At 42.5% G+C, this 276,510-nt stretch overlaps 41 protein-coding genes, 1 long non-coding RNA gene, 1 other non-coding gene and 2 pseudogenes across 56 annotated transcripts; 27 read left to right on the top strand and 18 right to left on the bottom strand.

Annotated features, from left to right (window-relative positions):
* Window positions 1-10,950: 10,950 nt before the first annotated feature.
* Window positions 10,951-13,377, bottom strand: LOC102707545 (AAA-ATPase ASD, mitochondrial-like). Its single transcript, XM_040529895.1, has 3 exons — window positions 12,769-13,377; window positions 11,751-12,337; window positions 10,951-11,305 (listed from the first exon to the last, which is right to left on the bottom strand). Exons 1-3 carry the CDS (start codon window positions 13,375-13,377, stop codon window positions 10,951-10,953), a joined length of 1,551 nt encoding a protein of 516 aa, XP_040385829.1.
* A 4,130-nt stretch (window positions 13,378-17,507) lies between these two features.
* Window positions 17,508-22,293, bottom strand: LOC121056043. Its single transcript, XM_040529778.1, has 3 exons — window positions 21,871-22,293; window positions 19,388-19,463; window positions 17,508-18,034 (listed from the first exon to the last, which is right to left on the bottom strand). The coding sequence occupies exons 1-3, from the start codon at window positions 22,198-22,200 to the stop codon at window positions 17,835-17,837; spliced, it is 606 nt and encodes a 201-aa protein (XP_040385712.1). The 5' UTR covers window positions 22,201-22,293; the 3' UTR covers window positions 17,508-17,834.
* Window positions 22,294-26,790: 4,497 nt separating this feature from the next.
* On the bottom strand, window positions 26,791-28,426 carry LOC121056020. The gene is made up of 2 exons (XM_040529682.1): window positions 28,014-28,426; window positions 26,791-27,938 (listed from the first exon to the last, which is right to left on the bottom strand). The coding sequence occupies exons 1-2, from the start codon at window positions 28,098-28,100 to the stop codon at window positions 27,123-27,125; spliced, it is 903 nt and encodes a 300-aa protein (XP_040385616.1). The 5' UTR covers window positions 28,101-28,426; the 3' UTR covers window positions 26,791-27,122.
* A 2,475-nt stretch (window positions 28,427-30,901) lies between these two features.
* LOC102714600 (protein NUCLEAR FUSION DEFECTIVE 4) lies at window positions 30,902-34,141 on the bottom strand. The gene is made up of 2 exons (XM_006664182.3): window positions 33,665-34,141; window positions 30,902-32,425 (listed from the first exon to the last, which is right to left on the bottom strand). The coding sequence occupies exons 1-2, from the start codon at window positions 34,097-34,099 to the stop codon at window positions 31,307-31,309; spliced, it is 1,554 nt and encodes a 517-aa protein (XP_006664245.1). The 5' UTR covers window positions 34,100-34,141; the 3' UTR covers window positions 30,902-31,306.
* Window positions 34,142-38,378: 4,237 nt separating this feature from the next.
* LOC102714331 (pentatricopeptide repeat-containing protein At1g74750-like) lies at window positions 38,379-42,685 on the top strand. The gene is made up of 3 exons (XM_006664181.3): window positions 38,379-38,706; window positions 39,387-39,482; window positions 39,845-42,685. Exon 3 carries the CDS (start codon window positions 39,848-39,850, stop codon window positions 42,425-42,427), a length of 2,580 nt encoding a protein of 859 aa, XP_006664244.1. The 5' UTR covers window positions 38,379-38,706; window positions 39,387-39,482; window positions 39,845-39,847; the 3' UTR covers window positions 42,428-42,685.
* Window positions 42,686-42,785: 100 nt separating this feature from the next.
* LOC102707269 (uncharacterized protein YtfP) lies at window positions 42,786-46,692 on the bottom strand. Its single transcript, XM_040529261.1, has 15 exons — window positions 46,451-46,692; window positions 46,312-46,371; window positions 46,109-46,222; window positions 45,919-46,006; window positions 45,675-45,820; window positions 45,497-45,598; window positions 44,942-45,013; window positions 44,776-44,875; window positions 44,322-44,404; window positions 43,924-44,010; window positions 43,747-43,845; window positions 43,588-43,638; window positions 43,446-43,502; window positions 43,325-43,366; window positions 42,786-43,103 (listed from the first exon to the last, which is right to left on the bottom strand). Exons 1-15 carry the CDS (start codon window positions 46,676-46,678, stop codon window positions 43,002-43,004), a joined length of 1,431 nt encoding a protein of 476 aa, XP_040385195.1. The 5' UTR covers window positions 46,679-46,692; the 3' UTR covers window positions 42,786-43,001.
* Window positions 46,693-47,613: 921 nt separating this feature from the next.
* On the bottom strand, window positions 47,614-54,323 carry LOC102706991 (plasma membrane ATPase 1). The gene is made up of 22 exons (XM_006664724.3): window positions 54,211-54,323; window positions 54,027-54,138; window positions 53,409-53,528; window positions 53,221-53,319; window positions 52,976-53,113; window positions 52,737-52,871; window positions 52,472-52,651; window positions 52,175-52,381; window positions 51,978-52,097; window positions 51,779-51,898; window positions 51,566-51,688; window positions 51,331-51,435; window positions 50,919-51,063; window positions 50,087-50,251; window positions 49,752-49,990; window positions 49,632-49,664; window positions 49,286-49,367; window positions 49,022-49,182; window positions 48,712-48,897; window positions 48,440-48,622; window positions 48,194-48,372; window positions 47,614-47,957 (listed from the first exon to the last, which is right to left on the bottom strand). Exons 2-22 carry the CDS (start codon window positions 54,078-54,080, stop codon window positions 47,861-47,863), a joined length of 2,871 nt encoding a protein of 956 aa, XP_006664787.1. The 5' UTR covers window positions 54,081-54,138; window positions 54,211-54,323; the 3' UTR covers window positions 47,614-47,860.
* A 4,361-nt stretch (window positions 54,324-58,684) lies between these two features.
* LOC102706711 (mediator of RNA polymerase II transcription subunit 17) lies at window positions 58,685-62,145 on the bottom strand. Its single transcript, XM_040529436.1, has 7 exons — window positions 61,971-62,145; window positions 61,574-61,883; window positions 61,330-61,415; window positions 60,854-61,244; window positions 60,202-60,663; window positions 59,805-60,125; window positions 58,685-59,108 (listed from the first exon to the last, which is right to left on the bottom strand). The coding sequence occupies exons 1-7, from the start codon at window positions 62,057-62,059 to the stop codon at window positions 58,791-58,793; spliced, it is 1,977 nt and encodes a 658-aa protein (XP_040385370.1). The 5' UTR covers window positions 62,060-62,145; the 3' UTR covers window positions 58,685-58,790.
* Window positions 62,146-62,972: 827 nt separating this feature from the next.
* On the bottom strand, window positions 62,973-66,060 carry LOC102706435. Its single transcript, XM_015842896.2, has one exon. The coding sequence runs from the start codon at window positions 65,912-65,914 to the stop codon at window positions 63,494-63,496; it is 2,421 nt and encodes an 806-aa protein (XP_015698382.2). The 5' UTR covers window positions 65,915-66,060; the 3' UTR covers window positions 62,973-63,493.
* Window positions 66,061-77,245: 11,185 nt separating this feature from the next.
* On the top strand, window positions 77,246-79,326 carry LOC102706154 (protein NRT1/ PTR FAMILY 2.11-like). Its single transcript, XM_006664721.3, has 2 exons — window positions 77,246-77,424; window positions 77,539-79,326. Exons 1-2 carry the CDS (start codon window positions 77,301-77,303, stop codon window positions 79,134-79,136), a joined length of 1,722 nt encoding a protein of 573 aa, XP_006664784.2. The 5' UTR covers window positions 77,246-77,300; the 3' UTR covers window positions 79,137-79,326.
* Window positions 79,327-79,879: 553 nt separating this feature from the next.
* Window positions 79,880-85,201, bottom strand: LOC102714055 (uridine kinase-like protein 3). The gene is made up of 16 exons (XM_015843211.2): window positions 85,182-85,201; window positions 84,881-85,074; window positions 84,647-84,738; window positions 84,368-84,437; window positions 84,156-84,271; window positions 83,917-84,013; window positions 83,257-83,336; window positions 82,901-83,095; window positions 82,686-82,769; window positions 82,546-82,606; window positions 82,227-82,287; window positions 81,747-81,840; window positions 81,596-81,668; window positions 81,434-81,516; window positions 80,807-80,997; window positions 79,880-80,675 (listed from the first exon to the last, which is right to left on the bottom strand). Exons 1-16 carry the CDS (start codon window positions 85,184-85,186, stop codon window positions 80,666-80,668), a joined length of 1,506 nt encoding a protein of 501 aa, XP_015698697.1. The 5' UTR covers window positions 85,187-85,201; the 3' UTR covers window positions 79,880-80,665.
* Window positions 85,202-88,193: 2,992 nt separating this feature from the next.
* Window positions 88,194-94,200, top strand: LOC102705870 (protein NRT1/ PTR FAMILY 2.11-like). 3 transcript variants are annotated; one of them, XM_040529724.1, is made up of 2 exons: window positions 88,194-88,553; window positions 92,345-94,200. In XM_040529724.1, the coding sequence occupies exons 1-2, from the start codon at window positions 88,412-88,414 to the stop codon at window positions 93,958-93,960; spliced, it is 1,758 nt and encodes a 585-aa protein (XP_040385658.1). In that variant the 5' UTR covers window positions 88,194-88,411; the 3' UTR covers window positions 93,961-94,200. The 3 variants fall into 3 exon arrangements, 2 of the variants coding, with proteins under 2 accessions (XP_040385658.1, XP_040385659.1); XM_040529725.1 differs by having other exon boundaries at window positions 88,487-88,553; window positions 92,188-94,200; XR_005812953.1 differs by lacking the exon at window positions 92,345-94,200 and adding an exon at window positions 89,009-89,267 and having other exon boundaries at window positions 88,490-88,553.
* Window positions 94,201-98,538: 4,338 nt separating this feature from the next.
* LOC102705588 (LRR receptor-like serine/threonine-protein kinase FEI 1) lies at window positions 98,539-102,275 on the top strand. Of its 2 annotated transcripts, XM_006664719.2 has the most exons (13): window positions 98,539-98,680; window positions 98,820-98,955; window positions 99,075-99,146; window positions 99,321-99,392; window positions 99,486-99,557; window positions 99,631-99,702; window positions 99,829-99,900; window positions 100,112-100,218; window positions 100,325-100,507; window positions 100,601-100,933; window positions 101,059-101,313; window positions 101,592-101,725; window positions 101,809-102,275. In XM_006664719.2, exons 1-13 carry the CDS (start codon window positions 98,569-98,571, stop codon window positions 102,031-102,033), a joined length of 1,845 nt encoding a protein of 614 aa, XP_006664782.1. In that variant the 5' UTR covers window positions 98,539-98,568; the 3' UTR covers window positions 102,034-102,275. The 2 variants fall into 2 exon arrangements, with proteins under 2 accessions (XP_006664782.1, XP_040385340.1); XM_040529406.1 differs by lacking the exon at window positions 98,539-98,680 and having other exon boundaries at window positions 98,893-98,944.
* A 7,338-nt stretch (window positions 102,276-109,613) lies between these two features.
* Window positions 109,614-111,461, top strand: LOC102705308. The gene has a single exon (XM_040529766.1). It carries the CDS (start codon window positions 109,664-109,666, stop codon window positions 111,344-111,346), a length of 1,683 nt encoding a protein of 560 aa, XP_040385700.1. The 5' UTR covers window positions 109,614-109,663; the 3' UTR covers window positions 111,347-111,461.
* A 901-nt stretch (window positions 111,462-112,362) lies between these two features.
* Window positions 112,363-114,484, bottom strand: LOC102705033. The gene has a single exon (XM_006664718.3). It carries the CDS (start codon window positions 114,472-114,474, stop codon window positions 112,708-112,710), a length of 1,767 nt encoding a protein of 588 aa, XP_006664781.2. The 5' UTR covers window positions 114,475-114,484; the 3' UTR covers window positions 112,363-112,707.
* A 3,260-nt stretch (window positions 114,485-117,744) lies between these two features.
* LOC102704763 lies at window positions 117,745-119,022 on the top strand (annotated as a pseudogene).
* Window positions 119,023-121,230: 2,208 nt separating this feature from the next.
* On the top strand, window positions 121,231-123,700 carry LOC102704476 (purple acid phosphatase 2-like). Its single transcript, XM_006664717.3, has 3 exons — window positions 121,231-121,648; window positions 121,729-122,041; window positions 122,345-123,700. Exons 1-3 carry the CDS (start codon window positions 121,484-121,486, stop codon window positions 123,241-123,243), a joined length of 1,377 nt encoding a protein of 458 aa, XP_006664780.2. The 5' UTR covers window positions 121,231-121,483; the 3' UTR covers window positions 123,244-123,700.
* Window positions 123,701-125,674: 1,974 nt separating this feature from the next.
* Window positions 125,675-127,258, top strand: LOC102704201 (purple acid phosphatase 2-like). Its single transcript, XM_040529219.1, has one exon. The coding sequence runs from the start codon at window positions 125,709-125,711 to the stop codon at window positions 127,077-127,079; it is 1,371 nt and encodes a 456-aa protein (XP_040385153.1). The 5' UTR covers window positions 125,675-125,708; the 3' UTR covers window positions 127,080-127,258.
* A 1,920-nt stretch (window positions 127,259-129,178) lies between these two features.
* On the top strand, window positions 129,179-133,765 carry LOC102713505 (ubiquitin-conjugating enzyme 15). The gene is made up of 6 exons (XM_006664178.3): window positions 129,179-129,341; window positions 129,445-129,548; window positions 129,816-129,918; window positions 130,053-130,116; window positions 133,241-133,329; window positions 133,414-133,765. The coding sequence occupies exons 1-6, from the start codon at window positions 129,312-129,314 to the stop codon at window positions 133,507-133,509; spliced, it is 486 nt and encodes a 161-aa protein (XP_006664241.1). The 5' UTR covers window positions 129,179-129,311; the 3' UTR covers window positions 133,510-133,765.
* A 1,304-nt stretch (window positions 133,766-135,069) lies between these two features.
* Window positions 135,070-137,066, top strand: LOC102713782 (epoxide hydrolase A). Its single transcript, XM_015843162.2, has 3 exons — window positions 135,070-135,561; window positions 136,297-136,535; window positions 136,611-137,066. Exons 1-3 carry the CDS (start codon window positions 135,091-135,093, stop codon window positions 136,864-136,866), a joined length of 966 nt encoding a protein of 321 aa, XP_015698648.1. The 5' UTR covers window positions 135,070-135,090; the 3' UTR covers window positions 136,867-137,066.
* Window positions 137,067-137,654: 588 nt separating this feature from the next.
* LOC107305442 lies at window positions 137,655-141,814 on the top strand. Its single transcript, XR_001551599.1, has 5 exons — window positions 137,655-137,759; window positions 137,970-138,055; window positions 138,153-138,353; window positions 138,444-138,487; window positions 141,528-141,814. It is a non-coding gene; the product is annotated as an uncharacterized LOC107305442 (long non-coding RNA).
* A 6,426-nt stretch (window positions 141,815-148,240) lies between these two features.
* Window positions 148,241-153,573, top strand: LOC102713034 (BEL1-like homeodomain protein 7). 3 transcript variants are annotated; one of them, XM_040529246.1, is made up of 6 exons: window positions 148,241-148,271; window positions 149,705-149,776; window positions 150,531-151,535; window positions 151,740-152,116; window positions 152,196-152,256; window positions 152,531-153,492. In XM_040529246.1, exons 3-6 carry the CDS (start codon window positions 150,675-150,677, stop codon window positions 153,176-153,178), a joined length of 1,947 nt encoding a protein of 648 aa, XP_040385180.1. In that variant the 5' UTR covers window positions 148,241-148,271; window positions 149,705-149,776; window positions 150,531-150,674; the 3' UTR covers window positions 153,179-153,492. The 3 variants fall into 3 exon arrangements, with proteins under 3 accessions (XP_040385180.1, XP_006664239.1, XP_006664240.1); XM_006664176.3 differs by lacking the exon at window positions 148,241-148,271 and adding an exon at window positions 148,301-148,734 and having other exon boundaries at window positions 152,531-153,573; XM_006664177.3 differs by lacking the exon at window positions 148,241-148,271 and adding an exon at window positions 148,756-148,984.
* A 3,051-nt stretch (window positions 153,574-156,624) lies between these two features.
* On the bottom strand, window positions 156,625-162,239 carry LOC102712767 (annotated as a pseudogene).
* A 526-nt stretch (window positions 162,240-162,765) lies between these two features.
* Window positions 162,766-164,897, bottom strand: LOC102712488 (E3 ubiquitin-protein ligase RNF5-like). Its single transcript, XM_006664175.3, has 2 exons — window positions 164,750-164,897; window positions 162,766-163,805 (listed from the first exon to the last, which is right to left on the bottom strand). Exon 2 carries the CDS (start codon window positions 163,787-163,789, stop codon window positions 163,070-163,072), a length of 720 nt encoding a protein of 239 aa, XP_006664238.1. The 5' UTR covers window positions 163,790-163,805; window positions 164,750-164,897; the 3' UTR covers window positions 162,766-163,069.
* A 7,890-nt stretch (window positions 164,898-172,787) lies between these two features.
* Window positions 172,788-177,040, top strand: LOC102703923 (elongation of fatty acids protein 3-like). 2 transcript variants are annotated; one of them, XM_040529722.1, is made up of 2 exons: window positions 172,788-174,743; window positions 176,965-177,040. In XM_040529722.1, exon 1 carries the CDS (start codon window positions 173,129-173,131, stop codon window positions 174,002-174,004), a length of 876 nt encoding a protein of 291 aa, XP_040385656.1. In that variant the 5' UTR covers window positions 172,788-173,128; the 3' UTR covers window positions 174,005-174,743; window positions 176,965-177,040. The 2 variants fall into 2 exon arrangements, with proteins under 2 accessions (XP_040385656.1, XP_040385655.1); XM_040529721.1 differs by lacking the exon at window positions 176,965-177,040 and adding an exon at window positions 174,931-175,453.
* On the bottom strand, window positions 175,924-178,502 carry LOC102712215 (glycosyltransferase BC10-like). 4 transcript variants are annotated; one of them, XM_040529719.1, is made up of 4 exons: window positions 178,312-178,502; window positions 178,120-178,164; window positions 177,186-177,798; window positions 175,924-176,773 (listed from the first exon to the last, which is right to left on the bottom strand). In XM_040529719.1, the coding sequence occupies exons 3-4, from the start codon at window positions 177,792-177,794 to the stop codon at window positions 176,135-176,137; spliced, it is 1,248 nt and encodes a 415-aa protein (XP_040385653.1). In that variant the 5' UTR covers window positions 177,795-177,798; window positions 178,120-178,164; window positions 178,312-178,502; the 3' UTR covers window positions 175,924-176,134. The 4 variants fall into 4 exon arrangements, with proteins under 4 accessions (XP_040385653.1, XP_040385651.1, XP_040385652.1 ...); XM_040529717.1 differs by having other exon boundaries at window positions 177,186-177,795; window positions 178,120-178,502; XM_040529718.1 differs by lacking the exon at window positions 178,120-178,164.
* Window positions 178,503-182,650: 4,148 nt separating this feature from the next.
* LOC102711933 (neural Wiskott-Aldrich syndrome protein-like) lies at window positions 182,651-183,312 on the top strand. Its single transcript, XM_006664174.3, has one exon. The coding sequence runs from the start codon at window positions 182,733-182,735 to the stop codon at window positions 183,075-183,077; it is 345 nt and encodes a 114-aa protein (XP_006664237.1). The 5' UTR covers window positions 182,651-182,732; the 3' UTR covers window positions 183,078-183,312.
* Window positions 183,313-185,783: 2,471 nt separating this feature from the next.
* On the top strand, window positions 185,784-189,200 carry LOC102711660 (ankyrin repeat and SOCS box protein 3-like). Its single transcript, XM_015843046.1, is given in 11 exon segments — window positions 185,784-185,844; window positions 185,950-186,016; window positions 186,303-186,467; window positions 186,584-186,628; window positions 186,631-186,726; window positions 187,515-187,654; window positions 188,008-188,094; window positions 188,229-188,366; window positions 188,369-188,488; window positions 188,586-188,665; window positions 188,769-189,200. Coding segments are annotated over 11 exon segments (966 nt in total). The 5' UTR covers window positions 185,784-185,841; the 3' UTR covers window positions 188,794-189,200.
* Window positions 189,201-189,697: 497 nt separating this feature from the next.
* On the top strand, window positions 189,698-192,195 carry LOC102711395. Its single transcript, XM_006664173.3, has 6 exons — window positions 189,698-189,825; window positions 189,959-190,194; window positions 190,296-190,378; window positions 190,643-190,754; window positions 191,578-191,652; window positions 191,727-192,195. Exons 1-6 carry the CDS (start codon window positions 189,768-189,770, stop codon window positions 191,904-191,906), a joined length of 744 nt encoding a protein of 247 aa, XP_006664236.1. The 5' UTR covers window positions 189,698-189,767; the 3' UTR covers window positions 191,907-192,195.
* A 96-nt stretch (window positions 192,196-192,291) lies between these two features.
* Window positions 192,292-192,974, bottom strand: LOC121055988 (shematrin-like protein 2). Its single transcript, XM_040529501.1, has one exon. It carries the CDS (start codon window positions 192,924-192,926, stop codon window positions 192,522-192,524), a length of 405 nt encoding a protein of 134 aa, XP_040385435.1. The 5' UTR covers window positions 192,927-192,974; the 3' UTR covers window positions 192,292-192,521.
* A 2,073-nt stretch (window positions 192,975-195,047) lies between these two features.
* LOC102711115 lies at window positions 195,048-196,089 on the top strand. The gene has a single exon (XM_015843098.2). It carries the CDS (start codon window positions 195,405-195,407, stop codon window positions 195,804-195,806), a length of 402 nt encoding a protein of 133 aa, XP_015698584.1. The 5' UTR covers window positions 195,048-195,404; the 3' UTR covers window positions 195,807-196,089.
* Window positions 196,090-200,225: 4,136 nt separating this feature from the next.
* LOC102703642 (ocs element-binding factor 1-like) lies at window positions 200,226-200,954 on the top strand. The gene has a single exon (XM_040529690.1). It carries the CDS (start codon window positions 200,326-200,328, stop codon window positions 200,821-200,823), a length of 498 nt encoding a protein of 165 aa, XP_040385624.1. The 5' UTR covers window positions 200,226-200,325; the 3' UTR covers window positions 200,824-200,954.
* Window positions 200,955-205,566: 4,612 nt separating this feature from the next.
* Window positions 205,567-206,355, top strand: LOC107305414. The gene is made up of 2 exons (XM_015843079.1): window positions 205,567-205,647; window positions 205,717-206,355. Exons 1-2 carry the CDS (start codon window positions 205,596-205,598, stop codon window positions 206,070-206,072), a joined length of 408 nt encoding a protein of 135 aa, XP_015698565.1. The 5' UTR covers window positions 205,567-205,595; the 3' UTR covers window positions 206,073-206,355.
* A 2,849-nt stretch (window positions 206,356-209,204) lies between these two features.
* On the bottom strand, window positions 209,205-210,220 carry LOC102710832. Its single transcript, XM_006664171.3, has one exon. It carries the CDS (start codon window positions 209,952-209,954, stop codon window positions 209,514-209,516), a length of 441 nt encoding a protein of 146 aa, XP_006664234.1. The 5' UTR covers window positions 209,955-210,220; the 3' UTR covers window positions 209,205-209,513.
* Window positions 210,221-217,523: 7,303 nt separating this feature from the next.
* Window positions 217,524-218,375, top strand: LOC107305390 (short-chain dehydrogenase ptmH-like). The gene has a single exon (XM_040529894.1). The coding sequence runs from the start codon at window positions 217,524-217,526 to the stop codon at window positions 218,373-218,375; it is 852 nt and encodes a 283-aa protein (XP_040385828.1).
* Window positions 218,376-220,419: 2,044 nt separating this feature from the next.
* Window positions 220,420-225,940, top strand: LOC102710544 (CSC1-like protein RXW8). 2 transcript variants are annotated; one of them, XM_006664170.2, is made up of 11 exons: window positions 220,420-220,565; window positions 221,411-221,783; window positions 221,985-222,131; window positions 222,307-222,370; window positions 222,459-222,668; window positions 223,027-223,221; window positions 223,316-223,614; window positions 223,884-224,160; window positions 224,318-224,593; window positions 224,916-225,149; window positions 225,281-225,940. In XM_006664170.2, exons 2-11 carry the CDS (start codon window positions 221,503-221,505, stop codon window positions 225,590-225,592), a joined length of 2,295 nt encoding a protein of 764 aa, XP_006664233.1. In that variant the 5' UTR covers window positions 220,420-220,565; window positions 221,411-221,502; the 3' UTR covers window positions 225,593-225,940. The 2 variants fall into 2 exon arrangements, with proteins under 2 accessions (XP_006664233.1, XP_040385478.1); XM_040529544.1 differs by lacking the exon at window positions 220,420-220,565 and adding an exon at window positions 221,293-221,302.
* A 1,837-nt stretch (window positions 225,941-227,777) lies between these two features.
* Window positions 227,778-228,717, bottom strand: LOC121055992 (transcription factor MYB30-like). Its single transcript, XM_040529546.1, has one exon. It carries the CDS (start codon window positions 228,614-228,616, stop codon window positions 227,864-227,866), a length of 753 nt encoding a protein of 250 aa, XP_040385480.1. The 5' UTR covers window positions 228,617-228,717; the 3' UTR covers window positions 227,778-227,863.
* A 4,632-nt stretch (window positions 228,718-233,349) lies between these two features.
* Window positions 233,350-235,126, top strand: LOC102703360 (protein PRY1-like). Its single transcript, XM_040529545.1, has 2 exons — window positions 233,350-234,589; window positions 234,700-235,126. The coding sequence occupies exons 1-2, from the start codon at window positions 233,388-233,390 to the stop codon at window positions 235,043-235,045; spliced, it is 1,548 nt and encodes a 515-aa protein (XP_040385479.1). The 5' UTR covers window positions 233,350-233,387; the 3' UTR covers window positions 235,046-235,126.
* A 1,545-nt stretch (window positions 235,127-236,671) lies between these two features.
* On the top strand, window positions 236,672-237,366 carry LOC107305452. The gene is made up of 2 exons (XM_015843129.2): window positions 236,672-236,807; window positions 236,907-237,366. Exons 1-2 carry the CDS (start codon window positions 236,679-236,681, stop codon window positions 237,144-237,146), a joined length of 369 nt encoding a protein of 122 aa, XP_015698615.2. The 5' UTR covers window positions 236,672-236,678; the 3' UTR covers window positions 237,147-237,366.
* Window positions 237,367-240,536: 3,170 nt separating this feature from the next.
* Window positions 240,537-242,479, top strand: LOC102710257 (ergosterol biosynthetic protein 28). The gene is made up of 3 exons (XM_006664169.3): window positions 240,537-240,805; window positions 241,307-241,513; window positions 242,085-242,479. Exons 1-3 carry the CDS (start codon window positions 240,676-240,678, stop codon window positions 242,162-242,164), a joined length of 417 nt encoding a protein of 138 aa, XP_006664232.1. The 5' UTR covers window positions 240,537-240,675; the 3' UTR covers window positions 242,165-242,479.
* A 7-nt stretch (window positions 242,480-242,486) lies between these two features.
* Window positions 242,487-242,560, top strand: TRNAT-AGU. Its single transcript has one exon. It is a non-coding gene; the product is annotated as a tRNA-Thr (tRNA).
* Window positions 242,561-242,569: 9 nt separating this feature from the next.
* Window positions 242,570-246,461, top strand: LOC102703087 (xylulose kinase 2). Of its 4 annotated transcripts, XM_040529829.1 has the most exons (12): window positions 242,570-242,711; window positions 242,798-243,449; window positions 243,547-243,635; window positions 243,819-243,883; window positions 244,011-244,066; window positions 244,307-244,427; window positions 244,490-244,564; window positions 244,881-244,934; window positions 245,021-245,121; window positions 245,194-245,368; window positions 245,479-245,538; window positions 245,623-246,461. In XM_040529829.1, exons 1-12 carry the CDS (start codon window positions 242,641-242,643, stop codon window positions 245,718-245,720), a joined length of 1,617 nt encoding a protein of 538 aa, XP_040385763.1. In that variant the 5' UTR covers window positions 242,570-242,640; the 3' UTR covers window positions 245,721-246,461. The 4 variants fall into 4 exon arrangements, with proteins under 4 accessions (XP_040385763.1, XP_040385761.1, XP_040385760.1 ...); XM_040529827.1 differs by having other exon boundaries at window positions 245,021-245,115; window positions 245,479-246,461; XM_040529826.1 differs by having other exon boundaries at window positions 245,479-246,461.
* A 2,404-nt stretch (window positions 246,462-248,865) lies between these two features.
* On the bottom strand, window positions 248,866-252,369 carry LOC102702809 (receptor protein-tyrosine kinase CEPR1). The gene is made up of 2 exons (XM_040529236.1): window positions 249,688-252,369; window positions 248,866-249,587 (listed from the first exon to the last, which is right to left on the bottom strand). Exons 1-2 carry the CDS (start codon window positions 252,332-252,334, stop codon window positions 249,247-249,249), a joined length of 2,988 nt encoding a protein of 995 aa, XP_040385170.1. The 5' UTR covers window positions 252,335-252,369; the 3' UTR covers window positions 248,866-249,246.
* A 6,258-nt stretch (window positions 252,370-258,627) lies between these two features.
* LOC102702523 (receptor-like protein kinase 7) lies at window positions 258,628-261,648 on the bottom strand. The gene has a single exon (XM_040529893.1). It carries the CDS (start codon window positions 261,646-261,648, stop codon window positions 258,628-258,630), a length of 3,021 nt encoding a protein of 1,006 aa, XP_040385827.1.
* Window positions 261,649-270,857: 9,209 nt separating this feature from the next.
* Window positions 270,858-275,806, top strand: LOC102702243 (malate dehydrogenase, glyoxysomal). Its single transcript, XM_006664709.3, has 9 exons — window positions 270,858-271,078; window positions 271,911-272,126; window positions 272,777-273,091; window positions 273,180-273,269; window positions 273,435-273,518; window positions 274,206-274,241; window positions 274,327-274,416; window positions 274,512-274,606; window positions 275,318-275,806. The coding sequence occupies exons 1-9, from the start codon at window positions 270,983-270,985 to the stop codon at window positions 275,388-275,390; spliced, it is 1,095 nt and encodes a 364-aa protein (XP_006664772.1). The 5' UTR covers window positions 270,858-270,982; the 3' UTR covers window positions 275,391-275,806.
* The last annotated feature ends 704 nt before the right edge of the window (window positions 275,807-276,510 follow it).

The following is a 276,510-nucleotide window of genomic DNA, read 5'->3' as shown; positions in this document are numbered from 1 at the left end:
CCCTATTATATAAGGGGTACGGGGCGCCCCCTTGAGGACCACGAAGAACCATCTGCGATATACAATCGCCAAACAGGAGTAAGGTATTATCTCACCTTGTCGAGAGCCTGAACCTGGGTATCTTCCTCTTCATCTTAACCATCGAATTCCGAGCTCGGTAGCCACCCTATAAGTTCATTGCCGACATCAATCGTCGACAGTTGGCCCGCCAGGTGGGGTGCGCTATCTTTCTTTTTCGATCTAAAGCTCTTTTCAGCGAAGTTCGATGGACTTCAACTCGGACGTCATGAAGAGGAAGTTCCCGCCGGGCTTGACCTTCAAGTTCGGCGGCATCAGACTTCAGACCGATCAGTTCGGCGCGTTGTCGTACACCGACTCAAGCTCCTCCGACTCCGATGAAGAAGTCTTCCGATTCGAGCCTAACAAGGAAGCCTCGGGTCAAACTCAGATCCGATCTAGGTCACACCGAGATGCTCTCTCCTAGCTCGGACCGACAGGCCAGTCAGGGCGCGACGCCAATGGAGGTACAAACCAATCTCGAGGCGGCGCCAACTCCACTGGTCAACACTTCCGAGACTTGGAGTAGCACCGGAAGATTCGTGTCGCCCCGAGAGGTCTTTGCCGCCAGCAAGCCGACGTCGCCTTCTTCTCCAGCCAGATGGCAAGAGGAGGAGGCGGCCTGACTAGCAGAAGAGCGTCGACTTCAGGAAGAGAAGGAACGCCAAGAGCAGGAGGAAAGGTAGTGGCAAGTGACGCACTCCCACGCCGCGCAGCGAATCTAATCTCGCAAGATGCAGCGCGATCTGCTCTAGACCCAAGTCGACGGACATGACGTCTTCAAGACGCCCCAACAGAACGTCCGCGCGGCCGCCAATCTACTCGGCGGCATCATCCAGCAGCTGCCACAGCCGGATCTACCTGTGGTAGAAACCATAAACAAGGTCAAGGCTATGGTGACAACTGCTGCGATCCAGCACTCCCTCCAGCTTACAACAGTTACCCCAGCCGCCCGTTCGGAGGCTCAGTCGTCCAGATCTCCTAGGTCTCGGGCGAACGTCTCCCGGCAGCCGACTGGTTCCCGGCCGCATAGCGAAAGCAGAGCGCGCCGGCACTCTCCTGACTCGGCGCGGAGGAGAGACTCCGTCGAGAGGCAACGCCGCATCGACGACGAGATTCGCCGACTGGATCGGCAACGCAAGGAGCTCAGGGCGGAGAAGCGGTGTCTCAATCAAGAAAACTCTGCGACCTCTGCCACAAGCTCGAACACCGACGCCGACAGGACCGCTACCACGACCGGGACCACTAAAGTCATAGCCAGGTGTCTAGGCATCGATCACCCGAGAGCTCTGACACTGACATGACAGATGGTGTCCCGGCCTTCACCAAGAACTTAAGTCAGTTGACTTGGCCGACTGGTTTCAAGCCAACTAGCATTAAGAAATACGACGGCTCCACTGACCCGAAAGCATGGCTCACGATATACTCCATGGCCATTCGGGCAGCAGGAGGCGACACAAAAGCCATGGCCAACTATCTACCGGTTGCAAAGGAAAGGAGAAGGAGCACAAGAAGGACTCGGACTCACGGAAATGTAAGCCCGAGGAGCTGGTTGCCGTCGCAGACCGACAACGATCCAGTGCCCCAAGATGTCTAATTATGACAAAGTCATGAACAGCAAGTGCCCCTACCATCTGAAGTCCTCCCACCTGGCCAAAGATTGCTTTGTTATGCGTCACTACGTAGAGCAGTTAGCCAAAAGCCAGTCGGGGGCCATCGGGCCAAGCAAAGCGAAGCCCGCCGACAAGAAAAACGACGACTTCCAGGACCCGCAAGCCGAGCTAAACCACATCTTTGGTGGCCCGCTCGCATACGAGTCCAAGCGGAAGCAGAAGCTCGCATCAAGGGAGATAAACACCACAGCGGTGGACGTCCCCCAGTACCTACGGTGGTCAGAGATTTCGATCACGTTCGACCGCTCGGATGATCCCGACCGAGTGGCTCACCCGGGGCGGTACCCACTGGTGCTAGCCCCAGTCATAAAAAAATGTCAAGTTGAAGCGCGTCCTCACTGACGGAGGAAGCGCCCTCAACATGCTCTTCGCCAAGATGCTCGACGACATGAAAATCCCGAGGTCGGAGCTACGCCCAAGCAATGCGCCCTTCCGTGGGGTCATTCCCGAGCTATTAGCAACACCACTTGGGCAGATTACTCTTCCGGTGACCTTCAGAACAAAGGATAACTACCGGACGGAGAACATCTGCTTTGAAGTCGCTGCCGTCTCGCTGACTTTGAGACGACGTACCATGCCATCATCGGCAGGCCCGCGCTAGCGAAGTTCATGACGGTCCCGCACTACAACTACCTTATGGTCAAGATGCCCGGACCACATGGCGTCATCACCCTACGCAGCGATATCAAGCAGGCCTTCAGCTGCGAAGCGAAAAGCTGCGAAATTGCACAACAGGCTGAAGAGCAAGCCGGTCGGGTGCAAATACGCGAAGCCTCGACTCGCAAGACAGAGGACGAGGATCTACCATCTAAAAATGCGGCAAAGATCACCTCCAACGAGAAGAAGCAAATCGCCGTCGACCCCACCGACTCGTCTAAATTTACCTTCATAGGAACTCAATTAGATTCTAAATAGGAACTCGCGCTCGTCACTTTCCTCCGAAATAATAAAGATATTTTTGCTTGGAAACCCTCTGATATGCCGGGAGTCCCTAGGGAAGTGATTGAGCACTCCTTAAATGTAAAAGATGACACTAGGCCAGTTAAGCAGCGCCTTCGCCGCTTCACACAAGATAGGAAAGACGCAATTAAGGAGGAGTTGATCAAACTGCTCGCGGCTGGCTTCATTAAAGAAGTCAAATACCCCGACTTGTTGTCCAACCCCGTGTTGGTCAGAAAGAAGAAAAACAAATGGCGAATGTGTGTGGATTACACGGACCTTAACAAGGTGTGTCCTAAGGATCCGTTTGGTCTACCGCACATCGACCAAGTCATAGACTTGACGGCTGGCTGTGCATTACTTAGCTTACTCGATTGCTACTCGGGCTACCATCAGATCAGCCTAAGACAAGCCGATCAGATGAAGACCTCCTTCATCACACGATTCAACGTGTACTGCTACATCACGATGCCGTTCGGTCTAAAAAACGCAAGGGCAACCTATCAACGAACCATCCAGGGTTGCCTCCATGACTAGATCAGGTGAAACGTGGAAGCATACGTCGACGACGTGGTCATAAAGTCGAGGAAAAATGATGACCTACTAGATAACCTAGAGGAAACCTTCAACAACCTCCGACGTTACAGGATGAAATTAAATCCTGAAAAGTGTATGTTTGGCGTCCCCTCTGGCATGCTCCTTGGTTTCGTCGTATCCCGACGAGGCATCGAGCCAAACTCGGAGAAATTCCAGGCCATACTCAACATGAAGCCTCCCAGCAAGCTCCGAGACATCCAGAAGTTGGCCGGGTGCATGGCGGCCTTGAGCCGATTCGTATCACGACTCGGCCTCCGAGGGATGCCCTTCTTCAAGCTACTGAAGAAGACCGACCACTTCACATGGACTCCGGAAGCGCAAGAAGCCTTTGAGGACTTCAAGAAATACTTGACCTCTCCCCAGGTGCTAGCTTCGCCTAGCCCACACGAGCCGCTCCTGCTGTATGTCTCGGCCACATAACAAGTTTTCAGCATGGTCCTCATGGTCGAGCGGGAAGAAGATGGACACGCTCAGCTGGTGCAGTGATCGGTCTACTTCGTTAGCGTAGTACTTGGAGAGTCCAAGGTAAAATACCCCCAGGTCCAGAAACTTCTCTACGACGTCCTGATTACAGTAAGAAAACTCGTTTATTACTTCCAAGCCCACCAGGTTTCAGTCATCACATCCTATCCAATCGGCGATATCATACACACGGAAGTGCAAGGCCGCATTGCGAAGTAGGCACTGGAGATGATGCCATATGACATCACCTTCAAGGCCCGCATCGCGAGAAAGTCACAGGCACTCGCCGACTTCGTAGCTGAGTGGACAGACGTGCAACTGGAAACCGCGCCAGAAGAGCTGCCCCACTGAACAATGTACATCGACGGTTCCCTGCGCATGTCAGGGGCTGGGGCTAGAGTAGTGCTTATATTGCCCAGCGGCGAAAAATTCAAGTACGTGCTCCAGATCCACTTCCCGGCTTCGCATAACATAGCCGAGTACGAAGCACTCCTTCATGGGCTACGGTTGGCTATATCCCTTAGGATTAGGCGGCTGCTTGTTCGAGGAGATTCCCAACTAGTACTCAACCAGGTCATGAATGAGTGGACCTATGCAGATGAAAACATGCAAGCTTACCGACAGGAGGTGTGCAAGCTCGAAAACAAGTTCAAGGGACTCGAGCTGGTCCACGTCTTGCGGCACAATAACGAAGCCGCCGACGAACTAGCCAATCTTGGCTCAAAACGGCTGCAGGTGCCAACCGACATTTTCGTCGAGCACCTCGTGAAGCCTACAGTCGAGAAGAAAGAAGAACTCAAGCCAACCCCGAGCGAAACAGAAGATACAAGAGACAACGGCCAACCACCAAACCCCGACGACTGCACAGTCGCAGTTATCAGTGACGACTGGAGGACCCCGCTCATAAGGTTCCTCACGGAGGAAGTCCTCTCGACTGATAAGGCTGAAGCCGAGCACGTCATCCGCCGAAGCTACTGCTATATCGTGTCAGACGGAGAGCTCCTTCGGCGAAGCGCGTCGGGCATTCTTATGCGTTGCGTGCTTCCTGACGAGGGCAAACAAATACTCCAATCGATTCACTCGGGCCTCTGTGGCAATCACGCCTCGGCCAAAACGCTAGTTGGAAAAGGCTTATAGGCAAGGGTTTTTCTGGCCAACCATCGTCACAGACACACAAGGATGTCAATTCTTCGCAAGACAGACACACGTGCCGGCACAGAAAGTGCAAACTATCCCGATCTCCTAGCCGTTCGCCGTCTAGGGACTCAACATCGTCGAGACCTTCAAGCGGACACCAGGAGGGTTCACCCACTTATTCGTCGCCATCGACAAATTCACCAAGTGGATAGAAGCAAAATCGGTCGCCACGATCGACTCGGTGCATGCGAGGGACTTCATACAAAACATTATCTACCGCTTCGACATTTCGAACCGTATCATTACGGATAATGGTAGGCAGTTCATCTCCGGAGTCTTTCATGATTTTTGCGAGGAACGTGGGATCAAGATCTGCTACGCCTCCGTAGCACACCCGAAGAGCAATGGGCAGGTCGAGAGAGCTAACGACATGATCCTTCAAGGAATCAAAACCAGAGTCTTCAACCGACTACATCCCTACGCCGGACGATGGGTGCAAGACCTGCCACTGGTACTTTGGGCACTCCGCACATCCGTTAGCCGCGCTACGGGACAGTCGCCTTTCTTCGTCGTGTATGGAGCAGAAGCCGTCCTACCCACCGAAATCGACCATGAATTCTTTCGCATACGCAACTACAACGAGTCCACGGCAGACATGGCCAGGGAAGACGACCTCAACAGGCTGGAAGAAGCCAGGGATATCGCGACCATCCAGTCGGCACGCTACCTGTAGGGACTCCACCGATACCACAACAGGAATGTTCGCGGGAGGGCATTCCTAGTCGACGACCTGGTCTTACGCAAAGTACAGACCACAAAGGATCGACATAAGCTCTCCCCAATCTGGGAAGGGCCTTACACCATAGCCGAGGTCACTCGGCCCGGCTCATACCAACTAAGGATGGAAGACGGAAGGCTGCTAGAGAATTCATGGAACATCGAACAGCTACGTCCCTTCCACACATAGTCAATTTCTTGTAATTTTTCTTTCTTTTAACCCTTGACTGCCCTCGCCGAGTGGTTTCCACTCGGAAGACCAGTCGGGGGCTACAATGTACTCTAACTTCGGGTCCTTTTTAATAAAATCTACTGCCAATGATCTCCCTAACTGTCGGTCAATCGAAGTCTGGATGCTGTGGCACGTCCGCTCGGCCACACCTCGCTTCCCACCAAACCGAGTAACGCTACGCTAAGCTCCGCGCTAGCTAAGTCCGCTCGGGGGCTGCTGGGACAGGCACACGCCGAGAGGATAACCCTTCACATGACAACGAAACACACCACAGCAAAAGACTCTAAAGCAAATAAATCAAATAAAATCACATCACAATAGTTCGCCCAGAACATGGTTAACTACTCGGCAGCCTTCTACGCCTCGTTCACATATTTCATCGCCGTCGCCTCGTCACAGTCGGCAGCGAACCCGTCGCAGATGGCGTCAACCTCCACCCGGGGATACAACGACTTCACGATAGCGAGAGCATGGCTAGATGCCAGCTTCGCCGTCTCCCGCAACTCGGCGTTGTGGGCCGCAAGCATCTTCTCCAGCTGCTGGACTACCCCATCTATGCTAACCGACAAGGAGCCCTGCGCCAACAGCGGCGTCACCCCGAGCACGTTGAAGGTGACTGGGACAAGTCGGTCCCGAGCTAGCTCAGCTTCCTGGGTCCTGGCCTCGGCAGCCTCCACCATAGACTTCGCCCGAGACTATGCCTCTGCTAATAGCACACAAGTCAAGGGTCACCCGGAAGGGAGGAACGAAGGACGGGGTAAAGAAAAACTTACCCACGAGCTCGGCGACGGCGGTGTCCTTAGCCTTCTTCAGCCGAGTGCATTCGGCTTCCAGCACGGCCTTCGAGGCCGACATCTGGGAGCACTCGGCCTCAAGGTCAGCTTTCGCTGCCAGCAGCTTGGCGCACTCAGCTTGCAACCCGGTGTTCGCCTTCTTTAGCTCCCTCAAGGTGGCATCTTGATTTGGCAAAAAGAAGATGATCTTCAGTTACGAAGAAAAAACAACGACCAAAGACAGATCGTCGCACCTTTGATCCGAGCGAAACTTGACACCAGCTCCACGCGAAGGTCGGCTATCTCACCTTGCAGGCGGCTCTCCATGGCCTTCGCCCACTCCAAGATTTCGTAGGGCGTCTACGTTCCCTAACTGAGGATCCAGCGACCGAAGGGCCTCCGACTTCGCCTTTGAACATGCTTCTATTCCCTAAACGACATGACAAGAGTTAACAGGGTCGCGCACACCAGGAGGCAGTTAAAGAGCGTACCTTCATGAGCTTCACCGACTTCTCGATGTACCGCTCGATCTTGGCGATGTCCTTGGAGTCGTCCAAAGGGTCAATCTTGGCCCGGTCGGTGCGGCTCTCTTGGGCCCTTGGGGGAAGCGTGGCTGAGGTCGTAGCCACAACCAGCGAAACGAACACCCCGACACTCAGCTCCGCAGTACCTGTGGGTGGGAGCACCCAGCCGCGTTCGACTCTATAGTTGGCGTTGCAGTAGTGGCCGGGACGATCGCCAGAGCCGTTTCGGTGGTCGGCTCCATCGCGGGGTTAGTTGCTGTGAGAGGGGCCGGGCTTGGGGTAGCGGGAAGCGTGGTTGCCGCCGGACCCAGGGGATGAGCGTCCTTGGGCCCAGTTGGCGCGGCTGGATCAATGTCGCTTAATTTCTTGACAAAGGAACTAGGTAATATGACTTCGGCAACCATAGGAGTCCTACTCGGATCATGGCAAAAATGCTAAGTCGTGTTACCGTGGTCCCGTCTTGAAGGCAGGCCTCCTCAAGCGCCTCAAAGGAGGTGGGCTGTGAGAGCGAGCTGGGGTTGGAGCGTCGTCATCCTCAGGCACCCCGGCGAGTTCGGTGTCCGGATCAAACACCATCCTCTTGGTGGCCGGCTCGTCAACTGAAGCTTTCGACCCCCTTTTAAGCACGGGCGTCGCCCGACTTGGGGGGTAGGACAGGAACTGGTATCGATCCTGCAGGCACGACAAAAGTCAAATTACGACGGGTCAAGGCAAATACTCGAGAAGTAGAAAGCAAATCTTCAGAAAGATGGAGGACTCACCGGCGGTGGGGCATTCCCAGCGTTGAACGGAGACGGAAGGCCAGAGGTATCGGCCGGGAGAGGGGTGTTAAGAGAAAATAGCCTGCAGGCTCGTGATCGGATATCCGCCGGCCGAAGTGTCTCCGCAGTCTCCCGAGTTGGGTCATCACTCCTGATGTAATCGAAGACGAAACAGACCCGGTCCTTTAGAGGCTGGATCCGGCGATGGATGAAGTGCCGAGTCACCCAAACGCTAGTTAGGCTGGCATCCTTCAAGTTCTCGATCAGGGTAAGGAGAGAGTTCACCTGCGACATCTCCTCAGTAGTCAGGAGAGACGACCAGGCCTCCCGAGCTACTGGGGCATGGCCGACGAAGGGAGGAAGGGAGCAAGGTTGGAGCAATAAAACCGTGCCGCATGCCAACCCTTGAGAGAGGTTTTCATGGGCAAAGATAGCCAAGCTTTCTTGCTCCTCTCACGGAGCTGAATGCCGGCGCCGCCCACCACCGATGGATGATTTCAGTTCGGTTGGGGCTTAACGGCGAACAAATGGCGGAAAAGGTTGAAGTTAGGGGGGATTCCAAGAAAGGTTTCGCAAGTGTATACGAACACCGCGATCTGAAGAATGGAATTAGGTTCAAATGATGGAGTTCGATTCCATAAAAATTCAATAAACCCTGGAAAAAGGAAGACACTGGCAGCCCAAAACCCCGTTCAAAGAAAGGCTCGAAAACTACCACTTCCCGTGAGTCGGGAGTAGGAAACTCCTCACCGTGAGCGTCGCGGTACCCGGCTACTTCCTTGCTCTGGATTAGGCCAGCTCCGGAGAGGATGGAGAGGTTCTGATCGGAGATGATGGAAGACTGCCAGGCGTGCAGCGGTAGCACCTTTCCTGAATCCGCCGGGAAAGCCATTGAGGGCTTTCTTCGGTTGGCTGGAGGGGAAGCTCGGGTGCGGTGAGCGGAGGAGAGGCTAGAGCACTAGGCGCGGACGCTAGGGTTCACAGAGCGTGAGATCACCGGAGCAAATTAGGGCTACAGTAGTTAGCGCGGCGGAGAAGAAGATGAATGGACAGGGTAACGGCAGGCTTAAATGGGCTGCCACTGGGCCTAATGGCTAGAAAATTCCGTTACCGGGCTAAGTATTGTTATGCTCCCCTGCGGACGGAGCGGGCCAAAATTTTCGGTGCTGGCATAACGGATACCATGCTGCGTTTTAAGGAACGTTACGAGTTTTATAACGGTAATATGAAATTCGTAATCTCCTTCAAATCGGGAACCGACGGTACGCCTATGTTATGGGCCTATGGCCGCACTCAGGCAGGCGTCCATCGATATCGCCCATGGCATTTAACTGCGCTCCTTAGCCTATGCCTAAACTTTGAGTAAACTCGAATATACTCGGTATTAACTACTCGGCTGTAACGGTTGGGCCAGTCGGCGCAACTTATCCCATGGGCAGAACATAGCTAAATGTTGTATGTGTGGGGAAAAACGGCACAAAACCACTTCCAAACCACTCAGGACCGGAAGCACTTGATATAGTGCATCTCGAGTGGAAAAAACCTTTTTGGGTAACGGTCCATAGATGATTCTATGTTTAATTGTTACGCATTTAAGCATAGAGTCGGGGGCTACACTTATTAGGTGCATCAAAGATGCACCTAATATTTTCTTCTGTTCAGAGCCCTCCACAGTCTCTACAATCATCACAGAGTACTCGGAATCACTCGGGAAGCACTCGGATATAGCAAAGCATATAGCGCAGGGATAAGCCTAATGATCAACGATCTACACGTATGACTAGTGCTGCTATGGACGACTCCGGGGGCTGCTGTGAGATACCTATACCGGGGTATCCGGAGACTACGCGAATACGTACGGTCAATAGGGTACCAGATAGGAAGGAAAATATATCTGTATGGTATCGGCTAAGGGTCTGGTATGTATCGGACTGCATGCCCTGTACTTCGGACTCAAGCCGTAACTGATTTAGGATAGATCTTAGTCTTACTAGATTAGAACTCTATCATATCTGTAGCTCTTCCCCCATTATATAAGGGGTATGGGGCACCCCGTTGAGGACAACGAAGAACCATGTGCAATACAATCGCCAAGCAGGAGTAAGGTATTATCTCGCCTCGTCGAGAGCCTGAATCTAGGTAAATCGTCTTCCTCTTCATCTTAACCATCGAATTCCGAGCTCGGTAGCCACCCTATAAGTTCATTGCCGACATCAATCGTCGACAGGTTGGATATCCACTTCTTTCTTACATGCCAACTAACTAATTATCAAAATAATTCTAAAAAAGATTGACACGATGAATTAATATGAGATATATCATTTCACAAACATGCAAATTCAAATTCGATTTATACAAGTTGTAAAAGAATAAATTAAACTAAAACCAGTATATGCATATCACAGTTAAATTTATTGTTTTTGTTACATCATGTAAAAGTCGAATTTGAAGTGATATAACTAATATTAATCAATGCTATCAAAATTTTTACTAACTATTTAGGTGACATGCCAGAAAGAAATTGATCTCTCACCGAGCGATGAAAATAAATTTCCTTAAATGGTACGTACACAACCTTATTATTACAAAGTTGATCCAACTTAATTATGGAAAGAAAGCTAGTGAGTCAACAAACACTAGTACTAGTGACGAGTGATGAACTAGTGTTATGCATGGTGATGCTATTGCTGCGGAATAGAAACCACGAGCGCTGAATTCTGATATGCAACTGGCCACGAAGCAACTCCGGCGGCCTCGTGCTGTAAAATCGCAATGAGTGAGCACACACAATTGACTTGTGCAGTAGGATCAGTAAAAAAAAAAGCTTATTTTTTTAAGATAATAGATAATCTGGCTTTGACTTTAGAAAAACTACAGTTACTTATTACAACATAAACAATAGACTCTAAACATAAATAAACTAGAGAATAACAAATCATGGAAAAAATTATGTTACTAAATCTCCGGTCGAATTTCATAAAGATTTGTATGGCCGTAGATTCAACCTTCCGTAAATTACTATATGGTGGCGTTGGCCTTGCTGCCTGATGACGACGACGACTTGTCCATCTCGGTCTTCCCTGCTGCTTCGTCACCGTTGTTGCCTGATGCTTCCTCTTTCGCCTCTGCTTCTGCCTTCGCCACCGCTGCATCCTCCTTCGTCTTCTTCAGCGCCTCGATCAGACCTGCCAGGCACGCGTCGGGCTCCCTCTTCTTCCTCTTCGACATGGGCATCAGGTTCTCCGCCACGTCCGCCGGCGACATCTCCGTTTCCTCCAGCAGCCGCCGTATCTCGCCGAACAGCGGGTGCTCCTCCACGCCCAGGTAGTTCTTGGCCAGCACCTTGAACGCCTCGAACCGGCAGTAGGACATCGGGAGTGGATTTTAAACCCTCGAGAGTATCCCTCGAGAGGATATACTCTCATTTATTGCATACTGTTTAAATAGTCAGAAAAATTTTAAAAAAAATTATGAAGATAGATTAATATAAGATATATCACTACACAAACATGCAAATTTAAATATGACTTCTACAATCCATAACAAAAATAACAAATATGACTGTATGCAAATTTAAATATGACTTCTACAATCCATAATAAAAATATCAAATATGACTGTAAGTATACGTATACTATTTAGAGTTCAATGTGTTATTTTTGTTGTGAATTGTACAAGTTATATTTGAACTTGCATGTTTGTGTACTGATATATCTTATATTAATCTATCTTCATAATTTTTTTAATTTTTTATGACTATTTAGATAGTATGCAATAGATGAAAGGATATCCCCTCGAGGTTTAGAATACTTTTGTCGTCGATGTGCACGTCCATCCTGCCCCGCCGGATCAGCGCCGGGTCCAGCTTCTCCTTGTGGTTCGTCGTGAAGATGATGATCCTCTCACCGCCGCACGCCGACCACAGCCCGTCGATGAAGTTGAGCAGACCCGACAGCGTCACCTTTGATGCCTCCTCCTTCTCCGGCTCGGTCGGGAGCTTGGGCTTGTCGGCGTCGCCCTCGCCGCCGTCGGAGGATGCCTTCTTGTCGTCGGCGGCCTTCTTGCGCTTGCCGGTGAGGTCGACCGAGCAGTCGATGTCCTCGATGACGATAATGGACTTGCCGGTGGTCTCGATGTAGAGCTTGCGCAGGTCGGTGTTGTTCTTGACGGCCGTCAGCTCGAGGTCGTAGACGTCGTAGTCCAGAAAGTTGGCGATGGCGGCGATCATGGTGGACTTGCCGGTGCCTGGAGGCCCGTGCAGCAGGTACCCGCGCTTCCATGCCTTGCCGACCTTGGTGTAGTAGTCCTTGCTGTCGCGGAAGGCGGTGAGGTCGTCGATGATGGCCTCCTTCTCGTCGGGGTCCATGGCGAGCGTGTCGAAGGTGGCCGGGTGCTCGATGTTAAGCTAATTACCAAGTGCCATCGCCCAGATACTGCTCTACTTCCTCATTTCGCTCGTGGGCTCCCGTACGTGGAGATCATGGTGTTTGTATCGCTCTGACGCATGTATGCAAGTTTATGCGGGAGCATCGTAGTCTTTTCTTGCTGTAGGGAGTGCGTTCACACGTCTGTCTTCGGCCGTGGGATGGCGCGGTCTTCCCGGGAGGCTGGCAAGGTGCCGGGTTAAGAGGATCGCACGGAAACAGCTTGATCGTGGGATGACACGGTTCGTTAGTGGGCCGTAGAAGTGTACTGTGTTTTCAATTAAAATAGTTCAAGCAACCAACTAAGAAAAGCTTCCAAGTTCAACAGCAGCAAAAAACTTGCTCTCGCGCACCCTATCTCGATTGCGATTTCGTCGAACACTTAGGGAGTTCGCTGACACTCGAAGGGGACGTGGCTCCAGATGCCCTTGCGGCTGTAGGGGTTGGAGCCGCCGCCGCTGGCGTTGTTGGTGAAGAGGTGGCGCTGGCGGTTGCGGACGGTGACGGCGCGGCCCTCGGCGAGGACGTGGGGGAGGTATTCGTCGAGGACGAGGTCGCGGTGGCGGCGGTGGAAGACGAGGCTGTAGAAGCGGCTCTCGTCCTGGCCGAGGTAGATGCTGATAACGCTGGTCCGGCTGGACTTCTTGGAAGGGTACCACCAGAGCTTGACGTCGCCGCGGAAGGAGTCGGTGACCTCCTGGTGGTCGTCGACGGTGACCTGCAGCGTCCTGGCGTCCTTGCCGAGGTCGGCGCGGAGCTTGCGGGCGCGGCGGGCGCAGGCGTGGCTGAGGTAGGCCTCGACGGCGAGGAAGAAGTCGCTGCGGCGGAAGCGCTCGTGGCCGTACTCGGAGATGGTGACGTGGAGGTAAGGGCTGAAGTAGGCGGTGAGCCTCTCGCCGACGGTGGCGAGCCACTGGCGGAGGCCGGCGGGGATGTGGTTGTTGACGACGGGCCAGAGGAAGAAGAGTTTGGTCGCCAGTGCCGACCACGCTGGGGCCCACTTCTCCACCACCCCGCCCATGCCCGCCGCCGTCCGCAGTTATGTTCGCCTGCGCCGCCGATCTGTCTGATTGGCAAGTGTTTGTGTTGCAGGTGGAGGGGCATATATACGGAGAAAGGGACGAGTAGTTTTATAGCACACGGCTAGATATCTTGCATGTCATCTAAATAATTATAAAAAATATAAAAAATTTTAATAAAATAAATTAATATAAGTTATATCATTATATAAACATATAAACATGTAAATTCAAATTTAATTTCTATAAGTTATACGAGCCGCCGATTGCTCCACGTCTCCAGTATCTCCACCCCCGCCCGATCTGCGTCGCCGCCACCGCCATTGCTTTTTTTCCTGCTCAACCTACGTCACTAGTGTCTAGTGATACTGGAGATTGCAATTAATCCCGCAGCTTAGCGGTCACATCGCAATCTTTTATTGCTAGTTAATTAAGACTACCAACGGCGATTCGATCCTATATATTGTTCTCTCCAGCCATTTTGTGCACCAATTCAATCCATCCATATACATATGTCAAACCTTCCATGTCAGTTATAATGTACCACTCAAATTCTAACGTACCACTACAATTGACACACAATATATACATACAGACAATTTTTATCCAGTCACCTTTCCGGACTTTTCTACATTTTATCTGCAAATCTTACATCTCTTCTTGAGCAGGGTTTCCAGGCTCGTCTTCGATATGTCATGGTTTCACCATATAAAATTGATCTAAATTTAAAAAATTTAAGAAAATTTATGAAAAAAAATATATGTTATAGAGATTGATTTGTAATAATGTTGGGTGAAAAAATTGATGAAAAAACTAAATTTACGAATGAATAAAAATACAATACCAAAAGATGGTTGGGTAAAATAAAAAACGGCATTGTTCAGACTTCATAGCCCCTAGTTAAATATGTATTTGATACATGAGACAAATATTTGAATGTTTGCTGCACTTAGTTGACTATATAGTTGATACTAATACATGAGGCATATTTTTGTATTTCATTAGCTATTTGTGACGTAGATAACTAGTAATATTTTGTTGTGGACTTTTTTGTTAAGTTTCCGTACCCAAACTAAGGTAAATTATATATGTAGTGCTGAGTCATATGTTTATAAACATGTAATAGTTTTATACGTAATGTTTGGTTTTTAGTACACTTGTGATGCCAAAATTTGTTAAGAATTTAGAAAAAGTCATGTTAAAATTTTCCTTTTTTCCTATAACATGTCCCCAAAAGTCACAAAAATAGCTACACACTATTTTCCTTTTTTTTTTTTGGTATTTTTACAGTTTTTTTAAAATTAATTTGCATCTAATTGTCAGATTACACTAGCACGGTTTTCGGTTGAAACCGTGTGGTTTGACTCGAAACCGCGACCGCGGTTGAAACCGTGTGGTTTGACTCGAAACCATGCGGTAACCGCAGATTTTAAATTCAATTTTTTTAGATTCAAATTTGTCGCAGTTTTCGCGGTGTACACGGTTACCGTGCGTTAACCGTGGCTCCACCGTGCCATGGCACGGATGGGAGAGATGGTTTTGGAACCCTATTCTTGAGTTCTTCTACACAAAAAGAGATGCCCTCTGTGCCGGACGCCACCCTGGCCCCAGCGGCCACCGCGTCTCCGGCCTCCGCTTTGCCTCACCTCCACCTCCGCCCGCCATGGCTGTTCTCTCAGTGGTGGTGGCGCCTGCCCTAGCTCTATCTGGCAAAGCCGCTGACGTAGATACGGACCTGGACAGCGCCTCCTCATCATCGTCGATGTTCCGGGCAGAGTCTCCCTCCCTTTCCCCCTCCTCCTCCCCTCCTCCCCCCTCCTACCTCAAGGTCGTATGTCGGCCTCCCTCCTCGCCGCGCACACTCTCTATGGTGGCGCCTAGCCCAGCACCAGCCCCTTCCCCTCCCGGCTGAAAAGCATGTAGGCCCCCGTTGTTAATTTTGGTAATTAATGACAAGCGCTAATTATTGACTAATCGTTCCCTTTGAGTTAAATATTTGGTGTTAGTATCACATCTTTGGTGCACATGGATGATTATCGAAGGATTAAATATTGAAGGCACGTAACAAAGAAAGGGAGAATGGTAAAGCCAGTGTTTTAGTCTTTAAAATTGATCGAGGTGAAGGGTGATCAAATTTGCTAGTTTGTTTTAGCTTTGCCTTACTATTAAGAGGGCTAATGACCTAGCAAAGAGATGAGTTCAATTGCCACGTTAGGTCATTTGCATAAACAATTAAACAAAATTTCATTCACGAAAAATTCACTGAGCTCGGCCAGACCAAGGTCGGTCAGACGGAAGGTGTTACAATGGTCTGACCGTGGGTGACTGGGCGGTCTGACCGGCCTCCTGGAGGCCTATTTTTGGCCCCACGGGTTGGCCGATGCAAAGCCAACGGAGCCGCAGTCGGTCAGACCGAGCTGAGGTCGGTCTGGCCGGCCAGGCCGATGATGTGATTTGACAGAGCTGCAATGGCTTGTTTTCTAGCCTTGAATAGTAGCACGGTCTGACCGGCCACATACCTCCGGTTAGACTAGCAGCTCACTAAGTTTGGGGATTTAGACCCCAATGGCTAGTTTGTGTTGGTGGGGGTATAAATACTCCCTCACCAGCAGCAAGAGACCTCTCTTGGTTGTCATTTTAATTGCTCACACCCCTTGCATCTCTCTTACACTCATTTGAGTTTAGGGTTCATCCATTTAGTGTGTTAGAGGGAATTCTAGCCAAGAGTCAAGTGCATTGCTTCATTGTAGACTAGTGTGGCACTTGATCATCTCCACGCTGGGTCATTACTTGTTACTCTTGGAGGTTGTCGCCTCCTAGACGGCTTGTGGAGGAGTTGTCCGGTGATCTCTCCAAGAAGATTGTGGAAGAGGCCCGGCATCGCTTTGTGAGTGGCTCGGTGTTCGCCATCTCCTAAATGGAGGTAGAACAACCCTAGTGATCGAGGCTTAGTAAGTCCTTTCCTTGGGCCGGCTCCCGCCTTGCCCACCCCTTGACGAAAGGGGTGTGCGGCGACTTCGTGGTTGAGCGGTGGAGTTGGGCTCGCCTCAACGGGAATTAGGAAATCGGCGAGTTTCCGAACCTCGGTGAAAAATTCCTTGTCTCTTGTCTCCTTTACTTGTTGTATTTACATTTGTGCAATCTACATTTCTAGAGACATACTTGTGATCATTTCACCCTAGGATTAATAAACTAGACTTAGGAAGCATAATTTACTTTCCTAGTGTTACTTGAGCCTCTATCACCCTAGGATTGCAAAACTTAACTTAGTTGCCTAGTTAGTGTTGTCACTCACAAGCCTAGCAACTTAGGTTAGTTTTGATTAGGGGTAATTCATTTTCAAATCGCCTATTCACCTTCTTCTAGTTGACATCTTGATCCTACACCGGCGACCAGCAGTTGGTCCCCTCGCGCTAGCGCCCCCCCCCCCCCCCCCCCGAGAAAATGGCTATTATAACATCCTCAAAACTTGTCTTCGTTGATATACCATTCTACAATTTGTATTCGTCAAAATACTACTCTCAAACAAACCAAGCTTGTTAAAATGCATTTGTTCTCTTTGCTGCAAATTAAAAAGGTTTAATCCATATTCCATAACTTTGCTGACCAAAATATTCCTGTCTAAAATAATTAAACTAGCTATCATTGTTTTTTCTATTAGAAATGATTGATTTTTTTCATCGTGTTGTAACCTAGTTGAATGAGCTATGCATTTTGTTAATGTCGGTGAGATGTCATTTTTATTGATCATAAATTATGTGAAGTATTTTAATGATATGATTGTTTTTTCTAATAATTGTATAGCATAGCTACTAAATTTTTTTGCAACATTTTGTACTAGGTATTTTAAATCATGTTTTAATAGAGATAAGTATCTATTAGAGATAATTAGTGTTTTAAATCAGACCGTTGTTGCAGTCATTTCAGCCAGGGTATTTTGGTTAGCACCGTTATGATAATACTAGTGTGTCCGTGCTAACGGTGCTAACGGTACGGTGTCGTAATATATTTACTAATAAATTATTAAACTTATTAATCAGTCAAATTAAATTTCATAGAAACACCCCAATTACCCATTAAATTAATGTCATACAAAATATTTATGTTCATAAATTATTAAATTACACCTTAGTCATATTAATTTTACTAGTATCTATCCAATTGAGCTCTAGTTTAATTCAGGTCATATATCAACTACATTTTAGATAAAGTGCAAAAATGTCATTCTCTAGAAATATTCAACCAAGACCATCAATAATCACATCTAAGCATTTCTCTACTACTATTAACATTTCTACCCATTTTTTTTTTATCATTCGGCTGCTATCCAATTGCTCGTGTGCGTCACGTCGATTCCTCACAGGCTCACGGCCCATTCAATTCCCCTTATCTTCTCCTTTCCAAACTTGTAGGAAAAACCTATGTTTCTATTTTAGATCCTACTTCTTATCGCTTCTCTCTAGAGTCCTGATAGATTCGATAGCTTCCAACTTGGTTTGACACCATAAGAACAAATGAGTACATGATCATAAAATGGTGAAGTCATGGATGTAGAGGTGTAGCGGTAGTTGTCGGCCGGGAGGCTAGCTGTGAAGATGTGGAAGTAGGCATCGTGGTGGAGCGAGCTTGTCGATGGCCTGTTATGCCCAATCTCTGAACCTACAATGTAAACAGAGAGGAGACAGGAAAAGGAAGAAGACAGAGTAGGAGGAAAGTAACTACTTTTCTATTTCGATTATGAAAATATATGTAGTTTGTCTATTTATCATTTTGCACACTGGACAGCCAGCCACGCGCCCTTCACCGGTCACTAAATGACCATTCGAAACCTACCAATTTAACCCTGATACAATATTGGCACATAAGTAGAAAATATAATATTTCAATATTTTTGTAGCACACACAGCTATTGTAGCATAAAGTCAAAATGCTTTCAAGTTTCAACACACTGAAAGTAATCCTTCACATATGTTTGCAGATATGTATGGCAGGATAGGCAGCTACCTTGATAGAGCAAATATTCACTTGTGCAATGACGCAAAGATTCACGTGGAACATTTGGATCTTGTTGGTTAAAAACTATATTATTTGGATCCTCAGTATAGTCAATAATATTTCAATGAAGGATTATTTTTTCTGAAAGGATCACTCTAATGCTTGGTGTCCTGTCCTATACTGCTATACATGTGGTAGATGTTAAAGAAAATAATCCAAAGATCATGTTCCGAATTTAGAGGTGTCTAAATCCACACTTTTATTTCATGATTAATCACAGAATAGTCATACTGATGAATTTAACTAAAAATCAGTATGAACTCATAATTAAATGACTGAAAGCTACACTAATGCAAGAAAGTGAACTGCTAGGGTATGAGTGTTATATATATGGTTGTTCACAACCTAGAAGTAATATGCTCTAGCTTAATATGCCATCCCCCCATATATCTAAATATAAAACAAAAGTGACATAATCTAAAAATAATTCAGATAACATTGCCGGCAGTAGAGCCTAAACTTTTGGTTTCTAGTGTTGCACTGAAGGACGCCAAATTAACTCTTGCAATAAAATTAAAAAATACCAGGAGGCGTAGGCGATTAGATATAGAGGATAACGAACTCGTCGGTGAGGAGAAATTTGTTGGCAACCCTTCAATCCAGCTTTCAATAAATCAATCAAAATTATGAATTCAATGAAATTAAATATTTTGTATGTTCACAGTATGCTGATAAACAAACCAAGGAACTTATTTCATAGGATCCTTGATGTTCCAAACAAGGGTAGATTAGGGGAGGTATGTCCATGCAGGATTGCATAGCACAAGCTCATGCATTAATCTAAAAACTACAATAGCTAGCTTATGGTACACAAAAAGATGAAAAATCCAAAAAGAGAGATCCTTGATGTTCCAAATAAGAAAAAAATAGATGACATATCCTCGAGATAACACATTCATCTCTTTATGTATAAAGTGAAATATGAACTATATTTGTCCAACTGAAGGAGATACATACCTTTTAAGTTGATATTGGGGGAGGTTGGCCCAGAGGAACACAGATCATGTTCTTTTAGCAAGCAATAGGAGACTCCCTGTCAAATGGAATCAAGAACTTCAGTCCATGGGAACCATCAGTCTTTTTAGCCTAATGGATCGCCAAAATAAGTTTCATTGACCACCATCAATACCCATCTATGTGTGATCGACAAAATAAGCATATAGGAATATAATTCATACATATGATTCATAGAGTACTTAAAAGTTCAGAAAAACAAGACTACATTATTAGCTCTGCTTTGCTTAGTTCAATGGATATATTTCGATGGCCTGCTCAGATCAGTTATTACAACATATATGCACTTTGAGGTGAACCTTACAAGTAAATTCAGTCAAGAACCAAATCCTAATGCCCTATCAAAATCGTTCATGGAGCAGTATGTATAGAAGCACAGAGGTACTGCATCCATAACAAATTAACATGTTAAATTTACTCATTTGCAGCCTTGCTCCTTAAACCAAAAAGAGAACATTACAGGACATTACTGAAAAGACAAGGACTGAAACATGTGCAATGTGTTATAAGAAAGACATTCCTGGTTTTTTTTTATTTTACTACTAATTTGCATGAAACATGAACCATAAGCATAAATGGAAATTTTGATAAGATTCTTGTTTTTTGGCTTTTAATTTTGTTGAGTTGGAACAGAATGAAAAATAGAGTGAAATCCTTTTTAAAACAATGTACTTTTTTGACAGAGAGATTTTCATTTCTATTCCCAGAAATGTAAGTCCAGGTTAAGTGGCCTAATGCTTTGAATATCATTCAAGTTCTTTGAATTGATGCATTACATTTGTTTTAACAAATCTTTAAAGCTTCAGATATGCAGAACAGACTTTGATTTTACTTTTATATAACATGAATTTAAACAGTCATATGTGTGCAAAAAATTAATAGTATCATCTATTAAAATACGGAGGAAGTAAAAAATATGGCGAAATACAGTATATTTTAGGAATTAAACGACATTTCAGACTAAAAGATTTTTGGCCCATCTTTTAAACAAGCATTATTTCAGCTATGGATGTATCATATGTCGATTATGATCCCGTGATTGTATCCCTCAATCCACAGAAACATCTACCATCCCTCCACAAAAATCCATTGAAATGAGCCAATCAATGACTCCCAAATCCACCAAAGTTGGTCACAATCAGCCGCAACAAACCATCCTGCACAAACGGGCACAAGCAAATTTAATAGGGGAAGAGCAAATTTAATAGGGGAAGAGCAAAAGCAACACTACCAACGGCTGAGGGTGGGTGACGCAGCATGGGGGCAGCTGCAGGTGGCATCCGTCGGCGGCAGGGCAAAAACGGCGTGGGCGTAGCTTCCGTCGGCGTTGGGGTAGGAGCAGGCGGCGTCCGTCGGTGTGAGCGCGGCCGGCGAGCGAATGGGAGCATACCGTGTAGCCGGCAGTGGGCGTCACTGCATCGGAGTAGGGGCGGGAGCCTGCCCCGGCCGTGAGCGTGGGCGCGGCGGCAGCAGCGGACGAAGGCACGGACTATGGGGGAGAGAGCCTGCGGCGTCTGGGAGCGCGTGGGGCGGATTTCGCCGCGCGGCTGAGAGCATGGGCGATTTTGGTGGAGGGCGACGGAGCTGAGGCGGCGTCTTGCCAGGAGGAGGCGGCATCCTGCTTCGGGCGGATGCGGATTGAGCACTGGGCGGCGGCGGTGGCCTGAGCGCCGGGCGGCGGAATCCTGCGCCGGGAGGGGACGACGTCCTTGGCCGGGTGGAGGCGGCGTCCGGCACCGGGTGACGGCGGCGGCGTCCTACGCCGGGCGACGGCGGAGGCGGCCTGCGCCGTATGGGGGCGGCGTTGGGCGGCGGCGGCGACGACGTCCTGCGCCGGGAGGGGACGGCGTCCTATGCCGAGCGACGACGGCGGCCTGCGGTGGATGGGGGCGGCGTCCTGCGCCGGGCGACAGTGGCTTCCTGCGTCAGGTGGCGGTGGCGCTGGGCGGCTTGCGTTTCGTGGCAACGTCCGGAGAGCGTAATCACGGGGCGTGTCCTATCTAAGAGAGTGTTTCAAAACATTTCTAGGCAATTGGATTGTCTAACGGTAAAAATGATCCTGCTAAATCCTATGTATATTTGATGGTGTAGTTATATAAAAGTTCCAACTCATTCGTTTTATATTAGTATAGATATAGATGCATTAAACCTTTTTAATTTACGGTAAATAGGATAAATGGTATTTTAACAAGCTTTCGATTGTTTAAGAGTGGCGTTTTGTTAAATGTGGCAATTTTCTCGCCGCCCCCAAGCTGCGATCTTCGAGGGCGTTCTCGGAGCGGCTCCGATGGCGCAACCCCCCCCCCCCCCCCTCCCCCCTCCCCCGGCGCGGCGTTCGTCGGCGCCGCTGCCTGCGTGCTCGGCAGGAGGTTCCCGACGCCACCCGCTTCCAAGACTGCTGCTTCAACTGACTTTCGTCGACTCACCTCGTCGCCTCCTGCCGCCTCCCCGTCCGCTGCCGGCGTTGCCGAAGTCTTCACCACGTCGCCCGCGCAGCCCTGGGTCCTCCTCGGATTCTCTGGCCGTGCGCCGCACGCCGTCGGACGCCACCACGTCGGCGGCGGAAGCCTCGACCCCGGAAGGTTCGCCGGCGGCAGCCACCTCCCCTTCTCCCCCTCCTCTGGGCCGTGCGTCTCCGTTGCCGGTGCCGCCGTCGCCAGATGCCGCCTTGCCTCCGGTTTCCTGGTGTGTGGTCGAACGATCAGAGCAAATTGACGACGACAAGGGCCAGCTGTCCTCGCAATCTTGTTGATCATCCATCGTCTTCACCTTGAGATGAACCTCGATGAGGACCAGTCAATTTCAAGGGCAGCTCTTTCTATAATTAAAAACTTATCATGTTCTGAGCTCTTTTTGATACCTTCCCAATCAGAACCTTACATCTAAAAAAAAGAATAGTAAATGAATGAATACTGAAGAAAACCATCATGGGTTGTTCTCAACAAATTTACTCTTTTTTTTTCTAATAACCACCTTGGATGTATTAAAAGAACACAAATAAGACCGCCTGCACCACCATTTGCTAGAGATTTTTGATAATACTAATACCAATTGATCACCACTGTTGTTGTCTCCAACTCTCCATGACCCAAGACAAATGGTTCCATATAAAGCTTATCCTCTTCTCGTCCAAGAAAGATGTAAAAAAAATGAGTCCAGGACATGAATGTGATTTAGGCCCTGTTTCTTTCAACTTAAAATTATTATAATCTAAATTAGTGAGTTAGGTTAGTTATAATCCATAGTCGAATAAGCTGTGAGTTGTTTCTTTCCTAGATTATTTGAGGCTAGATTATTGGGTTTACAAAACTAAAGAGGGAGTGGGGTGACATGGTGGGTAATTTTTTACACAATAATCTGAAAAAAAACTCACCTAGATGAGCTTATCAGATTATAATAAGTTAAGCTCCAGATTATAATAAGCTACTTTAATAAGTTGTCTGTTTCTTTTAGCTTACTCCTAATAATCTAGATTATAATAATCCCAAGCTGAAAGAAACAGAGCCTTAGGTAACGATGATCAGGAAAGGTAGGGCTCCATCGTTTCGCATATGCAACTGCTTATAAGCCAAAATTTGAATTTCTAGAACTCAATTTTGGACTTGATTTTGTACTTTTTTCGTTATAGTTTATTTTACACATTTCGCTTTTGAGTCATTATGGACATGTATATAAAAGTTTTGCCTATAAATTATTTTTCATTTGTAAAAACGTGTTTTCACTTATTCCTTAAAAAATGATGGAAGCCGTAGTCAAATTACACACTTCTCCGATTTGTTTGCACCAAATAGCTGAAAGTACGTATTCAACAGCTCACAAACGTCTTCTAGGGGTAGATTCTCCTGTCATATATCCACACAAAGGAGAGCATTTTCAAAGAATGCTTCTGATAAACTCCGGAATATCTTAGACCGCGCTCGGCTTGAGAGGGAGAGTGGGTTAGTTACCAGCGGAAAAACAGCGGAAAAACATAGTAATCTCTTTTTCTCTAAATGTTTAACGCGGTTAACTTTTTTAATTTATACATGTTTGACTATTTGTCTTATTTAAAAAATTTATATAATTATTAATTATTTTTATATTATTTTATTTATTGTTAAATATACTTTTATGCATATATATAGCTTTACATATCTGACAAAATTTTTTGAATAAGACGAATAGTCAAACGTTTATAAAAAAGTCAACGGCGTTAGAGACGAAGGTAGTAATAAATTAGTACATGATTAATTAATTATTAAAAATATAAAATATATTAATATGATTTTTTAAAGTAACTTGTCTATAAAAAATTTTTACAAAAAATACCATGTTTAACTATTCAGGAAACTTGCGCGTGGAAAACGAGGGTTAACGTAACTTGTCCGGGCTGCCGAACGAGACCTTACTGACTCACGAACTGAAAATATCTCGCTTGGGGGCAGTACCGATCGTATGATGATTAGATGATGTATATTACTGTTGCAATTGCTTCTAGGCCATAATGATTCTCAAACGAACCTAATATAGTGGATACCCAGGCATAGTGTTCCCATTTGAATTAAAAAATTTGTTTAGAAATTTCTTTTACTTATAGAATACCAAGGCACCAGCCACACCTCTAGCCTCTCGTCCAATGGCTTCACATTGCATGGAGTTGTTTGATGAACTACCAAGAACAAGAACCTCTTCTTTGTCAAACACAACAGACCCAACTGAGCTTATGTGGCCTGATTCACGGTGTAGCAAAAACAATAAAATGAATCACAACTTGCACATAGTTTAACATGGCATACTTAAATGGCCATATCGTGGACCTGAATATAATTAGACCATAAACATGGTTTTTTTTTACCTTTAGGAAATATACTCGGGCATTTAAAAATAAATTCGTATTTTCTATTACAAAGCAGATGCCACTAAATCTTCATAAGTTCATATTTAAGTTTCAAACTGCCACTAAGGCCGCGTTCGGCACAGATGGATAAGTTATCTTATCCCAGCATGGAAAACATATTAATAGATTAGTACATGATTAATTAATTATTAAGTATTAAAAAATATAAAATAGATTAATATAATTTTTTAAAACAATTTTTTCATAAAAATTTAAAAAAAAATACACCGTTTAATAGATCAGAAAATATGCGCGCGAAAACCGAGAGAAGATAAGTTAAGCCGCCGAACGCGGCCTAAGTCGTCGTAAGTTCACATGCAAGTCTGAAAACTGCCACTAAGTCCTCGTAAGTTCACGTGCAAGTCTGAAAACTGCCACTAAGTCATTATAAGTTAATAGAAAATTAGGGAAAATTAATCAGAATTGCCACTAATGTGTTCTTCCTACCATATATCTCAGTTTTTTCTTGGCTTTTATGTGCACGCACTCCGAACTGTTAAACGATGCATATAAAAATGATATACAGATGTTAATAATTTTATATTTCTAAAGTAGAATTTCAAATTTATAATAGTTAATTTCATCGTTTATTATATAAAAATCAGATAATCTTTCATCTAAAAAATAACACAACTTAAGTCCTCATAAGTGATAGCCAGCACTTGAGATGACAGCGAGATGATGTGAGGGTGATCTCTGTTTCAACTATTAATAATCAAGATTCTCTAGAATTTGCCGGCCAGTCGGTGCTTATGGACGGTTTGCGTGCGTTTTTAGGAGAGAGTGTACGTGCATTGTGAGCGTGTGTTCTCATAAAAAAATGGTTTTGTAATAATATAAAATAAAAAAAATGAAATGCATACCAACATATTCTAATAAATAGGAGAGCAAAATAACTTAAGTAACTAAAAAAATGCATACCAAAGTTACTGTTTGAGTCATATTTGGTAAAAAATTCTAATATTTGATCGTACAGGTGCACAAAATTTCCTTAGTTCCCCGATACTCCCTCCATCGCTAAATGTTTAATACCGTTGACTTTTTTATACACGTTTGACCGTTCATCTTATTCAAAAAAATCACTTAATTATTAATTATTTTTATATCACTTCATGTATTGTTAAATATATTTTTATGCATATATCGATTTACGTATTTGAAAAAACTTTTAAATAAGACGAATAGTTAAATCAAACGCGTATAAAAAAGTCAACGGCGTCAAACATTTAGGAACGGAGGTAGTATGTAATTAAATAACATATTTTAATCAGCTACATGTGCATGGATTTAAACGCACAAACATCTATAAAATGGGATCTGATAGGTATATTAGAATTAAATTAATCGTTAGCTATATCTATATGCATATGCTATGATCTTCAATTGCATGAAGAGCCCAGAAAACAACTTTCTATAGCAAAATAAAGTGGCTATTTTCCTGTCAGGAAAATATATGTATTGTACTTTCTTTGATGGCTATTAACTGAAAAGTAAGGCTCTACATCAGAGCTATCTCTACATCTTAGTGATCTCGTACCTTTGATATTCTGTGTTCAGATTTAAAGCAGAAAGTATGGGCATCTTCGTCACGATTTTTTTCATTTTTAAATATTTTTAATAAATAATTTTATTATTAAATCTTGGTGAAAATATTTTTACAGTACAAACCTTTTGGCCACATCAATGTTGATGACGTGACAATCTTGCTACAGGAAACATAAGCTGAAAGCTTATGATTGCATTGCCTATCCTAAGACACGAGTTCATGTGACATGTAATCTACGTTATAATTTTAATATCAAATGGAACTATTTTAATCCAGGCAAAAAGGAAGGAAAAAAAAAACAGCAACCGATGGCTATCTTCATGCAATGGCAACAAATCAGCCGTGGTGCCCAAATTGAACGGAACTGTCTAAAACCAGCAGCACAATTCAGAAGTCTAAAACCAGCAGTCCAACAGAAATGATTTTGAATTCTACATTTATGCCAGTCAAGGACATCCGAGGGTACAAAATACAAATTGTTGGTTACTACTGTCGTGGTACTCGCTTTTTACTTTTAAAAAAAATGCAAGGATCTGAGTCAGACTACCGATCGAGGTGGTGCGGCTGAGGAGAACGGAAGGAAGGTCTGCATGGCGATAGCAGGAGGAGCAACAAAATTAGGGTTTGATAGGGGTGATCGAGGGACGGGGATAGCCGGCGTCGGATGATTGTGGTCATCTCTCTAGGCAGCCCTTTCTCTCCTTGTGCATGCATGTATTATGCCCGTTAAACATCCAAACAGGCAACGGAATAACCATATACTATAACCCACTTCGTATCAATATACAATTTCGATTGTTTAAGTAAGCATTGATGTGTAGTCCAATAAATGAACGCAAGTAAATATATATGCACACAACACAAATAAGAAATAGTACTATGTATCAGAACATTACTAACACAGTGTATTAAGGGATTCAAAGGGCAAGCAATAGTAAAAAATAAGGCACTTACGCCTCAGCAGTAGAAAGTATTGCCTAATCTGTGTATGAATTCTAGACCAACAATGTTTCTGCTAAAGACCACTCCAGTTACATATATGGTTCGTTCCAAAGCACCCCCAAAAAATGAACCTAAGCAGATCGAACAGTACCAAAAAGTGTCAGTCTTCACAAGCCAGCCCTCAGCAATGTTATGTATGCCAAACATGGCCTGCACTAGCTATCAGCAACTCATAGTAGGTAACAAAATAACAAAGGAGTGGGTGGTGTTGTTTTGTTTCCATTGGTTAGGATTTGTGAAGCCGAACCTTGTACTCAGGCATTCGCCGCATCCCGCAGCATTATGCCAAGTTCACTGAATACATCCTCCAAAGAATAGATCCCGCAACATGGTGAAGGCAAAAAAGTACCACGCCCTCTGACATAGTTGCAAAATGATTGCCACTTTGTAAACATTGCACTTGAATCAGTATGAGCTTTTGTCTTCCCGTAAACTTGCTGTTCATCCTTCTCATTGTCAGGTGCAGCTTTTATATCATCATTGACCATCTGAGTTTCTTTCTCCTTGACCATCTGAGTTTCTTGTTCCTTGAATGCTTTCATTGCTCGTCTTTGCAGAGAGAGAAAACGTGCCGGTTCTGATATGTTCCCCACAAGTGTCTGAACTGCGCGGATCACTTGTCCTGGATTCTGATGCATTGGATTGTAGTGAGAAAGAGCGAGGTAGGAGTCCATCATTCCTTCAGATCCAAGCTTTACTGTGGAATGATCACAGTCCAACCCTCGGTCCCCATAGCCTCCATGGAAGGGGAGGTAGTGAACCCACTGCCTGTCGTTGTCTCCCACTTCAACATCCCTGGTCAGGCACCAAAGGTTGCCGTGGAGGAATCCCAGGACGTAGAGGTCTCTGGACCGAAACAATATCTTAATTGGTTTGTATACATCACGAGCCAGATGAGCTGGGGGCTGCAGCTCCACGATGAAGTGACCCATACTCGGTGTAACTGGGTATCTAAACTTGTATGACATTTGACTTGCAGCCGGCCTGGGCAAGAATTGGAATTTCCAATCCTTTTTTGTGCTAACCTCTTCTTCTTCATCCTCATGTTCTCCTCTGGGCTTTAATGGCTCCTTTTCAACAAATTGTGAGGACTTTGAGGAAATTTCCAGAGAGATATTACTTAATATTGAGTGATACACCTTTACCATTTTCCTACTATTGATGAAATTCTGCCTCTCTTTGTTGTTTTGCACTGAACCTTGGCCCGGGAGTGGTGGGGGTGGAGCCATCATCACTTTGAAAGGAATAACATTCACTCCTTGCAGGATCGAGTGCAAGAAAACAAAACAGGATATCAATGCACATGAACATGAGTGTAAGTTGAACAATTAACAGTAATAGTATAGCACGTAAGGTGTGGAACAAATAGTTATACATAGATGTGTATATGAAAGTAATATACTCGGTTGTGATTATGTCAAAAGTGATATCTTAATGAATAGGGTTATAGCTCTATCCTAACAAGGAAAAAATACTTGAGGGATAGGTCGATCATCAGATGAATCGAACAGTGGAGTATTCATCTACTATTAAAAATACTGTCACTAACACCGTGAGCAACTACTATCTCCGGAGCCTATTTTTGCACAGCTTATGTTTATGTTTGACCGTCCGTCTTATTAAAATGAGAAAATTCCTTATATGCCACTCAAAGTTCACTGGTTTCCCTATATACCATTGAAAATTCTCTATTTTTTTTCTATGCCACTGCTTCAGCTTTTCGTGTACTCTTATGCCACTCCCGTCACTTTGCCGTGAAACAACCGTTTGCCCCACACACAAAAGACCAGCCAAATCAAAAGAAAACTAAGACAAGGATTAGTGCAAAGAGCAAAACAAGTCCTAGTGGAGATGGCAATGTCACACCTCAAGCTCAGACCAAAGGAAAGGGCATATACTCTGTGTCACCCGACAGTCCAGTGATGGGGACAAGAAGCAAAAAGAAGCTTACTGTTTAAATTTAGAGATTATTTAGTGCACAATTTAGTATTTTGGAACTAAAATGGTACTGTAATGCCTTGATACATGGTGGATGGTGCGTTGGATGCTATTTGGCAGTGACAATATAGTATACATTGCACTGGATGTTAAATTTGAATTCAATTAAGAACCAGTTAATATATATTAATATATCTGTTAGTTAATTGATGTTAATTTAGTATTTTGGCAGTTTGATACATACTCTTATATTACGAATAATGCATAAGTATTCCATTAACAACCACATTGCACAAATATTACCAAACAAAAGGCAGTCTGGTCTTTCCGGTGTGGGGTAAATGTTTGTTTCATGGCAAAGTGCCAGGAGTGGCATAAGAGTATACACAAAGTTGAAGCAGTGACATAGAAGGAAATATGAAACTTCCAATGACATATAAGAAAACCTGTGAACTTTCAGTGTCATATAAGGAATTTTCTCTATTAAAATAGTTTTGTGATTAGTATTTTATGGCTATTAGATGATAAAGCATGAAAACTCATGTGTAATAATATTTATTTTTTTATAAATTTACCAAATAATAATAATATCTAGACACAGAAATTAATAAATACAGTCCAATAAGAATGGATGTGGAAAAAAAAATTCAACCCCAAAAAACAAAATTTCAACCCAAAAAAACAATATAATAAAAGTGTGAAACAACGTAAACACATAGCATAAGCATGATCTATACTGGCTGGAGCAGAAACAAGCAGCAATAAAGGGCATAAGCAAACAGCAATAGAGAAAGAGGGGGTGGCGGGGGGACGAGAGAATAAAAAACCTTCCTTTTTACTTACCCGGAAGAGGGGGTTAATGTCGGCTGGTGCTTCTTCTTCGGCGGCGGCGGGGGCTGCTTCTTCGGCCGCGGCGGCGGGTGGTGCTGCTTCGGCCGCGGCGGCGGCGACGGCGGCGGGCTGGTTCATCTTTGTCGAGGGGTTTAGATGCCGAGGGGTTTAGGGCTTCAGGCGACGGGAGTGTGGAGGGAGCAGGTACAGCATGAGTAGTCCTCGGTTATCCACTCGGTAACTGGCTGTACTGTCAGCCATGATCAGTGCTAAACGTCGTACTCTCTTTCATGATCAGTGCTAAACCTCTGCTCCCTACGTCCAGAATAAGGCAAAGGCAAACCTTTACGTGTACTATCCGTCTTATTTAAAAAATTTAAAAAATAATTTAAAAAATAGTTATATATAAAATATTATTCACAATTTATCATCTAATAAAAACAAAAATATTAATTGTAATTTTTTCTAATAAGACGAAGAGTTAAACATTATATGTAAAATGTAAAATATTGATTTATTTTGGGACGGATGGGTACTCCGTACTCTCATTCATGATCATGGCTAAACCTCTACTGGAACTGCAGCTGTTTGCTACAATTCTCTGATGATTATGTAACATTTCCTCATAATCTTAAAACAAATTCGTTGGTACTTATTTTTGTGACCGGCCTGGCGAAAAAACAAGTCTGATGAAGGCATGAAGCAGAGCAGTACCCAACTGAAAATTTTAGTATTACTACTGGCTTCTGCCATGAACGAATTTTTTTTATTTTTTAAACTTTTTTAAGAAATAATTTTATTACTAAAACTCCGAAGAAAATATTTTTAAATCTGAACCTTTTGGCCACGCCACCAACATTGACGTGGCAAGACAATGCTACCACGCAGCCTAATTGGCGTGCGATGATGTGGCAAATTGTGTGGCGTGGCCAAAAGGTTCATGCGGTGAAAATATTTTTCCCGAAGGTTTAGTAATAAAATTATTTCTTAAAAAGATTTTAAAAATATTTTTTTGCCCTGTACAGTGTTGTTTCTGACGTGTGTTTATCTTTACTACTACTACTAGTAGTGGTGGCGCAGTGAATCTGCCACCCAACCAAAGATTTAACAGAATTTACAAATTGATCCCTGATATATGTTGATATTATAGAACATCCCGATATTTGGTTTAAACAAGTGAATATATTTTTTTAAATAAGCAAACAAGTGAAGCTAACATATTTTATTTCACCCATAGCAAAACATGGGGCATTTCGCGAGTGCATGTAAACATTTGTAGCCTTGTCTGACGAACAGCACAAACAATATTGATTTGGATAGCCAAAAAGTAAACGCGAGCAACAAGTAAAAGAAGAATTACTATTTATCTACTGCTACTAAAAAGATCCTAGCGGGGGTGGCACTTGATATACAGGTCCATTTTGTTAGTCTAACCACTCATCCACTCTATTGTCAATAACGTGTGAGGCTATTTATGTGCAACAACTCTCTACCTGTTCAGTAATTATCTATACTCCTATAACGTTATAACACCAACTCCCTCCTATTTTTGAACGGAAAAATAACTAAGATTTATATCAAACTATTTTTATTAGCTCTACTTTAATAACATGCTAATGATATTTTTTTAAACTAAAATACCAATGTAACACATGGATAATATGATAGTCTATAGAAAGGATTGCAGGCTGGCATAGACAACCCGTTTATAAAAGGTCCTCGTCCTGAGGAAGAGCAGGAACGCGACAGCAGAGCCCACGACGCAGACACATGCCATGATGACGAACGACAAGGCGAAGCAATGGTTGCCGGAGCAGGAGCGCTTCCCCGGCGGCGACTCCACGTCGTAGATGTAACCCACCACGCGCACCGACAGGATGTACGACCCCACGGGGCTCGCCACCGCCACCACGTTGAAGATGGTGCCGAAATGGTTCAGCCCGAATATCTCCGACGTGATGCTCGGCATCAGCGCCCACTGGCAACCATAGCACAGCCCGACCAGCACCGAGCCCATGTACAGCGACGCCGGGACGCCGGAGGCGATCACCGCGTGCCCAACGCCCATCGTCAGGAGCGTCGCGCCGATGAAGAAGGGCCGCCCGAGTCCCCGCGACCGGAGGAAGTGGTCGGAGATGTAGCCTGCACCGAACCTCCCCGAGAAGTTCCAGATGCTCCAGAGTGACACCAGTGTGCTCGTCTCCTTGCTCGTGTACCCGAGTGACCCACCGATCTGGCTGATGTTGTTCACCGTGGCCAGCCCTGATCCCATCCCGCACGACATTGCCAGGAACAGCAGCCAGAAGTTCAGCTTGCCCATGGCCTGCACCAGATTCAGGTTTTCTTTGCCTGATGACACTTCTTGACATCGATCACCACTCCTGCTAGTTTCCTCGGCAATCAATCTGATTCTTTCTTCATCTGTGGTTTCCTCTTCTTCCTTCGCTGATTCGGTCTTCTGCGCCTTCACAGCAATAGCCACTGGAGACAGGACCAACAGCAGGAGTATCACAAAGAAAACACTCTGCTCAGCTGAACTTATCTTCACAACTTGGTCACAGATTATGATGATCATTAGATACCCGGCAACTGTAATGGCAATGAGGGAGAAAGCATCGATGAACTTCTTGTTGTACCGTTTATGTGAACCGTGGACGTCGACAAAATACATAAGCAGCAGGGTGATGGCTGTCGGTAATATAGCCAGCATCAGTATGAAAGTGCTGGGAGAAATATGGAGGGTGCGGTATACTTGGACCAGTATTGCTCCGCTTAATCCCAGAAAGCCCTGTTTGAAAAGGTACCAAAAAATGAATCCATATAGTAGAAAACAACAACATAACATGAAAAAATTAAATTAAATTTCAAGTTTAAAACTTTTTTGGACAGGTATTGAGGTTTAAAATATTATACATAAATAAATGAGACTTCAGATATCCATGTTGTCAAGCAAATAAAAGTGCAGGCTAGGCTAATAGAGCAATGCATGTGCAGATACGAACCATTGGATTACAAGATAAAATTCGGTAATAACTCGAGTAAATATCAAAAGATATGGTACACACAACAATTTGTTCAGCCCGTTAGTTAAAAGTAGTTAAATTAATACCGGGACTCATGAAAGATTCAAAAAAACATGAATGGAATAATTGCTCCTGATGGCTCCACTGCACAGACCAGAAGCCGCTCTTCTGAAATAGTAGTAGTTACCTACACGGCTGTAGTACTCGAATGTCAGCCATGCTGCCATCCTGGAAACAACAAATTCCTACCCATAAACTCTTCAATTTACAGAGTAAACCGATAATCCTCACAGAAATGGAGTAATTCAGTAAAGATTGTGACTTCTCATTCATTGAGGAGCTTATCCTCAAGCAGACTCCAGAACCTGAATTTTGGGGCCTAGCGCCATCAACCCATCCGATTATTCCAGTATGTATCTACTTGAATACTTTATATGGTCCACCTTAAACTAGAGTATTCCAGAGGATAAAGTTATTTGATGAACAAAGAAAGGCCACAAAGCATCATGTAATGCTACTTACAAAGGGCTTGATTTCTCCGATTCTATTTCTACAATCCATTTTTCTCATCAAGCAATACGAAAAGAAGTGCATTTACGAGATTGCGCACAAAGTCTTTGTGGGGGGTGGGGGGAGGAAAATCAGAGAATGAGTATTGCAGTATTCTCCATTTAGTTCACCGCCTGATGCAATTTGTTAATAAATAGACAAGGACATGCTAAAATTCTCATTTTCATTTTGGCACAACGAAAATGGACACTTGTTATTATTTACTACGCTTAATAAACAGATTATAATGTAAAGTATTGTTCTTTCTAAATGAATGGGAATTTCACTTTGACGTGCTTGTCTTTTGAATTGATTGGATGGAGTCATCTTGTGTTTTTCCTGTTGTTTCTGTTAAGCCTATCTAGAGAAGAAGTGGATAAATAGTACTATTATTGATTTAAATGATAACGAGGAAAGGGTTAGGAATAGGGGAAAATGATTTTGAATGAGTGTACCTTCATGATGCCGATGACTGTGCCGCGGCGATCGGGGAAGTTCTCGACGGCGGTGACGACATCGGCGGTGTTGAGGAAGGTCTGCGCCTGGGCGGCGAGCAGCATGTAGAGGCAGACGAGCGGGAGCGGCGCGGGGACGCCCGTGACGGCGAGCCACATGGGGAAGTAGCCGGCGGCGCAGAGAGCGGCGCCGGCGAGGAGGACGATCCAGGGGCGGCGGCGTCCGGCGGGGGCCCATGCGGCGAGCAGTCCGGAGAGGATGCCGGCGTTGGCGCCGAGGTCCTTGAAGAAGGCGACGGCGTCGAGGTCGGACTGTTGGTAGGACTGGGAGGCCTTGAGCGCCGGGGAGTAGACGGCGAAGCAGTAGGAGCTCCCCGCGAAGCACTGGATGAGCGCGCTCGCCGCCAGCGCCGACCACCGCGAAGGGCGGGCCATCCCGCCGGCGCCGGAGATGAGATTCTTCCTTGTGCTGTCAGCCTGTCAATATTACTAGCCTTTACTGCTCGACTAAATTAAGGGGCTGTTTAGTCCCAAAAATTTTCGTCCAAAAACACCGTATCGAATATTTGAACATCTAAATAGAGTATTAAATATAGATAAAACAAAAAACTAATTACACAGTTATGTGAGAAATCGTGAGGCGAATCTTTTGAGTCTAATTAGAACGTGATTAGTCATAAGCGCTACAGTAACCAACATGTGCTAATGATGGATTAATTAGACTTAAAAGATTCGTCTCGCAGTTTTCGTTATATTTAGATTACGTTTAATGTTAAAAATTTGATGTGATGTTGTAAATTTTTTTTGCAATCTAAGACCTAATATAAATGGTATGGATTGTTGGAGTAGCCTTGCACGTCACTACTCGTCCTTTTCTTCTATTTGTATGCTTTTAAACCATTCTATTTGTATACTTTTAAACCAAAATTTAAATTTTAGAATTAATATAAGAATATTTTTTCTGTTGTTTATTTTCTAGGTTTTGCTATTAAATCACTGATAAAGTCATAAATTATATTTTATTTATAAATATGTCGTTTGACTTTTCATCTAAATAAGCTAAATAATCGTCCTATGTAATATTTTGTTACAAAATATAAGTTTTTTTTACATATTATTAGATCTTTTATGGGAGTTTATTTGTTTTTGCCAAATAAGGAATCGCTCATTAAATCTTTACCTTTACCATCTTTGCAGGTTCTTAACCTCGTTTCTACTGATGGATTAGAATCAGTAAGGTGCTCGTCAGAGATTGACCTCAAGCCTGATCATTTGCTAAGACTTGATATAGTTATTATTCCTCAGGGTTCCTGATAACAGCAGAACATTTGCGCTTTCCATTTTGTCGAATCCTCAACAACTGATTCCCCCCCCCCCCCCTCACAAAAACACAGCTCAAATTTTCACTGATGGTGGTTCTCTATTTTCGTAATATGTAAACTTTTAGGACTTTGTATGGATACTAGTCCAGATTTATAAGCTGTAAATTGAACCCCCTTTTATTGTTCAATTTGCAGGAAACCGACACCATTTTGTTTGGCTTCTTCGGATCACAGGAATTTTATAGAAATTTTAGAGGAAACAGTTTAATTCCTTCAAAATTTCTCCAAACTGAAGAGAGCCGCAATGCATCCTTTTTCTATCTTAAATACATATGGTATGTTGGGTGTTCTGAACTCTGCAATGTGATGGACATATTAAATAATTGTGATTGTTTATGTGATTCCGCAGGTAAATAATAAAATATTGAATATTGAATAATTGTGAAGTTTACTGAACAGCTCCTAGCCGCATCAAACTCTGAATGCATTCAAAAGGACTCAAAACCTGTATGTAGTGGGGGTTAGAAATACAAACATCTATGTATGTAGTCAGTGGGAGTCTGTACAAACATTGCACTACAAATGAAAAGAAAAGATGACAAACATTGCACTACAAATAAAAAGAAAAGATGGCTGTACCATACCATGAGATACCACTCTTTTCTAAACTCTATAGTAAAACATCTCATGCTGATTACAGACTGAGTGTTAAGCAAGCAAACAGTTTTAAGTTGATTACTCCTACAGCTAGCTACAATTGGATAATTCCTGGAACACACATGACGGCAGCAGAAGAGGCCGGCAGGTGCGTTGGACTCCCAATATTCTGATGGAGGCGAGAGGGGCCGGAGGGAGATTGCATCAGGATCAGATATGTAGTGTACTGTACCTACGTGTGGTGTGGAGTGTCACGTTCCATTCCATGTCCCAATCCCAATCCTACTCCATAATACGTACGCTACCTGCTCTTTTCTTGCTTCCTTGTACTATGCATTATTCTGCTCATGCTCATTCAAGTTATGTAAAATACTCCAGTAGGCTTATTAGCCGTTTATATGCTTCCTAGATACAAGGGCTGGATTAATGACGATCCATTATTTTTTTTAATAAAAAAACTATACAACTGTAGAATCTGGGCAGCTCTGCCCATCTCAATTTAGGTCCTGCTCACATTGTTGTACCCTAAGAAAAAATTTTGGTAGGCTAACAAACCAAACGCACTTTATCTCAAACAACCTTAATTACCAACATTTGGTTCTTCTATAAACTTTCACTTTTAAAACCATCACCAAAATTTAAAAAGGATACAGGCTGAATGCCTCCAACTCTACCGAAATTTGGTAGCACCCAAACATGCGAAAATTTGGCATTACCAAATAATTATATGGTTTATCTTGGTACTAATCTAAAACAGACCATTAAAATTTATGAGTTAATCGAAAAGCCTATGGGGCTATGGGTGATTGTTTGTTTTTTATAATGTATTGTAACTGTATTATATTTCTATTTTTTTAAGGACTTATTGTCTAGTTTATGACTTTTTTCCTGTTCGCAGAGTATCCTTTTTGCTGCAATCCAACGCTTTCCCCATGAGCATCGATCAATCTGCGGCGGGGGAGGGGATGCGATTGTTTAGGTTTTTTTAAAGGAAAATGTCAAATAACATATTTATAAAAGAAAAAAATATAAATAATATGTTTATATATGTATTTTTAGTGACCTAAAAGCCAAGTTAAAAAATAAACTTTGATTAAAAAACCTCTAAATTTAACTCTAAATTTAAATTTTGGCTTATAAACGTAAACATAAATAAAAAGATAATGATAAGACGCAATGAGCCAAACTGGACAATGCTTTTGTCTTTTTTAATACATATATGATATATCGATCGATCGACCAACATATCAACGCACGTACTGTATGAGTATCAATCAAATTCAAATGTACCTATAAAGTATTGAAATATACTTGTCCTTTTTTATCATCACACGTGTACATTATGCGCCGGCCATAGCATGTACTATTATGGAGTACAAATCAAACTGGCTTTTATTTTAATCCATTGATTCACCAACTATCACAAGTTATTCATTTACTAATTAATTACTCATTTTCTTTTCTGGTTTTCCATGTTTAGCACCATCAACTTTTTAGATACATGCTTAATCATTCTTTTTTATTATGTTTTAATAAAATATGAAAAATCTAAGCCATGATTAAAGTATCTGAAATAATAAAATAAATTTTATTTATTTAATTATTTTGAGTAAGATGAACATAAATTTAAAAGTTAACTGCATTTGGAAAAGAAAGAATCAGAGATAACTTATCGTGTTTGCGTCGATGATCTTAGATGGTGTTTGGGATAAGAGACTTATTTCTAGTCTCTTGTCGTATCGAATATTTAGACGTTTATTATAAACAGTAAACATATATCATTAATAAAATCCATCCATAATCTTGGATTAATTCGCGAGATGAATCTATTGAGCCTAATTAATCTATAATTAGCCTATGTGATGCGACAGTAACTATGCTCTAATTATGGATTAATTAGGCTTAAAAAGTTCATTTCGTGGATTACCACTCACTTATGAAATTAGTTTTTTTATTAGTTTATGTTTAATACTTTAAATTTTGGACATTCGATATGACATGAGGCTAAAAAGTTTAGCCTATCTAAACTTAACATTGGATCCCTGTCAGCCGCGTGTTTCCTCGTGGCCAAAATCAGGGACACACGTCGCTAAAAACGTACACACAAATTAATAGTATTTGCTTTGCCTCTTTCGGTATTTCCTTTCTTTTTTTTTCCTGTTTGGGATCTAATTAAGCTAAGATAACTAGGATTTAGAACCCATCTTTACTATCATTATTGTGTTTTGAGATGGATTCCCATCAATAAGAATCTATTTCTCCCAAAATAATATCTTGCATAGAAAAGTATGGTAGACAGGATATTTCATAGTATATGCCTTCTACCTAAGTATTACTTAGGCATGCTATATCGTTTTATAAACGGGGTATTGCTCCATATAGTATTAGTAAATTGGCTGGACGATCATTTGGGTTAGGAATGGTTTAGCTTAACTCGGTCAAAGTTTGACTAGATCATCTTATGGCATTTTAAATGAAAAGACGAAACGATGTTTGTACAGATGAAAATAATTTGTTAATAATATATATATATATATATATATATATATATATAGCGATCAAGATATTTAAGACTGAAAAATAAATTATGATATAAAAAACCCTTAAATTTTGAAAAAGATGGGGGCGTGAAATATTGAGAAATAAAATTCAAAGATTCAAGGGAACAGATTGGTGGATTCATTCTTGCGTAACAAGTTCCGGCAAATTTGGGGGGCATTTACCATCCATGCTCTGCTCTTGTCTTCTCTTCGTCTGGATTCCCCCACAAGCAACCACGGAACGCATATCCCCCACCGCCGCCGCCGCCGTGCATTTGGGAGATCGCAAAGAGGCCGGGGATCTATATTTTCAACCCAATCCAACCCCTCTTCTTGCTCCTCAAGCCGCTCCTCTCCATCTCCATGGACCGCCGCTAGCTACCTACCTACCTCGGAGTCGGAGCAGGCAGAGGCAGGGATTGGAATTGGGGGAACGCCGCCGCCGGCCTGGGTCCAATCTCAAGGAGCCCCTTGAGGTTGGAGCCAATAACGCTCCGCCGCCGCCGCCGCTTCTCCATTCAAGGTATGCTCGTCCATACTAGTTGTACCAATTTTGGATTTTGCGCAGGAACTCGTCTCAAAACGCATCCTTTTTCGCCATCGCATGTGCCTGCCCATCCTAATTTGGGGACACGTTTTGCCCCTTCTGCTTCAATGCCACCTTTTTAGTCTTGTAATAATAACTGCAGCCAACGCCAAGCATGGGATTAAAATTCAATAAAGTTCTGTACTAGAAACTAGCCTGCTGCCGAATTACATGGGATTGGGATTCTCATGGGAAGGGAGGGGATCCTGTGGCTCATAAGTTCATCTTTGTTGCCTTGCCACATAGTATTAGCTTGTTTGCCTTAATCTACATCAACCTTTCTGTTTGCCGCACAGATAAGCCAACAAAGACATCTCTTTTCCAACAGATGATAACGGCTTTTCTAGGAAGTGAACATTCTGACCTGATCACACAACTTTATTACTAGTTATTCTTCACAGCTGTAACATAGTGCCTGTAAGGTTGATCATTGGGTTTTAGCTCGCAAGTTATGTAGATTGGATCAATAAGCCTAGAAAGGTTGCATTTGCCTCCTGGAATGTAAGACGCTCATTTTGTTGTACATTCTCAGTGACTTCTCGCCACTGGTTTGTTTTACAGGTAAGCAAAAATACTTTGTAAGCAGCACATATTGATTTGTGCTATTTTTGTTTCAGGTTCACAACTGAGGGACAACATGGAGTTCAGTGGCGGCTAAAAGTTCACACTGACATCATCAAAAGTTCTAGCTTGATTCATTAACCAACTAACCAGTATGTCCCTTCCTCTCTATATTACTGAGGAATTTGTTTTCTCACATTAATAGCCTGCTACTACATCAACTTAGGTTACAAACCAGAACATAAACCATCAATTGTTCCCTTGTAGGAGTTGACATTTGCACACTCATTTCTTTTCATATATATGTTACTAACACGCTTCACAAAGCACACTATTGTTGTCTTATGTTTAGAAAAAGGAGGAAAGAGTTATGGCTCATATATAAAAGGAGCACCAGAAACACCAAATCTAGCTTTTATACTGTCTTTATCACAAGCAAAACCTCTCATGTATGATGTATTCGTAATGTAGTAGTTGTTCTAGCTGATAACACTATGTGAACTTAATATTGCAGTTCATGTTGAGGGCAAAGCAACTCGGCACACTAACCCAGTGTGCACGGTCCTTCTACCTTAATGGATCAAGATGTACCACTGATGGAGGAGCTTCATGCACTTGCCCTGAAGATGAAACTTCTGTTCCAAAAAGGCAGACGGCTAATGTTATTGAACAGAAGTTTCAATCAACCCGCAGATCCTCTGTGAAGGCTCAAACCCCATCTGTACAGCATGTTGTTGGGTCCATTGGCCGGGTTACTGATTACCCAGCTCCAGTTGTTCATGCTGTTCCTTCCAACTCGTCACAAGAGACACAGCCAACTTCTAGCATCATAAGCAACCATGCTCGGACTCCTCAGGATATACGAAATAATTATGTACAGCCTTCTAAGCGGAATGCCCAAAACATCTCTCATTCTACAATTGCAGGAACTGGCACGTATTCTGAATTGGTAAACCCCAAGTCCACATCGAATAATGGAAGCACCAATCAAGCTCCACAGCTGGTTGCTAACCATTCTTGCCAATCCTCATCTGATGCCCATCCTTCTAATATCAAGGCACATAGTCAGCATAGCTTTCCTGAGGCAAAGATGCCTTATACTCCTTCCATGCAAAATAATCTTGGGAAGGGTGTATCAAGATCTGGCTATACAAAACCAAAGCAGAATATTTCAGGGCCTCCTGCTGTTGTTCCTAATTCACCGTCCCAAATAAGGAATCAAAGACATTTCAGTCAGCGCCATACAAACTATCATTCTAACAATTTCAGTTCAGATGCCAGGTGTGATGAAGTTCAAGCTCAAAACCTGTCAGCCCGAGCTATTTATACTGGTTCTGGTCACAAATCTCAGGGCCCTATGGGAACAATAAAGAGTCATGGTGGAGGACCTCAGTCTAACTTAAGGTCAATGAAGTCACTGCGTGCAGTTGAACAGTACTACCATACACTGCAGCAAATGAAATGGGGTCCTATGACGGAACACATTCTGGATAATCTCCGTTGCAAGATAGATGCATTCCAGGCAAATCAAGTACTCAAGCTGCTCCATGACCACACTATTGCACTTGGTTTCTTCCAATGGTTAAAGCAGCAACCAGGTTTCAAGCATGATGGTCATACCTACACGACCATGATAGGCATCCTTGGACAAGCCAGGCAATTTGGTATGATGAGGGAACTTCTTGATGAGATGAACAGTGCTCATTGCAAACCAACTGTTGTAACATACAACAGAATAATACACGCATATGGCCGTTCAAATTATCTAAGGGAGGCTATTAAAGTATTCGATGAGATGCAGAATGCTGGTTATGAGCCTGATCGTGTTACATATTGTACATTGATTGATATACATGCTAAAGGTGGATACCTGGAAGTTGCAATGGACTTGTATACCAGGATGCAAGAAGTAGGGCTGTCACCAGATACTTTCACATATAGTGCCATGGTTAATTGCCTTGGAAAGGGTGGTCATTTGGCAGATGCTTATAAGCTTTTCTGTGAGATGGTTCAAAATGGCTGCACACCTAACCTAGTTACATACAATATAATGATTGCACTTCAGGCCAAAGCAAGAAATTACGAAAATGTTGTGAAGCTGTACAAGGACATGCAGGTTGCTGGGTTTCGTCCTGATAAAATAACATACAGTATTGTTATGGAAGTTCTTGGTCATTGTGGTCATCTGGATGAGGCTGAGGCCGTGTTCATCGAGATGAGGCATGACTGGGCTCCTGATGAGCCTGTATATGGTCTTTTGGTGGACCTCTGGGGCAAAGCTGGCAATGTTGACAAGGCACTTGGATGGTACCATGCAATGCTTCAGGATGGTTTACAGCCCAATGTGCCGACCTGCAATTCCCTCTTGAGTGCATTTCTTAAGATAAACAGGTTTCAAGATGCCTACAGCGTGCTCCAAAACATGCTTAATCAGGGACTCGTTCCATCTTTGCAGACCTACACCTTGCTGCTCAGTTGTTGTACTGAGGCTCAAGCACAGATGGGTTTATGCTGCCAGCTCATGGCCATCACTGGACACCCTGCCCACATGTTCCTGTTTTATTTGCCTGACGCAGAACCTGGTGGCCAGAATGTGAAGGATCACACCAGGTATTTCTTGGACATGATGCACAGTGAGGACAGAGAGAGTAAGAGGGGCCTAATGGATGCTGTCATAGACTTCCTACACAAGTCCGGCCTCAAGGAGGAGGCTGGCTTCATATGGGAGGTTGCTGCCCAGAAGAATGTGTACCCGGATTCTTTGAGGGAGAAGGACTCTTCATATTGGCTTATCAACTTACACTTGATGTCGGAGGGCACTGCAGTGACTGCGCTGTCGAGGACACTTGCTTGGTTCCACAGGCAGATTGTGACAGTAGGCATATGCCCTGAAAGAATCGACATTGTCACTGGCTGGGGAAGGAGGAGCAGGGTAACTGGATCTTCCTTGGTTAGACAGTCAGTTCAGAAGCTACTGCATCTCTTCGAGTTCCCGTTCGTCACCACGCGCGGCAACACTGGATGCTTTGTTGGATGTGGGGAGCCACTGAATAGGTGGCTGCACAATCCTTATGTTGAGCGCATGCATTTGCTCTAGGCTCTAGTCTAGTTATTAGTGAGTGGTTATTCCAGTCAGAAATAAGGGGTTTAATCCAAACAGGTGCAGTTTTGTGGATGAAGGAAGAAGATATGGTGCATCTGTCTATATTGGTCTGTCTGTAGTCAAGTGTAGTGGCAGTCTTCGATTTCTTATGCTTTGAAACCTCTTATTGTGATAACATTTAGAGATGGCATTGGCGCATTTAACGCGAGATAATCTTATCGTAATTAGCCAGTTAAAATATTTCGTGTTCCAGCATGTTTATTGATGTTCCGACTTTTTTTGGGGAGCTTGAATGAACTGCTACCGCCAACAGATAGCATTGTCAAAACCAGAAATGCTAGTACCAGCAGGATAACCTTGTCAAAACCAGTGTACTATTTCGTATATCTGATTTTCTGTTTGGAGAAATGAACCGCAACTAGATCTCGCACAGCTGTGCTACAGCAGATCATTCTATGCGACCTCTGTCTATAGTTGACCTCTATATACATCTCTACTGTGTCATTTGTCAATTTTAGTCTTCAGGAGTAAGAACAAGCAGGAGTCCTTTTTGCAGTGTGACCCTTCATCATCCTTCCAGTTGTAAATACGACTGCTGCTGCTTGACATTGTTGCTTGATGCCAATGTTCCTATGCTTGTCCCAGCTATATAACCGCCAGTCCATGCATTCTGTGGAAAATGAAGAATATATACTAGCTGTAAACCATGTTTTCTACTTGAAAAGAAATGGGAGTTCTCCGATCAAAATTTTATTCTATAATTTCAAGTTTACTTATAGATGAGATCGACATGTGTAGTCATATACTCGGTATGTAAAGATCTCTAAGTTTCTAACGAACGGGTTGATATCCTAAAATAGGGAAATTCATTAGGGAACTAAAAGGACTTACCTGAAAATTGAATCCGCCAGTGACCCCATCAATATTAAGCACCTGCACCACGAGTCCACGATCATGAAAGGTCAATTGTTCTCTTGTTGGTCTAGAGTGCTGCAAGTTCAGGACATTATACCTCTCCTGCGAAAAACAGATTGGACTGTTTCTTGCTTTCCATAGTGCTCAGCGATATCTTCAAAACAGGGCAACACATTAGGTATATATATGCAAGTTGATTCAGTTTTCTATGAAAACTTCAAATATGTAAGATTAAAAACCTCTGAAAGCGGAACACCTCCAGCGGTAACAAATTCATCTTTGAATTGACCCTACAAATGATGATAAGAGTGGTTATTTTGGACATAAAAACATTCTTACCTAAATGATTTTTATGTGGTGCTCACTATGCTTAGTCAGTGCACTAAGATACCACATACCTTAGCGACAACCTCAAATATCCATTGCTTTAACCTAAGGGCTATCGTGTTTAGATTATTATTTGGTGTGGACGACCAGTACGTGTCACCATCTATACTCTGCAGGAGAAGGCTTTAGTTGATGAAACCATCGACTAAATAAAGAATGAGTAAAGAGCGGCATAGTAATATTTTGACCTCCTGTTCTAGCAAGAATCTCCAAAATCTCTTCACCAGACCGAACTCCATGGGAAATGAGTTATTTATCTTGTGCTTCTGCAAGGACTAAAAATTTTTAATTCAACTTCGCTGTTGCGTTTTGTATTGAGCAACTGGAACATTCGCAGAATCACAAGGAATATCTCTGCAACAGATTACAGAATCCATCTAAAGCCTTGACAAGAGCACTCAATATAAGATATAGAACAGAGATTTTAGAAGGTAGCTACATATTAGAAAATATGTTCTGAATTACTAAAGTGAGGACCAACCAAGGGTAATGTTACTCATCAGAAATTCAGATCCTTCGATGAATGTGTGAAGGCATCAACAAAGAAAATCGTGTAAAGGGAATTGCACAAGGGTGAGAAATGAACCGCATGGTGATCTTTGTGCTGGAAAAGGATGCGCTTCACGTCCTCAATATGAATGTCAGGTATGAAGTCAACGGTAAGCTTTGCTGTGTTGGAAGAAATGTATGGTTATCATAAGTGAAGTGGATAATATAGATATTTACTCCATATAACTGTAAAATATTATCATACTGGAAGATTCCACATACTTGATGAAATATAGTTCTCAATGCACCTTCTAAAGAGTCAAACGGTAAAGCTAATAATCAAAAGGTAGCTGTGACCATTCTTTAACTGTTTATTGTTTGTTGGAACATTGTATAGAAGAATTAAAGGGTTCAACAGAAACTCAAAGTTGTGGATCTACTGAGTTCAACTTATGCAAGTATGAAAACAGACTAACATAGTAAGTACAATCTCATTGTCATTTACCAGTAGGCCGCGAATGTAGCGATTGCATAGTTTCGATGCATCTTACCTTGGTAGTTGTATTGGTGCAGTTCGCGTGCTCCCCATGCAGACAACCGAAGAACAACAGGCCCACTAAGCCCCCAGTGTGTAACTAACATTGGCCCAGTCTGTAAAGATCAAAAAACTCAATGTAAGAAATCATCTATGAAACAACTGATTGCTGACCTGTTTACCTGAGTTAATTCGGGAGTGCTTTTCTGGATGCCGTTTAGCTTCAGTTTTGCTTTGACTCTTGGAAATGTGACCTAAATGGGCAGATAATAGGGTTAATGACAGCTATTCAACTGACTTGAAGGGAGAAAAAAGTTATCTACACTTTCAGTTTCTGCCTTTTAGAAGTAAGCTAGAGACATTGTTAGTTTCATGGTAATATATACTGCGGTTCTAGCGAAAAGTACAGACAGAAACATGAACAATCCTTCAGTTTATGCAGCAAACTAACATGGTATATTCTGCAAGGGTTTCCATGCTTCCACTTGATTAGTGGTTTCCACTAGATATGAGCCAGAAAACAGGCAAAAAATGCATACGAGATGCTTTAACTTGTGATGGAACCTTGACCTGACCTGATCTGACCATGGAAGCGGAATAAATAAACCAACACTAGACTCTTCATATGCAATACACTATTATTTTGTTTGTTGCATGACACTGATGAAAACAAGATTTACAAGTCTTGTCTGCTAGTTGTTAACATAAAATTCACAAGAGTATTTAAGGATAAATACCCCAGAGAGGTCAGCCAATCGCTTGTCTGTAATTTTGAACGTAAATAGGCTGGGCACTGGAGCAATAATAGAGTGACCAAACTGTGCAGCAATTGAATAACCCTGCAGGTAACAAAAATGTTAAGATAGGCAACTTTATACTGTAATATACATAAAAAACAAACATCTTTTCTCAAACCTGCTGGCTGCTCCCTGTAGCAACTAAGACATAGTTAGCTTTTACATAATCCACAAAATCAATGGTTCGCTTCTCAACCTTCACAACAAATTCCCCATTTTCACTGACAGATGCACCAGACACAGCTTTACCAGCCTGCAGGGAAACTTCAATTTGATCTTTGTTTAAATTTCAGGTTGTTCTAAGAGCAAAAGATGTTTGGATGAAAATTGAATAAAGAAGAGAGACAATGAGTACAAGATACCTCCAAGTCGCCTTGCTTCATTCAGTAAGCAATCTACTATCGACGCAGAATTGTCAGTGACAGGAAAAACTCTACCGTCATCTTCTGTCTGAGATGAGAGTTCAACCAATAGAAACAAGTCGTATGGGTTCTGACCAATAGATGATCAATGGATGCAGAAGATTTACTATGCAGTAGTCAGCAAAGATACCTTAAGGTCAACACCATGATCCGAGAACCAACGCATGGTATCCTGCGGACCATGAGTTTTGAAGAACGACCCTCTAAGTTCTTTGTGGCCCCTAGGATAATTTCTTGCCATCCCCTGAAGAAGAAATCAATAGGCCGAGTAACGCGAGTTGAATAGAACAGACGATAGAGCATGCATCTGCGGTGTATGAAGTGTAGACAAACCAGTGGCTCCAGATGATGCCCGTTGGTGACATTGCATCGGCCGCCACCGGAAATCTTGACCTGCAGAGTCGTCGACCAATAAAGCGGATTCCTTGCGAAGTGGCAAGAGGGCAGTGAAGCGAAGAAAACAAGGTTGTACCTTGGACAAGAACCTTCCTTTGTCGAAGACGAGGACGTTGAGGTGGGGAGCCAGGGTCTTGGCCCTAATCGAGGCGTACACCCCGGCGGCGCCTCCGCCCACCACCACCAGCGTCTGCTCATCACATACCAGCTCGTGGTTGGAGTTGGACGCTGAGGAAGAAACGGAGGCGGCGAAGGGGGTGGCGCGGCGGACGGCGGCGGCGGGGAGCGACGGCCACTTCGCCATTTTTGTTAGCTGTGTCTGCGTGTGCTTGGGTTGGGTTGGATACAGTACAGGTGTTGTACAACATTGGGCTTCTGTTTCTGGGCCTCATATATATTGGGCCTTTGCTCCCTGCCCTTTTTAAGGTTGAGAATTCACTTTTTACAACACCGTTTCTCAACTGAATGTTGCAGTCCTACTACTGTATTATTACACCATCACCTTATCTATCAGTCTTAAAACTCAAATTGAAACTATTGTCTTCGCTTTAAAATATACGGAGTAAATACTTTTAGATTGTTTAGTATAAACTAAGGAGATATTATTTTTTTATCACTTTAATGGTCAAATTTAAAATTTTAAATTGATTAGATTATTTTTCTAAGCATCAGCCGACCTCCTTAATAACAACCACTCTTCATTTAATTTTTTAATAACAACCACTCTTCATTTAATTTTTTTCATATACGTTCTCTTATCAACTAATCATAATCTTACTTTAATTATTTTTATCTACTTTTTTTAATTCTCATGTTTAGTTTAGAAATATTTATATTTCGAGAGGGGAAGGAGTAGATACCAACTGGCAATGGAACCGATGTCCATCGCATCTCGTGCCGTGCTGTGTGCGGGTGTGTCCACAGTAATACTCTTGACAGGCAACATGGCAGACAACAATATCAGCCAGACTCACTACACATACATGCACAGTACAGACAGATCTGCTTCGCTCAGATCCATTCCAGGACCAGCACAAGACCCATCAGCCACCGCTATGCATTCATCATTCATTTTGCTTGGATTGGATACATTGAAGCCCACATGTTACATACTAATATCTGCCCTGCCCCCACCACAAACAGTTGCTAAATTCATCTTTATTATGTCCATAAAACCACAGGTAAAGATGATTGATTTTATCAAATAAGAAAAACGAGCAAAAAAGACTGGCATTGCCATTGTGCTTCACCTCAAACACTTGTATATATCCCAAGTGAACAAAAATTATATTACACTACTGTGTAGAGAAAGTGGAGCAGGCAGGAGAACGATTACAGAAATTCGGTTTAAAGTACACGCGGGTGATTGCATTGCAGTCAAGTTAAAACCAAAGAAGAGAAGCCACCTCCCAAATTCAGACTCGACAGTGGCAAACCAGGAATAAAAAAAATAATCCATTTTTTCTTTCTTTATGGACAGGCTAGATCACACGGTGTAAGACTGCTGGATGGTCTCAATGTCGAGGCCCTTGAGCTTCACAACCGATTCCACATGCCCTTTGAGCGTATGAAGCTCCCTAAGTCTGCAAAATAATCCATGAACGTCACCGTTAGCTTCACATCATTATCAAACAACTTGTCTGCTGAATGTAACTGCTGCATGTCTATTGGCACCAAAAAAGATACTTTCTCATCTTCAAAAATGGGTTCATGAGTAACAATGCACTGACGGAGGAGGGGACAGGTGAGTGTATAAAGAACCAAAGCAAATAGTATACGTAAGAAAGCATGATATTTTCCAAGTGTAGTGCAGTCCTACCTGGCAATCTCTGCTCTCCTCTTCGCCTCTTCCGCCATCTGATTGAGCTCATTGTAGCCAGCCTTCTCTGGGAACATCTTGGCATCCGGTGGCTGCAGCCCATGGAGGGTCCTCTGAGCATGTGCCCACTTGAGCTCCCTCTCCTCCTTACCGAAGTCCTTCTTCCTTGTGAACGCGATCTGCAGGAAGACAAGCATCAGTGAGGTGTGGGGGGCCAAGACAGTTGTGTGATGCGTGTATTATTACCCTTTGCTCAATGACAAGATCCCATGCTTTCCCACTCAGAGCGTATCGGATGAGGAACTTGATGATATCGAGTGGGAAGTAGAAGATGAGATTGTAGAGCCACACAATACCAGCCCAGCCCCATCCAATGCCTTTGATCGAGGTGAACGCCCAGTCGGCATAGACAGCAATCAGTGTAGCAATCTGTATATATTTTTAAACCAAAAGTTTACGTCACTGCGACTTTAAATCCTGAAGCAAAAATATAAGGGTGAGAGCGAGCGAGAGCAGACCAGCTGTGCAACCAAGAAAGCAAAGACGAGCAGAAATCCAGGGCGCTCAACAAATGACCAGCTGCGGGACCTTGTGACAAAGATGAGGGCTTGGCTGATGGTGCTAACTTGGAGGTAAACAGCAGAGGCAAGCTTTTGGAAATCATCTTGAGCTGTCTTCTCAAGGCTCTCAACATGAAATATTCTCTGAAAATTTATTAACAAATAAAGTCTAGATGAATCAGTCTAACCATTCTTAGTAGCCTAGAACACTACCATCAACTATCTTAAAACTCATCACAGATAAATGTCTCAATACAGTGCTCCTTACCGGGAAAAAGTCTGTCTTGTATGCCGCCCAGAAGAAAATGACCGTCATCATAGCTAGGTATCCACCGAGGACAACTCCAGTTGTGAAAATCTCAGCCAGCTTCCAGCTGTCGGGTAGTGGAGATGGTTTTACCCGATCCTTTGATATGGTCATGATGGTACCTATCAATTAGAGTACAAAACTGAGCATCTTAGCACCCTCATAATTTCTACTCCTTTCACAAAGCAAGCGAGTGCATGATGGGTGTGAGTGAGAGCAATTTACCATCATTTAGAATTGCTATGATTAGGACCATAAAAGGGGGGAAATCAAATTTCCATATAAGCGCAAGTAGCATAAATCCAAGCTGTTGAAAATTAACAAGTGAATTAATCCCTCAGAAGTAACATAGATCAATATACATCGTAGAGGACAGTTATGCAATTTGAATATCAGTCCTTGTAACTTGATCTGAATAAACTTTAAATTTAATCCCTAGCAGTAGCATCAATGATAATTGTTCAAATAAATAAATACAGAATTGATGCAGCTTGAACACAGTAAATGACATAATAAAAAAGTGCACTGATACAGAAGTTTTCATTCAGAACTAAAAGAAAGATAAACTTACCACAATACGAATGGTGATTGACACAGCATAGATCTGCCAACATGAAAACCTATTAGAAAGATAAGAAAATGGAAGAAACAGAGAAAAGAGCACTTGTGTACAATTCCACTTTTAACATACAGTGTAGTTCTTCATACGCTGGAAAATTGCACGACTGGTAAGTACAGCACTGATGATCACACTGAGACCAGGTTCTGTGAGGACAATATCTGAAGCACTCCTGGCTGCATCAGTTGCATCAGCAACAGCAATACCAATATCAGCTTTCTTTAGGGCTGGTGCATCATTGACACCATCACCAGTCATTCCACATATGTGCTTTCTTGCTTGAAGACGTTTTACGATCTCATACTTGTGTTCTGGACAAAACTCATTTACTCAGTTAACTTAGAATTAAACAACCCCACCTTCATAACTCTACATCTTTGTGGTGTAATGATTCCTTATCAACGTACCTGGGAATACGCCAGCAAAGCCATCAGCTTTTTCAATGAGATCATCAACTGGTAAAGCTGCAATGGACTCATCCTTGTTCTGTCCCAGCAAAGCAGATGAAGGGTACATGTTTGTACCCATTCCCAGGCGACGCCCTGTTTCTTTTCCAATTGCTAGCTGATCACCTGGACATTAAAAAACCAATTAATAAACTAGGACCAAAGAACACAAAGAGCAGTCTTTCCAATGTGATGAAACGGTTACCAATAGGAAATATAATACTCCCTCTGTTCCAAAATATAACCATTTCTAGGATTCAAATTTTGTACCACAATATAAGCATTCCTTCACTGATTCTCATGTTTTCAATCATGCCAATGATTCCAGAGCCAATCAGATTCTTACAGAGGGAATCTAATTAATTCAAATCCAAAAGTTGACCACTTAGGTGACTAAAAAGGAATCTTTTAACATATCCTTAATCCATGTTAAACAATCTAGAAATGCTTATATATGGGAGCAGAGGTAGTATTTTTATCTAGCGTATGTTTTACTTGTTAATAGGACTGCATCAAAACCATGTTCACTAAAAAAAGATGACTAAAAGAGAGGCAGATAATTTGAATTGTCTCATTGGAAGCATATAACTAGGGTTGAAAAATCTGGCCATCGACTATCAGAAGAGGATTGCCTAGTGAGGTCTATAGTGTCCACAGTTTACCTAGCAATTCTTATGTTTTTTGAAGTTTGAGATTGTATAAATTGAGTCTCACTTGAATTCCCAATCTCTTGCCTAGGTCCGAGGATGACGACTGCCCGTGCTGAATAGTTGAACCCTAATTGTAAATGTACCTGTGATCATCTTGACATTGACACCAAGATTAAGTGCCCTCCGAATTGTTTCAGCACTGTCATGCCTTGGAGGATCAAAAAGTGGCATAAGACCAACAAAATGCCATGGACCACCAGGGCTTTCTTTGCTCCCCTCTGGTACTTCCTAAATTCAAAAACGGAGGAACACATCACTAAGATAACATACACAAAAACAGTGAAAGAAGTACTTCAGGTGAACCTGTGTTAGTCATAGTTGAGTAGTGATAAACAAACAGAAGAAGTCATGTGCTCCTAAGTTTGCATGGACAAGGCTTAATAGTTACTACTTACTAAAGATCTACAATTACTATAAACCTCAGTCAATTAATGTCAATGATGCTGCACAGTTAAAATCAGATTAAGATATATGGTTTATTGTAATCCTTCTCACCTGGTATGCTACAGCAAGTGATCTAAGTCCACGCTCTGCGAACTTGTCAATCACAGCATGGACCCTCCGCTCTATCTCTGACTTGTTGTGAGCCAAGTGTAGAATCTGCGATCAATAATTTGAGTTTACAGCATGGTGTTATAGGTCACAGTTCTCAAATCTGATTATAGTGCTATCAGTCTCTCATAAGGCAAATAAGAAATCAATAGTTAAAAAGCAGATATTCTCGCCATACCTGCTCAGGTGCACCCTTACTAACACGATACATTTTGCCATCACCATCAATATAGGTCAATGCTGTTCTTTTGTCAGTAGGATTGAATGGCAGGAAATGTATTTCTTGAATACCAGCACGCGCCTGTGTTAAAATGTGCACTAATAGTTATTTCACAACATAACCAAGGTGATATCTGCCACCACTTCAAAAACCATCAACAAAGCAATTTACCTCTTTTGGATCAGCTAGCATCCCAACTATTGCAGTGTCAATAGCATCCTGGTTTTCTGTTCGAGATGCTCTAGCAGCCATGAGAATCACTTGGTCCTGAGTGATTCCTCTTTCAAAAACCTGGATTTGACAAGTTTGATGTTATCTAACTTAGACATGAAAATGATAATAAAATTGAGAATGGTTATCTTTTTCTCACGTCAATGAGGTTTTTGTCCACAGTAAGTTTATTCAAGGTCAGAGTTCCAGTTTTATCACTGCAAAGAACATCCATGCCAGCCATCTCCTCGATTGCAGTCATTCGCTTTGTGATAGCTCCCTGAATATTTTAAGTGGTTAGCACACTACTACAGGCCAAAACTGAAGAGTGACATAAATGATGCTCCACACAGATACCTGTTGAGACAAGCGGTGTGACCCAATTGCCATAGTCACAGATAAGACTGTCGGCATGGCTATGGGAATGCCTCCAATGAGAAGGACCAGGAGGTTGTCAATACCGGGGCGGTATGCCCTGTGCTGGATGGGGTACATTACAATGATCTCAACAAACATTCCCACAGCAATTGAGCAAATACAGAAATTTCCAATAGCTGTCAGGACCTGCGCTAGTCAGATAATAATAATGTGAGTAAATTACCATAATAGTTTGATCAAGAATACACGCATGCGAAGTGAGCATTTCAATCTAACCTTCTGGAAATGACCAACTTGGTTAGTTGAGTCAACAAGGTGTGCTGCTTTTCCAAAGAAAGTGTGAACACCAGTAGCAATCACTATGGCTTCAATCTCGCCTTGCTTAACCGTCGAACCAGAATAGACACCATCACCAGCACCTTTGGTGACAGGCAATGATTCCCCAGTCAGGGCAGACTACAACATGTGAGACAGTGAGAAGAAGCCTTAATGGATCTACGGAAGGTGAAGTTGACTATAAGTGAAGAACAATGGGAAGAACCTGATCAATCTTCAAAGGATCTCCCTCAAGGAGACGTGCGTCTGCAGGTATAATGTCTCCAAGTTTAATACTGACGATATCCCCTGGTACAAGGATGGCTGCCTCTTCTTCGGTCCATCGGCCATCACGAAGCACCTAAAGAACACAAAATATGTCTCGTGAATTCAGAGTTGTGAATGGGGGCTTTTCAGACACATGAAACTGACTTGAACACATAGTGAAATAGCATAAAGTAAGACCTTGGCCTTTGGTGCAAGACGCGCCATGAGTGCAGCCGCAGCATTGCCAGCATTGTTTTCCTCAATGAAACTGATTGTCGAGTTGATAACAAGAAGGGTTATGATACCAACAAAGTCCTGCCAATCCGGTGGCTTTCCCTGATGGCACAACACAAGACAACAAATATGTTATGTAACCTATTCCTGAATTCTAACCAACAAACTAGACATGATCAAAATTGGGTTCAGATATCTGACTGCCTTACCCCTCCATTGGCTAGCGCAATGGCCATGATAGCGGCAGCTTCCATGACCCATGAGAGTGGATTCCACATGAACCCCAAAAACTTGAGGAACTTGCTCTCCTGCCACCATCAGAGTTCCAACTTTTCAGCATTTGCAGACATCTCAGATGCATTTTGTGCGACCGTAGAAAAAGAATGAACCAGCAAACCTCCTTCTCCTCGAGCTTGTTGGGGCCAAAGATTTCGAGGCGCTGCTGCGCCTGCTGAGTGGTGAGGCCCTCGCGGCTACATCTCAGGTTCTCAAACACCTCCTCGAGGGGAATGTTCTCCTGCGAAAAAGAATAGCAAGATATCACCCACCCAACTCCATGGACCAAAATGGAAACACAAGAAGCAACAATCCGTACACTGAATTGTCAGTCGTCACCTATTAATACACACTCCCACTGCCACTACAACTACAATTTCGAGAAGCAAACAAGGCTCGAGATGCCAATGTCGCCACTCGCCACAATGGAAATTTTATGGTAGAAAGAACCGCGCAAGCCAGATTCACAAAGAGCAAAAGAACGAATTCCTATGCCCACAAAAGAAAAAGGGAAAGAAAAGAAACTAGTATAGCAACCATCATGCAAACCGCTACAAAAACGCTAGCCAGTACGAGTGACTGCAACCCAAGAAAACAGGAGCATACATACACGCGAATTCCGCAGAACAAGAAGAAACACCAATCTATGGAACTTGTAAGCAAAAGATAGAAAGGGAAGGAGAGCAGAAAGGCGCAATCTTTTTCCCAGTAACCGCCGGAGCACAGAGCGTGTCCTCACCAAGTCGACGGCCTCCTTGAGGACGGCGTCGAGGTTGCCCTCCTTCTCAGCCATGGCACGGATCTCCCACCACCGGGCTTCTCGCCTCTCTGTATCCCACCTGTTGGGCTCCCTGTCCAGATTTATATATGGAATCAATAAGCAAAAAGGAAAATCTTGCTTGCAAACGAGCTATGGGTTTTACCTCAGCAATAATCTGGATGGGGGTAAGCGAAGGAAGCTGGTCGCTTGCTAGATAGAGCGAGATGAGAATGCGGAGGTGCACAAGAGTCAGAGAGAAGAGTGGTAGGAGGAGGAGAGTGGGACTCCACAAATTGGGGAGGAGGTAATCCTTTTTTCTACATGGAATATAATTAATATCCCACAGGAGGAATGAGACAGAAAAAATAAGGTAGATTTTTCCTGGCAAAAGGAAAGGGAATATATGGGATTTTTATCATATGCTGCATTTTGGTTTATCTACCCTTCTCAAAATGTGATGTTCTGTTGTTGGTGCTGACTATTCAAATTTCTCCATCCTCACAACTCATTTGTTGGATGGAACTAAAGTTTCATTTGTGGTATGGAACTGTAGTTGGTAACTTAAAATAATTAATTTTTTACTAAGACGTAACTACTTTCCCAATCTCAAAATATAATGAAATTTAGCATTTAAATTATATCCTAAAATATATGAAAAAATTCAAATAACAGGTAATTAAGCCGATAGGATCATTCCAACAAGGATTAACCTAACATCCACCGAACAATTAACAATCTAGAGTGTTCCTGCTATTTAATGAGGGTATTATGGTTTGCTTTCTTGCTACTTAATGTATTCTAAGATCCTAAAAGCACTTGCATTTTAGGATGGAGTATGGTTTTTTTTACCTAGTTGGTGAAAAAGGTCAAATTTTAAGGGTTCCTTTGAAACAAATGAATTCTGGAGGAATTTTGAAGGATTATATTCATATGAAAAAAATCTTTTATAGTCCTTTCGAACAAAGGAATGTCTCTTCTAAATTCAAATTCCATATGAATATCTCAAAACATAGGAATTTTGAAGAATTTTCAACGTGAGGTCCAACCTATTAAAAAATTTTCTTTGTGTCTATCTTTCACTTTCAATTTCTAAGTTTTTCATGTGCCCGATGCAAACAGTTATTCATATAGTTTCCTATGTTTCTCAAAATCATAGGATTTAGGTTATAGGGCACTCAAATTCCGCATTTTTACTATTTATGTATTTTAAGATTCCTGCATTCTAAGGAAGCCCTAAGTGGTTGGGCGACCATATTCGGATATACTACTAAATTTTACTCTTTTTAAGAAAAATAGAAACAGATTAATACAATAAAATTCCCACTCCAAAATTTGCACTAAATAATTTTACCAGGCCTTACCAACCTACGGGGCATGCCAAATTTTGGCCATAAACCAAAATGGAGGCTAAAAATGCTATAGCATCACAAAACAAATTAACTCAACAATATGCATATAACTATGTGTAAAGCTTTCCTAGTGTTAGGCAGGTCCGTTTAGTTTCCAAAATTATTTTCTAAAAACATTACATCAAATCTTTGGACACTTAAATAAAGCATTAAACATAGATAAACCAAAAAACTAATTGCACAATTACGGAAGAAATCTTGAGATAATCTTTTGAGCCTAATTAGAAAATGATTAGCCATAAGTGCTACAGTAACCAACATGTGCTAATGACGGATTAATTAGGCTCAAAAAATTCGTCTCGTAGTTTCCAGCCGAAATTTAAAATTTATTTTGTAATTAGACTATGTTTAATACTTTAAATATGTATCCAAAAACTTGATACGATGCTTTTAAAAAAATTTTTGCAAACTAAACACCACCTTAACCCTCGTCCATCGAGGCAATAGGCCATACTTTCCATTAAACTAAAGATTAACAGAGATTCTGCCTAGAACCCTGTGTATACGTAATTAACAATCTGGTCTTCTGGAGGGTAGATTAGAATAGGTGAGCAAGCGGTGTCGAGCTTCATGTCAGCAAGTCAGCAGTAGCCATGACTGACTTCGCTGTTTCCTGGTACGGATCGTACTGCTGGGTTATCCTGAGAATGAACCTTCCATGCTTGCTTGTGCTACAGCTAATCCCATTTTCACAAGTCTCACCCAACCTACTTGCTCGCCATTTTTGGCGTGAATACTGAAATCTCACACTGTTTTGTTTGTTCAAGAAAATAAGATCAAAATGAGGCGTGCCAAAATACATAAGCATGTTCTTTGTGTCAAAGAAAACCAGTGATCCGTGTTATTATTCGGTTATTTAATGAGCATGCAATTGCCTTTTACCTCGGAGGTATTTGGTCAAATCATGGTATTAATCAGTCAGGCAAGATAAAAAAAATGTTGTAAGGTAAGGTTCGGTTGTCACTTGGATACAGCTTTCTTTCATCTAGTTAAGGTTATGTTAGGTGACTCGGTTCAACGTCTGTCCTTGGAACATGAATGTGCACTCTCAATTTGCAGTCTATACTTAAATAATCTGTCAGGACAAACATCTCATAATTTTGAATATATGGATCCTCTCATAAAAATGTTCTATCAGAGCTAATTTCTTTCCGTTCTACATCTGATCTTTTTTTTTTTTCAAAACAAAGCAGCTATGTCGTTTTGACACATTATCTAAAAAAATGTCATTTTGACATCGCTGTCACAATGATATGAAATGATTACAGAGTGGTTAATTGAAAGAAACCTTCCTTCAATTAGACATTTAGATAGATTACCTGTCAAATGGAATGTTGTGCGCGTGTCCGAGTGTTCAAAATTTTTAGAATTGTACCTGATGATATGACTAGAAGAGTTGGATGAAAGAAATGGTCGGTGCAACATGTAGGCCATACACAAAATCAAAGAGATTGTGAGAAGAGCTGGACGACTAGAAATAATCAGATGGCAATAGTTTAACAGAGATCGAAATAATTTAATATCAAGAAACGTTCTGGTGTCATTTGGATCCTAACCACTAATCATATTCTGAAGGAAGGTAATCACTGGTGAAATCTGAGTACTAATTGAACACCCTGCGGCAAGTTGGCATTAAGAACACTGAGGGTTTTTCCATTTGGAGTAGTTAGTGTCCAAGTAGGATAGCTTCCAAATGGCGGTAATCAAATTGAAAATTTCGATCATCAAGCATGTAGCCATCTCTGAGAAAGATGTACTATATTATTTGGGCTGCAGCTACTTTTATCCTTACAAGCATAAAAAGTTCCGCTTCAAAGCTGTTCACCAGAAGCACAACAGGAGGGATTATAGAAGGCATGCGTGCTGGATACATTACCAATCACACAAGTAATAAACCAACAATAATGAATTAGTTGCTGGTCACAGCACCTCATGATTTGCAAAGTTGTATCCACGATCCAATAAAAATACTAGCCAGCAAGAAGGCAGAACAAACTTGGCCAGGCTCTGTCATTGCTTTCTTTCCCTCTTCTTTTCAGAAAAGCAAGAGCACACCTTTTCCCTTTCATCCTTTTCAAATAGTAATAGGATATAATTTCCAGAAAGCAAGAACCAAAGATGAAACTAAAGATAATCTGCTTTAGGTGGTGCACTCGTAGTCATGCTTGAGGTACCATTTCTGTTTTACTTTTGCAACCATATGCATTCATTCTTGGTGACTTGGTCTCATCCTTTTCTTTCATTTAAAGGTAAACCATTTTCACAATCCTAATCAATTTTATTTATTTCATTTCAGTGTCTTGACTAATGCAAAAGGACACATACTGTTAAATGCCTTTCTGAAACCCAAAGAAACATTTTGCCTGAGTTCTAGGAGCCGCCGGCCAATTAATTGAATGCCAACTGGCTAATCAGACATAACAGTATCAGGATTGAGAGAAGTTTTCATCTTTCAGACTTCTCTCCATCGATGAGAAGCCAATAGGAAAATAGAACCAAAATGTAAATTGTGAACACACTTTTATGACAACCATGAATAGGTGGTACCGGATATGGAGGTTGGCCTTTCAGAGAGAAAAAGGTGAAATAAGAGAGTTCAGAAAGGACTCCTTTTCTTTTATGGACAGATCGCATTAAATTAAATGATGTAATTTCAGCCAAAGAGAAGGAGAGTACACTTTGGAATAAAGCATCATGTTCCTAACTCATGAGTTTGATTTATCTAACAAACAAATAAAGGGAAAAAAAAGGTACGCATAGTATTTCAGATTCTTCTTGCAGCTAGGCATCTTACACATGCACCTGCGGACACACACTACGGGTTCATAGAGGCAGCTTCAATTTCACCCAAAATCTCTTGGATGCTCCCTGGCTAACAAATCATCATCCGAATGATCAGATTTAACCTGTGATCACATGGCTCTTGCTGTTCATCAAGATGAGATAGCTTACCCTGCCGATCAAGCTCTTATCATCATAAGAGGATGATAAAACTATTATGATTGATCCATCCATTACACTGGTATACAAGCATGTGGGCATGTCCAAAAACTCCAAATGCAGAATCATCTCGATTCTCTGGTCGATATACGAGCAAAAGTCACTAGATGCATAAAACCATACACATCGAGCACGAAGCATCAAACAGCTGGTTTATTTAGCTGCTGATCGAACTCCCACCGTTCGTTTAACTGGATCTGTTTACGTCCGGAAAGAAAAGACACGATATGAGTGATAGTGGGCAACAACCAACATGATTTCATTCACCTAAGCAAAGGACCAATCAACAATCAACACGGCAGTAAGTGACAATACATGGATATGCAGATAGATGTCAGTGGTGGGCACCAGCGTTACACAGATTTATCAGGTCCATAAGCGTAGAGTACAACACTTCAAGAGAAACATAGCCCAAAAACCTACGCTTCTCAAACTCGTAACTATCTGCTGACATCTTCCCATCCTCCGTTGGGTGATCAATAGTAAGGTACCAAGAAATGCATCCGTAGGCATCATCTGGATCAACATGCGCCACCAGGCCAAGCGTTTCCCCTTGCTCAAGATCAAAGTAAAGGCAGAGAAAATCTCTAGTCACGTTCATACCAAGAACCAATGCTTCTTCATGAAGCCAGTGGATTACTTGACTGGCAACCTGCACAGGGAAAAAACAGTGAGCAAATTATCCTGATAAAGTAGACTTCAAAACGGCGTCAGGAATCACTGTTTTGACATGGGTAATATTCATGGGCAGCACAGTATTACTTGGAAACAAATCCTTACAATAATCCACTTGGATTATTATTAAATAGCAATATACATCAACAAGACGACCAAAGTTCAGGAAATAACAGGTCTACCAAAGCATAAACATATTGCACCCTTTTTCCCATTGTATTCAGTGCTTTCAGTTTTCTATTACATGAATGTTTACTGCCTTTCCAGACCTTTTCTAATGTGGGACAAGACAATATTAACCTCAAGAGTGCGGAAACATGGAAATGGCCCTAGAATGTTTTAACCACTTATATTTTCTGCACTGATGTTCTGTTCAGCTCAACATGCATGCCACATTCATTTTGAATTGTAAGTGAAATGTAGGTAGATAGCTGCAAATGAAGATTTTCTAAAGGAAAATACTAAACTCAAACATTTAAATGCAAGGAGTTTATAGTACACATTTACAGGGCTAGAAAGAGTCTGGCTCATCACATTATCAATGGCAAACATGAATTACTTTCTGTTGCTTCAACCTTCTGGACCATAATGAATTCCAATGGCAACAACTTTAATAATTTCATAAACACCAATCTACCAGTAAATAATTTAAATAGTATCATCACAGGTTTACCTGCTGCAGAAGCATGGTTGGGAGGTCTTCCAGGTCACAATTGTAGCTGTTAATCAAATGTCCATCGGAGGACTTCCCACTCAATGACCCAGCAATGCTTGGGGAGCCTTCACCCATTAAACTAATTTGGCTATCTTTCACAATCACCTTAGTATTGAACTGTGACCTTGATTTGTACTTGGGTTCATGGTTATCAGAAGGTTTAGCAATCCGATCAGTAGCCAGGATAGGCTGAGGAACTTTCAAGCATAGAGACCAGGAAGAAGTTCGAGAATGCCAAGTAGGAAGAGAACGCAAATGGAGATAGGGAACCCCGCTAACCTGCATTAGAGAAAGTAAATTTAAATGCTGATCTACATGCAAACTATGTAGCATCAACAAGCTTATAGGAACATACCACACTCTCAAGCTCCAAGAGTACTTTGTTAGAAAATATCCTGTGAGCTACTGTCATGCAGAAATGACCTAGTAGGCCATAATCATCACCTGCAACCTGAGCAGGACTCTGGTAGCGACCAACGTTAAGGGATTTCTCCCTGACCTTCCTAAGAATGTTCGCATGAAACAATTGTAGCAAGTAAATTTCCAGACTTCTGGGGTTAGGAAACCCTATCACGTCCTTTCTTAAAGGGTCTTGCTTGCCATTCATGGTGGCCAACACAAGACTTGAAGCATCCTCTGAATTAGTACGGCCTTCACGGCCTACCATTTCCGAGTCAATACCATCCCCAGAATGAGCAAGCGAGAGGCACAACGAACATTCCTGGCCAATAGATAATTGGAGAAAATCTTCGCGCATCCCAGTCACGTTGATGCCTTGAGATTGGACAAATGTTTCGCGAATCACCATATCAAATACCTACAAAGGCATACACTAAGCTAAGCCACAGAAATATATACATAAACAATAATGATAAACCCAGGGAGGGTGGGGCGGCAGTGGTGAAAGATACCACCACATGATGTACAATAATTTTAGATGATGCTACAGTTAAGAGATAAGAGCATCCTACAGGAAATCTTATATGCCAAGAAGACAATTAGCTGACCTGCTCCTCAAATATTGACTCATGGATGTTGCGAAGAATAGAATGTGCATTTTTAATGGATTTATTGACATCATCATTGTCAGCATCATTTTCTGTTGCAGACGGAGTGATATTTGAGATACCATCTTTCAGTTTGTAACCATAGCTTTCCGCACCATTGGTACTATCCCCACGGAAATTAAGACTCAAGAAACGGCAAGATTTTTGTGGGACTTGTACAGACAAAGTGCCTGATGAGTCTTGATCGATTGGGATCAATGACAATGATGACAACCGGGGCATCACAGATGTGTCCAATTGAGAACTGTCGACCAGATCAAACATGAAGCCCTCGCTTCCTGGACCACTTCCACCAAACCGTTGCCGCTTCACTTTCCAGTTCTGCTGCAATCTGGCGGCAATCCACAAGTGATTATCGTGAAAACTTCAGTCAAGTGGTATTAAAATTACAGCACAAGTTGAGCAACAAGACATGCCTGATTAATGAGCCGTAGAACCTAGACTCCTTTTGGAACTGCTGCTCCATTGTCTTGGCCGACTGTTTGAAGTACCGTCCCAAATGCTGCGAGGACACAAATGGAAATCACCACTAGGAAGCATGGCAAATGCAAGGCAGAAGTTGACCAGTTATAGAAACATCCTGTAGTACAGTAAGTTGATAATTCCATGATGTGAAGCTGGTGTGTCGCATAAAAGGGTTATAGGAAGTAGGCGACATACCCGGAGGCGCTGAAGCTTGGTGGCTGCGGAGACGGCAGTGTCAACGAGGGTTTCGTTGGGCAGCGATTTGGGCTTGAGCATTCCAGCGACGGCCACTGCATCATTGGCTTCGACCGTGGAGATGAGGTCAATGACGATGGAGAGCTCCTGCTGCGCCTGCTGCAGGCTCTCCATCATGCCCTGCCACGGCCATGCCTGCTGGGCGGTGTCCTTGGCCGCCTTCTTGGGCTTCTTGGCGTCCTTGTCGATGACCCAGGAGAAGTCGATCCGGCGGATGGCGGAGAGCCGCTGCTCATCGCTGCTGGTGTCCCTGCGGAATCGGAATCCGAACCCACAGCAGCGGTTAGGTTTTGGTGAATCGAGAGGGAGGGGGGGGCGGGGTTGCTTGCTTGCTTACGGCGGGTAGTGCTCGTTGCCGGCCTCGTCGATGGCCTGGAGCCGCTTGATGGGGAGCTTGTCGAGGTCCACCCTCACGCCTTCCTCCATGAGCGGTGGCCGGCGGCGAGCTCGTCGGAGTCAGGAGATCTAGGCGAGGGTTTCCTCTCTCTCCCCCACCACTTTGGATTTGGACTGAGTTTTACTATGGGCTTCTTTCTTTTTCTTTTTTCCCCTGGAGGATACGATGGGCCCTTGGCTAGTGTGATGGGCCAAATTTGGGCCAGCCCAATAAACTAACTAAATTTGCCTGGGATAATAACACTATCAACAACGGATCAGGATCAGCTGAAGTTGCAGCTTCGACTGTAACTTTAGCAGTCCATCCATCTAATCATTAGTAACCAATGGCCGGATGTAGAGCTGTTCATTTACTTCTGTTTTCCCTACAGCTACTCCACTTAGCAAGCCTAAATTAATTTATTACTTTGCTTAAATAAAAAGTTTTATTGAACACATTGGGATGATGGTTCCAAAATGCATATTTGTTAATGAAAAATAATTTATAAATAAAAGTTTTATATACATATTCTTAGCGATCTAAAAATCAAATTGAAAAATAAACTTCGGTGAAGAAAATAAAATCAACTCTAAAATTAAGGTTAAAAATTTAAATTTTGACTTGCATAATCAGAAACAAAAAAAGATATGATATTGAGTATAACTAATTTAACCATTATATTTCTAATTCCATCTAACTGATTTTTTCGGTTGATAATCTGCAAAATAACAAGTAAAGCAAAGAAAAGTTAGTGCCTTAGATCTAGCCGTTGGTTTTCAGCCGGACGGTGGATTGATCCGGACTGCTACAGTTACAGTCAAATCTACAACTTCAGCTGACCCTGATCCATCAACAACAGATGCAGCGATAATTTCCTCTCCATCCATCCTCTTGCATCATCATTGACTAACACATACGCTCAGCCAAACTAATCAACATCAGCAGTATACTCAATTTATTTATTCACAACTACTGAGCTGCTTGGTTATTGTGTTGTTACTACATTTGACTGGAGAACACTGTAACTGTATCACATCCACTCTTCCCAGATCAATGTATGCAACAAGCATGCCAATGTCAGTTTTTTTTTTTTTTGCATAGTAAATTACTAACTGTTTCCAGTGGACCAGTGCCATGTGATGTGATGTCAACCCCAACAGCTATGTAAATTATTTTCCCTTATTATAGCCGCATGATACTCGCCATTGGGGTAAAAACAACACCATGGTTCTGGTTCCCATGCTACTGCGAGGGCTGGAACTAGAAGAAGGTTGCAGTCTTAATATATCACACACAAAGCAGTGACATAATAACGACTACCATTCACAAGAGTTTGAATCCCTTGCTGCCGAAATCGTCAAAACACCTAATTTATCATAAGCTGAAGATCGGCAGCTATAATTGACGACAGCGACAGACAGCATAGGCATTGCAATAAGGCATCTAACTACGGAGAGAATAGGATAAAACCACACGTCAGGGAGCTAATGAGGAGCAGCAGCAGAAGGCCCGCTGAGCATCTTGTCAACTTTTGCCAAAAGCCCCTGCATTTCTCCAAGAAGGTTTTCTTGCTTTGATCCATCCGATGGAGTTGCCGCCTTCTTGACCGATGAATGGCCACCCAGGGACGAGATCATCCTCTCCAGATTTTTCCTAATATCCGTAAGTGGAGGCTTTGATGCTGGCGAAGGCACGCTCAACTTGATTGGAGGAAGATAATGAAGTCTCGGTGTAGCAAACGGGGGACCAAACATACCAAGAGTTTCTGCACTGTTGTAAGCCGCCTCAGCTTCAGCACTTTTCCCGAACACAACACGAGCGCTATGGTTGTCTTTTATGATCTCAGTCTCAGACTCGATCACCAGGCCAAACTTACCAAATGCAGATAGCAGTTCCTCTTTGGAGGGCAGAACAACACCCTTTGCAAAGTCCAAAAGAAGGGCTGCAGGGTTTCCAAAGTGCTCTGCAGTTTTCTTCTTTTTTTTCTTAGGAGTAGAATTAGCTAGGTCAGGGAAAGCGCTGTTGGTAGCGTCACCAGAGGAATGGTTTACACTAGCTCCAGGAATCATCTTGTTCAGGCTAGGTTGTTCAATGCTTTGGCCCTCATCTTTGAGGGCATTGCTTGCTGCTGCAACAGCAGTGCCATTAGCGACCTCTGCTTTCATAAGCATTTCTGGCACCATCGCTTCTAGGGAAGCATAAGATTCTTGGACCGTACGCACTTCGGTGTTTGCATGTTCTTTATTTCCATCTGTTGACTGAGATAAGGATATGTCTTCCCTCATAGGAGCACCCTGCTCGTCTGTATGTACAGAAATATTAGCTTCACACTTCACTGCTTCCATCAGAACGTTTCTGACAGGCACATCTACAACAATGCCTTGCATGACTGTATCTGCTTGAATGCTGCTATGCAACTGTTTTGCTTCCACCATACCTGCATCATTCTGTTTTGCAGGTTGGTGAAATAAATTCTTGCAAGCATCGGCTGGCGTCTTCAAAACTGATTGCCCATTTGCTTGATCCTGCTCCTGTCCGTGTTCTTTTGCTACCTTCACTGAGGTTGATGTAGGGCTCTTAAAATCTGGCTTGCCCTTATCAAGCTGAACACAACCTGCCATACCCCTTGCACCACTCCCTGGTTTCACCAGGCTTTTCATGTCTTCTGCCCTCACTTGCCTGATAGGAATAGCAGGGGTAATTGTTACACCACAGCCAAGGGCAGCTGCAGGAGAACTTTTCCCTCTCTTCTCAGTCTTGTTCGAAGGACTTCCACTCTCATCTTGATTATGTTTTCTGCTCCTCTTCACACACTTGCCTATCTTCAGAGCAGCACGTGAATCTGCGAATGAACCAGCTGTGTCCGCACCAGCATTTGCAAAAGCATTCTCCGCAGGACACTTGTGCGCTTTATAGGACTTATAGTCGGCACCCTCAACAAACAGTGAACTTCTATACGAAGAAAGGAAGGCATCGACGGCCTTCATAGACCGTACCCTGTGGAATACATCAATCCCAGCTCTGCGCAGAAGCAGCAATACCTCTTGTGCATCAACATTTTCCTGCATTGACTTTGGCAACACCTTGCTTTCATCTTCAGCGGCAGCAGTCAGAGACGGCTTTGGCGAATCAGGCGCCTTCTCAACAAGGGTAATCCCACCCAAATTGGTGTAGGGCGGTGACAGATATTTGCTCTTCTTGCGCTCACGCTTGCTGGACAAGACGGCGGTGTTAGCAGAGCTGCTCCTCTCATTCTGAGGCGTAGTCTTGTCATCATCATTGTCCATGAGCTCGGTGACGCTGCGCTTCTTTTGGGTGGGAGTCTCCTGCGGCACCTCGAATGGCCTGGTGTCCTGGTCCTGGGCATCCCAGGCGGCGGGCACATCAAGGTCAATCTTGTCGACAAGGTCAGCCACAGGGCGGCGTGGGTAATGGCCCGGGCCATCGGGGCCCCATCCCTGGGCGAGGGCAGTGGCCCAGCTCTTGAGCCTTGGGAGGTCGAGCAGGCCGACGGAGGAGGCGTCGAGCGCGGCGTGGCGGAGGGAGGCGAGGAAGTCGGGCGGCGGGAGGTTGTCGAGGTTGGCGTGAAGGGGCGGCGCGTGGTGGTGGTCGTGGGAGGCGCAGGGGCAGGTGAGGCGGGCCTGGAGGAGCGCGGCGGCCTGCGCCTGCGCGTCGTGGACGGCGGCGACGAATGCGCGGGCGGTGGTGGCGCGGGCCATGAGGTCGGCGTCGGGGTTGGCGAAGGGCCTGAGGTCGGAGGCGCGGCGAGGGGAGACGTCGGGGTCGGCGAGGTAGGAGACGAGGCCGTCGGGGAGGAGGCGGGCGGGCCACCAGGGGCGGCGCTTGGACTTGGCCCAGACGAGGTCCCCAGCGGCTAGGGTTTGGGGGGGTAGGGTTGGCGACATGGCACTCACCGTATGAGCAGAGTGCGGGGGAAGAGGAGGAGGCAATGGATGAATGGATGAATGAATGAAATGGGAGGTGTGGGTTGGGAAGGGCGGCGGAGGTGGAAGGTGGCGGCGGCGCGGCGAGCGGCGTCTTCTCCGGCCAGGATGCTCGCACTCACTGACTCACACTCAACACTGAGGTGGCTATCAATCAATCAACCAGCACCCTTGCTACCTCGGCTTACTTACTGGGCCTAATTCTAATTCTAATGAAGTCCGGCCCAATTAGTCCTATACCTGCACTGGGCTGCCCTTCCTTAGGCTATGATATATGGGCCGTTTCGATTATGAGCTCTCCCTAAAGAAGAAGAAGAAGAAACTCGCTAGGACTGAGACTGAGACTGAACACAGATCGAGAAAACGAAAGATCACAAAGGTCAGCAGCAACCAAACTGCAGGGCAATAATTTTGGAATCTCTAGCAGCGGGTTGGATCCGCCTCTCTTCGTTTCAACATACATAGACTTATATTTTCTTTGACAGATTAAGATTAAAGCCAAAGTTGTTTTAATTTATTACCATAATAAAGTAGATGAGTAAATTAAATACATGAAGATATGATTGATTGAGATGAAAAAAATAGATAAACAAATTTGTATATTTTGAGATAATTTTAAATAGTAAAAGTATATTCTATATTTTAGATACCAGAAGTACAAAAACTATAACTATGACAGGTCAGGGCATGCAAAAATGTACTAGCACAACCAATAACTCCACCTAACCACATCAACTCTAACTCAGCTGGGATTGTGCCCTCGCAGACCTCCTCACACCCGCTGCGGGTTCCTCATCCGCGCGCGTAACAGAGTCAACGAGCACCACACATTGGAGAAGAGAGGGTATGCCCCTAGTGACTCCTGCAGTCCCCTTCCTACCTCATCCTTCGCATCGTTTGTTGGCACGATAGACATAGTCGGAGATGATAAAACCCACAATTCAAGATGGACGACGAGAGAGCAAGGCAAGGGGTGCTAACAAAGGAGGGAGAAGAGAGACTCACTTATCACGATACACCACCCTGAGTCCCTTGCCGGGGAGCTAGCTCATCCATGCCACCATGATATGCGCATGTGATGATCTATCCGGCCAATGACACCCTGATCTACAATGTCAGAGGACTGGTCAACCCATTTTACTAGATCTACGGGAAGAGGGACAAGGGGAGCTCGTAGAGGCAGCCGGGATGAAGATCATCACGGCTGCCACAGTGGCAGATCTACACCTCTTCTAAAGCCTCCTGCTACCTCCGCCAAGGTCGATCCCGATCAGAGTTGCATGATTCTTTGCCACCTCCACCTAATGTATGTCACCCATCCCAATCTACATCATCAGGGAGCTCACCATCTAATGATGCCTCGATCTGCTTTGTCACGGAGCTCACTAGCCCATGCCTTCTAGTAGCGGCGATTATCGCTGGAGATGAAGGCAATGGAGGGGGCAGAGGTAACGGAAGGGGGAGATGTTAGAGACGGGGTGAAGGAGGGAAAGGTGGTAGAAAGGGCAACGGCGTCGAGCTCGAAGGAAGGAGGTGACAACATAATCATTTAGGATCACGAGAAATGAAGTAACATCAATACCAACCCCCCTCGTTGTTAAGGGAGAGAAGTACCAAGGCGATTGAGAGATGGGAGAGGAGGGGTCGAGATCATATTGTAGTAGCTGACATATGGGCTAGGAGGTTTGTGTTGAAATTGTTTTTTAGCCAAAAGGTTTGGACGGCAAAATTCTCAAAAAAAAAAAATCAGATCATTGCAAGGCCTATTTTTTTGTGGGGCCCATTTATAGCTGTGAGAAGAGAGTTGAAAGGAAGGCTTCATCCTTTATATAGAAGGTGCTTTTTATAAAGACCACTCTAGAGAGGAGCTTGTGCATGCCCTCACCTGCAGTGTCTCTATCTTCCAAAGAGAAGGAAAAACAAAGTGCAGTGTTTTGTTTGGTCACTTCAGTTGCCATCGATCTACGTGGAGTAGCACGAGTCTATCACTCACTTCCTTTAATTATTTGCAGCATCAATGTTTATATGATCCATATAAGTAAGCATACAATATTTGACCCGTCCAACCTGCACATGCACCCTTTGAAATATTAAACAAGATCCGGTGACGATCGATCAACCAGTTTTCCGGAAGACTGGAGACTCAAGTAGCCAAGCCACCCACCTATCAGATACTCCATCTATTTCCATACGAGTACGTCATTCAGTCAATACACTGATCGACTAGATTGTATTTGTAAATTATAAACTACACCATCCTAATTAATTAATACCAGCAGCCTCAGCTCTTGCCTTTTCGCTTATGCTTAGACATATAAACTAAAATTTAGAACGTACAACTTAATTGAGAGTTAATTTTGAGGTATTAAAATTTAAGTTTATGTCCAAATTGAAGTATTAAAATTTAAAATTTAGCTTATAAGTATAAGTATGAAAGAAAAGATGAGAATACTAGTCTGCAAGCTGGAGTAGCATTACATTACCATCTTTTCGTTTAGGATTATGCTTATAAGCCAAAATTTAAATTTTCAATATTAAATTTCAAGTTGATTTTTGATTTTTCTCAATAAAGTTTATTTTCTAGCATTGACTTTTATATCACAATGAATATGTATATAAAATTTTTATTAATAAACTATTTATCGTTTATAAATATACCGTTTGGTTTTTAATCAACCCCTGTATTACATGTCATGCTTACTTGATCATGAAAAATAATCACGTATACAATCATTCAGTCATATTGTTACTATCATCAATCTCTGTGTAGTACCCAACTTGCTACCGTAGCTATACTACTCCACTATGGCCGAAGTGAAGCAATCAAATAATTAAGTCGAATATATATACACAGAGACAGAGAGACACATATATACACACACTGATCCTTAATTGGTTTCTTTCTCTTGCATGTTCACCATTTTTTAGTTTGTCATTTGTTAAGGTATATTCGTATATATGGTACCAGGACTTCCTTATCCAATTTTTAAACGACGTAATGTTGATTTTTGTCATACATTTAACTGTTTTTTATTTAAAAATATCATGCAAACATGAAAAAAATATGCTTAAATTATATTTAATAATAAATTAATCATAATAAATTAAATAAATCATATAATATTCTGAATAGAAAAACATATATGTAAACATTAAAAATGGCATCTTCTGTCGAAAATACGAAGGAATAGTACGTATGTGTAGACTCACCGCATGTACTGCTTGCGGGTTTCGCGGAGGAATCCGGAAATTAATATTGATAGTGGTACTGTACGGTGATAGATAAATACTAGGAGTATCATTTTTTTTCTTTTCATGATTGTAAGCTAAAATTTAATTTTTAATCTTAAATCTGAAGTATATTTTGAGATGGTTTTATTAGTTTATTTTTAACGACTTTAACTCTTAGATCACTTAAAAACATTCGTATAAAAGTTTTATTTATAAATTATCTTTCATATGTAAATATATTGTTTGTTTTTCTCTAGAAAACCTAACCATCACCCCTGGATGCAAACATATATTGTTTGTTTTTCTCTAGAAAACCTAACAATCACACCTGGATGCAAACTGCTCCTACGTAACACTTAAGGGTGTTTGGTTGATTGCTTCACTTTGCCACGCCATACTTTAGTCATGCCACAGTTTGTTATGTGCGTTTGTTTCAATACCACACTTGTATCATGTTACACTTTTCTACCCTTACGTCCCACATGTCATACTCAGATAACTAGAGCTAACATTGCCACACTTGTGGCCAACTATTTCTTGGTCATACTTTTGCTACATGTCACAACTTACCTAAGCTCAGTTATGGCAAGCTTAGGCATCAACCAAACAATTATTTGAAAAAAAACAGTTGATAGCAGCATATATATAATTGTGCGATATATCAATGTAGGCTACGTCTTTGAACATAGAGGACGGGTTTTAATCTATTTTTTAGAAAAAAAAATCCATCAATATATATAAGGCCCTGTTTAGATCCTTCAAAATAGTAAAAGTTTTGTCATTTTGAAGTACTTTTTGGCAAAATGGATCTAAACGCTAGGGTAAGAAAATGACAACTTTGCATTTAGTATTTGGTAGTCTAAACTAGCAAATTTCACCAAAAAGTGCATAGGGACATAGACCCCTCTCACTTTTGCAAAAAAAAATGGCAACTTTTGTATGCCTCTAAACACCAACTTGGAAAATAAAATGACAAAACGTTTACCACCAAAACTTTTGCCATTTGTCACTTGTCATTCTAAATGCCTCTAAACAGGACCTAAGTTTAGATCTAGCCTTAGAGCAAGTTCAATAGTATAGCCAACTACTAGCTCCAATTTATCTATAGTCAATCTAATAGTCAATGCATATAATAGTTAGCTACAAAACATCAGTACATGGTCCCACATGTCATACACACATTTTGTCTTGAAGCCGTACGTAGCTGCCTGCCTACAAATTAGTAGTCCACCTCTCTTCTTTTTTATCTATTTAAAATATGCTTATAGTCTGCTACTTTACCTGCTCTAAAGAAAACAGCCAATCCTGTACTCGTACCACTCAGAGTGGTGCGATCTGTTTTTTTCCTCATTCTGTGGATCAACTTTAAAGTTAATTAATTTGATGTAGGGTGATAGATATAACCAATTAATGTACCAGTTTTTTTTTTTTGATGAACTCGATGGGAGACAGACTAGCATGACTAGTAGTACTAGTACTAGTAGTGGTTATGTTGTGATTAATCCAATTTGCATGAGATTTGGCAGTAGTAATGACGATGATACGATCGAATCCCCTGGGTGGCCACTTGTTGATCTCGATCGATGGAGATACACAAATGAAGACGGCTCATATATGCATGTGACAAGTAACTATCACCCGCCGTCAGATCGATACACACGTACATACATATACACATGCATACAGATATATATTAAAAAATAATTTATAAATAAAACTTATATATATATATGTATTTTTAAGTTAATATTGAAAAAAATAAACTAGGCTGAACAAAGCTCCAATTAATTCTAAATTTATAGTTAAAAATTTAGATTTTGATTTATAAGTATAATTATAAGTGAAAAGACGAAGGTTATCGATTCATCGTCACAGTTCGGCTATTCACTGATGGCACAGCAATTAAATTCACGTATATGTATATACACAGAGAGAGGTGATCTACTAAGCTACTCGATCACATGTAACATCGAATAAATCCCGATCGACTAACTATCTAGCTAAGCTAGTGGTTGCTGCATAACACTCGATCCATGTGTGTACAAGTATTCACTCTGGATGACTGTTAAACCGTACGTAGAACAATTGTGTTGTGATGTATGAATAGTTCAGGAATACTATCTGGCTACTTAACTGTCGCTGTTCATCGATCGACCTGATGTATCATTGCATTAATTGTATATATTGATGATACGTGTGTAAAGAAAACGTTTGTAATAATATTCTTTACAACTACTTTGACAATCTGCGTAGAACAGTAGTATTATCTTTGTATTTTAGTAGATAACCTCATTGATATTTAATTAATATCGTTTGATCATTCGTCACATAAGTAAATTATTTGTTTTTATAGTTAAATTTATTGCTATATAATTTTAATTATAACTGATATTATCGTTTATTTATGTATTTTTAAATAAAACGAATAGTTTAATGTGTGTGGTAGCGGTATCATATACTACTATTAAAAGAGAGTGAGTACAGTATGTGTTTTCTACCGTCTCCTCATCGTCAGTTAATACGTACTACTCCGTCCAAAAAAAAGTATTTCTCGCGTTTAACCATCCGTCTTATTTGAAAAATTTATTAAAAAATAAAAAAAAATTAGTCACACATAAAGTATTATTCATGTTTTATCATGTAGTAACAATAAAAATATTAATAATAAAAAATTTCAAATAAGACGAAGAGTCAAAAATTCTAAATAAAAACGCAGAAATTCTTTTATTTTGGGACGGATGTTGTAATTACTAGCTACCCAACGTATACTTATCTGCGCACGGCAGGCAGCAGCCACTAACAACATTCAGATACTCCACGTATGATGAATTGATTTGACAGATTCACAGAGAGAAATTAATGCTAACTTGAATATATAACGTTATTGTGTTTTGATCTAGAGTAAATGAGCGATAGATAATTAAGTACGTACGTACTTTGATCATCAGCTACGTTACCAAAATGATGTTTTGATTTGATGGAAAAATTAACTTGGTACATGGTACCAAAAATATGGTGGACGCGCGCATTATTTTATATTTCTTGTTATTTTAGATAGTCAAATGATATAACTACTCTTATTGGTAAATCGTGTAGCTAGCTAGCTACTTGACGGTTGCGACATGGGCCATAGTCTAGAAGAAAACAAGGATAATAGTGAAAGGTAAGAATTATTAATGCCAAGGTGAAGAATGAGCAATACGGGAATTTTGGTGATTTATAGTAAAGTTCCTCCCCTCGAAATGACAAAAATAATAAAATAATATGTGTGATGTCTGGTTGCAAAAAAAAAAAGAATAATCTAAAAATAGATTTTTTATTGGTAAACCCCTATTTCTACTGTATCCCTCTAGCATATATACGCAGTAAAGGCCCCATTTTTTTTTTTCGTTTTCCTTAGCAAATTTTGTTGTCGTTTGAGGCAGAGCATGAGAAAAACTTCCCTCATTTCCATGAACACACATAACAAACTAGTATTTACCTAACCAGTGTGTTTGTTGTATAATTTTTTTTGTGTAAAAGTTGCTTTAAAAATCATATTAAATAATTAAATTTTAAATTTTACAATGATTAATGCCTAATCGCTTATCATTCGTCAGCTAGCTAGCAAGATATTTTGTTTTGTGTGATAGATCTTCTCCATGTTCCGTTTCAGTCACTCTAATTTGACAAGATAATACATAGTATGCACAAGATGGATGGTCGACGTACGTACGTACGGGGGCGTCATTGTCTAAATTAGGATCTTACTAGTAGATTATTGGAGCTAGCTAGCTAGGTTGGTCGTAGCTATATTAATTAATCAATTTGTCCGTATGTATGTATGTATGTCTCGTACGGTCCGTCTGTGTAAATAAATTTACAGACGTACGTATACTACAGAATTAAGTAGCTAATTAATTAAGGTAGATGTACGTTGCTGTCGATCGATGAGTGTATTGCATGTGAAAGGGAGAAGGAGAAACGGGAGGAAGGAATGAATGCAGACAGTCGACAGGCAGAGATACTAGAGATGATCGATGGATATGATGAAGCAGAATATGAACAGCTAGCATGCATACACGTACGTACGTATAGTAAAGATCTGTGGATATATCGATCGAGAGTGACATGCAGGATCGATCTGTCGATATACTGTATCCAGCTAGCTAGCTAGCTGCTGTACGTGTATGTACACAATTAATTAAAATGATGTTAATTTTGACTGTACGCATGCATATATATATATATATATATATATATATATAGTACTTGTATATGCATGTATCGATGGATCTGATCATCGAGAGATGATGCATGCATGCATGGAGTGTGACATGGGCATCAGTGGTGCACCAAATTACTAGTAACAAGCTAGGAAGCAGGCCGGCCGGACAACGATATATCGAGCGTCGACTCAATTAATTAACTAACTACGTGTAGTATATACTCCTACTTGGTTCTAAATTAGCTAGCTAAACCATGCATGTACTAGACATGCATGATACACATCCAGGCAGGCCAATATTATGATCGATCGAGTTTGGACATGGATATATATATATATATAATAGATGGGGTATATTTAATTTAATTTGGAATTAATGAAGTGAATATACGCGCGTATATATGGGATATCGATCATATATGTGTGTGTGTGTGAGATGTACATGCATGTAAGAAGACTGCGACGTGCACGCACTGATTAATCACTAACTATATAGTATGGCCGGATGGATCGGCCAGTGCCAGTGCGAGTGCACGCGTGTTGCCTTCCCACTGATGGATGATGCTATCGTATCGAATCGACCGGCCAGCATATGCAAAAAGAGATCCATCCATCGATAGGCCGGCCTGCACTTCACACATATGTTATGTTAGTTCGTTCGTTCATCGATGGCAGACATGGATGGATATGATCTCCTCCCTCCATATATATATATCCAGAGACATACATGCAAGCTAGCAATGCTTTCTATCAATATCTCGATTAATTGCTCGATCACTCTGCCACTACCAGCTGCATGCTTGATGCCCTCTCTATATATACCTACCTCGCTGCCGCTGCCACTGCCACTGCCTCCTAATTAATTAATTGCATTAATGAAATTACTACTCCATCCACTCCATCAAATTCGGTTTCTACTCATTGTTTATTTAATTATTTCGCTAGCTAGTTAAAAGCTCGCTATACGTATGCATGAAATAGATTCGTACGTGTGTCTATATATATATATAATATTAACTCTGTTTTAGAGTTACCAATGTTTAATCTAGAAGCAATTTTATCATTCTTGAGAAAGTATCAGGAGGTACCAATGTTTTACATAGAAAACAGTGGTACCTCATGATACCTCCTAAAAAAGGAAAATGCTCTTAATGTAGATACTAATAAAATTTTATATAATATATAAATTAAACATAGATTACTGAATCTATAAAAAGAAAAACAAAGCATATATATATATATATATATATATATATATATATATATATATATATATATATATATGTTGACAGAGGGAGTAACTCATGTACAACTACAACTCCATCGATCAATCAATCTCAATCAACTTAATTGGACCGCCCACTAGCTAGCTAGCTCAACTTCTTCTTCCTTATGTATGGATATATATATAATCCAATTGCATGCACTGATCGATCTATTCGTACCAAAGTCAAACTAATTGAGGTCAATCCCAATCAACTTGTGATTCATGGAGGTCATATATGTACATGCAGCTCCATCGATCAATCCCAATCAATCAACTTGTGCTTCATTTGAGTCAAAAAAAAAAAACTTGTGCTTCATTGAGTCCAGGTAATTAAATCCACTCGGATGCACTTTGAGAGAGATGCACATATATAGGTAGGATAAATTTTGATTTAGAGAGTTGTACCTAGCATTCAATTCAACAGAAATTGGGGAAAAATGAACTTGTGGCAGATATATAATATGAGCCAAACTACGTATGGGCTTGTCCATCCTAGCTATATATCTATCTATTAGGATGCACTCCCTTTTTTGATACATTTAATAGGCAAGATGTACCATGGTTTTGTTTGATAGGTTGTGTTAGATTAGATATATCTCTCTAAAACTTGGTTGGACCAAGTCGTACGTGTCGTCAGTATCAAATATTATGATTGGACCGATGGACTAAATATATATTGCCACCTTGTACTCACCGGCGCTCGACAAATATTATACTACACACATTACGTGACAGATCGATTTGCAAGGCGGCTAAGAGCCTAATTAAGACTAATATGATAGCAGGGTGTAATTAATAAACACGTGGACAAATTAATCTTGTGTAATACTAGTTCACTAGCTCTCTAGCTCCGGTTTTAAAGAACTTATAGATTTGGACAAGTACACAAAGAAAAAAAGAGAATGAACGATTTTTTTAAGTAATTTTACAATCCTTATGAAGTTATCAGAAGATACTAAAATTTTAATATAAAATTTGATACTGTATCTTGTATCTTGATACCTACTTAAGAATGTAAAATTGCTCATAAACTAAGATGAAACACTTCAAAATAAATACATTAAAAAGCAGTCAGTTTCGAGTATGTATGGCCGGTTGCCGCAAGCTGGGGGCCTTCTTTATAATCCACCAGATCAGATCTATCTCCTCGGCCTCTCAAGACTTAGTTTAGATACCTATTGGATACCGTAAGCAAATATTTAAAAAATTATTTCTAGATAAAGTTTTAAATATTTTTTGTTAGCTTGTCTAAACGATAGATATTACCTGTCCAGAGAGATAACATGAATCTAGCTTGGGCGTCTTCAAGAGCAAGCTATTGAGCAGTCTTATCTTTTTAATTTTGTTTATGTTTAGAAACTAAAATTTAAATCTTGAACATTAAATTAGAAGGTGATTTTGTTTTTTAATTGTAGTTTATTTTTTAGCCTTACATTTTACATCGGTAAATGCATATAAATTTTATGCATAGATTATTTTTTATTTATAAATATATTGTTGGCAAAAAAAAGCTAAAATCCCCCCAAAGGGATCTAGCACCTATTTAGTGGGGACCGGTCGGCAAAACAAAATCAGCTGAATTAATTGACATTATACAGTATAGCTGTAGCGGCTAGTTTGCATTTGACGTTGAAATCTGAAAGCAGAAATACTCGATTATTGTTCGCCGTCCCGGAGGGACTGGTATTCTCTGCGGTCAGAAGCACGGTGCTTTTGTCATTGACAGGTGGGCCAATAAACCTTAGGTCCAAAGGCATGGTCCCTTTGATAGCATAAAATCCATATCTGTTCCGGAGAGACCTCTCTAGCTCTGAATATGGTAAGTTACTGTGGTCTGCAGCTTGTTTGACTGTCATTGCTATGTACTACTTGCAGCCGGATCCTCAGTTCATCTTCGCTGCAGCCAACATCACAGTCAGTGAGTCAAACAAGCCGACTTGCTCCTCATAGCTAGCAAGCGTTCTTTCCTTTAGTCAAAGAAAATTAACTGAAAAATAATGACGTTGTACACATCCATCCGTGCATACAGTATCTAGACAAAGCACGTTTTTGACTAATCTGCACAAATACTCTATCATTCACTCCCTCTCTTTCCGTGAGGAATTAAACTCCTTGTGCATGGATGGAAGACAGGCGAAATTAAATTCTGTTTTTGCATAGGGTGGAAGGACGAATGATTATTTAATTTTTACTGTAGCTATTTAATAATATAGATAATGAAATTAATCATTGCAAAGTTAAAAATCTACTTTTATATCGTAAGACTCTCTTACCTCGACTAAATTCATCAGTTGATGAATGTATATAATTTATATATATGTCTAGATTCATTGGCATCCATATAAATTTAGACAGGAACTAGAAAATCTTATATTATAAAATGGAGAGAGAATTAAATAAAATTCGTTTAATAATCGGAGAAATGTGCATAAAAATGAAGAAAGAGAAAAATCCTGGAGCAGAAAGCAGCATCAGCCGCGCTGTCCGTAGTGTGGACACACAAACACACACATGTACAATTGGACTCCACTGATTAAATCAACTATCTTTTGTGTGTGCTTCTGCTCAATATCGATCGAGCTGCTTATTTATTTATAGGTAGCACGTACCATTTCTAGTCCACTGTGCTTCTTCGAGTGTGTATGTATAGAGGAGATCATCGATCGGCGAAGATGGAGAAGCAGAAGCAGCAACCGGCGGAGAAGGAGTCGGAGGCCGGCGGCGTAGTACGTTACCGGGGATGGAAGTCCATGCCGTACGTCATAGGTAAGAAAGATTAATTCTTTCATTTCATATATATGCATGCACTGCACTGCACCGATCGATGAGATGATCCATGGATGGAGAAGCTGATGGATGGATCGGTGGGGTGCTCTGCAGGGAACGAGACGTTCGAGAAGCTGGGGACGATCGGGACGACGGCCAACCTGGTGGTGTACCTGACGACCGTCTACCACCTCCGCAGCGTCCACGCCGCCACCCTCCTCAACTTCTTCTCCGGCACCACCAACCTCGCCCCCGTCCTCGGCGCCTTCCTCTCCGACACCTTCCTCGGCCGCTACACCACCATCGCCGCCGCCTCCATCGCCTCCTTCCTCGGCATGCTCCTCCTCACCCTCACTGCCGCCATCCCCTCCCTGCACCCACCCCCTTGCACCTCCGCCTCCGCCTGCCAACCCCCCACGCACTCCCAGCTCGCCGCCCTCCTCGCCTCCTTCGCCTTCCTCGTCATCGGCGCCGCCGGCATCCGCCCCTGCAACCTCGCCTTCGGCGCCGACCAGTTCGACCCCTCCACCGACTCCGGCCGCCGCGGCATTGCCAGCTTCTTCAACTGGTACTACTTCACCTTCACCGTCGCCATGATGCTCTCCGCCACCATCATCATCTACCTCCAGAGCAACGTCAGCTGGGCGCTCGGCCTCGCCGTCCCCGCCGCGCTCATGGCCCTCTCCTGCGCCCTCTTCTTCCTCGGCACCCGCCTCTACGTCCGCGTCCGCCCCGAGGGCAGCCCCTTCACCAGCTTCGCGCGTGTCCTCCTCGCCGCCGTCCGCAACCGCCGCGCCCCCGCGCCGGCCTCCCCCGACGACCTCTTCGACCCGCCGCACCAAAGCAACCTCGTCGCCAAGATCGCCTACACAGACCAGTTCCGGTGCCTGGACAAGGCAGCGCTGGTCACGACGCCGCCAACGGCGACCCCGTGCACGGTGCAGCAGGTGGAGGAGGTGAAGTGCCTGGCGCGGGTCATCCCGGTGTGGTCGGCGGCGATCGTGTACTTCATCGTCATCACGCATCTGGGCACGTACGTGGTGTTCCAGGCGCTGCAGATGGACCGCCGCCTCGGCCGCTCCGGGTTCGAGGTGCCGGCGGGCTCCATGGTCGTCTTCAACATGATGGCGCTGACGGTGTGGATCCCGGTGTACGACCGCGTGGTGGTGCCGGCGCTGCGGCGGCTCACGGGGCGGGAGGGAGGCATCACCCAGCTCCAGCGCATCGGGGTCGGCCTGGTCATGTCGGTGGCGACGATGCTGGTGGCGGCGGCGGTGGAGCAGCGTCGCCGGCGGGTGGGCGCGGCCATGTCCTTCTTCTGGCTGGTGCCGCAGCAGGTGGTGGCCGGCATGTCGGAGGCGTTCGCGGCGATCGGGCAGACGGAGCTGTACTACAAGCAGTTCCCGGAGAACATGAGGAGCGTGGCGGGGGCGCTCTTCTTCCTTGGGATCGCGGTGGCGAGCTACGCGAGCGGGTTCATGGTGGCGGCGGTGCACCGGACGACGGGCTGGCTGGCGCAGGACCTCGACGACGGCCGCCTCGACCTCTTCTACCTGATGGTGGCGGCCATCGCGGCGGTCAACGTCGGCTACTTCTTCATCTGCGCGCGCTGGTACAGGTTCAAGAACACCTCCTACTCCATCTCCATGGACGACGTCGAGCTGCCTGATTATCAGGGAAGCAGCAACACCATAGCCTCCTCCAAGGTTTAACAAATTATTTATTTATCCAATATATATAAATATATATCTATATAGTTGATACATATAAATTAGTAGGAGTATTAGATTTACTTTTGTCCCAGCTTGTCTAGAGAAATAAGATACTTTTGAGACAGAGGTAATACTAGGTATATGTGTAGCATAATACTGGGGATGGAATACAGGGAGATGAGATCGACTAGCTATTGGCAACATCTTGCAGTGAATGAATGAGTGATTGTGATCTTGATGAAGATGCAATCAGGATATATACTCGTATATCAAAGACTGTGGTCCGAAATTAAGCAGGAAAATCACTTGCCAACAGACAAGATTAATTTTATTTGAGCAATAAGAAATTCCATCCATTTCCTGCCTAACAACAACTGCAATCTGCACGATACTGGAGATGAGACGTGGCTGCAATAGTAACACGTACAAGCTTTGCTGTTCTGCGGGGCAGTATTTGTGGCTAAGCCCATGGTTGTACTATGTAGCATGTGCACCATAGTTTTTAGGATGTAGCTCAATTAAATCAGCCTAATTTGTGTTATTTAGGGGGAAATTTACGCCATCTGTTTCGTATTATAAAACTTTTTAACCTTGTCTAAATTTATTTATTCATTAATATAGATTATTTAATATCTATCTAAGTCTAGACAAGAATATAAAATCTTTTATTATGAAACGGAGGTGGTAAATGGAGGAAGTACCTACAGGCTACAGCACATAAAGTGCCCATCAATATTGAAAGATGATGTTTATGCTAATCCAATGCTCCAAAAATTAATTTTATGCTCTGATAAGTGATAACATGCCAGTTCCCCTGTTGTGACATTTTCCTGGACTGCACGAGTACGCCATGAAGCTTGTGATCTTGTATCGATACCATACCATCAGTTTCCAAGCAATATATCAAGCACAAATAAAGATATATGTAGGGTTGACAAATCTTTGCTTGGACTATTAGCTGGGTTTCTTCTATTTTTTTCTCTTCTAGCTTTACTGTTGTCTGGATGAGTTTCAGAGAGCTAGTGTGACCATCTTTCAGAAACTAGACTAGATGTAAACAAGCAGAACCATTATTGCAATTCCACCGGGATCTGTTGCTGGGTAACTCAAGCTGGTCTGCTAAAACCGCATGTGATATGCAGACTTATTTCACCAGTGTATAATGCTTGATTATTTAAAAAAAATACATGAAAGAATCTATAAAAATAATAGTACTTGCATTGCATCCCATCTGCGCATGTAGCTGGAATGTATTTTTGCTTCTGGCCAGGATTGTTCTCTCTGCTGCCGGAGAAGGGACTTCTCTTTGGTAAGAGAGCGCAGGAGGCTCTCTGGCGCCCAAAAAAAAAAAAAAGAATGGAATTTGCTTTACTATGGTAAGACACAATTTGGTCCGCGAGGCACCAGCATAATGGTTTCTGATGATGGATACATTGATATGGCAATTGTGAGTCTAGGATGCTAAAATGAATACCTAAAAAGGATTGGAGGTAATGCCCCAGGTGGTAATTGGCTTGTCTGGCCGATTCTCACAGAAGACTGCATAGTAGTTATAACAGGAGAACCGGTTAACTCGTTTGCACAGACACAGAAGTTAAATGATTAAAGACAACGTTGAGTCTGATCGACGAATTCAATTAAATCGCCTAGCAAAAGAAATATCAGCTCACCTGACACGATTTTTATCATCGGAAAAGAATGGCGTTGAGGACTGGTAATCATCTGTCCCAAAGTATCTATCTCCAAACTCGCCCATTCCAGGCACCACACGGAAATCATCATTTAAACCAAACTCAATCTCCGAGGTCACAATCTTTACTCTTGGGAATCTCCTGCTCACCACATGCACTCCTTGGGGAGCCTGGGATAACATCAAACAGTTCTAGCCATGAGTTGGCAGGACAAACATCGTGATCATGTATAACACTAAAATTAAACCAGATCCTGCACTTGTGAGAGAGAGAGAGAGAGTATAAATTTATGAGCAATATGCCACTCATTGTGAGACTGCTATGTATGCAGGTCCTTGGGCTCATATTAATAAGTATTTGTAATCACCAAATTACTTAAGTGAATGAATGTTCTATATTTGAGTCATATAGGGCAGTTGAGGTGATGAAACTGGAAGATAGCTACGGTAAAATAACTTCAGCAATCCATGGTTGCATAATAGAGAGTACAAATTATGATCTTTGATAGAGTAAGGAACATCATCCAGTGAGCTTCAGATAGCACCATGCAATCCATGCAAGAGTTAAGATGAATGAACATAATTACCATAAATTCAGAAGACTTACTGATATAAGATTAAGGAATATAATATTTGCTTCCTGTACACCCTTCTTCAGGAGAAGAGAGATAGCCTGAACAGCTGAGTTCCCTGATAATAATAAAAAGGAATACAATTTGGATGAGGAATGACAGTATAGTTCAGCGTGCGCAAGGAATCATCAACTAACCTGTTCCTAATATGGGGTCCAGCAATAGAACATGCCTGTTTGCAATGTCTTTTGGTAAATTATGATAGATGAGCTGCAACCGAATTTAGAGTTTACTAAATTGGATCACCAAAAAACATAACCTCTAATTCAAAAGTATATTAAATCAAACCTGCTGCCCATTATCTCCTTCTCTGTGAATAAGAATCTTCCCAATCTTTATACCTTTACAACATGCCCGCAGTGCATTCTCCATACTCTCGCCACTGGAAAGCAATTGTACCAAACCATCAACATTTTTATGAAATATGTAAAATATACTTAGTGTTTTATTCAAAGACGGCAACAATGAACTGATATCTGCATCATTAATTGTTCAAAAAAAAAAGATTACTGGATAATTCAACTATGAAATGTACATTCAGCATAGCTAAAGATGATTGAGAATGCAAGTTCCCAACATTTCAAATGTGAGAATTAGTATACTTAGTTTTGTACACACTGTCTCAGGCATACAAACAGCAGGATATTTCTGACATACGAAAAACATCATCGAAATTCAAGAACTTTTCATCCCTCTGTGACTGTCAAAGATCGCTCTATTAGAGCCTCGGAGTATGTGATAAAAAGAGATATTTCAGAAACTCTATACCTCCTAATCACTGATATACCACACAATCTCTTTGAGAACTCCACACCAGGGTAAACAGTCTCTGCATGTGTAACATAGGGAGTAAGGACAAACAAACAAAGTACATACTACTTTACCCAAACACTGATAATCAGGTGTATTCAACAGAAAATTACTAGGATGAAAAACTTAATACAAAGATGTATGTGCAAATTCAGCCCAATACATACTCTACTAACAGGTAAAATCCCCAATTCATCTGATGAGATAACCTTTATAAACTAGTGCATGACAAGAGTACAAGGAAATATATGGAGATGACACGTGCAATACTACTTACTAGTTGGGGTTATGACTTGCTTTTCCTTGAAAGGAAGATGACCAAGACCATGCTCAACAACCTATTTTCCACAGGGAAATTCAAGTCACCAAGCAAAACCACATTTAATAAAACGATGTCAAACGTGTGTTTATACTGACCAGCCGAATCAACCGATCAGCATAAAATATGAAATCATCTGTTGCTGTGGCAGCATCACGTATTATTGTGTGCATGCCTCGTATCTGGACAAAAACAGCATTAAGAATCTATCAATTATACCAGAAAAGGTTTGCAGATTGCATGCAATTTACACTGGAAATTTCAGGCAAGCGATTATTCTTAATAAAAAGATGTGTATGTCCACATTTGATACCTGGTAAGTAGTCTGAATGACATACAAATTTGGGTGCACTTTACAGAGATCATTTTGACCAAGCTTAGTACGAATATGCTGAACGATCAGGTCGATTGCCACGTTGTTATCTCCACCTCGTGGGATGATAACATCAGCATATTTCTTTGTTGGGAGGATGAAATCTTCAAAAGCAGGCTTGACAAACTTTGAGTACTGTGAAACAGAGTTATATTCAATGAATAAAAAAACATTAACTTGAACATGTGCATATAATAACTGGCATTTTGTAAACACATTAATTCAAAACCATGATGCTTTTAGTGATTAAAACACAGGAATTCTAGATGAGCTAAATGCAGCTAAAGCACTTAAACCTGATCTAACACGCTTTTGATATCTCTACCCTTCTGGATGGTATCACGAAAGATTCTCCTTGCTAATCGCACATCAGCATCTGAAAGAAACAATAGAGATGAATGAAATAAAAATATATAATACATTCAAACAGTAAAATCCATATGGAACAACGGATTTTTTTTTTTTTTTGCAAACTGAAAGATCGAGATCTACTGCTACTGTGCCAGACAGTCCTAAGCTCCATGAGCAACAAATTATCAGGGCATGTCTCAAATTCATCATTGGGCAACAGCAGAGTACTTGCCTTGATTATGCAGCACCTTAACATAAAGAGTTTCTAGCAAAAATTACACCAGCAAGATTATGGCAAAATCCTAATGGAAGTGAATCAAGAACAAAAGGTGGCTCAACTACAGTGAAAGGATACATAATAACAACTTATAACCGAAACAGTCATAGATCACGCCCTCAATGAAGAAATGTGGAGATAAATCACTTCTAATCCAAACGGAGAAGAGAATAAATGCCTATACAGTACAAATTTGTGTGAACATGTGAAAGCAAAAATATGAACCTAAATGTCTTGGGCACTTGGCCATATACCATGATGGTTACAAGGCATAAGTAAGAACAAGATGCAAGAAGGTATCAGTAGTTTAGAATGCAAATATGAATACCTGTATCAACAAAGATCTTCATGTTCATCAAGTCTCGGACACGTGAATCATGGAAAACTAGAATTCCTTCCAAAATAATTACATCAGATGGATTAACCTGGTAGCAGTAATATAAAGTCTGGGTTAATATAGAAAAGCAAGTGACATAGGCATCAACAAATAGCATGATTAGAAATTGGTTAGAGGTAAGCAGTAAACCAGGTGGGTAAGTATAAATAACAGAAAACATAAAGTAGTACCTTCCTTGCACTTGGAATACTTTTATATGTTTTGAAGTTGTAGTTAGGAATGTCAACAGCATTGCTCTGTTTTAATTTTTCCATACAAGAGAGTAGTAGCTCCGTATCAAATGCATCTGAAATTAGGATGGAAGTATCAACAGCATCAGCACTAAAGTTAGTACACCTCTTTCCACTGATACAGTAAATACTAAATTATGGTGAAAGCATACCTGGATGATCGAAGTTATAATCATGAACATGGACCAATTCCTCATCAGACAGTCCATAATAAAAGGATTCCTGAAATAACAGATAAACAGTCTTATTGATTGAAAGTTTGCAAATAAGGGCTGTGCTAGGGATATAAATTGCATCATAAATATTATGAAGAACAAAGGATGAAGGAAGAAGTCATAAGAATTGTCACTGGACTCATAGACCATATGAACCGTTAGCTTCTTTGTACTAATGAAATAAGGAGTGGTCCAGATACAGTTTGTACGACAAACCTGAGTAACAACAACTACACGCTGATCACGTAGCTGGTCGATGATCATTTCGCATACAGTACTTTTACCAGAAGATGCACCCCCAGCAACACCTGAAATCGAAACCAAATTAAAGCCGGGTGCCCTTGGAGGAGTATGCAATAATAATTGACAATTTACTGAATCTGGCGCAATGAATAGATGGAACAGCACCAAGTGTGATATGAACAAACTAGTGGACTAGTAAGTACTAACCAATAACAAATGGCTCCTTGAGCCCATTCTCCAATCCTGATGTCGTTGGCTGTTCCTCTCCCAACATGGAGCCTTGGATATTCAACTCTTCCAGACGTAGTTCTGAATAATGGACCCCGGCAGCAGCAGCAGCAGCAGCATCATCAATCACTTCATCCACCGATTTTGAGCCCATTTTTTGTTCCACAAACCTGCTACACAAAAAGGAAAAAGGAAAACGGAGGTCTTTTTACATCTGCACAAAGCACCGCACCAGGAAGAAAAGCGCAATCAAACACTAGTAGGAGCAATGCAATCCAACCACATTCCGGAAGGATCTAGCTTTTGGAGAATAAGAACACCATGTGTCATTAGTATTAAGGTTAAGGTAAATTAAGAGAAAGAAAAAACAAAACTTGCAGATCTTGAGGAGAACCTATCTAGGGTTCACGGTGTAAGTCCAGAAGATGAAGAAGAGAAAAGAAGTGCGCGGGTGGATAGAGAGAGATGAGGAACGTCACGGAACGGGTGGATGGACGGATGCTCACCGTTGAGTGAGGATGCAGCAGGACGGCGGCGGCGGCGGCGGCGGCGTTGGGGGGAAGGGATTATACAACGCAGCAGCAAACGAGGGAACTCCTATTCGTTCTCCTTAAGCCGTTGGATATTCCACGGACGGTTCTGCATTGTGCCTGCCCTGATTTATTTATTTATTTATTTATAGAGATTTATATTTTACATTAACTGGAGTACTACTTCTGTATACGTTGACAGTATAATGTCGTCTACGCCCCAACACACTTTATGGTCATACATTATACTACTACTGCCTTTAACCGCATGTTTACTAGCTACATACACATGTGCTGCAATGAATTATCTAATATAATGGGAAAAAAAATCAGGCCCCTTTGGTTGAGAAAATTGTGCATCTACTCGGTTGAAAAAATATTCTTAATTTTGAAAAACAAACAACAACAAATATGGCATGCTTAGGAAATGACTCTTCATGTGATCATGAAATACTCACTCCATGTTTTTTTATACGACGTCATTTGACTGTTTGTCTTATTTAAAAAAATTATTTAAATATGCAAAATTATAAGTCATCCTTAAAGTTCTCATAATAATAAATTAAATTATAACAAAATAACTAATATATATATATTTAATAAGATGAATGATCAAATGTAAACATAAAAGTAAATGACGTAATATAAAAGACATAAAGGGAGTACTTGTTAACAATAAATGCGAGTGTATCTTGTTTAAAATTGAAAAAAATGTTCGCGAGTTTATTTACTTGAAAAATAGAAGCAAAATAATACTCTATCTACCATTTTTTTACGTTGTTGACATTTGAGTTTACATTTGATTATTTGTCTCATCCAATAAATTTACATAATTATTAATTATTTTATTTTGATTTGATTTATTACTAAAACTATTTAAGCACAACTTACAATTTTTCATATTTGCACAAAAAATTTAATAAGACAAATGGTTAAATTCTACACCTGAAATTGACATGTATACAATACATATTAAGTCAGAAAATTTATGTTTTGTGCTCTCTAGAACAATTTGTATCCATAAAGGTCAATTATATTTTGTAGGTTGTGTCTCATTTTGGCACCCTACCCCATCAATTTTCTTCAAGCTTACATGAATATAATATTGTCATAATCCTTAAAACGATGGTCACTTTAACTTGAAATAAGATTGTTTGGTTGGATGCCACTGAAAAAATATAAATTTTGGGTTATACACATAACCTAAAGTTAAAATATGGGGTGATAGCCTGTTCAAATTTTGGGATGGATTGAGTAAATATAAGGTTTTTTTAGGCAAGTAAATATAAGGTTGTGCTCAACCTACCTATGTTATGTAGAGTATTATATATACCATCTTTGAATTTTTTTTTCTCGCACCATTTACTTTTGAGTTTATCCATGATCATTTGTCAAATTCAAGGATAATTACTAAATTTCTTGTGATTTGTTTTATCATCAAAGGTAATTTAAACATGGTTCATAATTTTGTATATTTATAAAATAATATAGATAAAATGAATAGTTAAAGATATATAGATAGAAAATTTAGCGACATTGGGATACATATATTAGCATTTCCTTAAAAATATTGCATTTTGTTGTAGCTAGGCGGTGGGTGGTCGCGTATGCGATGGGAGCAGCTTCTTGTCACCGGTGAAAAACAAAAGGCAAAAGGGCGCATCCGTTGCAGCAACTAATCATGTACTGAAAATGAGAAGAAAATACTATGAAATGCATATAAGTATGTGAGTGGAGTGAAGTGAGACGCAGCCCACGATGCATTACTGATTAAATTAGTCCATAAATATCGCGGTTGCGCGAGCTGAGCTCACTCCAAATGAAAACGAAAGTGCATATAGCTATAGATCTCCACCACTCCAGACAGCTAAGCTAGCTAGCGAAGAAATTTTCATTACAGCAAACGAAGCTGAAGAAAAATGGAAAAAGGAAACGATCGAGAAGAGAATTTTTATGGCTTAATTACATAGTATATAACAACTAGTAGCAAATACGAAGGTCAATGGAGCATCGTCTTTAATTTGATGAAATTAAGTGGGAAGGAAGAGATGGAAGAAATGAAGTGAGGTCGGCAGGCGGATCGGGTGGTTGGTAATACGTTTCATCGAATGAATGCAAGTATGGCAACAACCAACTGGGCTGATCTGCTTCGAGCAAAAAAAAGGGTCCTAGTAGCTAGCTAGCTAATCATCACTAATAATTAATCAATCAGTCAGCGACAACTGGAGGATGCATCCTGCAAGTGAGGAAGAACGTACAGGCGTACTCCTACTGTTGTTCCTATTACTCCAGTTGTTAATCATGTCAACGTCGTCGTCACATAACTGTATATTAACATCGATCTCGCTAGCTAGCTAGCTAATTAAGGAGGAGATATATCTGTCTAGTATATCGATCTTGCTGCTGGCTACGCCCGCCGGCCGGCCCTTATTTGTCCCTGGCTTCCCTAGCTCCGTGACCGAGTTCTTGACTTCCATCCCGGAGATCCGGGGTGATCGTAGCAAAAAAAATCAAACAACGTATTTATAAATAAAAATAATTTATAAATAAGATTTTGATATGCATTCCTAGTAATATAAAAATAAATAAGCTACGATTAAAAAAATATCTTAAAACTAACTTTAAGATTAACATTGAAATTTTGGCTTATAAACATAAACAAATTCGACGAGACGATGCTGAGATCCTTCCTCCCATCTTCATTCACATTCAGCCCCCATATGCTTTCTGTGCGTGCTAGCCTAGCCATGGTGGTATACGTGTGTATGTATATATATGTATAGCCGGAAGAGGAGGTCACTGCGTTCTTCTTCACTCCTCCCTCCTTCCTTCCTTTCTTTCCTACTAGCTTAGCCAGGAGCAGGAGTACTTACCTCTTGCATAAATAATTGACAAATTAATTAATTCTACAGCTTATAGTATATATTTAGTAGCTGGCTAGCCTCTGCCAGATCGCCCGCCGGCGGCCGGCCCGAGATCGATGGAGGTCGAAGCCATGTTGCCGCCGTCGCAGGAGCAAAGAAAGCTGGTGCCGGACCAGCTGAAGCAGAAGCAGCAGCACATCTCCGGCGTCGGCGTCGGCGTCCGCTACCACGGATGGAAGGCCATGCCGTATGTCATAGGTATGTGTATATGTCGTCTTCTCCTTCTCCTTCTCCTTAATTCTCTGCTCGGTCGATCATCTCAGCTCGTCTCTCTCGGTCGATCTGAGCATGCATTTGGCCGGTTTAATTAGCAAGGATAATTATTCAGATGGAAATGGAGATCCATCAGTTGTCTAGCCTGCCTAGCTAGCAGATGATGATACTAGTTCACTTCACTTCACTGCGCGCGGTCTCTGCCTAGTTATTAGATCTCCTCCCTTTAACTAACTAATTACTCCGAATCTCAACTATCAATTCATATAACATACATCATTCAGCTCCATATATAGCTCGCTGGATTTGCATTGCTGCTTCATCCATACAGACACCAAACTCCACACTTCAATTCCCCCCCTCTCCTCTCTTTGTTTTTTCCTCTTTTTTTGCAAATCAAACCTAAACGAGAACTGAAATTAAGCTACATACTGTTGAAGGAGAAGAAGCTTGAAGGAGAAAGGAGTAGATACAGAGCACTGCAGCTGCACATGCCGCCACGCCCCAACCGCATTAAAGTTTCCCAACTGCACTACTGTGTCCTCTCCTCATCCGGGACCTCTTCTTCCCTTTTGCTTTTTGCAACCACTGATTTCAAACAGAATTTTTTTTTCATATATTCAATTTTAGATTACATTGAAATTAACTGAGCCCTTGTTTAGTTCACAAAATTTTTTGGGCTGGATGCCACATTCAGACTATTTCGATGCCTAATTAAAAAAACTAATTTCATATGGTGTCAAAAAACCACAAGACAAATTTTCTTATGCATAATTAATCCGTCATTAGTACATGTGAGTTGGTATCAGTTATGGTTAATCATAAACTAATTATGCTCAAAATATTTGTCTCATAAATTTTTTCTAAACTGTACAATTCTAGAATGTACAATTAGTTTTTTTAACTATATTTAATGCTATATACGCAAAAATTCTATATGACAAGTGAGTGTCAAAATTTTTAGTAACTAAAAATGCCCTAACTACATGTTCAGTTACAGTTTAAATAGGAAGATATTCATATATATGCCTTCCAAAATACACCGCCTAGAACTTATCATCTGCACGGTGGCGTATTTAAAAACTAGAAGAAAAAGTCTCATCTGCACAGTGAAGTATTTAACAACTCGAAAAGGTGTGGACACAACTAGGGGCTGATGGAAAAAGACAAAACAATGACAAATCTGTAAAAGAAAAAATAATTGTGAATAAAAATCTTAGATATGTATGTTTAAGTGATATAAGAGTTAAGGTTTGAAAATAAACTTCGGTGAAAAATCCTAAATTAACTTCAAATTTAATGTTCAAAATATAAATCTTGGTTTATATAAAATTTTTTCATATTTTTTCACTCATAAATATGTCGTTTGGCTTTTTCATGAAAAACAAACAATCACCCTGTTGTCTATAGATGTTTATTCAGATTTTAAAACCTTCTCCCATGGGCCAAATTATACATTATTGCGATCATACGAAATTTATGGAGGTTATTTAGGACGTGTCACTTCTGTAAACCGAGCAAGCGTATTTTTACAGGCCGGCAACAGAATAAAATAGATCGCCTGCGAAGATGGAGCATCTTTGCAGGCTGCTCGGCAGTCGCTTGCAAATACGATCTTTGAATTGAAGGTAGTGTCACCTCGTAGCCGTTTGCAAACATACTTTTCACAGGCGGCTTACCCCAATGAGTCGCTTGCAAACATCTTTTTCGCAGGCAACCCATTTCCCCTAGCCGGTGGTGATTGTTACTTTGCAGATGGCTCGTGTGGTGCGTCACCAGCGAAAATATACATCATAAAATGCAGGATAGCCAAATTAATTAATTTTTATATATTTACGTCTAGTGCTATATATATATATATATATATATTGGTATTGTATAACATAAATATATTTTTTTTATGTGAGATAGTAAGGGGGTGTTTGGATCCTCATGGATTTTTTTAGTCCTGTCACATCGAATGTTTGAACACTAATTAGAAATATTAAATATAGACTATTAATAAAACCCACCTCATACACTGGACTATTTCGTGAGACGAATCTATTGAACCTAATTAGTATTAGCGAATGTGATGCTTAGGGTTGGCAACAGGACGGGGCGGGGCGGGGCCGGGGAGTGCTGGAACGGCCCCAACCCCAGCCCCGAAATTGGTCCCCGGACCCGGCCCCGAATTGCCTTTCGGGGGAAAATCTCGCCCCGCCCCCGACCCCGAACAGGGCCCCGAATTCCCCGAAACGTGTTGCATACCAATCTAATCAGCACAAGATTATATATCTATATACACCAAAAATTTGACACAATTCTAAAAGTATAAATGTAAACAACTAGAACATCAATAAATATAGAAGAAAAGGTCACTAACTCACTATTACATGACAATATCACAAATCACAATTCACAAATAGAGTGTGCACAAATCACAAATCACAATTCCATGTGGTTTGAAGTCAAAACCCCACTTGTTAACCATTTTTTGGAATTTGGACAAATTTTATCCAAATAAAACCGTCGGTTACCGCTACCATGCCTTAGCGGTAACCCAATTACACTATGATAGTAACCGTGATTTTGTGAACTCTGCTATCAACTATCTTGTTGCCTTGTTAACGTTAGTAGGACATCATACAATCAATGCATCATGATTCTCACCCCATAGCTATCCTTGCTAGCGCAATGAGTATTCTTTCTCTCTTCCATCAAGATACAAACCCCAAAACTTAGAGTAAGTATTTTTCTGAATGCATGAACTGCATATAGAATCTAAAAGGTTGGCAATGGGTCCAAGATAATTCCTAAAATTTTATTCTAATGACCAAAATACCCATGAGATAAAAACTTCCAAAAATTAAACAAAAATTCTGAAGTATCATATTTTAAATTTTTGGGTAATTTTTGGATGTTTACAATATGACATTTTAGAGTTTATGGCCATTTTTTAGAAGTTTTCATCTTAGGAGTATTTTTGTCACTGAAACTAAATTACACAATACAATGGAGCATAACCAAATGGTGATGGTAAATCGTATTATAGAACCAAATAAACTTAGTGAAAAATCATGGAATTATGTGAAAGACATTGGTTTGTAGTATAATTTCTCAAATTGCTAAGGACCCTCCCTTCCGCGAATGGGGTTGACAACTTTTCTAGAGGCCCTATGGAAGAAAAAAATGTCATGGCAATGGGCGGCAAGGGGACCACTTGGTAGGCTCCCTTCTCTCGCGCGTGCCCTTTCCGTGAACTTTTGCAGACAACCCTCTAGTTGCCCACTATGAGGAAGTGCACAAGGAAAGCGTTTATAAATTGTTTGCCTTTGTTGGTTCGCTGCCCATGGGTTCCAACTTATGTTTACCAAGTCATAAAAAACGTCTATTAGAAGAGTGTTTGGAAAAAAAAAACCCTCCTGGAGGCATTGGGGGTATAGATTTGTAAATCTTCAAACAAAATTTTAAATTTTAAATAGAACATATATAAAAAGAAAAAACTCTCTTAAGTGGCAAAACCACTTTAGTATTCAAGTATTTTAAAAGCCCAAGACCAACTTTAGTGGGCTACCTTTTTTCCAGTTCACATATAAAACTGCTGAATGACACAAAAAAAAATATGTTTTGCGTGCAGGTTTTTTTGGATGGTACATATGCTGTATCGTACGGTCAAAAATCCTGCTGATATTACAATTTTTTTCAGCAGACTGTCACATATACGGTCCCTTAAAACATAAACATTCATCATGATTTGGCAATAAATTGAGTAAAATGAATGGAATGGAATTCAGGGAACGAGACATGCGAAAGGCTGGGGACGATCGGCACGACGGCGAACCTGCTGGTGTACCTGACGACGGTCTTCCACATCCCCAGCGTCCGCGCCGCCACCCTCCTCAACGTCTTCTCCGGCACCACCAACCTCGCCCCTCTCCTCGGCGCCTTCCTCTGCGACGCCTACCTCGGCCGCTACGCCACCCTCGCCGCCGCCTCCTTCACCTCCTTCCTCGGCATGCTCCTCCTCACGCTCACCGCCGCCCTCCGCTCCCTGCACCCGCCGTCCTGCACCTCCTCCTCCTGCCAGGGCCCCACGCACTCCCAGCTCGCCGCGCTCCTCGCCTCCTTCGCCTTCCTCGTCCTCGGCGCCGGCGGCATCCGCCCCTGCAACCTCGCCTTCGGCGCCGACCAGTTCGACCCGGGCACCGCCGCCGGCCGCCGGGGCATCGCCAGCTTCTTCAACTGGTACTACTTCACCTTCACCATCGCCATGATGGTGTCCGCCACGCTCATCATCTACCTCCAGAGCAACATCAACTGGGCGATCGGCCTCGCCGTGCCCACCGCGCTCATGGGCCTCTCCTGCGTCCTCTTCTTCATGGGCACGCGCCTCTACGTCCGCGTCCGTCCCGACGGCAGCCCTTTCACCAGCTTCGCCCAGGTGCTCGTCGCCGCCACGCGCAAGAGGCGCCTCCCTGCGCCGGCGCCCGCCGACGACCTGTTCGACCCGCCGCACCGGAGCAAGCTGGTGGCCAAGCTCGCGTACACGGACCAGTTCCGGTGGCTGGACAAGGCGGCGGCGGTGACAGCGGAGGACACGGTGGTGGTGGGGCCGGACGGGAGCGCGGCGGCGGCGAACCCGTGGCGGCTGTGCACGGTGCAGCAGGTGGAGGAGGTGAAGGTGCTGGCGCGGATCGTCCCGGTGTGGTCGACGTCGATCGTGTACTTCGTGGTGCTGACGCAGCTGGGCACGTACACGGTGTTCCAGGTGATGCAGTCGGACCGCCGGGTGGGGCGGTCGGGGTTCGAGGTGCCGCCGGGCTCCATGGTGGTGTTCAACATGCTGGCGCTGACGGCGTGGCTGCCGGTGTACGACCGCGTGGTGGTGCCGGCGCTGCGGCGGGTGACGGGGCGGGAGGACGGGATCAGCCAGCTCCAACGCATCGGCTTGGGGCTGGCGCTGTCGGTGGCGACGATGGCGATGGCGGCGGCGGTGGAGCGACGGCGGCGCGGCGTGGGGTCAGGGTCGTCGTGGGCGTGGATGGTGCCGCAGCAGGCGATGGCGGGGCTGTCGGAGGCGTTCGCGGCGATCGGGCTGAACGAGCTGTGCTACAAGGATTCGCCGGAGAGCATGAGGAGCGTGGCCGGGGCGCTGTCGCCGCTGGGGCTGGCGGTGGCGAGCTACGCGAGCGGGGCGATGGTGACGGCGGTGCAGTCGGGGACGGGGTGGCTGGCGCAGGACCTGAACAAGGGGCGCGTGGACCTCTTCTACCTCGTGGTGGGAGCCATGGCGGCGGCCAACCTGGGCTACTTCGTGGCTTGCGCCTTCTGGTACAGGAGCAAGAGGACGGACGGCGGCGGCGGCGAGCTTGAAATGGAGTTCGACGGCGGCGCGCCGGCCATGGCGTGATCGAGCGTGACATGCAGACAGCTCCATGCATTGCATTGCATGGTGTCCATGAAACAAATTCTCACTTGACTACTACTCACTATATATACGAGTCCTACCGACAGTATGAAAATGAAACATATATACATCTTCTCTACCTAAAAATGTGCAGCACGAATCGATCCGGTTTATATGTAAATGCAGGGGTGAATGAAGCTGCAAGAAGAAAACAAAGAGAAAACCGAGTATATATATAATTTCGGAAGCAATTTTTTAGCACACGGGTGTAGGTGCACTCGTTGCTTGCATGTCATCTAAACAGTCATAAAAAATATGAAAAAAAATTAACAAGATAGTTTAATATGAGTTATATCACTCTACCAACATGCAAGTTTAAATTCATCTTCTACAAGTTGTAGCAAAAATAATAAAAATAATTATGAATATGCGTATAGTTAGTTTAAGTTTTATTTGTTTTTTGCTACAACTTATAGAAGTTAGAATTTAAACTTGCATGGTGAAGTGATATAACTCATATTAATCTATCTTGTCAAAAAAAATTTCATATTTTTAATGACTATTTAGATGGCATGCAAGCACACGGGTGTACTCACACCGTGTGCTAAAAACTGTTTCCCATATAATTTCCCTTTTGTTAAACTTTTCATGCCAGTTCAAATCGTGCTACAGTTGAAGAAGACTTGTCTATTCGATTTTACAGCCGTGGGACGTGAACATGATTTGGCAAATAATCGAGGGATGCAAATTGATTTTCTTTATTAGAAAATCGTGGATGGGCTGGCCCAAACAGTTTTCCCAACACCTCAAGCCCACTTAATTGAAAGCCTGCAATGAACTGTACTGGTTGGCGGTGAGTTGGTGATCAAGTCGCACAGATGATTTCGATCGAATTCGAGAGCTGATATTAAAGATTAATATGTGCACAGATATTAAAGAAGATATAATAATCTAAAATTCGTCTTATATGGATTAGCTATTATAAGAGGAGGTGAGCTAGTGAGATGTCTTTGTTTGGGTGTGAGCAACCTGCCGGAGAAGGAAGGGATGGGCCACGCAATATAAGATTAATACGGAGTATGTGCACGGATATTAAAGAAGATATAATAATCTAAAATTCGTATTACGTGAAATAATACACTAAACTTTTTGTTCTGCTTACATGTATAAGCTAAAATTTAAAGTTATAATATTAAATTAGAGTTGATTTTAGGGTTCCATTGTAGTTTTTATTCTCTGGTCTTGATTTCTAGATCATCAAGACCACGTACATAAAAAAAATATTTATAAATTATCTTTTTTTAATAAATATTATCATTTAATTTTGTTTAAAAATGTCAATCAGCCACCCCTAGATTTTCCCAGTCACAACGTAGGGGGTGTTTAGTTAGTGAATGAAAACTTTTGCATGTCACATTAGACGTTTGACCGAATGTCAGAAGGAGTTTTTGGACACGAATAAAAAACGAATTTCACGGCTGGCGTGGAAACCGCGAGACGAATCTTTTGAGCCTAATTAATCCGTCATTAGCGCATGGGTTACTGTAGCACTTATGGCTAATCATGTACTAATTAGGTTCAAAAGATTCGTCTCACAATTTCTCACATAACTGTGTCATTACTTTTTCGATTTATCTATATTTAATACTCTATTTAGGTGTCTAAAAATTTAATGTGATGTTTTTAGGTAAAAATTTTTTAGAACTAAACGGGGCCGTACTACTTAGACTGTACACAGTAATAAGTGGAGTAGTGGCAGTGACAAATACTAATTTAATAGGCACATGAACCTACCGGGTACGGTTCTGACTGCACCCGCCTTGTCTTGTTCATGTTGCAAATTTAACGCTCCAGCTGGAGTTCCAGGAGATGTTTTTTTGAACCCCAAAATGTGGATCGAATCGAATTGGTGGTACGTGCTCGCTCGTCTTTTCTGTCTCTGGTTTTCAAACATCCCCTGCAATGCCAATGCATACTACTACTGCTGCTGTTTCAAGTAACGGGTGTTAATTGTTGTTGTTGGTGGTGGTGGGCCATCATCCATCACCACGTTCCATTATCAACGGCTACTTCACCGATTTAATATTATTATTATTGAACATTTTTGTTTGATAACTTTAATACTACACCCTTTTGAAACTTGTTTCTAATTCTCAACTTTTTAACCCCGCAAGATCAGGCACGATAGTAGACCATAATCCAACTATCAGGGGACAAGGGCGGATCCAACATGAGCTTGAGCTCCCGCTACCCCTGTTAAAGCCATTAGAGTCCTCATGAAGACTCCGCTAAAATTTTATGGCAAAGATTAATAGTAAGGTGGCCGAAACTCTATCTAAAGTATTCAGAACCCCCTAACTCGTTGGCTAGATCCGTCACTTCTAACTATAAACATATTTTAAAGAGATACGAGAGAATAGAGAGAGCAGTGGACTACTAATTTGTACCTAGCTACAGCAAGAGCTCTAAGACACAGTGTGTATATAATATGTGAGACTATGTATTAATATTTTATAAGTAACTATTGTATTGTATGAATTGAGTATTAGGACAGCCCCAATGTTGTATTAAGGGTGGTTTCTATTCTCATTAAATAGCTTGTCACATAAGCAAAATGATGACATGGCAACATAATTAGAGAAGAAAGAGAGTGAAAAACTTAGAAATGATTTTCTCATGAAGAAACAAGTCTTCTCTTCACCTAATGCACCAAGAAACCATAAATTAACCATTGAGAAGAAACCACTGGTTTCTAAGAAGCATGGGACATGCTCACCATTGGTGGAATATATAGAGTTAGGAGAGAGAGAAAACCATTATTACTCAAAAACACCTCCATGGTAGAAAATAGTTTTTATAGATAATTTCTTATACTATGACAATCGTGTTGGTTTTTTTATTAGAACTATTGTTAGATGAATTAGGCCTATTAGTTGGCACTTGCCCTAGCCTCTCTTAAAGCATGATAAAAAACACTGCCATGTCTACGAGGATTTGACGGGTTAGTATTCTTTTGTCATGCTAGTACTGTTATTCTTTTTGTTACGTCACTACTTAGATATGGTTAAATAATGTTATTATGCTACTGCTGCTGCCATATCATAACATCATTATTTAGCCAGGTTAGACGAGATAACGTGGTCAAAAAATTCTTATCTAATAATAAGTTTTTAAACAATTTATTTTTAAAAATAAAAACCAAAAGGTTCAATTTTTTTATTTAGAAAAATCTACTTCACCATAGTTTTTTTTGGTTTATTCATATAATGTTATTAATGTTGTGCATTTTTTCTCTGAGTATTCCTATATTTTTCTTTGCTTTCTACGCGTGCCTTCCAAACTAATAAATAGTTTATTTTTTGCAAAAGCTTTTATAGATATTCATCACATCTATAAAATGGATCTTTTACTTTACAACAACTAATTTTATTGTTCATACTTTTAAATATCTATGAAAAAAATAAATAATCTTTCGACCTTGGGATAGTATAGTAGAATGTCATTTTGTGTTTTGTTGTTCCTGTCTTGATGCTCGCTCAATCCTTACAATTGGGGGGCATTTAACTTGTTGCCACTTTTAAAAATAGCACATAACATATCTGCCACCCGTTGTCTATGACACATGGACAGTCATGTGTCTATGACATGTGAGCCCAGTGATAAATATGTTAGTGCTATCTCTAAGAATGTGGCGAAAAATTAATTATTTCTACAAAGGGAGCAGGAGTACTGTATACAGACAGAGTTAATGCAATGTTTTAGACAGCCCAAAACGCAACGAAAGGAAGGACACTTTGAAAAAAAACTATATATAAATTTATTATCAAAGCAGATTTTCAATTTTATATTAGTTAATTTCATATATATATACATATATTTATACTATTAAATAACTATGGACATTCTTCTGTCAGGGAACAACACGACATTACTTAGTAAGCACAGTACATATTAAGGCATTATTTTGCATGTGTATGTATGATGAGACACCCTCGTATGCCATGGCAAGAGGCTTGTAGTATCTGCATGTATGTCTTTTACATTCGTAGTATGCGTGCTGTATGTACGGACAGACAGGTGGTATAGTTTGTCTGTACTCCAAAGTAGTGCAGTAGCTGCTGAAGAAAAACAAATAAAAGAAAGAAAGAAAGAAAAGGCAAGTGCATTGAGTGTACTAATATAAATATAAAATTATTGATTCCTGAGTTTTGCCTATAGAGCGTTTGACCATCCGTCTTATTTGAAGAGTTTATTAAAAAATTGAAAAAAAATAGTCACATGCAAGTACTATTTATATTTTATCATATCATGTAATAACAATAAAAACATTAATCATAAAAAATTTCAAATAAGACAAAGAGTCAAAAATTTAATAAAAAACGCAGTAATTGGTTTATTTTAAGACGAAGGGTGTAGACCTGAGCAGTGTTTGGCGGCTTTTCGAGAAGAAAATTGCTACAGACACCACACATCCTCTCTCACTGACAGGCGTGCCCTGCATGTCAGGTGGCCGCAGCCACCTTTCAAAACGCACACAACACAAGCCTCCCCCCTCCCTCAACTCTTTTCTTCACTCTCGTTCGTTCTCACTGCACAGACAGAGAGCCAACCATGGACAGCAAGATGAGCGGCCATGGGATTCCTCGGAAGGTGGTCGCCGCCCTCCTCCTCCTCGCCGCCGCCTCGATGCTCTGCTCCACCTCCATGGCCCTCACCCCGGACGGTACTCTCTCTCTCTCTCTTTGCTGCATCTGCATATCCATGGCTGCGTCTGCATCCATGGATGGATGATGGCTCTGGTTCCTGCACATCCCAGTGTACATAATGTAACCAAGTAAATGTGGGGGTGGGCTTGCGCGCAGGCCAGGCATTGCTCGACCTCAAGCTGGCCTTCAATGGCAGCAGCCAGCGCCTGACGAGCTGGAAGCCCTCCGACCCAAACCCCTGCGGCTGGGAGGGCATCTCCTGCTCCTTCCCCGACCTCAGGGTCCAATCCATGTGACCGCTCCTCATATTTTCCCTTTTGCTTCTCTCAAGCAACAAACATGTTCTATGCAATCCCCTCTCGATGTGTTCTTTCCTTGCACCTCAATAACCAGTCTCTTCTTTTCTGCCAGAAATCTCCCTTACATGCAGCTTGGGGGCATCATTTCACCTAGCATCGGGAGGCTCGATAAGCTGCAGAGGATGTAAGATTTTTTCTCTTCACCACTCCTCGGAGTCCTCTCTCTCTCTTTCTCTCCACACATTCTCTAAAGTTTCCTCTTTTTTTAAAAAAAAAAAAAAATTTTACTGGATGCGTGCTCTATCTGCACCTCCTGCCCCTCTCTCATTTTTGAACCCCCGGCCGGTTTGTTCATCAGAGCGTTGCACCAGAACAGCCTGCATGGCCCAATCCCTGCAGAGATCAAGAACTGCACCGAGCTTAGAGCAATGTATGTATGCTGCTATCATCCCCACCTGTTATCTGTTTTCTCCTCATTTTGTCGACCTAAGATGTGGGTGTTTTTTTTTGACTGTGCGTGCAGTTACCTCAGAGCCAACTACCTGCAAGGAGGCATCCCTTCAGAGATTGGCGACCTCATTCACCTCACAATCTTGTAGGTTCTTTCTTACCAAACTGTCCTGATTTGATTGCCTTCTTGTTCTTTATCTAATACGTGCCATCTGCAGGGACCTGTCGAGCAACTTGTTGAGAGGCACAATACCGGCGTCCATCGGAAGCCTTACTCACCTTCGTTTTCTGTGAGTTTATCCATGTCATGTGCATTTATTTTTCTTCTTTGTGCCATCTTCTTGGCATTGCTAACATCATAAGAACAATTGCTGGCACTGATCTCTGAAATTACATATGCTCCTTTGTGTTTCAAGGAACCTATCCACTAATTTCTTTTCTGGAGAGATCCCAAATGTTGGTGTCCTTGGAACCTTCAAAAGCAGCTCGTAAGCTTTTAGATTTGGCCCCATCTTCCTTTCCACTTTCTTTAATGTGCCATTGCTCTTTATGATATGTGAATGGGAGGATAGCTGTTGAAACTTGCAAATATGGAAAAAAAAAATTACGGTGCATTCCTGCTAGTGCTAGAGCACAACCTGTATTGAATGCCAGTGCCATGGTGCATTTCTTCACCTGATGACTCAATGGCAATTACAGGTTCGTTGGAAATTTGGAGCTTTGTGGACTGTCCATCCAGAAGGCTTGCCGCGGAACCCTTGGGTTTCCTGCAGTGTTGCCACATTCTGATCCCCTCTCCTCGGCTGGTAAGTCTTCCGTTTCAAGGCCTTCTTAATATGTTGGAGCAATTTTCTCCAAATGTGGTGTAATGTGTGTGACTAACCGATGGTGTCATCTCTCTATTGCAAACAGGTGTTTCGCCAATCAACAATAACAAAACATCGCATTTCCTGAATGGCATTGTGATCGGCTCAATGTCAACCATGGCTCTTGCATTGATCGCGGTACTAGGCTTCCTCTGGATATGTCTCCTGTCCAGGAAGAAGAGCATTGGTGGAAGCTATGTTAAAATGGACAAGCAAACTATCCCAGATGGTAATAAAATCGACGCAGCTGCTATCACCCATTACATTTTGTCTGGGCTCACTTAATGAAAACTAAAATTTTGTCTGTGGTGTCCTGACTTAGGTGCAAAGCTTGTGACGTACCAGTGGAACCTTCCATACTCATCAGGTGAGATTATCAGAAGGCTGGAGCTGCTTGATGAAGAGGATGTGGTTGGTTGTGGTGGTTTTGGTACTGTGTACAAGATGGTGATGGATGACGGCACAGCATTTGCTGTCAAGAGGATTGACCTCAACCGTGAAGGGCGCGATAGGACCTTTGAGAAGGAGCTTGAGATTCTCGGCAGCATTAGGCATATTAACCTTGTTAATCTGCGAGGATACTGCCGCCTTCCCACGGCCAAGCTACTCATATATGATTTCTTGGAGCTGGGCAGTCTGGATTGTTATCTTCACGGTAATCCTATTGTCTTGCTTGCATCTCGTAGCATACTGTCGCATGATCATGGTTGGAGCTATAGCAGTTGTGCAAAACCTTCTTTTAGTACCAATTGCTTAAGCATGCTGTGTTCCTAATTTCAGGAGATGCTCAGGATGAGCAGCCATTGAACTGGAATGCTCGAATGAAGATTGCCCTGGGTTCTGCTCGAGGGCTGGCGTATTTGCACCATGATTGCTCACCCGGGATTGTCCACAGGGACATCAAAGCCAGCAACATCCTTCTGGACAGAAGCTTGGAACCCCGAGTATCGGATTTTGGCCTTGCAAGGCTGCTGGTAGATAATGATGCCCACGTTACCACTGTTGTGGCTGGTACTTTTGGATACCTAGCACCAGGTACTTGTTCTCTATTCGACCTGGTGATGCTTTCGAACAAAACAAAATATCATACAATGCCCTGCACAATTACTATTCTGCAGATACCCGTTTTGTATTGTACAGATGAACATATTAAGAGCTTATGAACATATTAGTAGATTAGTCAAGCTAATGGAGATAAAATCTAGATAAATCATGTTTTTTTTTCATGAGAACACCAATGTTGCCTGTTTATATCTGTGTTAAGCACCTTCCATCGAGAATGACATTGTCGATTTTTCACTTTTTATGGACAGAATACCTGCAAAATGGCCATGCTACCGAAAAATCTGATGTTTATAGCTTTGGAGTGCTTTTGCTCGAGCTGGTGACTGGAAAGAGGCCTACAGATGCATGCTTCCTCAAGAAGGGACTGAACATTGTTGGCTGGGTAGGCATTTGCTATAACTATTCCCTCTTTTATGACATCTTGCTAGTGACAAAGTAATCTGAATCGCCAACTTTCTTCTGCAGCTGAACACACTAACAGGGGAGCATCGGCTGGAGGAGATCATCGATGAAAATTGTGGCGACGTCGAAGTCGAAGCAGTTGAAGCAATCCTTGACATTGCTGCGATGTGCACCGATGCAGATCCAGGGCAGCGTCCATCGATGAGCGCTGTCCTGAAGATGCTGGAGGAGGAAATCCTGTCACCTTGCATGAGTGAGCTCTACTACGAGCAGCACCTGGAACTCTGAGTGAGTAGTTATAATGGTTGCTACTCATGATTGCAGTGACAAAGCAACAATTTTGTAGATACATGATGATGAACCGTGTAGGAGTGTGGCTGGACAAGTGCAGCTTCACATCTTCATTTCTGCCCAGATGGTTCTTGGGGCAGAACCAAATCACTGTGGTCTGTACATAGTGAGACCTTGTGTTCATCTTTTCTCATTTATCTCTGTCTCTGGCCTCAGCAAGTCCATTTGAACCAAACCACAGAGAGAATGCTAGTATCAACTAGTACTACTTTGGAACAACAAAAAATCACGGACAGTACTAAATTAGTCCGTTGATGACCTGAGGATCCTCAGTCGAGTATTTTGTACAGCATCTGGGTGAGTAGCTCCAAATATTCCAGGCTCGCATGGCCATCCAATCTTGGTAGATGTGGCTCTCCTCTAATTATCAGCTGCAAGCAAACAAGATTCACAGTCAAGCAAGGACGGAGAGAGAAGCACAATGCTCCAGGAAGAAGATGAGAAAAAAAAAAAACGGAGGGAGAAGGCATGCATATGCCTGCCTAGAAGAACTAGTGGGGTGGTGCACGTTTCCATTCTTCCACGCATGGCACTTGAGAAGTGAGCCCCTCATCAAAATCTCCATTCCTTTTGAAAGCTTCCACACCAAATAGACTAGACTACAATATATAGCTCAATGTTAGAGATCTGAACACTGTCAATGTTCTAGCCTAGCAGAGTAGTTCTAAGATTTTTTTTTTAAAAAAAACTAAGTGGTTCTCAAGGACCAAGATCAAGCATGCAAAATCCAATCTTTCAGAATCAGATCAATGTGAAATCCCACGGATGGACGCTATAGGGAAAAAAAAGAGAGGGAAAATAAAAATGTGCATGGTCATTCCAACCCTCTTTGAATCAAAGAATTTGTGAAGAAATTTTGTAGGAACGGAATAGGATTCCTAAGCAATGGCTCAATGCACAAAGATCGGCCCATTTAGTCTATTATCCCTTTTTTTATGTGTATAGTCGGTTTTACACCTACATTTTAGTTAAATTTATGTGTTTATCTGTATGTTTTTCATTCGTCCGGGTTTCAATCATGCTTTGTACAGCAGCCCTAAAAAAAAAGGCTGTGCTGAGTGACAAATGCTTCCAGACGCTAGGAGCAAAAGTGCAAAACACAACACATGCATGCAAAGGTTAGTAAGCAGAGGAGTACATGTAGTAATATTCCACGGAGAGCATAGTTAAAGTGTTGGGCTGGCCCACATGTCCATGGCTGTTGCAGTTTGACAGGCCGGTAAACTGGGAAAAAAGTTTATATATATATACAGTAGTATGTTGTGATGTGAGCAGTCAGGCAGGCAGAGTTAACTGTAGATTTTGGCCAGGATGGACCCACAATCTGAACAAAGGCATGAGACATGCGTGAATGAACAAGGACTGGACCACCATATATGCTTGTCAATGGAAGCATTATTGGCTGTGTTCTGCAGCGAGATAATTCATGAAAAATAAAACATTATTTAAATTTAATAATTATTTGATGATATAGATGATATAATTAAATACTACAAAAGTTAAAAATATATTTTAGAAATATGAGATAATGAACTTCTATATATAAATTATTTTACAAAAAGTATCGTTAGTAGCTCAAAAGTGTTAGTGCAAAAACTAAGAAATACTATGTTAAAAAGAACTCAGCCATGGTTCTCTTTCTTTCCTCATGGTTTGCAACAAATGAAATTGAGTGTTGTAGTAATTGTAGTAATGTGCTTTCAGTGGTAAATTCCCATGAAAGTGAGTTGGGGATGTTGGAAGCTGCTGTCCACAATCTACAAGAAAGAACGAAGGAGCAGAAGCTATACACTAGTACAAAGTTGGAAATTTGAACAGATATATCAATAACAATAACTAACAAACAAGACAAACAATATAGTCAATATATATTGTGTTTTTTTTACCAAGTATGTATTATGTTTGATTAGCAACTATGGGCAATGATCGATTGTGAGGGACAATGGGGACGACTGCCAAACGACATATTCGTAAAAAAAAGAATAAAAATTATATATATATATATTTTTAGAGATCTAAAGGGCAAGAGTAGAAAATGTATTTCAATGGAAAGCTCCAAAATCAACCCCGAATTTAAGGATGAAAATTCAAAATTTTGGCTTATAAACTATTAATTAAACTCACCTCATACTCTGAACTATTTCGCGAGACAAATCTATTGAGCCTAATTAGTCTATGATTAGCAAATGTGATGCTACAGTAAACATTTGCCAATCGTGACTTAATTAGGCTTAAAAATTTGTCTAATTAAATAGCATTTATTTATGTAATTAGTTTTGTTATCAGTCTATATTTAATACTCCTAATTGACGTCCAGACATCCGATGTAACAAGGAACTTAAAAAAAAGTCGAGGATCCAAACAGTCACTCAGTCAGTGGTTAACTCCCCGGGTTGAAGTTTGAATTGATTTAGCTCCGTAGTGGAGAAAATTGCATATGTATCACAGCTAACTGTTGGTTTCGCAAAAATACCACAGCTTAGATGGGCTACTTTAAAATACCACAGCTAACTGATGCCAATATGTTGGAATGCCAATTTGGTCTATTATGCAATCTGAGAATTCATTTTTTGATTTGTCAGGTTATTTAGGACAAATATGCCCCTGGCATGAATTGGAAGAGAGCAAGAAGAGAACGAACAGAACTCACGGTGGAGAAAAAACGGCCGGATGCATCAACCAAGAAATAGATGCGTACTGCATCTACAAAATTCCAGGAAAAAATGGTCTGCTTCATCTAAAAATTGCAGCAATTTCAGCACGAGACTGTGTCAAGGCCGAGGCGGCAAAGGAGGGCGCGGGGAGGGGCGGAGGACCACGGCCGGGAGGGGACGACTTGGCGTGCCGGCCGCCGGCGGGGAGGCCGTGCGAAGTCGGCCGGCCGGCCGAGGGTGGCGCGGTGAGGGGCGCAGGAGGCAGAGGAGGGCGTGGGGAAGGCCGCGGGGAGGGAGGATTCGACACGGGTGGCAGACGCCGGCGGGGTGGGCGGCCGCCGGCGGGGAGGGCGCAGGATGGCGCTGGGTGGCGGTCGCCGTCGACTTCTCCTCTCCAAACCCTAGTTTTTTCTCCACCGTGAGTTGTCTTCTTTCTCTTCTTGCTCTCTTCCAATTGATGCCAGGGGTATATTTGTCCCAAATAACCTGATAAATCAAAAAATAAATTCTCAGACTGCAAAATAGGCTAAATTGACATTCCAACATATTGGCATCAGTTAGCTATAGCAGTTTAAAGTAGTCCATCTTAACTGTGGTATTTTTGTGAAACCAGTAGTAAGCGGGGATAGATATGCAATTTTCTCTCTGTAGTGACAATGATTGGCATTAATCTGTCATACTTACACTTTGTTCGACACCACAACGCTACAGTGCTGCCTGGATTAATTATGGCGCACGAAGCCAAAAAGCCCAATCTAGGGTACCACGTGCATCAAGACCAAACTAATCGGCTCCCTTTATGCACTTTTAATAATTCACTCATATATTGACCAAGCGGCTAGTCCTCCTGTTCATAACACAGATTTTTAAGCTAGCTAGCCTAAGTATCTTTTGTGGGATAAGTAACAGACATGAAAACGTAATAACTTCATTTTTCCTTTTTCCGTGTCCAACGTTTGACTATTCATCTTATTTAGAAAATTTATAAAAAACTTAAAAAAATTAGTCACGCATAAAGTAGTAAGAAAAAACATTAACTGCAAAAAAGTTTCAAATAAGACAAAGAGTCGAAACATTATATCAAAAAATTAAAAAATGATCTTATTTTAGGACGGAGAAAGTAGTAACAAATTAATACTCTTAAGACATAACTAGTACTAACACATAGAACAAGAAAGAGTTATAACCATCTCCTCGTTTAGATTACATAGGTGCGTGTATGTATGCATGTAATGTAGTTGAACGTTATGATGGTAAAGAATTTAAAATAAATTAAATTTAGAGAAAATACATGTGCTAGTTATACTTGCATACACACCTTATATTACGGGACAGAAAAAATAGCTATACTATGATATGAAGGGAGTATATATATAATTAATTATTATTAGTTATAGAAACTTGAAAAGTGGATTGACCAGAAAATGAGGGAATTTGGTTTTTGTGTAGAACATGGGCAAAGAACATGGTTTTTGTGTAGAAAAGACCAACCAATATGTTTGCAAAAAAATAAAATTTTTATATACGTGTTATTTACGATCTAAAAGCAAATGATGAAAAATAAACTATAATAAAAAAATCAAAATCAACTCTAAATTTGAGGTTGAAAATTAAATTTTAGCTTATAAGCATAACTAAAAGTGAAAAGAGGAGGCCAATGGTGCCAAATCACAAGAACAATTGTAAATCAATCACTCATAGATAAGTATAGTCCTAGTAATTTTCTAAGCATCTTTAACAATCCTAAAATAAGTCAACTTTTAAGTTTTTTAGATAGAACGTTTCACTCTTCATCTTATTTAATTTTTTATGATCAATATTGCTATTGTTATTAGATGTTAAAACATAAATAATACTTTATAATTTTTTTAATTTTTAAATAAAATTTTTAAATAAGACGGATTACCAAACACTCAACACAGAAATAAAGAATGTTTTTTATGGCAGAATAGTAGATCAGAATTTAGTCTACTAGCTAACACTCCTCTAGTAGTTATGATTGGGTGATTATTTTTTTTATGTAAAAAAAGCTAAAGGTATATCTACAAATAAAAAATAATTTGGGAATAAAATTTTTATATATGAGTTTTTAATGATATGAAAATAAATATAAAAAAATAAACAATGATAAAATACCCCAAAATCAATTATAAATTGAAAATTGAAAATTTTCTTTATACGCAAAAGCAGAAGCAAAATGGCGAGGACTTGGGTGGGATTTTGCTCTGCTTTGACCTTGGATCGTAGCATGCATTTTCTGTTTTACTAGGAGCATTTTCAACAAATACTTTATCAAATCCTCTAAAAGTAGAGTATCGTCTATATTAAAAAAAATATTTATCTCTTTCTACTCTATCTCAAAACCCAATGTCAGGAGAAGTAAACAAGAACACTATTCTTTCCCCTCTATGTCAGGACCCAATGTCAGGTGAAGTAAGCAAGAATATTACGAGAGGACATAGTTAAAAAATATTAATAAAAATATATAGAGTGCTCCGTATGAATGATAACTGATAAAAGTGAGAATCTATTTTAGATGATCATCTGAATAATAATATAATTTAATAGGATAAGGTGCTAAAAGTGATAGAAAGCTACTCGATCTTACTATCGTAGCATACTTTCCTTTCAATTACATCCTTTTTATCCATCATCTCTCACGCGCGTGCTGTAATTGTTTACTACTTCCATTGTGGTAGGAGCACTTTCGAACTGACCTTTGAAGAACTGCAAATGTGGCCTACTGCCTACCCATACTTTTGAACTAACTCAGCTCCAAGTTTTAGACTTTTACACTCTTCGGCAGTCTGTATACGGGATTATAAACCAAACTGAACTGCTAAGGCAACTCTCTTTTCTAATAAAAATGACACGCTTTTCTTCAAACGAAGTAACTTGTTTGTCATAGCAATAATAGCTCTAAAAATTAACACATATTTCATAATTGATATAATACCCAACCTATACAATGGGTTTCTTTAGGTGTATACCCTACTAATACATGGCTTACCTCTCTCTTTAAGATAGCTTATTGAAGTTCATGTTGTAGTTGGTTGTAATATGTAGCTTTTTTGTGAGATTTAACATTTTGCCACTTTTTACCGTGTAGTTTTAATCCCTTTGACAACACTACATGAGAGAAGAGCGACATATCAGTTACCACTCGCTTGTAAGAACGACAAAATGTTAAATGTCCCATGCTTTTTTCTTTTTCTCTATTCTCTCATCCACCTAAACACGAGTCTTAGTAAAAAAATCTTGACTATATGGGGGAGCCGTAGATTTCTAATAGAAATTGTAACTACCGCTAATTCCCAAAAGCTTCCCAAAAGAGCCTATACCTCATCTTCCAAGCTTAACTTGAAAAACTATGAAACTCCTCTGCTATAAGGGTGATCCTGTTTCAATTGTTTCTTAACTTTATCTTTTTATATAATGGATTCTTCATTAATCTGACTTGTATATTTAAGAAGGATAAACACAACCAAAGATAAAGGAGTTCTTATACTCTAAATGTCAATACCAACAAATATAAAAGAAACATAGAAAGAAAGGATATAAGACTAAGTTTCAACCTTCTTCTAACCCCGACCTCCAAACTTAATTGTCATCGCTTCCGCATCCTTCCAACTCTTCACTGCCATCTTCTTTCCAAGCAGTGATCTCTATCGTTGCTCGATGGAGAGTAATGGGCAAGGTGGTAGCTCTAGTACGTAAAGCCCATCACCACACATCTCCATCTCGCAAGCCCATTGACGTCACAAGTGTCCTCGAATCAGACCGAATGGTAACTTAGTAGTACCTCACGTAACGCCGCTTGCGAGCACATCATCTTTCTAACCCATGGTTCATTGGGGTGTTTACCTTTTCTCCTAGTGCAACGCCAAACCACACCATCACCAAGCCCACATCCTTATAGTCGTTGCTTTCACTTGCAACCATTCCTAGCATGTTGACGAGCCGACCAACCACTATCGTGACCATTACCATTCCTCGACTCCACCCTGGACCCTCGTGGCATCTACATGCTCGTCTATATGCCTAGTACAATGCTAAACTAGGTGGTCGTAGGGCACTGATACCATCATCAATTGCTGCCTCTATCATTGTCATCCTTGTCCATGCGCCACTACTGCACATCCTGATGCCCCTAGTGTATCAGAGAGATTTGCAAACATGACACTTGTTGTTATCGGAGTTACACTATCGTACCACCACCAACCACCTCAATATGTCAGTGCTTCATGTTATCTCCACCAACTTAGGCACACACCAAGGCTCCATCCCTGCTGGTTGTCACCGCCGCTCTATGCCACACTCCTCATTGCTCCAAGAGTGCTGTGGAGTGACGCTGTAACACTATAAAAAAACACGTTTTAAAGTGGCGCATGCAGTTTCTCCCTATTTTGCTAAAATATCATTGGATTCTAATTTTCACATTGTTTAATACATTAAGTCATCGTACATCATTTCATAAAAATGAAAGTTTAAATTTTGCTTATGCAAGAAAGTGATGAAAAAACAACAAACTGCATTACGACTAGTACATGTCATATGTATTACTCGTGTTACAACTTGTAGAACTTAAATTTGGTTTTATAATTAAGTTTATACAACAAGTTCATCGATTCTATCATTTTCTCAAAGTTTTGTACGACGAATTTAAACGAGAAATAACATTTTTACGAGTGACTAAATGAATTTCCCAAAAAAAAATGATACTCCTATATAATTCGGCAATCACATGAACAGTGGTGCATAGGATAGGAGTATTATATTTCCTACGCATTTGGCCCTTCTGTAAAAACAAATATTGGGAGCCCAGTCTCCAAGGTCCAAGCAAGCGAGAGGGCGCAGCCATGGCGAGGGTAGCCTTCGTGTTCGCGGCGCAGGTCGTACGCGGCCGCTGGTTCATGGCGTACGGCTCCTTCCTCATCATGTCGGCCGCGGGTGCCACCTATATCTTCGCCATCTACTCCAAGGACATCAAGTCCACGCTCGGCTACACTCAGGAGCAGCTCAACACCGTCGGCTTCTTCAAGGACGTCGGCGCCAACGTCGGCATCCACGCCGGCCTCGTCGCCGAGGTCACCCCGACATGGCTCGTCCTCGCCATCGGCGCCTCCATGAACCTTGGGGGATACCTCATGCTCTATCTCTCCGTCACCGGCCGCGTCACGGCCAAGACCCCGCTCTGGCTCGTCTGCCTCTACATCGCCGTCGGCGCCAACTCGCAGGCCTTCGCCAACACCGGCGCGCTCGTCACCTGCGTCAAGAACTTCCCGGAGAGCCGCGGCGTCGTGCTCGGCTTGCTCAAGGGATTCGTCGGCCTCAGCGGCGCCATCTTCACGCAGCTCTACCTCGCCTTCTACGGTGGCGGCGGCGGCGGCGGCGACACCAGGCCGCTCATCCTTCTCGTCGGCTGGCTGCCAGCCGCCGTCTCCGTGGTATTCCTCGTCACGATAAGAATCATACGCACACCACGCTCGCCAACGGCGCAGCTCCGCGAGTACCGCGCGTTTTGTGGTTTCTTGTACGTGTCGCTTGCGCTCGCCGCCTACCTCATGGTCGCCATCATCCTCCAGAAGAGGCTCCACTTCACCCACGCCGAGTACGGCCTCAGCGCCGGCATCGTGTTCGCCATGCTGCTCGTCCCCATCGCAATTGTACTGCGCGAGGAGGCTGCTCTGTTCAAGATCAAGAAGACGCCTGAGGCCGAACCCGATGGTCCGGCGCTGTCCGTGGTGACCGCGCCCGCAAAGCTGGCGCCAGAGTCTTCGCCTGCTTCCCAGAAACCTGCGACGACGACGGCGAGGATTCTACGAGCACTGAGGCCGCCGCCGCGCGGCGAGGACTACACGATCTTGCAGGCGCTGGTGAGCGTGGACATGCTGCTGCTGTTCACGGCGACGGTGTTCGGCGTGGGCGGGACGCTGACGGCGATCGACAACATGGGCCAGATCGGCGAGTCGCTGGGATACCCGCAGCGCAGCATCGCCACCTTCGTGTCGCTCATCAGCATCTGGAACTACCTCGGCCGCGTGGCCTCCGGCTTCGCGTCGGAGGCGCTCCTCGCGCGGCACCGCATCCCGCGGCCGCTCATCCTGGCCGTCGTGCTCCTGCTCACCGTGCCGGGGCACCTCCTGATCGCGTTCGGCGTGCCGGGGTCGCTGTACGCGGCGTCGGTGCTGGTCGGGTTCTGCTTCGGCGCCGCGCAGCCGCTGATCCTGGCGAGCGTGTCGGAGCTGTTCGGCCTCAAGTACTACTCGACGCTCTACAATTTCTGCGGCACGGCGAGCCCCGTTGGGTCGTACATCCTCAACGTCCGCGTCGCCGGCCGCATGTACGATCGGGAGGCGGCGCGGCAGGGTGGTGGGCACGCCGTGGCCACGGCGGCGGGGAAGGCGTTGACTTGCATTGGCGTGAGGTGTTACAAGGAGTCGTTCTTGGTCATGACGGCGGTGACGGTGGCCGCGGCGGCGGTGTCGGCGGCGCTGGCGTGGAGGACGCGGGTGTTCTACGCGGGAGACATCTACGCCAAGTTCAAGGAGGGAGAGAAGACTCCGCTTGGAGCGACCGGCAATGGCGCTCCATGAAAACACCTATGGAATAGTAATAATCTTGTGTCCATAAATATTTACACACCTGAGTGCCTCCTCTTTACCGACATAAATTCATTAATCTAGTTCAAATTCAAGTACAAATATGGTTTTAGAGGAAATGACAAACTCAAGAAGTGGACTTTAAGTTTGGCGAGTTAATTTTGTGGAACTTTGAGTCCCAAAATTTAACTTTACAATTAAAAAACTGCAACTTTCTAACGCCCTCATTTATTGGTTTTTGCTTATGCTTATAAGTCAAAATTTAAATTTTAACCTTAAATTTAGAGTTAATTTTAGAGTTTATTCATCGTAGTTTATTTTTTAAACTTGACTTTTAATAACTAAGAATACATTTATAAAAGTTTAATTCGTAAATTATTTTTTGTTTATAAATATATCGGTTGGTTTTTTCCTAAAAAGTCAAATGAACACCGGTAAGGGTAAAATAAGGGAATGGTATAGTAGTTGTCACAATTCTACAACAGTAAATCTCCCAACGATTCAATCGACAATGCCATATTTCAAGTCAATTCATCTTTCTTTCCCTAAAAAATTATCTTCGGACTACAGAGGCATTTTTAAGACCTCCTTTGAATCAAACGATTTGTGAGAGGTGTTTTCTAGGATTCAAACTTAGGAGCCTTTTCTAATAGTCCTCTCAAACAAAGTATCAGAGTTCTCTGAAACCTATAAAATTTCTAAGGTATGGCTCAATATATAGATTTTATAGGAAAATTAGTAAAATGTTCAACATTTCGTAAAATTTCCTTTGAGTTTATGTTACTTACCAGGTTCTTCTTTTTCTTCCATATATTCAATTAGCATTTTATATATTTTCGTGTATTTTACAATTCTATCGAAATATTATGTTTTTTATATTATTTCGTTTCAAGGGAAGATGGAGGTAAAAGTATATATGTTCTCCATTTGGCACTAAATGGTGTGATGTTATTAAAATGGAGCGAGCTCACTCAAGATTCCCAAGTTCCCTTCACTTCTTTTAGCTCAAGTTGAAAATTTCAATTCAAGTTGGTATGTGCTAGTTGTACAGCATGAGCACAAGTGCACGAGGTACTATACTATACTACGGTCAATTGACAGCGAGTTGTATACAACTTCCACATGCATATCCTTTTGCATGCAAACGACGAATTTGCCAGCCTATAATCATTTGGATTCATCCAAGATTCATACACTATTCAACTTGTGAACCAAAAACTTCAAAAAAGAAAAAAGAGAGGAGAAATGCAATGTTGTGTAGTACTACTGTAAAGCATTTCTAAAACAGAAAATAAAAAAGGAGTCATTTTTTGGTCGTCTATCTGACATATATCTCGTGGTTATGCGATTGCAACTCAGCTGGTCGTCGCCTTCTCCTCCTTCGATTCCACCACCTTATGTTCTTCTCCGGCGACCCTGCCATTGCCGTTGCCATCGACACCTGCAGCTGCGTCCTCCCTGAACCGCGCGTAGATGTCCCCCGCGTAGAACTTCCGGGTCCGCCACGCGAGCGCCGCCATCACCACCGCGGCGGCCACCGTCACCGCCGTGATGACCAAGAACGAGTCTTTGTAGCACCTCACCCCGATGCACGTCAGCTCCTTCTTCCCCGCCGCCACGGCCACGGCTCCCTGCCGCCTCGCCTCCCGGTCGTACATGCGGCCAGCGACGCGGACGTTGAGGATGTACGACCCCACGGGGCACGCCAGGTTGCCGACGTTGTACAGCGTCGAGTAGTACTTGAGCCCGAACACCTCCGAGATGATGGCCAGGATCATCGGGTACGCCGCCCCGAAGCAGAACCCGATCAGCACCGACGCCGCGTACAGCGACCCCGGCACGCCGAACGCCACCAGGAGGTGCCCCGGCACGGTGAGGACCAGCACGCCGGCGACCAGCAGCGGCCGCGAGATGCCGTACCGCGACAGGAGCGCGTCCGACGCGAAGCCGGCGGACACGCGGCCGAGGTAGTTCCAGATGCTGATGAGCGACACGAAGGTGGCGATGCTGCGCTGCGGGTAGCCCAGCGACTCGCCGATCTGGCCCATGTTGTCGATCGCCGTCAGCGTCCCGCCCACGCCGAACACCGTCGCCGTGAACAGCAGCAGCATGTCCACGCTCACCAGCGCCTGTACGATCGTGTAGTCCTCGCCGCGCGGCGGCGGCCTCAGCGCGCGGAGCACCCTTTCCATCGGCGTCGCTGGCGACTCGACGGCCGCGGGAGATGGTTTCGTGGCCGCGGTCACCACGGACAGCGCCGGCGTGTCTGTCTCCTCTTCGGGCGTCTTCCTGAACAGCGCAGCCTCCTCGCGCAGGACAATGGCGAAGGGGGCGAGGAGAGCCGCGAACACGACGGCGGCGCTGATGGCGTACTCGGCGCGGGTGAACTTGAACCGCTTCTGGAGGACGATGACCACCAGGAGGTAGGCGGCGAGCGCGAGCGACACGTAGAGGAAGCCGCAGAACGCGCGGTACTCGCGGCGCGCCGCCGTTGGCGAGCGCGGGGTGCGTATGATCCGGATGGTGCCGAGGAATGCGAGGGAGATGGCGGCCGGGAGCCAGCCAACGAGCAGGATGAGCGGCTTGGTGTTGCCGCCGCCGCCGCCGTAGAAGGAGAGGTAGAGCTGCGTGAAGATGGCGCCGCTGAGGCCGACGAATCCCTTGAGCAAGCCGAGCATGACGCCGCGGCTCTCCGGGAAGTTCTTGACGCAGGTGACGAGCGCGCCGGTGTTGGCGAACGCCTGAGAGTTGGCGCCGACGGCGATGTAGAGGCAGACAAGCCAAAGAGGCGTATTCGCCCCGACGCGGCCGGTGACCGAGAGGTAGAGCATGAGGTATCCCCCGAGATTCATGGCTGCGCCGATGGCGAGGACGAACCATGGCGGCGTGACCTCGGCGATGAGGCCGGCGTGGATGCCGATGTTGGCGCCGACGTCCTTGAAGAAGCCGACGGTGTTGAGCTGCTCCTGAGTGTAGCCGAGCGTGGACTTGATGTCCTTGGAGTAGATGGCGAAGATGTAGGTGGCCCCGGCCGCCGACATGATGAGGAAAGATCCATACGCCATGAACCACCGCCCCCGCAGCACCTGCGCCGCGAAGGCCGCCGCCGCCGCACCCGCCATCGCCGCCGCCTCCTAGCTTTCTTGGGATCTTTACAGCGCGTTGGATTGAGCAAGTGAGGTCAGAATCAGCTGGGTACTCCTATCCTACTAGTACCTAGTTACTATGGTATGGTATGGTTGGTGAGCTCGCATTGCACACTTCATTGCTTGATCGGTTGAAGAAGATGCATGACATGTGACTCACTCCAGTCCACTTCACTGATTGACGAGTACACGGTTTCAGACTTTCTCATAATTTTGACAATTAAGGTTTGGCCGTCAAATGGGGAAGACATTGACCTTTGCTCAGCTTGAGCCAAAGTCTGATGATCCTATCCAAATCCACACTTCCCAAAATATGATTTTTATGATGGATAAGCATATGCAACTCTTCTGTCTGTCTTGCCCGTTGCCACTCTGCAAAAATGCAGAAAACTCACCGGTCTTATTCTGCTCCAATTCCGGGAATCAGAATTCGACACTTTTGTCAATCATGGGCATTGACATTTTAGATTATGCCAAAACTAAGTCCTTGTTTAGTTCAATTTTTTTTTTCAAAAACATCACATCGAATTTTTTGACACCTAAATAAAGCATTAAACATAGATGAACCAAAAAACTAATTGCACAGTTACGGAAGAAATCTTAAGACGAATCTTTTGAACCTAATTAGCCTATGATTAGCCATAAGTGCTACAGTAACCAACATATACTAATGACGGATTAATTAGGCTCAAAAGATTCATCTCGCGGTTTGTAGGCTAGCCGTGAAATTTGGTTTTTCATTCGTGTCCGAAACCCCTTCCGATATTCGGTCAAACATTTGACGTGACAGTTCTTCCAAAAAATTTTTTGCAAAATTTTTAGTTTGCAAAAACTAAAAGGCCTGTTTAGTTTGCAAAATTTTTTTGCAAAAACATCACATCAAGTTTTTAAACACATATTTGAAGTATTAAATGCAGTCTAATTACAAAACAAATTTCAGATTCCGCCTGGGAACCGCGAGACGAATCTTTTGAGTCTAATTAATCCGTCATTAGCACATGTTGGTTACTGTAGCACTTATGGCTAATCACGTTCTAATTAGGCTCAAAAGATTTGTCTCACGATTTTTCTCATAACTGTGTAATTAGTTTTAATGTTCATATATATTTAATGCTTTATTTAGATGTCCAAAGATTCGATGTAATGTTTTTAGAAAAAAAATTTTAGGAACTAAACAGGGCCTAAGAGAAAATATCCTACGAAGCAAAGCCTAGTATGGAACCAACTTGTCCAAGCTGGTAGCCTGGTAGGAGTGTAGGAGCAGAAAAGCAGCAACTAGTTGACAGTTTTTCTTGACTTTGGCAATGCTAGTCAGTACTTCATTAATTCAGAAAACATTTTAAAAATGTTAAGCACGTGGTGGTACTTTGTGGAAGTTTAGGCACTCTTTTAATCAAAGGATTTGTTGAGTAATTTTATAGAATGCAAATCCTATAAAAATATTTCCTATAAAGTCTCTTTGAAATAAAGGATTGGAGTTTTGCATATCCTACGAAGTTCCTAAGGAGCAGCTCACGCAATTAGATTTTGGAGCGAAGTTACCCACATCTTCAACCTTTTAGAAAATTTCCATTGAATCTATTTATATATCTAAAGATTTCATTTGTTTTACCTGCAGACTATTCAAACAATCGTTCCCATGTTTGGTAATTCTCTGTTTTATATTTATATTTATATCAAAATCATGTTTTGTTTTTGTTCACTTGCTTTTTCAGTCATACATTCCAGAGGAGCCATGAGCTATAACTTGAAAAAAAAATATTTATGTTTCTAACCAAAAAAAAAAGAAGAAGAGTGTGTTAAGTGGTGACTTGTCTTAGAGTGTTGTGTCAGATATGTACGTAAGGTCGGTCACAAGTTATGACTTGAAGTTTTAATAGATATGCATTAGACTCTCCCTTAAATAAACAAGTGATCCGTTGTAATCGTATGACGACTTAACATAGATGAAGGAATGACTATTTGTGACATTGCAAGTCGAGGGGTGTTGACACCCAGATACGATGTAATTATGTTGGATCATGGAGTAGCGTTTAGGAGCAAATATACATGGTAGACCCGGTGGTCGTAGGACTAGCCAAAAAAAATCCCAACTTAAGCCTATGCATATATATATAATAGAAATAGAAATAAAAGTAAAATATTATTTATTAGTACGTGTGAAATGCAATTTGATCAATTTTATATTTATATAATATATATTGTATATTATATTAGTGACGATTAAAATACTTGGACCACCGACGATAAAATTCCTACATACAACACCGATAGCGCCCAGAATGAACGTTATATCGTGTGCTTTCTTGTTTCGCTACCGATGGTGATTTTGGGAATTTAGTTCTATAACAGCTTGAAGCCAATATTTGAAAAGGAAAAGGGTGTTTTCAGTGGCTACAATACACTGGGAATCAAAAGAATGTAAGCTTTAGGCGACCATGTCCATCATTAGACGAAAATAAAACAAAATGCGGCCACTGTCAATGATAACTTAACCGATTGGTTGGGTAGAATGAGTGAAGAGGGGTTCACACGCATGCAATCTTGTAGACACGAAAGCATTATCTATCAAATAATGGTGAGAAATTGTACACGTACGAGTAAGCATACACCACTCAACTTTATCTAAAAGAGCACTTTATTTGCAGCATAAACAAGAAATCTGAAGTCAGCTTTGCTTTGCTATTGTCAGGGAGAAAATTCTTAATCCGTTGGCAGAAAATAAATGGGACGACGGGCCCTAACATGTTGTAGTCGAAGCTGGATGGGCCAATTACATAAGCCCAGCCCAAAGAGAGGCCCACCATAGTGGATAAACAAAGTACAGTGTACTATTATATATTAATATATAGGCCTTGCAGTCTATGATTATTTTTTTAAGGGAAAAGGCTATGTAGCCCTGTTTTTTTATAAAGCGAAGAGGGTTTACTGTCGGGGACATCAGCTTACAAATTAAAGCCCCCACCTAGCCCAATAAACCTTAGGGGTCAAGTCAGGCATAATCTCTATCTTTTTTTTCTCAAATTGTTGGGTTCTAGTATAGGACTTTTGGGTGGACCATTTCCATGCCTAGTCCAGGTTTTCTAAAAAGTTAACGATATCATATATTAAATTGCACAGGAAGAAATATTTATGTTTTTAATATGCATTTAAATATGGAAGAAATAACATGAAATATATTGTTTGAAACGATAATAGTAGGTATGAAATATATTTTGCATGCAGCATTTGTTAGTTGAAGGATAAATGGTTTGGGGGTACGTGCAGCATGGCGTGAAGACGTACTACTACGGCGTGGGGTTCGGTGCGCACGTTTTGGTTCACGACGCCGCCACGGCCGGGCCCCGACGCGCCCTTCCGCCGCGGCCAGACCTCCGACTCCAACGCCACCCTCACCCTCTTCGTCATGGGCGACCTCTCCTACGCCGACAAGCACGTACCCTTTCCACGACAACAACCGCTGGGACACCTGGGGCCGCTTCTCCGAGCGCAGCGTCGCCATGGATCTGGGTCACCGGCAACCACGAGATCGACTACGCGCCGGAGCTGGGCGGGCGAGACGAAGCCCTTCACCCACCGCTACCCGACGCCGTACGTACCTCGCCAGCGACTCGTCGGAGCCATTCTGGTACTCGGTGAATTAAGCCGGCGTCGGCGCACATCATCGTGCTGTCCGCCTACTCGGCGTTCGCCAAGTACACGCCGCAGTGGAAATGGCTGGAGGCGGAGCTGGTGCACGTCTCAACTGGAGCGAGACGCCGTGCCTCATCTTGGCGTCGCACTCGCCGTGTATGGTACAACAGCAACAACTTCCACTACATGGAGGGGGAGTCCATGCGCGCGTGTCCAGTTCGAGAAGTTGGCCGTCGACGCCAGGGTGGACCTCGTCTTCTCCGGCCACGTCCACGCCTACGAGCGCAGCTTCATTCCGCGTCTCCAATTAACATATCAGGTACAACATCACCGACGGGCTGTGCACGCCGGTGAGCGACCGCCGCGCTCCCGTCTACCTCACCATCGGCGACGGCGGCAACATCGAGGGCCTCGCCGACGTACCCGCAGCCGGCCTACTCGGCGTTCCGGGAGGACATCAAGAACCGGACGCACGCCTACTACGCCTGGTACCGCAACGACGACGGCGCCAAGGTCGCCGGCGACACCGGCCGTCTGGTTCACCAACCGCTTCCACATGCCCAACCACGACGACTCCACCCTCATCAAGCGCCAGTGATTCCCACGCCATTACTTACTACAAACTCTTCGTCGTCGTCCTTGTCGCCGCACACTTCATGCCGGCCTAGAGGTGTACTACACGTACATGTGATGTCAATAATCTAGCTCCGCATGCACGATTTCAACCATGTCAATCAATCGCATGTTGTGTACCAATCAACGAGCTAGACAGTTTGATTTCTTCTTCTTCTTGCTGCTGTTGTTTTCTGAATAAAGAGACAGGATATATGGTCTCTGAATGTATACATCTGCAGTGTGCAGGCCAATCATCTTCTGCTGAAATCAATATATCTGCCAGTTTTACTAATCAGATTCGATTCTGTATGTGCTGCAATCTCGCAAACAGTGACGGATGCATCCATCCATCATTGTCGTGCGGAATATAATCCAGCCTTGGACTGAAAGAACAAAAGATCAATTAATCTTTTCGGCCTACTCGACTCACATGTATAGCCACCACTTATAAATCGACCACTGCCACTGCGAGCTGTTAATTTCTTTCTCCATCGCTAGCTGCTTTTTATCAGCTGAAAAGAACACGCCAGTTAGCTTTCAAGATGCCAACATCTTTGACGCTACAAATTAATTTATAACAATGGACTGGGAATTTCCGTACAAGCAGATGAACCGAGTTGAAATGAACGTGTGGTTGCAGTCTTACAGATGGATAGCTCAACAAAAAAGTAGGAAAATAAAAAAAACGATCTTGTGATTCGTTTCTAATCTTGGAGAGACATGAGTGTCGATGGAATATATCCTGTGTGCTTCAGCCAAAACGGTTGGTCGCACACTCTAGCAAGGCAGAATCGACACAGGCAATTCAGCACTGAACTGACATTATTGATGAACGAAGAAAGGTTAGCTAGCAATGAAGCTAGTGGCCATCGAGAGGTCATCGGCCGTCTCTTTCTCCTCTTCGTGCATCATGTGAACGCCTCATGACACCACCAGGTCAAGCAGGCCATGAACTTTTTATTATATATATATTGATTACAAGCTCCTATGCAAATCTCTGCTTTTGTTTAGTCGAGTCAAAGCTTGCCCGTCGTCGACGCCGATAGCCAGTGAGCTTGACATGCGACCTGCCATTGCCACTGCCAAATGTTATGGCTCCTATCCTAGCTAGTAGTAGATGATTATATAATAAGTGAAGGAAAAAGGAGCTGGCCTGCTCATTATTCAGATTTCAGAAAAGTGAAGATGAATGGGTGGTGAGTAAGCTTGTTCAGATTTCAGAAAGGGGAAGAGCAAAGGTGGTATTTTCAGCTCGAGTCGAGTCAACCCTGTGAATGATGGTGTCAGTTACGTTACTGGTAGTAACGGTTTTTACACAAAAAAATAAATAAATAAACAGGAGTAGGGCCTAAAAAGGTAGAGTCAGTGTAGCACATAAACGATGTATCAGCCAATCATTTTGGGGCAAAATTGTGGGCAAGTGGCGGCCAAATCGACCGAAAAGTGGCCGCATGAATCTGTGCAATCATACTGGCACAAGTTGTGAAAATGCGATCTCCTAGCTAGCTTTTTTTCAATACCACTACTAGATTGCGGTATGCATGCGCATCATACTGAATTCTACTAAAGAATCAAAGAGCTATTATTGTTGTTTTTGGTTGTGTTGAAGAGGTCTGAATGTTATAGATTGGTTAATTCTTAACATATCTTAAATCCCCAAATATAGATTGGTTAATTCTGAATCTCATCTGCAATGTATATATATGATAGCCTGTTCACATTTCATCATCGTTTCCGTATAAAAGACGGCTAACTAGATATTCACACACTGTATGCTGTGCTGTGGGTGTAGCCAAGATCGACAAAAAAAAAAATGTTGCGTTGGGCAGCAGTAAGGCCCCGTTTAGTTCCAGAAAATTTTCACCAACAACATCACATCAAATCTTTGGACACCTAAATAGAGTATTACACGTAGATAAAACAAGAAATTAATTATATAGTTATGTGAGAAATCGTGAGACGAATCTTTTGAGCCTAATTAGTACATGATTAGCCATAAGTGCTACAGTAACCTATATGTGCTAATGACAGATTAATTAGGCTCAAAAGATTCGTCTCGCGGTTTTCATGCCAGCTGTGAAATTCGATTTTTCATTTTTGTCCGAAAAACTCCTCTAATATCTGATTAAATATCTAATGTGACCTAAAAATTTTTATTTCATTGACTAGACACCCCCCTGCGACGAGAAGCATGAGTGCATGTAGCAGAAGTACCACAATTCCAATTGTGTAGTCTTGGGTTGACTGGCAATCCATCCCCCTTGTCAGCTTTCCGGGTGATTGGTGAGTCAAAATAGGCAGCAGCATGCACGCACGCCCATACAAATCAGAAGCCAATTAATGCCCACACAAAACCAGAATGTGATTTTTCTTTTTCAATTCATACGATGTGATCTGCTTGTCCTGTACTATATGCTGCGAATCGAAGAATGAAAACACTACTACCAGTAGTTGTTTCAAAGTCAACTTGCAGCTAAGTCCTTAAATCAATGTAAATCGATTGGTTATTAGATTAGGAGTTGCTAATGTTCGCATCTCCACGGTGGTACGTCTTCAACTAAACCATCCATTAATCTAATCCAAGTCTCAAGCACAATCCTTGGATATTCCCCACGCACAGATCATTCCTATAGATGGATTCACGCAACACATCTCTTCTTTGATCTCTTTTCTGTTTATAAAGAGGCCTCTGCTCTGTCCAAACAGAGACAGAGACAGAGCAGAGTGATAGAGGAGCATGGCGTTCGGGGTGGCTGCTCGCCTCGCCCTTCTCTTCGCCTTGGCGACGTGCGCCGTCGCCGGGGTGACGAGCGAGTACCGGCGCAAGCTGGAGGCCACGGTGGACATGCCGCTCGACGCCGACGTCTTCCGCGTGCCGTCGGGATACAATGCTCCGCAGCAGGTCAGCTAGCTAGTCGGTCTCCGGGCATCGCCGGCGACCAAGCATCTCATTCTCATCGTACATGGCGTGGCGTTGATCAGGTGCACATCACGCTGGGGGACCAGACGGGGACGGCGATGACGGTGTCGTGGGTGACGGCCAACGAGGAGGGCAGCAGCACGGTGAGGTACGGCAGGTCGGCGGAGAAGCTGGAGCAGGCGGCGGAGGGCAGGCACGCCCGGTACGACTACTTCAACTACACCTCCGGGTTCATCCACCACTGCACCCTCACGGGGCTGAGCCACGCCACCAAGTACTACTACGCCATGGGCTTCGGCCACACCGTCCGCACCTTCTCCTTCACCACCCCTCCGCTGCCCGCCCCCGACGCCCCCTTCAAGTTCGGCCTCATCGGTAACCACCCTTTGCATTGCACTCCCAAGTCGCTGCAAGTTGGCCTGCGGTACCAATCAAGATTGGCTCTGCCGTGTTGACTACGCGCATGAACAGAGCCATTTTCGTCAATTTTTGGTACACACGCTTCATACGACGTAGAGTACTGTGCATGGCTGGAATTGATGGGCCACTTGCACCCTCACGATCAAATCCGAATTTTCTGTGCACATGAGTAGTACTACGTAGAATTAATATATACAGTTTAGTAGTCATAAATGGAAGCATAAATGAATGGATGAAAGTAAGCTGGAATGAATGCAGGTGACCTCGGGCAGACGTTCGACTCGAACAGCACGCTGGCGCACTACGAGGCGAACGGCGGCGACGCCGTGCTCTTCCTCGGCGACCTGTCCTACGCCGACAACTACCCTCTCCACGACAACAGGCGGTGGGACAGCTGGGCGCGGTTCGTGGAGCGGAGCGTGGCGTACCAGCCGTGGATATGGACGGCCGGCAACCACGAGCTGGACTTCGAGCCGTCGCTGGGGGAGACGGTGCCCTTCAAGCCCTTCGTCCACCGCTACCCGACGCCGTACCGCGCCGCCGGCAGCACGGAGCCCTTCTGGTACTCCGTCAAGGTCGCGTCGGCGCACGTCATCGTGCTCGCCTCCTACTCGGCCTACGGCAAGTACACGCCGCAGTGGGCGTGGCTGCAGCAGGAGCTCACCAAGCGCGTCGACCGGAAGGTGACGCCGTGGCTCATCGTGCTCATGCACTCGCCGTGGTACAACAGCAACAACTACCACTACATGGAGGGGGAGACGATGCGCGTGCAGTTCGAGCGGTGGCTCGTGGACGCCAAGGTCGACCTGGTGCTCGCCGGCCACGTCCACTCGTACGAGCGCAGCCGCCGCTTCTCCAACATCGAGTACAACATCGTGAACGGCAAGGCGACGCCGGCGCCCAACAGGGACGCGCCGGTGTACATCACCATCGGCGACGGCGGCAACATCGAGGGCATCGCCAACAACTTCACGGCGCCGCAGCCGGCATACTCGGCGTTCCGGGAGGCCAGCTTCGGGCACGCAACGCTGGAGATCAAGAACAGGACGCACGCCTACTACGCGTGGCACCGCAACCACGACGGTGCCAAGGCCGTCGCCGACGCCGTCTGGTTCACCAACCGCTACTGGATGCCCACCGACGACGACCACGTGTGATTTGCTTTGCTTTGCTACCAGGAGTATCAACTACTTCAATATCAATAAATATATTTGCCATTTATTTCTTTTACCTTTCAACAGTAATACAGTGCAATAATAAATACTCCTACGTATCTTTGTCCACATATGTAGTGTGTAGTACCCAACAGTGCATTTGGATTTGGGCCGGGGAATTGCCATGGGTGGGAATGGAGGACGTTCTCTGTTTTGAGTTTTTATGGGGGTTTGACATATGTCACGTAAGCAAAAATGATATGGACGTAAGCAAAAATAATTATGCGGCATAGAAATTATGATGAGAAAGGGGGTTAGGTTCATATATGATTATCTACAGCACTATAGAATGACATATGGGCCAAATAGTATATAAGATTCATATGTCAGTGAGTAGTACTATAGAGGATTTGGACTCGGTTAGATTTCATAGAGATGAAGCCCGATGTACGTAGTTACTGTTATAATGAAACAAGATTGAAACATCCACCGAGAGTCATTCGGTTTATCTCCACATATTTAATCTAACTCATATCGGTCATTTTGATTCAATCTTTAATTAAGTGATGTGTTAGTTTATGAACCGTGAAGTTAAATTTTGCATCGAGATAACTTGTTTCATTTATCCGCTCAAATATGTCATGACATGATACTTTTAAAAACCGCACAATAAAACAGAATAACCTAACAAATTATGTTTATTAATTTCTTTATTTCTTTAGTTGGTTTGGGAGTTTACAATGGATGGAGATTCCAATAGGCTGCTAGGCTACTACGTACTCCCGCTCCCTAAAACATAGCTACCTTACATATGAATGGGACACCATCTAGTCCAACGAATATGAATGGAGAGAAATGTACAATTCAATTACAGAGAACTATGTACTCTAAGGAGTGATCTTCGTTAAATCTGTTTAAGTCTGGCTTGGCTAGACTCGATAATGCACCAGGCCAGTGTCAGTGTCAGGCCTAGATATCGAAGCATAAAATAGTAAAATGTATAGAAAAGCTCGAGAAAGCTAAAAAAACCTAGGGTCAGGCCGGGCTCAGGCTTTGTTTTTTCCGTGAATTGTCATATTCATCTCTGGTTTTTTTGTTGGACTTTTTTTAGGCTCGGCTCAAAGCCTGGTCCTACATGGGGTTTGAACATGCTTAATCTTCGTGGATCCCTTTTCTTCCCGAGAAATTGATGGCATTATTAAGGAACTTCACTTAGACAAAGAATCAGTTCGTGATGATTTACAGGCTTTTCTTCGAGCGTTGTTGGAATGCTATGGCCCTACACTTCTATAGGATGTTTGCTTATTTTCATGGTGGAAGTGTGGATCCCCCCACCCCCACGCTAAATTACTCCTTTAACACTTTAGTACACAAGGACACCTCTCCAATCTTTCATAATGATCACAAGCCAATCTCTCTAATGAATAGTTCTGTCAAAATTCTTTCAAAGGCTTTGGCCGACAAAGTTCAGTTACTCATGGCTGAAATTATCCACCAGAATCAGTATGGGTTCACAAAGTTCAGTTACTCATGTTGATAATGACACATCTATAGTAACTTCTTCGATCGAAAAATATAGATGATCGTTTTGGCCAGCTTTTGCTGCTATGCTTTTGGGTTGTAAAACCGGTAATCCCGATATACTCTGTGTGTTTCGAACCAGCTTTAATAAGCAGGGCTACGGCCTTTCTTACAAAATATATATATATATATATATATATATATATATATATATATATATATATATATATATATATATATATATATATATATATATTATACATACTGGACTAGCATGTGTATATAAGTGCTTACGTTTATACTGTTTAACTAATTCGCTATAATCCTGTGATCCAAACAACAAGAATCGTAACAAGATTTTTACTATTCTTTTGCTTTGTATGACTGAATTCATTTTCCACTTTTACCCTCCACGGCTCTACCATATTTCTCATTCTTGTGCCTTTACTTTTTTTTTCCTTCATCCGAACAAAGCCTTAATTAATCTTACTCCACCGCAATTTCAAAGTAAGTGTATTGTATTTTATTGATGAGAAAAAAGAAATATCTTTATTGTTTAGTAAAGTAGAAAAAAATAGAATTACAACCGTATAAATTTATCAAGATACCATCTTACAAGTTGTTATATCATATAAGAGCTGGAGAGAAAAATAAAAGATTAAAACACATCCAGATGTTCTTTCAGATTTTTTAAATAACATTTCTCCATTTATAACCAGATTAATATAGGTGTCGATGAACCAATCCTTGTAATCGAGATACGCGGGAATTGGTTGATGATCGATGCGGAATGCGCGCGTTTAATGGTTCGAAGAGAGATAGAAGAAGGAGCGCGTGAGCCGGAAATGGCGCGAGAATGCAGCATGCGTGACCCATGAGCTGCGCTATTTATTCGATTCGGTTCGCGCGCTTCTTGTTGACAGATCCAAACCACTCCATTACCAACAATGGCGGCGGTCGCCGTGGTGACGTTGTTACTCCTCCTGGCCGTCGCATCGGTCGCGCGGGGAGGCGTCACGAGCACGTACCGGAGGAGGCTGCAGGCGCTGCCGGACATGCCGCTCGACGCCGACGTGTTCCGGCCACCGGCGGGATTCAACGCGCCGGAGCAGGTGCACATAACGCTGGGCGACCTCACCGGCCTCGCCATGACCGTGTCCTGGGTGACGCCCAAGCTGCCCGACACCAACGTCGTCCGCTACGGCCTCCGCCCCGACAACCTCACCCGCACGGCCAATGGCGGCTTCCGCCGCTACTCCTACGGCCGCAAGTACCGCTCGGGGTTCATCTACCACGCCACCCTCACCGGCCTCGAGCACGCCACCAAGTACCACTACGCCGTCGGCTCCGGCACCACCGCCAGGGCCTTCTCCTTCACCACGCCGCCCAAGCCCGGCCCCGACGTGCCCTACAAGTTCGGCCTCATCGGCGACCTCGGCCAGACCTTCCACTCCAACGACACGCTCACCCACTACGAGGCCTCCGGCGCCGACGCCGTCCTCTTCATCGGCGACCTCTCCTACGCCGACAACCACCCGGACCACGACAACAACCGGTGGGACACGTGGGCCCGCTTCGTCGAGCGCAGCGTCGCGTACCAGCCGTGGATCTGGACCACCGGCAACCACGAGCTCGACTTCGCGCCGGAGCTGGGCGAGACGATGCCGTTCAAGCCATTCACCAACCGCTACCCGACGCCGTTCAAGGCGTCCGGGAGCACGCGGCCGCTCTGGTACTCCGTCAGGATGGCGTCGGCGCACGTCATCGTGCTGGCCTCCTACGCCGCCTACGGCAAGTACACGCCGCAGTGGACGTGGCTGCAGGGCGAGCTGAAGCGCGTCGACCGGAAGGTGACGCCATGGCTGCTCGTCTGCGTGCACTCGCCGTGGTACAACAGCAACGGCTACCACTACATGGAGGGCGAGTCGATGCGGGTGGAGTTCGAGCGGTGGCTCGTCGACGCCAAGGCCGACGTGGTGCTCGCCGGACACGTCCACTCGTACGAGCGCACGCACCGCGTCTCCAACGTCGCCTACGACATCGCCAACGGCATGGCCACGCCGGTCTTCAACCGCTCGGCGCCGGTGTACATCAACATCGGCGACGGCGGCAACATCGAGGGGCTCGCCGACAACTTCCGGTGGCCGCAGCCGGAGTACTCGGCGTTCCGGGAGGCGAGCTTCGGGCACGCCACGCTGCAGATCATGAACCGGACGCACGCCTACTACGAGTGGCACCGCAACAGCGACGGCGTCAAGGTCGTCGCCGACCATGCCTGGTTCACCAACCGATACTGGATGCCCACAGACACCAACTAGCTCTTCTTCTTCTTCTTCTTCTTCTTCTTCTTCTTCTTCAAACTTTAATTCTACCTAGGAAGGAATATTAATTTGTTCATGCAGGTTATGAACAGCAAAACCATATGTTTGACGGCTTAGCGTAACAATTATTAATGGAGTAATAATCAAGATCATTCTGTTCTGTTCGGAGTTTGCTACGACTAAACTTTTTTGGTTTTCACCATCTTATCTCCATCATTATATCTTCGCCTGAAGCCCCGAAATAATATTTGAAACTGTTTCTCCAGAAATATTCAGAAACTGAAGTTAGAAAGAAGTTCATACTACTACTATGAAATCTGAATGAACAATTCATATTTGCGACAGCGCATCAGAAATTTGTTCACTGAATGGGCAAGAATGAATGATCTATGTATTTGGCACATGAAAATTTGCAGATCGAGCATCAGGAATAATGGAATATTGAGATCAAGTTGATTGCATACATTGCAAATACGGTAGTATAATATTTATCTTAGCAAAGGCTTGATATGCTATCCTGCCCCTTTGCATACAATTTGGCCATTGCCCCTTTCATAAGTATGTCTTGACGACGACTCCTATGGATGCATGGTCTTTCTCTCTTTTGTATTTTGAGTTTTACTCTCATCCTTCCTTTCGTACCTCGAGATATTGATACCTCGCGGTACCAAATCATTTCTAATCGTTGGATCCAATAATACACATCCTACTTAACTAGATTTAATGGTGAGAAACGATTTGGTACCTTAAGGTACCGGTACCTCGAGATATGCGAGTTTTATTTTCATCACCCCCTTACTATTTTTTCGGTTGTTTTTGAAGCATTTTTGTCGCCTTCAACTACGTAGTTGTTTTTTAGTTTAGGAGTAGTTGTTTAGTTTTGGAGTAGTTGTTTTTTAGTTTTGGAGTAGGACTATGAGAACGCGATCCAGCTAGTAGGTTTTTTTTTACCGTTCTTCAAAAGTATATTAATGTATTAAATTTTTAGTATCTCAAGATATCACACTTTTTACACTAAAAAATGTGATATCTTAGATACTTTTAAGCTTCGTACGTAGGTATCTAGTACCAATGGGTACTTACCGGTACTACTATCCACGAGTACTAATAGATGGGGGTGTATTACTATGATATACATGAAACCATCTTGTACAAACCAACGTAATGAAATCCACGTGAGCCCATGGCCCTAACAAATTCGGTCATCACTGTCACTCTCCACCATAAGCACCCTCTTTGTTGTAGATCCTCGTCTCCTCCAGCTCAGTGGAACCAAATTAAGCCACGCTTGGCTTGAGCTTCCAGGCATCTTGCAGTGACGCACTCAAAACTGGAACCAACTGCTCTTCACCTCCCGTTGGAGCAACGTATTAGATATTTACCTAAACCTATGAATCCTTGGATGGATCTTACATTAGCTCCAAGATGCTAGCCCCATTCCCATGTTCACTAGAATGGTCTAAAATTACAACATTATTTAGAGAAAAGGAATAAATACTATACCGTTTTAACTAAGCTGGGTCCAAATTACAATGATGAAAGCTGATTAATAGTAGTTGTATACCAAACACAATGCTATATCAATTCAACATATATGTCTAAAACTCACCGTAAACAAAATAGAACCATATATATGAAATAGAAAATCAACTCGTTCTATGACACAGGGAACAAATCTTTGCATGTCAAATCAAATTCAACTACAGAATCATTTTTGTGTGAGGAAATTCATAACTTTTATTTTCAGACACTACTAACATTAACGTAGGTAAACAAAATAGTCAGTCTTTATTACTATGGGTGATATAGTCTATTTATAAACGAAACATAATTTATATGTAAAAAATTATGTGTATTTTTATTGATCTAAAAGCTAAGACTAACAAAACTTCAGTAAATAGATTTAAAAATTAACTCTAAATTTAAGGTTAAAAATTTAAATTTTAACTTACACGTATAAAAAGAAGTAAAATGATAGAATTTTTAGACGCGGTTCCACAAGTGATGACACGTCAGGCAGTTAACACGAATTGGATTCTTTATAAGAAAAGAACCTAGAAAAGGATGAAAAAAATAATGAAAAAAAGAGAAGGAAAAGGTGCCCGAAGGAAAATAAAAGAGAAGGCGAATAGCCGACCGACCGAGCGGCCTTCGCCCCTCCCCCCTTTCTTCTTCTTCGTCGTCGTCTTCGTCTCCTTGAGGCTCGGGCTCATCACCAATCAACGCGCCATGACGAGCTCCTCCTCTCCTCCCATAAAGGTACCTGCGCTCTCTCCCCGAATCCCTCGGATTTTCGCTGCGAGGAGGCAAGTTTTGGCTAAATTTCCCCCCTTTTGTGTTTTTTTTCCGTCCGCGTGCGCAGGCGCTGAGCAAGATCGCTTGCAATCGGCTGCAGAAGGAGCTCGCCGAGTGGCAGTTCAGCGCCCCTACCGGGTTCAACTACAAGGTCTCCGATAACCTCCAAAGGTGCCGCCTTTTCTGCCCATATCCCCGCGATTGCTGTCGTTCTGTTGTCTTCTACTAGTTGATTTTTTTTGCTGTTGTGGATGAACCGCGCGATCCGATCCCCATCTTATCTTATGAATAGGTTTACGATCGATTGATTGTTTTTGTTTTCTTCACCGTGTATGTTGTTGATTTTGGGACTTTTGGGGGTTTTATCAGTATTTCTATCCTTGGAAATGCATTTGTGCGATTTTCATAATAGGAGAAATTTGTGTGGCGAGTAAACAGGTGGGTAATCGAGGTGACCGGAGCGGCGGGCACGCTGTACGCCGGCGAGACGTACCAGCTGCAGGCCGACTTCCCCGAGCATTATCCCATGGAGGCGCCTCAGGTGAGGTTTTCACTTTTCACAAGAGATAACGTCCTCATACAAAAGACTGCACCTTTTATATTCCCTTAGTTTCTCTTCTCATCTAATCCTTGCGTTTGATTTGGTTGCGAAATAATCTGGCTCTCTCATTGCAGGTCATTTTTCTCAATCCGGCCCCGATGCATCCACACATTTACAGCAACGGGCACATCTGTTTAGGTAAAGTTGTTCCTTATCATCTAAAAAGTGTTGTTCCTTATGTCTGCCTCTTCTCTCTAGGAGAATATTTGTTTATGCCTCGATGTTGATTAATTGCATGGTGTATGAGAATGTTCTTTGCCTAACCTAATGTTCTATCTAGCTGTCAGTTAGGTGCTAAGATTCCATCTGTTAGCGGCAAGCCACCACCTTTGCCAAGTGTGCTTTTCCAGTTCTTACAGGAGCTGTACAACTGAGATGCTCCGGCTCACCTTTTCATTCTATTTTTCTTCCACTCTATTACTAGTCAATCTTGATGGGATCACAAAATTCATGTGCTGTAAATAGTTTTTCTTGATTCTTGCTAAGTTTTTTTTATTACCTAGATATTAGTTTTTTTTTGTCTTGTTATCTCGCTATTAATATAGCTATCACCAGGACTGAATCCTGAATGATAAAACCTTTGCTTCTTTTATTGTCCTCAATCCTCCTTCTACCCCCAAAACTAGATCTATAAGCCTCCCCTTTTGGTTCCTTTTTGAGTGGGATACTGTTGTTTCTTGGGTAACTCGCAGTAAGTATTTCATGTTTAAATGCCATCCTGCGTAGTGATCACACAGGGTTGCAGTGGTACTTGATGTTTATTTTCATTTGTGATGCACATACAGAAACAAGATTTATACTTTTATCTGTTATTTCTTTTGCCAGATATATATTTCTTTGGCTGTAATTTAGAGTGCCAAAGTTGATAAAATGTAATACTAATGGGAAGTAAAACATTACTTACCTTGCCCTATTGAATGAAGTACTATAAAGTGGTATGGTTAGAGCTTGGATTACAAATTTCTATGTAAAAATGAGTAGAATAGCCTGTGTGATAAGGGTTAAATTGAGGAGTTGGAATGCATGCTAGTTAGGTTTGTGTCTGGGTGGTCCAGGGTGTTTTCTTAAACCTTGTGGAAAGTTCATGACGACTAGGTATCCTAGACATACTAGATAGTATGCTTCTATTCATTTTTTAAACTATTCTATGGATATAATGCTACCTCTCATGTTTCAAATATAAACTTGCTGTTTCCACTTTATTAAATACCTGCAAATGCATTGTGACAATAAATGGTTATAGTTTCACAGCTTATGAAGTGAAACACTTGATGTATCTATGCAGAAAAGGTTGTTCTTTTGCATTACCCTTCACATTTTAAGATATGGTATGCATCTGGTCTCTTGTGTTTGCTGGATGCATACAATATGTGAAATGGTCAAATCATAACAAGCTAAGACAAATAATATATCTGTAGAGTTAGATGTTGGCCACTAAACTATTGTCAGTAAACTTGTCTACCTGTACGCACTACATAGTAGATCCTACTGCAAATCGTCCTATGTTGAATGTGAGACTTTACATTTATAGTCTGATCTTATAAAAAATGAACTCATATCGCTAAAACTTAGACTAATACAAGCACATGGAACCCCTAAATCCAAACCCCGTTATCATGATTTGTTGATAATAAAGGCAGCGTTGAGACTTGCTCTCTCATTCGGTCAATTCCCATAGTCGCGGTCATAGTGTTGCATCAGTCATTTTAACTGCATCCTGACATGGTTCGTTCCTGCTATACTTCCTTCAAAAAGTAAAACAAAAACAAAAGAAATTAAACTCACCCCATCTAGACATCCAGTACTAAAACCCTTTGTTCTTACCACTGAATACAGTTCAATTATTTGGTAACTATCAGTGGTTACTATCCCAAATAATTTAATTTCATGTCTCTGCTGGTCCCCATCATACCATTGCTGTCCGCAGCTAGTTGGTGAGCAGCAATTCCTTGTGGTAAAGAGGGTTCTTTAAGGAACCCTGCTTCCGAGTCGCTCCTTTTCCTTTTCACGAGAACAAGTGCTTCACTACTGTAGCTAGTACTGCCTGAGAAGTGAGACCTTACAAACACATCACATCTCAACTCATACTAAGTGACCATTGGTTCTCAAATACTGTGATCATGACTAGTTCTGTACTCTTGCCACTTGATTATTGAGTCATTCTTGCCACTTTATCATTGAGTCATTGTGGTTTCCTAAGAAAACCAGTAGATGTGATTTTAATCATAATACCCAGGTAACTTTTTGATTAGTTGTGATTGTAATATATTAAGGATATTTACGTTGTTATGGCTTCAGCTACTACCTCTGTTCTTAGGTGTCATTTTCGGATTTTGATTTTATTCTTAAATAGATGACAGTTAAGACTTTCTGGGGAATATGTTCCAATATTACCCCTATAAAAGCTATAATCAGAAGAGCTATATGGTGTAATATGTGGTCGTAACATATGGCCAGACTTTTGGTGAATTGAAAGAAGTGTTTGGTGTCATCTAACAAAGAAAATCTAAGGAAGCCAAAATGTTTTGATCGGATATTTGCATGACCAATTGTCGCTTGTGTCCATGCACTTCAGCCTGGTGTTCACGCTAGTCGAGGCCAATGCCCTTGTTGGTCACTGGATCAGAGTGCATGAGCATTAAGTAGTACTACTAACGAGGGGTGAATCTGTCTATATTCCTCAGCACTCAGCAGTTAAATTGTGTTTTCCGTGCCAATTTTAGAGCCTCATCCTTTGGTGAGGGGAGGTAGTAATATTTAATTTGTGTCTGCTCATATGCTTTCATGTTTTAAGTTATATAAAATATAGCACAATTAGCATCTTGAATCTATTGCTTCCATTTTTTTTATTAGTGTGGATGAACCAAAGGTGTTGTTAATTTAGGAGCAGCTTCACTGCACATTTCATGAGTATTTAAGTACTGTATTCAAGTAACTTTGGTCACTGTTCGAAAATATAGTGCAGCGGAAAATCATTCTTTCAGCAAGATCAATTAGTTTCTGACTCTCCTTAGGTTAGCAAGCGTCATCTTAATCTCCGACTACTGACTTCATGTTTTAGCATTTGACCTGTCTTGTTTTTTGTTTTTTTTTTTATGTTCCACTTTTCTTTCTCATCAGAAACAGTACTTCTGGTCCTTGTAATGTTGATTTCTGTGACTATGAACCAAAAGAGAGAGATGGGATACCATTTTTATGCACGATGTATGTGCTGTAATGTTCACCAGCAATAACAGCTTGCTGCTGGTTTATCTATCTGCAGATATACTGTATGATTCTTGGTCACCAGCAATGACTCTGAGTTCGGTCTGCATCAGCATATTGTCGATGCTGTCAAGTTCGCCAGCAAAGGTTAAACATAACACCTTCACATCTCCTTTCACTTACGAAGAGCACCTTAAAAAGGTAACTTACTTTCTGATTTGGTGTTTGCAGCAACGCCCGGCAGACAATGACCGCTATGTTAGGAATTGCCGCAATGGGAGGTCACCGAAGGAGACCAGATGGTGGTTCCATGACGACAAAGTGTAAGAGTAACTGGTTGGCACTTGTGGGCATCCATAGAGGCCTTGCTCACCAGCCAGCAATCGTTATACCATGAAATCTCTTCCAAGGGGGAGATGAGATGAATTTAGGCTTACTTTTAAGCAACCCTCTATTGGATCACCAAGCTTTAATTGCTGGGATGATGATTTGTAGATGAGTTGCACACATGTTGAATCGTGAATATAATATTACCCGTCAGTGATTATACAAAATAAGCAAGTTTACGGTGCTGATTCTCTGATACGGTCGAGCACAAAAGAACACCATATATTCAACTATGGTGATCTGCTAACGTTGTGTTGCTACATGTCTTCATATAAATTTTCTGAAATCATAGTGGTGCTAGTGTCTCCTGGTTTTGGTAGACTAGTCTTCAAATCTGACGACCTGTTTGGGCGTCATCCTTTAGCCTTTTTAATGACATATTTACAAACTAAAAATAATTTATGAATAAAACTTTTATATACATATTCATAGCAATCGAAAAGCTAATGCTAAAAAATTAACTGCGATGAAAAAAACCTTAAAATAAATTTTAAATTTAAGTAAAAGTGAAAAGATAGGGGTGGAAATCCTCAAACTGAAGTTTGGTGGGAAATTTTAGCCCTCTTATTTTATCTTTTCGCTTATATTTATAAGCTAAAATGTAAATTTTTAATCTTAAATTTAGAGTTAATTTTAAGATTATCATTGTAGGTTATTTTCTGCCTTGGCTTTGCAAATAATATATATATATATATGAAAATTAGATACTACTGCCCTGAGTATTTATAAAACATTTTTGTTTTGTTTGTAAACGTACCGTTTCCTTTATTCCTCTAGTAAGCCAAAAATGGGCGCACGGGTTTTTCAAGTTCCTGCTTCAAGCTATAAGTGGACAAATTGAGGGCGTTGATTGAGGAATTTTTCCTTTACATGCAAGATTTATTCTTAGTTGATTGAATCTATACCGCTATAATTTCACGGTTTTGATTAATGCCATTACCGTTGACATATTTGAAACCATACTATTATAATGGGAAATTGCTATATTAATCCTGTTTTCCAGCTAGCTAACAAAATAACCTTACTTTTTACTTTGCTTATTTAATCCTCATTTCTAAAAACGATAGTTAAGGTGTTCTGTTTTATACGTGTGTTGACTCTAATTAGAGACGCTGACTAGAAGAAATACAAACAGAAAATTAATTAGTCTAGAGTCAGCTTGAGAGACTGTACTTTGTATGAGTAGTTTTTTTTTTCTATTGATGTGGCCTGAGATAGAGCAAAATAATAGGGTCTACCGTTGAACATGCCCGGATGTCCTTGCCCATTTGATCATGCTTTATTATGTTAACTGAGGTAGGACTTGTTTATTTGTGAATATGTGTACAAAATTAAAAAGTTTGAAATATATATGAGGAAAAAATATATAGTTTGATTTTTCTATAGAAAAACAAAACAATCACCTCCATTTTTCCATGTTGAAAAATCCAAGTCAAACACACTGATTTTCTTTAGCAAAGTCTTGAGGCGCCAACGGCATTGGAAGTTGGAGTAGGAAAGGGAAAGAAGCGAGCCACAACAATGGGGACGGCAGGCGAGGTACGGCACTGGAATGCTGACGTCAACGGCATCTCCCTCCACGTCGCCGACCAGGGCCCCGCCGACGGCCCCGCGGTGCTCCTCATCCATGGCTTCCCGGAGCTCTGGCTCTCGTGGCGCCACCAGATGGCCGCGCTCGCCGCCCGCGGCTTCCGCGCCCTGGCACCTGACCTCCGCGGCTACGGCGACTCCACCGCCCCCGACGACCCCGCCGCCTACACCATCTTCCACATCGTCGGAGACGTCGTCGCGGTCCTCGACCACCTCGGCCTCCCCGAGGTGCTGGTGGTGGGGCACGACTTGGGCGCTCAGGTGGCGTGGCAACTCTGCCTGTTCCGGCCGGACATGGTGCGCGCCGTCGTCACCATCGGGGTTCCCTTCTTCCCCCGGGGGCCTCATCCTCCCTCGGACGCATTTGCAGCGCGAGATGGCCTATACATCATGCAGTTCCAGGTCTTCTCTTCATGTCTTATACTTTTACAATCTCCTCTTACGTTTTACATACATGAATCGCAAATCAAGGATGCTTGCCTTGTGAAATGGACATATGTAATGGAAAGAGACCATCTATATAGTCTGAAGATGATAAAGATTCGATTTTGAGGGTGGCATGCTGTAACTCTCTAATTGTTTGTAATGAAATACAATGAGCGCACCAATCCTTGTAGGATGGATGACCGCGAATCTTAGCGATAGAGGGTTGATTTGATTCTTCATAAACACTTGCTCAGACTCGTTGAAACTTCAGCTTTTATGAGTTACAGTTTAAGCCTGAAAGTGCGATACATGCAGATGGATTGTTGAAATGGAATGCTAGAACAATACCTATTCCTTCCTTCCTACCCTTGACCCCCTGTAACTCTCTTCAAGATTGTGAAGGTCCTAAGTTTGGATGTTCAGGCTGGCATGAAAGCCCTCCATAGTTCTTTTTAAAAGAGGCTTGAAACTGTGTATAGTCTATCTTCTCCTTGATACACAAATGGCATGCTATCTTGTGTCTCATCCACATAGCAGGATCAAATATTTCAATAATTGTGATGTCAACCGTAATTTGGTCTTACTAAAGGAGATTTGCATTCTTCATGTCCATGTTGACATTACAAATTAGCTTCTAGTATTAGCAGTAGCAATCACCCGCACTGTACATGTTCAAAGTGGATCACCATAATTCAAAGCTGTTGTTTGCAGGAACCAGGGAGAGCTGAAAGGGCATTTGCTCGTTATGATGTTGCAACTGTCCTGAAAAAGTTCTACTCCATCGAAATCGACGACCTCACTGCTCCTCCTGGGGTGGAGATCATAGACTTCCTTGAGGCACGTTCATCGCCGCTTCCATGGATTACTGAAGAAGAACTTGGCCAGTATGCTGAAAAGTTTCAGAAGTCTGGGTTCACAGGACCCATCAACTACTACCGCGTGATGGACACGTAAAATTTCCAGCCATTCGTTGTGTCTGTGCGTTCTATTTCATTTAGCTCCACAGTAATATATGTCAAATGCAGGAACTGGAGACTTACTGCACCCTGGCAAAACGCAAAAATTATGGTGCCTGCAAAGTTCATCTGTGGTGATAAGGACATGGGTCTCAAGTCCTTTGGAACTGAGCACTTTATCAAGAGCGGCGCTTTCAAGTCATTTGTTCCAAATCTTGAGGTCGTCACCATTGAAGGTCACCATTTCCTCCAGCAAGAGCAGGCCGAGAGAGTAAATTCAGAGATACTGTCCTACTTGGACAGGTTTACTGGTGAGAAGGCATGAACAGGATGGTCACTCAAACCGTGCACCAGAAAATAAACAGTATACTACTGTAGAATGCTTTGAGATTTCTGGAATCTTGCTTCTTTTTTCCAAAATGGTTGAGCTCATATAGCTCCTGTATTTGAAATGTGAAAGTCAACCATTTGTTACCTTAAATAAACAAATATACGAGCAGTTGTTAAGCCCCATAGTATTTTACAAGCTCCATGTTTCGTTTTGTTCTTAACAAAAATCTGCTCCAAGTGAGTTCTCCATGGTAGAACAGAAAACATGTAACTTACGTGTGAAGAAAACATGTAGCTTTTCCGGGGGTCGTTGCTTCGTTTTTTCAACAAAAGAGTCAAAAGACATATTTTCAAACAAAAAAGTAATTTGTGCACAAAACTTTTATATACGTATTTTTAGCGATCTAAAAACAAATGCTAAAAAATAAATTACGATGAAAAAACCTCAAAATTAACTCTAAATTTATAGTTAAAAAGTTAAATTTTAACTTATAAATATAAACAAAAGAGAAAAGAAAAGAGCGTCCGTTTGCCATGTGATTACATATTTACACAAGATGCAACTTGGGCAGACAAGTTTTAAACCGAAATACGGCTGAAGGATTAGTTGTAAATATTTACTCGAAAACACATTCTTTTTAGCGCAAAATACAAGGACGAAGGTATTATATCTTCTTATGGATCAAGGACCGTCCAGGCAACGTTGTGCGGTTCAGATCAAGCGACAACATACCTAAACTTGTCACGTAGTCAGTTGTTTTTCCTTTCCCCGATGGCGGCGGAGCGCCGGCGATCGGGGCGGCCCCGTCGGAGGTGCTGGCCGGCGATGGTCCTCGCCGGCGAATGGCTCCTCCGCGAGAACCTTCTCTTCTCAAAGTTACATCTGAGGTTAGTGCCAAGCCCGGTAACCGCAGTGAACAGTGGGAAAACCAGACGAAATTTGTCAAAAAATTAATCTTTTTGTGTAAATTTCTTTTAAACTTAGTAGGGTTACAAAGTTTTTACAGTTATCGCAACCCGACGGTAAGTCCGGTTACGGCGGTAACCGGTGAGAAAACCCTGAGTGCCGTTATCAATCTGAATTTGCTGAAATCGCAGGAACACGCGGAAATTCCTATGTTTCATTGTCTGAAGAAGAGAAAAATGTTGAGCACCTCTACAATTCTCTGCTCTCTGTCACCAAGGTACAGAAAAAGACCTTGGGTTAATCTTTTGTTAGATACTAACCCCATAAGGTGATGCATCTGACAGCGTTGCTCATCACTGTTCCTTGACTTTTAGGCTGTTGAGATGGCAATGATCTGTCGACGTTATCTTGATGAGGTTGCCCAGTTCAGTTCGTTGCATTTGCATCTTACACTGTGGAGTTCGTACGCGCAACATCTGGCACAGCACAGTGCAGAGCTAAGTGCGGTTTGCAGATGGAGATAGATTTTTTTTCTTCTTCTTATATCTCCACAGAAAGGATGGACGATTCGTCTGGTAAAATTCATCAACTCGTCACTATATAATATGTTGAATGTTGATGCAGCAGGTTGTACTGCAGATGACTGATGATGTCATAAAATGCAGATGAAGCAGAGTAGAAGCTCGGTAACATCTTCGACGGTCATCATGTAAGTCCCTTATCCTAATTTGCTGATAGTGTTTTTTCATCCTAATTTGACTGATGATGCCATAGGATAGTTGCATAAACATTTGATTCTACCACAGTTTATAAGGGTCAATGGAACATATATAAGCACAACCGAACAGAACTAAACCTCTGCTAGAGGAGAAGTAAAATTCAGAGAGAGAGAGAGAGAGAGAGAGAGAGAATAAGAATATGTGATAGTGGGCCAGACGAGATGGGCTGCAAAGGCTTGAACAGCATGATCAAACCATGACCATTCTTCCCCCATCTGCCTTTTCCATGAGAAAGGAGGTTATAATGTTGTGGAGGTGCAGCAAGATTCTTTGTCAATTATTGAGACAATCACTGATCTGTTCCCTCACGCCATAGACTACGGTCCATGGCCGGCTGCAATAATGCTCTCATCACACTCATCATAACGACTTGGAACGGATCATCAATAACAAAACTACAAGATTAGGATTGACTAATCATATCTTTTTTCCCCAATGGCTAGACCCAGCTGCATGCCTGCTTCTTTGGAGAAAGACTGAGCTGCATGTATGCCTGTAAGGGTCCTGTTTAGTGTACTTTGTGATAGTGCCACTGCTGAACACCACACAAAAAACAGTTTAACAGTGGCTTAGATCTGATGAGTCCCAGAAATTAGAAGAGAAAAATCAGAAGGGTTCATCTTTTGTGGCCAAATATGTTCATAACTCTGTATTAGTTTACTTCAACATAAATGATCTCGAGTGAATATATGACTTGTAGCAGTACTGTAGAACATGTGTAAGAGTACTTAAACACACGTTTTCTGAGAGGGGAATTGTGAGGTGGTTATTGTTCCAGCATCCCAACCTCTAACTACCTGAGCACTGATATCCATCAGTGCCATTTGCTCATGCATGCTTGAAATTAAAATGCTACCGGTACAGGTGAGAGGTCATTATCCTTCAGTCCACGCTGCTACTAGCGTCTGCTAACTATATTAATTCTTGTGTATCCACAGAACAGGCTAACCAATTAATTTGTACCAACTAATTAAGCAACTGCTTGTTCTAAAATTTAGCTTATTTCAGTTAGCTGGTTACATATCGAGAAATTAATCATCTACACAAGTAAGGTGCAAAGATAGATTTTTTTTTTTGATAGGAACTTGCCCTTCTTGTGATACAACACACACATGCAAACTCATGGCAGTAATCAAAAGGCTACACCTTTAAATTAGTAGAGGTTGTAAGAACTTCCCAACGGTTGGTTGTTGCATATCTACAATGACTTGTGGTTTTAGAGTCATCAAGGACTCTCTAGCTAGCAAATACTGCAATCTCCCTGCAAAACATAAGTCTCGTCTCTTTCGCTTCTGTTTATACTTATAAAATAATTTTTAACCTTAAATTTAAAGTTAATTTTGATGTTTTATGATTGTAGTTTATTCCTAGCCTTTGATTTTCGATCGCTGTGAATACATATATAATAGTTTTATTTATAAATTATTTTCGTTTTAAAAAAAAGCTAAACGATTACCCCCATGTCTTTTATATGCTACTTCCTCCAGTTATACTATACTTGTTGGTTTGGATAAAGGTACAGTATTCGAAAAACAACTTTGATCCAATTATACTAATTTGTACATATAATCCTAATGTTTCTACAATAAATATATTAGAAGTTACTTATAGTAAAAGTTCTAAAAATTTGATCTCATGTTTGTCCAAAACAATTAGTAGTATGAAAAGGGGTAATAGAACACAAGAAATGCTGTCGGCAAAGACCAGTAGCTTTTTTTCCACCCAAGCTCGGTGGTGTTTAGTTTGCAAAAAATTTTTGCAAAAACATCACATCAAGTTTTCGGATACATATTTGAAGTATTAAACGTAGTCTAATTACAAAACAAATTTTAGATTTCGGCTGGAAACCGCGAGACGAATTTTTTGAGCCTAATTAATCCATCATTAGCACATATTGGTTACTGTAGCACGTATGACTAATCACTTTCTAATTAGGCTCAAAAGATTCGTCTCAAAATTTCTTCCGTAACTGTGCAATTAGTTTTTTGATTTATCTATATTTAATGCTAAATATTATTTAGGTGTTCAAAAATTTGATGTGATGTTTTTGGAAAAAAATGTTGGGAACTAAACCAGGCCAGTGGCCTTGTTTCTTAAGGGAAAACTTGATGTGTGTGTCGTTCACATGGTCTTGACAATATCAGGAGTTCAGAACAGAAAGCCTGCCTCATTGCATATACTAGCTAGACTCTTAAGAAAAAGATTAAATATAAGAACTTGTGCATATCAACACCCATGCCAAGAAAAAATCCAAACAAATGAGAGGAAGAGGAGAACAACATGATATGAGCACGCCTAGTAGATACCACTAGCTACTTGCAAAACACAAGAAAACACATATATTGTATATAATTGATTGCCGGCCGGCTGCTGTACAATTTCACGGTATATACGTTGTAATGCTGAATGATATCAGCATGCTATCTCCATACTGTTGATTGTGTTTTGGAAGATGCCACAGAAATTAATCAACTATTACTAGCCAGTAGGTCTTATCTGCTAGTTGTTAGTATTTGATCTAATTGCTGTACTTATAAATCTGCTAGCGCATTTACAAATTGAGCTACTACTACAGTGCATGTACAATACCAACAATGCCCTATCCAATTGCATGACATGAGCCAATCTACTCCAATGTCTCTGATCAGTAGCTAGGGGAGTAGCTAGGTAGAGTACCAACAGCTCATGCACTGAACCCGGTCCATCCATGGCGCCTGTTCTTGCTGCAGCTACATATGCCTGGCTATATACTAGCCGGTAGCCCTGTAGCAGCTGGGTGCTCAGATTAATCTGGACCCATTGATGATGTTTTGTGAACCAGTAGTCAGCATGCATCTCTGTATCATCAGCAACCATTTTTTTTTCTGCACTGCTTCCAGTTCCAGTACCAGGTTTTGGATGCACATGTTATAATGGTGGCCCAGTTTGCAATTGATAGCTGCAACTCCTATCTTGCTGCCTTCTTAACAGAATGTTGCGATGAACAGAGCAAAGCTGCAACGTATTTGAAGTGCATCTGCACCGCCTGATCAAAATCTGAACCCCTCTGATGGACCTGCAAAAGGTCTCTGCACTCGCTACAGCCCATAAATAATGTCCCAGGTTTTTCGTGTAACCATGTAATCCTAATTAATTTGGTCTGAATTGAGAGGTAACTGCACAGCAATTTGGTTGTTACTATAAAACAAAATGAAGAATGTCTTCAGAATAACTAGAGCTATACCAACTGAAACAGAAGCGTTTAAATGCCTAGTGGATTAATCTAACACCCCAATCTTTTCGCTTCTATTTATGTTTATAAGTGAAATTTTGTTTTTTCAACCTTAAGTTTGGAGTTGATATTATGGTTTCTTCATCACAGTTTATTTTTCAACCTTAGCTTTTTAGCTCGCTAAGAATACATATATAAAATTTTTATTCACAAATTATTTTTAGTTCGTAAATACGTCACCCCTTGAGTTTCGGTCCACTAATCTTTCTGTTTCTTAAGGGAAATTAATTAAAGCTTACATGTATTGTTAAATGTCATTGTCAAATGCCTTACGCTTGCAAGGTTTAATTTAGAGCTTAAAATCGCCACACATCCAACTCAACTTCCATCAGCAGTGGTGTGCTCTGTGCTAGGTGCCAAATGTGCAACAGTAACAGACAACAGAAATGCTCCAAAACCAAAAGGCTATGTAGTTATTCATAGCTTAGCTAGCTTCTAGGGCACAGACAGAGGGGCAGGCCAATGGGCAAATTTGTTGATAAGTAAATGTTGACAGGGCAGAAGAACAGTGTTGATCCTCTCCTCCTTGGTGTATCATGCATGCATGTGTGTGCACTGTACTGTACTTTGGCCACTGGAAAAGCCAAAGATCCCAGTAGTAGGGTTCCTAGCACTGAACAAAGTGGAAAGCTTTGACCCACTGAAAATGTGCAAAGAGCTTTACCATCCTACTATATCTTCTCCTCCTTGTCCTTGACATGGTAGTAATAAGTAGATGGTAGTTGTACTGATCTCTTAGACAGGGGCTAAAGTTAGTCATATCGGATGTTTGGATAATTATTAAAAATAGTAAACGTAATCTATTAATAAAACCCATCCATAATCTTGGTCTAATTCGCGAGACGAATCTAATGAGCCTAATTAATCCTTGATTAGCCTATGTGATGCTACAGTAAACATTTGCTAATTATGGATTAATTAGGCTCAAAAAAATAGTCTCTCCGATTAGCTCTCATTTATGAAATTAGTTTTTTTATTAGTCTATGTTTAATACTTCAAATTAGTGTCCAAACATTCGATGTGACATGGGGCTAAAAAGTTTAGCCCCATCTAAACAACCCCTTAATACTCTCCTTCTAGAATGGTAGTACTATACTTGTGCTTTATGTATCAAGTACACAATTGAAATGCAGGGTAGTAGGCGATTGGAGTGTTTAGATGCATGTTTCTTTCATGGAATTAATGGAGAGTCACATTGACATACACATATAGGTGTATGCTCATAGAATATCCAAACAAATTAACCTTATTTCTGACTGAGAAACTCTTGTATTATAAACTATATATGTGGAACTGCAATACAATAGTGGCATGAAGTGAACATATATATATGTCCATAATTAAAGCGATGTTGTTTGCTCCAAAAGGTAGGAAAGGGAGATAGAGAAAGATGTCTCGATCGGTCACAAAAACTTGGTCATATTCATGGCTACCTAGCTCATCATCGATCGATCTTTCTCTTGGTTGCACGCATGGCTGACTGATAAATATTCATATATATATGCAAACATATATCTGAACAGGGACAGCTACCCTAGCCAGCCAGTTCATCATCGATCTCATCAGCATCAGCATCTGGTTGACGACGACGATGTTTCAGTTGTGTGCGTTTTCATGCATCTATCACCGTCGATGCAACGAAAATGTGTCAATATGAGCCTTAGGACTTGCCGAATCTATCTTAGCTCGATCGTCATGTGTTGGTCTCTTTCCAAACACAACTTTCCAACATGTTTTTGTCTCTCTGTTTTTCTTTTCTTCTTTGAATTTTTCTCTTGCGCCGGACATACAGATGCATGGATCGACGACAGAGACGCCGATCGAATTTGTTAGGTCGGTTTCCTTTATGATTCACACGTACGTATTATGATATGTACTACTAATTAGCTGTTTAAATATCTGAAAACTAACCAGCTTATGGGACTCCATGACTCTTTATAAGTCTCATCAGATTAAAGGACAGGAGTGTCCTGGCTAGCTGGCTCTTTATGCCACTTCTCGGGTCCTCTTTTTCAGAAACATTTTTGAGAGGGTCAAGAAAGTAGATGGTGACAAAGAAAATGTCTGATTAAGTATGTCATTATGCTGCCTTTTTGGCATAGCTAAAGAGTGTGGTGTATTTTATCAGATCTGTTTAATTAGTATCATACTCGCAGATCATTTATAGATGCTAACTGAAAGTTGGGTGCAATTAATGGACGCCCTGTATCAGAATTTTGACCCTAATCAAAGCCATCAGCTGGAATTCAGTTTAAGCATCGGGGGCAATTAAGATGCCGATTATCAAATTAAGCTACCTATCATTTGGAATTCAGTTGAAACATTGAGGGAAAGATGCTGATAATCAGTTCTATCAATAGGCTATATATACAGGTAAACTGTGCAAGGGCGTACGGTGCACTAAAATAGGTTGAGATGGGCACCATCATCTGCATGATGAAAAGCTCAAGAGCAAATTGCATTTTGATGTGTCCTCATTAGCTTTCTTCTTTTAATCGATTACACACGGTGTGATTTGGACACGCTCTTAGCTTTATTGTGCTAATTTGACAGGGTCCAAGATCCCAAATAGCTCTCTCTCTCTCTCTGCATATTCAAAGATGGATATACCCTCACCTAGAGCTGCCAAGCTGAATTAAACAAACCTAAATAATTTCTTGTGAGTTTTCTCTCACAACAAACTAATAATCAATTAAGTGGAAAATTGGACCTTGCTTGTATGGCACAAACACTAGAGTATTTGTTTAGTCAAAATTTGACAAGACTTGTTTGTCCAGGCCTAGCTAAAATAATAGCACAATCAGTGTATTGTTTAGACGTTTCTAATCCTCTAGGCTCAGCCATTATTATTTTAGTCTGAATATATAACTATTTGGTGGTTTGGATGATGGCATGGTTTAGACAACAATAATCTATACTAGTACATTGATTGTGATCTAGTTGGTTAAGTCAATTTAAGTTAATCATACGTGGACTTTTTGGATTTTATCGCAAGATTTTTAATGCACATCGTCTATACCGTGGACTGCTCATCGCTGGGGTCATTTACAAACTGACACGGCATCGAACAAACGATCCACGCACGCACATATATGTTAATTATTCTTTTCACGCACTTGTGTACGTAAAATGGTGAAAAAGAGAGAATAATAACCTGTTTATTACCTGCCCAGTTGGTATATACTTGATAGCAATGGCTTATCACCAACAATACTTAATTCCTTTTATGCTTAGTTTTTATTCCTTTTAACTTTCTCAGATCTTTGAATAAGTCGTTACATTCTAGCATCACACATGTAAAGAAATTTAAACTAAGGTATAGGTAATATCACCTTGGATAAGATAACATAAGCAAGCAGCACAAACTACTACATATTCATAGGTGTGTGATTGTCCTTCATAGATCTATGATCTGTCTGAGGCATGGAACAAGACTAGCACTAGTATAGGAACACAAGGTTGACAGCTAAGATGAACAAGCCCAATAAGCGGCAGCCACGTGGCGCATTTGGGGGGGGGCACCTAATTCAAAGAGAAGCTTCTGTAATTGAGAGCAATCAGGCCCTATAATGGAGACAAATGCATCTGAAAAAAGATAGAAAGAGAACAGGACACTAATTAGTAGTAGTTTAGGAAAGAAGGCAGGCTGAGTAAGCAAGCAGAAACTAACAGCTCCCCACACTAAATTCAAGGACCATGACAACAACTGCTACCCTCTTGCTACGTACTCCTATTTGTGTGGCTAACATTAATTAATCACCCCCACGTCATCCCTACATCAGCAACAGCCTGCATCTTAGTAAGCAAAACAGCATTTGCATTGCACATATATAGTGGCAGTCCCTCTGAATTGCACTTTCAGATGCAAAATTAACCTTGTAAGTTGTAACAACCAAGAGTGAAATAGATGGCCATTAGTACATATATTTATACAATTCCTTAATTGGAAACTAGTTTCTATCGCCAGGTCCTATGTATGACTAACTGGAGGGCTTAATCACTTCTGGTTATAGTAATTAGTTTACTGTGTTATCAGGGAGTTGGATGTCAGTTTCATGGATGTTGTTGGCTTAGCATATACGAAAGGAAACCATAAACGGGCACCAAAGGGAGGAGATCTTACCAAGGCGGCCAAACAACAACATACTGATCAAACTAATCATGCCAGTTATTTTATCTTAAGCTCGCTCATTTTAATATGATATCAACAATGGATTCTTTCTAGAACTGGCTACAACTTACAAGAAAACCTCACTTATATTAAGCCCTGAATAACAAGACGACCAACATGATTATCTATCTTGTATAACAAGTCACCACAGGATTTGTCATCCAGATTATATACTACTCAATCATTTACTTATTTGTTGTCTTCTGCTATTTATTTATTGTGTCCTAATGTACTGCAAATACCCATAAACATATATCATCATTTCTTCTGGCAAATATAGAATTCCCTGCAAAAGTTTCTATTAGCTGACTCAGCCTTAAGTACTGTATATATGACATTATTTTCTTCACAGGTATATATATATATATATATATATATATATATATATATATATATATATATATATATATATATATATATATCCTGGTGATCACAACATTAAAAGATCTGAGTAAAAAGGTGAAACACAGATTAGTGGGTGGTTACAAGAAAGTAAAAAAAAAAGACACAGGGGATTATTTCTTATATGGTAGGCAGTAGAAGTAGCTAGCAGCAGAAGTAGGATAAAAAGGAAGAAAAGAAAAGGAAAGCAGGTAGGGATGGATTTATAATTTAAAGTCTAAGACAAGGTTGGTTTTGATTTAGGTCCACCCACTGGTTGTTAGGAGATGGAAGGCATCCATCCATCATCTTCATCCCTAACCACAACACCCACTCCCAACCTCAATGTGTGCACTGCAAGCCCATCTCCTTCTCCATGCATGCATATATGCTTATATATGCCTTTGATTTGAAGAGAGGTTACCACCCTTAAACCATCTTTAGCAACCATACTTAATTAGTCTTATCCCTTTCCTAATTCACTGGATGCATCATGTGGGTTATGTCTGAATTACAGATCACGTGTTCTAATATAATATATGTATGGTGGGTACAGTGATATTGTGGTCACAATTAAAAAAAACCAATCACTTCAACTGAACTTGTTACCTTTGAGGTGAACAGGTATAAAGATCAGTTCTTTTGTTTACATGTGTACATCTATTATATAGAGGTTTAAGACATAATTTTACTCCTCTATTATCTTAAAAGATTAGCTCCTTGTACCATTACAACTTGTTTTCGCTGAAAATATAAACTTAAATTTGTAGTACAATACACAATTTAACTCATGTTAGAACATTGCATGTTTTATGTTTCAAAGAAATATTTCAAACCCTTTGCCCATGCAAATTCAGTCTAAGGCATCATTCGTTTCCGGTGCTAGATTTTGGATTTTTATGGTCACACTTTCTAAGTTGTTAGATAATGTGTTTCATGTTAAAATTTCGTATATATAAGTTTCTTTGTGAAATCAAAATTTTAACTTTTAAAGTTAATTCAATCATAAATCCAAGAAAAGAACACCACCTAAGTATAATACATATCCAAGTTATGTACACCTGCCAAAGACAAATCTGTTGCTGGGGTGTTGTCATTGCTCAGGTGAGTTGAAGCTTGAATTGAATTCAACCAATTGCAAGAATTGAATTCAATTTGGTGTAAGAAAGAGAGGAGTAGAGGAGAGGGAGTTGGGGGCGGTGGACCCGTGCCATGGCGTAGGCTCGTGGACCACGCGAACCACCCAATGCAAAATACTCTATGCAAATATGCAATTGCAGAGAGAGAGAGGGGAATTGGGGTGGCCCACCACTAATTGTTTGTTTTTAAGTTAGAGGTCTCATTGGGGCGTTTGATGTCACACGTGATAAATCCTTTTGCCTTCATCCCTTTGTCCTCTAATGATTTCTTGATTCTCCATATCTCCCACATTAGCTGTCACCAAACCAAAATGCATGCACTAAGCACCATTACATTGCTAATGTACAGTGTCTGAATTATAGTTCAATCACCCTGTTTTATTTTTCATATATCCCTTTTCTTGTTCTTGAAGAAAAATCATTTTTAAAAAATAAAAAAGAAATATTTTACGTGTTTCTTGTCTTCGTAGACAAAGAAATATATGCAAATCGCAATATAATACTCAGTAATCTAGTGAGAACGAGACAGGGCAAAAAAAATATACATTTTGTTGAAAAAATATTTTTTTAAAAATCATATGTGTGTGAATCCAAGGTAGTACTATGAGGATATATAGCAGCATATATGTAGGCTTTATCGTAAAGAAACAACTCGATCGACAAGTAGCCGAAACTTGTGGTGGTTACACCAGCAAATAAACTCCAAGCTAGAGCCAAGCAGCAGCAGCAGCAGCAGCAACAGTTGAGAGGAGGTTAGCTCGTCAGTATAATCCTGCTCGACCGCAACTAATAAAGGAACTAGCAAAACTATTTCTTTTGGAGGCAAACATTATTCCATATTTGGTGCTGTTGTTAGTGGGTGGTCTGAGCTTTTTTTATTTAGGCAACAACAAGGAACAAGCAAAGGAGAGAGAAATTGAGAGACTCTTCTGAGCTGAGCTAGCAAACTGCTTGCTTGCTAGGAAGATAAGAGAAGAGAAGAGGAGAGGAGAGAGAGGAGCTCCTCTGTGCTCTCTTGCTGCTCCCTTTTCCTTTTGAGATTGTTATTTTAATCCTGGGATCTGATTTTGTCCCCATATTGGGAGGATCGATTATCTTTCTTCCCCCTTCCTCTCCTCTCCTCTCATCTTCCCTCTCCTATCCCTGAGCCTGAAGAAGATCAGCCTGCTTGTCAATCAATCCTTGCCCTGCCCCCCATCAGGAGCACACCCTCAGGTCTCTCCTCCATTTTCTTATTGCCTTCTCTTGTACCATCTGCTCCTCCTCATCCTTATTGCAGGATGAGCAGCAGCGACGAATTGCTTGCGTATTGCCTGCACGCATGAACTCTGTTCTTGCCCTTGGCTTCTGTTCGATGATGATGGAAATTTCACTGAATTATGGTCTTTCTTGCTCATCTGGCTCTGCGCAAGGCTGACTTTCTTGGGTTTCTGAGCTCTTGCCTTCTTGGGCTATCGAGCTAAGGGTACTGCGCTTCCCTCTGAATTTTCAGCTTCTTTTGGTGTTTGGGGATTTTTTTTGCTGGGTTAACTGGGCTTGTGCTGCTGCTGCTGTTTTTCTTTCTTTCTTTTTTTTCTCGTGGAACCGAAAGCTCAGGCGTAAAGATTGTTCCTTTTGACTTACCTTGAGGTGCCATGCCCTCGACTTCAACAAAGCTGTTGCCTTTCTTGGTGTATAGATGCTTGTGAAAAAATACTTGGATACAGAATTCATGCCTGGTTTTCTCCGATTATATGGTTCTTGTTTTCTTCTCAGATTGTAAAGCAACCTGCTTTTGTTCCTTTGGCCTATAATTTGAACTTATGTATGAACTAGCCTTGTGATTGCCGACTAAATTCTCCAAGCCTTTTCTCTTTCTTCCTTCTATGTTCGACATGGATGGAAGCAGTCTTAAAAAAAATGTTTGCATGGAAGCTGCGCTCTCAAAAGCCAAATTTCCTGTTACTTTCACCTTTTTGCAGTAGTTCTTCTGTTGAGTTACTGCACTCCAGACACTTTATGCTAAGGAAATCTTGCTTGTTTTTCATCAAAATCTAGTGCTTCTCTTGTTCTGTATGTAGCTTATATATAAATACCTTGGAGTTTTCTCTTTGGTTCCACTCTCTCACAATCTAGCTATAAAAGCGAACTTGTTCAGACTTCAGACTGACAAACAGCTGCTAAGTAAGTTGATCTCTTCTTGCAGATTGATTGATATCGCAGTGATAACAGCCTGGCGAAGAATCTTTGAGGAGTTCCAGTCTATTGGTTCGACAAGGTATTCATCGTGTTAAATGATCAGTACTCACTTAAGAAGTTAAGAGTCATATGTTCAAACCTAAAGTATCCAATGCAATTATCCTTTCTCATGACTCTCTCATTCCTCCAGGTTGCTTTTCTAAAAAAAACACTGGTCAGTATTATGTTGATTTAGTGTGTCGTCGGATTGTTTATCTTGGTATAACAACAGCAATTCACGAGTAGATATTCGTATTATGTTGATAGAAAAAGAGGACCACGAAGTCCAAAACTTTTTTGATCCAATCTGAAAAATGAAGGACCACTTGTGGCTTTAGCCTGCAAATCGGCAAGTCACATTGTCAGTTCCTATATTATCGCACTCCTCGAGCAAAGCTTGCAGATGACAGCATTTCTATCAGATAGGGCCTAAATCCTGCCAAAACTGAGCCTGAGCCCCAATTCTGAGTTCTCACTTGTGAGTTGTGACTGGCCATCTCTGTGTGCTTCTGCTGTCCTTGTATTACAGTTTACTCAATTAAACTTCTTTTTTTTTTGTGCAAAGTGTTTTGAAATTTTCCATTGAATTACTTTACAAGCAACTGCAGTTATATTTCTTGGCATGGGTGTGCCATTGTTTTCGATCTCAGAAAAGGAGAGAACTTCTTATTCAACATATGAACTTTGCTGGGGTATCTTAATGAATTTTGGCTGAGCTTCTTGGCCGACCTGGCAAAAAAAAAAAAAAAAAAACTTTGCTGGGGTGTCTTATCATTTCATTTACTCAATTGCAGGAAAGTTGCACGGGATTAAGTTTAGTCTGGATACAATATTGATGACCTTCTGGTATTGTCAATCAAGTCAACGTCAAAGCTGGTTCTTCATACACATATATGCTTTTGCAGTAATCTCGACCAATAAGTAGTTGTAACTGCGAGATGGCTACTTATTATTCAAGCCCTGGTAGTGAAAGAGACTCGCAGACCATGTACTCAAGAGACCCAGGCAGTGCATCCTATCCTATGTCCTCGGCTCTAGGGAACTTGCTCTATCTGAACAATCCGTCTTCTGGACCTTACACGGAGTTCAGCGGCATTCTGCAGCCTCAGCAGAATTGCATGGAGATGCCTGGCTCTGGCCATCCTTCAACAATGTCCCAAGACCCTTCTGCAAGGGAGTCCGACATGCTTGCTTCCCACCAGGGGCAACGCTCTTTCGGCCATGTCAAAGATATGAAAAATGAGATGTTGATGCATATGATGGATGGAGCACAAGGTGGTGGCTCTGAGCTCATCCATGATGATGCCCAAACTGGTTCACATCTTGAGTTTGGTGTTCTGAATAACCACAGCTCATCAAGTGTCCCATCAGTACAAGGCCAAGGGTTATCTCTGAGCCTGAACACACAAATGATGGCGCCTTCCTTACCATACTGGTCTATAAAGCCAGACATGTTAACGCCGCAGTCTTACCATGACAGCCTTAGAAGCGATGACATACGCATGAAGAATTTGCAGTCTGAAGCTTCTCGCGCAATCCGGAACTCAAGGTATCTGAAGGCAGCACAAGAACTTCTTGATGAGGTTGTGAGTGTTTGGAAGAGCATAAAAGAAAAGGCTCAGAAAGAGAAGGCTGAATCAGGAAAAGCAGATGGCAAAGAAACTGATGGAGGGCCAAAAGGTGAGGGTGTGTCTTCTAATCCACAAGAATCTGGCGCTAATGCAGCACCTGAGCTTTCCACTGCTGAGAAGCAAGAGCTTCAGAACAAAATGGCAAAACTGATGGCAATGCTGGATGAGGTGAGTACTCTAGCAGTGTATTGTCTTGTACTTTCTTCTTAAACAAAAGTGCAACTCAAAATTTCTTTGAGTTGAGATTACAGTATCAGTAGTTTTAGGAATGATCCACAGTATATGTATAGATTTTACAGCTTACTTATAGCACCATTGATCTTAGCTAATTGATTGGTAAATCATTTTAACACCAACTAAAATATATTTCAGGTGGACCGGAAATACAAGCACTACTACCACCAAATGCAAACTGTGGTTTCATCCTTTGATATGGTAGCTGGGCCAGGATCTGCGAAGCCTTACACAGCAGTTGCTCTTCAGACAATCTCACGGCACTTCCGGTGCCTGAAGGATGCTATCAATGATCAGATCAATGTTATCAGGAAAAAGCTAGGCGAGGAAGAAAATTCATCTGGCAAGGAGGGCAAATTAACTCGCCTCCGGTACATCGATCAGCAGCTCAGGCAACAACGTGCTTTCCAACAATATGGTATGATTCCACAAAACGCATGGCGACCACAGAGGGGACTGCCTGAAAACTCCGTTACAATTCTCCGAGCTTGGCTTTTTGAACACTTCCTTCATCCGTAAGTTTCTTCCTTTATTCTCTTCTTTGTAGTATTCATTCTGTTATTTTCTCTTAGCATTGTTCATTCAAATTTTCAGGTACCCAAAAGATTCTGAGAAGTTAATGCTTGCGAGGCAGACTGGCCTGACTAGGAGTCAGGTAATATTGTTTTGTCTTTTTTCTGCACTGGACCATTGATTCACATTTGATGTTTAACTTCTTATGGACGTATAATTATATACATCTGTGTGCACCAAGCCTTAACAAAAGCTAGAAGCTGTTCAGCTAAACAGTAATACTTCTCTATGATGTTTCTATGGCACAGTGCACAGCTGCTAGCCATAGCATGAACCCCCATATATTTATATCGTAGAAAAAAGCCTTTCGTGTTTCCTTACGAGTTCAATGTGCTGACTGCTTCTTGTTTCTCCAGATATCGAACTGGTTCATAAATGCCCGTGTCCGCCTTTGGAAACCAATGATCGAAGACATGTACAAAGAAGAGATTGGCGATTTAGAGCAAGACTCCAACTCTTCTTCTGACAATGCACCAAGAAGTAAGGATAAAATGGCATCTTCAGAAGAAAAGGAAGACATCAAAAACTCCAGGGCACGGATTTGCGAAACAAGCCAACTGAGCGAGGGGAGAACCAGCATTGGAACAATGAATGTTGGCGGAGCGCCTATTGGCTTCCAGAACGAGGCCAACCCTGATGACAGCTTCATGAACCTGATGCTGAAGGACCAGCGATCGAATGAAGCAGATGGCGGCCTCCTCCTCCACAACACTGTCGCGCAGCACTCAGACGAGAATGCCCGGTTCATGGCCTATCACTTGGCTGAGCTTGGGAGATACGGCAATGGCAATGTGTCGCTGACGCTGGGCTTGCAGCACTCCGGCAGCAACCTCGGCGTCCCTAATGCCGAGCCAAGCTTCCCAGGTGTTAGTGAGGACGACATCTACAATGCTACTGCTCCTCTCGGTGTCACTGTCGCTTCTTCAGACTACGATTCACTGAATCAGATGGATCAGCGGCAACGGTTTGAGCACTCACCTCTTCTGCATGACTTTGTGGCCTGAAGACAGCAGATACATCAGGACCATGAGCATTGAAAGGATTTGGGGGGCAGCATTTGTAACACCTACCTAGTGGGAGAATAACATGCCTGAAAGGGCATGGGATTTGTAGCTTTCTAGTTGCCATTCAATACAGAAGAGGAGGTATAGCAAGGAAATGTAATATACAAGGTTAGATGGTGGGGTGATAGGGTAAAGAATCATGTAAAGATAAAGTCCATCATTACTATATTATACGTGTAAAAGCTTGTGATTTGAGCACCATATTGTAAAGTAATGGTTACTTAGGACTCTCCTAGTATACACTCACACTACTAGAGCTTTCTGTCGCTCATTTACATGTAAGTGGAGCTGAAAACTTGCTGCTGTGCCCAGCAAGTTGTGCAGCTTTGTGTTAACTTCTGCTGTTCAGCTATGAAGTGTCGGATGTCGGAAAGAGTTTTCGGACACGAATGAAAAAAACAAATTTCACGGCTAGCCTAGAAATTGCGAGACAAATCTTTTGAGTCTAATTAATCCGTCATTAGCACATGTCGGTTACTGTAGCACTTATGTCTAATCATAGACTAATTAGGCTCAAAAGATTCGTCTCAAGATTTCTTCCATAACTGTGCAATTAGTTTTTTGCTTCATCTATGTTTAATGCTTTACTTAGGTGTCCAAAAATTCGATGTTATGTTTTTGGAAAAAAAAATTTGAGAACGCCTTATTGCATGGAATTTCAGTTGTGGAGAACTACAGCTCAGCTGTTTGAAATTAAATAGTTAGTTCAGTGTTGCCTTGTTGCTCAGGTCCCCACGCTGAGGATGGCAACATATCACCTCCATTTTTTGGTTTTTGTTCGTGCTTATAAGCTAAATTTTAATTTTCAACCGTAAATTCAAAGTTGATTTTGAAGTTTTTTTCATTAAAATTTGTTTTTCCAACCTTGGTTATTAGATCCTATCAACACAAATGTAAAATTTTTATTTGAAATTATTTTTCGTTTGCAAATATACTGTTTGGCCTTTTTTCATTAAAAAGCCAGATAACCCCTATGCTTCCTGCTAGCAGGGGGGTTATATATATATATTTTTGGTTTGGGCAGCTCAAAGCAGCCGTCCTGGATTGCATTAAGATTTTGAGAGGGGGTTTTACAAGGGCTTTACATCGACAAGAGTGTTGTCGAAAAAAGAAAAGACACGCCGGTTCACAAGTCGAACCGTGCGAGAAGAAGGAAACCACATGTTGATTACTCGCGACATGAATTGAACAACCCGGCTACCTTCCAGATCGCCACTTCTTCCTTGATCATTTGGAATAGTTGCGGTGCCGTTGCTGTTTTTTGATTGAAGATTCTTTCGTTTCTTTCCTTCCACACCATCCAGCACACCAGCTGAACTAGACAGTCAAAGTTTTTCCTGTACCTCGTCCGACAAAGGGCTCTTGCCTCGACCCACCACTCCCCAAGTTGCTTGGACATCTCCGCCGGCGTTGGGAACGCAATTCCAGCCCACTGCTGTGTAAGTCTCCATATTCTCGAAGTGTAAGGGCAGGAAACAAACAAGTGCTGACAATCTTTCGGTGCCGATTGACATAGGACACAGTTTACAAGGTGAGGCCATCCTCTCTTATCTAGGTTATCCGCTGTCAGGCAATGATTCTGCTTAGCTAGCCACATGAAAAACTTCACCTTCGACGGCGCTTTAGATTGCCAAATAATCTTACCACATAATGCCAATGTCTTTGCCATGAAGAACATGTTACATGTTATAGGTTTTATTGACTGTGAACAGCCCTTTGGCTGATGTCTTCCACATTGTCTCGTCTACTTCAGCCGAGTCCAGCTGGAACTGCTGAACTTCATCCCAGACACCGAAAAATTCCTCAATTGCTCTATCTGATGGCGCCCCTTTAATATCACTAACCCAGCGATTATTCTGCAGTCCCTGTGCCACAGTTATCCCAGTCTTCTCCACAAAGCTTGCTAGCAGTTGCCGATTAACCATGATGCTGCCACCGGGCAGCTAGTCTGCCTTCGAAAAATCCGTTTGTTTTCCACTATGCACAATGTGTTTGGTTGATGCAAAAAAGAGGTCAGTCAGCTCCTGTTGTGGCTTAGCTAGATGAAGAGTCCAAGGGCGATTACTGTGTTGTTGCTTCATTGCCAACCATTTCAAGTGAAGTACTCTATCGAACAGATTGGTGTCCCTAATTCCAAGTCCTCCATTAGCTATTGGCATGCAGACTGAATGCCAAGCTACCAGACAGTGACCACCATTGATATCTTCTTTTCCAGAGAAAGCCCCTGCATTTTCTGTTCATTTCTTTTACCGCCCATTGTGGTATCTACAGGACCGACATCCAATACAGCGGTAAAGCCATTAGGACCGCTTTCACCAACTTCAAGCGATCGCCCGTGGATAAAAATTTTGGTTTCCATCCTGCTAATTCCTTGCGAATTTGTCCAACAAAGGTTGATAGTCTATCTTTGTAAGCCTCTTCAGGGAAAGTGGTAAACCAAGATATGTAATGGGGAATTGGTCTATTCTGCATCCAATTATATTCTTTATTCTCACTGCAGTATCCTCCGGACATCTAATGGTAGCGACTACACTTTTGGCCAAATTGCATTGCAAACCCGTCGATGCCCCGAAAAGGTCGAGGATTATCCTCATGCCATGAGCCTCCTGGTCGGTTGGTCTGAAGAAAACAATCGCATCATCGGTGTACAGGGAGATCGTCGGTGATCACCAGCTTCTTTCTAGGCCAGCAAGAAGTTGCGACGTTGTAGCTGTTTTGACCAGTGCTTGCAATGTGTCCATTACCAGAACAAAAAGGAGTGGTGAAAGAGGATCACCCTGTCTGAGTCCGCGCACTGGTGTTATCAGATCACTTTCTTCACAATTGATTGTTACTGTGGTGGTCGAAGTCTGCAGTAGCGAACACACCCAAGCGCACCACTTTCTCCCAAAACCTCTAGCTCTGAGAAGTTCGAGCAGGAATTGCCATATGACTAAATCAAAAGCTCTAGAGATAACCGTGGCACAGGAACTGCAGAATAATCGCTAGGTTAGGGATATTAAAGGGGCACCATCAGATGGAGCAATTGAGGAATTTTTCGGTGTCTGGAATGAAGTTCAGCAGTTCCAGCTGGACTCAGCTGAAGCAGAGGAGACAATGTGGAAGACATCAGCCAAAGGGCTGTTCACAGTCAATGAAACCTATAACATGTTCTTCATGGCAAAGACAGTGGCATTATGTGGTAAGATTATTTGGCAATCTAAGGGTTATATTAGCAGGACATGCAGCATACCCCCTATCCAAAAAATATAACGTGCATTTTATTTTGTTAGGATATGATTTTGACTAACAATTGTTTTACGAAAATATTGTTTATATGATACAAAGGCATAATCACAAGAAAGTAGTTTTGACTACAAATCTAACATCAATTTTGTACCAGTTATAAATAGAGTAATTGTTGATCCAAGTGATGTTAAATACACCTTGTATTTTTGGACGGATGCACAAATATCTTATGCAAAACAGTTCAGGCAGTTCATCTTTCTAACTTACTTTGACAGCTGATCATCAGTTGCCGTACTGTTAACAGCAAAAACGATGTGAGAATGCTCTAGGCCTCTAGTCTAGTCTGGCATACCCTCCTCCAGGATCATGAACCATAACATAAAAGGCGAGACGTTCAGTTTAACCACCCAAGTACTCTATGTACACAAAAGCAGCAAACAACCGAGTTTGAGCTGCGTCCATCCATCTTTCATAACACCAAAGGGGTTCCCAGTTCTGCGTGAGCTTCTCTCTGTAGTTTGGCATGCAGGAATCAACCCCACAGTTCCAAACACTCCCTGCAAACATCAGCCACCGATTACATGGAGCAAAGCAACAGCCAGAGAATATGCATGCAACCTCAAGTGTGCCAAGAATTTTATAATATCTTACCCATAAATAGACTTCACTGCAAAAGGGGAGAAGATAAAGGTAGATATATCTTACCAATACAAATTCTCGATTTCTTCACTTTCAGGGTCCAACTCTAAAGCCTGACTGAGTGCAGTAGAAGCCTTATCATAATCCTAAGAAACACAATTACAGAGCCAAATCAAATAGCAGTAGCAGATATACAAGGAACAAAGGAATTGTCAAAATGTTCTCTTGTCTACTTCACCTTCAGAAACATTAGAGCTGCTCCTTGCCGATAGTGGGATTTTGCCCATTTCGGCCGTAGCCTTTTGCATGCATTCGCATCATCCAAAGCCCTTTGTCCATCACCCATGCGGAGCCAGCAAAGACTCCTGTTTGAGAACAACGTACCATCGAACTTATCAACCTTCAGTGCCTGCAATGAACCAAGCAGTGCCATGCCAGCTTTGTTACTGCTATTGTTAAATTCCTGAGTACTGCTCAACTTGCGCCAACAATTTTTTTATTCTGTAACAAGGTAGGACTGGAAATTGAAGCTCTTGATAAAAGAGCAATTCCCACCAACTCCTCCCAATGAAATAGATTAATGGAAGCCAGATATCACCGGACTGCTTTGTGTATAGAGCATACGTGTGCGTGTGTGTGGTGGTGGTGGGTGCTGCTAGCTACATGTAATATATGAGCTCTTTTAGGGTACTCCATCTTACTTCCATGGTGGTAAGAGTTGAGGGTAAATCTGGGCCCTTGATTGTTAGAATTGTTTTAGCATTAAATATTTTCTCTCAGTTCATAAATTAGACTAAAGAATGCAAAGCATTACTGCATCCAATTATCGTCTTTAAACTTGCCGTGCATGCAACTTTTAATGTGTTTCCAAATTGGTTGTGTTTTACCATATTAGAATGCATGGAATACACCAAATTCATCTATATTCTGAATACTAATGTTCTAACATGTTCGTCTCTTGAGAAAAATGTGAGAATTGAAATTTTCTAATGGGATTTGATAATAGTGTAAAGTTCAGATTGTGGTGTAGACATAAACACATGCATTTAATCTAATTTTTAAAATAAATGGCAATATTATTTCACTACATATAATTCAATTCCTTGTATAGGCCTATTACCTCCTATGAGGTAATAGCAACAGCAACGGTTGAATTTTACACTATACATATGGAAGGAGATTATTATTCTAACCTTGACTCCTGTGATAGCATAATGAGGTAACTAGCAAAATTCTGTGCCCTGCTAAAGTAAATAAATAATATCAACTTCATGGAGGGAAAGAAATAAGGCGAACCACGTAAGGCCTGTTTGGATAAATGGATTGGTGAATTTTTAATTTCATTCCTGATTCCTTATTATTTAGTGCAAACGCTTCCAGTCTTCAGTTAAATCCTAAATATTTTAAAAGAAAGTTTTTTTTCCGCATCTTCTGGAGTCAAAAAACAGTAGTAGAAACACACATTGTATCTACCAGATGAAGATACACAAATAACAGCATATATAATGAGGATTATGATCCAAGGACGTAACATGGAAAAGGTGAAGAATGTACCTGAGTGTAGAACACTGATGCATTTAGATAATCCTGCTTCTTAAATGCAGCATCTCCTTGTTGTTTCAGGTCAGACTTTCTCTTTTTGACAAATTTATCATCCTAAGAAACTCACAATGTCTAGAGTTAGACATATATTAAAAGATCTGATGCTAGTAGCGATGAAACAGACTACGAGGAGAGGTTAAGGTGAAGTGAAAGGGCAAAAGAACAGGTCCAATCAATGTGTTTCAGATTCCTAGTTCTCACTTGCAAGCTACACAGAAATGTTCAGTGCTTCAGGAAGGCTTGCTTCTTAAGAACTAATACTCCCTCTGGTTCCATAATACTTGTCACTTTAGACAAGGACATAGTCTCCAAAAAATAACTTTGACCACTATTTTCTATTACAATATATATAAAATTATCAACTAACACATGATTTTATTGAAAAAACTTTCAAGATCATGATATACATATAGTCTCTAAAGTAAATATTTTAGATGTTATTATTAGTCAAAGTTGTAAAAGTTTGACCTTAATCTTGCCCAAAACGACAAATATTATGGAACCAGGGGGAATAGTGTATTAATCCAGAAAAACAAATGTGTACACTGATTTGTTGCCTACATTGCAGAGAAGACCAGAACTGTTGCAAAATGCACGACAAAATCAGTACATGCATACCTCTAGTTGCTTGATTTCTGACTGTACATGATTAATTATTCCATCAACGCTCCAATTTGCCACAGTTGGGATGGCAGAGCTGAAAGGAAAGAGAATTTCAACATCTTCCGTGTACCATACTCAGCAGCCAGCTCTATTGGCATCCTCCCAAATTGTCCAACAAACCAAGCATGAAATAGCAATATTGAGTATTTGAAAACAAGACAAAAAGAAAGAAAACAGCTCTCTTCAATGATCAGGATACATGCTCTTCATAGTGGTAATATTAAATGTAATGACTAACTAAAGGGACACCTAGTTTGCTCTTCGTTCCATTTTTATGAAATAGTACTTCCGTTTTCTCAAAAAGAAAAAAAAAGATAATGAAATGGTACCTCTAGCTTCTCATCCTAGACATCACATTCACACAATCATGCAAACTTTATTAATTCACTTCCATTAGAACAAGCCAAGGTGGTGCTAGTATGACCGGATATCTGACTACGCACACTTGACCAGATTAATAAAGACATGGCAAAAGGAAATAAAAGGAAACAGTAACAAATTTGTGCATGAACGAAATGGTAGCATTTGATCGTACATTAGAATCAAATTGTTTGCTATTGAAACAGATACCACTGGCATGACAAAGGAGAAGGCTCACCATGTCAGGAACAGTTGGTGTTGCACCAGCTTCCAAGAAGCACTTGATAGCTTCAGTTAAGCCTTTCTCGGCAGCTCTTACCGAATGATTATGAGGCCCCTCTACTTTTACATCAGCTCCAGCCTATTAAATTGAAGTGTAAAACATAAACAATCATATGGTTTGTCATTATAATTGATGCTTTATACAGAGTTAAATTACACCCCAGCACTTTAGAGAAAACCTATGGCAATAGAAAGCAGGGATAGCTATACCTGAACCAACAGCTTCACACAGGACACAGAAGAGCAGGTTAAAGCCATGTCTAAAGGTGCACCAAATAAACTGTTTGATTCCTTGTTGGGCTGGAAAAAACAAAGAATCCCAATTGTCATGCACAGTAATGATAGTTCCAAAAGAAAGGAGAGAACTTAAGGAAAAAGAGGTGATGAAGCTTCTTCTGTAAATATGCTTCCTATTGATTTATCAGAGTTGCAACAAAGCACATGGAATTGGGGGAAAAGCAGAACAAATACATGTTGAAAGCTAACAGAGAAAAGATAACGAACAGTACGTCAGCATTGTGCTCCAAAAGGATCTTGACAGTGCTATCATATCCTCTGTAAGTAGCAAGAGTCAGTGGTGTCCCCATTACTGATTCTGCATTGACATCAACTCCTCTAGAAAGCAGAAATCTTACTACTTCAGAGTACCCTGAATAAATAGACGGAAAACCGAATGTCATGAAAATATATGAGCAACTGTTCTGGAGGAACCAAGTTCAGCATCTAATGTAAACATAATTTTTTTTTTATCGATTGGCATAAGGAACATGCTATATTGAAACACCAACGGTTACCACAGCAAACAAAGAAACATTTTGGGGCAAACTAATTTGAATGATTATAGCAAAGCAATGTGCGAGAAGGCACATACAAAAAAGATGATCCACAAAGTGATAGTATAAATACAATTGCTACAAACACCGGTAGCAATGTGATGACACAGGAAATTTTATATAACTGAGGCCAGGGAAATTTATTTAATCTGGAAAAAATCTTAAACTTTTCAAAATACTATATGACATCGATGGATATGAGAAGAACATTAGCCTAGCCGTGTGTAATTTATGGTTACAAAGGAAAATAAAAGCTCCAACGGGCATTTGCATTTGGCGTTCACAAGCTAATCACCATGTTTAGTATTCTAAATTGGGCTCGAATAGCTATTTGATTAAAACAAACTTGTAGAGTATTATTTACAGTTCTTCGAGTTTCAACATAAGGATCTCCAGCATAATGTTCAATCCTATAGAGTGGATCCATCACAAAAGAATAATTCAAGGCATGGCGAAGGTCGCAGGACTAAATGTTTCTTAGAGTGAAGGGATTGATGTTCTGGCGGGATGGGATGGCAGACAAGCAACTATAATGGGAAACACATAATCCTAAGGGCATATCAGAGGCCAAGGCGCGGTTCTACCTTTCACTGCAGCCGCGTGAAGAAGAGTGACATTTCCTTTTGAGCGAACCTGGTGCAGATCGGCGCCATGACCAAGGAGGTATCTGATGGCAGGCAGGCGGCCATTGGAGACGGCATGCTCCAGGGGTGTGTAGCCTAGCAACAAGCCCAGACGGTTTAAGATGCATCCAAGAACTTGCTATGCGAGTGCCAAGCTGGCGTGATTACCCTGAATAGTGTCAGGCTTGGTGACGTCCATTTTGACCTCCTCGACAAAATACTGGTAGGCCGGCACCTTGCCGAGCCAACTGAGTGCGTGAAGGGCGTTCATGCCAAGGAAGCTTGTGTTGGCCACCGTCGCCTCGATCCCCTTGCCGTCCTCGTCCAGCACCTTTGCCTTCCCTTCACAAAACCAAGAGAAAAAGGAGACATTTTTACTGAGGAAACATATAGCAAAATCGAAACTTTCCAACAAAGTTGCATTCTTTGGGTGGTTTGTACCCAGTTTGGTCAAAAAAATGGCACCCTAAAATCCCGTGGTTGACACAAAAAAAAAAACTCGCAAGAAATTCGTGCCAAATCCGATGCAGAAGCAGAACCAAATGAGGGTTGTTGGGTATGGCTGCTTCTTACTCTTGATGTTGCGGACGTCGCCGTGGTAGGCGCTAAGGAGGAACGCGGCCATGCCTTTCGGTCTGAACGGAACAGAGCAATGGAAAAGATAAGATTACCAAGAAAGAAATCAATCGCTAGGGTTTAAGCAGGAAGGAGGATGGATTCACCTCTGCCAAAGAGATGCTCAAAGGCCTGAGGTAGCTCCAGGTCGTCCATCCTCACAGGAGCGGAGGAAGCTTCTGGAAGCCAAGCAGAAGCAGAAGCAGGAGCAGGGGAGGAGAAAGGCAGCAAGGAAAGGAAGCCGAGGAGGCGAACAAGGCGTCTCTCAGAGAGAGAGGGGAAAAGGAAAGGGCGGGAAAGAGAGCAGAGGAGCAGGCGAGAGACGCAATGGGTGATCGACACGTGTCCCTCCAGTCCGACACTTCTTCATGCCTTCCTCGCCTTTTCATTCCATCATCAGCTAGCTAGCTTTCGAGCTACGCTACTGAATATTTGTACTAGTATTTTCTAAATAAACTTGCAAATAAATAGGAGTACATTGGCAAAATACTACTCCAGTATTGTATATGTGTATTTCATATTAAGAGGCATCATTACCAAACAAATTGAAATGGCTGCCTTCGAGACTTCCTGTGAAACTCCCTTCAAATTTCATGTATCCGGATTCAGCAAGTCTCATCAAATGATCGAAATACAATTCATGAAAATGAACACAAGCCTATCCACCATTGTCCATTTCCCATTGCTCCAAACAATTGCACAGCCTGCTCATTCAGAGCATCATCATATCAAAAACACAAGATAATATCCTTGCTCTAGTTCATTCAGACAGAGCTTCCATGTTATTCATGGACCACAGTACACACATGCTCCAAAAGACCACATCTAATTCGTATATACAAGAATTCTATCAACACTTTGTGCAAAAGCACCGCTTGATTCAGACTGGGTCGTGTATGGAGACAAGGTAATGCACAACATCAGAAAGCAACTCGGGAAATTGTTCCTCTTATTACAAGCACTGCAATATGATGGATGGCACAATCCTAGAATGTGATGAGGCTTGCAATCACAAGAAAGCCCACCAGGATAAGAAGGGCCTTCAGGTAGACATCCGCCTGCTGTTGTTGCCCGGGCGGTCCATGGCGGGGAGCAGCAGCATGGGCATGCCCACCGTGGAACGCGTGCTCATGCCCATGACCATGTCCGTGTCCATGTCCATGCCCATGTCCGTATCCGTAGGGGAACCCAGCAGGTTGCCCATAGGCGGTTGCATCTGGGAACCCATGCACTTGAAAGCTGAGCAAAGGGAAGAGGCCCCCAAATGCTGCAGAGAAGGTATAATTCCCCCACCGTGCATTGGCCAGGGGGATGCCTCCACCCATGAACCATGGGTTTGGATTGGCATTGGGGAAGTGGGTGTTAGGATCGGCCTGTGGAGCCGTGGCAGGCCTCTGTCCAGCCGGGCGGCTGGGAATGTCAGCCCCGGGAACATTCTTTGACCTTGGGTCGACACGGTCCTTACCACGGCCATAGAGGGGAACAAGCTTATCCTCCTCAACGACAGCCTTGCATACAGGGCACTCGGGTGAGTGCGAGTGGATGTGAAGCCACTTGTAGAGGCATGGCCAGCAGAAGAGGTGGCCACAGAGCGTAACGATAGGCTCCTGTGGCAGCTCAAAGCATATGTTGCACTCAAAGCTGCCCCCAGCGTCACCACCACCGCTGCTGCTGCCACTTGTGGATTCCCCTACATTTGCTGCCATACTGGAATGAAATAAGCTGCAATGGAGGAAAATTGTTCATCAGCAACAGAGCGGTTATGATGAAACATACAAATATAGTTCCAGCTCTTTTGGAATGCAAATATTATAATCTAGGGCATAGTATTGTAGTATTGTGTGCTCAAGCAGGAAAACAAAAATTGGAGAGAAATACTAGATACAATAAATGACATAATAAGTTTCTGACGAGATACGGTTTAGTTAAAAGACAGAAGATTCAGGATCCACATGTTTGTTATCAAATAAACCGAATTGCCTAGCGCCTATCTGGAACGAAATTTCTACGACTACCAAGACGAAAGTTGGTTGCAACCTTCTTTTTCTGTAATTGAGAAAAGGATCTGTAGCAAGAGATTTGGTGCGTCAACCGTCAAGTATTAAAACTGATGGCTGGTTGAGAAGCGTTTAGATTGCGATCGCTGTGCGTGGTGCAATGTAAGCATGCAGGTATTGAGATTGAGACCAATTCGCTAAGTAGATTGATGACTGGGCGTATTACGTAATGTCAGAGAGAAGAACAAGTAGTTTGTGAAAATAAATTGCTGCAAACTAGGGTGCTGGTTTGAAATAATAAGCAACCGGGGTGCTCAGGTGTGATTCGGATTCCTACATAGATCGATCTGAGAAGAAGTACGTAGGGGATTAAGTTGGCAGAGGAGGAAGGGCAACTCGAATCGAATCGACGAACAGTGACCCACGCCGCATGGGGGCACAAAATAAATGGACTGAAGCAACCAGGCACGGGAATCCATCCCATGGCAGCGAGAAGGGAAGGAGGAGTCCAGGTTGAGATCCCCCTAGCGCAGCGGCCGGCGATCCGATCTAGATGGAGAATCTTAATCGCATTCGCAGCGGGTATGTATGTGAGAAGCTGGGCAAATCAAGCGCGCAAGCTGTGGGTGGGGGGGGGGAGGGGAAGGTACGTAGGAGCGGGTCACTTACCGGCGGGAGGGCGGGCGCGGCGGCGGTGGCGGAGGCGGCGGCGTGCGCGCGCCGTTGGGGAGGGAGGGAAGGGAAGAGAGGGAGACGTGGGCGTGGGGGAGGAGAAGGTTCCAGGCGCTGGCGGAGGCTCCCTTGGACCTTTGGATGCGAGTGGGACCCACCCTCCCTAATCTATTCTCGTCCCCTGTTGTATTTTGACTAACTTATTAGTCTCTCTTTTCTTTTCAAAGTTTCTTCCACCCATTCTAATGATCAACGATCTAGTAGATCTTATGCGATATTATTTTTGCTACCGTGTTTTTGCTATAGTGGGTCAAGCTGATTTAGGTCATCTGATTTACATCTATTGATACCAACTTCAGCTGATCATCCGATCGATATATGGCATTCTGTTCCAATCTCTATGATATTTCACTGCTTATTTGTCAATTTTATCACTGATTTTTTTATATTACAATAATACCATTAAAATAAAATTTCTATCAGTATTTTTAATTTTCTAGTAGTAATTTTACAATTACCTTTTAAACCAGTGATAAATTTACAATTCTTTCTATTTTATTATTAAAATAGGTATTAGGTAATCAGGTTTTAGTTAATAGTGGTAAGTGTTCATTAGTACTAACATGATCGGAGTCGATGATGCGGTCACAGTTGAAGAATGGAGCAACCAAGTTGAAAAGAGTTTGTTGGCATTTCGACGTATCCACTAGTTGGAACGTGTGCCGATATTTGGGATCTAAACATAACACCAAGGCAGGCCGGTATTTGGATGGCCACTTTCAACAAATCTCGGCGCGGATCTAGTTATCTCTTATCAGACTAGCCGCATGTCAACCTACTCTATGGCTCTCGGTGTCCTCTCTGCTTTATCTCTTATCACTCGGGATGCTCCCCTCATTTAAATCATCCATTGGAAAACGATGTGTTCTTACTACACTTTAAATCGAAAAAATACCATACAAGGTACTCATTAGTGCTCACATGATCGAAGTCGGTGACGACCTCGTATATCTTGTCATTTCAACTTACCCTCTAGCAATAGCATGTATCATTTTTTTAAATTTGGATGCGACACTGAACGGACAACCCTTGTATGACCAATCACTTTCAACAAATCTCGACATGTATCGAGCCTCCTCCTACTAGATTGGCCATGTGGGAGCTTGGTTTTATGGGTCTCGCTATCCTCTCTCATTCACATCTAGCGCTTAAGGATACTCCCTCATTTAAATCATCTATTAAAGATGATTGTTCAAGTCGGAAAAGAATACCACACGAGAAACAAATGATATGATCTTTTTCCCTAGCATATTCGTTTTCATTACGATATTTTAGTGTTATCTCTAGATCTTAAATATTACTTCCTCCATTGTAAATAGGTGACTGCTTGGATCAGTTTTAGAAAAACTATACTTAAATAAAATAACATCCATGTCCTAACTATTTATTTCCTTCTTCCAAAATAAGTGACTATTTTGACAAATTTCAAACAAATTAGTACATATATAAAAGGACCTCTATGCCCCCTATATACTTATACTTTTGGTTATGGGAAGATGTACAGTAACTGTGACCATGTTTGAATCAAAAAAAGTCCCTGGAACTTATAGAAAAAAAAAGTCCCTCTTGTCTCAAACAGTTGAGACTTTTTTGGGACTTGTCCCTCACTAATTTTGTAGTCTATGGGGAGGGACTTCTACGAAAAAGTCAATGGACTACTAAAAGTCCCTCGATCCAAACACTGTTTAATCCATTCTATTTCCGTCTTAGGCATAAAGTAACCACTTACTTTGGAGAAATTTTATTTACCAAAATGATCACTTGTTTTGGGATGGAAGGAGTACCATTTTGGTGATACGTAATAACTGTGCAAGACTGCATTTAGTCTACATTTCCTTCTCTGATTGATTTCCCAAAATAAGTGCCAAACAATTAATCACTTATGTTGAGATAAAATTTGTAAGCAAAACAGACTTATTTTGGGATAGATTAGATATGCGGCGAGAGGCCGCCTGCTTTTTCAAAATGTTTGGACCTGCAGTGCAGGCCCAATAAGAGGAAACCGACCCAGTTCGGTGCTCAATGGGCTTCAACGAGCCTTATTATTTCCTTCCTATTGTTGTTGTACAAGGAAGATGACGATGGTTCATATTTCGGTTACCTTTCTTCTTGCTCTTTAATTTATGATCTTCAAACATGATTTTCTATGATAGTGATATCAACAATGAAATTAACTATAACAACATAAAAAAATTTCTTTGAATAGGCGGGATTATGAATTTCTATGTAGAAACAATATACAATTTAGTAATTTAGTAATTTAGGAGGTGTGGGTGTAAAATCCAAAAGAAAACTCTGACAAAGAAACAACAAAACAACGCAATGTTTATCAGACTACTACTATGTCTAATATGGATGACACTGTAAGATTAGCAGTACTAAGTCTTTTCTATCAACTCGTCATGGTTTCTTACCTGACGCACTACCTTTTCGGTTATTCCTATACTTATAAGCTAAAATTTAAATTTCTAACCTTAAAATTAGATTTGATTTTGAAAAATTTTTTATCGTACTTTATGTTTCAGCTTCGACTTTAAATCGTTAAGAACATGTGTATAAAAAATCAAGCCGTCGTTATCCTGTAGTATATCATACCATCCCTTCAAAGGTTGTGTGCGCATGACTCCACTGAATTAAACGTCTTCATGTCGTGTGTGCCTGGATGAATTACCTCCTGCTCTTCTAGAATATTTGAATTTTTCATGTCATGCGTGTCAGTAGTACGTACTAATACATTTGCAAAACCAAATAATTTACTCAAAACGTAACTGCGTGCGTACGTATCTCCGGTTTTAAAAGATTAATCGCATCGACTATATCTATTCCTATCCGTTTAATATTAAAAAATATTTTGATTTTATCTAAAATTAATTATGAATCCATAAATATATTTTATATACATGTGCATAAATTTAAAAAGAATTAACATATCGCATAACGTTAAAACGGTGTCATGAGATGCTGCAGAAAGCAACGATGAACACGTGCATGTCGCTACCTAGAGACGCTGAAAATGATGGCGTGTCTCATATATAAGGTGGTGTTTAGTTTTAAAAAAAAATTGCAAAAACATCAAATCAAGTTTTCGGATATTAAACGTAGTTTAATTACAAAACAAATTTTAGATTTCGGTTTCTAGTATTAAACGTAGTTTAATTACAAAACAAATTTTAGATTCCGGCTGAAAAACCGCTTGACAAATTTTTTGAGCCTAATTAATCCGTCATTAGCATATATTGGTTACTGTAGCACTTATGGCTAATCACTTTCTAATTAGGCTCAAAAGATCCGTCTCAAGATTTCTTTAGTAACTGTGATGTTTTTGAAAAAAAATTTGGGAACTAAACAACGCCTAAGTCTCTAGCTAGCTACTTCCGTGGTCACAAATTGTCCAGATCTTTTCTTAATTATTACTTACTATTTTTTCTAGTTATTTGACGACATTGACATCTATATTTATATTTAATTATTGATCTTATTTAAAATATTTGTGTAATATGTTAAATCATAAGCTGTGTTTAAAATACGTTTACTAGTAAATTAAAATCATAACAAAATAACTGGTAGTTGTATCATTCTTAATAAGATGAATGATGAAATGTAGATTAAAAATTAATGGCATAAATAATAAAAGGTGGAGGAAGTAACTAACAAGATAGTAGCTGCGAGGACATTTTCTGTCTCTCTTTTGTTTGTAAAAAGATGAGGCACACGTACGTGTGAAAGAATTAATTAATGATGGGTGAGTTAAAGCACAGTAGTAGCTAATCTGGCCAGGTGTGTGTTTCACGTGTGGACATGCAACCCAACCTGCAGCCACATGCAAATTAACAGTACAATAATCGTGCTCGATATGATATTGTATGTCTTAAAATATTGCTTCTCCTCGCATCAAAATATTTGTCATTTAAAATATTATTTAGTTAAATTTTAAAAAGTATATATTAAATAGTTTGTGGTTAGATTTGAATATTTTGAGATGGGTATGAATTCGTACCATACGTGACTGGAGCTTTTAACTGCCGTCCTAATTAAGAGTAAACCTGGTAGCTCATACATCTCGGTATTCGAATTGAAAATAGATGATATAAAAAGAAAAAAAAGCTCCCGTAAATCATACATCCTACCATACAAAAATAGATGATCATCCAAATTGAAAGATATCATCCAAATTTAGATATTCTCTCTACTCCATGTATATTTCTATATCCAATCATAAGAGAAGAGAAGGGAGTAATATCAACATGAGAGTGGGTGGTTGTAAAATATTAATAAAATAAATATAGATGATGTATTATGAATGGTCTCTTGAAGTGCAATGTGATATGAATAGGGATCATTTTTGAATGGTTATCTAAATGGACATATAGATCATCACATATGCATGAGCCGTTGGGTTTGCTCTAAAGCTAGCTAAAGCCAATCTTAATAGTTCTATTTTACTAAATCATATGTCAAATAAGTAAAAGTTATGATAGGTTGTAGAATTTATGATAAGATATAAGAGTTAAGTTTTACGAGAATATAACTTGATATATATCATATACACAGTTACATAGACTATGGAACTGTATTGAAAACTTTACGAGAGTAATTTAGTTTATATACACATTTTTAATCAACTCCTATTGATCACTTAAATGTTTGATATGTTTGTGAAATCGTGAAGTAAAATTTTGCATTGAGAGCACTTATTTCGTTGATCCATTTAAATATATTGTGATGATACGACAGGGTTGAAAACCGTACAAATAAAATTTTTGCACCGAAAATAGCCTAATAAGACTGACACTTTTTTTTCGCTATGTTTAGGCTTGCAAGCTAAAATTTAAATATTTAACGTTAAATTTGAAGTTAATTTTTATGGTTGCTCATTGTATATTTTTTAAATCAATATATATATATATATATATATATATGTGTGACTTTTTGACTTGGGTGCATGCCTTTAAATTATCATTCAACAGTAGTGACCGAAGTTGATTGATAGAATTAAAATTTTCAAACATTTGATCACCCTTTCTTCAGCTATTTTCCTGGTCTTTCTACATAGTTTTTGACCGTGTTTTTTTTGTAAAGTTTATGTATTAAAGTTTAATATCTTATATTTCTTTTTATAGTGGATTTTTTACTTTATAGTGATTAATTATAACATTTAGATAATTAAATAGCTATCATAAAATTTAGATTATCTTTTATTAATAAAAGAAAAAAGTCTTGGAGCAAGTATAATATGGGTGAATGTGATCAATGTCCAGGTGTAACAGAGACGTGAGGAGAGAGATTGCGTGAGCCACTTGCATATGAGATCTTAAAAAATAAGACTCATCAATGAGGTATGTGATAAGTTAATATATGTAAAGAAAGAATATGGTTAAAAATATGTTAATAAAATATACCTTATGTTTTTATATATAGAAATTCACCATCTTTCTTTGTTAAAATATACTTTTAACTTTGTAGCTAAAATAACCATTACAAAATCAGAAAAACTTTCATCTTTTCAACGAGAAAGAACACACCCTTACTCTCTCCCGTCGTAAAGAAATAAACTTTCAAAGTAAATCTAATAAACTCAATGTTTAGATTTACTCCTGTAAATTAACTTTTCTTAACAAAGCAAGTAGTTAGTTATTGTCCCTATTTGAAATGTATAATCGCTTATACATTTTTTAAAAGAATTACTTGAGAAGTGCGTTTTATTTCCTGCCTAGGGTCCTTTTCCGGTGCATTTTACTGGTAGTATTATACCACCAATAGAACTTAATTTAAAAGGGTATTTTCGTACTTTGTTAATTAATTGATTAGTAGAATTTTATAGTTTTGTTTTTGTCAATAAAGATCACAATAAAATGCACGATATTACCTTTTCAAATTTCTACTATACCTAATATTATTAATATTATTAGTAGTATAATTTAATTATAGTTGTTCGATAAAAATATATCAACAGGGTGGATTAAATTATACTGGCAGACACCGGAGTCAATCGTCGGCGCCACTCGGAACAAATTCAGAGACGACGCTGCCTCCTGTGTGCTGCCACTACTCGTGGAGAATTCTCCTCACCGGCTAGCTCTCTGTGCATTATTTTCTTAGTTTCTTCAGAAAATGATGGCTTGACTAGTGTTCATTTTCTTCGGGAAACAGTACTCTGAAGGCGACACTGTTTTAATTTCTACATCACTTCAGCATCACTAATGTTTTCCCTAACGTGAATTTGATTGCTAATTCGGTCTCTGACGTTTTACAAGCCGCACAAAGGCAGAGAAAAGCAGATTGCTGCCTGATCATATTCTGCTTCTTCTTGTCAAGATGAATTCCACACTTATGTGCTCTCTATGTGAATTTTTTTCTCCCCATCTTTTGCTTTATGATTAGCAACCAAAGCAGTGTGCTTCTTCAGGGCCTTTTGCACACTTTCTTGGGCTAATTAATTGTTTTTAGTCAGTATGGATGCCTTTCTCAATAAAAAAAAGGGAAAGGTTGGTAGAGCAGCACAAGCTTACGTCGTCGTGGTTTTGGAAAGAACAATCCTATTCATATCATGGATGCTATCCTGGCATCAAGAATCTCCTTTTTATTTTTCAGGTATTATGCTTCTGTCACAACCATACCTTCCAGTCTTAAATCAGTGACAAACCTAGTGTTAATTGATATCTTTATCTTAGATCTACCCTTCAACCTCCAGAGGAAATATCTACCCTGTTACAAATATAGTTTTTTTTCTTTAAATAATGAAAACGGTTCACATCTTCGGCCTCTGCCGATAGTTGCATAACTAATGTTCTAATAGAAGCCTCAGGATTATTTAACAAATCCCCATCTCGCTTCCAATGATATCTGAAATATCCAATGTAAAAAAACAACTTTTTTTGTTTACTGAAATAAAGTTGTTAGATGGAATTACGAATAAAACTTAAATACAATATTGAGTAGTGCAACCCCTAAGTAAAGTCCATGAAAAATTATAATACTGATACATGGAATAGATGAAGGTGAAACAAGTGAAAATAAACAGCTAACGACGAATTGACATTTGAAACCTGGAAAGCCAGCCACCTCTGAAAAGATAAGAAAAAAACTTACCAGTATTCCAGTTAACTCTATCCATCCAGATTCTAGAACGACGACGTTTGGATGAAAATAACCACCACCATCTCATGCCATTGCATCTAGAAAATCGTTGCCTTATGATTTCTCTTTAACCCTCTTTTGTCATGCAAATCCTGACTGAATTGCAGGCAGTTGGCACACAGGTTTTGTGCTCTCAACTCTGACGAGAGAAGGCGGAGAACCAGAAGGAGAAGGAGAAGAGAGACAAATCAGAAATGATCAGCAAAGGCAGCCATCACCTGTTGAAGGCCAGATGTGAGATGTCTTGTGTCCTTTTCCTTTCAGGCTCTAGGTCGGTTCTGATGATGCATGTATTCCAACATCATGCTTTGACAATATTATTAATGAGTTTCATACCTGCTAGTTCCTTGGAGCCAGATTAACCACATAATCCTCTACTTAATCAAGCCATGGCTGACCTACATATCCGTCCTGTCCTGTGAGGGTACCTGAGCTATTTTGTAAGCACCCACAGATCACAGGAGCAAATCTATGAAAAGACAAAGCAAATGATGCAATCATGCAATGGTTAGGGTGAGGATTAAATTAAGTTAGTGTGTGTGCTTGTTAAACCGAGGACACACCAGATAATAATCAAATCAAATCAAATCAAAGAAACGGTGCCGACTGCCGACCTCATCGACACCCTCCTCCTCGTAGGTGCAATCTTCAGTTGCAATCCTAACTGCTCTACCTTTCCTAACTAATAAAAAACTAAAATTTCTTGCTTTTGAACCTTTGAGGCATACGTACTTCCAGAATCTGAAGTAAACGATCGAATTTCGACGAAATCTAGAGCTGCGAGTGTTTGATCTGGAGAAGCACGATTTGTGTCTGATAGCATGAGCACAAGCCTACGTGTGTGATTGGTCCTTGCAGCCAAACAAACACAAGCATGCGAATCGTGCCTCTAGAACCCAAAACAGTGAGCCTAATTTTAGCCGGTCTCCTCCTGGCGATTTTGAAAAAAAAGAAAGGGAGAGCTTTTAGTCTCGTGTCAAAATCTCTCCTTTTTGTATATAAAAAATGCAATGGCCATCTAGAAAACAAACAAATCTGGAAGAGAAGAGCTGACCGACAAATGAGAAATTGAGAAGCTAATAAACTCGAGGAAGAAAACGCCGGCTATATATACGGAGGAATCCCTTGGCATCCACCCGACGACGCGCCGGCCGGAGAGGAGACAACCACCCGACGACCATGGCAGCCGCCGCCGCGGCATACTGGCTCGCCGAGCACCCGGCAATCGTCTCCTTCCGGTGGAGCCCCACGGGGCTGTGGTTCTCCACCTGGGCCTTCCTGCTCGGCTTCCTCGCATCCTACGTCGCGCTCTGCCTCGCCCTCGATGCCATCCTCGCCGCCGCGCTGCGCCGCCGGAGGCCGCTCACGCTGGGGCCCGTGCCGGCCGCGCACGCGCTCCTGATGGCGGCGGTCTCCGCGGTCATCTTCGCCGGCACGCTGCTCTCCGCGCTCGCCGAGATACGGGACACGCGGTGGTCGTGGCGCGGCCGCAGCCGCACCACGCCCTTCCGGTGGCTTCTTTGCTTCCCGCCGGGGACGCGCTCCTCCGGCCGCGTCTTCTTCTGGTCGTATGCCTACTACCTCTCCCGCTACCTCCACGCTGCGCGGGGGCTCTTCGCCGTGCTGCAGCGGCGCCGGGGCGCCGCGGCGAGGGTGTTCGCGCACGCGGCCTCCATCGCCATGGCGTTCCTCTGGCTCGAGTTCTCGCAGTCGTTCCAGGTGCTCGCCATCCTCGCCTCCACGCTCGCGCACGCCGTCGCCTTCGGCTTCCGCTTCTGGGTCGGCGCCGGCCTCCCCGCCGCGCGCGCCGCCCGGGGCGCCCCCGTCGCCCTCGCCTGCCAGTGCGCGCTGCTCGGGTGCAACCTCCTCTGCCACGTCGGCGTCGTGTGGATGCACTTCGGCGGCGTCGCCGGCGGCGGCTGCAGCGGCATCGGCGCCTGGGTCTTCAACACCCTCCTCAACGCCGCGCTGCTCTGGGTCTTCTTGCATTGCTACGGCAAGCGCGGCGTCTGCGACGACGACGGCGGAACCACCGCCGCCCGCAAGGACCTATGACGGCCGCGCGCCACCATCTTGTAACATGTTCCTTCCTTCCTTCCCTCCTTTCTTGATTGTACATAGGTGTGGCGTCCAAACGGGGAAGAGATTAACGTAATACGAAAGGAGATAATCAACAGCAAGAGGGGATTGGTGTAGGAGCAATTCGATGATCCAATCCCTGCCTGTTTAGCTTTAGTATGTTGTAATTGTGTTCATGTCGATAAAAAAAAAACAAGTTTTGCAAATCTTGTTGCTTCTGTGTCATGATATGAGGCGATTTCTCCACCTGCACGCGTTTGTGGTTGTGAAAAACCTGGTCTTTATGGGCAACTCAACTGCTAGGACAATTTCAGTTTGATCCGGCGTATGATAGACAAGCTGATTAAAATATTCCAGTCCAGCGATTTTGTTGATATATAATACCGATGAACAAACTTGAATTGACTTATCCGTGTCATGATCCGGCAAAATCTGTACATTGGTATACATTCATCTTTCTGAACAACTCCTGAATTTCTAAGCAAGACACCTGCCTTGTCTTGATCAGTTACAGGTGAAGGCAGAACAGAAAAGGATGTATCGATCTCTTCTTCAATCTCATCTTTTTCGCCGGGTTTCTTCAATCTCATCCCCCAAGGTTGATATTCCAACTGATGCTCTTGCTACAGGGTGAAGAATTCATCTAAACGTTGAGCTACATGACAACTCTCTCAGGGATAAACAGAAAGGAAAAATAAACATTAACAGAGTTGAGGTGAGGAATCTGTGCCTGCCTCGGTTTCAGTCTAATCAAATTAAGCTCCAGTGACCAAGGATCCTGCCAAGCTTTTCACCTGCATCAACTACTCAATAGAGTCACATGACATGCATGCTGCCACTAGAATTTAGAACTAGTGCCACACTGCACTCCTGCTAATCAATGAGATAACGAATCCATCCAGGAGCAATTCACTGCTCGCTTTGTCGCGTGGCATTTGCACAAGGGAGAGCGTGGCGTGGCAACCGATGAGCATATATGTGGGCTACAAGCAGGGCAGCATGTTTACATGTGTGGCTCAGCAGAGGGGAGCAGATCATCAGGTTGCAGCCTCTGCACTCTGCAGCGCACAAAACGGGAGCCATCCATCATCAAATGCAGGCTAGGTTGCAATGCAACTCCATGTCCTGCAACCTGTTCATCTGCTTGGCATCTGCCTCCCTGAGCACTGTAGGAACTGGGGCTCGATCACTCCCCAACTGTTGCTTCATTGATTAAAAACCATGAGTGAGCTGCAGCAACCAGATGAGCAAGGTGTCTTAATCGCTACTATGTTAGTATGCTTGCATTATTGGTTGGTTCTTGGTTGCATTCCAATTCTTTGATCTCCTCCTGTCAGTTTCAGTTTGTGGGGACTTTAGTACTACTCCTACCTCACAGTATTGTATGGTGATTTCGCAAGCAGCAGTACCATTGGAGTAATACTGCTTTACATATGCATCTTGATTCAAGAACAGTAGCTAGTTGTCGCTAGTACTTCTCTAATTCCCTCTCTAGCTAGTTGTTCATCGGGCCCGGCCGGCGTTTCTGTTCCAGGTCCCCACCTATGACCTATCTAGCCTAGAGTGCAAATCTTTTGCGCTTTTGCGCGTTCGAAAAAAAATTCAAGAACAGTAGCAAATTAAGTGGCTGCTTGTTTGGACATTAGGACCTTCGTTTTTTGTTAGTGGGTGTTTCTGTTGAGACCAACCTGTCTGTCTACCTGTCGTTGCCGGCACGCGGCAACGGCGACGGAACTGGGACGAGGCCAAGTGTGGATGGCTGTCCGGCTGGTCGCAGCTCACACGCCGGCGATGTCGGTTGACCACACATCAAATTGCACTACGTATCTGTGGTGGTAACTGCAGCCGCAGGCGTGCACAACGTGTGATAATATTCAGATTGCAGCCTGATCAGAAAATGGGGATTTGCAGCAATGGATTATGGATGGAGTGTAAAGAATGTTACTGCCTACAAAATTCTGTAGGTGAGTTATACATATACATCATGCATGTATGCCTAGGTATTTGATTGAGAGTGTGAGAAGTACAGTACGTATATTTATACGTAGCTGCCAGAGCCAGGTAGGTATACTCGTATTTTTTTTTTCTGTAGAAAAATTGATGCTGCTAGTAGCCGAGCAGCGTTGGCGGGAGCGCGAGCAGCGGCTGGAGCGCGCTGGGCGCGAACTTCCTGGCGAAGAGGAAGCACACCTCCGACGGCTGGCCGTTGTACAGGCACCTCTGCTCCGCCGCCACCTTCCTGAAGAACGCCTCGCCGACGTCGGCGCCGCCGAACGTCGCCGGGTGCGCGCCGCCGCGGGACCAGTCCACCCACGTCACGCTCCGGTTGGCGATCCGCCCGGCCGCCTCGATGGACAGCACCGTCGGAAGGTAGTGCTCGTCGATGTAGCACGGCGGCCGGCACAGCTCCCGGAACTTGGGGTAGTACCGCTCGTCGCTGACGACGAACACGGCGAGGTCGCGCCCCACCTCGAACCACTGCGCGCCCTTGCGCCACTGCTCCGGCGACACCTCCGGCGCCAGCCCCGGCCTGTAGCGGCCGCGCCCGTGCGGGCCCGGGTCGACGAAGGCGCCGACGAAGCTGTGGCGGGAGCTGGTGAGGTACCGGTACACCGCCGGGAAGCCGTGCAGCGGCACGCACGACTCGGAGACGAGCACGAAGCGCTCGTTGCCGCCGTCCAGCAGCGCGTTCGCCAGCAGCCGCCGCTCCGCGTCGAACATGTTCGTCTGCCCCCATTGCGCCACCTGCATCCTTTCCATTATCATTTTGTTTTTCGAATTGTTATTTCGAAGATGCTGCTGACGATTTGGATGAGAAAACGAGAGGGATCGATTCGATTTTGTTTCTAGTTGTAGCCTTCACACGTATTTGAATATTCATTATTTTGATCGTTATCAGTATATCACGGGAGACTTTGACGCCATGTCATTTTCAGGTTTGCATTCGTGGCACGCTGCACTTGCCATGCAGCCACGGGAGCTGAACATTCTTCATGATCCGGACACCAAATCAACCCAATATTTTTTTGAACAGAATCGATTAACAGGAGACAGTTCGAAATCGTCGGAACAGAATTGAGAAGGAAGAATTCCTCCCGAATTTCAAATGGGGAGTAATCAAATTTGACGTGAGAGTTGAGAAAGGATTAAAATTTACCTTGCTGGGCACCTGGCGGCGGTAGAAGACGGAGGCGGGCGGGAAATCCGGTTGGTATCCCGGCGTGGAGTGGACGTAGACGGAGAAGAGCTCCCGGCTGCTGCCGTTGAAGAACCTCTCCCAGAGCGGCGCCAATGGCAGCGGGCCGCGCGTCAGGAACATGAACGCCACCTTGGGCACCCGCCGGTACGGGTACCGGCGCACCCGCGGCTCCATCGACGCCGCCCAGAGCAGCTCCTCGTCGGACATGTTGTGCCACGCGCTCGCCGCCGCCGGCCGCGTCCACCGCTCCAGCGTCGCCGCCACGCGGAGGCCCTCCTCCTCCTCCTGCTGCTGCTTCGCGCACCGCTGCCGCGCCGCCGCCGAGAGGACGTCGGGCACGGTCAGCCTCGGCAGCCCGTAGTAAGAGGAGGAGGCGCCGCCGCCGCCGAGGAGGAGGAGGGCGGCGGCGAGGAAGGCGATGGCGAGCACGGCGAAGAGGAGTAGCGGCTTGAGGAGCCTGAGGGGGAGGGTTCTTGACTGCGCCCTCGCGTGGCTAGGGAAGCTGCTGTCCTTGCCATTGCCGTTTACTGTCACCACCATCGCTGCTCCTCCTCCTCCACCTTGCATGCTGCTGTCCACAAGAAATCCAACCAGAAAAAAGAAAAATATGAAAATTTTAGCATCGGAGTAAGTATTATTCTTTGGCTTATCTGTTAATCCAATCCAATCCAAAAAAAAAAAAGGAAGAATTTTTAAACGTATATGTCGATCGGAGGAGCGGTTACGTCCAAGCAAGAGCGGTTTCTGCCATCGGTGAAATCGAAGCAGAGCTTTTTTTTTTTAACCTTCCTTTTTGAAAGAAATCGGGAGCGCAATATACAGAGAGGCAAGCCAGCCAGCCGTAATTACGTGATGTATGGGCAACAATTTTTTTTTAATCTGTAGTACTTACTAGTAAAAAAACACGGAGAAGAGGAAGAACCACGAATCCAGATTCCTTCACCGGGAGAGAAGAAACGCATAAAGATGAGGCGAAACAGCGAAGCAAATCGGCATGAAAATGGAAAGAAACAAGAAGAATCAATACAATGAACGAAGCGGATATATAGAAACCAAGCAAAAGCAGAGCTGATGAGTGAACGACCTTTGATCACGAAGCAGCAGCAGCAGAGGAGACGAAGACGAAGACGAAGAAGAAATAGCAGCAGCAGATCGATCGATCGAGTTGTGATGAGGAGATGATCCTCCTCCGCTCTCGATCGAAACGCTGGAAAAAGATGGAAGAAGCAGAGGAAGGAGAAGGGGGTTTGGCTTTTCAGCACGGCCACGGCCATGGTTGAATTGTTGTTGCCTTCCCCCCCCCCCCCCCCCCCCTTCCGTTACTTTCATTTTTCAGCGTCCCCCTCACGACATTAGGAAATTCCACTACATTCCTTTTGGGTTATGCTTTTAGGGACTATTATAAATTTCGCTTTCTTTCCTTTTTGTTCTTCTTCTTCACGAGCGTCGCTTTCTTGGTGAGGTAGGGAAAAGTGTTTTTGGCTACAAATTTGGTTCTTGACCTGTATAATCATTCCATGTCAAGTCATTCAGGTTTAATGTGCATAAATTTTCTCAGAGTTTTTTACTTACCTTCCACGGTTAAGGTTAAGCAAATTTGGCTTATGTTTGGACAGCCATAGCCGTGACAACCTTCTATTCTAACAAACTAAGTCCTACATGTCGACGAGTCAAACAAGTATAGGTAGATTCCCTTAGAGCAGGTATACTAGTAGGCTATAGGTTAGCTGTAGAAAAATCCACATCAGCATAAGTCTAGCTGGAGGAAAGAGAAAAGGGTAGAAAGAGTTGGACCGGCTACCATACAAAAGTCAAGCGATAGCATAGAAAAAAAAGTTATCACCCACCTGAAAGTCAATACGAGCGATTATTCACCTGTTTTGTGGGGCCCATCATTTATTATGTGATCCCGTGTGCAACGCTTCAATCCCCACCACGGGTCGCCACCTTCGCGCCGCGGGAAGGGAATTCCCCATTGAGCGCGCGGGATCTTTTTGTGGAGTGTAAAATCTCTTTTATTCGCGCCAAAATCAAGTGCCCAACACAGCAAAAAAAATGCAATAAACAAATCATCCACCAAATCAGTCCCAGAAATCCCCAAATCAATCCCCACCAAAACCCTAGTTTTCATCGATCCTTCCGATGTCGCGTCACTCGAAGCGAGAAATTGCGCCGCCGTCGCTGCAGGCCATCCCATCCATGTCTGGACCCAGTGGTTGGTCGCATGTGCCTCCATCGTCATCGACGGCAAGCTCGTACTTGGTTTCTCCCAACGCCAATGCAAGGTGGTGCTGGTTCCTGTCCGCCGGGATGGTTTGCTGCAGTGCAGCAACAAGATCTTCTGCTCCGGGAGCTTGGTTGGCTACAAAGAATGGATATGGTACTGATGCTTGTCCTCCTCCAGCCGAGAAGGTGGATCTAACCTCTGATTTGCAAGAATGGTAATTATATGCTAAACTTTGTTTACGTCATTTTTGAGCTCCTGTATTTTTTTTGGTTTTGCTATGGCTAAATCCTGAAATAAAGATAAGTCATAGATTTTTTTTATATATATTTTTGTATATGTTGAATCGTCCAAAATGTGCACACTGAAAATTGCAATGGGTTGGATGGGTACATTCATTTAGCATACGACTACAGCAAAAAAAATTAGGACTAATTGTGTGGCATCGAGCTGTAGCAAATAATTTGATGCAGTGACCAATTGGGGCTAATGCAGCTAAAGAGCAACATTTATGTGTATATATCATCTATTGCAGGGGAATGAATGTTGGCCCTCACAATGGTTTCCTCAGTTATTTCAATCATCAACCGATTCCATGTCAAGTCATGCAGGGGAATAAGTGATTGATTGCTTGACATACTTAATTTGACTAAGTTCGTATCATATTTTAGCCAATTTATCTAAGATTTGGCTAACAAAAATAGAACCACTTCTTTAGTTAACATGAGCTATCATGTACATGTTGTGTGTGTTGGATAGTTTTTTTTCCAGAGTAACACAACATCATTTAGTCAGTAGCGTATGATGTTTTTTACTATCAAGTAGTAGTACAGATAATGCTCGACTATTTTTTTTTAACTGCACACCAAAGAGCTATGAGTTCACAAAGCTCTTCTTCTGATTCGCCCAAAGGAGGAAAAGAAAGTGTCACAAACATGTCACATAGCTAAGTGTGTCAACCGCTACTTTTAGCTCACAATCCAAAACGATATATAGTCGTAAAAGAAAAGAAAATAAAATAAAATAAAAGAGAAATTGAATTGTATGTAAATGAACGGGAGCTGGGGGTGGTATCGGCAAGAATACTATGCTTTCACTTTCAGTTATCAGTTTCTGTTTGGTGGGCCCCACCAACCGTAGACTATACTACTCCCTCTGTCCAAAAAAAATCAATTCTTCGGTTACTGTGTCTAGTGTTTGACCATCCGTCTTATTTGAAAATTTTTAGGAAATTAGAAAAAAAATTAGTCACACGTAAAGTACTATTCATGATTTATCATCTAATAAAAACAAAAATATCAATCTAAAAAAAATTTGAATAAAACAAAGAGTCAAAAGATTATAGGTAAAAAATGAAAAATTAGCTTATTTTGGGACGGAGGGAGTAAAATAGATTACACGGTCACTGGAGGGAGATAGAGACCGAGCGATGACTCATAATCTCTTAATCTCTTCCGCTGTGATAGAAAACTTATTATTATTATTTTTATAGCCATTTAATTATATTTTAATGAATTAAGTAATGTAAAATTAAAAATTAATCTAAAAAGATAAAGATGATAAACTTATACATATACGCACAAACAATCGATGAGAAAACTAAAAAAATATGGGTCAAACAACACAACCTTTCATCTACTGGGAGATATCAAGAACTTTGTACATCTTAAGGGAGATGTTAGATTATATTAAATCAGGAATCTGGAGATAATAAACTACACATCAAGAATAATTACAAGGCGCAAGGGAATCAAGGTTAAGAAAATGAGAATATTGTTTTGGAGAAAACAAAAAGGCAGCCAAAAAAGGGGGAATGAAGCTGAAAAAGGAGAATTTGCCGTGTCTATTGTTCAGATATAGTTCTGAAGAATTAATTGGTACTCCAAAGGTCTGAAGAGTTGAGACGAACGGTGTTGTAGGAAGAACGTACAGAGAAAAATAGTGGCATGCCAAAAAATTCCAGTTTTGTATAACTAGCCGCACGTGTTAATTAACTACTATAATCATTGATTGGCCGTGCTCAGGTACTCAACATATGGTTGTTATTCAGACAAAGCTAACAGTAGACAATTGTCATTTAGTACGGTTCGTAGGATGTCAGAAAACAATACCGAGATGAAGAAATTGCATATATATATATATATATATATCGGTATATGACGAATTGACGATGATTCTAATGCATGTAGGAAACTAAAGTCTGCTTCCATTTTCATGTCATGACCCTACGCAACGGTGGTAATGGGTCAAGGTTTATGAGTTCTTTTATAAATCTATTTAGTCCTTATATAATCTTTAGCTAAACAAAATTTGTTAAATTTGAACTCATATTTTTTAGACCTAGTTCTTAAATTTTGTATATCAAAATGAAGAGCTACTTACCGCTCCTAATTATAAGTAAGAGCACGTATACAAGACGAGTGTAGAATAGCAAGATACACAGTGCATGAGGATTCAATTTGGAAACTATGCATTAGTTATGGTAGCATATTCAAAAGCAGCCTACATATGGACCGGTTAGAGCATCTTGAAAAGTGTCCCAAAGAGGTTTCAATTTTAAGAATTAAGCCAAAAATCATCCTATGAGTATGTTTTATAGGTTCCGATGCTCTTTTTATGTACATGGCAGGTATCAGGGACAGATCTACCGCAAGAGGCTAGGGGGACTTTAGCTTCTCTACTCGACATACGTCGTTGAAGATATAGCAATAAATTTTTTAGTATTACTGAAAAGAAGAAAGAACCGAAAAGAGTTCTCTTTTATTCAGCCCTTTTAATAATTTTTTTTTAGATCGTATGTAGAATGATGAGATAAGGCAAGCAAGCATAGGTAGCCAGCCATCAAAGGGCAAAGTGAGGCATTGTTGGTCGGTAAGAGCGAGGCCCATGTGGGCGGCTGCCTCATCACTTGCTATGCATCGGTGTCTCCAAGGCCAAGGGGAGATCTCTGAGAAGATGGGGATGGGGATGGGGATGGAGATGGGTTGCCGTGCCGTGCCGTGCGTGGATGGAAGATGGCCATGGCCGTACCTAGCAGGTTGCCGGCCACCATTGACCGGCCGCCTCCACTCCACGTGTCAGCCGCCATCTCCTCCTCTCCCGCCACCTCTCCTCCCCCTTCTCTACTTCTAGAATGGAACCCCACCACGCACGCGCTTCCATTGCATTGCATTGCATTGCATATATCTCCTCTCCTCCTCCTCTGCTCCTCCTCCCACTGCATTTCTTCTTGACTGACTCCTGCTTCTGCCGCCTCTACTACAACCAACCAATCAAAATCAATGGACCTGCACCACGCCGGACGCTCGGCCCCGCCGCACGAGGCGGCGCTCAGGGCGGTGCAGAAGCCGCCGTCCAAGCCTTGGCGCGGGGCTCCGTCGTCAGGGCCGCCGCCGCCGCCCAAGGTGTACCGCGTCGAGCCGAGGGAGTTCAGGGAGCTCGTCCAGAGGCTCACCGGCGCCCCGGCGCCCCCGCCGCCCCGGCAGGCCCAGTCCGTGTCCGTCGCGCCGATGCAGCCACTGCCCTTGCGCCCCGGTGCCGAGGAGGCGCAGCTCTACGCGCCGTGGTGCGGCTTCCCCATGCCCATGGCCGAGCCGCTCGACGCCGCCCATGGCGCCCTCATATGAGAAGACGCCCTAGGCCCTAGCCATGTCGCCGGCGCAAGGAAAAATCAATCCTTTTTTCCTTCAGAAATTCAGTTTAGTTTGATTAGTTGGGAATGATACAGCCAGAAGTACATACATATATTACTAGTTTCTGCTCTCTCTCTCTCTCTCTCTGTAAGTGTAATAATAACTCTTGTAAAGGAAGAAGACTGATATTAGAGTTCAAATCAACGAACACGTGCTTGTGATGAACAAACAGATACCATATTATATTCCTCTGTAACAACCAATGAACAGGAGGGAATGTTCATCGTGTCTTGTTTTTGCTTATCTTCACCCAACAGTCCAATTCAATAATGTATCTGCTGCATGGTTCACATCGTTTCTTGCGCGTGCTGATTGCAAGATGGGAAGGGGATGAACAATACAATTTCATGGCGTACGCTGCGCTCTCTCTGAAGCCGAAGCTAGTTAACTGAAAAAAGTATTACTCATGGGCGATTGCCAAACGAACGACAGTAAAGTTTTTATTTACTATAGTTAACTAAAAACTGAGTCTGGAAAATATAATTTAATAAAAAAAACCCTAAAATCAACCCTATATTTTAGATGAAAATTTAGATTTTAACTTATAAATACAGACAGAAGATTGGGACGTGAGGAGCAAGGAAGGATGACGCTGGAGGAGTCAAATATGTTGGCCGGCCGTTGCATTGGTTGTTGATCCCTTGGTTGAATTCTGAATTCAACGCAACTCTGTGACTGTTTCTTGTTTTCTGACCAACCAAACGCGTGGTCAAAGTTCGTTGTTGGTCCATGTCAGATTATACGACAGTAGAAAGCTGTTGGTTCGTTCATTCTCTTCGTTTAATAGTAGCAGCCTAAACCTAAACTGGGTCGGCGTGCCATGACCGTCAGGTCCTCGCCGTTCCTACGCTTCAAATCACGCGTCTCAATTTTCCTTCCAATGCAGTTAGACGTGTCACTTCTGACGTCGTATGGGCTCTCTTCTTTCCCTTCTATTTCGGTTTATAAATTAAAATTTTAATTTTAAAGCTGATTTTACCATTATTTTAATTATAGTTTTCTCTTACCATATTTATCTTTGTTTTTATGTGCACTTTTCAAACTATTAAACAACAGGTTATTTCAAAATTCTACAGAAAGTTGCTTTAAAAATATTTGATCTATTTAAGTTTAGAATAATAAATACTGAATTAATTATATGCTAAGAACACACGGAGCCACTAGAGAATGCGTTTTATTTTTTTAGAAAAATTCTAGAAAGTTGATCTAAAAATCATAATAATCTATTTTCAAATTTAAAACAATCAATAGTCAAATAATTATAACTCTTGCTTTGTGCAGGTTGTTAAACCCTAAAATCGCTTTTTTTATCGCCATACGGGATGTAGCTCAAATGATAGAGCGTTCGCTTTGCATGCGAGAGGCACGGGGTTCGATCCCCCGCATCTCCAATTTTTTTTTTATTTTTAACTCTATTAGGAGTTTAGGACTAAAAACTTTTTTTAAGGTTTCTCTCTTTTTTTTTTGATACACCTAGTGTATAATTAATTGAGTATTTGGCACTTGAGAAGAGAAAACGAAACTCCACGTTACCACTTCCTCCGTCCACAGCACAATTTTGTAGAGCCAGACATGGTTATTAAAGAGTTGTAAAAATTAAATTTGAAAATGTTATAGTTCTTTTTTGAAGACATGCAAGGGTCTTTTGGGATGAAAACTAGGCCTGAACAAAAAGGTCAAACCCCATGGCTCGAATCAATTTGATGAGTACAAGCTAAACTATGATTCAAACTACTTAGCATATTGCACGTGTTACAAAATGCTTTTATTAAAAAGAGTAACGCTAACATGTTATTACAATTATTATTATTATTATATTATCTCTTAACTATTGTATATTTTTTACTGGCGTATGTTGATATTAGTTTCACGGTGTTTTTTCTTCACATAAAAATTAGAGTCAGTGAGAGTGATCGACGTGTGGGCTTCCCAGTCATTTTTCATTAATAAAACAGGGAGTTGGTAGCATATTCAACACATATCACCAGCACTCTCGTTTTCAGGGAGTGAGTAACTTTCTCCATTTCGTATTGCAAGTTATTTTACATTTATCTTAAGTCAAATATGTAACTTTATTATATATTTATCTTGTATTAAAAATATTGCTATATTTTTTATAAACTTGAGAATGCGCTTGACTTATACATAATCCAAAGTGACTTCTAATATGAAACAAAGAAGTTATTTATAAGTTAGTATTTATTGAATATTAATATATGCTATGGTAAATTTAAGTATAAATGCAATTTAAATGACACTTAGCTGGTTAACGAGCAGTAGTAATGCTAAAGCTGTTGATTTCAGTGTTGGACATTGGTGTCAAGTTCTCCGCTGAGAAGGAGCATCATCAAAACATTTGAATTACTGGCGTACCACTGTCTACTATCCACTCTATAATAGACACGAGGAAGCCAAGAACCAAGAAGAAGGAAAAGGAAGAAGAGATGGCGCCATGGAGAAGAAAAAGAAAGGGAGAGTCTGACATGTCAGAGCGGCGGAGACGCGCGTCGACCTCCCATTGCTCTTGCACCCTGCACTGTCAGTAATTGCAGGTTGCAGGAGGCACAGAGAGAAGAGAAGCTCTTCTTCTTCTTGGATTGCTCCGCCTCCGCCTTTCCCTTCCCTTCTCTAGTTCTCTTCTCATCCACAGCAATGGACGTCATGTCGCTGCCCGACCTCCTCGAGCAGCATCTCGGCGATGGTGCTGCTGCTAGCTACCCTATCCTACCCTACTTTTCCTCCCTTAATCCGCCTCGCTTTCATCCATAATAATTAATTCATTTGCATGCATGCATCCGCGGATAAGGACAGCTGGCCGCCGGAAGCCTGCCTCCTCCTCGCCGCCCACGACGGCAACCTCCGCCGCATCAAGGGTGCGTACTACTCACTACGCTTCTCTTCTCTTCTCTTCTCTCCTCGCCGCCGCGCCCTTGTACACTTGTGCGCTACATGCGGGAAAAAAATGTTTTTTTTTCCCTTCTAATTTGTTTTGGCTGCCCCGCGCGTCTCGCTGATCCGTTCCTGCCGATTCGGCTTCTTGATTCGGAAAACATCGATCTTTGCTTTGATTCCGCGCTCATGGAACGAATACTCCGGATTTCTCCTGTGCCTTTGTTCGGAATTGTTCCCCCACTCACCGGTTTGCTTTCTTGGCTGCAGAGGTCGCCGCGACGCTGGACGACGACGGGGTGGGGATCGCGGCCGCCGTGGCGAGCACGACCTTCCACGGCATGAACGCGCTGCACGCCGCCCACGAGCTGCCCGTCTACCGCTACTTGCTCGACGTGGCCAACATGGACGTCAACAAAGCGGACGATACTCCAGGCAAACCCCTTCGATCGATCCTCTGCTCCTTCCTTTCCTTGTCCTCTTCGTCTTCGCGGTGGACTGCTTCTGCTGAACGTGTGACTCATCGTTGTTTGGTTTCGTCGCCACGTTAGGTAGGAAGACGCCCCTGGAGCGTGCCGTGGCCGGTGGGGACTTGCCGCTGTGAGGTATCTTATTGATCATGGTGCTGATATCCATCACGAGAGTGGAGGAATTCAAGGAAACATCACTGCTCTTCATTCAGCTGCAAAGAAAGGTACTAGTACTATATAACAGAGGGAGAACAATGCTCATATTAATTGCTAGTTTTTTTTTTTCGTTTTACTACTCGGTACACTGTGTGTCATTCAGAATACTGCTTCAACCCAAAGCTGTTCAGTGAAATATCATTTGTCCTTGGATTTAGTAGTATTAGGCCAATGCCTTATCTTCTTCTAGTCCCCTGTTAAGATACATCAGTAGTCTGTCATGATGAGAAGACTTAAAAAAAATTAATGTGCAAAGAAATGCAGGCAATAGTATTAGCATCTACCAAATGCACAACTAAAAAGGCCTATGCAACTGTCATTCTTTGCTATTTGTCCTTCTGGTGTTGCTATAAGTGATATTAACCTTGATACTATGCACTTTTTATGTTCATGTCTATGCCTACTAATAAATCCTAATGAAATGTTAAATATATCTGTCACATAGAATTCCCTCTACTTCTTGCATCTTGGCATTACTGCTGGACTGTTTCTACACATTGACTTTATTTATCAACTTGTGAATCTTCTAGTTCTGCCAGGATTATTTTAGATAATGGATTAAACCGGCTTCTGTGTCAAAGTTGCATTTTTTTCTTTGTTCTAGTCATTGAAGCTTGTTCCTGCAAGAATGAACTGCTCTTTCGTGCGTTATTCAGGACTAGTTTGTTTTTTTTTGTGCATTCTTCGGTTAAACAGTTAATTGTCAAATTGCCTTTTGATCTGGCTGCTCAAACGCCTCTGAGATTATTTTTCTCATACATCGTCATTACCTTCGTTTTTTCATGTGATTGTTCAGGGAGGACTGAAATATTGAAATTGCTGCTTTCTAGAGGAGCTCATGTTGATGGCAAATCAGATCGTGGGACACCCCTGCATTTTGCTGCTGGCAAGGGATATGAAAGTAGTGTGAAAGTTTTGTTGGAGCACCATGCAGATGTACGATGCTTATACAGTTATATTCTTATGTGTTAATTCTCAACAGTACCAATGGGGCCTTATGTTTTCTCCCACTGTTCCATCTTGTACTCTAAGGTTCTGATGCTTATTAATGTGTGGGCACTGTGCTAGCCCATGTCCTGGTGAGCCGTGATCCACACATCAACAGCTACTGAATAATCACTAGGAACAAAGGAAGGAACACACACAACATTCCTAAACTATCTCTTTCTCTAGGAACTTTTATGTATGATAGTATGGCTGTGCGCATTATTTTTAGATGCAGAGGCTGGTTTAATCCATTTTCAAAAAAAAGAACGTATGATCATTAGTTTCCTTTTTTGTTTTTCCAGCCCAACAAGGCTGTGCCTTCTCAAGCAACACCTCTAGCTGCGGCGTTATTCGCTACTTCCTTACCTTGTGTGAAGCTATTGATCCAGGTACAAAATTCTCTCTTTTTGACCACTGCAACAGGAAATGCTAATTGACTGATTATATCAGACTATTTATGCTATAATCATCTATTTATATGAAGGAAATATAACCATTTTATCTTTTACATAATCGTTTTTAGGCTGGAGCTGATGTAAATGCTACAAATAACCCCCTGGCGTTAGCTGCAGAGAGTGGCTTAACCGAAGCTATAAAGTTGTTGTTGGAGGCTGGAGCAAACCCAAATTGTCCTGACGTGGTGAGCCTTCGATCTGTTGTCTTTGCTGGCTTCGCATGGGCGACAAAGAAAAGGCTTTGGATGATGTAAAGAGATGCAGAAAGCATCACCCAAATTGGTCTGAAGCCTACCATCGGCTAGGAGAAGCTCGAGTGCTTTTGAAGGTGCAAAATAAAGTTTCCAATGCATCGTTCCACTTCCGTTGCTAATTAACTGCCATCTCATTTGGCTGATCATGTGCTTAATTTGTCTTCCATTTAGGACTACGAGAAAGCTTGTGGGTCGTTCGCTCGTGGTTTGGAGTTGGACCCTGAAAACGATGAGATGTATAATTTGTTCTGGTAAGAGATTCTCACTTTTACTCTACTGCTATTTATACATCGATCGAGCTGAACTTCGATATCATTGTGTTGGATGTTCTAATGGAGTGTTTTGTGTTCCCAGGGAGGCGTTGGACCTGAAGAAGTAATGCCTTGTCTGCAAGTCAGTGACAGAGAGACCCAAAGCCCTTTTTTGCTCTGCTGCAATTTTGTGTATATACTACAGTACTAGCACTTGCATTAGGCTTGAAGTCATCGTCATGGTGGGAGAATGGAGAACAACGGCTGTTCGGAAGAACTAGAAAGCATATGTTAATGGCAACTTTTCACATCTACTGTAGTTTTCGACAAGATTCTTACACACATGACATGACACATTCAGTCCAGCTTGCGTGCGATGCGCGGTGAATTGATGACTTCTAGTTGCTCCAGATGGAGGAGAAATGTTGTTGGAATGATGAATGAACTAATTAATTCCTCCTTTGAGATAATTGTTGAGCAATTTGGTGCACCTGTTGTTATGTTGCGTACTGTTAGTGTTGGTGTTCCTAGCTAAGCCAGCCTCAAATTCTTCCGGTACAAATGTTTTAAGAACAAAATTCACCACTGATATCTCTGAAAATGAGCCATGCTTGAATAGTTGCCGTGAGCGTTGAAATGTTTGATGACAACAGCCGGCTACTGCGGAGAAAACCGTTCGCGTTTACTTGACAGTTTTGACTCTTACAATTTTATTTTTGACTTCTAAAAATTTTAAAATAATTATGCTACGATGAACAGAAGTTTCATGGTTATGTTTAGCGTGCAACAAAGTTTGATGATATGAAAAAACGATTTGACTGTTGGTGTTTTCTTCCATCAAAAGATGAGCAATTAAAACATGCACATGAGTAGTGCCTATCACAGATTAATTATTTGCAAACAGAGGCAGTATAAAAATAGAAAAATAAAATAAAATTCTGGATCGGGCTGGGCTGGTCTGGGCCGTGCTCCGGCCCAACTGAGAGGCCTTCTTCCTTCCCCTCTCTCTCTCCCCTTCCGCCGCCACCGCCACCAATCTCCACTCTCCGTGGCTCTCTCGCTTCCACCGGCGACGGCACCAGCTGCAGCCTGAAGAAAGAGGATGGACCCCACGCGCCGGCGCCGTCAGCGACCTGCTCCGGACGCTCCCCTGCCACCAGGTAACTCTGTTCTTCGTGTCTAGTAGACTCCCCCTGCTTGTCTAGGATAGCTGCTGCTGCCACGGAAAAGTGCGAGCTTTCTGATCAACCGTCGGCGATGACACGAGGCATTTGCTCGGTTTCGATGGTTCAGGCACACCCAACGATACCGGTGCTAATCCAGTGTATAATCTTGATGAACCCACCATGGAGGAAAAGCTGGCCACGCTCAAGGGAGGCGCCGGAAGAGCAGGTGGCGCCGACGAGGAGCCGCCACTCCCCGTGCTGCTGCCGCCCAGCGCGGACTCGGTCCACGTCTTGCTCAAGCAGGCTCTGCGGGCTGATGACCATGCGTCCTTGCTGAGCTGCTTGTACAACAAAGACCACAAGGTAATTTCCCTTGTTGCAATGCCAGTGCTTTTGTTTCGCCACTATTCCCTGATGCAATTCGGTCACCAGATCTGATCATTTAAGTCTTGGTTTATGTGCAGGTCATTGTTAATTCGATATCACTTCTTACACCAGCAGACGCTCTGAAGCTTCTCAAGTTCTTCGTATTACTTGTGCAATCGAGGTAGTATAGGATAGCTCTTTAGATGCATTTTTGCAGTTCAGCACAAAGATGGGCTTACGATACGATATACTCCTATCTTAGTAATTCATCAGTAGAGATGAGAAAAAAGTCGAGAGCTTCAATTCCTTTTTTTTCTTGCATGTATGTTTGCCTGGACTTATATCAGGGTATTCAAACAATGATTATGCTTGCATACTATCAAGATTATTTGGTTATATTTTGACATAGAGCACTTACTTTTGCCCTTTTCTTTTCATTCTTCAGAGGGGCAGTACTGGTTTGTTTGCTCCCATGGCTGCAAAATTTGCTCAGTAAACACATGAGCAGCATAGTTTCTCAGGAGTCTTCTCTGCTTCTGCTCAACTCACTATATCAAGTGAGTATTATTTATTCAATATTTTTTCACCAGGCAATTTTCTCACTGTTTTTTTTCATTGTAGTGGTAGTAATTAGCTACATTTCTGTGAAATATGTTTCCTTCTAGTAATATACCTGCTGCTGATCATTTGAAAGGAGAATTGTTTAAAGTATGTTTTTTTTTGCTTCATTTCCTTGGGAGGAACAAATAACTTTTCGATATATTAGCATGTCATTTCCTAATGACCCATTTAGAAATTTACTGCCCATGTGAAGTGAAGTTGAGAGTTTTCTTGACCTATTGCGCAAGCTTGAAAGACAGTTTTATGGGGTGAAATTTTCTCCTTGCACCAGGTAGTAATCTGTTGAGCATCAACTCTTATCTTGAATATATCAGTGCGAGCAGTTCAGACATGAATTGAGCGATACAGGTCATTTTGTTTCGAATGTGTGTTACTGACTGCATATTCTTTCCAGCTTATTGGGTTATAGCCATATGCATGCAACTTGAAGAGTTTAATTACATATAAGTTAGCAGTGTATGGTACAAGTATGACTTGTATTTGATGAAAGGTTGTCTATATATGCACCTATTACAAGCTACAACCCCCTTCATTGATGTACATCAGGTTGTCTGCATCTAAGCAGTATAGCCTGAGGAATTTGTGGAATGCCAAAACTTTATTGAATATATGCCAGCTTTAGTGTGCTAGCGCAGACATAATACCACCTCCTATTTTTTTTTACTTGAGTTTTTACTTTTGAGATCCACGCTTAATTATTCGTCTTATTAAAAAATTACATATTTATTAATTATTTTGTTGTGACTGCGTTTCTCTCAGCTAATTGACGCAAGAACATCAACCTTCAAATCTTCACTACAGTTGTCTACTTCACTAGATTGTCTGTTCAGTGAGGTAATTTTTGCCCCTCAAGGAAGTACCATCACTTTGAGCACTACAGCTCCATAACTCAATTCTGTATCTCCCAGATTGTTGATGATGAATCCGAGGAGGAAGAGGGCTCTCCACTGATAATTTACGAAGATAAAGATACCGATGATGAAGAGTCTGAAGTTGATGATATGGAAATCAATGGGGAGAGTGACGGTTTGTGTGGTGTTACCGATGCTTCTGAGCATTCAGATGGAAGTGAGGTCATGAGCGATTGATGAATTGATAACTGATGAGCTCTTGATCTTCCTGGTTACTTTGGAGTTATCATGATGTAGAAGAGTCATTAGGATCGTTTGTGAACTCCTTTCACTTCGATTATTCTGATGAGTTGAGAGTTACTTGTGAGAGTGGGTAAATTAGCCTTGCATACACCTGTGAAGCACACAAAACTCGTCACCATCTTTCTTGTTTTTGATATGTACCATCTAGATCTGAGTTTTTACAGTAAAAGGGTGCAGCACAGACACTTTTAACGAAAGAAAGGTTCAATTGGTTGAGTGTGGACCACTAAATTAGCTTGAATTAAGATGCAAGTATGTACATACCGGCAGTTTTTGAAGTCTGAAACTGAAAGAGGAGGTGCTGAAAGGTGGCGTTTTGCAACTAGGCAGAGTTTAGAGAAACATCAAATATTCTCCTATCATGACAATCTACAACAAGTCTGCATTGCACGCGCTCCTTTTATTCATGTGATACAAGTACACGCAAGTAAAACACATGCAGTACACGAACAAGTAATAGAAACATACAGTATATATACGTGTTGCATCGCTTAAGCAGAAGATAGCTACTGATATAATGGCGATGCAGATGAGATGATATGCAGGCGATCAGCAGGTTGCGGTGCACTTGGTCTTGCAGTCGATGGAGCAGGAGCCGCCGCCACCGCCGGCGCCGTAGCCATTGCCGGAGCGGCTGTACGACCAGAAGCACTTGCTGGGGCAGGCGACCTTCTTGCCGTAGCATGGGCCCTTGTCGGAGCACACCACCGTGGGCACCTCCACCCCGCCACGCGAGTACCCACCGCCGGGGCCGCCGTACCCGTACCCACCTCCCCAGCCGCCGCCGCCGCCGGGGCCGAAGAGGCCAGGCGGGATGCCGCCGTACCCGTAGCCGTAGGCCGGCGGGAAGCGGCCGGGGGCGGCGGAGGCGATGCCGGCGGTGAAGAGGACGGATAGGACGATGAGCAGCCTCAGCCTGGGAGCCATGGCCATTGCTGCTGGTGGCATGGACATGGTGGAAGCTAGAGTGCAATGCAGGAGTTTTAAGGTGGATGGAGTTCAAAGTGGTGGCAGTAGGCATGGCCCCATCTTACTTTACGTTTATATATAAACAAAACCATATGTTTTCTTTAAAAATTCTATTTATAAAAGTTTCTTATAGTAGTTGATTGTATTGTACTCTCTAAAAACTATAAATATCAACTAATTCAGAGTTTTTTTTTAAAAACGAATTCTATCTTTAATGTTAATAAAATCCGAACACATATGATACGCCATTAGTAGGTTTCTCTCCTGACCGACCGGCAGGCAGATGGCTGTCTCGCACTCATATCTCATGGAGCGATCATTCGACGAACACCACATCGGGAACATCAACAAGCTAACAGGATAATATCCTTGTAAGGTGTAAACGGTTTGAAGGGGCGATTTTGGCGAATCGATTCGATCGCGGATAATATGTGACTTGTTTCTCTTCTTTCACACCTACGTCGATTTCTTTGGCAAAACTAGTGGACTCTCTGCTTGAATTGATAGATTGCAGGACCTTTTCAGGCTCTAACATGGAGTATGTTTCACCTGTTTTTCACTGTGAGAGAGCACTGCATAACACAAACAGAGCGTGCTGGCCTGCATCTTCGGTGGATGGTATTCAATCAACCTACCATATAAAATAACTGGGCTTATTTAGATTTATATAAATATTAATAAATCTTAACATATAATGCATTGATGGCATGCTTAAAAGGTGAGAGACTTGTAGACAGTTAGCCCAGTGTTGTTGCCGGCCGACAGGGGAATCCCTCTATCCATCGATCGCAATCCCATCCAGCATGTGCTTTAATTTTCCACCATATGAGTGTGGAAGTCCTGCCACTTATTACAAACTACTTTTTATACACTATAACATTCGTTTTAAAATATAGATAAATATGTTTTCTGGCTATGAATCCCAAGCCAGAGAGATGGTACGAGCAAATTACAATAGGAATGGTATTTGCTTCAGCGGTTGCTCTGCCACTCATGCTGTCATGCACAGTCAAATTGTCAACCTGTGTCTCAAACCCCTCATGTTACAGATTGAAATAACCTTTCAAGTTATATAACTGTTGACGTAAAAAATGAGCTTGATGAAAAACTTTTCACCGGCTGATCGTACTCTTTTCTTATCTAAATTCATTAAGAAATTTTTACCAAATTTTGTGTTAACAATAACATAGGCCGGCTACGTTCAACAATGCCTATTACTAACCATATTTTTTTAATAAAATAATCATATATTAATTTATTAATGTATTTTTCGTGCTGGTTAACGACCTAACTGCCGAACACGGCCGCACATGGCTTAGCTTGGCCTGCCGGCCTCATCAATTCTCCCTCCGTCGTCAGAGATCTAGAGGCCCTCGTTCGTTTTCGTTTTCAGCTGTTTCCTCCTAACTTTGACGAAACTTGTATCCATCGATGCGACTCTTGCAATAATTGAAGAAACAAACCTGAGTACCAGTGTAGCAATTCTTAGGCCCCCTTTGAATTTGTATAAAAACATAGAAAGTTTAGAGGATTTTAATCCTATGAAAAAAAATTCCTATGACCTTTGAAACAAAAGATTATATCCTATTATTAATCCTATAGAGATTTTGGAGAAAATAACTCCTAGATCCTCTCAAATTCCTGTGTTCTAGTCAAACTGTCATTCCTACGTTTTTCATGTGTTTTGCAATCCTCTGTTTTACACGTCTATTTCGGTTAGAATTTTATGTTTTTCCTATTCTTTCGTTTTTTCATTCATGTGATTCAAAGGAGCCCTTAACCTGAATGCAATGCATCCGGGCAGAGCTACAGGGTCACGTCAGGGTTAGGCAACCACGACGACCTCCCGTAAAATCCATTGTTAAATAGTTTAGGCAACGAAGATGGCCTAAAAATTTAACAAAATTGTTATATTCGGATACCGAGATACCAGCGATGCAATGCAGTTCAATGTAACAGCCAATCGCCTATGCAAGCCCTGCATTCTTGTTGGGCTGAAAAGGGCACGCGACGCATCTGGGCCCATTTTGGTTGGGCCGGCGGGGACTTTACAAAGAGACCCCTTTGTTACGACCATTTTCTCTCGTTTTACCGGTTCCTCTCCTCCCGCGCGGGAATCGCCGTCCCTCTCGCCGACGGCCACTGCTCTCCTCTCTCAGTCGTGATCTGGACCAACTCAACGCAGTCTCCTTCACTCCGTCCGTTCTCTCTATCCCTTCACGATCGAATCCGCGCCCGCCGGCGGCCACGGAGGTGGTCGACCTGCGCCGGCCAACGGAGGCAGCTCGGCCGGCGTGGCGACGGCCGGCCGGCGATGCGATAACAAGGGGCAAAACCGTCAAACCGTATACAGGCTGATCGATCGATCGATATATTCGCGCGCAAGAATCGATCGAAGCCAAGGTACGTGAGTGACTCACCACTCCATCTGATCTGTCGCTGTCGTCGCGTGGTAGCCGATCGATGCCAATGCGCGCCACCGCCTCCTCCTCGTCTTCGCCGCGGTGCGCGTCCTTCGCCTGCCGCCGCGGCGACCATGCTCATGCCCATGCCCTGGGCCGAGCCTGTGGGCGCCCGCTGGGCCGCGCCGCCGGGTTCGTCGGCAGCGGGATCGCTGCCGCCTTCTTCGCTTCCCTGGAAGGGTGCTACTGCGTGGAGATCCTCACGGACGACGACGACGACGACCACCAGCCCCTCGACGGGGCCAGCCGGAGCCGGAGCCGGGACGTCAGTGAGGCGGCGCCGCTGTTGCCTCGCGCCACCGCGGCGAAGAAGAGCCGGCAGACTACGGCGGCGGCCGGGAAAGGCAAGATCAGCAGCTGGGGTGGCTTTGGGTGCTGCGAGAATACTAACACCGCTAATTAATTAAGTTCTTAGAACAATACATGTTGCCAATAAATCTCACACTAGCTCATTTCTCGCTGATGCATGAACTGTACTGGACAATAAATTAGAGCATGAGTTCAATTTGGATGATCAATCATCCTACATATTTATGTACCATCCAGTTATCTTCAGTAGTCTGAATTAAATTTAGTGTTCTTCAGTTGTCTAGTAGTCATTTGTAGTCTTGTTTTCAAACTTTGGTATCTTAATCGCACAATGAATTTACATGGTAACTTTTCTAATAAAACGAACCATTCTGTTCATCGACACAATTTCATGGCTCAGTATGGTTTTCACAATAACTTTTCATATATAATTAAATTTCTTAGGGAACTGTTTTATATCTACTTTTTAATTTTATTATAGTTAATTAATTACTCTGAAACACTTATAGCAGAATCATTCAACTATTTAAGAGAAAAACGGCAGGTTGCTCAAGTGACGATGAATATGTTCCTTGTGTTTGTTCTCTCCTTTCTTGACCATCTTATGTATACAACTACTAGAAGCCGTTCGTTGCTTCTACATAGTAGGCCTAGTTTACAGTAGTCCAGCAATGTGTGGCCCAAGCAAGCCCATCTACACAAAATGTCCATTACTTTTCCAGTGTCTCCTGCATCTGATTAACTACACTAAATTACTTTTATGAAGATTAGTTATAGGGAGATCGTCTGATTATTTAATTATACATCTGAACTGTATTATGAACCTGTGGCCTATGGGAGTGTACTATAGTTCTGAACTCTGCTTAACAACTTCAACCCATCACTTGCCCATTTCCTAATGGTCCCAGGTAGCACGACAACTACATGTGCATGTATGGATGAATGCCTTTCTGTTTTGACTGATTGGTTACTTGGTTTCTTCATTCATGATCTGGTTAGCTTTATCAAGAGCCAATGATAATTTATCTACGCACATCATTCCTTGATCTTACGCTCACACATTTACCTTCAACAAAAAAATTAAAAATCAGTAGGAACTTTGTGTAATGAGTGTATGCCTACCTGCCACATGCTGTGTAATACGTCACCCCTATCTTTTGGCTTACGATTACGAGTCAAAATTCAAATTTTTAATTTTAAATTTAAAGTTAATTTTGAGGTTTTTTTACCGAAATTTATGTTACAGTCTTGACTTTTTAGATCGTTATGAATACTCACGTACATAAATTTTTTATTCATAAGTTATTTTTTGTTTGTAAATATGTCGTTTGGCTTTTTCTATAAAAAGCCCCAAACAATCACCCCTACACGCGACTTTCATTGTAGTTCTTAGATTCGAATGTACCACTAGGATAATATATACATCATATTTATACATTCACTCAAAAGGTACATCTCTACTGCTCTTTCATACTATATTTAATAAAAAAACAGTATAATTGGATACAGGACTAGTGATACTGAACAAAGTTGATAAGCCATGCTAATTACTAAAAACTAATAATTATATAAGATAAAGGCGTATGCAGAGAACTGTTGCTAGCATATAGCCGGACACCTGGCCCAATCTCCACACAATTGTGCATCCTCCCTGTCAAACCAAACAAGAAGCTCAGATTCCAATTTCTGAATTTTTCCAAAAGCGCCCCTAGAGGAGCCTGCTTTTATCCTCAAATCTGGAGGCATGCCATGTGGTTGCGCTTGCACATATATGCAGCGCCGTAGTCGCTAGATCTCATCGTGCGTGCGTGCATGCATCTTCAGAGTTTCAGATACAGACACCAAAATTCAGGCTTTGTTGGACAGGAGAGCTACACATGCATGGAGGCCATCTGTCCATCCATGACACTTAACTAACATAACTCCCTGCTTTACTTCACAATAGTTTCATACTGTTAGCTAACTAAACTATACTTTACTTCCAATCATTCTTCTTAACTAAATACTCTAGCTCAGTGTACTCTGTCAGTCTGTCTCCTTTCCCCATTCACTAAGCAATAGGCATGTTGATCTTTCTGTCGAGCTAGCTAGCCATTGTCTGGTTGATCTTCCCTGTCTCGTGCTACCCACTTGCTGGAACAGAAAGGCAATGCCTGAACTGCCTCTGCTTTATTAGTCTATCTAAAGGAGGCAGCTTTAGTACTTAATGGATCTTATGCAAATGCAGATACACTAATTTAGTGATGCACCATTGTTGCGTTTGAGATTTGTACTAGACTATGACTTGCTAGTTTCCAGTATAGTGCAGGCAGAGTCTGTTCTGTTAAGTTCCTTCTTTCTGAAGGCTTTGTTATGCTTCATGCAAGCACTGCATGCACGGTGTCTACCTAATCAGTTACTTGCACATACCACTGACAGTCACTAAATATAAATTCATGGCTGCATACTGTGCTGATTAAAGGAATAATGCAGGGAAGATTATCTTTTTTTTATATATAAAGGAGCAATAATGGAAGATTATTTGCTTTTGCTATGATATGCAACAGTAGTGGAATATTCCATATAGATGTAAACATAGATATATTCTATGTACATATTTATTCGTTGTCTCGTTGAGATGATGATGTGTGACTAGTTAGTGTAACATTAGCTTTGATGCTATTCCAGTGGTTGAGCATATGCTCACTCCATGGACCAGATATATTTGTATTCCTGCATGGAAGAGCTAGGTAGCAAGGCCAACCAGAATATTTTGTATGGGCCTTTTTGAGTTAATTACATGTAGCTTTCGATGACCTAAATATACAGTAGTATCACCGATCAGTTCATGGTAAGAATGCACTAAGTTAGATTGTTGCACAAAAATCTAAGGCAGGTTGCTGTTCTCAACCGGCGTCTCCAAAAGTAGTGGTTGGTGCGTTCCATGGGTTCATTGTCAATAATGTAATGCCCTTTTCTACTAAGTAATTTCTTCAAACTACATATATTAATCGATTGCATGATTTCATTGTATCCCTGTAATAATGTTCATGTTAGTTATACTTTAGTAGTACTATTAACTGTTGCTTGTTTTTCTCTAGATATATATGCTGCAAAGCCAGGAAGATATTTTTACCAAACATATCTTATCAAATAATTGACTAAGAATGGGTTCAAACACTTTTCGATTGCTAGCTAGTCGTAGAATAATCGGTTATCAGTATAAGACAGCTGAGCATGCAAATCAATAGATCTTGTTGGCCCTAAGGTAGAAGAAAAAGAAGAATATAAGATTTGCTATCCAAAATCTTGTGGGCATGCAAAAATAATTAGAAGAACCTGCTAGCTAGCTACCTCTCCCTTTCCTTAGTGATTAAGGTTTTGGAGCTTCTCAATCAGAGTAACTAGGCTGGGCTAGCTTTAACTAGCTAGTTCTTACCTTCTCTTCTCCGAAGACTACCAACCTGGCTAAGGCCTCGTTCGGCTGATAGTTATCTTACCCCATATTTTCTCGTTTTTCGATCGCACGCTTCTCAAACTGCTAAATAATATATTTATTATGAAAGTTTTCTATAGGAAAGTTGCTTTAAAAATCATATTAATTTATTTTATATTTTTTAATAATTAATTAATCATGTACTAATCTATTGCTACGTTTATCGCGCTGGATAATTAACACACATTTCTACTCCTGCCGAACGCAGCCTAAGCTTCGGAGCTTTCACCTTCGCAGATGGTAAGCTAGGATTCTTCCTCGTCTACGTAAGATTCTTTTAATAATTATCAACTTTTGTATGGTTGAGAAGATTCTACTGCTAAAAGTATAACGCTACAATTTGATAAACACAAGTTCCTGCGTGCGCTTGCACGGTGGGTTCAAATTCGGTAACCATCCAAGTAATGTAATTTTGTAGACCATCAAAGTGGCTAACTCCAATTAATCTACCACCTTTTGCTTTCCGGTTAAATTAAAGTTTGTACTGTCCTATGGGTGAAACAACTCTGAACTGTCATGAGAAAAAATGTACCGAACACTAAAGGTTACAATGGTTTTGACCTTCACGGTTGGATTAAAAGCACTAACTTTAAACTTTGCAATGGATCAAAAACCACGACAAAGAGATAGTATTTGTTGATTACTATTCCTCTCGTCGTCTATTAGCCACAACCAAAATTTAGATTATAAAACTTGATTTTAGAATTGATTTAAGTTCTTTTCATTGTACTCCATTTTCTAGTCTTGGTTTCCTAATTGCTAACAATAAATTATGAGATTGTTATGTAACAATTATTTTTAGCTTGCTTGGTTTATTTTTATACGTTTTTTTATTATGCCGCAAAGTTATATGCGAGGATAATCCACCTGTGGATCCACACTATAAACATATTATATATGGAGTGGAAGTAGCTTTTTTTTTTACAAAGCAAAAACAGAGGACTGGAAGAGAGAAAAAAAAGGAAAAGAAAAAAAAGTTGCCACGTCAGAAAAGTCAAAAGTGGGCCCCACAAACCACTCCCCTCGAGTGCTATAAAAGGGGCCGTCGGTTGAGTTGTTCCCTCCCTTTTCCCTCTCCTTCCACTCCACCCCCTCTCTTTCCTTGCTAATTACCATTCTGCCCCTCTCCTCCACTCCCATGGACATGGTGGACATGGCCGGCCTCTCCGACCCCGCCCTTGAGGCCTTCCTCGCCGACATAGGCTTCGGCGTAGCACCGGTGACGGAAGCTTCTGCTCCTGCCCCGTCGCCGCGCGACCAGGGCACGGCAGAGCCGGCGGTGGATGACGTCGACGACCAGGACGAGGCGGAGCGGCGGCGGCGGCTCCGGCGGAGGATCTCCAACCGCGAGTCGGCGCGCCGGTCGCGCGCGCGCAAGCAGCGGCACCTCGACGAGCTCCGCGCCAGGGCCGCCGCGCTCCGCGCCTCCAACCGCGACCTCGCCGCGCGCCTCCGCGGCGTCCGGGCGCGCGCCGCGCTCGTCTCGCTCACCAACGCCCGGCTCCGCGCCGAGGCCGGCGCGCTCGCGCGCCGCCTCGCCGCCGCGCGCCGCGCCCTAGCGCTCCGCCAGCTCTACGCCGCCGCGTCCGCCACCGGCGGCTTCGGGATGCAGAGTCTCGCCTCGTTAATCGCGTAGGCGATCCACGTGGACGCACGCACGCACGTGCGGACATTTTTGACTTGGTCAACCCATCCGGCATGAACTGAAATGATGAACAACGATCGAATGATTGAACTCCAACATCCATGTCATCGATCATGTAGATATGTAGTACAAATCATTCTGCTGAAGAGAACAAAGCGAGATCAAATTGGCAGCTAACGATTGAAAAAACTATGCTGTGTCAGAACTCAGAATCGATCAAGAACGAAGGCTCGATCACGAACGAATTCACGATCATGCATGGATGAGTTTCTTCTCTTGGACGAACCGTCCCTGATCTAATCACGCCGATGAAACTTAATTTCTACTGCATCAAATGGTTCTACCTGTTCTTCCTTTGGTGTCAAATCCTGTGGGGTTAATTATTCGGTACCTGTCACTCTCGAGCTAGCTAGCCTAGCAAGCAGAGATGGAATCCAATTTGGTGATCACTAAAGTTGATGTTGGAATTATTTCGCACATATTCTTTTCAGTTAATTTGTTTTTCTCCTTCCTCTCGCATGGGCGAAAGTGATGCCTGAGATGCATATGATGCTCTGCATCCATCAGAAATGAACTACTTAATTACCCTGTTTGCCAATGAGATCCTGGGGATGAGCTAATAACCCTTGATTAGGTATTGATCAGAGCTTAATTAGTCAGTCGTCATAGGAGAAGTAACAGTGTCGTTTTCGGGGATGAGCACACCATTTAATTTAATTACAGTGAGTTAATAATGGAGGAGTATATGAATGAAAAGTTTTTCAGTAATTTGGTCGAGCTGGTGGCGAGTCACCATCGCCACGTCCAAAGCACAAACGAGGTACTAGCAATGTGTTTTACGCCTCTTAATTTTAATCGTGTTTCCCGTTGCTCTCGCCGCTTTTAATTAACTTTAAGTTTTGTTTGATTCCTTGGAAAATCTTGGGAGCCTAGCTAGGCATGTCAAATTGCTGTAACTTTTCTTTCTTTTTTGTTTTTTCGTTGAGTTGTTACTTCCTTCCAAAAGAAAGATTGCTATGTGGATCTATCAAAAAAAAAAAGAGAGATTGTTATGTGTATATAGATACATGATTGTTGAAGGAGGTACTTTTTGTTGGACCGGAGCAAATCTCTTGGTTTTACTGTTGTTACATGTTTGCACCCAAACAGATGGACGGCCAGCTTTGAATGGAGCCTTCCTGACAAAAGATAAAAACTGGACCCGACCATGGAGATTCAGTATTGACAATACCTTCGTGATAGATACAATACAAACTGAAGTGGACAAATTACCTTCAATTTGCAGGAAACATTTGTTCTCTTCAACTTGTATAATTGAATTTGGACAAATTGACAGAACTCAATCCAACTGGTGCAGCTTATAACTTACTCTTTACTCTCTGTTTTTTTTTTGGAGAGGATAACTTAGGCACCGTTCGAGAGAGTGAAAGAAAGAAAAAGTTACTCCTTTTTGTGAACACACTTTTCTAATTACTAAAGTGTGTGAAAAAAATTCTATAGAAAAGTTGTTCTAAAAATCATATTAATCTATTTATCAAATTTAAAATCAATAAAAGACTTGACTCAATGAACAAGCTCTACTGGGCCCATTGCCTTGTTGAGTTATGGGTTGCAGATTTTTACAGTAGCAAGGGCTCTGCATTTCGGTCCACTAAACTAAACTGGTTCAGTAAGGCCTATTATGGCCCATCAGATTAGCCTTTTTGTATATATTCACAACTTTGTACCAGCGGAGCACAACTGCTTCCATGTTTTACAAAACTTAGGCAGCGTTCGAGAGTGCTATACAAGGGAAAACTCTTATGGTTTTTCATGAACATACTACCCAATCTGCCAAATGATATTTTGTAAAAAAATATCTATACAAAAGCTCCTTTGAAAATTCATATTAAATTATTTTCAAATCTAAAATAATTAATGCTTAATTAATTATGTACTAATGGCTCACATTCATCTTCTTTCCCTCACTCTCAGCCTCAGCTAGACAGTTTCTTGAAATTTAAATACGTTTAACATCAGAAAGTATAGTTTGTCCGTCCTTCTCTTGTTTGTGTATTCTCTTGTCATTCTACCTGCTTCCAGATAGCCATCCAACTCGCTACTGAAAGTATACTAGCTGCATCAGTGAAAATGTTACTGCTGGAAAGTTGAGGTTTACTGGGTGTCAAAAGTTTTTTAAAAAATGCAGGTGAATTGTGTGTGGCAAAAGAACAATTCCAAGGGAGGCAAGATGGCATCAGTCCCTAGGCAAGTGGCAGAGGGGGAAAAAAGCAGCAGCTGTGGTTACAATCACAAGCTTCTACAGTGCTTCTGCTTGTTTTTATTTTTTGATGAGACTTTTTGTTCGTTGGTTTTTTGGCTGGTTTGTGCACGCAACTAGGCAAGCAAAGCTATTTGGTTCCTTTCTCGCCTTCCTTTGTATTTTTTTTCCCTCCCTGAGCACTCTTTTCTTTCATTCAGTGATGAGTGGCAAGGCAGGGGCTCCCATCGTTTCGCATTATAAGCCAAAATTTGAATTTTAGAACTTAATTTTAAACTTGATTTTGGGGTTTTTTTTATTATGGTTTCTTTTACATATTTTATTTTTGAGTCGCTATGGACACATATACTAAAAGTTTTATCTGTAAATTTTTTTTTGTTTGTAAAAACGTGTTTTCGCTTATTTCTCAAAAAGCGAAACAATGAGAGCCTAGGCTAGGCTAGAGATAAGAGAAATACATATACTGTACTAGAGATGACAGAAAAGATAGTCCTGATCGTTTTGTGCACTGAACCATCTCATCGTCGACTAGTAATAGAGGAGCAGAAGGCAGCAGGATCTTGCATTTGTTTGTCGGAATACACACTACAGTTTTATATACAGTTCTTGCACATGAATGGAATGCCAGGCCAGAGAAACTCAGAATTTTCGAATTCGCAAACGCCAACATTTCAAAATGAAGTTTGAAACATTGTTGAAAGTTTAACCAAGCAAGTTAATGACATCACCTGCTTGGCTACTTCGTTGTCATCTGAACAAGAGATGCCTGCTGCATGTTTCAGTGTTGCTGCTGTGGCCATTGGCTTGCAGTAACATAAACACCTCTATGTGCTAGCTACACAACAGAATTCAGAAAGTTGCCCAATGGAAGGACATTCAAGGACTCACTCGCACTGCTCACTGCTTCTGCTTCATGCATTGCATAATTTTGCATTGCAGCAATGCATGCATGTCCTGATGATCTGATGCTAACCATGCATGGTCCTGCAGATTATCAAGGGGAAAAGGTTGGCACTGCAGTGCAAGATGCAGGCTAAAGAGGGGGTACCATGGAGCCCATATCTTGCAGGTCTTTTGCTCAGCTGCTCCCTCTCAGCTCAGCCCAAAAGGCAAAAGATGAAGAGTACTACAACTGTTCTTCTGTTTCTGTAGCGGAGGCTAATAAGAAAAAAAAATTCAAGAGAGGAGTATTAAGTGACTGAATATTGACTAGTATTAGCTCTGAATTATGATTTGACATGGTTTTGAATATCATGGGACACACAAGAACAAACGAAACATGACACAAACTTGGATTGATATGCATGATGGTACAATTACAATTTACTAGTACAAAGCATCTGGAGGATGCAACAAGGGGATGCGTGGCCTAACAAACAATTCGGCAGGCACTGCATCTGCAATTTCTGCATGCCACTACTGCGATATGATACGCTGGAATCAGTGAATCACCTCACTCTCAATCACGTCCTCACCTGTGGTTTCATTTCATTTCATTTACTACACCATGGAGCTTTCTGTTTGTCTCTTCCCACGGCTCTTGTACACCACCTGATAGCCTACAAAGCAGTAGCTGAACCATGAATCCAAAATTGCCCTATAGTTTGTGCTCCTTCGGAATGTATGCATTTTACAGGCTTTTCACATGAATCAGTTTAAATTATCCGAAACACCCGTGAAATTCCTCCGATCCGAATCAAACTGAGTCAAGATGAAATCTTTTAAATTGCTGCGTTGTTTCCTTCATCTAGGAGCATTTCCCACCACATGAGACTCACTCCACCATGGATGCTGCTTATGCACCACAAAAGTTTCTCGTCTTCCACTGTTCACCAACTAAACTACCTAGGAGGCGACCAATTCTTCTTAATTATTAATTGCAACTACCATGTTCGTTAATTATCTCTCTCTAACTTACACTTAAATTTGCTGGTCATCAAAGCCAAACAACACTTGTACTTATACAGTGAGGACAGTGGTGAGGCCCAGCGTCGTGTAGCTGTAGCTGCAAGCTGCTGCCTTTTGCTTTCCAACGAGTCAAGCAGAGGAGGAGGAAGACGCAGAAGAAGATCGAGGGACACGCCGAGCTTTATATGCTCACCAGTCGCCATCCAGAACCCACCATCTTGATTCTTCTTCTTCTTCTTCACAGAATTCTGCTTCTGCTTCTGGAGAATCCATGGCCATGGGCGACGGCAGGAGGCTCTCGGAGCTGCTCCAGGAGCAGCAGGAGCCGTTCCTCCCCTGCAGGCGCCGCCTGCTCGGGCTCGCCTTCCGCCACCGCCGCGCCGCCGTCAGGAAGAGGCCGGCATTGGGCCTGGGCGCCGCCGTCTTCTGCGGCAGCGCCGTCAGGAGGGCGCTCCTCGCCTCCTGCTTCTCCTGCGGCGCCCGCGAGAGCTTCCGCCGGCTGCGCCGCGCCGGCGGCATTGCCTCTGACTGCGACGACGACGACGACGAGGAGGTGGAATGTGCAAGGCAGCTCAGCCCGGTGTCCGTACTGGACATGGACATGGACATGCACTCCGACGAGGAATCATCCCACGTTCTCGGGGGCCGTAAGCCCTCCTCCGCTTCACGATTCCAACTCTGTTCCCTCCAATTCCGACTCAGCTTCCTCGATACAGGCGAGGAGGACGAGTCGCCGTCGACTTCAGGGAAGAGCTCGCCGCCGCCGCCGCCCGAGCATGGCTCTCCATGCCTCACCTTGTACGAGGGCGGCAAGAATGGCCAGACGGAGACGGGAGAAGAGTACAAGAAGACGAGGTCGTCCAAGCTGGAGGAGCAGGTGATCATCTCGTCCTGGGAGAGGATCGCCGGCGACATCTCGAGGATCCCCATGCTGGTGCAGCTCGACCTCACCGGATCAGCGCGGCAATGGAGGCGGCCCAGGGAAGAGGAAGCCTTGCAGGTAGGGGCAAGCATAGAGGCCATGATCTTCGAGGAGATGAGAGTGGAGGCTGTGCATGACATGCTTCTCTGAATCTTTGACGCCTTCTCAATGTAATTAAATTCAGATTGGGGCACACCTTCTTGTTGATGATTCCCACTGTAAAACAAAAAAAGGAAAAGTAACATATGATGAATGAACTGAATAGGTTTCTGTGGTGTGTAAAAATTTTAGTTTTTATCAATGTTTTTTTGGGGACACATGGAGTTCTCCTAGTGCATTGTTTTTCAGTGGTACACATTCAGGTTCTCCTTGTGTGTAAAAGTGTAGTTGTGTTGTGTCTGGTTGTAGTCATATGTTGTTTACCTTTGATAAAGTTCACAAGCTAAATGACAAATTAATTGTACAATACTAGTAGCAGTATTAGTGCTGTAACCAACTCAAGATTCATACAACATCACTAAATTCAGGGTCCTAATATGTGCACTTGTGTGTTTGCTCTCTGTTGCTGTTACTATTTGAGTTTTCATGTGGATACTAGCAGCATGTTAAACAAATGGCAATTAGATTTTTTGAGGTCTGGAGTAACCAATTGGATATATGTAGGGTATCATGTGCATATATGCTCCACTATCCTGCATGTTTCCTTTCTTGTGATAGTGATTGCTCTCTCTCTTCTTGAGATGCTCTCTAGTAGAGTTGAGCTCTGATTGGATCTGATAGTGTAATCTCGCAGTTGACACTCTTGTCAGTACAACATCATCATACAAACTTAATAAACTCTTGGCTTAATCTGACCATATATGCAACTTTTTCCATCTGAATTTGGAACTTTTCCTGCATGAATCATCTTATGGGTGCTATGAGATTGCCTAATTTTCTAATGGAAATGAAGGAGAGGAGTTGTCCGCTTGAATGGGATTCATCTCACCAGAGTATAGATTTGGAGCAGCTGGACAAGATCAGATAGGCCCTCAGGTATACTCCATTATATGCAGAAATCTGAAGCTACAGTTTCCTGGAATGTGGTATGGAAGTTGGTCTAACATATCCTCGAAGCGGAAGAATGGTCGCACCAGGTACAATTCAAAAGAACGACAAGAATGCTATCTCTGTCGATGGCCAGATGCTAAATGATTATGTTGACATTCTTGTTAACACGATCTTCAATCAACACACTCTAATGCCTCGTGTATATGGAATGATCACCACATTAGGAAAAGCCCAAGCTTGTTGCATTCCATGGCCACGTGGAAACGTATGACACATGTAACTAATCAGTTCCTTCGCATATCTTCTTATTTTTCATGCAACTCATTTCTTTTGATCGAATTATAGCTCATGCATCCAGGTGGTCAAGCTCTACATTGTAAGGTACTCTATGTTTCATAGATTGTAACCACAAATTATATCCATTTGAGTTATAATGATTAGATTGAGCTACTTCTACTTATAACAATCTAGGCGTTAAATATTATTTTCACCCAATTTTAGGTGTCAGCCATTACTAGACAGATATCATCTAATCAAGGAGAGAAATCTGCAAACCAAAACTTGGCTCTCAAGAACAAGTGTTTGACAGTGCATTGCAAAGTATGGTTGGAGAATGTAGGAGATGAAGATACGTATTTTAAGACAAAGAATCTTGGAAACGTAGGAGATGAAGGTACATATTTTAAGGCAAAGAATCTAGGAAAAGCCAGCTCTACTTCCTCAAATGCTAACAAGTTCACCAATAGCTAGGTGTTAATAACTTCTCGGTTCTAGTTCAACAAAGTAAATTCTCTCTCTTTCTACCTCTTAGCAAGTTGCACTTAAATCTTTTCCAAAAAATTACTATGAGAAAGTATTGGTTTTTATCGAATAACTAGAAATCAAGCATATAAAGTGTTTCAGTAGAGTAAGGCTCCATGACATCTTTAATCTAAGGTATATTAAATCTTTGTAGAAACTTATTGATCTTCTTTGTGCAGGTCTAGTGTACCTGGGAATGTTTTGATGCAGGCCATTCTCAAGTCAGTTTCCGTTGAGGTACGTGCATGCAAGTCATATAAGGGTATTCTTAACCCATAGCACTAGATATGGTACTAGACACTACTCTTTCAATGCAAACACCACCATTCCACACTTAAATTTAATGCTATTTATCTCACATGATATCTTGGATGTTGTGTAGAAACCATGTCTTGAGACATGGTTTTTATCCTAGGTGACAACTTATTTAATGCTATGGACATCATCCTAGTCATTGGGTTGGGAATGCTCTAAGTTACGAGGTTTCATGGATCACCGTGGTTGAATGTTTAGTTGATCACATACGAACCATTTATTTTTTGTTGACATGTCATACAAACTTGCAATTGAGATGGTTTACAAACCATTTAATGTTTGTTTGATCTTAAAATTAGTCTGGAACCGAGCTGAGAATTATTTTTATGCTCGGCGGACATGCCGCTGCTAGTGTTGTACCATATTTTGTTGTTTGTACATGCATGTCGCCCTGACCAATGAGAAGGGTCCGTATATACATTTTATAGTTGACTTCAAAATGCCTTAGAATACTATTTGAGGCGTTAAAAAAAGTTTCCTAAACAAAAGACAAAGACATTATTCAAAACACCCTAAAAGAAAATTAGAGGCAAGATATTAAAATGCCTCGAAAGAAATCACAAGCACAAATTAAAATGCCTCAAAAATGTGTTTAAAGGCATCCAAAAAATCACCTGCATGTATACTTATTAAGGCGTTTTGAGAAAGTGCCTCAAAAACCTTTTCCCTATGGTAATATAATCAACATTTCTTAATGTGCCTTCTTTTAAGTATTGGAGGCATTTTGTTAAGCAATTAAGGCATTCTGAATTGCCTTCCAATCCCGTCCATCCTGATCTTCTCCTCTCTCACTGAAGTGTGCTTCGTTATGTGTGGCAACTTGGAAGGGGCTGTGCTGATGAGCTGATCAGACAAAAGAACAAGAGTGTGGAAGTGTGCTGTTCTTTTGGGTGAGGATGACATCTGAATTACAGGAACAAGCATATGTAATCTTTTGCGCGTTCGAGAAAAACAGGAACAAGTATCTGTGATCTAAATTTCTACAGGTATCGTGTTGATTAGATTGGTTCTTGGTGCATACGCCAAGTTAAACACTTGGTTGAGCGGCAATCCTCTGCTCCCTAAACATTCAGCATCTATGAAGTTAAAAGGGCAATCATGCATGCATCCAACAGAGAAGTGACAAACCAAGTTGAATTGAGGACAAGGAAAAAAAAAAGAAGAAGGGCATATATACAACTCACACAAGATTGCCAATATTTTGCACAAACCCATATGTTCCCTTTCACCAAAGATAGATGAACCACACATGTGTGAAGTGTGATCTTGATTCTTGACTGCCTCTGCCCTCCCTATACCTCTAGTTCTAAAGTAGCAACTAATGCAAATATGGCAGATATAACCTTGTTGCTTTGACTAACATGACTAGAAACAATCAAAGAAAACAAGCAAGAGACTTGAGGCAGAAGAAGAAGAAGATGATGATCAAGCATCCTTGGGGTGAACCTCGGGCAGTTTGGCCTTCTTCACCATGCTGCCTTCCACAACCGCATTGGAGCTCTTGCAGGAGAGCCCAAGCCCAAGCCCGAGCCCGGCCCACGTGAACCGCCTCTGCCCCCTGGCCTCCCGCGCAAAGCTCCCGCCGCCGCCGCTGCCGGTGCTCTTGGTGCAGGCCAGGTACGCCGCCAGGAACGGGTCGTCCTCCGGCCGGACGGCGCGTGCCCTGGAGAAGCTCTTGTTCGACGGCAGCCTCCCGGGGGGCGGCGGCACGGACAGCCGACGCGCCGGCGGCGCCTTCCTGGGGCTGTCCGGCATGCCGCCGTCACGGCCTCCCACGGCCGCCGTCGTCTGCTTCGACACGCGCAGCTCCTTCTCCCATGAGAACACGGTCACCGGCGCGGCTGCTGCTTCTTCCTCCTGACCCATGCAGCTTGCACAGCAAGCACCTAGCTCCTTCTTGACTTGTTGTTGGCTGAGCCTGAGCTACAGAGGAGGAGTTCTTGGTGTGGTTCTTGGCCGGAGAAAGAGGAGGAATCGACGAAGAAGAAGAAGAAGAGTAGGAGTCGTTTGGTTCGAGGAAGGAAGGGAGGAGAGGTGGAGAGGGTTTAGCTTAGCGAGCAGTGGAGATAAACTGATGGAGATGGAGATGGATCATGAATGAATCATGCATGCAGCGGATGCATGCCATTCGTGTGCCTCCCCTTCCTTTCTTTAATTCGTTTCAGTTACAGTTTATAATAATTAGCATTAAGCTTGGAACACGGAAGCCTAACGGATTGGAACGTCTGACGACGATTTTCTCTCTGCTACAAAATTGCCCCTTAATTTCATTCTTTTTTGTTATCGTAGCCAACAAAATTAGCTTTTTTTTTTTGGTTTCGCCGTGGTTTTCTAACTGTATTTCTTTCGTATACGCCTGCGTATAAAATAAAATTGGGCCATGTATACAAGCAAATGAACACGTTAATTAATTAGCATGAAATTAGTTAGGGTCGATGAGGTTCAACAGCGACAGGGGATCGATTGACATCACACGCACAGGCACAGCAGCAGCCTTATCTGAATTTCCTATTGACATTTCCTTGCTACTACTGTTTTCTACGGAAGTATACGTATATGTTATTAAGCTGTACAACAAACTGGCGCCAACGACTGTTCAATTCATTACTACACCTGCTCACAAAACTAATGTGTAACATCACACAAGTAGGGAGGGATCCGTGCATGCATTGTATCTAGAAGATGGGGCTTCTTGGGTTAGTTAGGTTGCAATTAGCTACTACTGCCTACTTCTACTTGTTGGTTTTGTTTTGGATTTTTTTACTCTATTTTTTGAGCAAAACATGTGAAATTTGCGAGATTGTTTTGTGATCGGTTTGAATAACACATCCATCCAAACTTGAATCAAGTTGGGGGGAACAAAAATTAAATAGACCAAGTTGATGTTACTGCATTTGACCTTTCATAGACCAAATGGCAGGCTTTGTTTAACCATGAAACCTCCTATGATCTCGTGCCAATCAGTTACTACAGACTTATAGCTTACAACACAGCAGTCAACGCCAAGTTCCTCACTTCAAATAACCTATACTCTACAAGTTTATTACTTTTTTTTTTAGATAATGGATAATCCTTCGAAGATAAAGAAAGTTTTAGGTATATTAGTAAAGAGTACTGTCATGTAATTTTAATACGAATGTTATGAGAATAATGTCGCCATAAATAAAGTACAAAAAAGAAAACATATACACTTTTATTGCTGGAACTTGACAAACCTACGAAATTAAGTAGTACTCCTATCGACTAGCTCTAGATTTACCAGTCTTGACAGTCAAGCATGTGGCATGTGGGTTTCCGAATCCCAATCACGCATTAATTTTGCAAAGTGTTTGAAAACTGAAGGGTTGCTAGGTGCATTTTATATGAAACTGATACTCCAAACTGGATTGTACACACTGCTGAATTAGTTGTTATGAAGAGCATGTAATATATAAACTAGAAAAAGAATCTTGCAGGAAGTAGCAATCAAGAAGTTGGAAAATCCTTCTCATGTACATAAAAAAACGCCAAACCATCAACATTGACCACTAATGACACCCGGAAGGATGAGCACCAAATTGCCGGGGAAAACTACAAAATAGCAACTAATCAGAAATTGGATAGTTCTACTGCCAACAGTTCTTTAATGTTTTGGAATATTATTCATGCAAAAACAATGCTACCTTGGAGAATTTCTGTCCTTTAATTTTAATACTAGTGAAACTCCCTTATCCGACCATGATATGTACATATGTTTTAATGCTACTAGTATATTAGTCATCTGATTGCAAATGACTATTCCAACGTCGTCATAATTTTGGCCTGCATAATCAGTTTTCTTTCTTTTTTATTGTCTAGTCTCTATCTTTTGTTATGACTTTCATTCTAGTCTCCTTGCTAAGAGCAAGTATGATCTTTGAATATGCTTGGAGTGTTCTGACTGGTCTTGTTCAACAAAACAAGGTAGCCCTATTCAGAACGAAGCTTCCTTGCTTAATTTCGTTTTGCACAATACCGTACAAGTAGATCCATCCAAAATACAATTGTGTTGGCTGGTATATTTCCAAAATACCATGTGACAGTGACAAACGAGGGTGATATGTATGATGATGATGATCGGAGGGCAATTTTCCAATCAGAAAATGACTATACTAGTAGTTAATTATGACAGCAAATCTTTCTAGAAAAGTATACTACGGCTCAGACGGTTTTGATTTGCAGCCGCCCCTAATCCTAGTACGTTTGCACGTCTCTGAATTAGTCAGAGTAATGTGATTCATATGTCACTCTACAGAAACTTACAGAGTTAGAGTTGCATCTAGCGTGTGTCCTTTCGTTTGATTGCTGCTGTTGGCAATCCAACGGAAAGAAACACAATGGTTCTTTTTCTTTCTTTTTTTTTGCTCATTCTGCCGCTGTTTAGACGTTTTAATACATGGTGATTAAGCATATGAGCATCAGCCGGTTAGTCCAACAGTGCAAGTAACTACTACTAATATCTTCTTAGAGCAATCGAATTCTGTTATAACCTGGGTATGCTTAAGTCAGCTTACCAACCCTACCTACAGATAGATATGGACATATGCTCAATCTCGATAGCTCCAGCCTCCAGGAGGAATAAGTTATTCTTTATTTTCAGAAGACTTGTTATATTTGCTCATCGATGTATGTTTTAGTGGAGAAAACTTAGCTGAAGCTACGTGATATTATAAGCTTAAGGCACGTTGGGTTTGCATCTGGCTTGAAGCTTCAAGGCACACAGTCACCGTTTCAATCTTTCAGAAGCAGAGGCCAAACAAAACAATGGGCCTAAACAGGATTATGAGAATATCAGTAAACAGAAGCAGTGTAGTACTATCAAACTTCGCTCCAAAGCTGAAATTTATTTTTGTGCAGAGTTTGAATTCCTTTTTCCTGAAAGTCACCGTAATGTTTTCACTCACTCTTAATCGTACTGAGTGAGTAATGGCAGGCCTTCTCCTCCCTCGACCTCGATCAGTTAACCAGCAGCAACGAATACGATTTGATTTGGGTATGTATTCCTCGATTATTGGGTTCGATACGATTCGGCCTCGTCTTGAAATTTATATATTCTCCTAGCTAATCGTATCGTCCTTAAGAAGTAGTAGACTGGAGTAATAGATAGAGCTAGGGCTGAAAACGAAACGAATACAGACGAATAACACACGTATCGTATTTGTTTTTATATTTTTAGGCGGATATGTAAACGGATATGAATATCTCGGATACGGAAACAAATACGAATTATCGTGAATACGAATAAGGATTGGATGTAGTCGAACACGAATACGACAATAAATATTTCTCGGAACATACAAACCACTCAAACCGTTCATAAAAGACAAATAACACCATATATATATAGCTAACTTAATAAAAATAGTTATCATTCTAGGGCTTATCGTAGATTAAACACGTTACATTTAATTTCACGTGTAATAGACAAGTGACATAAGTTCACCACATAGCACATAATGAGTTTAACAAATACTGATATTCTAATAGCACTAAAGCAGTTTTGCAGTAAACTGGTTGATGGGCCAGACCTGAAATCAAATGGACTAAACTGATTTTAGGTGTTCGCGGATATCTGCTCATTACAATCTTCGGATATCCGTCGGAATATCCGTATCCGTCGGAAACTGCCATACTGTATTTGTATTTGTATCCATATCCGAATTATCCGGAAAATATCCGCTTCGAGCTACCTCCGTATTCGTTTTTTCCGGAGCGGACAGAAACTATCCTCTCCGTTTTCAGCCCTAGATAGAGCCATGGAGGGAGGGGACCATAAGAAGGAGTGAGTTGTTGTCACACCCGGAGTTTATCCCAAGCATAAATTCGTAAAAGAAATTCGTAAGTAATAATTGACTTAATCAACTCAGGAAAAATCCCTCTAAAAAATTAATTTAATTAAATCGAGATTCGCAAAATCGATTAACTAGATTTAAACTCAAATTGAAGAAGTATAAAATTTGGCCAAACAAATTAATTTAAAACTCGGCAAAAGTGGAGCTTTTCTTTTTTCCCTCCTTTTTTTCTTTCTTTTCCCTTCCTTCCCAAATTGGGTCGAAGTCCAATTTGCCTCCCCTTCCTTTTCTTTTTCTTTTTTCTTTTTCCTCTCCTCCTTCCCAGGCCGGCCCAGCCTAGCCGGCCCACCTCCCTCCCGGCTGCCCCTCTCCCGCGCGCCCTCCCCTCCTCCCGGCCGGGCTGCCTCGGCCCAGCCTCCGCGCCCGCTCGCCCGCGCCGCTGAAGTCCGCCGCGCCTCCCTGCACCGGCCGCGCCGAGTCCTCCTCGCCATCGAGCCAGACTCCGCCCGCCGCCCGCAACCGCCGCCGCCAAATCCGGCCGATGCCGACTCGGTCTCCTCCCCAACGGCCGTCCCGCCCTAGCCGACGTCTCTCCCCCTTTAAAACCCCCTCGCACGAGCGCCGCCGCCACCCTTTTCCCGTTCGCCCGAACCGCCACCGCGCTGTCTTCCTCCGCCGCCGCAGTCGATCTCGCCGCTTGCGCCTCGCCACCCTCGTCGCCGGCCATCACCCCGTGTCCCGCCGTCTTGCCGACCTTCCGCCACCCCCGTCGCCGCCGAAGGACACCCGAGCGCCCTCGTCACCTCCTCGCCCTCTTCGCCGCCGCGCTTGACGTCGTCAGCAACGCGCCGTTGTCCGCGCCCCGGTCATCGCCGCCTCTGCTCCGTTCGCCGTCACCCGTCCCTCCTCCTCGCCGATTTGCTGCCGTCCTCCGTCGCCGCCGGGTCCCCTCGCACCCGCGTCGTCGCCGGGTGCCCTGCGCTGCCGGCGCTCGTCGCCGCATCTCCGCCCGACGTCGCCATCGCCGTGCGGTCGCCAAGCTGCCGCTGCTGTCACCGCCGTTGTCTCTCCCTCCCATGCGCTGTCGCCGTCGCCCTCGGCACCATGCGCTGTCGCCCGTCGCCTTGCGCCGGCCATCGTCGTCGTCGTCGTCGCCCTCCCGCCACCGACTGTCGCCGTCGCCGTTGTCGCCCTCGCATCGCCGATCACCGCCGAATCGCGCTGTCACCGCCACCACCGTGCCGCTCGAGTCGCTCACCGCCGGCCACGCTCTCCTCCCCTCTCTGTTTCCTTCTCACCGGCTGGCGGGTCCCACCCACCAGCCCCTCCCTCTCTCCCTTTCGGCCGGGCCCACTGGTCGGCCGACCCACCGCTCTCTCCCTCTCTCTCCCCTCGGGCCCACCCGTCAGCCTCTCCTCCCCTCTCTCCCTCATCGACAGGTGGACCCCACCTGTCGGCGCGCCTCCTCTCTCCTCGCTGACGTCAACAGCCCTATTAATTGCGCAATAATTGATTTAGGACTTTTCTGTTTAGTTAAAAAAAACCCAAAAAACTTGTAAATTCATAAGTAATTCATCTAGTCTCTGTTTAGGCCTATTCAAATTTTATTAAATTCATAAAATTGTCAAGAATCCATTAAAAATACTTTCTTTTACTGTTTTCAGTAGAGTTTGTGTCTGTTTTATTTAATTTTGTGCTTTGTCGGTTAGATTCGGATGCCACCGAAGAGCCGGTTTACTTCAAGATCGTCGCCGAAGTACCCCAGGGGCCAGAGCAAGGCAAGTGGCACTCATCTTTGATCATATTGAACCTATTATTACAAATTCTCCGCTTTATTTCTTCAAATATGCATTGTTTTAATTAAAGTATTTACTGTATTTATTTCTCGAGTAATCCTTATTATTATGCCGTTGATTATCCAGCTTTATTCGTGCTAGACCAGGGGTAACTTGACTAGAGTTAGGCCTAGGTTAATGCTTAGCCATGCTTAGATCAACTAGCTCATGGGATCATTTAATAATCATGATTACCTCTGAATAGCTGTAATAATGATTCATTACCCGGTTCGAGTAAGTGGCAACTAAAATATGACTAATGGTGGGCTGTGGGTGCACGGTTTGAAAGTCGCACCTATGGCAATTAAGGACCGGTTCACGGGAAACCCTGAAAATAATTAAGTGCTAACCACATGCCGAATGGGTAAGGTGGAATCTGGAGCATGGCTTCGAACTATTTAACGTACCAAGGCAAGGGTAGGCGTGATGGAGTATGGACGGGCAATCATGGTGTAACGAAAGCCTCTGCTGCTTTCGGATCTACTAAGGCACAAGAGGGGATTGCCCGACTTGGTGTAAAGGAGGGGGTGAAACCTGAAGTGCAGTGCGATTAAATAGGGAGGGTTATGTGACGGGTCCTATCACGGTCTCCTTTCCGGTATGCCATGGTGGTATGTCGGCGCACGTTCAAGTGTAGTGAAGTCGTGTCTTGTGGGTACAGTAGTACACCTCTGATCAGAGTATAATCTATTCGAATAGCCGTGTCCACGGTTACGGGCGGACTCCCAGCTTCACTGTGATTAGTGAACCTTTAATGACCTGGGTAAACTGGTTTTCACTTGGGACTACCATAACATGGTGTAACGTTGAGTAGTGGTTGGGCCTGTTGCAACGTGGTGTAACGTTGGACAGTGTTGTGGTATTTTACAACTGTTATTTACTTATCCTTTAATGTATTTAATTACCTTTATTCGGTTTAATCTCTTTTTTTATTTTAAATGCTGCTTTATTGCAACTAACCCTAACTTGTCCTTGATGATCCTTATGCATCACTTATTACCCTCTTTTCCGTGCTACTTGTTGAGTACGGTGGTTTGTACTCAGCCTTGCCCAATTTCTCCCTCCAGAGTTAGAAGTGGAATCCGATAGAGGTGACTCTCAGGAGTGAGCTGGTCTGCCGTCGAAGCTTTGCCTGTGGACTGGAGCCGTACCCGCTGGAGCTAGTCTACCTTTTTTTCCGCTGCATTTTCGTTAGAATAAGTGTTATTTTCAGTTGTTTCTAAGAACGATGGTTATGTAATCAACATTGTCTTTTTTATACCCTGGCTGGTCCTGGACAGAGATTTTAATACACAATTAAGTTTAGAAATTCGTGAGGAATTTTTGGGCGTGACAGCTGATCTCTTGTATTTTGAGCTGCATGTTCAGGATCCCATTGCCTAAAGGAAACAAAAAACCCAGTCATGTCATGCAGCCGTAAATAGAACAAAGCATATATCAATACCATATATACAACAGCCATTTTATAATTTACCAGCATATAAAAAATTCTCGATAAAAGAAAACGAAAGAATAACCCTCCAGCTCCAGCCATGGCGCCCAACGCGCTGCGCTACGAGTAGTGTAGTGTACTGGCAGGCCTTCTCCTCCGGCGGTTAGATAGATAGAGCTCAGCCAGCCAGGGAAAGAAGGTAATGGATATGATTCCAAACGAAAGAGGCCACGAGCACACGCATATCCCCCTTGCATATCCCATCGCAGACGGACACCCCAATCACCAACAAAACTTCATAAATTTCTTTGCATTGCATATATATTTGCATTTGCACTTGCACACACTCCATCCAGCCATGGCGCCCAACGCAGTGGACGACGAGAAGCCGGTGGTGCTTGTCACCGGCTGCGCCAAAGGCGGCATCGGCTATGAGTACTGCCAGGCCTTCTCCTCCCTCGGCTGCCGCGTTGTCGCCACAGACGTCCCCGACCGCGTCCCGGACCTCGCCGGCCTCGACGCCGACCAGCTCCCGCTCGACGTCACCTCCGACGACAGCGTGGCCGCTACCGTGGCGCGCGTGCTCGCCGACCACGGCCGCGTCGACGTGCTGGTCAACAACGCCGGCATCGGCTGCACGGGCCCGCTCGCGGAGCTCCGCGGCGAGGCCGTGCGCCGCGCCATGGACGTCAACTTCCTCGGGCAGCTCCGGACGGTGCGCGCCGTGGCGCCGCACATGGCGTCACGGCGGTCGGGCCGCGTGGTGAACGTGGGCAGCGTGGTGGGCACCGCGGCGACGCCGTGGGCGGGGCCGTACTGCGCGTCCAAGGCGGCGGTGCACGCGGCGACGGACGCGCTGCGGCTGGAGCTGCGCCCGTTCGGGGTGCACGTGGTCAAGGTCGTCCCCGGCGCTGTGCGCTCCGGGCTGGGCCACGCCAACACGGCGCACCTCGCCGGGCAGGAGTGGCGGCTGTACGGGGAGTTCGCGGCGGCGATCGCGGAGCGGGCGCGGGCGTCGCAGGCCGGGAGCGCGACCGACGCCGGCGTGTTCGCAAGGCACGTGGCGCGGCGGGTGATGAGCCCCCGTCCTCCGCGGGAGATCGTGTACGGGAGCATGACGGCGCTGTTCGCCGCGCTGGCGGCGGCGCCGCTGTGGGCGCGCGACGCCTTCTTCGCCAACCGATTCGGCCTCGCCAAGATGATGCGCTAGACTTATTCAACTTGCGTGCTAGTTGGGCTGGCTTACTGGGCCGTTTTGATTTCGCGATCGTGGGCCCCTGCGTTGGACCAGAGCTGGATTGCCGCTTACGTGCGGCCCGTTTTAGTTGCAGCCCAACCCATCAGGAAATGGGCTGAACTAATTTATTGGTCTAGTGATTGAGACCTGATAATAAATTTTCTATCTCAAAAAATGGGGAAAAAAGGACAATTAGGCTAGTGATTGAGACCTGATAATAAATTTTCTAGAACATTTTGCATGCCGTGTTGTTAAATTTAATTACTCGTGGATGATGCTGTGTTGTGTTGTGTTGGGTTGGGTCTGTTTGGAGAGCTTTAGATTCTGAGAAGCAGCTGATTGGTAGCCAGTTTCTGAGAATCTGGAAAAGCTAATAAACACAACTTCTCCAGATTCTAAATTCTTAGTCAATTTTTTAAGAAGCTGTGGACCGTTTGAGGTAGCTTCTAGAAAAAGCTATAGTTAGGAAAAACTTCCCAAACAGACTCGTTGGACGATGAGGGGTATGCTAGGCTGGGTGGTAGGCAGCATGCATGTGAAGTATGTGGTGGATCTTTCTCATGCATCACTGTATTTATTATTATTAAGGGACAGACAGCTCTATACCGAATTTTCTAAATAATCTTTTCTTTTTCTTTGGATGACGCAACGATTCATCGATCCGTACATATAGCGTATTGTATATGGAAGGATTTTATCATCCCATCCTTTTCTTCTTATACTTAAAATCTAAAATTTAAATTTATAAACTTAAAATTAGAGTTATTTTAAGAAAATTTTTTTATAAGACAAATGGTCAAACATTACAAGCAAAAAAGTTAAATATATTATATTATGAAACGGATAGAGTAGGCTTTTACAACAAACTTTATTTGTTGGTATTAAATTTTATATCGCTAAAAATACATATAAATTTTTTATTCACAAATTATTTTTTATTTGCAAATAGATTGTTTAATTTTTTCATAAAAAACCAAACATACAGAGGGTAATCTCACGTGTCAACTGAATTCTCTTGTCCCATGCATCTAGCTAATGACGAAGAAAATCATGAAAAATATGTCATTATTTTGGTCGGCTTGATCGATTGGTGTTGGATTAGGTCACCTGCCATTTGAAAACGGTTGTAATAAGAGCACCTTGTCTATTACCTGACTCTCTCAATCGCCACGTAAGTAAATTAGATGACATAGAGAAAAGAGAGGGAAGGAGGTTAGAGTCGACTCTTAGCATTTATTAAAGGAAACTTTCTTCTATGGAAATGTATAAAAAGAAAACTAGCTTAATAAAAAATATTTTATTGCATTAATGAAAAGACCACATCTTACTCTACCTTTATACGTATCATTTTAAAATAGACTTTTGTTGCTGACGTAGCTTAAGATAGATACCACAATGAACTCTAATGTTCAACATGCTCTAACAGAGGGGTTTGCAAAGGTGCCACGTACTTTATGTGTTGTACCGTATGCTAATTATTAGGCGATTAATTAGCCTCTTTGAAACTGTTTTTTTATAACAAAACAATAATATTTTTGGGCAGGACTTTTCACATGAAGCAATCGATCGGTTCCTAGTTCCTACAAGTAGATATAGCTTGATGAAGGAAATCAATCTTTCTACATCAAGTAAATTGTGAGATTTCACACGCATGCATGGCGTCCAAGGCTCCCCAAAGGTCGAATCAAATCTTAAAACAAACAAAATTGAAGATGCAATAATAATATACTACTACTACTTAACTTCCAAGGGACTTAATGTGGATAAACAGAAATCAAATCCTGGTATTTCGATCTGATGCGAATAATGCGTCTGGTTGGTAGCCAAGGCGTTGCGCCTACGTGTCCGCCACCGCATCATCTCCTCCTCAAATTTAATTTCAAATCCACTAATCTAATTAATTAATCCCCTTTTCCTTTAAGAGAAAAAAAAGGAGAGAGAGGCAGAGTAATTGATTTATTTAATAAAAAGAAAAAGAGCTCGTGGGTTTCCCATTCACTCTCCCCTCCCTCGAAAACCAAAACCAAAATCAAAAAGCGAAGGAAGAGGAGAGGAGAGGAGAATCCCTTCCTCCTTCCTTCCCTAATCTCCTCTGCTTCCAGTCCAATCCGCATCTCCTCCTCCTCCTCCTCGCCATTGCTCGCTCGTCTAGCCGAGGCCGAGGTAATCTTCTTTCTTCGCTTCGGTCCCATGCTTCTTCTACTTGGTTTGGTTACTTTTTGGTTGTGTTCCTCTCTTCTCATTCTATGCGGATTGATTAATGGCGGCGCGGTGTAGATTTGGAGGGCAAGGAAGTAGTAACCCCACCCCTTTCGCTCCTCGATTTAGTTCGTTACACCAATAATGTTGCTTCCAGACAGATTTGGGGGCAGTTCGCTGTAAGGAGTTCGAGTGATATATAGATAATAATGCGTCTGTTCTTCGATTTCCGGACTTGTTACCTTTGTTCTTCGATTATTACTATGTTACCTTTGTGTAGTTAGTTGGTTGCAGCCACTCCTCCGCTTTCCGTTGTGTGCTGTGGTGATGCTCATGCTCACACGCAAAACCCGATTCCAACTGTCGAATCGAATCGAACCCCCACCCTTGCTCAGACAGCTTGGATTCGTCCAGTTGCAGGCTTGCAGCCAATGATGTTGACGCCTCTACCATCCCCTTGTTTTTATTTTAATTTTTTTTTCTGTAATTACTAGTAGTAGAGTACAATATAAGCACGCCAAATTTGGGCACATGGCATTACATCTGGAGTATGCTGGATGCTACTACTACTTTTAGCCTAAGGTTCCTCGCTGAGGGATTGGCTTCCTTCTCAAACCTGTTTTACCTTGTCATACTTGTTTGGGATGCACATTTGCTCATGATGGGATTGGTTTTCAGGCATACAAACTGGCAGTGACATGGTGCTGTTATCTGTTGCTTTGTTCTGTGTGTGTCTTCATGGTGATTCTCGAGTTTGCGACCATTTATACCTGTAAGCTTTATTGTGCTATAATTATGCCTTCTTGCAGGTGTTGCGGCCACTGAGTACCAAGGACGATGCTTGTGTTTCTATTTAGATGATATAAGCTGTCTTCTGGCACATCACAATTGCTAGGGAGGAATGAAAATCAGCGGACTTCTTACCTCTGCTGGCATCAACATTGGCCTTTGTGTGCTTTTTCTATCGCTCTATTCTGTTCTGAGAAAACAGCCAGCTAATGTCAGGGTTTACTTTGGGAGGAGGATTGCTCAGGAGCATAATCGTCTCCGAGAGGCTTTTATCTTGGAGAGATTTGTACCATCAACTGGCTGGATAGTAAAAGCCCTGCAGTGTACTGAGGAAGAGATCTTGGCTGCTGCTGGGCTGGATGCTGTTGTTTTCAATAGAATTCTAGTATTCAGGTATTTTTACTTCCCTGTATCATTTGCTATATACTATGTTGGTTCCAGTAGGAGAAAAAAGTTGGAGCTGTATTGAACTTTAGTTTCTGGCTTGTTGTAATGCATTGTACCTGTCTTATATTTAAAATGTTTTCTATTCCTTACTGTTGACCTCAATACCCAAATTTACATGCTAATGCATTTGTTTTTTTTTTTTGACAGCATACGCATCTTTTCCTTAGCTGCCCTTCTGTGTGTGTTTGGAATTCTACCCCTGAATTACTTTGGGCAAGATATACATCATGTTCGGATCCCTTCAGAGTCATTGGATATCTTTACAATTGGGAATGTGGAAGTTAGATCAAGATGGTGAGCTAAGAAACATATTCTCGCTTTATTATAGGGTAGTTCAACCAATGGTCAACATGGCATTTACGCCCCTTGACTATTCGCATTTATTCCCACAGTTCCCAAATTGATTATGTTTTAAACACGTGCAATATTGTTTACGGAACATATGATTTATATTCTGGCTGCATTGCAGGCTTTGGGTCCATTGTGTAGCCCTGTACATAATATCAGGAGTAGCTTGCATTCTCCTATATCTTGTAAGTCCTTTTCCCTTATGACCTACTGAAATCTTTATCTTTCCTCATATTGAGGAACAGATTTGATAGCATTTGTCTGGAAATTTAGGAGTACAAGCACATTGCTAGGCTGAGGCTCCGTCATCTTACTTGTGCAATGCCCAATCCAAGCCATTTTACTGTCCTTGTTCGTGGAATACCAAAGGCAACCAAAGAATCATGCAGTAACGCTGTTGATGATTTCTTCACCAAGTACCATGCATCAAGCTACTTGTTCCATCAAGTTGTCTACAAAGTTGGAAAAGTTCAGAAGATAATGGTAAGCTATACTCGAAAGGGTGGGCCATACAAAAATTTCTAAACACTTTTTAGTGGAAGAATGTTGCTTATTGATTTATTGGAAACTTTAAAAGTATGCCCTTGATAGCTGTTGTCATTTAGTGTTTTTAATTTTGAGGCTACTATCTTATACTTGGATAATCACTTTGGGAAACAAGCAAAACTTTATGATAATTTCACATCTTCCAATTAACTTGATTCTCATTTCTGCCTTTTCCTAGTTCCTGTGATGTGGTAAATCAACCTCCAGTTCATTGAATTGAATGCATGGCTTTTGTTTACATTTTTTTATTTCATTTTCTTGTTATTGTGTAATGAATCTAGTCATACTCTGACAGACCGGTGCAAAGAGGGCATACAAGAAGTTCAAACATTTTACGGATGCTACTGTTGATCAGAGCTGTAAAGCAATTTCATACCGGTGTTGTCTGTGTGGAGCTTCATCTAATTCTTTCCAGCTGTTGCCAACTGGGCTTGAGCAGAATCAGGGGAAATCTGACCTTCAAGATTCCAGCTTTAAATTAGATGATCAGGTTTGAACCTGTAAGCTTACAAATATTAGCTCTTTTACTAAGTTCATCAATAAGTCAGTATAAATCAATAACTTTAACTGTTGAACTGTACCAGGAATGTGCAGCTGCTTTTGTATATTTCAGAACTCGATATGCTGCCCTTGTTGCCTCAGAAATACTTCAAACATCTAACCCTATGAAATGGGTTACTGATCTAGCTCCAGAACCAGATGATGTCTATTGGTCAAATCTTTGGCTACCTTATAAGCAGCTTTGGATTCGCCGAATAGCTACCCTCCTAGGTTCAATTGTTTTTATGTTCTTGTTTCTGATACCAGTGACATTTATACAAGGACTATCTCAGCTAGAGCAGTTGCAGCAGAAGCTTCCTTTCCTAAAGGGGATATTGGAGAAGTAAGTCTATAAGTTAAAACCAATATCTTTCTTGCTAGTATAAAGTTCATCTTCATATCTAACTATTGGTAGCATGAATCACAACTCATGTAAAGTTTAAAGAAGTAGGTGAGACCCGGCTCTTATGATTAGAATGATTAGTTGATTTGAATGCCTAAAGGAAGGAACAATTGATGTTTCTTTTGCTCTTGTGTTGTTGAGGCAATATTCGACATATGGGCTTCCATTCATTTTTATGCAGCAACTATTGACTACTCTTTCATGTGCAGGAGATACATGAGCCAGCTTGTAACTGGGTACCTTCCCAGTGTCATACTGCAAATATTTCTATACACAGTTGCACCGATAATGATATTATTTTCTACATTAGAGGGACCTATATCTCACAGTGAAAGGAAGAGGAGTGCTTGCTGTAAAGTGCTTTACTTCACTGTTTGGAACGTATTCTTTGTAAATGTACTATCTGGTACTGTCATAAGCCAATTGAATGTGTTATCAAGCCCAAAGGACATCCCTGTCCAGCTTGCTAAAGCTATACCTGGTCAGGTAAATATTGTCTGAGAACCTTTTTGTCTTAGTGCTGCAGAAAAGATAAATAGTTTGGAATTCATAACAAAAGCCTTGTTACACGCAAGAAGATACTGTTTTTGTCCTTTAGTTTTTTTCTTCTAACTTCTCTCTGCAATTCCATATTTTTTTTCAGGCTACATTCTTTATCACCTATGTTCTAACTTCAGGATGGGCCAGTTTATCATCTGAAGTTATGCAATTATTTGGTTTGATATGGAACTTTCTGAGGAAATATATTTTACGAATGAGAGAAGACACAGAGTTTGTTCCCTCATTCCCTTATCACACAGAAGTGCCAAAAGTAATGCTATTCGGACTACTGGGCTTCACATGTTCTGTACTGGCACCTTTGATCTTACCCTTTCTACTAGTGTACTTCTTCCTTGGTTATGTTGTGTACCGCAATCAGGTGAGAAACTAGAGATGGTATTCTGTGTTTCTACTTGGAGTATTATATGTTTATAACATGTTTTTAGCGTAAATATAAATATTTTCATCAATTACCATTACTATGTTGCAAGTTGCAACCATGGGTGAACGTCTTTGACATGAACCTTATTGCGCCGTTATATTTGTCTAGTAGCTTGGACTATCCTGCAATAAAAGTTGGAAACAAAATTGCATGTTCTTGTAAAAAATGTTTGGTGAAATAGCATTTCCTATTTCTTGGCTTCGTTCATGAATCCTATTGTTTCCCACGCTAATGATATTCTGTTTGTGTTTATTTTCAGTTGCTCAATGTTTACCGCACAAGATATGACACAGGGGGGTTGTACTGGCCAATCGCACACAACACAGTGATATTCTCTCTCGTGCTCACCCAGATTATCTGCCTTGGTGTATTTGGCCTTAAAGAATCGCCAGTAGCTGCAGGCTTCACTGTACCTCTTATCATCCTTACTCTGCTATTCAATCAGTATTGCAGAAACCGACTTCTCCCATTATTCAAAACTTCCCCAGCACAGGTTAGTATTATTTCCATCATATTGTATAGTGATGAACCAGTAGAAAATAACCATGGTCTATAATTTATCGTTGTGGTTACTGTTGAATCTTTTGCATGCGGATTATTGACTACTGCATTCTGATTGTACAGGATTTAATTGACATGGACAGGGAAGACGAGCGGTCAGGAAGAATGGATGAAATTCACCGTCGGCTTCATTCTGCCTATTGCCAGTTCCATGACTCTGAAGATGTATCCTTGGAGAAAATTCAGATTGTTGGCAGGGATGAGGATCAAGGGTGTAGCTCTGGTAAGTCGAACGGAAAAGAAACATGTGAGGAGGAACCCAAAGTGGAGTTATCTCACCCAACACTGAACGGACTCCCAGTTAGCCGTCTGCGGCATGCTGTGAGGTCAATTACTTTCCTTGTCAGATTGCAGAAAAGAGGTTTATCAGAATAGGATAGGATAATATCTAACCACTAACCCCCTTCATCTGTTGCCTGTTCGGCCATGAAAATGTACAGCCACATACATTGAGATAGCATCATGATACCTGGAGTGCAATTTTGGTGTTTTGATCCGTTTGATTTCTGAGTTAGTGACTCCAGGACATGCTAGTTAGTATATTGGCGCCTTAGCCATGCATATATTGTTGTAGTGGTCAGTAATTCTTTTTACATGAAATCTATGTTTCACTATTTTGTGATAATTCTTTTTACTATAGTAGTATATATCTTTAAGCTCTACTGTTTCTCGAAAGGAATAAAGAGTGGTAGTGCATCTTTAAGCCAGTGCATAAAACTTTTTGCTGCCTCCCTGAAATAAATGTTTTTTAAGAGTGGATCTGTAACATAAGCAGAACATTTGCAGGCTGCTTTGTAGCCGTTGTGCAAAGTTTGGTTGGTGTTTTTTTCTGCTGCAATTTAGTCAATAGACGATATGGTTTGTAAACAATATCTGTGACCTTGTATTCCATCCTGTACTTGACTTTGGATTAGCTAGGTCAGACGGCCTGCAGCTTGTTTTTTTTTTTTCTCACCAGGCAGCAGCTCCCGCGGTATTTGAACGAAATGCTCGTCAGCAGATTACGTTTCAACCGCGGCAACAAGTCTCGAAAATGTCCTCCAATTTTCAATGGATCGACCGGCCTTCAACTTTCCAAGTGTAAAGGATGACAGATCCTGTTGGCGTCAGCGGTGATCTCTACACTAGAATTTCTGGACAGGGTAGTGATGAGTAGTAGCTTCCAGGTCTTGTTCATTCAGCTTGTGATGCTGTCAAATGGTGCCACCAGGTCCTTGGTGAGACACACCTCATCATCTCTCGTCATAGCTACGCAGTACTTGGACTACTTGTTGCTTACTTCCTCCGTCATAAAAATGCCTCTTTTAGCTTATCTTATACATTAATGAGCAATTTTATAGGGTACTTATACCTCTTGGTATCTAGATACTAGGAGATATCTTTTCAAGGACTATAAAATTACTCTACATTAATATGATCGTAAATTCTAGAATTACCTTCCTTTTTAAAACCATAATGCATTTGTTCATACCTTTTCAAATTTTAATGTATTTGTCCCTACTGTATGAAACTTTAATGCAACAATTACTTAAGAAATAGAGTTTTGTTAAACAAATAAGGTAAACTAAAAGTGATTTTTTTTATTAAACGGAGGTAGTACATGAATTCTCAAACTACTACTACCTCTATTCAACTAAGATTTCAATTTTTTTGCCTTTTTATTTGTTCTACAAAAGCTTTATCTTTAGAGTGAGTAATGTATCAGAGTTTACTAAGGTAGGAATAAATACGTTGCAGCTCAAAAAAGTAGAAGTTGCATGTATTGAGGTTGGGTGAAGTAAATAACATTCTATTCTTTTTAGATTTATATTAGTACATGAGATAAAAATGGAAAAAAAGTGTAACGAGTAAATATTAGTATTTCGTATCAGAGAAGATGCGGGATGCGGCAAATCAATTTTCTGATGGTTTGATCTCTCCATAGTCAATAGATCAAAGTACGTTCGTACGTACAAAGTTGCGTGTGTTGCAGAAAAAAAACTTGCAAGATGCAACGAGTCAACCACATCAGCTAGCGAGCACTGTAACGATCACCGTATTTCCGTAGCGATACTGTAATACTACACTCTAGTCAGCTGAAAGTTATACTAAATTTTACCATTATCCTTTTAAATAATATTTCAGGCATGAGTTTTTTTAATTTCAACTTATTTTTCAACATTAGCTTTTAAACCAGATAATGCAATTATATATTTTTTTCTTATATGTGCTTTATGGCTTATTAGTTATAGACCTATAGCTCATCTGTGACCTCCGATAAATTATCTAAAAACTACTGTACAATTAACTTCAGAGAAATGGATGTCACAACACCTTCAGTTTAAGGAGAATTAACCAACATACACAATGCACTTGTCATAGTTCGTTTTATTTCACAGTTTGGACCTATAGATGCATACTATACGCATATTTAATTATTTCATTCAACCATGTGCATATTAAACCATCTATTAACATTATCCTTTTATTACTTACTCCATTATTAAGGATTAGTTAAGCTTGTTGGACATATAAATTTAAGATGCATATGAATATGTATATATATGTGTATGTATTACAAATTTACCAATCAATTGTAAGAAAACATAATTGACATCTCGTGTCTGCAAATGTACGATTCATGGATGCATTATTTATTTATTATTATCACCAGTAAGGCAACCCAAAGTCAAGCTGCTGCTGGTTTTGGTTGCACCAGTTCATCATCAGCGCGTCCGTGCTGGTGCTATGACCATGAGCTGTCGATGAGCGATCGCCGCCGCCGCCGCCGCTCGTGCCGGTTGAACGGAATATCCCGTCGAGCTCCGTCTCCGCCATCGAGTAGGGTGTAGCAGTTGCCGTCGTCGACGACAGACCGGCGGCGAAGACGTCGTCGTAGCCGTGGCTCGCGACGCTGGTGGCACTTGTCGTAGTACTGACACTGCTTCCTCCGGCTCCAACTCCGACGTGCACGCCGGCGCTGCTGGTAACGTACAGCTGGCTGGTGGTGGCGGCGTGAGGGAGTTGCGGATAATGATCACCTCCTCCATGCGGCTTGCCGGCGGCGAGGAGCCTCTTCTTGAGCCGGGTGTTCCAGTAGTTCTTGACGTCGTTGTCGGTCCGGCCGGGGAGGTGCGCGGCGATGACGGACCACCTGCTGCCGATGGCGGCGTGGAGGGCGCAGATGAGGCGGTCCTCGTCGGCGGAGAAGCCGCCGTGGCGGATGTCGGGGCGGAGGTAGTTGAGCCAGCGGAGGCGGCAACTCTTGCCACAGCGGCGCAGGCCGACCTTGCGCGGCAGCGCGATCCAGTTGCCGCCGGTGCCGTGCTGCTGGATGTACGACCGGAGACGCGCGTCCTCCTCCGCCGTCCATGGCCCGCGCTTCACCGCCGCCTTGTCGCAGCACGGCGACCTCCCCATCGATCGCGATCGCTACCCTGCTTGTGCTCACTGCTCCTACTGCTGCTCGATGATATGTATATATATATTCAGAATTGAAGAAGAAAGCAAACAGTTTGGAAGATTTTTCCAACTTTCAATTCCAAACGATGATTAGCTACAATTGGATTGATATATTATGGATTGGATTGATATATTATGGATTGGATTGATCGAGGTATAAATAAGCAAGTAGGTAGGCGTGTTCGTAGATTGGACTGCAGTGTCCCTTTCATGCCGCGACAGATATATATATATATATATATATATATATATATATATATATATATATATATATATATATATATATATATATATATATATATATATATATATATATACCCACGTGCTGCTTTTTTTTTAAAAAAAGAAAAAGATAAATAAACAAATAAAAAATCTAGCATCTACACCAAACCAAACATACGTATACAAATTAAACCAAAGGAATCCGAAACAGATTCGGACGAAATGGGAGTGAAATGTTGTCTTTGGATGTGTTCTTTTATTGACGAAGAAGGTTGAAAGATGAAATATTATATTATTTTACGATAGTCAGTATAAACGATTAGATTACTACAAAGTTAAAAATTTACTCCTGTAAGAAATGTGCTCGGAGAAGAAAAGGCAAAATTTAACAAAAATCTACTTAAAAAAACGCAGCCTTGGACCTCACCAAAATGGATGAATTTTTTTTGGACCTTTCGGTCCGAATCCCAGAATCCTACGAAAGAAATGCCATTTATATGGGTGTTGTCGTTCGGTTATTAGCCAACGCCCGTTAATAGTGAATGCATTGCCATAACAACTTGAAGTAAACACTTTGATAAATTTTAAGTAGTTGTAAGAATAAGAACTCTGTATGAGGTAGAGGCAGTACTCTGCTCTGAATAATATAAATGTCATTAGATTGGTCGGCTGTTCTGTTCCTTGTTGAGGGCACTTGTTAGGCTGCTGGGCGGCTTCGAAGTTCAAGCCGATATACTCCACTTCTGCTATAGTATGTTCTTCTCTCCATCGTTGTCTTGATTGACTAAATAAGTCTGTCTGTTTCATGATAATTTTATTTTTTTTCATTTATCTCATATATATCTTATATCTTAATCAATTGTTATATTGGAATTTGATGAAGTGAAAGACAAATGTATTGAAATTTAAAAATAAAAAAAACAAATGCATTGGGACTTTAAAAAGCGAAAGCCATTATAATTTTGTAATTATATATATATATTGATTTATGTGAGATAGATAAATATAAAGTCTTTTAAGAACATGGAGAGCAGAATATATTCATGCAGCTAAATAGTAGGCTATCTAGCTAGCTAGCTAAATAATATGCTTAATTGATACGAGTGGTTACATCAAGATGATGGTTAATTAATTTCTTCCTTGGACTAATCACTAAACAAAGGCCAGTTTCGAGGTGACTCAATCTAATTCTCGGCCATGCATGTGAGGCCCTGCAGTTTCATTCGTAGGAAACTTTTGGAGGATTCAATCAGATAGAGAGAATTTCCAAAGATAGCCTTTTGAAACAAGACTGATTCATATAAATTTCTTTAGAACTCTCATGGAATGTATAATTCCATAGAGATTTTAGAAAAAGTAAACATAAGGTCATACCTCGTTGTTTTAATTAATCCTTCGTCTCATGCAATCCTACGTTACGATTTTCCAGTGTTGTATTCAAACGTTTAAAGTTTCTACAGATTTTCTTCATGATAGAAATTGAAAAGTCATACAACAGTGTTTTTCCTATATAGTATATGTTTTGATCTTCGTCATGTTCCTGTGCTTCAAATTTGCATGATTAGTCGGAAACCAACGTGCATGTGTTAATTAATTACCTATAGCTAATTAACTCTCTCTATAGCAACAAATTATATATGGCCTGGCCAAGCACACATTCATTAATGAATTCCAAAGAAGCTGATAATTTATATGGATTAGATTCATCTCAAATTGTGTTTAGCTTAGATCGACCTGCACCCTCTACAAAGAGTAGCAGTAGTAAATTAGTTAAGTTAGGGGGAAGCTACATCTATGTAGACTTGAGTTAGCTAGCTACTGACCGAATTTTCAAACATTGCATTCATCAGATCATCGATCGATACGTCATCCTAACCTAATCACGCACCACTTCACCCTGACTCTTTCGTACCAGCAATTAATTAAATCATCGGACTATATTATATTAGTCCAGGGAGCCTGTTTCCACACGCATATGGACTATACTTTATATTCATGCATGCACGATCCTTGATTGCGTATTAAAATGTAAGTATTTCTAAAATTATATATGTATGAATATTAAATAAGTAAATATAAATGATTGGAGAAAATTTGTAGTTGGCATAAAAGAAAAATATAGGTGAAGAAGTTAATTAATGGATGATGGTTGTGCTATTGATTGAGATAGGAAATGGATGAAGAAGTAGCTCCATTTTATAATAAAAGTGGAGTGATATAAATAGTTTCAAATTTGAGACGACGAGAGTATTATATTACACTGGCCAAACAATTTAGCCGCCACCATATAATATAGACGAAAAGTTCCGACAGGAAACAGTCATGCATCCATGTTTACGACCAGAAAAGGTTTCTATTTAACTCTCCTTGTGACTCTTGACAGAGATATAACTACACCGTTTATATTATAAGCCAATGAAGCTTTATATCAGTTTCAATCAAATTTATAAAAAACATAGCAGTATCTTATAGTACTAAATTAGTTTTATTCAATCTGCTATTAATTTTTTTTTATAATTTATTTGTTTTGGATTAAAAATATTGTTTAACTATTTTACGTAATAGTTAAAGTTTAATAAGTTTGACTTACGATAAACAATTTATAATATGGAACGGAATGGATAGTATTATCGATAAATATGTATATATATATATATATATATATATATATTGTTAATAATATGGAGTGAGTATTTCTTACTACGTATTCAAACAAATCCATAGTTGAATCAACTTATTTTCATAAGGCAAATTAACAGCAGGCAAATACTCCCTCCGTTTCACAATATAAAACTTTATAGCCTTGGCTAGATTTATATAAATGCTAATAAATATATATATATATATATTATACATTAATTGATTGATAAATTTTAACAATTTTTAACAATCTTGCTATATAAAACGGGGCAGTAGCATATTGATTAATTATGCCAAGGTTACGTATCGGCTGCGGTCATGCCGCCCCAAATTTTGTTCGATCGATTTCCACACCAACCAGGTATGCACTGGTCATTCATTGCAGTACTCTAATTAGCCACGTCACATATATATGGACAAATTATATATGCATACAGTTTACGAGCAGATACGTACCTTTGTTTTTATGGGGTTTCCAATCGTATTTTGAGACGTGGATAGATTACTGCCACCTGCATGCGTGTATGTTAAAACAAGTACTTACGGCAAGTCTCTTGACATAAACTCCAAAATAAATACCACGTAAATTTAAACAGTGACATGGAGGAGTAAATATTTTCCCACATACATTTTTTAAATTTGGTTGGAAAATAAATTATACACGTATGATTTTTAAATTGAAAATCATATGTATATAAGCAGGTATGTAAACTTGACGGTCTAACATTTTCTTGTAAAAATGTACGTGGTATGCGCTATTGGGCCAGAAATAATGTGGGCTGGCAGAAATTCTATATATAGGACAGCCTACCGTCCTAGATGGGATCCATTAACGAGGCCAATATCTTTATTTTTTCTTTTATTTCTGTCTGTATTTAACGTTTCACTATTCGTCTTATTTAAAAAAAATTTAAAAAAGTAATTATCTATATTTTATCATCTAGTAATAATAAAAATATACAAATACAAAAACTACAAAAATTAACTTATTTTTAGGACGGAGAAAATATATGCGCTCCGCCTCCACTCTCTGCCTGCTTCGCCGCCTACGGCTCCACCTTCATCCTTCACTTGCTTCGCAGCCGATGACGGCCTCTCCCGGTGCTGATTCCCTCCGCCCACGTAATCACCGCTCACCTCAAATTACTTTGTGACCTCATTTGATTGATTCATGTTTTTTTTAAAAAAAAATTCTTCACCACTAGCTTCAAGAGTTACATAGCTATCAGTAGAAATTTTTTTATTTTTCTAGCAAGTTTTCTTTTAATTTTTTTTTGAATTTGCGCAATATTTACTCAAATACGTACCGAAGTTGTCCCTTTTATGATACGCATAATTATCATGGTTTTGCAACCCTTAGTGGGGAGGCGCATGAAACTGAGTTGTGTTCTCTGGGCAGTGACGTCGACGGCAGTTGCGCCGGTGAGGAAGAGCTTGCCGACGAGGCTGACCGTGCGGAGGTGTGCGAAATCGAGGCGGCTTATCCTGGCAGGCATGAGATGGTACTGGTACGAATCGTGGTGAAGAAGCGCGGCAACCAGGACGTCTATGTTTAATATGTTGAAAAGTTTCATTAACCCATCGTGTATGGATGACATCCGGTGTTGCAGTTGTTGTGAGATGCGAAGCTAAATTCAGTATATCTTTTAATAAAAACAAGTAAAAGGTTAAATTACTCGTGCATTTCGTACAAGTAGTGGACATGAGGCTCGCATCAAAAATAGGTTCGCGCCAGCAACCAAAATCCATGCATGCATGCGTGCGCGCCAAAATTAGCATCGCCTCTCTTCAAATTAAAGCTTCTCATAGCAAACGCCGGAGGAGGCTGGAGCAAAATAACCCCTAAAAGAAAACAGAGGTGGACAAGATGCGCCGCTACGCCACGGTGATCGCTGCCGTCCTGCTCCTCCTCTCCGGTGCCGGCGATCTCGCCGCGGCTTACGACGACGAGCCTCTCAGAGGAGCAACTGTAGCGCCGAAGCCTTTCCGGAGGCCGGCGGTAGAACCAGCTGGGGTCGCGTCGTCGAATCCGTCGCTCGCCGGCGCCCAGACCGCTTCGGAAGAGCCACTGCCAGTGCCAGTCTCGAAGCAGGAAGAAGCCGCCTCCGCCCTAGTCACCGGTTTTACCGGCGCCACGGCGAAGTCGTTGCCGCAGGTCGCTTTCATAGATCCAGAGCCGCAGAAGGATGGCGCCCGGCAATTTGATCAAGCGGTGCCATGGATACCGGACGAAACAGCTCCTTCCAACCGCAAGGTGAAGCCAGTCACGTCGCCATTGCCGTCGAACAAGGGTGGATCAGTACCACCCAAGGTGAAGGCGGTCGAGGTAGATTACTACTCCTCCCGGCCGCAGATGCCGCAGGAGCCGCCGACCGTCGCGGCCGTCGAATCACGTCGCTCTCGCTCCGCCGCCAAGCCGGTGCCCACGCCGCCTGTCTCGGCCGGCACCCACCAGACGCCGGCTCCTGTGACACCTGCAGTCTCGTCGTCGCAGCAGCCTCCCAAGCAGTATATCCCGGCGACGGCGACGCCAGTCGCAGTGTCGTCGCAGCCGCAGACACCCAAGGAGGATACCCCGGCGCCGGCGACGGCGACGCCAGCCGCAGTGTCGTCGCAGCCGCAGACACCCAAGGAGGATACCCCGGCGCCGGCGACGGAGACGCCAGCCGCAGTGTCGTCGCAGCCGCAGACACCCAAGGAGGATACCCCGGCGCCGGCGACGGCGACGCCAGCCGCAGTGTCGTCGCAGCCGCAGACACCCAAGGAGGATACCCCGGGGCCGGTGACGGCGACGCCAGCCGCAGTGTCGTCGCAGCAGCCTTCCGACCAGTATGCCCCGGCGACGGCGACGCCAGCCGCAGTGTCGACGTCTCCTTCGAAGCCGGCGACGCCGGCTGCACAAGTGTCGACGTCTCCATCGAAGCCGTATCCCCCGGTGACGAGCAGTCCGAGCAGCAAGGCGAAACCATCGGCGGAGGAGGCGAAGGATGGGCTGAACGAGAAGTCCATCAACGACATCGTGAAGGAGCACAACGTGTTCCGCTACAGGGAGAAGGTGCCTCCGATCGAGTAAGCTCCCTATAGCTAGCTAGCATCGCATGGATCAATGGCGGGCTCATCGGCGGCGAGCGAGCGAGCTAGCTAGGTGAGGCATGAATGAATGGCATATATAATGGCAGGTGGAACGCGACGCTGGCGACGTACGCGCAGAAGTACGCGGAGAAGCGGCGAGGGGACTGCAAGCTGGAGCACTCGACGGGGCCGTACGGGGAGAACATGATGTTCGGGACGGGGAAGGAGTGGACGTGGAAGAAGACGGTGGACGACTGGAGCAACGAGAAGAAGAGCTACGACTACAACTCCAACAGCTGCCAGGCCGGCAAGCAGTGCGCCCACTACACCGCCGTCGTCTGGAGGAACACCACCGGCGTCGGCTGCGGCCGCGTCGTCTGCTCCTCCGGCGACACCATCATGGTCTGCAGCTACTGGCCGCCCGGCAACTACGAGAACGTCAAGCCCTTCTAGGGCGAAATTACCCTATATATATATATATATATATATCTATCATCGTCAATTATTATTAATCAATCACGTACTGTCATTCCATCAAACCATGCTATATATATATATATATATATATATATATATATATATATATATATATATATATATATATATATATATATATATATATATATATATATATATATATATATATATATATATATATATATATATATGCAACGACTCAAATTAATTTGTTAATTTACTATGACTGTTTTACCTTATTTTGTTTGTCATACAATATACAATTGGAAGTAAGTCCTTGCTGTAAAATTATACAAACAAATTATCAACCTGTTTCTTAATTATGTTTTAATTATGTGATATCCCTTTTAAAGAACCAGCTTCTATTCATCAGCTAACTGAAAATGTTAAAACATCATACATTCATCGCACCCTCCGGGAATGGATTCTAATTCCTGGAGAGAATGTCCCCTCTTTTTCATTTAACCCAAATAGTTAAGAAAAATTAAAATAAACTGATTAAATAGATTAATATGTGATACAACACTTACATACATGCATGCACGACCAAATTTGATCTATGTAACTTATAACAAAAAAAATTAAACTCTACTTATTCTACGTATATTCATAGTCATATTTTTTCTAACTTATAGAAGTCAAATTTCATTTTACATATTTGTGTAATGATATATCACACATTAATCTATCTTATTTTTTTATAGCTATCTAAATAATATGTAAGAGAATATAAAGATATCCTTACATAAAAGAGTTCCTCTACATCCTTTCTCCTAACCCTCCCCAGGCATAACTCATCGCCACCATCATGCTCGCATGTTTCACCAGCCCTTAACTTATATAACATCGCCCTCTACCCCACCGGTCACCGTTGTCATATTTGCCCGACAAGGCTTAGGGATGCTCCTTTCCCACCACCTACCCAGGGTCGACTCTACGCATAAGAGGTAGGGCGACGGTCTAGGGCCCACGCCAGATTGGACCCACTACCCTTTAGAGCTTGTTGTTTTTTTTCAAATCGTTCTATAGATATTTAGGTTACATGTTAAAAAGTATGATATCTAACCAAATAACTAAAGTACAAAAAGCATAAGCATGATATCTAACCAAGCACTAGAATACTTTCCCCGACTTCTGAGATATATGCTATTACGTGGACTGCATGTATGATGTTGTGGAGCCACGCACTCACATACGACGTATGGGAGATTTAGATTGCTTGGCTTTACTTAAAAAACCAAATGATATATCTATAAATAAATAATAATTTGTAAATAAAAAATTTTATATACGTATTTTTTAGCTAGCGATCTAGAGGCCAAGAATAAAAAATATATTATGAAAATAGTCTCAAAACCAAATTAAATTTAAGAAATTTTAGTAAATACTCCTAAAAGCGAAGAAATATGGGATAAAGAAAGGGAAAACCTGCAGGCGCGTAGTGCGTACGTGGAGAGCTGTGCAGGGCAAAGGCTAGGCATAAGTACGTGCAGGGGCGCAGCTGGACGGACCCGTTTCATGTTTTTCATTTGTTCGTCCTTTCTATAGTAGCCACAAGAGCCAGTGGGCCGGCCGGCCTCTTCTTCTCCCTCCTCGTCTAGATTGATCGATGCATTGGAAGTGGAAGCGGATGGCCATGGGCAGAAGCGCCGCCCTGATGATCATCATCGCCTTCCTCCTGCAGCTGCTTCTTCCAGTGCAAGTGCTCGCCACCACCACCGGCGCCATTACTCATCAGGTAATTCTCGCTCGCACATCCATCGATCTATATATCGATCGATCTACTCGTGTAGATTTTTGGTAGCTCGATCAAAATCTCTAATCTAATTTGCAGCAGGCGACGAAGATGAATGGTGGTGTGCAGCGAGAGGAGGAGGAGGTGGGGTCGAGGCCGCCGAGCTGCGAGGGGAGGTGCAGGTCGTCGTGCGGCCACTGCCAGGCGGTGCAGGTGCCCGTCAACACCACCACCACGACGACGACCCAGCAGGAGGAGGAGGAGGCTGCAGCAGCAGCTTACGCCGACCACTCCAACTACAAGCCGCTCAGCTGGAGATGCAAGTGCCGCCTCAACTCTTAGATCACATACCATCCCTGGCCTGGTACGGTTGGTCTGCTTACGGATTAATTAATGATCATCATGGCAGTATATATATATAATTAATGATCTTCTCGAATGTCCTGTTGATCGAGCTAGCTAGCTAGTAGTACAACGTAAGTAGCATCGTGGTACACTCGTGTACGTATCGGATAATCTGCTGGAGAGATCGAAGAAGGGATAAATTCAACCGAGTACTGTGTTGTGCTACATCTTTAATTAGTAATAAAAAATGTGTGTTTGTTTGTACATGCTGGATTAATCCCGTTGTTAAGTTGTGATGAGCGATCGATGTAGGAGACTAGGACTAGGAGTATGTAGTTGTATATATGTTCTTATTGTGAATATGAACAAGTGGAATAGGAACAAAAAAAAAAAGGCCACAGGCATTCAGAGGCACCAGTGATTAGTGAGATACATATACTGTTCGGGTAGGCATGCAGGAATGGTCATGTCCTACATATCTAATGAAAGCTAGCTCTAGCTCTGGCTTATTCCTTTAATTTTTAACTCCCCAGTCTCCACTGCGGGCAGATTCAAAGCAGCAAGCAGCTATCAGCTGCAAGGCTGGAATTTTATTGTTTTTAAAATCTTTTATTTTTTAATTTTAAAGCTAAACTATCTCAAGACTTATGTTCAAATCTATTTTTTTTCGTCATGGTAGTCAGACTGACGTGGCAGAATAATATACTGCCATGCTAACTGCTCATCATATCATATGACAGTGTTGTTATGCGATGGGATTTTAACCTCTGCATTTGAACAGTGGAAATCCAACGGAGGTAGTTGTACTCCGTGCTGCCGCTAAAGGCTGCAGTGAGTGACTGAAAATGAAAGTTAGGCGTATCATAAAACGATATTGTAAATAGGGTAAATAGAGTGCAGATCGATTGGTGTACTTGTGTTAGTTGCTACAATGTCCTTGTTTGTGCCTGAAAAGAGCTAGGGCTAGCTAATTAAGAGCATCTTCAACAGCTCATTTATCTCATCCTTTATTCTAAAAATAGAGGATAAGAATTATAAATTGAGCTCCAACAGAACGACCATCCTATCATCTATTTTTGATATCTATATTAGGAGAGATAAACTTCATATTTAGATGATCTCTCTCCATCCTTCAAAAAAATACAGAGGATATCATATATGGATGATCTGATGGAGTACAAAGAGATATGTAGGATGAAACTATTTTAGATGATCATTCAAATGAAGATATGGATGATAAAATTTAAATAGGTTATTGGGATTGCTCTCGGTAGTAATCTGGAAGAGGGGCCCTAGTAAAAGCTCTTTCACTGATCGATGAAAACCATTTGATCGATCGGTGCATGTATAATAGTTTTGTGTCTAGCAGCTGGCAGCAGGTGTTGTCTACTCTGTCAGCCTGTGAAACCAAAACAAACAAAACAACAAAACGCAGTGCTGATAGATCAGGACTGACTACTGTTACTCTCTCAGATCAGATCAGATCGATGTGTCTTATCCATGATGCATATACATACCATTTTTTAAGATTGACACATATATGTCATATGTGTTTGGTCCATCGATCTCTCCATGTTTGCATGCATGGTTCGACGTGCTTAAACTCATCAACCTAGTTATATGCCTGGTATCGTGTATTAATAGCGTCATGTACTGTGTACCACGAACATACGTACCATCTTTTCACTTATATTTATAAGTTAAAATTTAGATTGTTAACCTTAAATTTAAAATTGATTTTATAAATTTTTCACCAAAGTTTATTTGTCAACCTTGCTTTTAGATCGATAAAAATATGTATATAAAGTTTTTATCTATAAACTATTTTTCGTTTACAAATATGGCGTGACAATCACCCCTATATATATGACAAGAGCTGCAGCCAGGAGTTACGTACATGTGTTCAAATATGGATTCACTTGCGACTTCATCTTACCAGCTACATTAGGTACGTACGTTGCAATGGAATTTAAGATTGGCAATGTGTCGATCGATTGGTATCTAATCACAAGATTTGCATATGAGGGAAAGAGAGAGCGAGAGTAACATGATTTTTGCATGTTTAGCCCGTTTGATATAACCATATATCTCGTTGGATTGTAACTTTATATATTAATCTTATGAGTATAAAGTATTTGATAGAAAATCTGATATAACTTACGACCATGTTAGCAAACAACTGATAAAAGGTAACCGATGCAAGTGTACTAGGATGGGGGAGAGGCAGCCAAACAAGTTTGGCGGAGGTTCAAATGGTGGGCACTAGTGTGGAGGAGCAACATCGGCCTCCTACCCACCCTCTTCCATGGTGCCACTAAAGCGTGACATTTACTTCTATTGTTGCCACCTCCCATGCTCATGCTCTTTAGGACATGGAGCGAGTCAGGTCAAGGTATAGTGGCTATGGGAGGGAACCATCCTCCTCTATGCTGATTTAGTGGAGAGATTTATTGCGGGACAAACTATTCTTTGCAGTATATAGCCATGTGCCACCCTCGGCCTCCCCTTGATCTCCTTCTTACCCAATGTTGCAGGAGGCGAGGACGCCAAGAAGGAGCTATGGAGACGAGGATAGTTGACTGATGGATGTGTGGTTGAGACCTCCGATTACTCCAACCTATGTTGTTGCTAACCTGTTGGTGCAATTATCTTTGTTAGGTTGGCTGCAATGGCTCATCATGTCAGATATGATTGATCCTTATTGTGCTAGATCAAGACCATTGTCCAAAGGTTGAGCTCCTAGTTGTCCTAGAGAAGAGGAGGGCATGGGAAGGGAGGGAGGGAGGAGACATGAGTTGCAGCCTAGGAGAGGGGCAAAAGAGAAGGAAGAAGATTAAAGAGGCAATTACAATTTGCCATGGTTTGAATCGTTATTGCAAAATTGCTCATAGAAAATTGTAAAATTGCCATCCGAACTATTATTTGAGTTACATCCTTGCATAAGAAAAAACTTGTAATAGCCCAAAGATAAAACGATCACTTATATACAGCGGCGGAACCAAAAATTTGTTAAGCCTAAAGCTTAACAATAAAATATAAATCTTTTAAATAAATTTTAACTAAAAAAATATTAATTTTCCAATGTGATTTTTGGGTCAGGCGTGGGGCTCTAGCCCAAGCTGGCTGCCCCACGCCTGGTACCGCCCCTGCTTATATATAGAATTGCTTATATATGGAATCTCATTGTGTCATCATCATCATCATTTTATTATTATTATTATTATTATCATTATTATTATTATTGCTGAGTGTATAATGAAGTGGTTTAATTTACGGTGGTTTTGATAGGTAAGCGACGAGACGAGAATGAAAGTGGAGCAAGGTGGATTCATTTGCTGCAGATGCGTCCGGCTGGGTCGAGAAGCCCATGTTAAGCCCAACACCATCAGAAGGCGGAGCGTTGACTTACATTGACTAACCTGTTCATCTTCACGAGCCGCCCGCGCCGCGCCGCCGGCTGCGACTGCGATTCGATTTCCCCAAGGTGCGTCGACGCATTGCCTTGCCGCAGAGGAGGAGCGGCGAGATGGCCGGCGGGAGGATGCCGTTGCTGGGATGGTGGCTGATGCTGGTCGGCTCCCTCCGCCTCGCCTCCGTCTGGTTCGGCTTCTTCAACATCTGGGCGCTCCGCGTCGCCGTCTTCTCCCAGACAAACAGTACGCCCTCCCCTCCCCTCCCCACCGGCCGCCGTATGCTTTCCTTTTTAGCCTTGAGTAGTCCAAGCAGGTCCATGGATGGATGGATCATGGATCCTGCTGCACCAGATCGAGTCAACCGGCTGGTGCTCCTCTTCTGCCGGTGGATCTGGTTTCGATTCCTACTAGTAGCTTCCACTGTCCTTGTGATGCAACCTCAGGTTGATTGCAAAGTTGTACGCCTGTTCTCAAGCTTGAACATTTCTGTGTGCCTGACTGCGAGCAACAGGATGGCTTGCTGGCACTCTGTGTTGCAATGTGGAGTAGTTGAATGTGATGGATGGATAATCTATGCGCAAAATTTGTCATTTTTTACACGTATCTCTGAAAGTATTATAATTTATTCATCTTTTGTTTGGTGAGCTTGAGATCATACTCTTCAGCTAACAATTGCTAGGCCCCTTTTGATTTAGATTGTTGAGCTGTTTTCTAATAAAATAGTAATGCTTTCTTTACATGCAGTGACTGAAGTACATGGTCGCACTTTTGGGGTCTGGACGCTTTTGACCTGTACTCTGTGTTTTCTGTGTGCATTCAACCTGGAAAACAGACCTCTCTATCTGGCCACTTTCCTGTCATTCGTCTATGCTCTCGGTCATTTCCTCACCGAATACCTGATATACAATACCATGGCGGTGGCAAATCTGAGCACTGTTGGCTTCTTCGCAGGTAATGAATTTATCTATCTGTGTCATTTGCTCTGTTCAGCCTTCTCCTTAGTTCTCTGTAGCTGTAATGTCACCTCATGATATTGGCTCAGACAGTCAATATGAACAGTTAAAACACCATGCTTGAACTTACCTGAAATAGGTTGACGCCTTTGGTACATAAATGATGGAACTTCTGCTGAGTATAGCTGCGGAAAATCATGCTGCTAAGTAAAGATATAACAGCATAAAATGATGTTTTCCTGCATGCTTGCTCATAAAAACTGCTCATTGATCACCCTTTGACAGTTATTATGCCATCTCATCAGTTATATTTTGTAAAAAGGTATTTAATGGCATACTTGAATCTCATTGGACTACATATGGAGGTTGAAAAATTCATGCACCAAGTATTTCACTTATGCCTTTTTTTTTAACTTATTTCACCTATGCCTTAAGCTGTGTTACAAGTAATATAATTGTACTTTATGTTACGTCAGGTAGAAATTCATTGCAAAAACTCATAGCTTAATGCATTCCTGGAGTATTAGATTTAAGCTTTCTTGAATGATTATAGTTCTGTTTCTATTTAGGGACATCGATTGTATGGATGCTGCTTCAATGGAATTCTCATGGGAAATCGCGTGGTTCTCAAGCTGTGAAGCAGTCGTGAGTGGCATTTGCTTTGCAAGTGATGTACACCGGTTAGGAGAGTTTGTGATGCTTGAAGAAACTTAGCAGATGGCCTTTCTCATAACTCAGTGCCTCATTTCTATGTGCTTTGCCCTCCTATTTTTGTTCAAAAACAATAGCCATAAATGAATAAATAGGACATCATCATATTCTTCAAATTGTAACCTTGTAAACGGTGATTGAATGATGGAATTACATAGGGGTAGAAGTCCAATAAATTCTTCTACACACGAATTTCTTCTCTGTGTGTAGGATGTCCGATCCCGTGATGGTGTAAAACTTTTAGCAAATTGCAGCCACCAGCTTTCGTAGCTCAGTTGGTTAGAGCACCCGTTTAGTAAGCGGGAGGTCTTGAGTTCGACTCTCAACGAAAGCATCGATTTTTTTTAATCAGATCGGCTGGCTGACTGGCATATCTTCTTCCTCGTTGATCTGCTGACTGAGCTCAAGCTCCCCATGGCCATGGATGATTGCCCTTGCCGCCTCCCCAGCGACGCCCTTTTCCTCGGCTTCGATTGCTCCACGCAGTAATAATTACTGCGATCTTGTCTAGTGTTACGCATGCTGATGCTTCGGCTCCGGCTTAATTCTTGATTTGTGTGACTTGAGCCAGGTCGCTGAAAGCCACGGTGCTGGACGCCGGCCTCACGCTCCTCGCCTATGACTCCGTCCACTTCGACTCCGACCTGCCGCACTACGGCACCCACGGCGGCGTCCTCCGGGACCCGGCCGACCCCGCCCGCGTCGTGGCGCCGCCGCTCATGTGGGCCGAGGCCCTGGACCTGCTCCTCGCCAGGCTGCGCCCCAGGGTCGACTACGCCCGCGTCGCCGCCGTCTCCGGCAGCGCGCAGCAGCACGGCAGCGTCTACTGGAGCCACGGGGCTGGCCCGCTGCTCGCCTCCCTCGACCCGGCCAGGACCCTGCCGGCGCAGCTCGCCGCCGCGCTGGCCACGCCGGAGTCGCCGGTGTGGATGGACAGCAGCACGGCGCCGCAGTGCCGGGAGGTCGAGGCGGCGCTGGGCGGCGCGCTGGAGGTGGCCAGGCTCACCGGCTGCCGGGCGCACGAGCGGTGCACCGGCCCGCAGATCAGGAAGATGTACCAGACGAGGCGCCGCGTGTACGACGCCACCGAGAGGATCTCGCTCGTGAGCTCGTTCATGGCGTCGCTGCTCGTCGGCGGCTACGCCTGCATCGACCAGACTGACGGCGCGGGGATGAACCTAATGGACATCGCCACGCGCGAACTGCGCAGCGACGCCCTTGAGGTTTGCTTGCAATGCAAAAAAAAAACGCATTTTTTTAGACTGAAAATGCAATCTTTCTGCAACTGCTTCTGATGCATTTCAGTGTTCAAGTTTGTAGGCTACTGCTCCAAATTTACAAGACAAGATTGGGAACCTAGCACCTGCGTATGCTGTAGCAGGAACCCTATCTCCTTATTTCGTTCAGAGGTGTCTCTTACAGTCTGATGACTCTGCTTGCTAAGATGGTGTTTGGAAATTGGAGTTATATTTCAGTGAAAAAAAATCAATATAAGATTGAATTATATGTGCAAACTAGCTTCATATTCATTGTTCACATTAGGGTCTGACTCGTCAAATTACTGATATGTCTTCACATGCTATTTTCATCAGATTTCAGTTTAGAAGCAACTGTCTAGTTATTCAGTGGTCAGGGGACAACCCCAACAGCCTTGCAGGTACACGACTTCTCCCGATTTTCCTCCGTTACTATCTTAGAACATATGAAATGTCTGTTCAGTCGTATCAAAAGGTTATCTGCATACTCAAGGGATATTTTCGGATCCTGCATTTGTGATTACGCAGGCTTAACTTTGAGCGATCCTGGTGATCTAGCAATCAGTCTTGGGACAAGTGATACAGTAACTATCTATCATATTGTTTTACAAAATCTTTTACATCTTTTTCGATGTCTGGGCACAGATATATTAGAACCTAGTTCTTATCTATCAAAGCAATAATGGCTAATTGAGCGCTGTATTCTACTTTAATACAGCGAATACATGAAGCACAATTTTTTCTAATAATAACTCGGTGTACAAAGCTGTTCTATACATGTATGAACCATTGGTGTTTATGCCGATGCCTTTATGGTCCTTCAGGTTTTTGGGATAACTGATTCACCTGAACCATCCCTGGATGGGAACATCCTCCCTAATCCAGTGGACCCCAAGACCTATATGGTTATGCTTTGCTACAAAAATGGCTCTCTAACACGGGAAGGTACCCTTTGAATTCTTCTCATCTCACCATTTACTATTACTAATCCTTATATTTTTCTCCAGATGTTCGAAATCATTATGCTGAGAGGTCATGGGATGTGTTCAACAAGCATTTAGAGAAAACAGCTCCCTTAAATGGTACACCAATATAATTATGCTTTTCATTTTTATTTACTGAAAATATGCCAGTCCATGTATTTCCGGAATAAAATGCTTTTCTCAGAAGGGGAAACTGGCTAGTTGCCTGGCATAACCAGCATAAGGATATTAAACTAGTAAACTTTATAAAGCTTGCAAATCTTTTTTTTTAACTGTAGATCCCGTCGATATTTAGCCAGTTACTATCACACAGTTGCCTTTCCTCCCATTTCATGATAGGTGCTTGCGTTGACCACATAAAGGTAGTTTTCCTGAGGATTCCTGAGTCCTCTTTTTCTTTTATTTTCTGTACCAGGAGGAAAATTGGGATATTACTTCAAGGAACCTGAGATTCTGCCACCACTTCCAGGTTATTTCTGACCTTACAATTTCCTTTCCCTTCAACACGTAGTCTTTATGTCATTGCTCATGGATGATATGCTCATATATCTGCAGTTGGGTTTCACCGTTACATTGTCAATTCCTTAGCCAGTGGATCTTTAGATGAGATGGTGGAACATGAGATAAACCAGTTTGATCCTCCTTCAGAAGTACGGGTACTTCCACAACTTGTCGTTAAACAATTTAATAAACTTTCATTCAGACTGTTTATAAGAGTAATGATATAGGTCCGTGCAATAATAGAAGGGCAGTTCCTGTCCATGAGGGGCCATGCTGAAAGGTGTGGCCTTCCAGTGCCTCCAAAGCGGATCATAGCGACTGGTGGTGCTTCGTCAAACCAGATCATTCTCAAGACGATGGCATCCATTTTTGGCTGCGCGGTTTACACCGTCGAAAGACCAGGTATATATAAGATATGTGCATCACATATGTATCAATCTTCTATTTTGATGCTTTCCCTCTGGTTATGTGCATTATTATGTTTTTTATATAGCAATGCTCAATTCATACAGACTCTGCCTCACTGGGTGCTGCTCTTAGAGCAGCCCATGGGTGGACATGCAACCAGCAAGGCAAGTTTGTGCCTGTTTCATATCTGCACTCAGGAAGATTGAATAGAACATCACTTAAGCTGGCTGCTCCATTTGGTGACTCAGAGGAGGACATTGACCTTCTGAACAACTACACATTGTTGATGAAGAAAAGGCTGGAGATTGAGCAGAAGCTTGTCGAGAGGTTTGGTCGACATTCATGAAGTAGTTACTGGAAATATTTGTGTATTAGTGCAAGCCTAGAATTTAAATCCAGCACTCCTAAAGTCTCAATATTGGACTGTTCTCTATCAGTGCAATTGGGTATTTTGCCTATTATTGTTGCCTTAAGAAAACAAAATTCAATGGACTATTGCAAACGGAGATTGAAAGGAAAGGATAGTTGGATGATTTAGATATCAAGTTGCCACTTTGCCATAGAAAAATTATGTGTTAGGCCAGGAAGCACATTTTGTTAAGTATTTTTTTATATAAAGTGCAATGGATCGGCAAGTTCAGGCCAAATTTTGAATAAGGTGTAGGCTTCTCTTACTCCTTTTGGAAATGTTGTCCTTGTGCTTCTCTGTCCCAGTTGAGAATCATACTTAGCACAGTTATAGTGCAATCCCTTTGTTGTTGAATATGCAGTCTGACTCTGTGTTGAAAGCTTGAAATCCTATTGAGTATGTTTGTTGACCTTTTCTTGTCTTACCTCACCAAGTCAAATGGCGTGCATGTTCTGCTGATGAATGGCGTCCTACTCAACATGGTGAGGCTACACCAAGGATGACCACCAAATTTGCAAAATCTACTAGTGAGCTACTGCTATGTAACACTGAATGCACTTAGTGAATTAGTGGGTTCTTATTGCCTCCACAGTTCAGCATTTGTTATGCATGGGCACTATGTACGGTTAATGATATAAAGGCTTTAGCAAACCTAGCTAGATACCTACAGCACTTGCTAGTAACCACTTCATTCTTTGTTATGATATTTATCTCTTTTGGCAAAATGTATGATGCATCCTTAGGGCAGAGCACATTTTATCTTAAGAGATTTTCTTCGGTCCAACAAAAAATATTTTGAGATACAGTTATCTCATAATACTAAATTGTTACCTGTCATTGGATCTATCTAGCTGAGCAGTATGGACATCGTTAGATCCAATAATCATAAACAATTTGATACCATGAGATATCGGTACCTCGAGATACTTTTTGTTGGACTAGAACAAATCTCCTATATGAAGCATTAGAAAAATTCCCTGATTTTTTTTCAGAAAAAGGTACGAAATTTGAGTTTCTCTAAAATATTATAATTGCCATATATTGAGTGACTAGTGCACATTCTACACAGAAAAGAGACATCTGGTTGTGAGATTCCATAAGCTGGGTATTAACTCATGTAAACTGTATGAAAACGAAGCAATGAAAGTGACAACAATTGTTTTGAGACATCCTGTAATTGGCAGATGGAAGAAAAGATTAAAAAAATGTGGTATATCCTTTTTTTGCTTTACTCTTTAGTGCTTTAAGCCTTTTCACTTGAAATGGCACTCTACCATAAAAGTGCTTCTTGGTAACCAAAAGCATAACTGAGGATTTTGTTTTGTTTTGCATGAAAGAATTTCATTTGTTTGTGTCATATTAAAAAAAACTCTCTCACTCTCTCTCAAAGACACCGTGTTGTTTTAGATATAACTTTATCTAATCGTATTGCAAAGAGGTAACAATTATTCATAATGTTTATTGAGATTTCACAAAGTAATTTGATACATGATACTATAGTATAGACCAGAATTTGACACGTGGATTACAAGAACAGTGACTAGGATGCCACAGTGGCACTAATGATGAACCTATTATATAAGGTTATAATAGGCTGAGTCAACTTCCATGGCACTCGTACGCCAATCATTCCCCTTGTATCATGCAAATATGCAATGCACTCACTGGCCACTGCCACATCACTTTTGAGGGGCCCACAAACAGAATCTAACTACCTTTTCAACTGCAAAATGCACACTACACTTGCAGCCAAAAACTTCTCTTCCATGAATGAATTTTCTTCCGCAGGAAACAAAAAAGAGAGTCTCTAGCTTCAGTTCATATACTCCATGTGTAGAATCGCAACAGAGTAATAGAACTACCAGAAGGGGTAAATGATAGCTAGATCAAAAAACCAAATCTTTTCGCGGAAACAAAAGATTACCTTCACAAAAGCATTACCGAAGCCTCCGGTCGCACTACGAATGTACCACCGGTCAGACCGCTCGCATAACATCGGTCAGACCGACGTTGAGTGGCTGGTCAGACCGCCAGCCTACCTGCGGTTAGACCGTCAGGATCCTAGAAAAACACCGATCGACAAAGTTTCAAGATGTAGATTGAATCTCTCGACTTTTATTAATCAACCAATGTTTACAAAGTGCATAGAAAGCACTCATAATCAAAGCTTTCGATCTAAAATCAAAATAGAGTCAAAACCCTAACTTTTTCTCTCAAACGGCATAAAAAGCTCTCCGAGGGCATACCCCTCGTACCTATTTATAACCTCGACGTGGTTATGCAAGGCCCACGTATCTAGCATGAATTAGGACTCCCAATGTCGTGGGAAACTAATCCTTATCCGTAACTAACCATATCTCTATATCTAATACAACAAATCTTCTCAAATCCGGACTATATCCGAACTCAACTTCCATATCCCATACGCACACAATATCTCCATCGTATGCCATATGGAATCTTCACCACCACGTGCATTGAACTCTAGCCTAAGTATCCCGCATGATATCTCGACCGCCGGACGTCAACTTATCTCCAAGTTGACTCTCGATCCGTCACCGGCAATACTCTTCCGAGGCATCAAGTCACCTACACATGAATCAAACAAAGAAACCATATTTCGAGACCAAGCTATCTCCAACTTGACTCATGATTAGCAAAACAACAGTACCTATATGTATAGAAACCAACTAGAAGTCAAATTCACGAAGTACAAATCCGAAACTGAAAAGAAAACCAAAAGCTGAAACTTTCAGGGCTGATCTGCCGGTCTGACCGCAGTTATCTGAATGGTCTGACCGCCCATATACCTGCGGGCTGACCGCCCGATCAAATATTACAAAAACATTTATCTCGCAAACCACCAATTTATTTATCACAAAAACATGTAGATCACTCCTTGATCTTACACAGCATGCATGCTGTCACTCACTCTCAGCAAAACAAAAGGCAGAATAAAAAGATAGGGATAAAGAGGAAAAACAAACAAACAAATAAAGAAAGGAAGAAAAAATAATAAAAACAACTAAAAAAGGTGTCCATGGATGCAAAGAGGAAGGAACATTTCAAAGCTGAATGCCCTAAATCACTAGTATGCATATATAAATATTTGCATCCATGTATACATAAATACATATATATGTTTATATTGGTCCATCCACTGAGAGCATCAGATTCTGCTTGAACAGCAAGCAGTATATGTGAATGGTACGTGACAGACACAAACCCAAAAGCTACTGATCGAACTCTACTATATATATATATATACCCCGCGTAGTGCAAGAGCGAACAATCTTTGCAACTTGCCTCTTTATGATCGATGATTCTATCTATCTATCTTTCTAACTATATACTCCCTAGCTAATTATATCATAATTAACACTAATATTATTTGCCTAATTAATTAATGGGAGCTCGCTAGCTCATCATGAACAATTAATGTCGATTGATGCGTGCATGCGCTCTAGAGCTTGGGGTCCTTGTAGTTGGCGGTGCGGCCGGCCTCGGCGAGCATCTGGACGACGTCGCCCATGGTGGGGCGGAGGGCGGGGATGCTGCAGGTGCAGCGGACGGCCACGCGGACCGCCTGCACCATCTCCTCCTTGAAGGGGCTCCACTCCAGGCGCTTGTCCAGGGCGTCGGCCTCGGCTCCGGCGCCCACCTTGCCGGACACCCACTGCACGATGTCCCTCGTCTCGCCGAACTCCGGCTCGATCGGCTTCTTCCCCGTGGCGAGCTCCATCAGCACCACCCCGAAGCTGTACACGTCGCACTTGGTCGTCGCCTTGGACGAGTAGGCGTACTCTGCAATGCATCAATGGAGTTGAGTTGACCAGTTAGTTAGTTTGACTCGGCAGCATCATATCCAAGGATGGAATCCATGGTTGGTACGTTGGGTTCTTACCTGGGGCGAGGTAGCCGTAGGTGCCGGCGATGGTGGTGGTGGAGGCGTCGCGGTCGCCGCGGGCCTGGAGGACCTTGGCGATGCCGAAGTCGGCGACCTTGGGCTCGAAGTCGGCGTCGAGGAGGATGTTGGAGGACTTGATGTCGCGGTGGACGATGGGGAAGAGGAGGTCGTGGTGGAGGTAGGCGAGGCCCTGGGCGACGCCGAGGGCCACGCGGTGGCGCGTCGGCCAGTCGAGGAAGCCGAAGCCCCACCCGCCGCCGTGGAGCGCGTCCCACAGGTTGCCGTTGGGCATGTACTCGTACACCAGCAGGTTGCTGTCGGCGCCGGAGTAGCAGCAGTAGAGCTTCACGATGTTCTTGTGCCGGATGCTGCCCAGCGTCTCCACCTCGGTGCGCAGCTCGCGGTCGAGGCACCCGCCGCCGCCGCCATTGTGCTGCTCCTGCTTCGACCGCCGCGACACCCACAGCTTCTTCACGGCCACCAGCTCGCCGTTGCTCAGCTCGATCTTGTACACCGTCCCGGACCCGCCGTGGCCCACGATGTTCTTGTCGATCAGCGCCTCCACGATCTCGTGCTGCTCGAAGCTCAGCTTGTGGAAGCTCGTCACGTCGTAGGACGAGCTCGACGCCGGCGACGTCGGGACCCCGTCGTGCTCCGCGTCCTGCCGCGCCCGCAGCACCCACCGCCTCGCCAGCACCAGCGTCGCCACCACGCACACCAGCGCGCACACCGCCACGACCCACGCGCTCCCGGCCAGCCCGCGCATCCGCAGCCGCCCCGGCTTCGGGCACAGCGGCAGCGCCGGGTCGGTCAGGTTCAGCCGGAACGCCACGCACAGCCCCGGGTTGCCGGCGACGCTCTCCAGCAGCCCCTCCCTGATCAGCTGCAGCGGCACGGCTCCCGACAGGTTGTTGTTGGAGAAGTCGAGCGAGTTGGGCAGCAGCGTGCACAGCGACTCCGGGATCTCGCCGGCGAGCGCGTTGTTCGACAGGTTCAGCACGTTCAGGCTGCGCAGGTCGGCGAGCGTTGCTGGGATGGAGCCGTTCAGCCGGTTGCCCTGCAGCGACAGCTGGTTCAGCCGGCTCAGCCGCCCCACCGCCTCCGGGATCGGCCCGCCGATCTGGTTGTTGCTCAGGTCAATCTTGACGAGGGTCGTCGCGCCGGCGATCTCCGGCGGCAGCACGCCGGACATCCGGTTGTTCGACGCGAACAGCGACGTCAGGTTGGTGGCGCCGGCCACCGTGGCCGGAACCGGCCCGGTGAGGTGGTTGTAGGACAGGTCAATGATGGACGCGTGCGGCAGCGCGAAGATGCCCGCCGGGACGTCGCCCTCGAGGTGGTTGTTGCTGACGCGGAACCGGAGCAGCGGCCGGCACGCGGCGTACGACTCCGGGATGGCGCCGGTGAAGAGGTTGCTGAGCACGAGGATGTACTGCAGCTGGCCGTTGGAGCAGGCGTACGGCGGCAGCGAGCCGGTCAGCTGGTTCTCCGACACCTCCAGCACGTTGAAGCCGGAGTACCGGCCGAGGTCGCCGGGGAGCTCGCCGGTCAGCTGGTTGCGGTACACCGAAAGGATGCGGAGCTGCGTCGAGTTGCCGAGCACGGCCGGGATGACGCCGGTAAGCTTGTTCGTGTACATCTGGAGAACGCGGAGGCGCGGCAGCCTGCAGAGCGACTCCGGGATGCCGCCGGTGAGCTGGTTCTCGGAGAGGTCGATGTCGGTGAGCTGCGTCAGGTTGCCGAGCTCCGCGGGGACGACGCCCACCAGCTGGTTGTAGTAGAGCTCGAGCAGCTGCAGGTTGGGGAGGCGCGCCAGCGAGAGCGGGATGCGGCCGGTGAGGAAGTTGCCGCTGAGCTCGAGGTCGGTGAGCGACGTCATGTTGCCGAGCCACGCCGGGATGCCACCGCGCATGGACGACGTCGATAGGATGAGCACTCGGAGGCCCGTCAGCGCCGTCAAGGACTCCGGCGGCCGCCAGATGTCGAAGCCGGGATTCTCGTTGAAGTTGATCACCTCCAGCGTGGTGACGTTGGCGATCGACGTCGGGAAGGCGCCGGAGAAGTAGTTGTCCGACATGTCGAGCACCTTGAGCGCCCGCATCGGCGACAGGTCCGGCACGGCGCCCGACACGCCGGCGTAGCTGAGGTTGAGCACCTCCAGCGACGTGCAGTTGAGGAGGCCGGCGGGGAAGCCGCCGCGGATGTCGTTGTAGCCGAGCCGGACCTCCCGGAGCGCCGGGAGCGCCGCGCAGACGCCGGCGGGGAGCCTGCCGCTCAGCCTCCACGACGTGACGTCGATGGCCGTGACGTTGCCGGAGCCATCACAGCCAATACCTTGGAACCTGCAGTAGTCCACGGCCGGCGCCGAGAAGTCCCACCTCGCCATGGCCGGGCCGGCGAACTCCTGCTTCATCTGGGACAGATACGTCGCCTGAGCATCCAATGCCGCCTCCGCCACCGCGGCACCGCCATCGCCGGCCACGACAAGGAAGGCAACACACCATAGCAATAACAAGGTTGGAGGAGAAGAGAGGTTGATCACCATAACATGCAAACAAAGATGGTAGCTTTGCTCCTCCTCCTCCTCCTTTTGGCTTCTCTCTCTTTGTTTTGTTGTTCTTGAGGTAGAGAGAGAGAGATGCATATATGAGCAAGTGTTATGGTTTGTGATGAATATGAGTGTGTGATGTGGTAGTGAGAATAGAATAGAATGGTGGTGATGAGAAATGGAGGGAGTATATAAGTGGAGGGAGAATCTGTGGTGATGATATAAAGAGTGGGGGCCAACACCAACACCAGAGAAGAGAGATGCATGGCTTTGGCTTAAAGAGCCTTTCTTGTTCGGCTTTATTTTGGCTTGGGGGATATATGCCCAAACACTACACAGGGCTGTCTGATTGTCACTCACTCATGCAAATGCAATATGCTGTGACAAACCTTCTCCAGCCTCTTCTTGACCTGCACAAGTGCCAGTCAAACTAATTGTGACATCTTCTGGACTATTGTACTAGTACCACTCAAGCCCACTCTGTCCAGTGAATGGGCCTCGCCTCTTCTGGCCCAAACTACTCTTAGGCCCGGACCGAACCCGATCGCTTTTTGTTATGTTTTAGCCAAGTCAGAAAGCCATGCCACTTCATCATTCTGTCTTCAGACAAGCCATTTCTCAATGATAACCACACAGATAATGCAGCCAGCAAGCATTGCATTTTTCCTCCCTTTTTTTGCTGAGATGGAGGGCACTGTTACTGCTAAGATCTAGATTCTTCACTAACAATTATACAGGGGAGCTAAGATAGCACAAATCTGATTGATAGACAGGTGCCTGGAAACAGTTACTGTAGCAAATCCTGCAAACTCCATGGGGAACAAAAACTGCAAGTTGGTGTCTGTCCCAATCATTGCCAACACTTTAGGAGGAGATGGAGCAAGGAGGTGACAAAACTGAGGCCTTTTCTTCCTAAAAACAATTCAGTAGTGAAGTAACAGGCAGTGATCAGTGAGCACACACCTGCATCAGAAAGTAGTAGTAGCAACTAAGCAAGTGTGTGCTACTGCTACTGCATATCTGTGCTTACTACACTAGTGGCCTGAATGATGATGTGTAGCTCATTGACAATGTCCGCATACGCCAATCGGCATCTTTTTCCTGCTCAGTGTGTACTTACTCATAAATTAATCATGGGTCTTCAATTTGTTTTATTATATTCACCAAAGTGAAGGAATAAAGCACGAAAGAATGCATATTTGAGAGAGATATATGTATGCAATCAGTTGAGTGGGAATTTTACTTCAGAGAGATCTGGCAATTGCCTTGAGAGTCACATAGTCAACATTCTTCTTTGCAACATGGAATGTGTAAAAATTGTAAAATAAGTAATTTGATTTAGCCACTCTTACGTTAGTGCTAGCTAGATCATTTCTAGATGTTTGGCGCATATTCTGCATAGTTATTAAAATCTCACTAGAACAACACAAACATATGAAGGCACACGGGTGCTCCACTCTGTCTTTTATCTTCCATCTTCCCTTGGTAGGAATATGGGTGTTTGGATAGCACCGAATAAGATGACACCTCCCATTATATTGACGTGTGTAACATTTGAATGAATTTCACATATGTTTAGAAAATTCAAAATGAGTTTCTCCACTTTAGCGAAAATGAACAAGAACAAACCTTTTTATATGGCAGTGGAGCCATTTGGAGGAATCCATCCATGGTGGATAAGCAGGTGTGCTATGTGCCTATGTGTGCCATGGAGTCATGGTAAGGTGGTGAGTACACATAGATGCTCACTCAAAAGGAAGCACTTCTGACTAGATTTAAAAAAAACTCACCATGGTGGGGAGGTGGAAAAGAGGATTTTGACATGCCAAAAAAAAAATCCCCAATTTAGCACATACACACTCATGTGTTTCTTGCTGCAATCGATTGATAATAGCATTATGGCATTAGTTAGTTAGGTCCAGAGGCACATCAGGCCACTAATTCGCTCTTAAACATAGATAAGCAACACGATTCGCCACAGATGGAAAAAAAGTTGGCTAGTTTGTTAAGCTTGATGATGACTGACTGACCTCTAAACAAGATTATTACTATATATTAATAGAGGAGCTAATTGCATGCCCAAATGCAGTGTTTTGCTGGATGGTGATAAGGTTTGCTATACAAGTGAGTGTGAGTTTGGAACCCCACACTCAGTTTGACACCATTCGCATGCAGAAGGCTCATCACTTGGGGCAGAAGAATTGACTGACAAGAACAGTAATTTTCTTGATTTTAGGAACAGTAAATTTTCCATCCAAGCAAGCGTGAATCACAAGTTGTAATCTGAAGGAGTATGTGTTTGAAATTAGTTAAGAAAAATCAACAATATTCAATTTCACAATACATGGGACTCCTGAATTTGTATGCATCAAGTTTCAGATTTTTGGTGCTTGTTAAAGTTGTCAGCAATCCTGCAAGCTGACTAGATACTTATTGGTGTGTTGAGTGTGCTTATTGTGACATGAAAATTTACAGCACGCCTTGAAAATGGGAGAGTTAGGTATGGTAAATGGTAAATCCCTTCCTTTCTTTTTAACCGTGGAAATGTTCAGTAAAGATGGGGGATGAATGATGGTGGCCATTAGCAAGGCTAGGTGAAAACACCTCACATAGCATTACCTATTGTAGTGGATAGAGAATGAGAACTCCTTTTGAACGCTAGGCAAGCACAAAAGTTGCATCAATTCGATCATTCTAACTAGTCAATGTTGAAGTCTTGCAGAAATAACAAACAAACCTGAAGGCCGAAGGCTGAAGTTGATGTGTGGTTTAGTGCCTATATTCATCCCTCCTTTTTGCAACAGCTGGAGCATCTAATCCCTCCAAGCTAGCATACTTATGAGGCTAATTTGATCTACACATCACTCATCCACCAATTCATATTTCTTTCTCAAAAATAAAAAGATGGTTACTGCTTCAAGAATGGCTAGTACTACTACCTTAACAGCATCGCTCAACCCAGCTCAACTGTGCAGGTGCAGGAGCATTATGATGTTGATCGTTGACTACTGTAATCACAGGAACTTTTACTGTTTGGAGCGATTAGAAACACAAAAAGACCTCCAAATCTGCTTTATTTTTAAGTCAGTATTAGGAGTAAGGTAAAATTAGGAATAGATATTAGACACTCTTGAAGATTGACCTTTAGACGAATTTTAAAAATAAATAAGTTTTGGCGGCAGATATTGGGCATGGTTAGAGATGCTCTAACATAGCATGAACAGATGGTATATACACTAATTTATTGTAATCAATTAAGCCAGATCAAGGTTACATGCGGCCCAACAAGATTTCGGCTTACGTGCGGCCCATAATAAAGTTGGGTCTATAATGGGATTTCGACCAACGTGTGGCCCATATTATGGTTGGGCCTAAACGGGATTTTTTACTACATGCGGCCCATTTATGTTTGTCAAACTCTCCACAATCAAGAAGACCTGTTCATCGCATTTTTAGCATGCGTCCAATTATTTAATTGAAATTAGCATTGGGCTCCAAAATGTATGAATATCAGCTTTTCTCTTCAATATTTTGATTGTAAGCCTTCGCCCAAATTAAGATGCATATCTTTTAGAGTTTGGCTCCTAAAATCTTGATGAATACTAAAATTTGGATTAAAAATGTGTGAATGCCTTTGGTCCAACCTTTATTAGGTGCTAATAACCTTTGTCCCAAAAATGGATGCATGATAGAATTTGCCCCAAAATTTCATGATTATTTTTTACTGAGTTCATCAAGACATGAATGTTAGCATGCTGCCCAAAATTCTGCGATTATAAGCCTTGGGGCAAAAAATGTATCACTTTACACATGAATATTATTATATTTTTGCTAAAAACCAAGTGAATATTGGCATTGGGCCCAAAACTTCACGAGTATTAACCTTAGGCATAGAAAAGTTTGAATATTAGCCTTCTGTCTAAATTTTCTTTATTAAAAAACTTAGGCCTAAAAAATTATGAACTTTAGACTTCAGCCTAAAACTCATGAGCACATTACTATTTGGTCCAAATTTTATGAGTACTAGTCTTATTTGGCCTATAATTTTAATAACCTTATGGCCTAAAAAGCCTGAACATGGGCCTTTTCCCCAAATTTTTGTGATTATACCTTGGGCCCATAGATGCTTGATTTGTACTAGCTGTCAGCCCAAAATTTTATGAACATTAAACCTGGGCTCAGGAAGGAATCAATATTAGACTTCTACCCATGTGGCCATGTCTCCTCATTATTATCCTTGGGACTAAAATTTCATTAGTAGCCTAGCTTAAGCAAACAAAAAGAGCGCGAATGCAAGCCTCTTCTCCTAATAGTGCCCAATAATGCATGAATTTTGGACTACAGTCCAAAAACACGAGAGTATTAGCATGAGGCCCAAAATTTTGTGAGAATTAACTTTGGGCCCAATTTCGTGATTATAAACTATTTTGGGCCCAATTTGAATTTTAGCCTTTGGCCCAATTTTTTTTTTATCATTAACGTTGGGTCCAAAAATCAATGAATGTTAGCTTTTGGCCCAAAATTTCAGAAATAATAATTTGGGGTTCAAAAACACATGAACCTTAGCTTTGCACATAAAATTTTGTGAGTAATCTTGGGCTAAAAGGCATGAATATTTCCTTCTGTCCAGAATTTCATGATCAACCTTGGACCAAAAATGCATGAATTATATTGTGCCTATTTTGTGGTGGAAGTTTGAAGCTGGAAGTGTGCTGCCTTTCTTGTTCTGCATTAGTGTTAAACAATTTTACTTTCAAATGTATTTTCAAGCTATGTGGGAAAGGATGTGATTACGTATGATTAGTCACATCTGTGGCTGTTTCATAATGTAAGTACTATAGCACTTTATATCTTTTACAGGATTACTATGTTTCATTTAGTTGTTTTTTTTCGAAAACTTGTAACATGTCCGTACGTTTGCTTTATATGGTCTATCTGATTAGAGGTGTGGATCAAGCGAAGAACACTAAATACAAATACAATTAGTTAACTAACCACTTGGTTTCTAGTTTTCTCTTCTTTTTGCGAAGACGGAATGAGGAGGATGAGTCTGTTTTTTCAAGTACCTCGTGAAAAAAAAGTGTGATGAATGAATGAAGGAATACTAACTTTCAGAGGTAGATCAGGTATTTTCCAGACGTTACACAAATTTGATACATGTTCATCAGGCGATGCATGCTCCTATCTGTTCTACGGAACTTCAGAATCTGGCCTCATCATGATCATCAATTCGTCTTCCAAACATATCTTTAACAAATACGGAGTATGATCAATGGCCTCCTACCGATTAAACAAAAAAAGCATGACTCTGTTCCACATGACGCTAACATATGGATTTGCTTGGAAAAATTAAGTGAATCAATTAACAGTACACATTACGCTGACGTTCCGGATTGGGCAAGAAGACTTTCGCAGTTAGGCTAGGCACAGCAACTTGACGTGTAAGCATGAATTAGGGCCTGGAAACAGCAAAAAATATGAGCCTTTCAGTGCACTGTTGCAGAGCAACTTGAGTAGTAAAATACCTGCAGATGCATACTACTGTCATCTCATCTTATCTCAACTTCTCAACACCCGGACAAGAAATTCAGCATGTACAAGACAACTTCCAGGTCTTCAGGTAGACTATCTGTATGCTATACATACATGCATGCACTGTTACAGTTCCTCTGTTCTCTAGCTTAATCATGCTCAAGAAGAGAGTCTCTGGCTTGTATTAAAACGTGGACTAATCTCTGCAATGATTCCCGGACAGCCTTGATGTCGATGGCGATGCCAAACCTTGTTCTTGCTCTGCACAATTCCAAGCTGAATTGAATTGTTCAACCATCTAGAACACGTGCAGGTGAGGTGGCTTGTCTCATCTGAAGATTAATTAATAATAATCCAGCATCCAGTAGGAGTTCTTTATTTTTTCTTTTCTTTGTGCAGTAGCTGAGTGAGTCCAACTGTCCAAGAGAATGTTTGGCAGAGGAGATAGGATGAAAATTTAATTTACTGCTTTGACCTGAAATTGATTAGCAAAATTGCCTCTCTTTCCTTACTGTTTTACAGTTACTCACATAGTAGTAGTACTACCAACTAACTAGAGATTCTTGGCTCAGATTGGCAATCTCACTTCTCCACACATACACTACAGTATGCTATTGCTCCAATGATCTATATCTACATAAACTTTGCTAAATTTCATCTTTTCTGGAGCTGATCTTGCTAATGTAACAGCTACAAGCTTCAACAGCCGTCCGATCGATGAGCGACGGCTGAGATCGAGCCACGAGGATGAATTCTCCGTGTGTTTGATCATGCTTGATCTGAGCCGTCGATTCATCGATCGAACGGCCGACAAGTACCCACGCGCATTCACTCCCCTTGTGCTGCTGGCCCTCGTTCTACTGGATCATCTTCACCTTCACCGAAGTGAGCGTGGTGAATTCCCGGCCGATCGCCGCCGCCTCGAGCATCTGCACGACGGAGCGCATCGACGGCCTCATCGACGGCGTCCTGCTGGTGCACAGCACGGCCACGCGTAGCACCCTGACGGCCTCCTCTCTCGCCCATTCCTCGCCGATGCCGGCGTCGAGGAGGGACACCACCTTGTCACGGCTGTCCAGCCGGCGAGCCACCCAGTCCACGATGTCTATGCTCTCGCCGCCGCGCTCCGCCATGATCGGCGTCCGCCCCGTCACCAGCTCCAGCAGCACCACGCCGAAGCTGTACACGTCGCTCTTCTCCGTCACCTTCCATGTGTAGGCGTACTCGGGGGCCATGTACCCGAGCGTGCCGGCGACGACGCCCGGGGTGGTGTCCGCCGTGGCGGCACCGTCGAGGATCTTGGCGAGGCCGAAGTCGGCGATGCGGGGCTTGAACGACTCGTCGAGGAGGATGTTGCTGGACTTGACGTCGCGGTGGAGGATGGGGCGGTCGCAGCCGTGGTGGAGGTACTCCAGCCCACGGGCGGCGCCGACGGCAATGTCGTAGCGCTCCGGCCACCCGAGGCCGCCGAGCTTGCGTCCCTCCGGCCCGTGCAGCCGCTCGTAGAGGCTGCCGTTGGGGAGGTGCTCGTACACCAGCAGGCTCGCCGCGCCGTCCTCGCTGGTGATGCTGCACAGGAGCTTCACCACGTTCACGTGCCGGATCGAGCTCAGCGTCCCCACCTCCGAGTCGAACTCTCGGCACCGCACCGACGCCGTGCGCCGCGCCGCCGACGGCAAACGCAGCATGGCGGCCGAGGGCGCCGTGCTCGCCGCCCCGGCGGCGCGCGCGCGGGTGATGTGCTTCACCGCGACGACGCCGCCGCTCCCGAGCTTGACGCGGTACACGTTCCCGGACCCGCCACTGCCGATGAGGTTCTCGTCCCGGACGCCGTCGATCACCTCGTGCTCGTCGAACGCCAGGACCCGGAACGACTTGAGGTCCCACGACCCCTTCTTGCCGAATACCTTCCCACCGGAGCCTCTCGCCATGGCCGCCTCCGCCTCCGCGCGGCGGCGCTTCGTGATGTACATCACCGCGCCTAGCGCGGCAAGCACGACGGCGAGGCCAGCGAGAAGACAGGTGACGACGGTGCGCGCGGTGCCCGCCGAGCGGCCTCCCGCTCCTGGCGAACAGCGGCGGAGGAAGTCCACTCTGTTGGTGGCGCACAGCCCGGGGTTCCCTCTGAAGCTCTCGCTGTAGGCTGGGATGGCGAGCGGCTCCGGCAAGGGCCCGACGAGCTGGTTGTCGGACAGGTTCAGGTTGCTCAGCTTCAGCGCCGCGAGGCTCGCCGGCACAGCACCGGAGAGGTCATTCCCGGACACGTCCAAAGAATTCAGCCGCGGCAGGCTGCCCAGCTCCGACGGGATGGCGCCGGCGAGCTTGTTCCCAGTGAAATTGACCGTATTGAGCGACAAGCACGTGCCGAGGCTCGCCGGAATTGGCCCGCTGATTGCATTCCTAGCAATGCTCAAGCTGCCGAGACGTGCCAGCCTCCCGATGCTCGCCGGGATCTCGCCAGAGAACCCGTTCGACGAAATGTCAATTATCTCGAGGTTGCTGGCGTCGCCTATCGACGGCGGTATCGCGCCGGAGAACCTATTCCCGGCCAGGTTGAGGCTGCCCAGCGATGCGGCCTTCCCGATGCCGTCGCTGATTCCGCCGGTGAACTGGTTCTCGGCGAGGTCCATGATGTCGACGTTGGGGAGCGCCCACAACCCGTCGGGCACGTCGCCGGACATGGAATTCTTGTTCACCCTAAACCTCCTGAGCGTCGTGCAGTTGGCGTAGGTGGCCGGAATTTCGCCGGAGAATTTGTTCTCCAGCATGAGCAGCATGCTCATCGTGCCGCGCTTGCACATGTACGGCGGGATCGGGCCGGACAGCGCGTTGGTCGACACGTCGATGAAGTTGAACTCCGCCCAGCTACCGAGATTCTGCGGCAGCTCGCCGGTGAGGTTGTTGTTGTACAGGGACAGGTTCACGAGCTCCTTGAAGTCGCCGAACTCCGGCGGCACGTTGCCGGTGAAGCCGTTGTAGAACAGCTGCAGCGACACGAGCTGCGTGAGCGATCGGAGCTCGGAGAGGTCACCGGTGAGCTGGTTCATGGACGCGTCGAAGAACTGGAGCTTAGACAGCTTCCCGAACCCCGGAGGGAGCTCGCCGTGGAGGGAGTTGTTGTACAGCTCGAGCTGCATGAGGTTGGTGAGCTTGGTGATCTCCGGCGGTATCTCGCCGGTGAGCATGTTGTCGGAGAGCTCAAGGTCGACGAGCTTGACGAGGCTGCCGATTTCAGGCGGGATGACGCCGCCGATGCTGGCCGCAGAGAGGTAGAGCACGGTGAGGTTGGTGAGCGCGGTGATCTGAGGCGGGAAAACCTCCGTGGGCTCGAAGAACCCATTGTCGCCGGCAGCGAGCACGACGAGGTCGGGCATGGAAGCCAGCGCGGCCCAGGGGAAGGCGCCGGTGAAGCTGTTCTGCGACACGTTGAGCCTCTGCAGCTTGGTGAGCGGCGAGAGGTCCGGCACGGGGCCGGAGAAGATGTTGAACGCGAGGTCGAGCACCTCGAGGCCGGTGCACCGCACCACGCCGTCGATCCCACCGGCGAACGCGTTCGACGCCAGGGAGAGCCTCACGAGCGAAGGCAGCGAGCCACATAGAACGTCGAACGGGACGGACGTAGCACCGACTCCCAGACCGTCTACGGCGACGGCAGTGACGGAGGAGCCGCCGGAATTGCCGCAGTCGACGCCGGTGAAGTTGCAGGGGGAGGCCGCGGCGGCGTCCCACCTGGAGAAGAAGTTGGCGGCGGTGGGAGGGATGGTGAGGGAGTTCTTGAAGGCCATGAGGGCGGACACCTCGGAGACAGCACCGGCGGCGGCCGTGCCATGGAGACCAACTAGGAGGAGGAGGAGAGGGAGAAGAGAGGGCGGCGGCATGGCGCTGCCGGAAGGAGGAAGAGAAGGAAAGATGCTTCCTTGATGTCAGTGTGAGAAGCTGACTGATTGCCTTTAAGGTAGTTCAGTGACACAGCTGCTGGCCTAATTAGCAGGCCCATCTTTTTTGCTTGTTGATTGAAAAAGTTATTTATGAAAAAAATAATTTCTAAGTGAAAATTTTATATATGAGTTGATATTGATTTAAAAGCAAAGACCCAAAAATAAACTAGGATACAAAAATTCTCAAAATCAACTCCTAGTTTAAATAAAAATAAAAATTTTGTTTTATAAATATAAGCACAAAAGCGAAAAAAGATAAACCCCTATCTTAGCTAGCCAGTTCTTGTCATGTTCCAAACGGAGTCATGATCAATGTTAGTTAATTTAATTTGTAAGTACTCCACAATTGCTATCTAGATTTGACCATTTATTTTTTTTATAAATATATAAAATTATACTTTAACGATAAATAAATTATAATAAATAATTAATAATTATGTAAAAAATTAGTAAGATAAATGATAAAGTCAATATCTTTAAATAAAAAACAAAGGTATTAGATTGTTTTATTTTGAGATAAAAATATGTTGTAGATTGTTATAGGAGTGTATTCGATATGTAGGAGTTGATCAGTATGGTCGAAGGGTTGTTTATTTGGGTTAAGCAGATATGTTGTTAGTTAGTCTCTACTGCTTATAGAACTTTTTATATATTTTATATTTTCCTAATATTATATGAATTATATCTATTCGTACTGTCACCTTAACTACTATTAATACATTAATTAGAATTAAGGGAGCAAAATTGTCCCAAGTACTGGTACTATCGTTTATAAATTAACAGCTCAAACTATTTATACTACCAATGATACTTAGTTAGCAGTAGAGTCCGTTGTAAAAAGTACTGTTCAGTACGCCTCAAAATAAGTAACTGCTTTTATTTATTTTAGATAAATTAGGTGGTGTTTGGTTCTTTAGTCTTAGGACTAAAAATTAGTTTCTGGACTAAAATCTTTAGTCCCTACTGTTTGGTTAGAGGGACTAAAAGAGACTAAAAATACAATATATATATAAATTTTTGTTAGGAGACATGTATAAAAGAAAGTTTTAGTTTCAATAAGTACCTATGGAAGGGACTAATAGACTAATATGATTTTAGTCCCTTTTAGTCCCTTCTGTTTGAGCTTTTAGGGACTAAAGGAGACTAAAATAGAGGGACTAATGGATTAGTCACCTAAACCAAACAAGTCCTTAGTACTAAGATAAAATAACCTTCAAACCCTTATTTATTTATTTATTTATTGGTGATCAAAACATGTGCTAACATTCCTCCCAACACTGCAATAATTGTGTGTCCCTATTTACTTTGCTTTCTTTCCTTCTATGTTCAAAAGTAATCACTTAATTTGAAAAAAAATATTTTTGACCAAAATAATTATTTATTTTGGGACAGACGAAGGAAGAACCTACGGAATAATTGATGTGTAAAGCGTGCTAATTAACCCCAGTAGTATATACTAAACAAGCAGATGATGATCTTACTGTGGTTTTGCTTTTGCTTCCATGCACTGCAACATTGGTTGACCAATCGGCAATGGGTTGAGTCCAGGTAGCTCTAGTTTGTGGAACACTGTTTCTTATCCAATGACTGTCAAGCAAATGCGGAAATGCTAGCTTAATAGCTTGGACTAATATGAACGTGTGTATAATTATATTCATTACAGTTAAGCTGTGTTTTTTTTTCCTGTTTGCAAATTCAGCATGGCACAGACATGCTGCAGATAGTATATTACTACTAGCATGAACGGTACAAATTGCAAAGACAGATATACTTAAGGCTGTAGGAGTGTGTCCTGGAGTAATTTAACTACTAGCTAGCTAGGTCAGGTGGATATGCAGAGAGGCAATAATATATGGTATACTCAATCAACAATCATGGATTGAGTCCTTCAATGCACACCAACATCGTCCAGGTATGATTAAGCGGCAAATATTAGGACTGTCTATATTGTCAGAAATTCAGGATATTTTTTTGAAAGAAAAATTCAGAATAAATGGAATGAACAGATTGTATGGTGAGGTATGATCATAGATGGATGGTCCCAGCCTGGATAGAAGATGATACCATGTAGTATCATGTACTATATTTTTCATCCAAGAATGAGAGAGTAAAGAGCACAATGATGCAGGCAGGGAGAGCACTATCTTCTGTAGCAGCAGGTCACCAAATTATAATGGATCTCTGAATTTGGAGGCTCAAAATTTTGGCAGTTTTTGAGAGAGGAACATGTAGCTATCTGACGTGGGAGAGAGATATCGATGGATCCATCGGTGGATGGATGGTTGGTTGCTGATGAATCGATCGTATCTTTGAACTGAACTGCAGCCGCCGCGTTTGACCTCGCACCAACGCTTTCCCACAGCGACAGCATACCTGCATCACTCACTTGCCCACAGACACACATACTTACCGGAGTGCATTAGTTGTTTAATTGCTTCTAGAATACATTTATACTGGCTTTTATTTCAGTGGAATTTGTGAGTGTGGACCTTTGTAGTTTTCTCTCTCTGAATGACACTCTCTCAACTCAACTGTTTGCAATTCAGAGAGCACTCAACTGTTGCAAATTCAGAGAACCTTCGAATTCAGCAGACTGATTGAGTTCAAATTAATTAAAACTAAGATTTTCTAGTAGCTTTCCGGGTAACCTCCTCTGCTAATAATACTGTCCTGAACCTTTTTTTTTTTTCAGTCCACTAGCCAGTGGACCTCAACGACTGAACCTGTGTTCCCAGATACCACACGTGCTCACTTCACATACATGGCCGGCTAGTAGTAGATTTCTTTCATTCTTGTAGAAGCATTTGCTGTTGATCCCAATCACTTTCTTTGCTGTCCCTTTGTGATTTGATGTGTTGATGGCTTCTTTTTGGCAGGCATGTTCACCGCCGATTCCCTTCCTACCTGCTTTCTTCCAAGCTTCCTAGATTGAGATAGAGATAGAGCTGAAACCAGTGCAGGGCACCTGTTTGCCTCTCTCTCTCTCTCTCTATATATATATATCTCATCAATATGCCGTCCAATTACACATGCAGAAAACGACCTCACCTTCTTCTAGATGCATGTAAGACAGCATCCAAGTATTACCACCACCATTAACGAATAAATTTACACTGTCTTTTGGTAACTTATACCTCGTCTTATGGCTGTAAAAGACCCCAAACTGCTGGTTTGTAGTGTGCCTTTTTTTTTTTCTGTTTGTAAAATATCATGGTGGGTAGATGTTACTGTCAATCTAGCCATCTGTGGGCATCACAATCAAATGGACGATATGCAATCTTTGTTTCATCTTGGTGCGTCCTACTTATACATGCATGCACCACTAAGTAATGGTCTTTTCTCTTTAGTTAATTTTCCAGGTATTACCCACCAGTAGCTTATCTTCCTCATCTGCCATATATTTATATTCAAGTCAAAAAGGAAACAGTCACAACATAAACTGATAAAAAATGTCATTATAGCTTTGTATACAGTTGAGCTATGTAAAATATCAGATTATATGCAGTTATACTAACAATACATATTCATGGACTTAATTAGCCTTGTGGTTGAGAAATCACTCACTTTGTTTTTTTTAAAAAAAGACTTATTTCTTTCTCTTGTCAAGGAGACTAATTTTTTTTGCTCCATTTATTCCTTCAGACGGGTGTGAAATTAAATTCAACATATATTGAATCAAATTATTACAAAAAATGTAATGGTTTCAACATGCTCACTCTGACCATAAGTATAAGACATGCAGGTCTTTCCATTTGTCCATAAATATAAGAGATTTTGGAGTAATAATTATCCTATCAAAATTATAAGAGATTTTGGAGTAATAATTATCCTATCAAAATTTTATCTTACAGTCAACCACACTCTATATATAGCCGCCCCCAAACAAACCTTAATTTATTTAATGATGGTCTTTTCTTCACATTTTTATTTTTTTTTCAAAAGAATCTAAAATCCCTTATATTTGTGGATAGAGGGAATATGTCTGTATTATATCTTGCCTAATTACTCAGGTAGCGAGCTAGTTTAGGATCAGAATATCAGATGAAAATTAAATTCACAGATTAGCAAGTGAATATTTATAGATGGTGCATGGTTCATCTTCCATGTAGACACTATAATTTATAGACATGCCCGTAGGGTGCTTAACAGATCATCGACAAACATAATGCAATTAATTACACAACATAATTAAAACAAGCGCAAGCTGATGAGCATGGCTTGACCAAACCACTAGCTTATCTCACATCTGCGTGCCCATAAATCTGAGTGACGACACAAGCTTCCAAATCAACACCGACTAGTGCACGCATGCAATTCATTATCTTAAAGAAAATGAAAAGAAAATGCACGCATGCAGTTTGCTATATATGTCGTCATGCCATGATCAACACATGCTACACAATTGCAAATTAAACTCTAGCTTGCATAGTTTTAATTACCTCAAATATCCTGATGATGATCAGCCAGATCTTGTCAATTTAATCTAGCTGAAGTTCACTCAGTGCGCGAGTGCATTTAATTTATATAGAAGTTAATTCAATCTAGTTTTGAAAAAAAGAAGAAGAAAGGTTTAATGAAGCATCTGCATGATACCTATGGATATATATATATATCCTTATCCTTATTGTTAATTACAATTGTTTTATAACAATTAGTTGCTTGATTCCATTGTCTAAAAATAATTAAAATGGTTGCTTGATTACCAATAACTCGTACTGCTACGAGAGAGAGAGAGAGAGAGTAGCTAGTGACACACATCAGGTTCATGCATGGGAGCTACTAGCACGAGAAGTAAGCTTTTAAATTAATTCACGGAGGTAGGTATTTGGTATTCGATTAGTTTAGTTAAATTATTTTAACACTAGATTAAGTTTTGTTATTTAGTGGAATACATGGACGTGAGATGGGACAAAACAAGCAAATCAAGTGTTCAAAGATACACATATATATAGTCATTAACTATATTAATTATATATACCGATGTGTCGTTTTCGCACTAACTAAAGAGGCATTGCTGATGGTATATAGATAGATAGATATATATATCTAGCACCACATGTGCATGTACCCCACTATATATTACTACCTTTCTTTTCTTTTTCTCTCCTTTTAATTTCTTGCAAACAACACCCTTTTTTGACTATTGAGAGCATGATAAAAAGATGAAGCAACTAACGAGACGACCCTCGTCAAAAAGATATAACGGCACCTAGCTAGCATTCACACATTGATGCACACAGATCACTAGTTCACAACAGTCTGCAGATACAATGTCGTTACATTTTGCCTAGCATTGTAGACCTGTATATAGTTTTTTTTAACTCATGCACTTTATCTAGTAAAGAAAAGTACATACTGAGAATTGAACTGCATGCACCAACAGTTTTACAAAAAGAGTTCTTTTGTAGCTGGTCAAATTAACCTAAGCGCAAGACTTTTGTAAGAAATGATTTTAGAAGATCTAAAAAACCTGTATATAGTTGGCGTTTCATGTCTTGCTACCCTTTGTTTAGTTCATATTGTTTAATTATTAGTTAATCAGCAGGGCTTACGGTGCTCCATCACCACCTTACATACACGGGGCAAGACTCATCAACAATAAATCCACTATCGATAGGGTTGTCTTGATTTATGCAATTTAAAATATATTTCTTTCGTTTAGTTAATGAATTGCAGCAGAAGGGTTGATAGTTGATACCCATAATTATGCTTTCCAATTTTAATTACGTATACAATAAATTAGAGGGGAACAAAACATGTAGCTCTATGTCTATCCTCCTCGTTTTCTCGTTTTTGCTTACGCTCACAAATTAAATTTTAAATTTTTTAATTTTAAATTTAGAGTGAATTTTGGAGTTTTTTCATCAAACTTTATTTTCTAGTCTTTGTGTTTAGATCGCTAAAAATACATATATAAAATTTTATTTACAAATTATTTTTCATTCGTAACCATGTCGTTTGGTTTTTCTCTAGCGATGAGGGCCTATATCACATTAGAATCGACATATGGCTACAGGTCAATGAACGCACAAATTAATTTATTTGGTTATTTCAACTCTGTCAATTCATAAAATATCCTAAAATTGAAGACAAATGGTTGATTTAAATATGGAATTCGTAAGAAAAATAAAAACTAAATATTATTTCTAATCTTGAATTTGTTTGTATTTACATATATACTTATATTTTCAATTCTTGTGATATTAATCAAAAAGTAAATTTGAAATTCTCATTCAATGTGTTGAAAATTAAAGTTAGTTTTGCATGAGGTTCAAGATTTAAAGTCAAATAAGAAATTTGACAAGGGAAATTACCACATTAATTACTTTCTTAGTAGGCAATATTACCTACAAGGAGATGAGATAAATGTTACTCATGGGATTGAGCTGCATTGGATGGACTAAAACAAACTGGAGTACTGTATGTAAAATACCCCATTAGTTAATTAGCAGGGCTCCTGCTGCTGCCACAATACACAAGTTTTCAGAGAAAATGGAGCAAACTAATCCACAAACTGAACTTCGTTAAGCAATTAGCTAGTTACCCTGTAAATTGAAATATGAACAACGCGCGCGCACACACACACACATATGACCTTCGTACAGTTTGTTGAGGCCCCATTTCCACTGAATTTCTCGCGATCGCCAAACTGATCGATAACTTGAATCTGAAAGTGAAAGGCCTTTGTTTGAAATTAGAGTCTGATATGTCTGGCCGGCTTAATTAGCTGCAGTGTTAAGCAGCAGCAGCTTGTGTCTCCATCAGTTTTGCTGGAATTCTGCAAGCAATTAAGCATTCAAGCAAGCAAATGGTAGACAGAGAGATGCTGATGAACCTTAGATTCATGCATATGCTGCATGCATTGATCAGGTTTGACCAGCTAGCTGAGCTGACCCTGACAGGCCGGTGCATGATTGGATTGATTGATCCATATGTGTTACATAGTCTTAAGTTCATAACAGTGCTTGATCAATATAATTAGGCAACCACAATGAATAAATTAGACTATTTGCTCGTCTCTTATTCTTCTTCTAATATTTGACTGATTCTATACTACGGCACGTACTGTTAACTGCATATATACATATAATATACACAGTACATGTCGTCGAGATCATGGTAGTGCAGTGTCAATTGTAATGCTACCTCCTGCATAATTAACCATACTGCTGATCTGTATATATATATATATATATATATATATATGGAGATTATTTTATCGATGGCTGCCTCTGATTCCGAATGTTTTAGTTCCGAGGCCGAAGGTTGCAGCCTGGACTACCTACACTACATTATGTACAATGGTTTTGGGCCGGCCTATATAATTTGGGCCTCCAAGTGATTCTTAGATATATGTGGGCCTAAAGCCCAACAGAGTTGAGGAATCAACGGGCCGGGTTTCCACGCTAATCGTGTGCACAGCGGGCTTAGTTGGCCCAACTGTACTCATTGCCAATATAATTGTTATCATTCTCCAACTCTTTTACAGTTCCCATTATTAGTTGGACTCCCTAGCTACGTTATGACCGTAGCACCAATATCCCTATTTAGTTTTTACTCATTTGTTCCATTGATAATAAGGGATTTTCGAAGTTAATTTATCCAGTAATATAAGGTATTTAAGGTTTGTTATATATTATCCTTGGTTATAAGGGATTTATCCAATCACTTTATTCTAATTTATTTCTATCTAACCCCTCCACTACCCTCTCACCAAGGCATACTAGTCTTTAATTCCCAATCATTCTCAATCTGTCTAAAAAGGGAAATAAACTGCTGCTCCTGTTTTTAAATGGCAGGAGTAAAAGCTATGATGTATAAAAAAATAAATATGTAACAAAATTAAATAGGAATGGCTATGATTAGTTAAAATGAAAGAATTGAGAAAAATATCTTTATTTTGGGATAGGCTTGGAGGCCTAGAGATAACGGAGGAGATACATAGTTTATTGAGTATCTCGGTTCTCTGTCGATAGATATGACACTACGATACAAACCTACATCCTAGATTACACTTGAGTTAGTCATTCGAGTACTTACAATTATGAACAACTTCATAAGTTTTGATATATACTCAACGTAAATATTGTTAGAACCAAAGAGAAAATTCTAGCTATATATAGTATGTCGTATGTTGGTTGGTAAATAGAGCGATGGAGAGTGCTTTGCTTTTGACTAAGTGAACAGAAAACTGGCACCAACAATTTGGCAACTAGCGCAGTGACAGATGCAAAATTTAGATAGAGAGGGGCTCGTCACCTTCTGCTTTCTTCGTACTCTTCTATTTTCTTATTTTTCTTCCACAACGTGTAGGGGCTAGAACGAGGAGACAATGTTCCATACTAATATTGCATGATGAAACGGAGACGTACGGAGTACGGTGCTAGACCCATATATATCACATCATATTTTTCTCATGGTTACAATTGTAAGCTAAAATTTAGATTATATAGCTCAAATTTAGAGTTGGTTTTGGTTTTCTTTTCTCATCATCGTTTATTTTCGGCCTTTATTTTTAGATCACTAATAACACACATTAAAGAGTTTTTCTTTATTTTTAAATCACTAATAACCCACATAAATGAGTTTTACTTATAAATCATTTAATAAATCTGTTTAACTTGCTCTTATAAAAAGCAAAGGGATGAGATTTTTTAGAACACAGTATAACGCAGACGCTCACAACGCACGCACATAAACCCTATCTCTATGAGCACCTCTGAAGACCACGCACACAAACCCTATCTCTATGAGCACCTCTGAAGACCACGCACATAAACCCTATCTCTATGAGCACCTCCCCTATCTCTATGAGCACCTCTGAAGACCACGCACACAAACCCTATCTCTATGAGCACCTCTGAAGATCGTCGGCAAGATCTATAGAATAATGAAGTCACCACTGAAAACACAAAGCCGTTAGAATCAAATGTTACTAAGGCCTTGTGTAACCACTGGACTACATGCCCTTTCGCGCAGAGGGATGAGGTTGATATCGTTAAATACGATTAACTAGCAGCAGGAGGGAAAAATAAAAACTAAACACCACGAGACAAAGTTAGTTGTCCAGGATAACGCCTCCCTACACAAGAAAACGTATCCCATGCTTGCACGTTTCTCACTACTACTATATTTGTTTCTTTTTTGCAACGAAGCCCCCCAACTTGACGAGTTTTCCGTTCGTGTTTCCCCGCGAACTCACCAAGCCGCCTCCTTCGTCTCGCCGACGCCGTCGCTTCCGCCGGCCGCCTCTCGTCGCTGTCGCAGCTTAGCCATGGAGGAGCAACCCCAAGCGCACGCCGCGGCGGCGGCGGCGGCGGCCCGGCGGATGGAGAGGCTCGCCTCCCACCTACGCCCCGCCGCTTCTCAGGTTACCACCACTCGCCCAAGATCTCATCTTCCTCTCCCCACCTTCTTTTCCACTCGATTTTGCTTCCCGGCGCTGCAAGATGATGTGCGGATCTAGTTGACGAGCTTAATTACCTTTAGCTTGGAGATTACGGGAATTTGAGACAAGGACTCTCTTTTTTTTTTTCTGCTCTGTACGACAGATGAACAATAATACTATTTATTCTGTCACTTGTAGCTTGGATCTCTTCTCGGAATTGCCTAGTCCGGGGAGCGATTGTCGAGTGCTGTTGATCGATTTATGTTTTAGTTTTGTGACTTGCAATGTAAAGCTGCCGACTTTACTAGGTCTCTGGACTCTGGAGGAGCTTCCATCAGTCTTGGGGGGAACCAAATTTCTAGTTTTGGTGCCTCCAGTGACGACAAATTGTCGAATGAACTGAAATTTTACTACACTATCTATGATGATAAGATATTGCCGTTATTGGAATAGTTATTACCTTTCTACTAGTACGTGGGGAATGTGATCGAAAATTAGGCTACCCTGCCTGCATCTTCTCTGTTTAGCTGCAAATTTTCAGGGTCAACCAAATTGACCACGAGCCTTGTTACAAGAGCATTGGTTTATAAACCGCAATTGAGTGACCACAACCATGTTTTCTCTTGCTATAAATACTTTGGAAAATTGATAGTTACACATTGATCTAGGAAGTTGAGAAGCATGCTCAACTATTGCCTGAATATAGTAGCAGGAAGATAAACAACAAAAAAAAAAGCTTACGCTTCCATGTCTACGTTCTCTATTAATAATATGTTTTATCCTGCTTAACATTCTCTGTTTGGTGTATTTGAAGATGGAAGAATCCCCCCTCCTGAGGGGCTCCAGTTGCCGTGCAAAAGGTGCTGCGCCGGGTTTCAAGGTGGCCATCTTGGGTGCGTCTGGTGGGATTGGCCAGCCACTTGCATTGCTCATGAAGATGAACCCTCTTGTTTCTGTGCTCCATCTATACGATGTTGTCAACACTTCTGGTGTCACAGCTGACATCAGCCACATGAACACTGGTGCCGTGGTATGTCCCTTCACATAGTTCAAACCCGTAATTCCGATTAAACTGAACTATCTAAGAATCATATTCTATAAACTTCAAAGTTATTACTACTAACTTGGTGTCTGATACTCTGATCATTTAGGGATATTGAATTTTATTGATTCTGAATTGCAAATCATTTACACTGATGAATGTTGCTAACACTTCCATAGTTGCTTCCAATTCTACATTTTTCAGTTGTATGTTCTGAGGATATACATGCTTCACCTACTTTTCCTTAACAAACATGTGGCTCATCCAGAAGAAAGTTTAGCACCAACCAGATAAATTTTTTAAACCTTTGATTATTGATAACGAAGGAAACGAGTAATTCCAATGAAACTGATTTCTTTAGGAACCATATTTTAAAAACTTCAAAGGTACTAAATTGGTATCTAGCCATTGAGTGATCTCTCTTATCTGGAGCAATTGGTATCTAATCATATATGATGTTGCAAGCAACACTTCTTAACTTAGTTGCATATTTACAGTCTATTCTTGGATTTCGCCTTTGTAATTTCCAGATATCCTTTTACCACCATGCTGTATTCACACAGTGATTCATCTGTTTCTTGAACCATAAAAGTTATTCTGGTCATTGTATTAATTATGATGTGGTCTAAATTCTACAGGTGCGTGGTTTCTTGGGCCAGCCACAGTTGGAAAATGCTCTTACTGGAATGGATGTTGTGATCATTCCTGCTGGCGTCCCTCGTAAGCCTGGAATGACAAGGGATGATCTGTTCAACATCAATGCTGGAATTGTCCGGACTCTTTGCGAAGGAATCGCAAAATGCTGCCCCAATGCACTTGTGAATGTGATCAGCAACCCTGTCAATTCCACTGTTCCGATTGCTGCTGAAGTTTTTAAGAAAGCTGGAACATATGACCCTAAGCGTCTTTTGGGGGTGACAACACTTGATGTAGTGAGAGCCAATACTTTTGTGGTATGAACTTTAACAGAGTTTGCTGTTTGTACCACTTAACTTTTACACTGACAGTTTATGGAAATTTCTGCCTTTGTTATGTTTACAGGCAGAAGTTCTTGGACTGGACCCCAGAGATGTAAATGTTCCTGTCGTTGGTGGGCATGCAGGAGTAACGATATTACCACTCCTTTCACAGGTTGGGAGTACCTTCTGTTGTTGCAAATTCTTAAATCTGAGCCACATATGTAGAACAAATTATTTTTTTCTGGTGGAAATAGACAAAATAGTAGTGAATCAATTTTACTCTATTTATATTTTTTTTTCAAAATATTAATTGAGCTTTAACTACCTTTTCCCATAGGTGAACCCTCCCTGCTCATTCACCTCAGAAGAGATTAGTTATCTCACCAGTCGCATACAGAATGGTGGGACAGAAGTAGTTGAGGTATGAATTTCCTTGTCATTTAATGCTCATGCTTAAAAGTTGTATTAAAAAAGAAGGGAACTTGATTTCACAGTCCCTGTTATGTATTATGCATGCTGGCTGTAGTTGTTTGACTCAAATATTCATAAATCTGAAAAGGAATCTACATGCTAATTTTGTTTGATTATAAGTAACCACTGATGACAGATAATTCAATTCTTGTCCTCTCCAAAGGAAAATTAGTTGTATATATGCATATTCATTACATGAATTTCACGGTGTTGACAACAAAGTTAAGTATTGAGTGCATGTAGAACTCCAACTAAATCTGCCTTGAATGTCTTTTCACTAATATTTTTCTAGAAATTTCCTTTTACCCATATGGCATTTTATTTAATGGCGTTGTCAGCAAAGCCACTAGTTCAATGCATTTAAGTGTCAAAATCCCCCTCTGCATATCATTTATCCTTATAAATACCTCCATGTTTTAGCTTTTTCTGCTTATGTTTGCTTTTTCTAGGTGAAAGTTTAACGGTAGTCTTGCAGTAAATATTTTTGTAAGGAGGTCCAGAGTTGTTTGTTGGCTGAAGTTCAATGTATTGTTTCCTACTTGCCGTTCCTTTGCACAGTTTGGTTTCCCATTGTTTATATATTGCTAATACCGAGAATATCATTCTTTCCCCTCTTCCTATTGACCATTTATTCCAGGCTAAAGCTGGAGCAGGGTCAGCAACTCTTTCGATGGTTCGTTTCTGTCACTTATAAATATGAAGGTAGCAGTTCTTTTACAAGAACAATTAAGAGTTAACATGGACAGTTTATCTTGTAGGCGTATGCGGCTGCCAAATTTGCAGATGCTTGCTTGAGAGGATTACGCGGTGATGCTGGGATAGTGGAGTGCTCTTATGTAGCTTCTCAGGTTTCTTTTGTCTCTTATATATATGCTGCTTATATTTTTCATTTGTGTGAATGTATTTCTAATTTGCAAATTTTGCTTGCTGGTGGGGATTGAAGGTGACAGAGCTACCTTTCTTTGCATCCAAAGTGCGGTTAGGTCGCTGTGGCATTGAGGAGATATTATCACTTGGTCCATTGACTGAGTCTGAAAGGTTTGCATTTGAGTTTAAAGCTTTTCCAGTATTTGCCATGCACTATACTTTACATTTTAGATCAAAGATCGATCCAACAAGAACTATACTTAACATGCTCTCCTATTCAGCACCACATGCTCTCATGTGTTTTTCAATGATGTCGATCATAAATGCTCATAGCATATTATGATTAAGCTACCTTCTTGCGTACAATGCTCATATCGCCAGGTCATAACAATCTTCAAAACCTTCATGAGTAGATTGCCAGATCAGTAGATACTGACAAGAAGTCTGCCTCATGACTTCTATTCAACTGGGCTCAAGTACTGTGACTTGCATTTAGTAGCTCATAGAAAACACTGCAGGAGCCTCCTTTTCAAAACAAGAAAATACTGTGCAGAAAATATGAATGCATAATCTCAGCAGACTGCAGCTGTATAACAGTGCTTAGAAAGAGTTCTGAAAATAGAGACCCACCAGAAATTGTATGGCCACATTGCAATATAAATAATACCATGGCCGAATTATTTCTTTACGCCCACAAACTGTAGAACTGCAGGATATATGACCCATCCGACAAGAACACGCTGCGTCTGAATGAAATCCTCTGGGGTGTACGACTATACAATAATGCTGCATTAGGTCCACAAACAATTAAAATTTTGATATCCTGGTGCTGTATTGACCTGCATTACGTACTGATTCTCTTCATACATCGCTCTCATGCAGAGCTGGACTGGAGAAGGCAAAGAAGGAGCTGGCTGAGAGTATCCAAAAGGGGGTAGCTTTCATCAGCAAGTGAGGCCATCTTGGAGTTGCCCCAAGTTCAACATGGAAACACACAAGCTGCGTCTTTGCTTCCTGTGAAGAGTACCTTATCATGTAAAGTTTGCCTACATGATATATGATCTATATATACGGCTGTAACAGATGCAAAATAAAATCGGTTAATAAAGTTCCTTCTGAATAAAAGGAACATCCTTCTCTGATCTCTGCCTTGTTAAATGTTAATTAAATTTCCCCGGTCAGTGAACAATATCATCATCAGGTGTTATTTGATCTTGTGATGACACTTCTATATTACAGATAGAATAAAGGCGAGGATAGTTTTTACATATCAAGTAACCAAGTGGTGACAGAGATATGTAACATATATTATATATTCAGTGTGCCATGCACAGTTAGGATCTGTGGATTGTTTGTTCATGCATGTACCAATGCTGAACGTCAACCAGATCTCATGTGACGTGTGAGACACATTTGGTAGGGCTGTTGCTTTCATAGCAGGGGAAAACAATGTTATCTTTGGAGCAAGATCACTTGTTCTGGGGCTGAAGAACACTGTGCTACTAAATATAAACAAGCCTGCGTGGTTGGGACATCATACTCTGAAGAAAGCAGCAGCAAATGACCTTCATCAATGATCTGCAGGGTATTGCACTGCACGCATCATATTTGTCGCCTGGATTAGTTGATCATCAGGTAGATCAGTCACATCGAATCCATCGTCATGGTATACGATTATACGTACGTGGAATTATATATATATATACCACGGGTGGCTCTGTGAGTCGGGGTCAAAAACATATCAAATTACCTCTAAATTTCGATTTATATGGCTCACTAGATTATTTGTATCAAAATCTTGTAGCACGTAATTTTTTTTAGATATTTTTAAGTATTTTTTGAGATTTTTAAAAATGACTATACTTTATTAATAAAATAATCAATGTGTTATGTATCATTTTTAAAAATCTCAAAAAAATACTTAAAAACCTCCAAAAATGAAAATTTTTTGCGTACTACAAGATTTAGATACAAAGAATCTAATGAGCCATATAAATCGAAATTTAAAGATAATTTGATATGTTTTTGGACCCCGACTCACGAAGCAGCCCGTGAGTTGCAACTCACCGTAGCTA

Source organism: Oryza brachyantha, chromosome 12, assembly GCF_000231095.2.
Source record: "Oryza brachyantha chromosome 12, ObraRS2, whole genome shotgun sequence".
Taxonomy (NCBI): Eukaryota; Viridiplantae; Streptophyta; class Magnoliopsida; order Poales; family Poaceae; genus Oryza; species Oryza brachyantha.
The sequence above is the reverse complement of the archived record's forward strand: the minus strand, read 5'-3'. Positions and strand labels throughout refer to the sequence as shown.

Bases quoted from the DNA above. Each gene is read 5' to 3' on its own strand.
- LOC102707545 (XM_040529895.1), bottom strand. From the start codon at position 13,377: ATGGGCGGGGTGGTGGAGAAGTGGGCCCCAGCGTGGTCGGCACTGGCG. The intron at 12,338-12,768 runs GTCCCCTTCGAG...CTTGGTAATTAG, and splicing joins GCAAGGGCATCTGGAGCCAC to CTTAACATCGAGCACCCGGC. The intron at 11,306-11,750 runs CGACAAAAGTAT...AAATCCACTCCC, and splicing joins AGGATGGACGTGCACATCGA to GATGTCCTACTGCCGGTTCG.
- LOC121056043 (XM_040529778.1), bottom strand. From the start codon at position 22,200: ATGATCAACAAGATTGCGAGGACAGCTGGCCCTTGTCGTCGTCAATTT. The intron at 19,464-21,870 runs GTGAGTCGACGA...TCCATTTGACAG, and splicing joins AGGCGGCAGGAGGCGACGAG to GGAGTCTCCTATTGCTTGCT. The intron at 18,035-19,387 runs GTATGTATCTCC...TTTACATTGTAG, and splicing joins CCCCAATATCAACTTAAAAG to GTTCAGAGATTGGGCATAAC.
- LOC121056020 (XM_040529682.1), bottom strand. From the start codon at position 28,100: ATGATGGCTCCACCCCCACCACTCCCGGGCCAAGGTTCAGTGCAAAAC. The intron at 27,939-28,013 runs GTAAAGGTGTAT...TTTGTTGAAAAG, and splicing joins TCATCAATAGTAGGAAAATG to GAGCCATTAAAGCCCAGAGG.
- LOC102714600 (XM_006664182.3), bottom strand. From the start codon at position 34,099: ATGGCCCGCCCTTCGCGGTGGTCGGCGCTGGCGGCGAGCGCGCTCATC. The intron at 32,426-33,664 runs GTACACTCATTC...CTTTTCAAACAG, and splicing joins CAGTCATCGGCATCATGAAG to GGCTTTCTGGGATTAAGCGG.
- LOC102714331 (XM_006664181.3), top strand. From the start codon at position 39,848: ATGTTGAGGGCAAAGCAACTCGGCACACTAACCCAGTGTGCACGGTCC.
- LOC102707269 (XM_040529261.1), bottom strand. From the start codon at position 46,678: ATGGCGAAGTGGCCGTCGCTCCCCGCCGCCGCCGTCCGCCGCGCCACC. The intron at 46,372-46,450 runs GTACAACCTTGT...ACGACTCTGCAG, and splicing joins AAGGAAGGTTCTTGTCCAAG to GTCAAGATTTCCGGTGGCGG. The intron at 45,821-45,918 runs GTATCTTGTACT...ATCAAATTGAAG, and splicing joins TGAAGCAAGGCGACTTGGAG to TTTCCCTGCAGGCTGGTAAA.
- LOC102706991 (XM_006664724.3), bottom strand. From the start codon at position 54,080: ATGGCTGAGAAGGAGGGCAACCTCGACGCCGTCCTCAAGGAGGCCGTC. The intron at 51,064-51,330 runs GTGAGAAGGATT...TTTTGAATTTAG, and splicing joins CACTTGCTGTAGCATACCAG to GAAGTACCAGAGGGGAGCAA. The intron at 49,665-49,751 runs GTATGTTAAAAG...TCATGTTGGCAG, and splicing joins AGCGTATGAAGAACTACACT to ATCTATGCTGTGTCAATCAC.
- LOC102706711 (XM_040529436.1), bottom strand. From the start codon at position 62,059: ATGGAGGAAGGCGTGAGGGTGGACCTCGACAAGCTCCCCATCAAGCGG. The intron at 60,126-60,201 runs GTATGTTCCTAT...TCTCTAATGCAG, and splicing joins TCTTGGAGCTTGAGAGTGTG to GTTAGCGGGGTTCCCTATCT. The intron at 59,109-59,804 runs GTAAACCTGTGA...TTCCCTGTGCAG, and splicing joins CAACCATGCTTCTGCAGCAG to GTTGCCAGTCAAGTAATCCA.
- LOC102706435 (XM_015842896.2), bottom strand. From the start codon at position 65,914: ATGTCGCCAACCCTACCCCCCCAAACCCTAGCCGCTGGGGACCTCGTC.
- LOC102706154 (XM_006664721.3), top strand. From the start codon at position 77,301: ATGTATAGAGGAGATCATCGATCGGCGAAGATGGAGAAGCAGAAGCAG. The intron at 77,425-77,538 runs GTAAGAAAGATT...GGTGCTCTGCAG, and splicing joins GTCCATGCCGTACGTCATAG to GGAACGAGACGTTCGAGAAG.
- LOC102714055 (XM_015843211.2), bottom strand. The intron at 84,739-84,880 runs GTTAGTACTTAC...TTTCGATTTCAG, and splicing joins CAAGGAGCCATTTGTTATTG to GTGTTGCTGGGGGTGCATCT. The intron at 83,337-83,916 runs GTATTCATATTT...TGTTTCTTTCAG, and splicing joins GAAGATCTTTGTTGATACAG to ATGCTGATGTGCGATTAGCA.
- LOC102705870 (XM_040529724.1), top strand. From the start codon at position 88,412: ATGGAGGTCGAAGCCATGTTGCCGCCGTCGCAGGAGCAAAGAAAGCTG. The intron at 88,554-92,344 runs GTATGTGTATAT...AATGGAATTCAG, and splicing joins GGCCATGCCGTATGTCATAG to GGAACGAGACATGCGAAAGG.
- LOC102705588 (XM_006664719.2), top strand. From the start codon at position 98,569: ATGGACAGCAAGATGAGCGGCCATGGGATTCCTCGGAAGGTGGTCGCC. The intron at 99,147-99,320 runs GTAAGATTTTTT...TTTGTTCATCAG, and splicing joins CTCGATAAGCTGCAGAGGAT to AGCGTTGCACCAGAACAGCC. The intron at 99,393-99,485 runs GTATGTATGCTG...CTGTGCGTGCAG, and splicing joins TGCACCGAGCTTAGAGCAAT to TTACCTCAGAGCCAACTACC.
- LOC102705308 (XM_040529766.1), top strand. From the start codon at position 109,664: ATGGCGTACGGCTCCTTCCTCATCATGTCGGCCGCGGGTGCCACCTAT.
- LOC102705033 (XM_006664718.3), bottom strand. From the start codon at position 114,474: ATGGCGGGTGCGGCGGCGGCGGCCTTCGCGGCGCAGGTGCTGCGGGGG.
- LOC102704476 (XM_006664717.3), top strand. From the start codon at position 121,484: ATGGCGTTCGGGGTGGCTGCTCGCCTCGCCCTTCTCTTCGCCTTGGCG. The intron at 121,649-121,728 runs GTCAGCTAGCTA...GGCGTTGATCAG, and splicing joins GATACAATGCTCCGCAGCAG to GTGCACATCACGCTGGGGGA. The intron at 122,042-122,344 runs GTAACCACCCTT...GAATGAATGCAG, and splicing joins CTTCAAGTTCGGCCTCATCG to GTGACCTCGGGCAGACGTTC.
- LOC102704201 (XM_040529219.1), top strand. From the start codon at position 125,709: ATGGCGGCGGTCGCCGTGGTGACGTTGTTACTCCTCCTGGCCGTCGCA.
- LOC102713505 (XM_006664178.3), top strand. From the start codon at position 129,312: ATGACGAGCTCCTCCTCTCCTCCCATAAAG. The intron at 129,549-129,815 runs GTGCCGCCTTTT...GCGAGTAAACAG, and splicing joins GTCTCCGATAACCTCCAAAG to GTGGGTAATCGAGGTGACCG. The intron at 129,919-130,052 runs GTGAGGTTTTCA...CTCTCATTGCAG, and splicing joins ATCCCATGGAGGCGCCTCAG to GTCATTTTTCTCAATCCGGC.
- LOC102713782 (XM_015843162.2), top strand. From the start codon at position 135,091: ATGGGGACGGCAGGCGAGGTACGGCACTGGAATGCTGACGTCAACGGC. The intron at 135,562-136,296 runs GTCTTCTCTTCA...TGTTGTTTGCAG, and splicing joins TATACATCATGCAGTTCCAG to GAACCAGGGAGAGCTGAAAG. The intron at 136,536-136,610 runs GTAAAATTTCCA...TGTCAAATGCAG, and splicing joins TACTACCGCGTGATGGACAC to GAACTGGAGACTTACTGCAC.
- LOC102713034 (XM_006664176.3), top strand. From the start codon at position 150,675: ATGGCTACTTATTATTCAAGCCCTGGTAGTGAAAGAGACTCGCAGACC. The intron at 151,536-151,739 runs GTGAGTACTCTA...AATATATTTCAG, and splicing joins TGATGGCAATGCTGGATGAG to GTGGACCGGAAATACAAGCA. The intron at 152,117-152,195 runs GTAAGTTTCTTC...TCAAATTTTCAG, and splicing joins TTTGAACACTTCCTTCATCC to GTACCCAAAAGATTCTGAGA.
- LOC102712488 (XM_006664175.3), bottom strand. From the start codon at position 163,789: ATGGCAGCAAATGTAGGGGAATCCACAAGTGGCAGCAGCAGCGGTGGT.
- LOC102703923 (XM_040529722.1), top strand. From the start codon at position 173,129: ATGGCAGCCGCCGCCGCGGCATACTGGCTCGCCGAGCACCCGGCAATC.
- LOC102712215 (XM_040529717.1), bottom strand. From the start codon at position 177,794: ATGCAAGGTGGAGGAGGAGGAGCAGCGATGGTGGTGACAGTAAACGGC. The intron at 176,774-177,185 runs GTAAATTTTAAT...GAAAGGATGCAG, and splicing joins GCCGCCAGGTGCCCAGCAAG to GTGGCGCAATGGGGGCAGAC.
- LOC102711933 (XM_006664174.3), top strand. From the start codon at position 182,733: ATGGACCTGCACCACGCCGGACGCTCGGCCCCGCCGCACGAGGCGGCG.
- LOC102711395 (XM_006664173.3), top strand. From the start codon at position 189,768: ATGGACCCCACGCGCCGGCGCCGTCAGCGACCTGCTCCGGACGCTCCC. The intron at 189,826-189,958 runs GTAACTCTGTTC...TCGATGGTTCAG, and splicing joins GGACGCTCCCCTGCCACCAG to GCACACCCAACGATACCGGT. The intron at 190,195-190,295 runs GTAATTTCCCTT...GTTTATGTGCAG, and splicing joins TGTACAACAAAGACCACAAG to GTCATTGTTAATTCGATATC.
- LOC121055988 (XM_040529501.1), bottom strand. From the start codon at position 192,926: ATGTCCATGCCACCAGCAGCAATGGCCATGGCTCCCAGGCTGAGGCTG.
- LOC102711115 (XM_015843098.2), top strand. From the start codon at position 195,405: ATGCCAATGCGCGCCACCGCCTCCTCCTCGTCTTCGCCGCGGTGCGCG.
- LOC102703642 (XM_040529690.1), top strand. From the start codon at position 200,326: ATGGACATGGTGGACATGGCCGGCCTCTCCGACCCCGCCCTTGAGGCC.
- LOC107305414 (XM_015843079.1), top strand. From the start codon at position 205,596: ATGGACATGGACATGCACTCCGACGAGGAATCATCCCACGTTCTCGGG. The intron at 205,648-205,716 runs GTAAGCCCTCCT...TCCTCGATACAG, and splicing joins ATCCCACGTTCTCGGGGGCC to GCGAGGAGGACGAGTCGCCG.
- LOC102710832 (XM_006664171.3), bottom strand. From the start codon at position 209,954: ATGGGTCAGGAGGAAGAAGCAGCAGCCGCGCCGGTGACCGTGTTCTCA.
- LOC107305390 (XM_040529894.1), top strand. From the start codon at position 217,524: ATGGCGCCCAACGCAGTGGACGACGAGAAGCCGGTGGTGCTTGTCACC.
- LOC102710544 (XM_006664170.2), top strand. From the start codon at position 221,503: ATGAAAATCAGCGGACTTCTTACCTCTGCTGGCATCAACATTGGCCTT. The intron at 221,784-221,984 runs GTATTTTTACTT...TTTTTTTGACAG, and splicing joins AATAGAATTCTAGTATTCAG to CATACGCATCTTTTCCTTAG. The intron at 225,150-225,280 runs GTTAGTATTATT...CTGATTGTACAG, and splicing joins TCAAAACTTCCCCAGCACAG to GATTTAATTGACATGGACAG.
- LOC121055992 (XM_040529546.1), bottom strand. From the start codon at position 228,616: ATGGGGAGGTCGCCGTGCTGCGACAAGGCGGCGGTGAAGCGCGGGCCA.
- LOC102703360 (XM_040529545.1), top strand. From the start codon at position 233,388: ATGCGCCGCTACGCCACGGTGATCGCTGCCGTCCTGCTCCTCCTCTCC. The intron at 234,590-234,699 runs GTAAGCTCCCTA...ATATAATGGCAG, and splicing joins GAGAAGGTGCCTCCGATCGA to GTGGAACGCGACGCTGGCGA.
- LOC107305452 (XM_015843129.2), top strand. From the start codon at position 236,679: ATGCATTGGAAGTGGAAGCGGATGGCCATGGGCAGAAGCGCCGCCCTG. The intron at 236,808-236,906 runs GTAATTCTCGCT...AATTTGCAGCAG, and splicing joins CCGGCGCCATTACTCATCAG to GCGACGAAGATGAATGGTGG.
- LOC102710257 (XM_006664169.3), top strand. From the start codon at position 240,676: ATGGCCGGCGGGAGGATGCCGTTGCTGGGATGGTGGCTGATGCTGGTC. The intron at 240,806-241,306 runs GTACGCCCTCCC...CTTTACATGCAG, and splicing joins CGTCTTCTCCCAGACAAACA to TGACTGAAGTACATGGTCGC. The intron at 241,514-242,084 runs GTAATGAATTTA...GTTTCTATTTAG, and splicing joins CACTGTTGGCTTCTTCGCAG to GGACATCGATTGTATGGATG.
- LOC102703087 (XM_040529826.1), top strand. From the start codon at position 242,641: ATGGCCATGGATGATTGCCCTTGCCGCCTCCCCAGCGACGCCCTTTTC. The intron at 243,636-243,818 runs GTGTCTCTTACA...TATTTTCATCAG, and splicing joins TCTCCTTATTTCGTTCAGAG to ATTTCAGTTTAGAAGCAACT. The intron at 245,369-245,478 runs GTATATATAAGA...CAATTCATACAG, and splicing joins TTACACCGTCGAAAGACCAG to ACTCTGCCTCACTGGGTGCT.
- LOC102702809 (XM_040529236.1), bottom strand. From the start codon at position 252,334: ATGCATCTCTCTCTCTCTACCTCAAGAACAACAAAACAAAGAGAGAGA. The intron at 249,588-249,687 runs GTAAGAACCCAA...GATGCATTGCAG, and splicing joins CTACGGCTACCTCGCCCCAG to AGTACGCCTACTCGTCCAAG.
- LOC102702523 (XM_040529893.1), bottom strand. From the start codon at position 261,648: ATGCCGCCGCCCTCTCTTCTCCCTCTCCTCCTCCTCCTAGTTGGTCTC.
- LOC102702243 (XM_006664709.3), top strand. From the start codon at position 270,983: ATGGAGGAGCAACCCCAAGCGCACGCCGCGGCGGCGGCGGCGGCGGCC. The intron at 272,127-272,776 runs GTATGTCCCTTC...TAAATTCTACAG, and splicing joins ACATGAACACTGGTGCCGTG to GTGCGTGGTTTCTTGGGCCA. The intron at 273,270-273,434 runs GTTGGGAGTACC...CTTTTCCCATAG, and splicing joins TATTACCACTCCTTTCACAG to GTGAACCCTCCCTGCTCATT.